Below are 244,711 nucleotides of genomic sequence, written 5' to 3' on the forward strand. Positions count from 1 at the left end.
GCTATATAAATTGTTGATGTTATTTCCCTTTTCATTTTTACTATCAATTATAAATAATATATAATCACATTACATTATTATATACTAGAAATAAAATTTTAAATAAATTTAATTGATCACGTTATTTACAAATAAATTTATCAAAATATTAAAATAATATTATTTATTAAATATAATATATATACTGGTTGATTTTTTATTATAAATAATTACCAATATAAATACTCCCCTAATAAATAACACTATATTACATATTAGATATAATAAGAGTGAATACGTTTAATGCAGAAGACCAGTGAGTTTGAAATTGATTTTATAAATTAAAATTACAAAACTATCCCTATATATATATATATACACACGGAGAGCTTAGCCCCCTTTTCCGCCTACTTTTTGATCTTAAGAATGCTGAATGAGTGATTGCCCTTCCCTGACTCTTACTGCCCAAACTGAGCGGACAGCTACTATATTTTATGTGCAATAAATACTATTTAGTACAATAAAAGAAATTCAGCTTCTAAATATTATTCTTAAAATAATCAAATAAAAATCATAAGTTGGTTTTCCCACAATGCTATTTTATTTAAGTCTAGTGCATCTTTTATATTTTATATTTTATTTTCATAAATATTAATAATTTTATTTTTGTTCATACGATAATTTTTATTTAATAATTTTATTAAATATAAAATAGAGAATTTTTTTTATATTTAAAAGATTATATTTAAAAAAAATAAAGAGTCCTGAAATACTATTTTATAAAATAACTTGTTAAAATAAAAAAATTTAATATATATAAAAGGTGTATCCGATGAAAAATTAAAGACCATAGCTATAAGTCAGCCAATACTTTTACGAGATTTATAGAACATAGTCCAATCTTATTATTATTATAGTTATAATAATAATAATAATTATTATTATTATTAGGTGGGTTATTTGAAAGTCTAGTTGTGCTTGAACTCGAGGTGCTGTGGCTGCCTGTATTGGTATTTGGATGGTCAAATCATCTTTGAAGCTCCTATTAGTTTCATTGTATTGGATTGAATCAATTTGGGCTAATCTAACCTTAGAAACTGGCCTATGACCTTTTGCGTTTTGTTGGTATTAAGCCCTTTTCATGCAATTATTAGTTACTTATAAATAAATAAATAAAAAGAAGATAAAAAAGCACAAATTTATTGGCTCACTTTAGAAAAAGAAAAAAAAAAAACATATTAGTATAAATTCCTCTTTCTCCATATAAAGAGTCATTCTAATACACTGTAGGTATCCAATATTATATAAATTTATAAATTATTTTTTAATTTTTTAAAAATATTTGACATAATGAGGGGTGAGAAATGGGAGTTTTATTTAATTTTGGACAAATGTTCAAAACCATGATAAAAGAAAAAAATAGAGGTTTGACCAACTTGAGCTCAATCATATTTTGGTTGCTAATTTTATAGTAATGACTAAATACAAATAAATATTATTTATTATCGAGATCCATAAATACATTCAATAAAAATATAATTGTATTAAAGAATAATGAGCTAATTGAACATCATCTTACAGTGACTGGTGATGGGAGTTTGTAGCAAATATATATACAATTAAAGAAGATAAGATTAAGACTTTTTATTATTAATACTTTACTTCAAAGAAATAAAAAGATATTTAATTTTGGTGGTAGGGTCATTCATAACCTCATGGATCGCACACCTGTGACTGAAAGTTCCAGCTACTATATCAATTTTAATAAATAATAAGGGCCAAAAATATCTTCCATCTGTTCATCTTTTTGTCCCATTGATCATGACATCATTTTTACTATTCTTATTTAATCCATATCCATGTATATGAATTGTTGTCCTAAACTAATTAATTTTAGCTGCACTCATTTTAAATACTCTGACATTGCATATTCAAAATATTTCTACTACTCCATCCATTCAAGAAGACAGAAAGAAAGTGAAATTATAAAAAAAATAAAAAATTATTCATAATAATTATTGATAGAGTAATAAATTATGATTATATAGAAAATTGAATAGTAAATTAATATTTAGAAAGAAATAAATAAATAAATTAATTGAAAATCTTAGTATAATTTCTTGTAACATTTTGGCATTAGATCTCTTAAAGTTCTCTTGAGTTCAGAAAACAAACAAAACAATAAACCTTGTCAACATCAATGTAGAAGAAAATTAATGTGAAAGGGTTTTGCTGATGAATCATCACAGATTGATGGTTACAGTTTTTGTCTTCAAGCTTTTATTTCTTCACTTTTGGGTACCAATTCAAGAAGGAGCAGAAGAACCAAGTGAAAAGGACAACACTGTAAGATTAGATACATATACATATACATATTAGCAAGGACAAAAGCTCATATCAACTCCTAAAATCATTTTCTTGATAAGATATGATAACATTATTAAACATGTCTGTCTCAATACAAATCATAACAAAAAGAGTATTAGACTTGGAAAATTAGCTTACACGCCTTGCCATAATATTTATATTTTTTTACCAATAAAATTTCTAACTGATCTAGTGTTCGAACAAAATTATATGTTCCATTAAATTCACTTTCAAAGATATCATATACTATTTTTCTTTACCGAAATAGGCTCATGGATAATTATTTACAGAAAAAATTCAAACAAAATTCGAACATGAGACCTTCTTAATTTCCACTAGGGCACCACATTCTATAATGGTATGCTGCAAATCAACTTTCTTGCTCTAGTAACCTCACACTACGCATTTCAAAAAATGGGTGAATCAGCTACCTACTTAAGAACATGATTCACTCTTAGAAGACCCAAAAAAAAAAAGAAAATTAAAAAAAATGGTTGGCTTTAATTTGACAACCAAGTGCTTTGAATCAAATCTTTTAAAGAAGAATGTGAAACCATACACTCCCAATCCCTCATTTTCCACCCTGTAAAGCATGGTTTGCTTAGAATTCAGTTCCCAACATTAGAGGGAGGAGAAGACAAATAATAGTATATTCCTTCATCAGGAAACTAAGAGAAAAAAAAAAAAGGAGGGGGAATAGATTAAATCTTAAAAGAATTACAAGAAAAAAGCATAAATCACAGACATTTATGAGAATAAGAAAGAGCATAATCACCTTCTTTGTCAATACCAAGAGAGTCAACATTGTGGGGCAAGAATAAACACTTGGAATAAAATGATAGCAAAAGCTTCAAATCAGCAAGATTCTCAGCTTTTAACCACAGGAGTAAAATGAACTACTAGGACACTGTCACTATGTACCTCTGATTCCCCTGGTGTACATTTAATCAACCATGCAAGCTACATTCAGAGATGCTGCCTCTGCAATTCCTTGCCAGTCAACTACTTAGATTTGTAGATCTACTTCTTTTAATATTTATTAATTAATCAGTGATTAAAAGTCAGTTTCACATTGGTATGGAAAATGTGTTTGCTTTTAAATTTTTTTTAAGAAAGTATGATTTATTTTGTATAGTGAAAAGCAAGTGGCAAAAAGCAATTTGGTGTTTCCTTTGGAGGTTCAACATTCATGAATTTGTGTCCAAAAAGTCCAAATGTAGGAAGAAAATGAGGAGGACTATGAGTGCAAAGTACTAGTCGCAGGCAGAAAAGAAGTGAGGCTAACAAAACTAGACTTGGGCATATGCAGTGAGATGCCTAAATCTGTAGAGGGCTTTGTGGCTGATATAATATGTGCAAGGTCAGTGAGAGTGACTTGTTGAAGAGCCTCAAGTCTCAACAGGTAGAGCAATTCTTGGCATTGCTATCTCTAATCATTTACTGATGCAAATTTTCAAATGGAATCTTGAAACTGACTATATTCTCCTCCCTGGCAAGAACCATTCCTGTTCCCATGGTTTCCAATTTCCAAGAAAATAATGCATATACAAACAATGGCACAAATCAATTAGTGGTCTCTAAGCCTCCATTACCATTTAGAGGCTGAGAAGCTCAACTATACAATCAAAGGCAAATATTAGGATTATGGCTATCCTACTTGACCATATCATGAGTCCCAACATTTATACACAAAAATACAAACTTGCAAGACTAAGGAATTATGTGGGTGCACTCAATTATTAGATCAAAATAAAATTAGTGGGAGCATTGCTAAGTAAGTAGATTAAGATTTCATACTAATTAAACAAAACCTAAGCTAACAAGAAACACATATTACTTGCAGGTTAAACAAAACTACTTAGTAATTCATTTGATCTTAACCATTGTATACAAAAAGGGAACAAAAAAAAAAAAAACAAAAAAAAAGAAAAAGAAAAAAGAAAGACTAACAATTCACATAACATCAAAGCACATAATTAACTTAAACTAGAAGCATATCTATAAATATGGATTATGGATGATATTAATATTTATAGTTTAATTTACCATAATTAAACTGAAGATTGTGAAACCTTAACCACTTTGCCCTCCTGATTCAGAGCCCCACCACCAGCACCACCACCAGCATGTCTCATTTCACCGCTAACTGCCACCCCACCACCAACACCTTGATATGGAGAAGGTTGTTGTGGTTGCTGCACCATACCACCTCCCTGCGCCGTATAGTAGACCTGTCTCCCAACTCCACTATCATACGCTACTTGTGCATAACCTCCATCTGTCATCCCAACTCCTCCTGGCCCTCCTTGCCTCATGACTCCCATGGGCCCCTGCTGTTGCGGTGGCGGAACCATATTATACATCGGCTGTTCCCGGTAAACTTCAGGTCCTCCTCCTCCTCCCATTCTTTGCATGTAATATGGTTGACCTGTTTGACCAGTCACCTGTCGCATTACCGGAGCATGATAAACAGTACCGGGCGGATGACCCTGTAACACATAAAGTTGTTGCTCTGGCGGCATCGGGGTTGTCGCTACAGCCATCGCAGCCTGCGGGAATCCTCCGCTCTGTATTTGTTTCTCCGGCCAAAATCCCGCAGGAGCAGTAACCGGTAAACTCGACGGCGGTGGAATTTTATCAGGCAATTTTTGGCCGAAATATTCTCCTCCAACGCCGCCGCCGCTGTAACCACCCATTAAATTATCGTCGCTGTTTTTTCTATACATGGTTTGCTGCTCTTGTTCCCTAATCTGCATCCTCTGTAACTGAGTATGTATGGCCACTGGATCCGAACCGATAACCCGATCATCATGACCCACTCCCACATGCACTTCTGCTAAATCCGGCACCTTGATCGGCGCTGCTGGAGGAGGCGGAGGAGGAATACCCTTTTCTAACCCAAATAAGAAATCAACATTATTTTGCAGTGGTTTGGTGTTGGTACTTTCAGGAACATGAGTGGGACCCGAATTCAAAGCCTCAACGAAACGGTCACGCTCTGATTTGGAACCCTCAGAACCAAAACTCGCGGCTGGAGATGGGTTCACCGGAAACAAGAACAGGCGCATGCGAACAGGTTTATTAGAAGCACGAAAGAGACGATCATATTCATGCATCATGTGCTCAAGATCATCATCATTGGTAACAGAGATCAAAGCATCGAGATCTTCGCCAGGCAGCTGGTATTTAAAAGAGATATCAGTATCACCAGAAAGAGAGGCGAGCTTGCTCATCATGACAGAGAATTTAATATTACGATCAACGGCGAGAATTTTAGTGTCGCCACCAATGTAAGCGAGTTGATTGTCATGTGGGCGTGGATGGATTTTTCCACCGTAGCTACACATGAATTTGGCCTTGTAACTTTGAGGTTGCTGGGACTGATCCTCCCACGGAGTGGGATTCTCAAACTCGATCTCTCGGGATCGCGGCGAAGAGTCACCGGATTCTGGGTACGAGTTATAAGAGTAGTTCTCCATGATAATCAAAATTGAAGCAAAGACAAGTGAGTTAAAAAGTGGGGTCTTTTGAGTATTGATGGATACGGGTGGAGGTTTACAAGTCCATAAGATAGGAAACAGAGAGATATTTTCTTTTTTGTTTTGCTTTATAAGATTATGAAGAGGGGTTGCATGGAATTTTGGTGTAATGAGGGGTAATATAAGTAGGAGGAGGAGGAGGTGGTGGTGGTGGAAGAAGAAGAAGAAGAAGAGTGAAAGAGTGTTGTTATAAGGGAGAGAAGGGTGTGTGGTGGTGGTGGTGGGGTCTAAGGAGCAATATAGTAGTGGGATGAGAACGGCGACTGGAGAAATGGGATAACAGAGAGTGGATGTGTTGACTCTGAGGGTTAAGAGAGAGAGAGAATATAATAAGAAGAAGAACTAATATTAGACTGCCAACTGGAACTCAAACTAATACGAACAGTAAGCTTGCTTTGGTTAGGCTTAGCTGTAAGTTTTTTTATTTTTTATTTTTAATTTTGGGTCAAGCTTAGCTGTAAGTTGATTGCTGGTTTAACAATTATATTAATGGTAATTAATCATATAATCATAGTATATTATTATTTGGTTTAATAAATCATAGTCACCCCAAAAAAGTAAATTTATTGACAGAATCTTTCCGAATTTGTGCAATTTGGGCCGGACTTGCATAGAATTATAATCAAATTGGAGTAAGGCCTAGTCTGATCTGTTTTTTTCTTTTAATTTTTTTTTAAGTGCTAGATATATTTTCATATATAATAAATATTCTTTTTATAAATAATGTTTTTTTTTTATTTATAAAAATATACCTTAATGTATAATAACAATGTATTTATATATAATATAACTAAAAATATTTCTTTTTTCAAGTTCATGCACTAAGACATTTTAGAATAAGTCCACTAATTTGATTCAAATTTATCCCAATAAGGAATTTGAATAAATTTAGTTGCGAGTTACTAAACAAATAGTGTAATATCTGTAATTTTTAAATTTAAATTTTATTACTTTTCAGAAACAATTTGCTGAATTAATATTATCCGTGAGTAATTGTATTTATAGAGGGGTTTATAGACATTTTCTTTTTCATCTTTTCATCTTTTTGAAAAATTTTATTCAAGCCCCCATCCCCTTTCCTTCTCCTTCCCCGACGTCACCTCCTTCCTCCTCTTCCCTACCTCCATTTTCATGGCATGCACCTCCATTTTCCCCAACAGCTCTTTTCCGCCATTTCTCTCGCCAGAAGCTGGTAGTGATGCCTCACTAGAGCAGCGCCATGTTTGCCTCGATCTAGCGTTTTTGGGCAAGAGCTAGGCTGTGAGTTTGGTGTTTTTGGTTTCAGCTTGTCTAAGTCGAGCTTTGTGTAGGTACTTCCAGATTCAAATTTCAACGCCGTTAGCTGTATTGGCTTTCGGATCCCGTGTTTTCCGAACATGCAGATTTTAGATTTTTGGGCTTGGTAAGATTTATTTGGACCTTAAAAATTATTTAAGAATTTTAAAAAATATTATCACCATTAATTGTTAATTATAAATAATTTAATTTAATTTTTTAATTAATTTTAACTTAATTATAATTATTATGAATTTAATTATGCGATTAATTATTTTTCAATTTAGAGATAATTGTGGCTATGAATAATTAATTTTGACGCTAACAAATTAACTGTGAATGGTTGTACAATAATAATTATGGTGGACTATTAATTAAAAATTGTGATATAAATTGTGTTGAAAAATCGGGAAAAATAATGCAGTTCGGTGGCCCGATTCCTATTAAATAATTATTGAATATTAATAGTGTCTCTGTCAGGTTATGGACCTATTTTATGGGAGGTAAACATTCATATTTTAGGGGAGGGTGTCGAATTCGGTAGAATTTCCAAGTCGGGATCGGTCGAGATTTCTATTGGCAGTCTAAATTTAGGAGTTTAGGCCGAGGATAAGTTATCAAATATTTTATTAATTTAGTTATCTTTATTATTTTCTTGAATAGGTAATCCGTCAGTTCAACCAGCTCCACCCGATGCATAGGAGCATGTAACGGAAACTCGGTAGAACTGTGAGTTAAAACCATATAATCTGCTGCACGTGTCATATCCGAAATTAAATGTTGATTTTATTTGATTAATAAATATTATTACTATTATTAACGGTATTCATATTATTACATTTTATTTTTGTTCTTTCTTATTATTATTATTACTTATTTGTCATTATTATTATTATTATTATAAATATTGCATTATTAATTTGTGTTCGATCAGAGATAAATGATAAAAAAATATCTGGTGATATGTCCTGGTTGAGCACAACTCTCTAGGCTTGTAGAGTTCTTATTTTGCCAGAGGAAAGGTCTCTAGTTAAGTGACCGGACTGGATTTAAGGACTCTAGTCGAGCTTTACTCTCTAGGCGTCATTCTTATTGAAATAAGGAGTGGAAATGCAGCTAGAATTAGGGGTTTAGAGTTCTGCTAAGATACTCATTCCGTATGTGTTAAAATTAACATGTTTCTAAATTATGATATGACACGTATTTGTCATTATGTGAAATTTTATATTATTTATATAATTATTTTATATAAATGTTCGTTTTAATTTCAGACTATATAATTTTAACTCACTCCCGAGACTGACAGTTTCAATTAATTATTTTTCAGGTGACAATTAGGTATTCCATAGTTCATCTTCTTAAGCAGCCCGACTCTTTTTATTTTTTGGGCTTGACATAATTATTTTTCTCATATTATTAACTATTTAAAATCTCTAGATACTCCGCAGTATTTACATTCAAATTTAAAATTTTTATTCTACAAGAGAAAGAATCTAATGATGTATTAATTTTATTAGTGCTAATGAATCGGTATTGTATTCTATTGTATTGTGGATGAGTAGTAATAGATATAATGTTTGATACGTTAATTGAAATCATATTTTAATTGAGTTAGTGATCAGTCGAATTTGCTATGAGTTTCGGTCACAAATCGTGACAAATAGTTATAGGAAAATTTTTTATATCATGTGATAAAATTAATCATAAGTTCAAACTTTTATCTGAACCAAATTTTCTTTTAATTTAGATATATATTTATATTAATTCATAATTAAAAGTAATTTTTTCATTCGTCCACAACTCACATTAATAAATTAAAATCAATTTTTTGTTTATATGCTAACTGAAAACTAAACATGGTTAAAAGATATATGCTCTTATCATTTGAGTTGAATTTCTAATTTCATTTCTATTTTTTAGCTTTTAAGAAAAATAAAAAAATTTACTTTTATAAACAATTGTAAAATTTCTAAAACATGTATACTTTATAAAAAATATTCTATTTTTAATTTAGGTAATATTTTAAGTATAAAGAATAAATTTTAAATAAATAAAGTGAAATTTTTTTATTTTCATTTAAAAATAAGTGGTTTTTAATATAAAGAAAATATAGTAAATTTATTTTTAATGTTTTAAAAAATTTAGTTATGATAAAATATAAAAAAAACTATTTTTTATTTTTACTTTTAAAAAATAGTACGAATAAACGTAAAATTTTATGTAATTTTTTATAAGTAAACAAGCCCTAAATTTATTTTTAAAAATTTTTAAAATTTAGTTATAATTTTAAAAATATAAAAACTGTTTTCTATTTTTATTTAAAAAAATAATATAGATAAATATAAAGTTTTATTTTATTTTTTTAAAGAAATTAATATAATTTTCTGTAAGTAAAAGAGTCCTAAATGTTCCATCCATTACTCTTTCTATTATCATTTTTCACATAAAATTATCAGTGATTGACTCCCCGTTTAAATAGGACCAAGCAGAAGGCAAACGTAGCATAGCATGAGATCTTACCACACTCTCTCGAGGTTCCACATCAAGCGGTCCAAATTACTCCTTTTTAATTCGATAATAATTAACGAGTCTTGTTTGGTAATAACCTAATTAACATGGGAACCAGGAAAAGCAGCGAGTGAGGAGGAGAAGACTAACAATGTTCTGTTGAACAAGGGCAACGGACGGAAACGTGATTTACGCGTTATACGTCATACACGCGTACATGCGCGTGGGGGGAATAAATTGATAAAAAGGGCACGCCTGCCTGCCTCATGGTATGATTTAGATTGTTGATACTCCGAATAAAAGTGCAACAAACCTTGTCTTGGTAATCAACCAATCCACCACTTCTTTTAATTATTATTTTTTTATTTCAAAATAGTAATACTAAAATGATGGAGAATATGCAATAGTAATTTTATTTTATTTTATTTTTTAAATGTACTTAGGAATTTGGTTTCTCATATGTTAAATGTAATTAGCATTTTTTTTGGTTATTTTGTTACTTCTAATAAATATCAATAACCACAAATATATTATATTATGAAAATATTTTAAATTGTATATTTATTTTTAAATTATAAATAAGAGGTGTGAGAATCGAACTTGAAATCTAAGCTTATATCGATAAATTTGTAGAAATTTTTTATATTTTATTTTTTAACACCACTGAATTATTTCGATTATTATGAAATATCATTATTTAATTTTCTTATTTTAGAGATGATTCAATATATTTCACCGGTTTTTACAATAATAGCTTGTTTCACGATCGGATTAACTGTATTTTATATATTTGAGTTTATTTACTTACTTTTAAAGGACATTTAAATGTTCATTTAAAAAATTACAGTGATAAAAAAATAATTTATTTTATTTAATATCTTTATGGGGTAAAAAATGCTTAATGAAACTTAGGATTTATTACCTTTGTTAATAACGAATAATAACAAAAGGGCTCGCAAGTGGAAAATATAAGGTGATATGATATGAGGTAGGGTGGTAAATACATTTTTTTTGTTAATTTACATATGACAATAGATAATTATGGTTAAACGAGCAGTTAATGGGTCAATGATCCTTATCTATTTATTTAATAACAAGAAAATCTAGTACAAAGGAAGGGATAGATTATCTGATTAATAATTAATGATAAGTTTCTCTAATGGGTTACATGATTAGTGCATAGTAACTGAAAATTTCAGCAAAGTAAGAGACAATTTCCACAACTTTGCCATCCCAAATTAATTAATAAGGTCATCATCAAGCAAACAATAAGCTGGAAATTTTTTATTATTATTATTATTATTATTATTTTATTATGTATTATATATTGTTTCACTTTTGAACTTTAGAAGTGAGTTTATAAATTCTAAAAAAATAAAGTCCATAAAAAATAGTCTGATTAGTATTTTTTACTTATAAAATTCGACGTTATTTACTATTCAGCAACACCGGTAAGAATTATTATTTCATAATAAGTATAAAAAAGCAATTAAAAGAATATATAAGAAATGACTGTTTTAAAATTTATTATTATATTGAATTGTTATATATTAATTAAAAAAAATGTTTGAGTTATAAAGGTGGTGGGGAAGTGTAAAATATGAATTAGAAAAACAGGAACAGTTGTGTCATTAACTGGAATTAGTGAATAGTTTTCTTGCAACTTAACATATGTACCCCTTAAAAAGTCATTACTCAAATAATTAAACAAATGTTTGACCACTTAGAACTTAGAAATTAAGAATCTTGTAGACCTTCTATTTATGGCTGTTCTGCCTTTCTTTAAGTTTTCGTTTCCTCTGTTTATTACTTATTTTTAATAAATGATTTTCTTTGAACCATTAAAATGTAATTATAGAATTTTTAAAGATCAATAGGCTAGAGAGATACAGTGTTTTATTTATTACCCAAATTATAAAAAATAATAACTATTTTTATGCATACGAAACAACACATCAATCAATTTAACAGCACGTAGATGAGATAGTAAGAGTCTCTTCTAGTTAAATTAATGTATTGAGTTCGAACTTTAGATATGCAACCTCATTAAAACTCTCAAATGAGCATTTTACCATCCTTAATGGTCTATCCAGCACGGACTAGATTAATTCTAGATATATTTGTATATATTAAAAAAACAACATATAAAACATGGATTTAGAATTTTTTACTTAATAAATTACTTGAAAAAAATTATCTTAAAAAGTATTAATTTACCTATTTTCCTTTAAAAGTAATTTTTAAAATTTAAAAGTATTAAAAGATTTTAAAATATTTTGACTAACCAAAAGTCCAGAGGAGGCAATAATGGTTTCTTTAATAAAAAATAAGAATTTATTACTTAATAAAATACTTTTTTAATAAATTATTTGAAAAAAGTGATCTTAAAAAGTATTAATTTACATAGTTTTCTTTAAAAATAATTTTCAAAATTTAAAAGCATTAAAAGAATTTAAAAATATTTTGACTAACCAAAATTCCGAAGGAGACAATAGTGGTTTCTTTATCTGACATATTAATGGTATAATATGCAAAAACTTGTATGATGTTTATATAAATAAACAAAAATAAAATAAAATTAAGAGTTGATTATTGAGTTCGTTTAATCTCACATGAGCTTTTCTATTATTCAAAATGAAAATTAGGTTGGTTTGCAAGAAAAAGCTCAAAACATTTTGTACCTGAGGATTTCAAACAACAATTAACGTGGTCTAGTCCCACCACCACCTGCCCCCAAGAAAAAGCAAAGTGCCATGAAGACTCGGTGATTCAAGGAATATATATATATATATACATCACTTATTATTCATCAACCTCCATTCCACCATCCACAACATCAAATATTAGTTTATTCTTATTTAAATAAATATAAAAATTTAAATTTAAAATTTCTTAGATAGTCATATCTACCGATCATCATTTTAATAAGTTATATTATCAAATCAATTAGTACGAGTCTTTTATCGAGTGAATTTTTTTTATTCTATTGTTTTTTTACGATAAATTTTTACACATTACTAACTCGTTTATTGTTAAAAACACTATTTTTTTTTTTTGTATGACCTACATGTGTTAAGTTTGGCACCAACGTTCATCTTGAACTAGGGTCCAACTCCCCATTGAAATTCAAAATTGGTATTATTAATTTGATTTAGTTGGTGGGTTTGGAGCTGTGGACATAAATGCCAAAATTATATGGTATGGGTCACTTCTTACCTGACATCAATCCGTATTGGACTCATCTTGCATAATTCATTACTTCCCTCTTTAAATATATCAATTCATTATCCTACAATTTAACTTTCTCATGCGCCCCTATCTATTCATAAATTTTACCCTTCAAAATTGCTCATATTTTTAGGGTTTTGAAGGCATAATTGTAAAAGGAATTGGAAGAAAAGATTAGGATACCCAATTTGTCCAATTTTTTTTTTTTTGTTGGAAGTTGGGAGTTATTGTAACCGCCAAGTTGGGCATGGTTAAGTTAGTTATGCACCTGATGTTATTCTCGCCGTTAATATCTGAAAGAAAAGATGCTTACTTCAGTCAATGCTTAGAAGATGCTTCTTGATTTTACCCTTTTTAATTTTCCAATCATTACTTCCTCATTAATCTCTCTCTCTTTTCAATTAAACTATTTTTAATTACTGGCTGCCTTTTCAAGTTTGTTGATTTATGTACATTTTTTATAATCAAATTTAGTTATTATGATGTCATTATTAAGGGACTAAATACATGAAAATTTCATTCCCATTTTCCAATTTTTGAATGATAAAGGATGTATTTGTTGAAGGATTCAATGCATTTCTTTAACATTTTGCAAATCTGAAATTCTATTTCTCTTTTTTCTTTTCATTTAAGGTTTAACCGATGAAAAAATTTAGATTTTTTTTTTAAATTCTTACGAGTGAGAATATCGGCAATATTAAAAATTTAAAATATTTTATTTTTATATATGGAAATCTAATAAATTATATAATGTATAATATGAAATAATCATTAATTTATTTTTACCGTACAGATGGTAAACTCTAAATAATATTTATTAAAAATAAAAAAAATTTAAACTTAAACTTTTTCTAATTTTCACAAGTGAGCAGTGACTTCCTGTTTAGCACTTTTTAAATGGTTTGCATGAAGGGAAGATTGTGGTTATATTATCAATTACAATTATAATCAATTATGTGCGATTCCTAAAAGAATTCACCCACTAAGAAATCCATCTATTCTTTTGGGATAATCTTTTCCTTAGCTGAATAAAAGAAATAGCATTTTTCATAAATGTCATAAAAATCTAAAATAATTAAAATTTTTTTTGTAAAGTTTACTGATAATAAAAAAAACTAAAAATAAAAAATTATTTACAAATATATCTTAAAAAAATAATTTACATAAAATATCTAGACTTATTTTTTTTTTCAAAGGAAAAAGTATATGTTGGGTTTACTTTGAAGAAAAAGTATATATATTCAATATATTTTTAATAAATAATATATGTGAAACATCTTGAGTTTTGTAAAATATTATTACATTTTATTTAATTTTTTGATATTAGTGATGAATAAATAAATAAATAATCTAAAAGCTATTTTGCTGATTTAAGGATTTAGAAATGTGTTAAGAATATTATTATCTGAAAAATAAGACAAATTGCTATAAGATGAAAAAAAAAATTATATTAGGCAATATATTGAAATAGAAAAGAAATATATCTCGTATACCTTTCACATATATTAAATAAAATATATGTTGATTTTTAATTATATTTAGATTTAAATAGTAAGGATATGAAATACTAATTTTTTTCAATATTAAAATTTAAATGAATAGTTTTCATTAATATTTACAGTATTGATAAGTATTTTTAAAAATTTAAAAATAATAATAAAAAGACAACATAAGGTATATATTAATCAGAAATAACATATATTATAAATTAGGTATCTCAATCTTTTTCAAATGAAGTATAATGCAAACTCAAAAAATATTGAATAGCCAAAGATATACGTTTATAAAATAATAAAAAATCTAAGTATCTAAATTTTTTTAAAATGAAATAGGATGCAACTTGAAGATATTCAATAACAAAAGATATGTTTACTAAGATATGATATATGTTAAATATCTATAACGTTTCTAAAAATAATTTTCTCTTTAGCTAAAATTACTTTTAATCTTTATATAAAATTCTCTTTCTTTCTTTCCGATCTTTTTCTTTTCTATCATCATTTTTTTTTTCCTTCCTCCAACCACCTTAGTTTCCCAACTCTGGCCATAAGGTTTTTCCACCATCGCCAACTTCCTTCCACCTTTTGATTCGCTGGAAAACGTCCTAGATTTGACGAATCGATGATATAAGATTTCAAGTCTTATTCATTTCTTGTTGCTATCGTTCGTTCAGCCACCTGCCAACTTTCTTTGTCAAATTCGACGCTAGAAATAAACTCTCCTACTTTAAATACTTTTGAGTGAGCCATAATAACACTTGATGTCACCATTTGATCGAAAACTCAATAAAGAAAATGATGAAAGATAAAGAACAATATTTTTGAAAAAGAAAACCCGATATATTTTTATATTTATTTATAAGAGTGCAATATTTTCTTAGGTAATATATTATGCATGACAGATAAATTTATCTTTTATATTAAGAAAGTATGTTTGTATTTTATTATTTTGGTGTTAAATCAATTTATATAGTTTACTTTTATATAATTTTATATAATCCATTATGACATAATAAGTCCGTGTCTAACTAGCCAAGCAGCCCTGCATCTTTTTTCTGCCTCTCGTATTTTTATTTGTATAATAATTTTAATTTTAATTTATACATATTAAATATATTTTTAAAGTAACTATATTTTAAATTTAACTAAAATTAGAACATATATATTCTGCAGTAATTTACTTATTGTAATCACAAAATATTTAGTTGATAGTAAATTAATTTAATGATCTTTATTTTTTGAAAAACTATATTTATAATATAATAAAACCATTGAATGGTCTTAAAAATTAAATAGAAAAAGGGAACTCAAAGTACTACTTTGATATATATTAAAAAAAAAAAAGCCTTTATACCGCAAATACAAAAGCACAAGTTGTTTGAAACTATATCATTTTTATCATTTTTTTTCTCTTTTTTTATTTTAATGATCAAAGAATTTTACAAGTTGAGTGTCCGATTGACAATAATAAAAATATAAATTTTTAATAAAATAAGTATTTTTAAATAATGTAGCATCTGATTAGATATTTTTTATGATTATAACAAATTGCTAAAATATACTACTTTTTAAATTTTAACTAAATTTAAGAAATAATTTTTTTAAAATAAAATTTTAATATATTTATTAATTCTATAATATATTGCTTATAAAATTATAATTTAATGATGGTTCAAGATAAAAAGCACATGCAAAATTATAAAAAAAATATCTAAAAAATTGCTAAAAAAATAAAATATGTGGCAATTATTTAACTCCATCCATTAAGTGAAAAAAACACTAATTTATAGGATAAACTTTTTAAATTTTACCTATTTTTATATTAAGGAAGTATGTCTATATTTAATTATTTTTGTGTCAAATTAATTTATATAATTCATTTTTATATAATTGTGCATGATCTATTATAAAATAACAACTCTAAAAATTATATAATATCTAATAATGCATTATGATGATATTAAAATTTTATTTTAGAAAAGATTGTCTTTTTAAATGTAACTAAAATTAGAAAATATATGCCGTAGTAGTTTACTTATTGCAATCGCAAAATATTTAGCTAAATAATAAATTAATATAATTATATTTATTTTTTAAAAACTATATTTATAATATAATAAAACTATTGAATGAACCCAAAAATTAAATAAAAAAAAGAAAGAAAACTCAAAGTACTCCTTTTTCTAGTCAATGTTTCTTTTGCTTGTGAAGATAATAAAGCATTAATTTAGAATTATTCAACGAAATTTAATATGGTGTTGAAATTGAAGCATTTTGAGTCGTATAATTATTATTTGCCACTTGAAAGTCAAAGAAAGCAATTGAAACAAATGATGTTATATCATTGATACCTCTTTCAATTTCCCAACTTAACTCGATAATTCATTTTTAATTCTTTATAATTTTATAATTTTATTTTTTTAATACAATTTTAGTTTTTCTAATATATATATATATATATATATATATATATATATATATATATATATATATATATATCTATAATTAATATGGAACGTGACTTGGATAAATACGAGTAACAAAATACTATTTCAAGAGTTTTATTGCAACTGTATATCTAAAATTAGAACTTAAAGTTTTAATTAAGTTAAAAGAGACTCTTATGCTATTTATGTACGTATACAGTTTTAGTTTAACTGCAATAAATTTTTCTATTTTAGCGCAACTATAGTGTACCAATAAAACTATAAATTTATGATAAATATAAATAATAAGAGGAGAAATTTCACAAACAATTAACTTATTGGTGAGTTAAATCTTGAATTATATTAATTATATATTCTTGAAAATCGGAGAGTATATTAATAATTTAAAAATATTTAAAAAATAGAATTATAAAATCTAAGCTAAATGGCAAGTAATAAATTCTTTTACTAAGAGCTCAGATTTCTATATCCAACCTTTAAAAAACAACACTTGAGAATAATACATTAATACTGACAGCCCTGAAATATGTTGACATTGTTTATTTTTGAAACATATTTTTAATTTTTACAATTTTTGTTTTTAGAACTTCTTTTTCTAAATTTGGGTTGCAAAAAAGCAAATAGAGAAAAAGAAGAAGTGAAAATGACTTAAAATATTGAGGCGAGCAAGCGTAAAGCTGATAATAAACATGTAAATTTATGTTAATGGGTTATAAATGATAAAGAAATTGCAACTAACTAAAAAAAACTGAATTATCTAATCTAGTTGTTTTTGTAACGGTTAAACGAATTTTAGAGTACACTTAGCATTTTCAGAAACTGGAACCAGCAAGTGAAAAGATTTGAGTTACTGGTTCAACTGGTCGGATTGATTTTTTTTAATTTTTCTTTAGATAGATGGATCTAATCCGAATGAACCAGTGTAACCCACCCAGAAGGAATTAACCACCGATTCATTGTTGAACCAGTGCCCGCACAGGTTTTTGAGTCTACCAATTGCATTTCACCCATTTCTATCAAGGATTTCGACAGAATTTATTTATCTAGTATATGCGTGCGCCATTTAGAAAGAAATAAAATGAAGAGAGGGTGAAGTTGACGCCAAAACCAACCTGCCGCAGAAATGGAAGGTGCTGCCAACTGCCAACTACAAATGGCAGTAGCAATTTAAGAGCTGCTCAGTCGTCAAAACCAACAAATATATCTTAACTACATTACCATATTCTACTTTTCTCTCTTTCTTAGACTTTGACGCCTTCTTTCTCTTACAACAACAAAATAGAAAAATCCAATCTTTTTTTCTCATTTTCCAAGAGACACATAAGCATACTCTGTCTCTCTCTTCCAACAGGTATGTTGTCCAAACTTATCTGAAATTTATCTTTTTTATCATTTTCATCGTTACTTGATCTTATTCACTACTCTCAGTTTAGCGGAGAGACTGAATCGTTGTTTTTTTTTTTGTTCTTTTACTCATAACACACAAGTGAAGGTGTTTGATGATTTTTGCTTGCTATGCTTGCTTGTTTCTTGTGTTTGCTTTATGTCTTAATTATGACTTATCTTTTTGTGGGTTTGTGTTTTTGTCGTTGGAAGGATGGGAAAGAAACGTATAATGGTTCCAGCTGAGGATGTGGACTTGTCTACTGTCCAGTATAAGCCTGAAGTTATTGAAGGTTTGGTTGGTTTTAATTATACCCACATCTCCTTTTATCTATACATGCATTTAAATTTGTATTTATGTGTATATGATATTGTGATGAATTGGGTTATATGCATATTTGTATGCGGAGAGAAGAGAAGAGATTGAGTTGATGTTTATTTTGTTTGAATTTATAGCTCCGCATCTGACTGGATTGGGATTTAAGTTGTTTGTAAAACTACTTGAGGCTCCAGTGATTGGTTCTCTCATCATATCTCATTTAAAGAAGGAGAACAAGATGAATGAGGTCGGATGTGATTTAGAATTTCTTTTTTCCTTTTAAGAAATTTGAATTCTTGCCTGTTATTGTTTATTTGGTTCACTGTTTGTTTGTTATGACAAATATGATTTTGACTGAGCTGGCTTTCAATTAATTGTTAATATCAGATGCTGCGAAACACTGATATACCAGAAGCACCCATGTTTAAACCTGAATATCCTCCTCAAGGTTTGTTCTTACGCTTTTCTCTCATGATTTTTCCTGTAGATTACAGCGCAGACAAACACATGTTTATATGGTTGCATGCTATGTTAGTTTTGGAACATTAAAGTATGTATGGAAGCACTAAATAGAAGGGTCAGTTCATGAATTTGAAATCATCATAAGATCCATGTTCAACCCAGCTTTAGTTGAAATTATGTAGAAAGCATAGTCTTCTTGCTTGCAACTCACATGCACCCTTTTATGTGCACAAATGCATATGTTCCTGGCTTTGCAATTTTGGTCAAAGATAGTGTTCATTTTAAGTCTTGGGGGATGAATACAATTGCTTTCTCAAGAGAATTGGATAGTCAGATTAGAAAAATTAGATGTTGTGCTGTGAAATTTGGACAGCTGAACAAAACTTGTGTTTTATTAAATCATGATTCTGGACATGAAGCTGACATAGTGAGTATATTGCACGTTCAGAACCAGAGCCTGGTGGTGTTGTTTTGGATGAGGATGGAAAACCAGAAGATAGGGTTGAAGTAGCCTTGAAGTGTCTACCACATTATGATCCTGCTAGCTTCTGGAATGGGGACTCAGCTCCATCATTCAGGTACTGGAAGATACGTGATTATGCACATGCTTATCGATCTAAGATTGTGACACCATCTACGGTAAGTCTCTATTGATATCTAGAGGCTTAGTTTCTTTCTTTCTTTTCTTTATCTCTAATAAATTACAGCATCTTAGCATTGATGCTGTAGGTTGCAGAGCACATAATCTCAGTTTTAGAGGAGTTCAAAGGAAAGAAGCCTCCAACACCATTATTGATTTCTTTTGATGAGGAGGAAGTTAGGAAGCAGGCTGCTGCTTCTACACGGAGGTTTGAGGAAGGTACCACTGAATCACATTTTTATTGTATTCTTTTAGGTCTTTTAACTAACTAAAGTGACTTTAACTTTTCGAGTCTATATGAAGTTTAGTCTGTTATAAGATTAAACTGCAATCAGCCGATTATCACCATATTCTGAGATTTGCACACTGTGGTTATGCAGGAAATCCAATGTCCATTTTAGATGGCATTTTCATGGCAATCAAGGATGATATAGATTGCTATCCCCATCCATCTAAAGGTGGACAATCTTCATTTTAATTTCAGCCTTCTTAACTTTCCTTAGAGACAGTAGTAGCAGAAAAAAACTACCAGCTTAAAACTTATATATTTTAACTTCAGGTGCTACAACATGGATGCATGAGGTCCGTTCTGTCAAAAAGGATGCAGTTTCTGTTTCTAGATTGCGTAGCTGTGGTGTGATATTTGTGGGGAAGGCAAATATGCATGAATTAGGCATGGGAACAACTGGAAATAATCCAAATTATGGGTCAGTTCATTACAAAGACCAATTATGTTAGGAATTTTGACTATTGAAACATAAATGATAATGTTAACAGGACTTAACAATTTGTGTTTATAAATTTGTTTCCTTTTGACCTTCACTGCAATGCCATTTTTATTTTATTTTATTTCCTTTTCAGCTTTAGTAATTAACAATTATATTGAAGTGCAGAACCACAAGAAACCCTCATGCAACGGATAGGTACACAGGTGGATCTTCCTCAGGCCCAGCAGCTATTGTAGCTTCTGGGCTCTGCTCTGCTGCCTTAGGAACAGATGGTGGAGGTGCGTGTATGTGTTACATTGGATCTGGTTGAGAGTTGGCGTGTATGAAACACTAATTTGTTTGTGTAACATAATGGTGAAAAAGGCAGGTTCTGTCCGCATCCCTTCTTCCCTTTGTGGTGTAGTGGGCTTGAAAACAACGTATGGACGGACAGATATGGAAGGGTAAGATTTTTAATCTCTACCTTTGCTGCTGAAATATATTATGTTAAGATATGTGAAGCAGAAAAGGAACAATCTTGTATGACAAGATATGTAAAGTCATAGTTTTCGTTCTTATGTTGGTTGTCTTTTTTGTTATTATTGTGACAGTTCATTATGCCATTATGGAACTGTGGAAATTATTGGACCAATTGCATCTTCAGTGGAGGATGCCATGTTAGTGTAAGTATCTCAATATTGTGATTGCAGCTAAGAAATCTCTATAAGAAGTCAGCCCAATATGCTTGCGTTATATTAGAACCACCTGCATGCCTTTCAAACAGGCATCACTTGCAAGTCACTTTATGTGCTTCTATTGGCGAAAGAAAAGGAGGAAAACCAAAAGAGACAGTTGCATTTTGGTGTGATTAGTCATTTTTGTTTTCTAGATGACAGTGAACAGTTGAGCTTCAGTAATTACTTGATGGAAAATGTTGGTCACCTTTTGCATTATGTTGATTCTTCAGGTATTCTGTGATTTTGGGCTCATCTCCTGCAGATAAAATCTGCCTGAGACCAGTAAGTTCATAAACTTTGGCAGCTATACAGAACAAACACAATTTTTTTCCAAAAAGATTTATCTCTCCCTAGTAATATTCCCAAATCTCTAGTCAATTGTCCATAATCAATTAGCCTTAAGTTTTTTTTTAAAATTTTTTTTTCGGTTAAAGTGAAGTACAAATGTGCAATTTCTGGTAACAAACCTTATTTTTCCAGTCACGGTTATCATGTTTGCTGCATTGGCTTACTACACATACAAGGAGGTTAAGTTATAAGTTGTGAACATTTGTTTGGCTTTGTTTTCTTTTTTGGTATATTAACATCCTTACAGAATTTTTCATTTTTTTTTTTTTTTTTGTGGTAGTCTCCTCCTTGTTTGCCTAATTTGTCATCATATGAAAGTGTGGGTGGTTTGGGATCATTGCGGCTTGGGAAGTATACAGAGGTGATCACACTTTCTCTTTACTGAATCTTGATCAAATTCACTTAGCAAATGAATTATATTTCTTGAATGATAAATACCTTGCAGTGGTTTAATGATGTGCACTCAACTGATGTCTCTGATAAGTGTGAGGATGCTCTTAACCTTCTGTCAAAAACACATGGGTGTGAAGTAAGTACTTCATTACCATAATGTGCTTCAGTATTCCAAATTCAATTTAAATCATTTTGCTGAGACTGAACTATCATTGGATGTGGTTCAAGATAGTGGAGATTGTTGTACCTGAACTTGAAGAGATGCGCACTGCTCATCTTGTTTGCATTGGATCTGAAATGCAGTCCTCATTAAGCCCTGATATCGAGGATGGGTATGCTTTGTGCCTTTTCAGAGAGTATATCAATAGTTCAACAATATTGTCTGTTGCATCCGACTTTTTAAGCTGATAGTTATCACTGCTCAGATTTTAGATGAAATTAATGACATAGAATATTCTTTCTTGTCCTTTTTGTAGGAAAGGTGTGAGGTTGACATATGATACCCGTACCAGTCTTGCACTATTTCAATCATTCAGTGCTTCAGATTATGTTGCTGCACAGTGTCTTAGGTGAGAATAGATAACAATAATGTTAAGTTATATAATGAGGTTCATATGGTTGAGGTTTTCATGCTTATAGCTTAAGCTTCTGAAGGCACTATATTTATCAGCAGTATTATGTAACTAGCCAGTGGAATCTGATTAGTTCATGGACTACACTTGTTTACTTGATTAGTTGAAGAGATGCTTTGTTTTCTCTCTTCCAATCTTTATGATGCAGAATATTCAAGATTGTATGTCTATATATTTTCTGCTAATTTCATTTCTGGATTGGAATGTATTTTAACATGAGGGATCCACATGTGTTGCAAGATCTATGGTTGTATGACAGATTCTGAGTTCTACTTTTGGAGTCCTATAGTTGATTTCTTTCTTTCAATTTGATTCATTTTGTTTCAGGAGAAGATTAATGTACCATCACATGGAGATTTTTAAAAAGGTTGATGTCATAGTCACCCCTACGACTGGGTAAGTAATGTTTACTGTTTTTGCATCAATTCTGGTCCTGTCCATTTAATAATTAGATATAACATTGATGTAATTGAACTGGATTGAGGTTCTCCTGGTTATTAAGAGTTTAAGCATATCTTTAAAAATATAGGTTCTGCTTTATTGACATCAGCAATGAAATCTAGTGGCCATGGCTGATTTATTGCTTCAGCCATAAGAAGGAACCTGCTTATAGATTTAAATGCTTTATCAAATGCCATTTTGGTTTGGAAAGTTATCATATAAAATTCAGTGTTACTGGAAGATACTCCTCCCTCATTGATGATTTTTGCTATTGCTTATATATGGGTACTTCTCCTAGAAATTTGAACTAATAGCATACTTCACTCTTTCTCCTTCGTTGCATGAATGACAGCATGACAGCACCCAAAATACCTCCTAGTGCTCTCAAGTATGGTGAGACTGATATGCAGGTTACAGGTTTGTGCTCATCTTTCATAAGATAGTATGCTAGACTATGTTGTAATCAGCTGGAAAAAAATAAAAAGCATGTATCTCATAAAAAGTTTCAGATTTCAGTTTAGATCGTTGCAAATATTTGTAGCAGATACAGTTGGAATTTACATGAACCATATGCGACTTTTATGCCATTAATTTTGATGTCATATAATGGAATTAAGTAATGGAGTAATTCATGATAAATAATCTTCTGTCAGAGAAATCCGATTAATAATTTGGAGTCCCATTTAAATGTTGCTATCCAGGTATTTGTAGTATCATGACAAACTTGCCTGGATATGATGCTCCAGGCAGATAGATTTGAACTTGAATAGACTTGCATTGCCTAATGTTACCATAGTACATGATGTTAGCTTTAATGGTAGCCCTTAGTCATCATTCTTTAAAATGCAGATACTTTTCATGCTAGGATTAACATATTTGAGGCTTGGTTCCTTTGAAGCCTCAATTATGAAAACCATTCTGTGGAATAGATTCTGGGTAAATGATGTTGGTTTCAAGCTCCACTTGACATGGTTTTCTCTGGGAGTTCTTTTTCAGTTTTCAGAAACACATGATCCTATTACCTCAAAGTAGAAAATGAAAGAATGGTGTAATTTACACTCGAAGTACATGTCATTATTAAAAACATTGTTGCTTATTTCTGGTATTGCAGTATAGCATTTTTTCTTGCATTTCTAATTGGCATTGATGCATGTCTTTCTTGGTTTCAGGTTATCTTATGCGGTTTGTCATTGCAGCAAATCTTCTTGGTTTTCCTGCCATTACTGTCCCTGTGAGTCACATTTACCTATCTTATAGCATGAACTGCTCCACTTAACCTCTATTTGTTAACTTGGAAAATAAGCTGTAGAAGAAACTTCAACTGTATTTTCCTTGTTTGGCGGAATTTTCTTTCTATTATTTCAGAGTCATACATCAAAGATGAATTGAGAATACGATTCTCTTTGTATTCAGACTCCCTTCTTCCTCCTATCTTTGGGCGTTAAGTTTCAAACTCCATCATTTTAGGAAAAATAAGAGAAAATTTCCCCATGTATTATGACCATTAGGTATTCAGTAATCTTGTCGAGAAGGTGTAGTTTAATCATGGTTAAATTTTGGATATTCAGGTTGGGTACGATAAACAAGGCCTTCCAATAGGTTTGCAGATAATTGGTCGTCCATGGGCAGAAGCTACAATATTGCGTTTAGCTTCTGCAATAGAGGTACGATTTGCTGTCACCTGGAAGAAACTTGCCATTTTACATGCTACTGGTTGTGTCATCTGTATACAATGATCTTTGTGTTTTCAGGAACAAGCAGAGCCTAAGAAGCAGCCCGAGTCATTTTATGATGTTCTGCAGTCAAAATGAAGCGACACATCCGCTTCATCTGAATTCCCACAGGGGAATCTGGCATAGCACATTGCTTGAAAGACTGATATCAATGCTTTATTAAGTGACGTTCATTACTTTCTGCTCGTATGGTCAATAACTTGAAAAACATTACCCTTTACTGCTTGGAATTCTAGGCAACAATGAAATCATAGATTGATTGAAGTTACATGAGGCATCATGCCAGAACATTCATGATAAGTTTTTAAGAAAATGCTGTTTGTATGTTTAACACCTTACTGCTTCTCAAAATGAAATGTTCATTTGCCGGCAAATTCCAGCAGTAAAAATTTGGACTTTTCCATCAAGAGGTTTCAGTTTCAAATGGTAATGGAATAGGATGTGATATGATGGTATGACACTAAATGCAGCTATCCTGTTGTGCGGCCATTTCAACTATATAAAGAAACAAAAATAGAAAAAGCAAAGCAAAAAAATAAAAAAATAAAAAAAATAAAATAAAATCAGTAAACCTTTAAAAAGTTTAAATTTCAAGGTACCAGGTCAAGCAGGAATCGTCTCGGTTTGTTGTCTATTTCTATAATAATTAGCACAAACCCTGTCTGGGGGTGCTTCCAAGTACTTCGGCAACAACAGATATTGCAGAGAACAAAAACCATAATTTTTTAAGAATGCTAATATTGAATTATGAATGCTGAACTTCAATCTGTTTTGCTGCTTAGACAACTGAGTTTGTTGTCGGTCCATCCTCCTCCAGAGCATCGCTTGGGAGATCCAGGCCACGGGGAATCTTTCCAGGATAGTTAGTTGTTGAGGGATCTGTCCCGATCATACTGGAGGAAGAATGCAAGTTTGTGAAAATCCTAATTCCTAAGCAAGAGAACATGTTTATTTCTCTATTTTATGAAGGATTACAAACTCACCTTCTGTCAACAATGACCATGGATCTAAGTTCACAATTCGTAAAGCTGCAAGTCCATGTAATAAGTTATTGTTTCGCTTTAAAATGGATACAATAAAAACATAATTGAATTTCACATTGAGTGCAGTAAAATCTGCAAATACATGACAGAGTCTACCCTAATGCAATGGATATTACAATAGAACAGAAGGAAGAATTGAGAAAACATAAAAGGACGGAATTACGAATCTAGCCACAATACGAGCAATTCACCTTAGTAAGCCATGGTACACATGCATAAAGAATAAGAATAAGAGCTCAAAGCCCACAGGTATTGCTGATATAAGTGGTACAGACCAATAGGGCAAGTAAGGTTTTCAGCTTTGATTTTTTAAGGCCAAAAGAACAAAAAGAGTTCAAGCATCCCTTTCCAGCTCAAATTTTAAAAGGAGAATTACCAACAACTTTTGTTGAAAAAGATTGAAAAGAAGAAAATATATCAGTCAATATATCCTGAGAAAATTATGGCAGATTATTACAGAAATTTAGAGGCATGCATATCTATTAAGCTAACAGTTGATGCTTAATGAATGCCAGTTGACCTTAAACTGAAGTAACAGGCTTATGGATACTTACCGATTGCATATCTCTTTCTTCACCAATGGGTGACAGTCATTACCAAATGCACTTAAAGTGTGAAACAAGAATCCGCTATGGGTAACTATTGCTATCTCTTTCTCTTTTCTTGTCCACAACCTGCAAATAAAAATGTTAAGGTCTGAGGTGTAACATGCATTGTACATTCACATCAAGTTAAACATGTAAACTCAGCCATGAGTTTGGTAGAGCAGAAAATTGATAGAATTCAGTGTTTCTACAGTTGATTCTGAAGAAGACACTGTTTTTAGATATGTGAGACGCTGAAAAAAGAGAAAAAAAAAAGAGTACAAATTTAGAGCTCTTCCAAGACTGAGAAGCATTTACCAGTTCATGAACTTCAATCCCCGGTCAGTAAGTTCTTTGGTGGTCTCCCTCACATCAGCTTTCCACAATACGTCCTCATCAGTTTCTATCTGAAAAGAATCTCGGAAGGTTACTGAGTAGGATAATGAGACAATGACTAAAATGTTTCCTGATATAGAACAGCTACCAAAAGATCACAGGCGCATTATAGGAGTTTGTAATTGTTACTTGTTCCAAGTATCCAAGTCCTTACCAACGAAAAATCAATTGCAGGGAAAAGAAATTGATATTCGCTGATGTTTCGCCTCTTGTCACAAGGATGCACACCCTGCAGACCAAAATATAATATATGAGAACAATGTGTAAAGCTACATGTTTTGAACTTCAAAGGCAAGAAAATATTGTTACCAACATATTATTCCATTTTCCTCTCATAATAGGTGAGACTTGAGAGAGAAAACCATCATGAACAAAGTTTTACAGCATTTCGAGTTTTCCTTATATAATAAATACAAGTATAAAAGGAGTTAGGGGCATTATTCTATATTTTACATGAGAGATATTATTTCTTCTATGCAGAGGTAAACTCCTAATTTTCTAGGCATAATCCAAAGATTTATCCCAGACCAGAACTTGATAATGAAGTAATTAACAGTTTGCTAAAACCCTTTGATTAGAAGACTCTATTGCATCAAAAAGAGCAAAAATTATAGAAGTATACAAAATGTTCTCGACAAAGTTCCACAGCAATGAAAGGTGGCGAATTGAAACTTGAGATAGCTGCTCGAGCACTGTCTCCAGCATTTGCCACCATTAGTGGCAATGTATCCACCTTGTTCGTGTAGCCCTCACCACCAAACACTCCAACAGCTGTTTGCAATGTCCTAAGTGTCACAAACATGAAAGAAACAATTTAATGATTTAAATCCAATATAAGACCTTTTTATTAAAAGTAATATCAAAAGTTGTTAATAGCCTATTTTGATAATAATTCTTTTCTCTTCAAAATCAGTTCCACCAATATTACCTCCACCAAAAGATGAACTTAAAATGTAAACTTGAAATTTTTCTTGAAAAAGTTGTCAAAATAACTCAAAATTCAAACCAATATAATATGTAAAACAAGGAGCTACATTTGATATGCACAGATCTAGATTTCTAATGAAATTGAGACGACAATCGGAAGCATAATAAGCAAAGACAAGAAATTGGCTGTAAAACTTGCTTATAAGGGCTTCTCATAAGCTAAAATAAGAAGTCCATGACTCTCAATAAGCATTAGGAGTTCAACAATGTTACAAACATGAACTTGAGAGCAAGTTCACAAAATGAATGTCATATCTCATTGACAAAAGTTCCATCTATTTAATGTAGTAATTAAATATCCTCGCCATCTACATAAGCCTTCAACAGAAACAAAAATGTTCCATTTCCTTTTTTCCATATCTTGTAAGAAAATTTATAGACTTGAACTGATTAAATTGTTGAACTAATGTCGATTATAAAACATATTAACTGCAGCAGTAAGAAATATGAATTATTATATTGTTAAACAATTGCCAAGTGAAAATATATAAAGGATTGCTATCACTAGGAGCATAGGAATATTGGGTTTCAGCTTCAATACCTCAGCAAAGGAGACGTAACAACCAAGTCAATCCTCTTAGACAGTCCACACGTTTGGACATGCTTTCGCAAATTATCAACCTACCAAAAAGCAAAAAAGGATCTTTGTCAGATTTCCTCCAACAAACATGGATAAAAAAGATGACTTGAATGAGCTTTTTGTTCTTAAATGATTGAAATAGTAATGGAATTTTGTCTTACCTGCTGCCAGCCCAGTTGAGTAAGTTGTGCATCATAATATTTGGGAGACAAGTAAGCTTTGTAGTTCTTATCTCCCTCTACATTGTGCATCCCTTGTGCATGCCTCACCTGGATGCATGGTTTCATAAGACCAGAAAACCTTGATTTGCGAGCAAAAGCCAAGAAAGAAGGCAATCTTGAACATCCTTCAGACCAAATATGTAGCAGCTTCATATCCACAATGGAAAAAGGATATAATTTGAAAAACAAACTCAATACCAACCAGGTGAATAGTTTTGCACCGGTGCAACGGAAACAGACTTGGACCTGGAGCACCATCCATATCTGCAACTGGATATAACAAAAACTAGCTTTCACATAGAGCCAAGGGATGCAATATCATTAAAGGAATCAGCTTCAAAAAGAAAAAAGAAAAGGAAAAATACAAGAAAGTTCAGAAATTGCTAGTTTGTACAAGGAAAATTATAAAAGAAAGGCCATACACCACAGCCTTTTGTAACAAAGAGAGGAAATTAAATGATATAAGCTCCTCTGAATTCATGTCTCAAACAGCAGTTCAAATTTCCACTTGAATCAATTTCCAGCGGCCTGATGACACTCATTATAATCATAGATCTTTCATTTTGTCTATCATGAGACAAATCAAACAGCATCAAAACTAATAAAACATTCTAAAACAGAACTAACAAATCAAAGTCCACACATTTCCCAGTAAAATTAAAGACAAAAGCAGACAGGATCAGACACCAAGAAGTAAAAAGGGAAAAGAAAAAAACAACAAAACAAACAAACCCAGATACCAAACAAGGAAATTAAGGAAAACCCAGACAACAGATTAAACAAAAGACACAATCATTCATGAGTAAAGAAAATCTTGCATACATATCCAAAACTATAATAGGTAACCTGATATGGGTTTTAAGGAAATTGGTCATAAAGTTACCTGGAAAAGAAGAGGAGGAGGAGCAGACAAGAGGGAAGAGAGCTGTAGAAGAAGAAGAAGAAGAAGAAGAAATGGAGTGATGATGGTGTGTTAGAGAAATGGTGTGATGATTGATTGGGCTGATAAAGGTGCAAATAAAAATAGTCATTTTTTTTGGTATCTTGTAATTTTGAGGCAAGTAATTTCCTTTGTCTTTATTGTCTTCTTTCTTTCTTTGTTTCCTATATAAATGGGAATTGATGTCTCTGTAATTGTAGGATTCTTTATCAGAATTTATATTTCATGATGAAACATGATTTATATGAGTTAACTTCAATTAGAAATTTTATTAATTTCAATTCATATTTCGGTAAAATTCTTAATAAACTATGGTCAAAATAAAATTTATATATCAAAACTAAATACACATTAACATTGACAAAACTTTATGTTTTAATTTTTTAATTATGTATATAACTGACATGTTCCTTTTCTAAAAAAATTAAAATAATTTATTAATTAATAAAATAAATAAAGTATAAATAAAATATTATTTCTAGAATTAAAATTATTATTTAATTAAAACTTAATATATTAATAAATTAGTATAAAAATTATAAAATTATATATCAATTTAAATTTTATGTGTTAAAAATAAATATACATATTACAAAATTTATATTATATAAAAAAGTAATGTGCAAATTTCATGTATAAATATATAGTTACCTTCTTTGTAGCATTGAGTTATAAGAGAGAAAAAGATAATTACAAATATATATAAATATAAATTGTTATTAACCTTGCAAGCTTTTGTAAATTTTCAGTTTAAATAAAAAATAAAATAAAAGATTATGGGTTCAAATTTTTGCAATTATACTCATTTTGAGGATTTTTCCATTTACAACTCCTTCATATTCACCTAAATATGAATTAGCCTATAGGATTTTCCCTTTACCAAAGAGGAAATAGAATTTCCCTAGCTAAAGGGAAAACAGCTAATATCAGTTTACAAATTCTATAATTTATGGAACGATGAAAACTACAGCATGATCCCCAGAGATATCCCTCATCAAAAGTAAAACCTGTTAGCTATAGAATGACCAACAGCATATTTACAAGCTACCCTTTAACAAAAAATATTTCCCTAGTTTTATATCATTAATTTTTATGTTTCTTTTTCATTGAAAATCAATATCTGGATTTAAGTTTTATCCTGCTAATGAAGAGATAATTTGTTGTAAATTCTGAAAAATGCAAGAGGTGAAAGTCTTTCTTATAATGTCATTATTAAGTGTATTAAAATACAAACAAGTAGGAGAAAAATATTGTTTATTTCTTCACTGAACTTAAAGAAGAAAATAGATTCAGGATCAAGATTTGATAAGAGTTTTAATAAGTAGTATCTGGGAAGAAACTCAGAACAATGAGAATATTTGTCAAGCAAAAATAATGGAAACAAGAACCCTTATTGAGAGTTAAAAAAAAAAGTTTCAAATTTTTATGCCAAGAAATACATCTATATGGCATGTGAGTGAGTTTAACTTGATAATGATGGTTGTCTTCTTGAAAGAGAAATATAGTTTAGTCTCATATAAATGCAATACCTGATGTGATGGATCTGAGTTACAGCTCCATTACAATTCCTGCAAAAACTATTATATCACTAAATTTTTGTAGCAAGTTTCTTTCTGGTTTCTTGGAAATGGAAATATGCATGCATGACATGAGAGAAATCAAAATCAAGGTGTAGCTTGAGTCAATACTACAGGTACTGCTATATATATTGTTGTTAAGTGAGACTTCATTTGTCATTAATCTCATCAAACAAATATGATACACTATAACTGTCTGCATAAATCCTGACCTGTGAACGTCTGATATCATATATTATCCTCAGGATTTGGATCCTCCTATAAAAAACTAACACCAGATTTTAGCATGAGGGTTAACCAGGGGGTGGCTACTATCTCAAGCAACTGGGCATCAATTGATCTGAGATATATTAATGTTAAGATAATTATGTCCAGTCTTGTAGAATTATTTAATTATTATTCCAACTGATCTTTTATATCAAGAAAAGCTAAAATTAAGTCCACATATGTTGGTATCATGTGAAAATAAACAGCTGTTCTTTTTTTCTTTATTATATATAAATATTCTTTGATGACAGCTAAGGGCAGAACATACTTTTCCACCATTTTTTAATAAAAGAAAGAACATTATAATATGTCAAATTGTTTGAATTTGTACCTAATTTCATATTCTTCTTCTTATATCTTATTCCATAAAAGCTGAGACTTGACTCTCCTACTTTAATCAGTTTCTTATATAGCTAGAAGGTAGCATTTTCTGCAGAGAAGTTAAAATGAAACTTCTCAATTTCAATGATATGACCAAAATAAAAAGGTTAGAAAGATTGATAGATTGAAAACTACATAAAATTATAATATACTTTGCAGATACCAACTTCATTTGACTTCCAGAATTATTTAATTCCATAAGAAGACATACAAAACCTTGAGTCACAGGACAAGACAAGGTCATTTGCATGCATGATGACATATTTTTCAACTTGGTACCAAAATTACTTATCAGAAGGAAACATGAGAAAATATTTTCCTGACAGTGAAATCAATCACCAACTTCACAAAGCAAGTTCAAACTGAATTTCTCAGAATGGAGGTATGACATGAGGAAGATAAAATATGATTTGATCAGGTTGACATGAGTCAAAAAATGACAATAGTATTCTTAGGTGAAATGTCATTGTTTGTTGATTTGATCAACACACAAGAGTTTCCATAAGATAATAACTAATAATTAGTCATATACAATTTTATTTTTGACTTCTTTATACTTTCTTTATATATAAATTGGCTAAATAAAAAAAAATTGATTCTAAATGCAATTTCAGGCAGTTAACAGAGTGTATTATGGATTTTCTTTTCCCTTTGCCTTTTTTTTCTTTTTTTTTTTCTGTTTTTCTCAGTCCAAACTCCAAAGATGTTGGAAATATATGAAGAAAAATACGGAAATCAAAGATTTGAAGTAGATTTCAAATTTAAAGATCAAATCCATTTGTCATTTTTCTTTTCTTAACATTCTTGAAGAGATTACTTGACTTTCCAACCTAGATCTGTATCATGTGATAACATTTTTTTTTTCCATAATCCAAAACGACAGGTACATGCTGGACATGTTTCTTCATATCTGAAAAATGACAAATGGAGCACCCACAGACTTGTCTTGGTGGTAGGTGCATATCTCAACTTGAGCAAGTTCCCGAGTTTGAGTCCCTTCCAATCATGTAAAAGAAAAGAAAAATGACAAATGGTCTTTAGATTTTCAACTTCTGTATCTTTATATTTTTTTACTTGCCTATCCTTATCAGCATACTAAAATATGTTCACCTCTTTGACTTTCTGCATAGTTTTATTTTATTATTTGCTGTCTTATCTTCCCTGATGAGTGGAATTCAAGCTTTGACTATCATAAAATTCTTGATAATCAAGAAAGTAAGACTTCATTTACATCAATCCATAGTTAAGGTTTGAAATAATTAATAATGGGAAGAGTTTCACTTCTTGTTTTGGTTCCTGCAATTCTTTGTATGCTTACTAGAGATTTTGGTTGTAATGGAGATGAACATAACAGGAGCTGTTCACAATCTGATCTTGAAGCTCTTAATGACTTCAAAAATGGGCTTAAAGATTCTGGTAACCGGCTTTCATCATGGAAAGGAAGCAACTGTTGTCAGTGGCAGGGAATCAGCTGCAACAATAGAACTGGAGCTGTTAATTCCATTGATCTGCACAACCCATATCTAGTAAGTTCCGTATATTCTTTAAGTGGGGAGCTTAGACAGTCACTGCTAAAACTCAAGTCTTTACAATACTTAGACTTGAGTCTGAACACATTTGATCAAGTCCCTATTCCTGAATTCTTAGGGTCTTTACAGAGTTTGCAATATCTGAATCTATCCAAAGCTGGGTTCAGTGGTGTAATTCCTCCAGCTTTAGGAAACCTCTCTAGTTTGCAGATTCTTGATGTTTCTTCTCAATTTTCAGGTCTTTCTGTCAATAGTTTTGATTGGGTTAGTGATCTAGTTTCAATTAGATATCTTGCTATGAGCGGCGTTGACCTTTCCATGGCAGGTTCCACCTGGATTGAGGTATTGAACATGCTTCCTCATTTGACTAACTTGCAGCTTTCAAACTGTTACCTATCTGGTTCAATTTCATCTCTTAGCCCTGTCAATTTTACTTCACTTGCTGTTCTAGACCTTAGTTTCAACAACTTTAAGTCGATGTTTCCTGGTTGGTTAGTAAATGTTAGCAGCCTAGCCTATGTTGATCTAAGTAATGGCGGTTTGTATGGTAGGATACCACTTGGTCTTAGTCAGCTTCCAAATCTACAGTTTTTAAGTCTTGCTATGAACAATAATCTTTCTGCTAGTTGTCCTCAGTTGTTCGGAGGAGGTTGGAAAAAAATAGAGGTTCTTGATTTTGCTTTGAATAGATTGCATGGCAAACTCCCTGCTTCAGTAGGAAACATTTCGTCCCTTACCATCTTTGATTTATTTGTCAATAGTGTTGAGGGTGGGATTCCTGCTTCCATTGCTAAACTCTGCAATCTACAAAGATTTGATCTCTCTGGCAATAACTTGACAGGAAGTTTGCCAAAGGTTCTTGATGGTGCAAATTGTCCATCAAACAGTCCCCTGCCTAATTTGTTGTACTTGAAACTGACCAGCAACCGTTTAACAGGAAATCTTCCAGACTGGTTGGGTCAGCTTGAAAATCTTCTAGAACTATCTTTAGGCAGTAACTTGTTCCAAGGTCCAATTCCTGCTTCTTTAGGCAACTTACAGAAGTTAACAAGTATGGAACTTGCAAGGAATCAACTTAATGGGACTGTACCTGGTAGTTTCGGACAGCTTTCTGAATTATCTACCTTGGATGTTTCTCTTAATCACCTGAGAGGATATATTTATGAAACGCATTTCTCAAGGCTGAGTAAACTGAGATTCTTGGTGTTGGCTTCCAATTCATTCATTTTCAATGTCACTCCCAACTGGATACCTCCATTTCAGGCTCAAAATGTTGATATAGGTTCATGCCATTTGGGTCCTCCTTTTCCAGCTTGGCTCAGAACTCAAAAGAAACTAAGATTTCTAGATATCTCAAATGCTACCATCTCTGATACTATACCGAAGTGGTTTTGGGAAATTGCTTCCGACCTATCGTTGTTAAATGTTTCATTTAATCAGTTACAGGGCCAACTCCAAAATCCACTAAATGTAGCTCCAGATGCAGATGTTGATTTCAGCTCCAACCTCTTGGAAGGACCTATTCCGCTTCCTACTGTGGAAATTGAATTGCTAGACCTCTCGAACAATCAGTTTTCAGGTCTCATTCATGAAAACCTGAGTGAATCAATGCCAAACTTGATCTTTCTATCTCTTTCAGGTAATCAATTGGCAGGAAATATCCCAGCCACAATAGGGGATATGCTGCTTCTTCAAGTTATTGATCTCTCAAACAATAACTTACTTGGAAGCATTCCTGATAGCATAGGGAATTGTTCTTTCTTGAAAGTTCTAGACCTTAGCTTCAACAATCTGTCAGGGACAATCCCAGCATCATTAGGCCAGTTGAATCAGCTTCAGTCACTTCACCTGAGCAACAATAAGCTTATAGAAAACATTCCACCGTCCTTTCACAAAATCTCAAACTTGGAAACCTTGGATCTTGCAAACAATGCACTATCAGGTGACATCCCACGATGGATTGGAAGTGGAGGTGGATTTTCGAAGCTCAGAATTCTCAGCTTAAGGTCAAATGCAATTTCTGGTGAAATTCCCTCCACTCTGTCAAATATAATCTCATTGCAAGTCCTTGACCTCGCACTAAACAATTTGACCGGCAGAATTCCAGTCACATTTGGAGATTTTAAAGCCATGTCTCATGAGCAATACATAAACCAATATCTAATCTATGGGAAGTATAGAGGCCTATACTATCAAGAGAGCTTGGTGGTGAATATAAAAGGCGGACCTCAAAAATACAGCAGAATTCTATCCTTGGTTACTAGCATAGACCTTTCAAGCAATAACTTACAAGGAGAGTTTCCTGTTGAAATAACAAAACTGATCGGTTTAGTAGCTTTGAACTTGTCACATAATCAAATTGTCGGTCAGATTCCTGAAAGCGTTTCGAATATGCGGCAATTGTTATCGCTTGATCTTTCAAGCAATAGGCTATCAGGAGCAATTCCTTCTAGCATGTCTTCATTATCATTTTTGTCTGCCTTGAATCTGTCGAGAAATAACTTCTCAGGCATGATTCCTTATACAGGCCAAATGACAACTTTTGCAGCTTCCTCTTTTATTGGAAATCCAAGTCTTTGTGGAGCTCCATTACAACTCAAATGCCAAGATGATGATTTAGATCAAGGAGGCACTAGTTCAGATGATGACAAGGATGGGTTCATTGATGAGTGGTTTTACTTGAGCGTTGGGCTTGGATTTGCAGCTGGTATTCTTGTTCCTATGTTTATATTAGCAATCAAGAAATCTTGGAGTGATGCCTACTTTGGTTTTGTAGACGAACTTGTTCACAGGTCACTGTGGGCAAGAAACTGAACAGCTACGTATATAAGTCTGAGCCATTGTTAAACATAAATTGATCTTTTTCTTGGATTCTGTGTTGTATGTTCATGTTATAAAGTTATATCCAAGTTAGCTAGAGCTATAGTACCTTTCATTGCTCTGCCTCATCTTTTCATAACATTTCTCAAAAGCTTTTTGGAATTTGGCATGGCAAAGGTTCCTCCATAGTCGGAAGTTGCAATTTAATTTCAAACATGAAGTAACTACTACTAGCTTTGTTTTAATCTGAGAGTAGATATATACACATATCACAAGCCATCATTTCCATAAATCAGTCCTTGATCAGAATTATGTTTTCTTGAAACACTGCATGTGAACCGACGAATGTGATAATAGTTTAGCACAAAAAAATGGTTTGCATGCTGCTGTTTAACTATAGTTAAAAGGAATTCTTCCATTCAATTCGTTTTCAAAGAGGTCGAGAACTTGCAAAGGAACTTGTACGTTTGAAAGTGCTGAAGGAAGCTCTACAAAAAAGAATATGACACAAGGCTAATCATGAGATGTGAAAGAACTTCTCCAAGCGGAGGTGGAATGATTCCTGTCAACTTTTTGTAATTCTTACGTCTATAGTTTTCAAACTGGACAAAGGAATTTCACCTATCAAATTATTGTCCTGAATGTCCAATACATACAGGGACTTCCCAGTGACAATAATTCGTTAGAAAGATTAAAAACAACTCCCCAATTGAGGCTGATACTGCTAAATGGTTTCTGGAAAGAGACTGGAAAACCTGAGATTAGTTTTGTTGTGAATTTCACTTGTCAATTTAACATCTAGACTAAATTTTTGGAATTTCCCTTGTCAAATATTTGCTTAATGCGTTTGCCTGAGAATCAAGTTCGTAAACTTAACGCTACCTTATTATACATGACTTGGTAATCAAGTTCTGTTTACCTTTAACGCTACCTTATCTTAGACCATAAAACCCTGTTAATTAATTAGTCTCTTCCCCTAACAAAACCCTTTTCCGAATCCAAAACTCTTTTCTTTCCTTGATCTTGAAACTTTTTCTTGTTTTCCACTGCTTAGATATCTCCCATCTTCTTCAAACCTTATTCTTCATTTCACGTAACTAATATCTTATCTACCTATCTATCTTCAAAAGCTTTTTTTTTTTTTCTTTGTTTTTCAGAATTGCTCCTGTCATCTTCACACACTTGTGTTTTTTTATTTTCTTGATCCGGTCGATTGCTATTATAGTCGTATGCCTGCTTTAGTGGATCATTACAGAGTGTTAGGCTTAGTATGAATTGAAGGCCCTAACCTCACAGAAGAAGATATCTCCAAAGCTTTTAAGAAGATGGCATTGTTATTACATCCTGACAAGAACCCTAATAATTCTAATGTTCATTCCGATTTCCAGAAACTCCTTGCTTCCTATCAAAATTTTAGAAAAATTCCACTGTCCTCGAAAGACTTGTCAAATTTAGAATCTCTAGTCCTTGGCTACAATAGATTTACTGGTAAACTTCCAAAATGGATTGAAGATGATTTTCTGCTTCTTAAAATTCTTAGCTTTAGGTCAAATTCATTTTCAGGAGAAATTCCTTCTTCACTAGTGAATCTGAATTCTTTGCAAGTCCTGGACCTAGCAGAGAATAAGTTGAGTGGAAGGATTCCCACCAGCTTGGATAAACGCATAGCCATGACTCAATGTATCGTGATGTATCTTATGGGTTTTTCCAGGGTCTCTATTATGAAGAGAATGTAGTTGTGAATGCAAAAGGATTGTCTTTAACTTACAACAGGGCTCTTTCCTTCTTGAATCTTTGACAAGAAACTATATCTGTCTGGAGAACTTCCAACAAAATTGGTAGGGTTGGTGGTTTGGAACTTGTCAAAGATTCAAAGTTAGTGGAGAAATTCCTCAGAATATTTCAAACTTGCATCAATTGGCATCCTTTGATATCTCAAGCAATAATCTTTCAGGTCCAACTCCTCCAAGCATGTTCCCGATGTCATTTTTGGAATACTTGTCATACAATTAATTTATCAGGTAGAATATTCTTCTGGGTTATTTGGCAACTTTTGAGGCATCTGCTTTTGTTGGCAATCCTGGACTTTCTTTAGGTGGTCCTCTTGCGGTGAAATGTTCTGGTTATGATGATCCACCTATTCGATTCAACGGAGTAGTATCACTGGATCACTGTTGACAAGTGGTTTGACCTTGCTATTGGGTTAGGATTTGCGTCCGCCATACTGGTTTCTTGTCTAATATTTAGACAATCAAAGAACTTAGAGCTTTGTGTACTTTGCTTTTGTGGATAAATCTGCTGTATTTTGGTTGCAAAGGTTTACATACTTACAGTAAACATACTGGTTGTCAAGGCTTCAAGTTTCCTTCATTTAGACACAGTTGCCATCGCAACAATAATCTGAGATCATAAGCAGTTACGGGTTATGCTTCAGAATTGCCAATTTAATCTGACAAAGCATGCCCTCCAAGAAGTAAATCCAAAACCCCTATCGAAAAGATCTATTGTGGAACAGTAGTAGATGCATCTACCATCTTTCTGAGCCATACTTGGAACTGCAAGCTTAAGCTGAGAAAGCATGCACCTTCAAGAAGTAAATCCAAAATCCCTATCCATGATAAAGCTTCAATATCCCAGAGCTTACCTAGATTCCACTCATGCTTCAGATCACCCACTTCTCTTCATCTAATTCAGGCACTGTGACATCTTCCCTCATCAAACCAGCATAATCATCACTGACATGTGCTCCAGCTTGTGCAAACAGTTCCAACACTGCAGGCAGCATGCCATAGTACCTCTTCAAATTGTTTACTAGTGGTTCACCACTCTGCTGATCTCGAACATGCCACACATACACTGGAGGAACCAAGTCATTGACAGTTGCCTGCTGCCATGCATGCTGGCCGTCCCTCATCTGGTGCTTATAAGCTTGGCAGTTCCTTACCTTGTGACCCTTAGGCCCCACTTGGACCTCTGGGCAATATCCACAAGTATGGACAGCATACTTCCGCATAAGCTCTGTGGCTCCAGTCTGCAATTTCTTCCATGCCTCCATGCCTCGAATAGCAATACCTGCTCAGATCCCAGTAAAGATAAGTTGTGTAAAGATACTCAAATACCATGAAAGAATTTTCATATCCAATTTGAAGAATTTGATTGCAGAAAAAAGAAAGATGAAAGAGGACCTTGTAAACCATCAGAATGGAAGTCCATAGGTTCGTCATGTTTGCTTGATTTGTTTCTCCTCTCCCAAAATCCATTAGTGTTTATGCCTTTTCCAGGTGCATCTTCTTTAGGGAACCTACGCTCAAAGTCCATGATCCTGCCAGCAACACTGTAAGCAGGGAAGGCTCTTCTCCTTGTTGGATATTCTGGTATGTTAACGCCCCCTTGGATACATAGTTCCATAATTGCTGGGATTCGATCCACTTGAAGCCTCTCATTGTGAGAAACAGCTCTTCCTAGTCTATCATATAGATGAAAAGACTCAACAAGAGGCAAAACATTTTCCATGCCCCCTATATTCCACATGTGCTCTTTATTTGCCTGGCTACCAATCACATTGCATGTTCTGATCTTATGAGGTGGATGACCAACATGAACTTCTCCACACACACTGCATATACAAGTCAATATCATACACCAGAATTTAATACATTCTATCAAACTTTATCAATTTTTTTCCTAAAAAATGTGTGTGTGTAGTATGCACCATATATATTAAGCGTTTTACCTGCATGAATAAACAGCAATGCTTTCAACAACCTTCGAAACACAAGACAAAAGTTCCATTCTAGCAGAATAAACTTCATGGGCAACTGGGATTAATTCCTTAACTAACAATCCATTCTCAGGTGGCCGCAAAATCCTTTCACGCACCAACTGCCTATCTTTCCTCTCCTCTCTAGCTTTCCGCTTAAGTTCATTCACACTAGTCACCCATGGTTTCCTCTCAGATTTCTTAAGCTTCCTTGGAAGCTCTACATACGTTGACCCAGTTGAATACAAAGCAGATACATGCTTTAAACGATAAAAACCCTCTTTTCCGACCCCTCTATACAACATTGTTGCTCACTAAAACTCTTCCACGCACTCCAGTAAACAATAAATTTTTAAATCCAATCTTTGCAATTTGGTAAATATGGAAGCTAATTGTTCAAATACCATCTAAACGATAAATATATACCAACCTTAAAGTAGAATAATAAGAGGGACAGACAGAAAATTCTTTCAGTTTGACATTTCAACAAACATCTTGAACGGAAAATAACAAAGGGAGAGGGGCTGTAAGGAGGATAAACAAATGGAGCATTTATGAAACACACTATCGCATGTGATTATCGTATGAAGTACGTTATGAAGAGCAATAGTGGCATTGCTACTCGATGGGTCATTTCATCGAACGTACAGAGTGCACCTCGTAAAACCCGACTAAGAGTATCAAGGGCTGTACATTTTTTCCCATATAAAATAAATGAGAAAGAAAGAAAGAAATGCCATTCAATAATGCACCATGTTAATACTATGATAGATGAAGTGAAGAAAGGAAATGGTAAACCTAAATAAATATAGAGAAAAGTGATTCAATCAGTATCTATGCGAGGTCTACTTTGCTTCCTGCAAGGAGGCTTCCTTTAAGCCATGCGGTTTCGTCTTACAGAATTAAGCACTCTTTCGACTGTTTTCTAATGCTATTAACAACATTAACATTTTAAGCCCTCCTTTCGTGAAAATTTAAATTTTTGAGAGTTTTAAAATCATAATTCTTAAAAATTTAAAAATATTATTATTATCAAATAGATGGGTTTTAATTTCATATCTGAAATTCTATTATTTTTTTATATTAGAAATTACATACAAGTTTTATAACAAATTAAAATGATTTACATATTTTAATATTACGAAACATGCTAATATAATTTTTCAGCTTTATTATTAAATTTTATTTTTAAAAAATAATAAATATTTATATTAAAATCAAAATTGAAGTAAAAATTAAAAATTTAATATAAAAAAAAAGATAAATAGATTTTTTTAAAATGAAAATGTCTTATTATTGAAAAATATTAATCAACTAAAAAGTTATTTTGACTATATAACTTTAAATCTTATCTTTTGAATTTAGAGTAATATTTAAAAAGTATAAGGCTAAGAATTTTTTAGAAATTATTTTTTTTTATATATCTAGACTTATTTTTTCAAATTAAAATTCTTCAAAGTTTATATTTCAACTTTTAACCATCTAAAAAATAGAAGAATTTTATAAATTCTTACAATTCTTAATTTTATTATTATTTCTCATTAAAAGAACAGACCTTAACAGAAAGGAGAGAAGTTTAGTAGCTTAATCAACAAAAAATGATAAAACTTCACACACATTAATGGAGTATGATGCACATATATGCGCTTAATAAATGCTAAAAAAAGGACTTGGTTATAACAAAATTGAGAGCTTAAGGATCTAGTTAGACAAAAATAAAATTAAAGAGTCCAATTACAAAAATAAGCAAAGTTTGAGTGCCCGATTATGCTTTTTGCCAAAGAAAAAAAGAATCATAAACACCAATAACACCTAAAGAAAGAGAGTTGCAAAGACACACAAAATAGTATTTGCAAATTCCAAAGTAAAAAAGAAATTTTGAAATTATAAATTGATTACTAAATGTCCTCCTTACAAACCACTTTTTTGGGTTTTTGAGTAGTACTTTGGCATATCTTATTTATAAATTACCATTTGCAGTATCAAAATGTCTGAATCCTAAAGAGTAATTAGGGGCTTTTTAGAGATTATAATTTAGCAGAAATTTAATTACTAAAATTTTTCTTTTTATTTAATATTTAATTTTATCAGTAAAATGATAATAATTAGAAATAAAATAAATTAATATTTTATCATATTATATAAATAAAATTAATAAGATAAAATAATAATATAATAAGATAAGATATAATATATAATATATATTTTCTAAAATTATATATACTAATATTACTGTAGAGAAAAATATATTTTTAAAATGAAATTTAAAAAAATTATAAATTATTATAATAGAGAATTTATTTCTATTTAAAATTAGTTCAAATTGGAGTTAAAATCTTTTATGACTATATATAAAATACCACTATGTCGAAAAGCTGTATTATTAGTTTATATATCATTTTTTTATAACAAAATTTCTTCATTATATTTGTTTAAGAAAAGAAAACCATAAAAATTCAAGCAAGATGATTTAATCTTCAATTAATTCAAGAGTAAGGCAAATTCTCATTGAGGATGTTCATCAAATATAAGTGTTAGCAAATAAATTACTTCAATAAGATTCAAAGACTCAATTGTTTTGTCCCAAAATTCATAAACACAAGAATGTTGGAGACAATTAAGTGGTGAAATTGGCAATATGAACACTATTAACCAAATCAAAATGGCCAACTTGAATAGTAGAAAAATGAATTAAACAAAGCTAAAACACATCATGCCTATGTAAAGATGTACTCTTGTTACAAAGTAAATGAAGTTAGCTAGAGTTAACTAGCTTGTTGATTAGTTGGGGTTTTTACTAACACATCTTTTCTTTCTTTAATTTACATATTACAGGAACAAATGCCTAAATTCTTTATTGCTTGAAAACAATGGGAAATAATAATCATAAATCCTATCTTCAGGAATTTTGAACAGAATATATGGACACTGCCTGTACTGTACATCCCTTAAGCCATCAGGAAAATGGCTAACATAAAAGTTAGAGATGCAATCAATCCATGATTGGATTCAGTACCCAATCTTACTGAACTTGAGCTTGGAGTATTCCTCGCAGCTCCACCACCACCTCCTCCAGCAGTACTTCCACCACTTCCTACGACAACACCCGTACCCGTTGTCGTAGTGGTACCGGTAGTAGGGGTATTTCTACTGCCACTACCACCACCAGTTTTACCACCTTTACCACCCCCTCCACCTCCGCCTCTACCTCCGCCTCCCCCTCCAGTTTTACCACCCCCTCCACCTCCGCCTCCGCCACCTCTGCCTCCGCCTCCTCCACCGCCACCACCCCTTTGAGCTTCTGCTGATGTTACCAAGAAAGCTACGACAACAACCACAAGAACCGTAATTGCAATGTTTCTTGCTGAGAATTTCTTGGCCTTCATCTTCATTTTTGTTCACGTACAAAATCAAGAAACTAGTAATATCAATCCAAGCAAGCGTATATCTTCTTTATACTGTGTTTCTTTCTATCGGTTTGAGACAAGAACAATACAATGCAGAACCCGATCGTTACACTGCTATATATAGAAGATCAAATAAAGAGACTCGATCAAAGTCAAGAAAATGTTTTGAAGATTAGCCGCGTAAATCATTTCGGCACAATCACTTAAACAATGGACCATTGACTTTACTGATTTCGTCGATATATTGAAGAACAAACATGTTTTTCCTACCTTCCCACTTAGGTAGGAACACGTGGCTGCTTCATCCTGTGTGCTACGTAAATTTCAGATGATGGAAGTTGTCAACGTGGTTGGGCATATCAGCAATCATTATAACTTGATCCAAGCAAAAGTGACGGCAAAGTTGTGAGAAGAAGGAAACTGTAACAGAATATAACATAGAATTAGAGAACCTCTATAAAAATAGACATACATCCTGTGAAGTATTTATTAAGGATATAATTTCTTAAAATAGTAACTAAACTGTGTATTTAATTTTATTTTGGTTATATAATTTTAATTTAATTTATTTTAATCATTTAATTTTAATTCAGATTGTCCTTACCAATAAAAAAATTGATATGTTATATTTTTTTTTTAATTGGCTGTTTTTGTTAGGTGTCAATTTTTTATTTGCAAAGTAAAAAAATTGATATAAGATTAAAATTGAATAACTAAAATGAAATTAAATATAAAATTAATCGAATATTTATATATTTTTTTAAATTTTTGTCGCTGACTATTAAAATATTTTATGAAAAGATATATACAATAAAAAAGATCAGTTGGGGAACATGAGCTGTATATGCAACACTCCAACTCATCCATTTATTGTTGAAAACAAGAAGAAACAGTAATCAATAAGCTTCAGGAAATTTGAACAGAATATATGAACATAGCTGCACATACATCCTTCAGACAATCAAGAAAATGACTAACATTAAAGTTGTACATTCAATCCATCCGCGATTGGAACCAGCACCCCATCTTATTGAACCCCAAGTTGGAGTACCTCGCGCAACCCCACCTCCACCAGTTCCTGGGACAACACCGCCACCGCCTACACCTCTACCGGTTGTCGGAGTGGTGCCGGTAGTAGGGGTACTGCCACCTCCACTTCACCACCACCTCTTTGAGCTTCTACTGATGTTACCATGAAAGTTATTAATACAACCACAATAACTATCATCGCAATATTGTTTCTTGCTGAGAATTTTCTCGCCTTCATGTTCAAGTTTTCAGGTATAAAATCAAGAAACAGTTATTAATAATCCAAGATAACCTGTATCTTTTTTTTGTTTTTCTTTTCCTTTTTCTCTATAGGTTCGAGACAAGAACAAGATAAAACCTGATGATCCTGTAAAGAGACGGAATAAAGAGACTCAATCGCGGCCAAGAAAGACGTGCAAGCGCGTGATATTGGCTTAAAGGGCCATTTTGCTCCCTGAACTTGCCAACGAATGATCAATTTACTCATATTTTGAACAATTGGCCAATTTAGTCATGAGCTAATTGACCTATTTTTCTAGCTGAGAGACAGGCGTGTAGATTTGACATATTAAAAAACAAATAAAAGTAAGAATAATTTTAAATAAGAAATAAATAAAATGTAACGGTAATGAAATTTGGCTATAAAAATGGGTAGATCGGCCCAAAAGTGGCAAACTCGTATTTGAATTAGCTAATTATTAAAAATATGGGTAAATTGAATATTGATACCAAATTCAAGAGGCAAATTGCCCCTTTAAATTGGGTATTCAAGTGGCAAACTCGTATTTAGAATTTTCAAAGAAGAATTATAAATAATATATCTCTTAAAGCTTGACCTATTATACATTTTCGTGTTTGTATTTCAAAAATTTATATATTTTTGTATTTGCACATTTAGGTCAATAATAGATGCATATCAAATTATTTGAGTAAAGTTTCAGGATCGAGTTCTATTTTTCCTCATTTTATAACTAAACAAAGACTATTTTCTTTCTTCACCTAAAATTACATTGATTTATATATTAGTATAAAATTATAAAAAGTGATAATATAAGTATTAACTCAATACAACTATCTTACGAAATAATTGCTGACTTTTTATTTTATATTAAATTGGTTCATAATATTTACATTGTAAAACACTTTTAATTTCTGATAGAAAAAATACATCAATTCTTTGACCAACCTTATATGCTTTAACCTAATAAGATGATTAATGAAATAATTATTTATGGGGCAAATTACAAAGCAGGGATGAAATTCATGACAGGTTTACAAGTTATACCATTAGTATGCTTTTCTTTTTACAGGAATTGCATGCTCCACTATCAGTAGCAAGTAATGAGTCTAAAGAAAGGGTCTTAAGCTATAAATTTCCATGTTGTACCTTCCCTTTGATCCATTACTTCTTCCTTTTCACTTTCAAAGGAATAAAATACCTTACTTCCTTTCCTTAATTAACCTCCTTTCTACTTGTTTTTTTTTTCTGAACTGATTCTTCCTTCTGATCAAAGTAAGCTTGATGCATTCTATAGATTTTTCTATATATTTCACACCCATCATCAGCAACCCTGATTATTTCCAATCACAAGCTATTGTTACTTACTTTCATTTCAAAATTGGTCACTGAAATGGCTGAAGAAGTTTTATATGGTGTTGCAGAAGAACTGATCATAAAGGTGGGATCATATGCTTTTCATGAAATTCAATTGATGCTTGGTGTCAAAAATGATCTAAAGAAGTTTCAAGATTCTCTATCAATTGTCAAAGGTGTGCTTCTGGATGCTGATGAGGAGAAGCGAGAGAAAAGAAAAAAAACCTGAATTTACTGAAAAAGGAACACCTTCAGTTCTTGAAGCTAGGTTGGAGCATAATAGCTGAAAATTGGCGAAGTCGTGACTTTCCTAGAGCATGTTGAGTACGAGCTGATGAAAATTGGGGGTTTAGTAGGACAAGTACAGTTGAAGAAAGTGAAGTGTTGTTAGAAAACCTGCAACCTCATCCAAACTTACAGGATTTGCATGTGGAAGATTACCCAGGTGCGAGATTTGCAAACTGGCTGCCTTACATTGCAAATCTAGTAGAAATTAGATTAAATTCCTGTCGAAATCTGAAGCAACTACCACCCTTGAACCGACTCCTTTCTCTAAAAACCGTAGTCCTCTATTGGTAGAAGCTCTAGAATGTGTATCAGATGAGGTTGCATTGCCTCTACGATATTCTCCCCATCGCTACAAGAGATTAATGTCTCTAGTTGCCCTAATTTGAAGGGTTGGTGGAGGATGAATCTGGTAGAGTTGTGCCCATTTCCTAGTCTTTCACGATTGTGTATCAGATATTGGTCAAAAGTTGACATCCCTACCTATTGACGGAAATGGAATGCGTCAACTGACCTCTTTAAAGGAGTTGGAAATTAGTCACTACCCCAAATTATCTGAAAGATTTGGAAAGGAAAAGGGTGCGGATTGGGCCAACATTTCTCACATCCCAAACATCACCATCGATGGATCATAATGATCTTCCACTCCTGCACTACCTAAGTATCTCACAGGTTTGTCAATCTGGGTCTTCACTTTGTATTACGTGTTCTTATTTGCTATACGAGTTTATGAAATTTTTTAAAAATATTTTCCATGTCACATTGTCTAGCTAGATATGAACTGGTGCCATGAAATGGAAAGGTCGGCCCGAGAGTATGGCATTTCAATTTTTGATATACTCTCAAGCCCAATTCATAAAGAAATTTGTAATAAAAAAAAAAAAAACTGTTAGCTAAATAATTTATGATATATGATTTAGTGTATCATAGATGGATGACGTTTTTATATCCTCAAATAATAGCTCTCATTGGCCAAGTTCTTTCTTTATCAAAATAAATTAACCGATAGAAGAGGCAAGAACTAAGATTCAATTTGTCCTTTAAATTTTGTGGCAAGGGTCAATTTGATCATTTTTAATTTTTACGGTCAATTTGACCTCTAAACTTTTTGAGTAGGTTTAATATAGTCATTGTTTAAGAGAGTGAAATGCACACGCTATAAAGTCCAATTTGACCACTCAACTTTTAATATAGGTTTAGTTTGGCTACTCAACTTTTTGTATGGCTCAATTTGACCCTAAAAAATAATTTGAATTGTAGTTAATTTAAATATATAATTACATTTATATATTAGTTTTTTTATATATCTTAAATGTTGAATTAGTTGGTGGAAGTCATGTGAAAGCTGATAAGGTGGTGACAATGGTGGTGTTAGATTGTAAAATTTCATATATACTTTTATTTTGTATCGATAATATTGGTAACTTTTTACTGATTTATGGAAAGATAATGATAACGGTAATAAGTTGATTTTGATATTTTATTAATTTATGGTAATTTTAAAAAATTATATTTATTTTTTAAATTTTTATCTTAGAAAAAGAATAAAATTTAATTTGGTCTTTGATTTTGATATTTATTTTTTGCAGTCAGACTCAATTTGATTATGTTTCATGCTTTTGTGTTATAGCAAGTACGACAAACTCGCTTAAAAAAAGGTTAAATTGAAACTACTCGAAAAGTTCAGAAGTTAAATTGGCTTTAAAAATTAAAAAAGGTCAAATTGAACTTAACTACAAAATATGAGAGTCAAATTTAACCTTATTCCAAAAAGAAAAGCTCAAAAAAATGGACGAATAAATCGTGTATAAATGGAAGTAGAGTAAGACAACGACATAATCAAGAAAATTGAGAGAAAGCAAGATGGAGAAAATCGTAAAGAGATTTCAACAAATGATTGTTTCCATTTACACCTATTTATTTGCTTGTTTAATTACAAACACATTTTATTCAATTTTACACGTCTAAATATATAAACTTTTGGAAAAATTCCAGGGGTTAAGAAGATATTTAGAAAATACAAAATATGCAAAAAAACATTATAAGGGTTAAAAATAAGTTTTACATAAATTGTAGAATAATTAAAAGTTTACAAGGGACAAAAATATAAATTTATAAAACTATGAGGATAAATTAATATTTCTTTTATAATAATACCAATTGCGTCATTATTTTTATGATTTTTTAAGTGTGTGTGAGTTACGTACATATTAATTATATGTTATGAATTTAGCAAATAACGATATTTGATAGATAAATTGTGAACATAGAGTGCTAATTGATTATTTCATATAAATACAAATGTTTAATGTTTAATGATGTATTTTGCCAATATAATATTTGAAAAAATTGATGATTTATTGAATGTCAGCAAGAGTTAATAGAGGGGACGGTGACCTTTACTCCACTCTCTGAATTGAAGATTTTGAGTCTCAAAAACATTCAAGATCTGAAATCTCTGCCTGAGAAGTGGCTGCAAAGCCTCACATCACTTCAACAACTAGACATCTTGAATTGTCCTAATTTGCTACACCTACCACCAATGAGCCGGCTCCCGTTCCTAGAGACCCTTTCTCTCTCAAAATTAAAAGAGAAATGCATAAGGACAATTGTGTTTCAGTTATAGTTTTCCAGGTCAATGAGCTATATGCTTGTGATGCTGAATCTGCATTGCTCAATTGTAGAAGCATTGGATCATGGGCTTAAGCATTTGAGGTAGATGAAAATGTCGTCTTTCATGTTTGCTTCCTTTATTGTAGTTTTGGTACATTGCATTCTGATGTAGGGAGAAATGTCCTGTTTTTCTAATGTTAACAGCATTGTCAAACAAATCGAGGTAAGTAAGAAATGTCATGTTTCCAAAAGAAGCAGGAAGTTCTCCATGTAACTTATTCAGAGCAAAATCAAGAACTTCTATCCTTTCCCAGTTTCGTCTAGGGAGCAACTTGCAGTGAGATTGTCATTATTCTGAAGCTTCAGTGACTGCAAATTTTGCATGTCACCGAGACCAAGAGGAATCCTTCCATACAACGTGCTGATGCTGAGATCAACGGAGAGAAGACTGCTGATATTTACTAGCCAACTAGGTAACATGGAATTGAACCTGTTAGCACTGGGGTCTAAGACAGTAAGAGAAGTGAAGTTGACAGAAGTGAGCATGGAGGTGAAGCTTGACAAACCACAATCAGACAAATGTAGTTCATTTAAATGTGGAAGCTTATTGAATGCCTCAGCCCATCCTAATCCTATCATTGTAAGGTTTGATCCGGTCATTGCAATATATTTTAATGAGATGAGGTCAGTCACCCATTCAAGGTTGTAAGCAGTTAGAGGCAGAAAGTTGGAAGAAACATCAAGAAACTGCAACCTAGAGAGGTTTCCAAGATTTGGAGAGATAACACCTCTAAACCCAGAATTTGATAAGTTCAGATATTGTAAATTCTCCAAAGTTGACAGGAAATCAGGTATTGTGCCATTGAATGTGTTGAAACTCAAGTCCAGATATCTCAAGGACTTAAGTTTTGTCAGTAAAGGTCTAATCTCTCCACTCAAGTTCCAAAATCCATAACTGCCAGAAGAAACATAACCTGATGGATATGGGTTATGGAGATCAACCACAGTAGCAGCTCCGGTAATATTGTCACAAACAACTCATTTACGGAGATGTTTTGCATACTGTGCCATGTTCCCAAAAGATTATGAATTTGATAGACGAAAGTTGATTCATTTATGGATGGCACAAGGTTACATTGCACCTTCAAGTAGCAATGAATGTCTAGAGGAAATCGGTGAGTAATACTTCGACGAATTAGTGTATAGGTGCTTCTTCCAATTCTCAAAATATGAGATGCTAAATGAACATTTTGATGGATATTTTGGGGAGAATTATTATAAAATGCATGACCTTATTCATGATTTAGCAAAAAGCATAGCAAAGGATAGTTGCATAGTGGTAGGAGAGAGAGAGTTGAAGAAAGTTTCTGAAAATGTCCATCATGTATACTATCCTCCTAATTTTTCTCCTAAAGAATTTCAGGGACTGGTTCAAGCTATAAAGGTATGAGGACAATGTATGGGTTCATTGATAAGAAGTGTTTAGATACCAACGCATACAGGACAATGTATGGGTTCATTGATAAGAAGTGTTTAGATACCAACGCATACGTGCTTTTTATTGGCCTGCAATAGGAGGGGAATTCAGAAGTAGTAGTATAGGAAAGTTGAAGCACTTGAGATACCTTGACTTCTCATATAATGCGTACTTGAGAACGTTGCCCTGTCAAAATTAACAAATGAATTGCCGAGCATAAAAAAAAAAAAAAAACGTTTTCATTCATAGTTTGATGCAGTAATAAATACCACATCTAATTACATACAAGCTGTCTCCTAATTACTCGGTCCACTATGCTTAACTACGGCTGCAAATGGCCTAACAGCTTTGACAAACTTAGCCTAAATGACAGCAAATTAAAAGATAGGAAATACAGGACTGACTCGATCAACATGTCATATACATGACTTAGGAAATTATAAATAAATATAAACCTAACAAATTCTCCCCTAAACTCAACATATTTAAGTTGAGTTTAAACACCAGCAACTCCCACAGCTTTCTCATTCTTCATGACTCCAAGCTGAGTTCTGAGCTGTTCAAAAACTTCAAGCCCCAACGCCTTGGTCATAATATCAGCTATTTGCACCTTGGTACCATAGTAGGCCAACTCCACAACTCCATCTTTGATCAAATCCCTGACAAAATGGAACTGAACGTCGATGTGCTTACTCCGTCCATGCAGTATAGGGTTTTTGGACAATTTAATGGTGGAATTATTGTCACAGAACACAGTAGTTGTCCCTGCAACACTCTCACCCCATCCCACCTGCTCAAGGACTCGCTTTAGCCATATATACTGTGTAGCACATGAAGCAGCGGCAACAAACTTGGCTTCGGTTGTTGACAAAGTTACAACCGGCTGTTTCTTGGACGCCCATGAAATTGCTCCTCCCGCCAAGAAAAACACATAACCCTCGGTGCTCTTCCTATCATCTTTGTCCCCGGCAAAGTCACTATCAATATATCCAATTAGGCGCCCCTGCCCCTTTCTGTGATACTGTATGCCTCCGCGGTCCCCTTTATGTACCTTAGCACAAGTTTTGCAGACATCATGTGTAGCCTTGTAGGTTTTGCCATATACTTGCTCAAGAGACACACCACAAACATGATGTCCGGTCTGGTCGCCGTGAGAAATAACAGGCTGCCTATCAACCGTTTGTATTGAGTTTCATCCACAGGCACTCCATTTCCCTCAATACTCAGCTTTGTCCCTGGCACAATAGGATTTCTCATCGGGTTACTGTCTAGCATTCCAAATTTATTAAGGAGCTCATTCGTGTACTTCCTCTGACATATGAAAACTCCTTGATCACCTTGACTGACTCCTACACCCAAAAAATACTTCATTTGGCCTAAGTCAGACATTTCAAACTTGGATTGCATAGATGCCTTAAATTCCCTCACAAACCTTTCACTGCTATTTGTAAACATGATGTCATCCGCGTACAGACTCACAAAAAGTACATCTGATTCGTGGGCATAAATAAACAGAGTGTGTTCATATGAACGTCTGGTGAAGCCTTCACTCAAGAAGTAATTTTCTATCTTACTAAACCAGGCTCTCGGCGCTTGTTTCAAGCCATAAAGCGCCTTCTTGAGCTTATATACTTTATGCTCTTCTCCTTGAACCACGAAGCCTGGGGGTTGTACAACAAAGACTTCCTCTGAGAGCTCTCCATGGAGGAAAGCACTTTTCACATCAAGCTGATGAATTTTCCATCCATGGTGCCTAGTAAGAGCCAATAAAGATCTGATCGTATCCTACTTGGCTACCGGGGCGAAGACTTCATTATAGTCTATGCCATATTTTTTAGCATAACCCTTCACTACTAGTCTAGCCTTATACTTGTCTACTTTCCAATGTTCATTGAGTTTAGTTTTATAAACCCACTTCACTCTAATTGGGCTGACTTGAGATGGCAAGCACACAAACTCCCATGTGTCATTTCTGTTGATTGCTTCCATCTCAACCTCCATGGCTTTCCTCCACTTCTCCTCTTGTCTGGCCTTCTCATAACTACTTGGATCGGCTCTATCTACAGATAATGCAAGCTGTTCACAGAAGTTGCCTATCACATATTCATCATGCCATGCCGGTCTATTTCTGATCCTTGGCCCCAGCTCAGCTTGTGGAGTATTTTCAGCCTCAGCTTCCTCTTCCTCTTTTGTTTTTGCTTGTGTACTCTCAGACGAAATAAATTCATTGCCATCATCAACTGCAATTACAGTATTCTGGTCTTCTGTTGCAATTACTGTACTTTTAGATTCTGCTTCATCCTCCGATTCCCAAACTTCCTCTTCATTGCCATTCCATCTGAGTTATGTAGACTCACCCACACTTTCATTGCAGTCTTACCACCCCTTAGATTCATCGAATACAGCATCCCTACTCACCACAATCTTTTTTGTTTGAAGATTATATAATATGTATGCCTTGGATTCTGGTGACACTCCCAAGAAAATGCACTTAGTACTTTTGTCATCCAACTTCTTGCATTGTTGGTCAGCTACATGAGCATAACATAGGCTTCCAAAAACTTTGAGATGATCCACAGATGGCGGTGAACCACTCCAAAGTTCTTGAGGGGTTTTATCTGCATTGATCGAGGTTGGACATCTATTCAAGATGTGAGTAGCCTAAGCCACTACTTCTGGCCACATTTTGCTTGGTACTTACTCTCCTTCAACATACACCTAACCATATTTATAATAGTTTGATTTCTTCGTTCAGCTACTCCGTTCTACTGTGGAGTGAAAGCTGCCGTCAACTGCCTTTTGATGCCGACTTTGTCACAAAACTCCTTGAATTCGGTAGACAAGAACTCGCCTCCCCTATCCGTCCTTAAACAAGCTATCTCCTTTCCTGATTCCTTTTCAATGAACACCTTGAATTTTTGAAATACCCCAAAAGCCTCGGATTTTGCCATAAGAAAGTAATTCCATAACTTCCTGTTGTAGTCATCTGTCAACGTAAACAGGTATCTCTTGCCCCCCATTAGAATCTAGTGTTATAGGTCCGCACAAATCTGCATGGATCAACTGCAATTTCTCTATTGTTCGCCACGAGCTTTTTTGTGCAAATGGTCTCCTATGTTGCTTTCCAAGAAGATAGATAGAGCACACATCAGAGTTACTGCTTCCCTTCAACTGTGGCAGCCCTTGAACCATGGATTTCTGGTGGAGCTTGATTAAACCTTGGTAGTTCAAATGCCCAAAGCGTTTGTGCCAGAGCTCGAGGTTCTCCTTTTCAGCCTTTGAGACCATCAAACACTGCCCTTGCTCAGTCACCTTACTGCCTAATGACAAAGCTTGAAGAACAAACATCCTGTTTGCTTTCACAGATGTTTCAAACAGCAAGCCTTTTCTTTCATGGAACACTTTGCAAGTTCCCTGCTTGATCAAAAAAATTAGAGATTTTTCTTGCATTTGTCCCATGCTCAATAGGTTATTCTGTAATCTAGGGACATAATAGACATCCTGTATCATAGCAACAGTACCATCAATCTTCACCTTTATGCTTCCTTTACCAAGAACCTCTAATTTCATGCCATTTCCTAACTTGACATTTCAAGCAAAGGCATTGTCAAGCTGTGTAAACCAGTGTTTACTGCCTATCATATGGTTGCTACAACCCGAGTCCAAGAACCACAAGCCCTCATACTACTCATCTGAGTTCTCCAAAGCCATTAACAACAGATCTTCACTGAATTCACTTGTATAATGCGCCTGTTGAGTCCACTCAGGGCATTCGTTCTTGTAATGGCCTAATTTATGGCAATGGAAACACTCAATTGTTTCCCTGCTTCTTGAACTACTGCATCCTCTACCTCTTCCCTAATAATTACCACGGCCTCTGCTTCTTCCTCTACTATACCCAACTCCAACCCTTAGAGCTTGATCATCTGCAACTGTTTTACTGACCAACTTCTGTTCGTGCACCAGTAAAGAGCTTTGTAGCTCATCAACAGTCAATTCATCCAGATTCTTAGACTCTTCTATCGAACACACCACATAATTAAACTTGTTCGTTAGAGTCCTAAGTATTTTCTCAACAATTTTTACCTCTTCAACCAGTTATCCACAATTTCTCATGGAATTATAAACGATCATGACTCTGCCAAAGTAGTTGTTAATCGTCTCTCCTTCCTTCATCTCCAACACCTCAAACTCTCTCCTTAAAGCCTGAAGTTGAGCTCTCTTAATCCTGGCGCTGCCTTGGAATTTAGTTTTCATGATTCCCAAAGTTCCTTGGCAGTTCCCTTCTTTGTAATTGTCTTAATGATAGTTTTATTTATGCTACTAAATAGATAATTCTTAGCCTTAAAATCCTTTAACCTTATTTCCTCCAAAGCTTTAGTTTGTTCTGCAGTTGGTGTTGATCCTACAGCTGGTTCTGTGAAGCCCTCATCTACTACTTTCCAATACTCCTTGGAACGCAGCAAGTTCTCTATCAAGAGACTCCAACGGTCATAGTCTCCATCATAGGTCGGAATGCAAGCCTTCGCAAAACTTACATCACCCATTCTCAATTCTTCTGGAACACACTCACTTTTTGTAATCGTCTCTCGGTTCTCTCTGTGTTTACCCTACCCAGAGATCCTCCCTTGATTACTCTCTTTGTATTTCCCGTCCCAATCACCAGATTGCTGTAAGTGTTTGTAACCAGGCTCTGATACCATTTGTCAAAATTAACAAATGAATTGTCGAGCACAAAAAAAAGAACGTTTTCATTCATAGTTTGATGCAGTAATATATACCACATCTAATTACACACAAACTGCCTCCTAATTACTCGATCCACTATGCTTAACTACAGCTGCAAATGGGCTAACAGCTTTGACAAACTTAGCCTAAATGACAGCAAATTAAAAGACAGGAAATATAGGACTAACTCGATCAACATGTCATATACATGACTTAGGGAATTATAAATAAATATAAACCTAACATCCCCAACTCGATAACCAATTTATATAACTTGCAAACTTTGATACTCACAGGCTGCAACGAACTTCGAGAATTGCCGAGGGATATGCAGAATTTGGTTAGCCTTAGGTGACTCATGGTTAATGGTTGCCAGAGCCTACGTTTCATGCCGATTGGATTGGGGAAATTAAGTTGCTTGCATAAGTTATCAAATTTCATAGTCCCTTGGAAAAAAGATCTTCAAGTGCCACATTGAATGAACTGGAACACTTAAACCAACTTGAAGGCACCATTGTCATTATGGGGCTAGAAAATGGAGAAAATGTGGAGTTAGAGTCTAAAAAGGTGAATATAACGGGAAAGAAACACCTTCAAGGTTTGAAGCTAGATTTCAGAGATTGGGTACCAGTTGGAAAAAGCCAGTTATTGTTAGAAAACCTGAGACCACATCCGAACTTACAGCAGCTGCAGGTGTATTGCTAGGAAGGTGAGAGGTTTTAAAATTGGCTGCGTCACATTACAAATCTAGCACAAGTCAAATTAGTATCTTGTAGAAACTTGAAACACCTGCCACCAATGAGCCGACTCCCTTTTCTGAAGACCCTTTCTCTCTATGAATTAAATGATCTGGAGTATATATCAGATGAGAAGGTGGAGGAGTCTTCCTTTTCTGCATCGCCTTCTACAACATTCTTCTCATCGCTAAAAGAAATCGAACTCGTACGGTGCCCAAGTTTGAAGGGCTGGTGGAGGACGAGCAGCAGTCATCATTGTCAGAGGCCTCAATTTCCTTGTCTTCACAATTGTCTATCAAATACTGTGAAAACCTAATTTGGATGCCACTGTTTCCATCGCTGGATCAAAAGCTGTACTTGAAGAAAGTCAGCAAGAGATTAATAGAGGGGACGGTGACCTTTACTCCACTCTCTGAATTGAAGATTTTGAGTCTCAAAAACATTCAGGATCTGAAATCTCTGCCTGAGAAGTGGCTGCAAAGCCTCACATCACTCAACAATTAGACATCTTGGATTGTCCTAATTTGCTACACCTACCACCAATGAGCCGACTCCCTTTCCTAGAGACCCTTTCTCTCTTAAAATTAAAAGAGAAATGCAAAAGGACAATTGTGTTTCAATTATAGTTTTGCAGGTCAATGAGCTATATGCTTGTGATGCTGAATCTGCATTGCTCAATTGTGGAAGCATTGGATCATGGGCTTAAGCATTTGAGGTAGATGAAAATGTCGTCTTTCGTGTTTGCTTCCTTTATTGTATTTTGGTACATTGCATTCTGATGTAGGGAGAAATGTCCTGTTTTCTAATGTTAACATTGACTATCAGGTTCGTAAACTATCAACTAAGGCATCAATTTAAAGCCTGGAGGAAAAAAAGGAATGTTGACAATACAGGTCGGTTGTGCATTTTGTGTAAAACCTCCAGTTGTATTTCCCGAATTCTAGGAAAGTAATAGTTCTTGTGGTTTTCCTTGTACTTTAGATGAGTACATTCAGTAAGTGTGCAACTTTGACATGAGGTTTCACGAGGTCCTGAAATCATGTTATATAAATCCTGAAGTCCCCGATTGTCTTGTTTATTTTAACTTTTTAGTTACATTGGTCGTTGGTGTAGCAGGAATTATCATGTTTTTCTAATAGTAACATCGATTGCCAGGGATATAAATTTTCAAAGTAGCAATTAAAAGTCACATCCGGAACTTGGAGAATAGATGAGTGTGCAAAGGACTAACTGCAGTTGCATTTCCTGAATATGAGAATAGATATCTTGTTCTATGCACTTGTGGAACCATATATCAACTTTTTTACTTTCAGAATTTTCTAGAAAAATGCGATGTTGATAAATGGATGCAAGCTTCTTGTATTGGAAACAATATAATCTGTTTTGACTCCGTGGATGTTTATATTTTGTAGCTTGTTGTTTGAATTGAATGAATTTGTTCATTCTCTAATTTGTCTTCTTTTGGTTTTCTAGACATTTAAAGCTTTTAAATCTCAAAAAATTAAATTGGTATCACTAGAAATCAATTAATTTGGATGTCATTAAAACAAGTAAAATAATTTGAAAAAGAAATTAAAATGTTATTATATTTGCTCATAAGAAATTAAAATGTTATTAATACCAGCTTTGTCAGAGGAATATCAAAGTTAAATCATTTTACTGATAATAATTAAGACTCTTTGATTTTACTGATATTTACTTGCTGTGAAAGCAGTATTCCATCACATGTTTATTCATAATTTATTGATAAAAATTCAATCTCAAAATTCAGGTAACTTTTTACATCAAGAGCTCAAAAACTTCTGCATAATAAACAAAAATGAAAAAAGACCTTATTTGCCCATAATTTTCGAACTTGACAATTTGTTAACAATTGTATCCACAAAAGCAAAATATATGTCTCCCCAAGTTCTTTTAATTGCAAAAATTAAATAAGGAAGCAATAAACCTGTTGCAAATCCCAATCCAATGCTGAAGTAAAACCACTTATCAACAAAGCTATTATTCTTGCCAGACTCAGCAGTAGTCCGTCTGCCACCCCAATTACCCGTTGTTCCTTTGCCATTTGGACCATCATTTGAACACTTTACAGAAAGAGGACCACCGCATAAACCTGGATTCCCAGCGAAAGAGGATACATTAAAAGTTGCCATTTGATTCGCATAAGGAATGATCCCTGACAAGTTGTTGTTGGAAAAGTTCAGATGTGCTAAAAATGTCATTGAAGACATGCTTGGAGGAATTGAACCTGACAGGCTATTGTCTGAAAGATCAAGGGATAACAATTGACGCAATTCCGAAATGCTCTTTGGAATTTGACCCCTAATATGGTTTCTTGACAAGTTCAAAACAAACAACCCAATCAATTTTGTTATTTCTTCAGGAATTTCTCCATATAAATTGTTCCCCGAAAGGTCTATGCTTGTCAGAAGTGAAAGAGTCTTGGTGTATACAAGAGGTTGGCCATATACACTAGCTACTAAGTTTTCTTCATAGTACTGGGTCATATATGATCCATAGAACAAATAGATGTTTATATTTTGTGGTTCTGCCATGGCTTTGAAATTACCAAAGCTAGCAGGAATTGTGCTATTCAGATTATTTTCTGCCAAGTCCAGAACTTGTAGAGCACTCAAATTTGAAAGTGCTTCAGGAATATCTCCAAGAAAATTATTTGATCTCAGGCTAAGTATCCTGAGATGTGGAAAAAAATCTCCAATCCAAGATGGTATTTTTCCTGTAAATCTGTTGTTTCCGAGGTCTATGGTTTCCAAAGCTGACAAATTTTGAAGAGTTGAAAGGATTTCACCTGAGAATCTATTGTTGCTGAGGTGAAGTGTTTGGAGCATAGTTAGCTGACCCAAAGATCTTGGAACTTCACCAGATAAATTGTTGCTTTGTAGGTCTAGAGCAGAAAGCAAAGAACAATTCCCTATGCTTAAAGGAACACTTCCTGTCAGTTTATTTCTTGAAAGATCTAGAACTTGAAGTGAGTTCATCTCTCCAATAGAATCGGGGACCTCAACACTTACTTGGTTGTTAGAAAGAGCAAGGAAGACCAAATTTGGCATGATTATACCAATATTGCTGGGAATAGGACCAGAAAAATCGTTATTGGAAAGATCTAATAGGTGGACACCAGAACTTGGAAGAGGAATGTGTCCATGAAAATGGTTGGAACTCAAATCAAGAAGTGAAGAAGGAGCAATATTCAGTGGATTTGGCAATTGGCCTTCTAGGTTATTGAAAGACATATTCAACACAGACAGATTACCTGACATGTCCCAAAACCAGTCCGGTATGAAACCTGAAATGCTGGCATTTGGAAGATGTAGATAGTTGAGCTCCTTTTGAAGTCTAAGCCACGCAGGAAAGGAAGGACCAAGGTGGCATGAACCCAGTTCAAGATACCACAATTGAAATGGAGGGATCCAGTTGGAGCTGACGTTAAAGACAAATGAATTTGCAGATAAAAGCAAGAGCTGCAATTTACTTAGCCTTGAGAAATGAACTTCTGAAATAACACCTGTCAATTCATTGATAGAAACATCAAGAGCAGTCAACTCAGAGAGTTGTCCCAAACTATCAGGGAGGGTACCATTCAGTTTATTTGCTTCAAGTCTGAGTTCAGATAGATTCTGTAAGTTGCCAAAAGAAGCAGGAATGGGACCTTGAAGCGAGTTCCACTGCAAATTAAGTTCAACAAGATTTTTGAGCTGCCCCAACCAACCTGGCAGGTGACCCTCCAAATGATTGTCACTTGCAATTAAGTATTGCAAATTGGAAAAGGAACTTTTAGAAGGGCAATTTTCTGTTCCTTCCAAATCTTCAGGCAAACTTCCTGTCAGGTTATTACCTGAAAGGTCAAGATATTGTAAGTTACAAAGTTTGCCGATGGAGCTTGGAATTTCCCCCTCAACAGCATTGACAAACAAATCGAAGTAAGTAAGAAATGTCATGTTTCCAAGAGAAGCAGGAAGTTCTCCATGTAACTTATTCAGAGCAAAATCAAGAACTTCTATCCTTTCCCAGTTTCCTCTAAGAAGTTGGGAGCAATTTGCAGTGAGATTGTCATTATTCTGAAGCTTCAGTGATTGCAAATTTTGCATGTCACCGAAACCAAGAGGAATCCTTCCATACAACGTGCTGATGCTGAGATCAACGGACACAAGACTGCTGATATTTACTAGCCAACTAGGTAACATGGAATTGAACCTGTTAGCACTGAGGTCTAAGACAGTAAGAGAAGTGAAGTTGACAGAAGTGAGCATGGAGATGAAGCTTGACAAACCACAATCAGACAAATGTAGTTCATTTAAATGTGGAAGCTTATTGAATGCTTCAGCCCATCCTAATCCTACCATTGTAAGGTTTGTTCCGGTCATTGCAATATATTTTAATGAGATGAGGCCAGTCACCCATTCAAGGTTGTGAGCAGTTAGAGGCAGAAAGTTGGAAGAAACATCAAGAAACTGTAACCTAGAGAGGTTTCCAAGATTTGGAGAGATAACACCTCTAAACCCAGAATTTGATAAGTTCAGATATTGTAAATTCTCCAAAGTTGACAGGAAGTCAGGTATTATGCCATTGAATGTGTTGAAACTCAAGTCCAGATATCTCAAGGACTTAAGTTTTGTCAGTGAAGGTCTAATCTCTCCACTCAAGTTCCAAAATCCATACCTGCCAGAAGAAACATAACCTGATGGATATGGGTTATGGAGATCAACCACAGTAACAGCTCCGGTAGTATTGTCACAAACAATTCCCCACCATTGACAGCAATTGCTACCTTGCCATGAGGAGATCCGGTTTGCAGAATCTTTGAGACCGTTCTTGAAGTCAATAAGTGCTTCTCTGTCAGATTCTTTGCAGTCCACCATTTGAGCATTTCCATTAAGAACAGATTTTCCTGTTAACAAATAGATAACAGCGAATACAACGCAAGTTTTTGAAAGTGCCTCCATAAAAACTAAAAAAATAAACAAGGATTTTCAATTGTTACACAAACCCCAAACTATATTACTTCAATATATACAATCCATTCAAATGAAAATGCAAATAACTTGTAACCATTTCCTGATTAAACTGAAATTAAAAATTGCGAAAATACTGTTAGACTGATAGCTGCATAAACTATAGGATATTATTCGTTTATTAGAAATTTTAGCTGTTTAAGTTGATATAATGCCACATTGTTTTCATTAAGTGCTACGATGGTCAGTTTACATTAATAAATTGTTGCAGCAAGTTCTTAATGGTTTCTTGGAAATGGAGGTATACAAGCATGTCAGGAAAGAAATCATAATCTAAATCGAGCTAGCTTGAGTCAACAGGTAAATGCTACTGGTTTTAGGTGAAACTTCCTTGTCATTGATTTGATACAATATGTAATATATATATATATATATATGAATATTGACTTATGAACATTTGATTTTGAACATAGTTGATGATAAATTTCCATCTATAATATAGTAATATCTTTTTCAATAACCCAGTAGCAAATCTAGAAGAAAAACTGAAAAATAACCAAGAAATTTCAACAAATTCTCGCAAAAGATGAAGATAAGAACGATAAAAATATATATATAAAAGGTAAAATCCTGTTAATTTGGTTATGTTAGTATGTTAATGCATGTATTCATAACAGGATTTTACCTTTTATATTTTTTATATTCTTATCTTTATCTATTGCAAGACTTTATATTAGTTATACTCTCGTATAAATAAATAAATATATATTATATGAAAGCGATATAATAAATTATTAAATTACTTATAAAATTAGAAATGTTTTAGATTATTAAGTAAATTAAATTAGGATAAATTATTTTAGTGTCATTAATTTTTTACACTTTATAATAAATATTTATTAAATTTTTTATTTATGATTAAATAATTATTAACCTTTAATTTTAGTAAAATTGATAAATTTTACTGACATATTTATTAAAGGATATATTACGTGAACGGTTACCAAATTCTACAGTTCAAAATTTCAATTTATAATTAAATAGTTAAAAAAATTTTAACAGCACTAATTAATTTTTTTGAGACTTAAATATCAAATTTTTGTTATTTTCTTAAAATCATTCATATATATATATTTTTTTTCTCACTTTTTTTTCCCTTGAAGAGTAAAACTGGTTCTTATTTCTATTTCAACCAGTAAAAAGAATGATACACAAACTGGTAATTACAGGTGCTGGTGAATTTTAATTTGAAAGCAATTGCGATAGTTGGATTAGGAATGAGAAAGGAAGAACTCTCAACTCTCTTCTGCTGTTCCGTAAACTAGGTAACATGATTTTTCATTTTCCTTTTACTGCTCGTTGTTGTAGGTAAGAGTTATCTTGTTTTTCTAATAATAACATTGATTGCCAGGGTTATAAATTTCCGAAGTAGCAATTAAAGGTCATCTCCGGAGCCTGGAGGTGTTACTTTTTGAGTGAAAACTGCAGTTGCATTTCCTGAATTGTTACGAAGTTCATATATCTTGTAAATGTCCGACTTCAAGTCTTGCACTTTTCATCCTGTGCATGAGACAAATTAAATTGGCTTTCAGCTGATAGCAGTCAAATTTGTCTTTCGGAATAATGATATTTTGGCAGTCAGACTGTATATTCTTGTTTTATGCACTTTATCACAGTCTGTACGTTTTTCCTTCTCGCATGAAGATTCAAAAGTTTAAGAAATCTCTAAGAAAGCAAGTAAGGATTCTAGAATATTCTAAAATCATCTGTAAGCATGTAAAATGTGTAGATAAGTATGAAATTGTATAGAACATTTTATATACTCAATTTTAGTCATTATATCAAATCGGTCGTCACCGTCCATTAAGAAGGTGGAAGCTTATATATAACTTAGAAACTTCATTTTGTAATCATCAAGCATAATCAAATAAAAGAGTAAGCAAGATCTCTTTACAAAAGTTTTTCAAGTTGTTTTTAGCTCTCTATTGTTCTTCTAGCCATTTTAGTCAGCATTTTAATTCGAAGAGTAAGGCTGACTAGTTTATTTATCTGCGTAAAAAAGTAGCTAGTCGCGATTTATTGGTAAAAAGACCAAATTCGGTAGAAAGACCAAGCTCTTGACAACTTGTAGTTTCATTTTCAAAAATTTCGGAAAACTTATATAACTTAGAAACTTCATTTTGTAATCATCAAGCATAATCAAATAAAAGAGCAAGCAAGATCTCTTTACAAAAGCTTTTCAAGTTGTTTTTAGCTCTCTATTGTTCTTCTAGCCATTTTAGTCAGCATTTTAATTCGAAGAGTAAGGCTGACTAGTTTATTTATCTGCGTAAAAAAGTAGCTAGTGCCGCACGATTTATTGGTAAAAAGACCAAATTCGGTAGAAAGACCAAGCTCTTGACAACTTGTAGTTTCATTTTTCAAAAATTTCTGGAAAACTTATATAACTTAGAAACTTCATTTTGTAATCATCAAGCATAATCAAATAAAAGAGCAAGCAAGATCTCTTTACAAAAGCTTTTCAAGTTGTTTTTAGCTCTCTATTGTTCTTCTAGCCATTTTAGTCAGCATTTTAATTCGAAAAGTAAGGCTGACTAGCTTATTTGTCTGCGTAAAAAAGTAGCTAGTGCCGCACAATTTATTGGTAAAAAGACCAAATTCGGTAGAAAGACCAAGCTCTTGACAACTTGTAGTTTCATTTTTCAAAAATTTCTGGAAAACTTGATGCTAAGGAATGAATGGAAGCTTTTTGCACTGGAAATTCTATAGTTCCTGCCAGTGAGCTTGCAGATGTGCATGTAATCCATACTGTGAATATTTTATTGTTTTAGTGGCAGAGGACAAAGGTTTGTATTTAGTTGAATTTGTTCATTCTCCGGTTTGTTTTCTTTTGGTTTCTTTTCACATCATTTTAATTGGAATCACTAAAACAATTGATTTGGATGTTACTATTGTTAGATTTTAATAAAACTTCAATCTAATTCTTATATGCGCGAAACACATTAAAATTTAATATAAGTCTAAGTTTCGAAAATGGAAAATACAAATAAAGAAAATAAAAAATTAAAAGGAAGGTCAAATCAAACTTTTTTTTGTAATTTATAAATGTAATTAAATATAAAATTTAGTCTTTAGTCTAATGAAATAAAAAAATTATTATAATTATAAATGAATCTATTAGAAATAAAATAGAAATAATAAAATAATAAAATTTATCCCATTTAATATTTAATATATATATATATATATATATATTATATTTATCATATTTACTCATTTGATGCAATATTCAATTAGATACTAATTTTATAAATAGTAGTTTCATGGAAGGACAGCAAAAATAAGTCATTTTATTGATAATAAAAGAAATTCACATTCATGAATAATGCTAATGGATAGAGAGGTATTAGAATCTTTTTTCACATAAAAATATCAATAATATCATTTAATTAAACTTATTTGGTTATATTGTTTTAGTATAACCATAAAGTTTATTTAGTTATATTATTTCATTTGGTTATATATATTATTATTTCACTATATAGAGATGTTTATTTTAAGAGAAATGCGAGCAACACTTTTCCTTCAATATTCTTAGACTTTTATATTAGTTTATTTATCTTACATTTTTAATTTAGTAACTTGCCATCTATTTAATAAATTTAAATAAAAATAAAATATATATAATGAAATATTTTAAAACTGACTGTTAGTAAATAAAATTTATTTTATTCTTATCTATTAAAAAATTTAATTTAGTTTATTAGATAGATAATAAATTACTGAATAAAAAAAAGTAAGATAAAATAAATTAATAAAAGATCAATTATCTAAAAGAGTATTGAAGTTGAGTATTGCTAGCATTTTGTTTTAATTATAAAGTTTATATGTTTTTATTAATTTTACTTTTTACTGCTAGATAAAACAGAGCTTAACAGTGTCAAAATTCATTTGAATCTCTCTCTTTAAAAGGAAAAAAAGAAGAAGAAGGAAAACAGACAAACCAAACACGGTCTTAACTGGAAGCATCCCTCTCTCACACACAGGGCAATTTCAGACGGTGTATCAGAGCAATGCCATCAAAGCTTCCAGCTTCATTCCCTTGCCTGATCCTCCTATCAGTCTTTCTTCTCTACCTCTACTCGTCTTCTCTTCCTAATCATTTTTTTACATCCATTACCAAAACTTCCATTTCTACACCAGCCACTTCTTCTTCTACTACTACTACACCATCTTGCAATCTATTTAAAGGTAACTGGGTCTTTGACCCAAAACCCGCAATACCCATTTACAATGAGTCTTGCCCATTTCATAGAAATGCATGGAATTGCCTTAGAAACAAACGAGACAACATGGGTATCATCAATTCTTGGAAATGGGTACCTAATGATTGCAACTTGACACGGATTGATCCAGAGAGGTTTCTGCGTTTTATGAGAAATAGGAATATTGGGTTTGTTGGTGATTCCTTAAATGAGAATTTCTTGGTTTCTTTTTTGTGTATTCTTAGAGCTGCTGATTCTGGTGCTAAAAAATGGAAAAAGAAAGGAGCTTGGAGAGGTGCTTATTTCCCTAAATATAATGTAACTGTGGCTTATCACCGGGCTGTTTTGCTTGCAAAATATGAGTGAGTTCTTATTTACTTCTGTTTCATTTATAGAATTAGGTTTGGTTTGATTTAATTTGATTTGTTTAAAATTAGTGTCTTGGCAATTGTTATGGTAAGTTTTTTCTGTTATGTTGAATCTATTGATTGCTTGAACTGATATGTTGTGCATTTCTGCCAGTAATGCCCATATTCTTGGAGAAATTGAACAGATATGTTGCCATATAAATCTTCAGAGATATAGAAATAATGTAGATTAATTGTTTGCAGTTGGTTTTCAATATAAGGCTTATTGAATAGTTATCATGTAAGTCTTTTTGAGGAGTGCTAACTTAGAATGGAATGTAATTAAAACTGTTGCCAGTAAGATCTCTTCTTTTTTGGAAAGACATATACCATTGCCCCAGCAAGGTCAATAGACATGCACAACAAATTAAGGATGCTATATTGAGTAGCTGTGAGAAACCATTGGTCATAAAAAATTGGGAAGATTAATCGTATTAAGTTGATTTGGTATCGAAATGCGTTGTTCTCTCTAAATGAAACCTCTTTATATTTTTAGAACAGTGGAGCTGCTATTATTGTTTTGCATGTCCTCTGTTCATCTGTGGATTGCAACAGCCTTCCTCCAGTCCTGGATAAAGATGGCATGTCGATGCATAACAGCTTCCTGGTAGGCCTGCTATTTAAGCAAGGTAGTCTAAGTGCCTGTCAAACCACAAAGACCTATCAGTAAATCGAAAGCGCTTGAAGCATATAATGTCTCCAGATCACTCTGTTGCAGCAACTCTGCTGCATATCAGTTGAGACTCGCTCCTGCAAACCTAATTGCCATTCAAGCTGTCATTAGTACTGAACTATATAAACTAGTATGTGTGGATTTCACATTCACAGTAAGTGTTGTCTAGATTCTTTGTGTGGAGTAGCTATACAGCTTGAAGTTTCTTATGTCAAGACCAGAAATTATCTGGCAGAAACCTTTTAGAAAATGTTTAAGAAAAGGTGTAGATTACGGATTGCAATAGGGCTACATTTTGACATGGAGAAAAAGTTCAATCAACATATTCAATTGAGATCACTGGATGTTATTGAGGACCTTAAAGTTTCAATTTTGGTCACATTATCTGTCACTAAATGAGTGGATGCTTAGGGTTTTCCAAGAGACTTGAGTTTTGCTCACCTATAACGGAAAGACATTAATGCTGAAAATCACTATTGCAATCTCATCAGCATACTTTATTCTTTTGCATGTGTCTGATGTTACTGATGGCAATACACTACAGTTTCTGATGTTTGTTTAGTTCACGTGCACTTCATTTTTTATTTTTTTTTAATACGGTTTGTTTTAATATTATAGTTTACTTTACAAGTTGAATTTTACTTTATTATTTACTTACTTGAACTTTTGCATTTACAACCTTACTTACTTATAACTAATCCAAAAAGGTGGCAGCCAAAACAGTCTGCACTTGCCAATGATGGAAAGAGAAAATGTCGAGTAGATGTTGACATACCTGCAGATGATTGGGCCACAATTAGTGACTTCTATGATGTTCTCATATTTAATACAGGCCATTGGTAAGTTTCTTTCTGTTCTGCAAATTTTGTGAGATCTGTAGTAGAGCTTGAACAAGAATATCTATTCCTACAGTTACAAGCAGAAAAGGATACACCTACGGTTCTCTCAAATAGTTTTCAGTTAACTGTACGCCTACCGGTGTCTGACGGAGGGAAATTAAGGCTGAATGAAAAAGCATTTGTAAATAAAATCTAGAGTTCTTAACTAGGATTGCTAAGAATGTACTTAATTAGTTCCATTTTGTACTCTTTGTATCTGGCAGTTTAGCACTTAACTGTGAGTTCCGCTTTTGTGCTTGTTTTTGTGTCAGCATTTCAAGTGTCTAATGTATCTTTAACTTGTATTAATTTGACTTGAGTAGGTGGGGTTATGACAAATTCCCTAAAGAGACTCCTCTTGTTTTCTATCATGCCGGACAACCGATACGTCCTCCTCTTGGGTTGTTTGATGGCCTTAAGGTTGTTCTTGAGAATATGGTCTTGTACATACAAAAAGAGATTCCTATCAAGACAGTCAAGTTTTGGCGAATGCAATCACCAAGGCATTTTTATGGTGGTGAGTGGAATCAAAATGGAAGCTGCTTGTTTAATGAGCCCCTGAAGGAAAGTGAGGTATAAATAGGTTATGATGGAAATTTACTCTTTATACTCCCTTAGCGATCCTTGCTTGTAGTGACAACCATTTTTGCATTGCATTCCATGTTACAGCTAAGCCTTGGACCTCTTAGGTTATATGTTGACAGTTTGCCATATCCTGAAATGTTACATCAAAGTTTCAAACTTTGTTAGCGGATATGACGTGAAGTAAAGTTTGACCTTTGACATCATGCCGATAATGGTGTGCAGTACTTCGTCATGAAATTTATATTTTATTTGCTCATCTAAGAGATTATATACTGACACCTGGACAGCTGGACTTGTGGTTTGATCCAAGCAACAATGGAGTAAACAGAGAAGCCAGACAAATTAATCAGGCAATTGAAGAGGCATTGCAAGGCACAGATATTCACCTGCTGGACCTAACTCATTTGAGTGAATTTAGAGTAGATGCTCACCCAGCAATTTGGTTGGGAAAGAAGGATGCTGTGGAAAAATGGGGCCAGGATTGCATGCATTGGTGCCTACCTGGTGTTCCTGACACTTGGGTTGATATTCTGTCGGAGCTTATCCTAACTAGTACAGAAACAAGGTGATGAACAGAGAATATACTGCTACCAAGTTGTATCAAGATTTCATTTTGCAAACATCTGTACATCACACAGTAAAAGGCTAGGCAGTTCATGGACCATGTTTTTATGATCTGATTATCAGAATACAAGCTGGTGCTACAGACAGTCCTCTTGGAGATACTGATTCAAGTACATTCAGTTCATTTCACATAAACACTGTGAAGGGAAATAAGTTATTCCCTGTGATAAAGAGAAACAAAATTGAGACGAAAAGTAGGACATTCTTTTGGGCGGTAAGTGATCTAGAGGCAACTGATTCATTGCATTTTCTTCCACTTGATCCTATAGGTTAGCAAGTTTGAAATGTCTTGTGTCTATAAACAATTCTTTCTTCGATTTTACTTGTATTGAGCATCTTGTTTCCCCACACAGGAATTTTCCTTCAATGCGTACCAATTCCCAGTATTCTGTTAAGTCATCTTGCATCAAGTTCCTTCTTTAAAATGCAACTCTGTATAATGAAATGACCAGCTGAAATTTAATAAATTTCATTTGTCTCACTGCCGTCATGTTCATGGGTTGCTCAATCAAGCAGGACAGGTTTATTGTCATGTTAAAGCAAATGTAAATTTGTAAAGAATCATGTTTCATGGACTTTTCAAGAATCCATATTTCTTTTTCTTTGTGGATATGTTCTGTGATCACAGGAAGTTGGACGTGGATGCATATCCATCTCATGGGTGAGTTATTAGAAAGAAACCGTAATTTTGACCAGCCGATTTTTGTCTTTCTGTTAGGTACCATCCCACGTGCTAACATATCATTTTTTGTTAATAACATATATTGTTAGGGCAAAATTGGTCGAAATGCCTCTCTCTCTCTCCACTGTTCAGTTATCTTCTCAAAACGTTCTTTATTGTTAGTGTGACCAATTCCACCAGTTGACGAACCCTAATACTTGAATTTCTTCAAAAATCTCTACTGACCCATTAACCTGAAACCTAAAATGGCCTTAAAAATCCAACTTTTATCCCCAAACACAATCCCTCAAGCAAGAATGTTCCGATATTTTCCCTTCCCAACTGCAACTCATTTCAGCAACAGACTGAAAACTCATATCCAATGCAATAACAACAACAAAGTTAGTGATGCTGACCTTGCATCAGATTTAGCTACAGAAGTGGCAAAGATAAATACCCAATTAGTGCAAAAAGAAGAAGCCATGAGAAAAAGCAAGGAATTACTATTCACTGAGCTCTGCCACTATTTGGATATGGAAAAGGAGGAAGTGAAGAGGAAATGGAGCAATTTGGATCAAGAGGAGAAATGGGTTTTGATAAAAGGGTTTGTTGATGAGTGGGGTATCAATTTCCACCCTTTGTCTGCTAGGTCCGTTAGAGCAATGATTGAAGAGTATATAAATGAAAAGAAGTCATCTTCCAGTTCTTCTGCTTCTGAGTTGTTTCCTGGTTTGAAGAGACTGATGGGATTTTCTGAAAATAAGTGAACTTTTGTTTAAAATATAATGTTTAGGTCCTTACTGTACTTGTTGCAATTTATTTGGAACAATAATTAGTTTGTGATCTTTATCACTTCTCAGCTAACTCAAGTTTCTTTTCCCTTTGGCTTTTGTTTTGCGTCATTCAAATTGAACTGTAAGTATCTAATATGTCATTAAGAAAAACTGAAGTTGTTTCTCTGGCCTTTCATGAGTTCAATAGAGAGATCAGACTTGTGGCTTCTTTAACTTTTTGCGTTATAAATGGTTAACTGGTTCATCGCAATTGCTTCCATTCTATGTATAAACATGTCTATCTTTCTGTTATTTATGCAAAAATCAAGAGACGTTCAAAAAGAACGTCTATATACAGAAATCCATAAGAGAAACGAAAACCATATAATCACCATAAGCAGCCACCAATTCCCCTAAACAAATCCTATAAACACTCAGAAAAATAACTGCCTGCATTGTGCGATGGATGCCTCAGCTGGACAGTATGGGCATTTGAATGTCCGTGAGCTGCCTTTTGACATCTTGGCCATTGATTGCTTGCAGAGGACATGAAGACAGGGCATAAGCATTGGTGGATTTTCGTCGCTGCCTTGCTCCCTACTCACAGGACAAACGAAAATGGAATGAAACTGAAATTCTCTTCCCAATTCCACTGGCACCGGAAGCTGCTTCAGTGCTTGCCACTCCTGCTTCTTTATAGCCATCACTTCAGCCAGTTTTAGAAGAGTTGGCAATCCATCAATCCCAGCTGATATTGCTAAGCTTAATGGGCTCCCACAGGACTGCCCTAAGAGATTGCAGAAATCACGAGTCAGCTCCTCGGACAACTTCTCCCAGTGGGTTGGAGACAACAACTCAGAATGAGGATAGTTTTCAAGCTTGCCCGTCCAACAAACAGAAACTATCACCCTTAGAAACTCTTTCGTATGAACTGAAGCAAAAGGAGAAAGATATGTTTTTGCATAATTAAGGGCATCAGCTCTACTTCCTCCCTTCAAAATTTCCAGAAACTGCAGGCGATGAATTTTCAGCTCCAGATTTGAATTACTCTTCATGAGCTTTTCACGGTTGGTAGAAATCCATTTAAGCGCAGGAGCAAGGTTTTTAGCTCTAATAGCGTCCAGTATTTGATGCAATTCCAAGAATTGAGATCTTAAAGCTGTTGCTTCTGGTTCTCCAGCCTCATTTATTAGGCAATCTCCAAGATCAAAGAGGCCTTGCCGGTAAAAATGGCTTGCTATTATCTGATTCACTAAATGATAGTCAAAGTCAACATTTACGTATGTCCTGGATATGTCGGGATGGAAAGATTTCTCAAGGATTTTTGGGTACTTGCTAAGGTCACTGTTCAGTTCCTTTTGTGACCCTTCTAGTTGGTTCACTGGACAGATTGTGTTCAGCTTATGCTTTAACTCTGTGAGAATGGACTTCTGATCAACAGGAGACATGGGGTCTCCACTTGACTGGATTTTTGATAGTGCTTCTTCAATCTCATATCTGACCAAATCAATTACTTCTTGGGATTTAGATAATGACAGTTTTTGCTTCTTGACAACACGATCAAATGCATCTTTCACGGTACTGAGCTCCATTCCTGAAAAAGAGAAGAAGGCAACCAAATAAACGTAAGAGGAGCATAAGCAATTCTCAAATCTACACATGCCGATGAATAGTAAATGGGATCATGGTTAAGCTATTAAGGACCATGTTGACATGAGAAATATGAGAAGACAAATGCAGATGATAACAGAAAATAGACCTGAAAGGCACAGTATGTAAACACTTTTTCAGTATAAAAATAATAAAGAAAAATGAGTGGCACTTGCATGATATTTTCATTGCATTTCAAAGAACTTAATGCTCCAAGTCAATAATGCAAGAAATCACATCTTTAAGGTTAAGGAAATAAATCTCTAAGGCAAGTGAAACAACCAGGGTGAACTTTAAGCTTCTAACAAGATTTTCAAGCTCCAGATCAGACATCTAAATATGGACAAACAAATATTCCAATAAAATTACCTAATAAGAGCAATATGGAGTTATTTGAGTCTAGAGCTAGTAGAAAGTTCTCGCGGTCAATAAGAGCATTACTGTATAAATGCTTGAGTTTTGACCAAACAGTCTGCGATCTCACTCATTAATCTTCCAAAGAACATTTCTCAAGCATTATGGCTAATGCTTCAACCTAGCTATGCCATCAATAAAGTCCCATCACCTCCATTCTCAACAATATAAACAATGGCATAAGTGTATGAATACGGGGGTCGCCCTATTTTAAAGTGGTGTAAAGTACTTCAACTCTTGATTTTACTCGAGTCCCTCCATCTGATAAAGGCGCTTGGACATGGGCATGGCATTTCGAAGTAAAGGGAAAATCTATAAAATTTTGGAAAATAGGCGAGTCCAAATCCTAACATCATCTTTTTATATAAATAACCTAAATGGTCATAACATGCTTATAAACTTAGAATCTAATTTCAGTAACTAAAGTTGAGAATATACCTTTGCCGGGCCAAAAAACGCATTTACTGCAACAAGCTTCTTTCTGCAATGAAGCTGCGACTACGTCACTAAACGATAAATTTGCATGACAAGCTTAATCAACTAGTAAGAAAATACAAAATTACTTAGTTTAACTGCATACCAAATCCATCCATACATAGACAAGTAAATAAAAGAAGCCCCTATAATAACACTTCAAATCCTCATATATATATACAATCACAGAAAAAAGAAACATGAATCTTTTATCAAACTGGCAGACGGGCACCTATTATACATAACCAATTTTCAGCAAGAACATGAATCTTTTATCAATTAAACACATTTAATCATGCCATACAAAAGAAAAAAAAGACTCCATTGGATAGCTCCAAAAACACACTGAAGCATAGAACATACTCCATCATACTCAATTCGACTAAACAGTACAACATTCTTCTATACCAAATCGAGCAACAAATATCGAAATGCAAAAAGAAAAAACAGATCATATTGCTTTAATTTCCTGAATTTTCTCAGCTATCAAACAAAGAGAAAAGACAACAAATGTCGAACAATTCCATCACAGGACACACGCACACTTGATCACGCGTACAAACTTCTTCCAATTGAAGAAAGAATTGAACTTTTACATACCATATTAATAAAGATAATAAATATACGCAAAAAAAGTTGAGATAAATCATAATTCTTTGGCTCTACTTCTGATCATGAAATTGAAAAAAATATATATATATATATATATATATATATAATTATAATTAAGAGTAAAACTTCGAGACCGAAAAAATAAAGAAGGAAAAGTACCTAAAACTTAATTTCAGAATTGAAGAGAATAATAATAGAAAAAAAGAATTAGAATGAAAGAAGAGTTGTAGAGATTGAAAGAATTACCAGAGAAGTGAGAAGCGATACTGAAGAGAGAGAAAGAAGAGGAGAGAGAAAGTCATTAAGCGTACGAATCGAGAAATCTTGGTTGGACTCAACCACACGTGTGACTTTATTTTATTTTATTTTTCTCTTTGATTTTATTGCCCTTACTTTCTTTCTTTATTATCCTTTTTGCCCCACTGCTGGATTTTATTTTTTCTTTATATTACAATAAATGAATAAATGGCAGCAATTAGAATTTTAATTTTATCTTGTCAAAAATAATTTAAAATAATAGCAATAATTCCAACTTTTAAATTAAAAATCTACTTATAATTAAGATCATATTAACACGCTTAGTATTAATAATAGCTACTATTTTAATTTAGTGATAAAATAAAGAGTGATATTAGAATTTAAGGTCCACTGATAATAAAATATCTTTTTGAAGTCTTTCAGAAACAATTGTTTTATCTAAAATGTGAGAAAAGAATTCGTAATGATATGTTATCTTTTACTCGTCAAACAAAAAGCATTGAGGATAGGAAAATGTATCAAATCCACATCAAGAGGGAAAAAAAAAATAAGTAGATGCAGAAGATTATAAGAACATGGGACACTGGTTTATTTCTTGGAAAAATAGAAGATATACTCCAAAGATGTATATATCATTCCCACCAGTCAGATATACATAAACCAAATGATCAATGAATAAGGGAATCATTATTATTCAGATTAAAGTTGAATCCAATTGGTATACATGTAAGATTCAGAATCAAGCTGAATCGAGCCGCCGTATCAGTTTTCAACTCATTTCTTCTATGATGACTGTATAATAAATACTTGAGAACAATGAATGTACGAGGCTTCTGTTTCTGAAAAATGGAAAACAGAATGATCTCCGAGGATATCAGAATGTATTGCAGCAAAGCAATAACATGGCGAGGATGGTATCATATACTGGCATAATTGCAGCAAAAAGGGTCTAGAAACTAGTCTCAAGAGCTTACTTCTGCTTTCGTTCTACCTTTGTTCGTACTGTTTCCAGAATTATCTCTGTCTCAAGGTCAAACATTCTGTTAACGGCATGCATAATCTCAAGTATTTCTTCTGGTTTACGACAGTCATTTGTGTCAAGTCTGAGGTGCTGCATTGGACCGTGAAGGTACTTCTTCAACATACCCATGCTAAGATCATAGATAGCCTTCTTCTGTTTCTCCGAAATGTCACCCATCTTTGACAGACACTTGTCTAGTTCAGAAGCTCTAATCCTTTCAAAATAAGCCCGCAACTTCTTGATGGTCGGAACTGTCTCAAGAGAATCCTTCCAAGCTTCAAATTTATGCAATTCCTCGGAAATAACTGTCTGTGCTTCCATTGCTTTCTTGAGTCTATCCTCCTTATTGGCAGCCACCACTTCCTTGAGATCATCCACATTGTAGACTTCTGCTTCCTCAAGATCTGAGACACGTGGTTCTACATTCCTAGGTACAGAAATATCAATAAATAGCCGCCTTTCTAATTTTCGGTCCAAAGGAAGGAGTCTCTGTACATGATCTTTCGTGAATAAAGGAGCCTCTGATGCAGTGCAGGTGAAAATAACATCGGCTTCACCAGCACATGCCATCATTTCTGACAGGGGTTTATAGATGATTTCAGTATCCTTAAGCTCTTCTTGCAGAGCAGCAACTCTCTCCTCAGTTCTATTCACAGCCACCATTTTGGTGCACCCTTTTGCAGCCAGGTGTTTGATCACAAGCTTCCCCATCTTGCCAGCTCCAATTACCAAAACCCTAGCATCATAATATGAAGACTCTGGAAGCTTCATTAGGCCAAGTTCTACAGCAGCTGAACTGACAGAAACAGACCCTGAAGAAATATTGGTCTCGGTTCTTACCCGCTTCCCAGCAATGATTGCATGTTCAAACAGCCCGTTAATTTTCCTGCCAAAGCCAGATACTCCTTGTCCAAGTTTTTTTACTTGTTTTACCTGGGCAAGGATTTGACCCTCTCCTAGAACAACAGAGTCAAGGCCAGAAGCTACTTCAAATAGGTGTCTTGTCGCATCTTCGTTATACAACATAAAACGGTGCTGGCAAAGCTCAGAAACAGGAATTCCACTAATCTGAGAAAGAAAAATTATCATCAGTATCAATCTATTTTTGCTCATGTTGATGTTGGTATTTTCTGGTTGTTGTTATAAAGAGATTAAAACACACTTGCGCCTACTATTCAGAGTCAAACAAAGGCAAAGAGAGAGGAAAAGAAATGGAAAAAGCAAGTACCTTAGACATCCACTCAGTCACTTCTTTAACGCCTCGATGTTGAGACAAAGCCACAACATATATTTCCATTCTGTTGCATGTACTCAGAACAGCAGCTTCTTCTATATGGTTTAAATCACAGAGCTCACTAATGGCTTGAGGCCACTGGGCTTCTGGAATGGCAAGTTTCTCGCGTACTTCAACTGGTGCAGTATGCACATTTAGGCCAATGACAACAATGCTGCTCTTTTCCTTTGTATATCCTGATAAAAGCCAAATACTTGAACAATTAATCCACATTATATAATTCTCAAACAATAATGGACAGCGGGAAAAATTAAAATTGGACAGAAGCCTCTCCTTGTTTTGTTCAATTATGTAAAAGTATCAAAATATGCAGCGCCATTTGAAGTTGCAAGTATAACCTAATCCTACTTCAAATGAAAACTGCATCTGGAACAAGAAATAAAGAAATCGACATTTAAGACTACAAATGTCTACGGCAAATAAAAGCTAAATGCTGAGAGTTAAGAGTGCACCCATCTTCAACAACTAGCAAGCCTTATTTGCTCTCTAATCACATTCCCCCACCTCTAAAAGCGACATGCTATTACTAAAATAAACACTCTTAAATTGGAGCTGACCACTAAAATTCTGTCAAGGATCATAGCAAACTCATAAAAGCAAAGTGATGACCCTTTACAAAATATATTTCTGAATGGAAAAAGATACCTTCAACTAACAGAAATATGAATCTTTTGACTCCATAAATTAAAACATCTTCACTATATAATAATTACAAAAAGAAAGAAAAAAAAAACAGTATTTCAACTCAATACAGTTCATTTCTATTCTCATAACTCATTATCACCATCATGATTCCTAGTCCAAGGTCCAATTCACATTCAAAAAGCCAGATTAAGTTCTTGAATTCCATTTCCCAAGAAGCTTGGTAAATTTCATCATTTTTTTTTTTTCAAAATTGAACAAGACCAAATGAAATGAATAAAAGCTTGAACAAGAACAATTATATTAGTCAACCCTCATAAAAATCATAGATTTTGACTTTTCTATTTTACATTTATAACAACACAAATTAAACTAATAACACAAATAAAGCAAAAACATAAACAAATAAATGAAAAGAAGAACAGTACTCACTATCAATTCCAGATGCCTTAAGTTGTTGAAGAGCTAAAAGGTTAGAGTTTTTGGACTCAATCTTATCAATTGGATTTAAATTCTGAGAACCACCTTCAGACCTCAATGACATTCCTCTGTAATTCTTCTTTTTCTCCTTCTTCAATATTTGCGGTCCATAACATAAACTAAATGAATAAGAAGACGCCGATGAGAACTCTGATTGCATTTGCCTAGACGGCGCTACCGAGACAGCGAGGTTTCCGGCTGTCGCCACCGTCATTGCAGCAAAGAATCGAAGAAAAATGAAGCAGCAAGCAAGAGAATCTAAATCCCTAAAATTTATTGAGGACCTGATTGATTAGTTTTTGCAACTTTTGGGGGGTATTGTTGGCCGGTTGGGTTAGGTTTAGTTGGATTTGGTGGCAAAGGATTGGCCTGTTATAAAATAATGTTATGTAATGGAATTTTCGTCCGCGTTTCTTCCACACGCCATCTCAGACCAGCCCGGTCAATTTTAGAACAAAATAAGCAAATAATTTTTTATCTAATTATTTTTCTTTCATTTAAGAAAAATAATTTAATTATATTTATATAATATATAATTGAGATAAAATATTATGTATATATATATATATATATAAATATGATATGACATGTATTTTTTATGTTTATTTAGATTGATATTATTATATGATAATATATTAATTTTACTTTATTAATTAAATAATAATTTTCAATCTTAAAAAGTAATTTTAGATTACATTTTAATATCAATTCATACCAATATAGTGAATATAATAACTATCAATTAGTAAAATCTATTCATTTCTAAAATATATTATTAAATGTATATTTTTATTTCCAGTGAAGTCAAATTATATATGTCTAAGAATTTTATAAATAAAAAAATAATAATTAATTAAAATAATAATAATGGTGAAAAATAATTTTAGTAGAGATAAAAATCATTATTAGTGATATTTAACCAAATATAATTTCATTTTTAGCTTTCCCCAGGCTTCTTTTCCTCTATTTGCCTCCAGATAGAAGACACCTTTGGGATTAGTGATTAAATTAGTTTATTTCTTAAAATTAATGCTTATGCACTTTAACTAATTCATTTTCCCTAATCCCTCTGACTAATTCAGTTTTTATATTGAGTGCAGGATGCACATTGACATTACCTCTCCCGGGTTTGACTTGCCAGGCATTCATTATGAGCATAGAATTTGAATATTGAAGATTAAGAGTGGAAAACCAATTCACCTACCCACTTAAACAATCTGCCAGTGGTTAATCACAGACTAAATTAAATGTGTTTTAATTAATTCTTTAACTAGAAATAAATATAAATTTTTTAATTTTTTTATTCAACTCGAATAAAATACGAACAAATTTGAATAATTTATTTCTGGATGATTAATTGTCTGCTTAAATAGAGGAAAAAAAGATAATGACTTTCTAATAGTTTAATTAGCAACCAAACAATGGATGTCCAAAAGGAGGGGCACATATGTACTGGTGGACTGACGAGAGGGAGATAACAGCAGTCCAAATTCAGTTTGGATTATGTATTTTTATTTTATTTTTAATTTCCTATATTCCTATTTGTTAATTGATTACGATTAGTGTTTTTCCTAATAAGATTAGAAACTCAATTATATTATAGAATAGGCTCTTTTATATTCTTTTCCTTTTCTCCCTAGGATTATATATATATATATATATATATATATATATATATATATATATATATATTCATATTCATTCTACTCAGTTCAGGACTTGGATTTTGTACAGCAGCTATAAATATAAACCCACCAGTGACTCCCATTATTTTGCATTGCTGTTCTTGAGGCAAATTTAAAAGCTTTGCCTGGGTCTAAAGTCACAGGTTCGGATTTTGAGTCAGAAAAAAGCACCCAAGTAAGATTTATTTATTTATTTATTTTTCAATTTAGCTGCCTTATGGATGCTGTTGATGGGTCTGTCTCGGGGGATTTTGTGCATTAGAATAACAAGAACACAATGGTTTCTGGGAAATTTACAGAGATAATGTGGGTGTGGGGTATAAAAGATTTGCATAATCTTTGGGGTTCCGATATGGGCCGCAATATATATATATATATATGAAGAAAGCTCTGATTTTGCTTGTGAAATTTATTATTCTGTACCAGGAAAATGGTCATCCTAATATGTTACGTGTCGAATCACTGAGAAAAATGGTAAATGTTTGTGTATGAATTTAAATCTGAGTCTGGGAGTATTGGTACATGTGATTGAATTTTGAATGGGTGCCACCAAAAATATACGTATTGTCTTCATATATTGAATCAGTTTGTGCTGTATGTGAACCTGACCACTTAAAGGGAGTGTTTAATTTCTTAGTCTGAACTCTGAACCTCGTAACCAATGTCATCTCTCCATATCCTTAGGTTCTAAATTTGTATGACCGCAGAGATGAAAAACCTTCACTAATTTTCTTTTTTTAAAAAAAAAAAAAACCAGTCCAAATTCAGTCATGTATATTGTAACTGATTAGGATTTATGTGTCTCCTAATAAATTTGGGAATTCAATTAACTTGTAAAATATGCTATTTTATTTTCTTCCTATAAAATTTTTTGATTTAAATTTCTAATTAAAGTTATAACTATCCACTAATATCAACTTATAATTATTTCGACGTTTCTATTTATTTAATTTTATAATTAATGAGTTGTCATAAGTATTTATTAACGATTAAAGATTACTTTTCAGCTTGATTGCAGAATACCAATCCATTTATTCCTAAAGCTAACAACATGATGAACAACCATGAATTAGAAAAGATGGATTCTTCTACACATGATACAAATTCAAGCCTTTCTGAATTTTGTGCAGATGATGTGCTTTATCGGTATAACTGCGAATATGCAATTGCTCTTTGGGAAAAAATTCAACAACAAATTGCTCAGACCCCAACATCAAAAGTATCTTCAATCTCACAAGAAATATATAAACTTCTTGATGCTATTACCAAGATTAAAGAAATCGATTCTTCTCCTTTAAGGACTTTAGTTGATGAATATTTTAAAATGGTTAAAGCATTATGTTTTGCCCAATCTTCTGCTAATAGCCACTTGACACGAGAGAGAAAAACTGAAGAGTTGGAGAATCTTATCCAACAACTTAAAGATTTACATCCTCTCAAGAATGAAGCCTTAAAGAAATGTAATTCTATTCAGGTTGAATTAGCACAAATTGAACAAGAATTGGTAACGCTTGAAGATAAAAAGAACATACTTGAATGTTCGTTACAGATTCACGAGGAAGTACTATTACATCTTGAAGCTAACTGCTCAGAAGTTGAAGAGATATTGTTGGTTGTCAGAAATACTCCAATTTTTTATGAATTTGCTCTTTCTGACGTGCAGCGGATAACTTTTTTAACAAAATGTGTCCGCAACAGACTTGTAGACACCACGTGGCAACCCACCAAGTCACAGCTATAGACTCTATTGGCTATTTCTTAGTTCCTTAGTGCTTGTTGAGTGTTACTAGCTAGTCCTTTTCTATTTTATATTTGTTTTTGTTTTGTCTTCAAAATTCGAGTTGGTTCTTGCTTAACATTTTTAGAACAAATTTGCAATCGAGAACGATAATCTTGCTTACTTTATACATGTTTCAGCTTTTAATTCGGTTCTATTTGTTTAAGAATAAAAGAACTCATGTGGAAATGGGTTAGAGATTTATATTCTAGGTTGCATGCCAATTTCATTTTATGTTCTTTTTTGAAACTGAATGGATATTTTACTGAGGAAGATCCAAAGATAAAGCTTGACAAAAAAAGTGGGATGGATCATCACCCCAATATTTCAACGCCTGCACTAGAGTTAAAGCATCTGATTCAATACTCAGTTTGGGCCTCCTTGAAACGAGGGGCTCCAGCAATGCCAGCATCCATAGGCCCTTCCAGAAGGCCACTGCACACCATCTTCATCAAACCAACCTCACCTCTAATATTCCAGCCATGTGTCACGTGAGTTTTGTCGTGTTGAAACCAACACGGCCGTGTCGTGCAGCCTTCCCTGCCTAGTTGCAAGGCGGGCCGTGACACATGACCCCACTTGTCGTCCTCTGAGAAAACTGCTCCATTAACATTATTACACTTTAGCAGAGGGTAACTGGGCACTGTTGAGAACAGAGAGCTATGAATGTTTGGTAGAATTTAAGAAATAAGAAAAAAGATAAATAAATAAATAGAAGAGATATGGGAGAGGAAAAATATATATTTAAATGAAATATATGATTTTATCATAATAAAAGAAAATATTTCATAAAATTTGATAGGATTTGGTCATAAAATTTGATTTAGTTTAAACATATAAAATATGAATTAACAAATAGTTTCTATAAGAATTTATTTAATTCATTTATATCAAACTACAGTCTCATAATTCATCTACATCAAATAGAATGTAAATTAATTGGAAAAACAGGTTTTGAATCTTAGATGATTTTGAATAGTACTTAAAAAATTAGCTATCAAAACAATTGTCGCATCTAATTTATGAAAGTAACTAAAACATTCATGTTGAAGTTTAACACTTTAAATAGAACATAAAATAATAAAATATTACGCGAACTAACTTCTTAAATTATCATGCATATATAATAAACTTTGAAAATGAAAATATTATAAACTGTCAAATCAAATAAAATTAAGGTTCAAATTGGTCCATGATAAGTTTGGATCATTCCTTTTGACCTTTTGAAGCCATTTTAGCTCAAAATTTAATAAATATAAGATTATTTCAATCTTCATTTCAACCTTTTTTTTTTGGAGAATGACCTACACATGCTTTATTTATTAATAAAAATATTTAATAGATAAAATAAAAATTAAAAAATAAATTAAAACAATTAAACCCATCCAAATTTCATTCGTATTCTAGAATCAATCATCGGCTTTTTTATAGTTTCTTTCTTTTTATCAGATTTCAGACAAATTTTATCCATCCAAATAAAAAAAATCAAATCCTATCTAAATAAAAAGAAAATCAAACTCTATACAAACCAAATCTCACCTACAGGAACAAAAAGAAATCAAATTTGTACATAAATGTCAAACCCAATCGACGGTATTCAAATGATGGCGGCGACTGTGAACGATGATAACTGAGACGATAATAATTGAGGTAATAACAATAAACAGCGACAGTTGAGACATTAATGGTTGAGTCATCGACAATGATGACGATGCTTGAGGTAACGACGATGATAATGGATGATGATGATTATCATGACTGCGACAGTCAACGATGAGGACAAAGAATCAATCATTATTATTAGTGCTAGTTGTTAACAATGACGTTGCTAGAGAATAATTTATTTTTATGAATTTAATTATATTTATATTTAAAAAAATCAGATAAATTAAATTTTAAATATTTTTTATTTTTAATTTTAATATTTTAAATTATAAAAAAGGATCTAAATAACCTATTCATGCATTTAGTCTCCTTAGTGGTGTTCACATGCAAGAAAAGATGGACTTAAAATGACAAGTATCAGGCTAAAATGACCCAAAAAGGTCTGGCCTCAAAATTTAGGGGCCTATTGGAATCTTATTCCAAGATGAAAATATTATGAGCTATCAAATCCAATGAAATAATTGGCTTCAGCAACTTTGCATACCAGAAGAAACTAATCCTAAAAAAATTCTCTTCTTTTTTTCTTTTTCCAATATTTAAATAATAATATTTTAAATAAAAGGAAAGGAAATTTAAAAAGTAGGTAGTAGAAAAAACCTCACTCACTTTGAACCGGTCAAAACTTCAAACAGAAAGAAAGCTAAACTAAAAAAAGAAACAATATCCAAAACCTTATCTCTTTCTTATTTTTCCCTGATGACAGGCTTCGCCAATAACATCCTCAAAACCTCACCTTTTTCATCAACAAAAACCATTCTCGCCGCTGCAAAACCCACTTTCTCCAGGCTTCTTTCGCCGCTTCCAGACTCCTTTAACAAGACCCGTTTCAGAGTTTCACCACCCAAACTCATAACTAACTCCGTTTCTGTTTCTGTTTTTGCTGGGTCTGTTTCCTGGAAAAGCCGTACCTGTCGTGCTCGGTTCATAGCCATGGCTGCTCCTGGTTCCCTGCAGAAGCCAGAGGAAGATTGGCGTGCGATTTTGTCTCCAGAACAGTTTCGGATTTTGAGGCAGAAAGGCACCGAGTAAGATTTTATTTTTGTATGATTTTTGTTGCTCTTCTTTTTCTATTTTCACAAAAAATTTGTTCTTAGTTTAAGGACTCGAACTATTATTGGTATTTAAATTAATTCAGTTTTGTTCAGTTGAATTTTTGTTGTTCGCGGAATATGTTGAATTTATTTTTCAATTTAATTTCTTTATGGATATTGTTGATGGGTCTGTCCCGGGGATTCTGAGTATTAGAATAACAAGAATACAATGGGATATTAATTTTGTAAGAAATTTACAGGGATAATGTGGGTATGAGGTACAAAGGATTTGCATAATCTTTGGGATTCCTATATGGAACGCAATATATATGAGGAAAGCTTGGAAGTTTCTTGTGAAAATTTTTATTTTACACCAGGAAAATGGTCATCTTGATATGTTATGCGTGTTGAATAGCTTAAATTACTGAGAAAAATCAGTTTCTGCAGTCGAGATGTCTTATGATAAATGTTTGTGTATGTCCATTATTATAGGGGTATGGGGTTCGAGACAAAGAAAGATCAAGGCAGCATATCAGTTTTTCCTTTATACTTTACTTGGATCTGTTTTTATGCTATTAGCTATTCTCTTGATTCTTCTCCAAACAGGAACCACCGATTTACAAATATCATTAACCCCGGACCTGTTCTAAAAAAGTCGAGGCATTTCGAATTGTTTGTTGACACGGACAAAGTCAAGGAAAACCTCTGAAATTATTCCAATATTCAAGAACTTAAATTTCAATATGGGAGTATTGCTACATATGTTTGAATCTGGAATAGGTGTGACAGATATGCCACCAAAATGAAAAACCTTCATATGATGAGAAGGGGAAAAAAGGGTTGGATCATCTCTACTGCATATTTGGAATCTTAAGCAGGAGGTTCGTGTTTGACAACTAAAGGCTAGATTGACAGAAGTAGCCTGTTAATTGGGACTGGTTACAAAAAATTTCCTTGTGTCATTTGCCTCCATTTGGACAATGGGAACACAATATAGCTCCATTCAGAAAAGAATACAATATATCTGCTGATTTCACAATTAACTATACTATGGTTACCTACTTTCTATTCAAATGTTTTTTCAAAAGCTGGAGATCTCGTGATCTTTTGTTAAAGGTTGAATAGAATTCTGCATCAGCGACTAGATCTAGTTATCTCTGCTGTGTTTCAGTTGACAAATGTTCACCTGCTGCTATGGTTGAAATCATAGTGACCTATCACCTATGAATTGTACCATCTTGATGTTGCTAACAGCCTAACATGGGTACATAATATGCGGTCATTGCCGTGACTGCCAGGTTGAAGAGGGAGAAGAATGAGAAGGTGATAAAGGAATAAGATAAAGAAGATAAGAGTTTGTTGTCATCAGGAATTAAAAAGCCCAATTTTATTAGTTTGTCAATATATTACCTATTACTGGTTGATATAGGTATAGATAGCAAAGAGAACTTTAATAGCAGGATGATGTCCAATTAATTGCTATCTTTCGATTCACCTATGATCCTTGTATGTTTTTTTCGAAGCTTAACAGGTATTCAGAATCAGAATTTATAGCCTGATGGGTTTAACAATTGGTAAAGTTTTCAAGTGTTTCTGCATTGATTTCTAAAAGGTTGTGGACTAGAGATATAGTTTCATATTGCTTCATTCTGCTCATCTGAAATTTATGTTACTGGGATACAATTGCAGCTTGCTGAGCTACCTTTCATTCAGATCTATTGCATTGACACTGAAAACTTTTTAAATCTGTTGATGCTATACAGGTATCCAGGCACAGGGGAATATGATAAGTTTTATGAAGAGGGTGTCTACAACTGTGCAGGATGTGGGACTCCTCTCTATAGATCCACAACCAAATTTAATTCTGGTTGTGGTTGGCCAGCTTTTTACGAGGGTCTCCCTGGAGCCATAAATCGCACTGTAAGCTTCTTCCCTTGTTCTTCTTGTCCCCATTCTGCTGCAATTGGTCTTTGAGAACTTGTAGCAACTTATTTCCAAAGATATATTGACAAGATTGTTATATATTGTGTTATCAGCCAGACCCAGATGGCAGGAGGATTGAAATTACATGCGCAGCTTGTGGTGGACATCTAGGGCATGTTTTTAAAGGTGAAGGATTTCCGACTCCCACGAACGAGCGCCACTGTGTCAATAGTATATCACTCAAGTTTTTCCCTGCAAATTCTTAGCAACCGTAGTTTATCATAGTGTTAACATTTGTTCAAAATGATATAAACATGGTAAAAATGTCATGTTTACTGGAATAATTTGTTACCAGCAAAAGCAGATACTATATTTATTGATCATAGTGGCATCTTTAGTATGTGCAAATTGCTTTACTTGGACATAAGATCAGAGTTTTGGAATAAAGAATCGCTGCTGTGCTGCAAGGTGCTTCTTAGGTTCTATTTTGTATGTTCTGAAAAATAATTAATAAGAAAAGAGAATCTCTTTCTTCTCTTTGCATTTCTTGGCAGTCCCAAATTCGGATTGGGATGGTGTCTTTGAATTGACACCAGAAACAGAAACAGAAACAGAAAAGATTGACAGACATTTGGCAAGCTATTGATTTGTTAGTCAATTCAACAGTATATCTTCATTGGAAATACATGTATACTTAAAGTTGAGTTAATTCCACAGTAGATCTTTATATATGATGAGTATTGATTTCTGCCGCAAATAGAGGTGCCGGCCTCTTGTTTATGATTTCATATTCCAAAGGAGTATTGGCATATATTAGTGGATTGGCGTGTAAGTGGCTTGAAGAAAGTAAAAAGAAAGAACATATATATGACTCTGGCTAGCACAAAATAGTCCAATATTTTTCTACTTGGTTGTGGCATATAATTTGGAACTAGCCAAGGGTGGTTTGAACTGGAAACCGGCTCGAAATCAGTTTGATCAAATTCTGAATCATTCCTAATCAATAGTTTCAATTCATAAATTTGCATAAAACTATCGGAGAAGCTCGGTTAAGGTTTACTATCCTATTGAATCTAAAACAAGCCCGAACTTGAATATAAAATACAGTTTAGTGCGATATAGATAGACAATTTGAAACGGTTCAATTTTTAAATATAAAAATATATATGAAATTCTATATTCCTTATAAAGTTAACAATTTCATATGTTTACTAGCAGTTTAATAAAATCTAAGGAGGCAATAATAATTGATAATCCCATTCAATTAGTTGCCTTAAGAGGTTTTTTTTTCAAGCTAATAGCTAGATTAAAATATTCTTAAATAAAAATTTGGTCAGCAAAATGAATATTACTATGTCAAAAACATCTAATAAAAATCCAAAAAAGATTTATTTCATTCTGATATATTTTTAGATTAAATACATTCTAAATATAGTTTTTAATTTTAAATTAGAATTGAAATTTTTATCATTAAATTTATGAGAAAGTTGAACGATACATGCATAAGTTTTGTAAAATTATGAGGCATATGGAAAAAAAAGAAACTATAAAATTGGATAAATAATTAATAAGTTAGTGAAATTAATAGAATTATTCATTCAATTTTAAAAAAATAAAAAGAAAAAACAATTATACTATATATTAAGTTTCCTTGCGCCATGAAAATAATAATATTAAAAAGAAGTTTCCTTATGGATAATCCCAGTCAGCATCACCAATCTCCCACGTGGACGTTACATTTGCTATTCAGAGAGAAAAAGAAAATCAAGAACCAGTTGGAAGCATTTAAGAGCTCCAAAGTTCTTGGCTTCTTGCAGAGACGTTCCCATTTCCTCTTCCACAAAGCAGTTTCTTATACACAAATTACAAAGGAAGAAAGAAAACCCTTCATGAGTTTGTGGCTGCTTGTGGTCCTTTCCTTTTTGTCTCTCCACAAATATATAAGCCACTTAAAAAAAAAAAATAGTAATATAAAAATCTAGTCTTTGGATTGGAAGCTTTTGGGGGGTTTAATCAAGAAAATAACAAATGCTTTTGAGCTTTGAGCTTGACAAAGCTCATCTGTTCAGTTCTTGATCTCATGATTACAACTATTACTACTAGTATGTTGGATTCTATCACTTTTTCTCATATTCCCAAGGTGATTTTTTCCTTTATTCTTCTGTCTGCTTTTGTAATTTGGGTATCTTGAAAATGAACTATTATGTGTAGTCGTCTTTGTTTCAGAGGGATAAGTTTTCATGTGCATATATTAATGGGTACTTGATCTCTATGCTAGTTTTGATTTGGTTTAATATTTATTCTGCATTTTTTTGGAGTAACTTCCCTCAAAACTTGTTATTTCTGATTTTGGCTAGAAATTGGATTTGAAAATTCAAGCTTCCAAGATCTGTATTGAAAGATTTGCATGATAATAACTGCTTAAAATTATATTTTTAGTTTCTTGATTATTTTTTTTGTCTTAGAATTTATTTCTGTTCGGTCTGAAGTTTGCTTCACACTTTCAAATTATACTCAAAGTTGGGCAAAATCGTTTCAATCTCCTCAAAATGAATATACACAGCACTTTTTTTTGTTTATAGACACATTACAACAAATTGCTAAATACTTAACTGGTTGAGAACCAATCACATACACCTTGAATTGCTGCTTCTGTGTTGTGGGATTAAATTTTTTTGATAGTTCTTGTAATTGAAGGCACTTTTCTATTATAGTTTTAGTAGAACAATGTACTTTTTTATATTTCATATTCTTTGACGAAACACGGTTATTTGATGCTATCTATTTCATTTCTTTGCTACTCTGCAGGGACATGATATCACCAAACAAAGAAGTCCTATTAGGGCTTTCTCAAGTGATATATCACATCTTTATGTACATTGTTTTAAAACTTCATATGCCCCAAAGCAGCAAATGCATGTGCCTTCACGTGCTTTGAGTTGCGGGATAATTCATTGCTCTTTTCTTTCGGGCAAAATCTTTGAAGGCAGACCTTTGTTATCTTCCTCAGTGCTTGGCGGGGAAGGATTCAGCCTATCCAAACACAGATTGCGCCATTTGAAAAGATCCCGAATACATGCATCTGTAGATGTTGCTAGTGCTGTTGATGCTATCAATGATTTAGGAATGGATACTTTGACATTCTTAGCTGTCACTGTTGTGGTTGTTCCTGTGTTCAAGATACTTAGAGCTAGCCCTGTAAGAATAATTTTCATAGTTTCAAATGTTAATTCATCTATTATTATTTTTTTCCCACTTGATATTGCTTGCAGAAAGCATGAATGTAAACACTCATTCTGTTATATATCAGATGATAATATAACATGCTTATTGTTTCAGATACTCGGTTTCTTCTTTGCTGGCGTCGTGCTAAATCAATTTGGTCTCATTAGAAATCTCACAGATGTCAAGGTTCTGTCTGAATGGGGGATCCTCTTCTTGGTGAGTATGGTCACTTAAAATTATTAATATCCCGTTTCTGCAGCCTTTTTTTTTTTTCTGTTGCAGTTGTGATCCCTATCTCCACATTGTTCATTTAGCAATGGGGAACAATTAACACTGGACCAGATCAAAATCAGTAATACTTAACAGAATGATATTAATTTGTGATTTCCTGGTTGACCATACTTCCTCAGACATGCCTTTTTGGTTTTTTTATTATATTACAAAAATCTTTCTATCCCTGTTGGTCTAGATGAGACCTCAATTTAAGAATATCAAGCAAAGGCCTTTTGGCCAGTCCAAAAGAGAGAAAAAAGAAAAAAGAAAGAATAGGCAATTGAAACTCTTTTACAAAAAAGGAAAAACAAAAAAGAAAGCAACAGGCTGTTTCTTTATATATTTTCCTTGGATAAGTATATTATGAATTGTGATATTGACATTTGGTTCTATTCATCATATGCATCAAAGATGATTCTTACATTTTAAGTTGGTACACATTCCTTTCAGCTGTTTGAGATGGGCTTGGAGCTCTCGCTTGCACGTCTTAAAGCTCTTGCAAAATTTGCCTTCGGAATGGGATTAACTCAGGTATAGTATTCAAATAGTGTGGTCAGATTGGCTTTGGAAAATGGCCTGGTACATGCCTTTACCTAGTTATCTAGTGTGTTTATGAAACTAATCTGGGCAGCTAGGAATGGGATAACAGTGTATAACATTGTTGCTTCAGTATTATATGCAATTGCTATAATATAACTTTCGCAAACTCTTTTGTGAGCTTAACAATATGCAAAATTTAGTTTCTGTAGTCCTTGAAATTCCTTCAATTTTGCTTTTTTTGTTCAGTTTTTCTTCCCTTCTTTTGAAGGTTATATTATCCACTCTAGCTTTCACGGCATTTGAACTTCCCCCTAATGGTGCTATTGGAACAAGAATTTTGGAGTTCCTTTTCCATTCCAGGTCTGATTTGGTGAGTACTATGCTATGTAGACATCCCTAGTCCTCTTTGCATATGATCACTAAGAATTTTGTAACTATAACCATTCTGTATTTAAATTTTTGGACTCAGATTGAATATTACATTTAAGCCCAATGCCAAAACTTCTTTTTATCTCAGGCATTGATGTGCTTATAAAGCAGTCTTGCTGCTCAAAGATTTGTGATTAAAGTTATTTTGCATGCATTCTGTAACTAGCGTTGTCTCTGTTTTAAGATATCTTCTCTAATTAAATTCCAGGTGAACATCAGAAGCATTGATGAGGCTGTCGTTATTGGTGCTGCTCTTTCTCTGTCTTCATCGGCCTTTGTTCTTCAGGTACCCTCATTGTTATTTTATACCTGATGTTTTAAGTCACATAACAAGTTTGTTTCCAAATCTGATATCGACTCTTTGCGTCAGATTGTTTGTTAATAGTTATTTTTGTGCATATAATATGCTTCTGTCTTGAGATCTACTCAAATTGGATGAAGCATCTTAGAGCTTATCAATCATAATATGTAGCTTCTTGCAGAGAAGGGTGAGCTCCCAACAAGATTTGGCTCTGCAACTCTGGGAATTCTTCTTCTGCAGGTATCTTTCTACCTCATGCTTATCCTCACCTTTTGTTATTACATGGTTGATTTTGCTGCATGTTTTTAGTACTTCCTTTTGTGGATTTCGTTTGGTCTTCATGTAAAGGGGAGAGCAAATTTGGATGTCAATAACCCTTTTGGAACCTCACTATTTGGTGTTTTCAGGATATAGCAGTTGTTCCTCTCTTAGTCATCCTTCCTGTGCTTGAGAGCCAGGTATGCCAAAACTCACTTATTTAACTTTTTGCAAGAAGTATAAGTTTACTACTTTTCCCCTTTTTTGAGAAAAATCCGTTCCTATATGTTTTATGCTTTTCGTTTTCTTTTGAAGAATCTCATTGAGGAAAGTATCTGGCCAATGCTTGCTAAAGAAAGTTTAAAGGCTTTAGGTGGACTTGGATTACTTTCTCTTGGAGGAAAATACATTCTGAGGCGAGTTTTTGAGGTATTACTAATTTGTTTTTAGTTAAATACTTTTGAAAGAGGTTCTGGTCCATAGATTAGAGAATGTTTTTCCAGTTTGCAGACACTAAATTTAGTTATTCAGGTTGTTGCAGAAACAAGGAGCTCGGAGGCCTTCATTGCTCTGTGTCTGCTAACTGTAACTGGGACTTCGCTTAGTACACAGATGTTGGGCTTTAGTGACACAGTTAGAGCCTCTCTTACCAGTGATAAAGAATGATTATTGTTGATAGTTCTTTCAATTTCACAATTTGATTTCATTATGCAGCTTGGAGCATTTTTAGCTGGGGCATTATTGGCAGAAACAAATTTCCGGACACAAATAGAAGCCGACATAAGGCCATTTAGAGGCTTACTTCTTGGGTTATTTTTTGTGACAACAGGCACCTCCATTGACATGCAGGTACGTTCACATCTTTTACTAAGTGGTTCTGCTGCGTAGGGAAAAAGGGTTGAGAAGTGATCATTACTTTGACTCAAGTTTCCAGAGTTCTGTATAATGTGGAACATTTGATACTTCAAATATAATTGACCAATCATCATGATTACCAAATTATGGCCTACAAGTCCTTTTCTTTTTCCTATGCAGCTTCTTTTCCGAGAGTGGCCAAATGTACTGTCACTCTTGGCAGGTTTAATCGTCATCAAGACCTTGATTATAAGTGCAATAGGTCCCCGAGTTGGACTCACCATACGAGAAAGTGTAAGAATAGGTTTTCTACTATCACAAGGAGGCGAGTTTGCATTTGTAGTTTTTTCTCTAGCTAACAGGTTGGTTTTAAGTTTTGACAGTGTTGTACTCACAATATAATTAACATTCTGCATTGGTTCTGGTTACGAGGACATCTTTACCTTTTTGGAAGCAGGCTTGGTGTGCTGCCCCTTGAGCTTAATAAGTTGCTAATTATTGTCGTCGTATTGTCAATGGCATTGACCCCATTGCTTAATGAAGTTGGAAGAAGAGCTGCTGATTTCATTGATGACAAATTTGATAAAGAAGATGTATGTTCCTCCTCTAAATTTTCTGTTCTCAAGTTTTAGCATCCTGGTCATCTAATATGGTAGGACTAAGTCCTCAGAAAATTACTTCGATACATCTGAAATGGCATAACCTGTACCAATTACATTTTTAGATGCTTAACTGTTTCATAATTGTAGATCTTGTAAAACATTCGAATGTTGTGTAGAGAAGTTAGTATTGCGTGATGTATTTAGTATTGCATGGGGTATGACATTGGAACTACTTAGACCAGTCTATTTGCTCTTTTCCCCACTCTTTTACTTTCATTATGGGAATATGTTTTCATGTGATACTTCTTAATATGCCTCAAATCGGGGATATTCCAGAAAGCAGCTGAGTTGGTGAACTTTGATGGTAGTGAACCTGTTATAATCCTTGGATTTGGACAAATGGGCCAGGTACATCATATTTGATGAAGAGAACAACCACTTTGGTTGTGCTATAGCTTAATGACCCGTATGTTTTCATTTTTCTGCTTACAGGTCTTGGCCAATTTCTTATCCGCTCCATTAGCTTCTGGAATAGATGCAGACTTGGCTGGATGGCCTTATGTGGCTTTTGATCTGAACCCTTCCGTGGTGAAGGTCAGATCTTTTACTTTTAACTTTCAAAATCGAATTAAGTTGTACAAAGTTGTTCAAATACATTTTCATTATTACAAATTTTGATATTCAAGAACAAGTTCTTGGACAAATTTTTCTTTTTACATAATCAAGGGAAATCAAATATAATAAATTTGACACTATTGCCAACTGATTTTTATAACGTGTACAAACATATTACACCAATTTCTTTCAGTTACTAAAACAACATTTATGTGGAGGACTTTTTTCGATTTTCAATAAGATTTAATGAAGTTTACTGCAACAATGAAATTTTTCTTTTACTACCTTGTGCTATAATGTTAGTTAGGTCTTTGCTGTTTGGCAAATGTGCTTTCAAGCATTCATAAAATTTTGCAATGTTTAAACTAGATATATATTCCATTCACAGGCATCTCGGAGACTTGGTTTTCCAGTCTTGTATGGAGATGGATCACGTCCAGCAGTATTACAAACTGCTGGCATCTCTTCTCCGAAGGCTTTCATGATCATGCATACTGGAAAAAAGAGGACAATAGAAGCTGTTCAAAGGCTTCGGCTTGCTTTCCCTGGAGTAATTTTCTCTCTCTTTCTCAGTAGTGAGTCTGTGGCAAATGAGATATCGTATATGTATACAAAAATGCTGCTGGACTAGTACGAATCCTTCCTTTTCCTACGGTTAGACATTGCCAAGTCAAACAGAAGAAACATATGAAGCTCCCCATCCGTGATTAAGGAAGCTGTGTTTTGTTTTCTCTTTTATCCTGTTGTTCTCTTGATTGTGATGATATTTATGGTTAATTCTCCATGACAGATTCCAATTTATGCTAGAGCTCAAGATCTCGTACATCTTTTAGATCTGAAGAAAGCAGGCGCAACAGATGCTATTCTAGAAAATGCGGAGGTATTATAAATTCTTTCCTTTGTCTCGGTTTGATTGTATCATCTGTTGGATATCCAAGAAAAAGTTGCGCATCCGTAAGTATTCTATACATGCAGACAAGTTTGCAGCTTGGCTCTAGGCTTTTGAAAGGACTTGGTGTCATGTCTGATGATGTGGACTTTGTGAGTCAGCTTGTCCGAGACTCCATGGAGTTGCAAGCTCAAGATACTCTTAGCAAAACCGATGACCGAGGACTTAACGTTATGAAACCATTGCAGGTAAAATACATACAAGTCATAGGAAACTTACAAAACAAATTTAGTTTGTGATCATCAGGTTTAAGGAGTTTAAAATCTTTAATGTTCACAACCATAGAATCCCTGAAATAAGTATTGGTTTTTCACATGTAAGGTAAGAGTTGTTGACTCGGTTGCGACCCAAGTACCTCCGCCACCATCATCACCTCAAGACAAATTATCAAGAAGAGAACAGATGGACGATAGAACTCATATCTTGAGGTCTCGAGAGGAAACTAGTCATATGGATGACAGTGGGTTGCAACAATCAGACGATCATGACAAGGGTGTTATATATTGTGAACTAAATACAGAGAACGGTTTTCTAGGTAAAGCTGATGATGCTGCACCAGAGAATCAGAGTCTTGCATGACAACTGCTGAAGATGTATAGACTTCAATTTCCATCTCATCTAATGTTTTTAAAACATGATCAATTTTGTTGCTGGAACTAACATTTGGGAAAAGAACAAACTGAAACTTTGAGAAACGTCAGCTGGATTAGTAGTTTTAGTAGAACTACAATGCTCTTTACAAGGTTCCAATTCTTTAAAAAACCACACCGTGTATATTGTTTATGTTGATAAATTGATTAGGAATGAAAATATCTCTTTTCCTGCTTTCACTTTTCTTGAAATTTTTTATTGGAGCCATATATCAGATGAAAGTGATGCCCAAGTAAGCAGAGCAGAGGAGCTGCTTTCTATTGTGAGAATGAAGTTGTGATTGATGCTCTAGTCATTCTCCATATTTCTTGTTAGTTCATACCCATTTACCAGTTTGTACACACAAGTAATTGATGCTCTAGTCATTCTCCATATTTCTTACTTGTTCTTATTTTCCAAGTTTATTCCAGTCAGGTTCCTGATTCCTTTAGGTTGAAGTGTTTTTACATTTGGAGACCTAATGTCATTCATTTCTTTGACTAGCTAAACCTAAATAATGGAAACCTGAAATCAGTTTTCTTTACAAGAACTCGAGCCTTACGTACTCACCATTAATCAAAACAGAGAAAACAACATCTTTTTCTTCAATATCAACATATCATGGGAGCAATCAGGAAAAAGAAAAGTCTATTTAGAATGGATCCTCTGTTTATCATCTTGAAGATACTCTATTTATTATAATTTTGTTGAATGAAGAGATGGAAAATGAAATTGATCGACTATGTAAAATGGCTTAAATGTTAACCAATCCTCAAACTTGTTGGCAATTGGCAATTGACTTAAAAATTAACTTTGTAACCTTAGCTTATTAAAACAGTTAGAATAACTTCTAATTGAATTTAAAAATGAAAGTTCAAACTGAATTTATTATCAATATTGTATTTGGTTGAGATGACTTTCAATAAATTTTATGAAATCCATTTGCAAATATAAAGTTTATGTGTTTGGTTGATAGGAAAGTTTATTTAATATTTTATATAATTATATTTTTGTATATAATTATATTTATAAAATTAGTTATAACTAAACTAAATTTTAATATAATAAATAGATGATCGAAATAAATTTCACATTAGTAATTAATATATATTATAAAATTGAAATACCCCTTTCAATTTTACCATTCTATTCTATTTTCTATCATTTCTCTCCATAAACTTTTACATATTGTAATTTTTTTCAACAAAATATTCATTTAATGAAATTGAATGTTATTATTTAACACATTGAACATAAAAAATATTTTACAAATAAAAATAATTTTTTAATAGATCTCAACCAAGCATGATATAATATTTACTAATTTATATAACTATAATAATAATTTAGTTTTGGAGAAAGGGTCAGATATCCTCCAAAACTTGTATGAAATGTCAAATAAGTCATATTTTAACTTTTCTACCAAATAGGCCTGCAACTTCTTTTTTGGGGCCAATTAAAATTCTTACTAAAATAAAATGATAACTAAATATAATTACAAAATTAGTAATTACATAATGCTACTAATTTATCATATGTATATATATAGATCTATTTTTTTTATTTTTTATGACTATTAAAATTATTAAAATAAAATAGCAATATTAAGTATTTAATAAATTAAAATATAATTAAATCCATTTATTCTCTTATAATATAATCTATTTATAATTAAATGAAGATACTTTTAACTTAATTATTTAAATCATAAAATTATTAATAATTATGCATTAGTATAAGTAAATAAATTAATATTACTAAATATTTATTAAAATAAAAAAATTAAATATAATAAAAATAATTAGATAATAACACTATTTTACTATGTATCTATTATCAGTTTTCTAATTATCTTTATAATTATTAAATTTTAAAGTTATATAAGTAGAATGATAATATTAAGTGTTATTAAAATAAAATAATAATTAAATAAAATTATATTTTATAATCTGATATTTTTTATTAGAATAAGATATTTTAAATTAAAAATTTATATTTAGAAAATTAATTTTTCAGTTAATTTAATTTATAACTTATAATATAAATAAAGAAAGTCAAATTTTTTTATAAAATTTATGTGACAAAATTCTATAAAGTCATATAATATTTTTTATGAGAAAATAACACGTGTCACATCCACGAAAATATTAACTATAGTATTTAATTTATCCTATTTCAATTTTAACAGGCAGAGCCATATAATCAATGATGAATCCAGCAGTCAGACTGAACCTGTAAAGAAGAAAAGAATTTGTTAAACTGCATCTTGCTCCATTTTTCAAATGGGTTTTGGGATGATGATGATAAACCCATATCATTGGAAAAAAAACTGAAATTTGTATCTTATAAGATAAAATAAAAGAAAATCATCCGTAAGAATGGAACAAAGTTAGTCAAAGAAAGGAAAAAGAAACAGAAAAGACTTTAAGTTAAGAAAGAGAAAAAAGAATGCAAGAGAGAAACCCATACTGAAGTTGAAGATGAAGATTCAATAGAAAGCTAAAAACTTGAAGTGTAAAGTTTGAGTACAGAAAAGGAAAACAAAAGAAGTAATGCAGGAAAGGGAGGGATATTAAAGAGAGAAACTAAAGAGAATTAAGTTTGTTTTGTTCATATGGGCTTCTATATACCAGTAAGTGTAATGTTGCAGTAGGGAGGTTCTGCTTGCAGGGAATTGTATGAAAGATGGTTGGACAAAAGGTGGTGAAAAAGAGAAGGGACAAAAATCAATTTAGCCCTTGAACTTATGCTGTGAGATAAAGAAGTCCGAAATGATGTTTCTTGACAAATAAAACCAAAACACGTATTTTCAAGTCAATTACAAAGTAAAATTAAAAGTTTGCAAGAGCCTGCGTTGTTTGATACAGCAAGAAGAAATATCCGAATATCTCCTGCACAGCAAGTTATCAATTGAGTGAAGCAGGTAAGCGAGTCATTTCCATTTAAATTCGACCATTTAATAACTTGTAATATCTGTCCAATATCATTGAACTTAAAACACTGATTCTGTAACTATAAAAAAATCAAGAATCCAAATCCAATGGCATCTCCACACCCAAATTTGGAGCTTAGAGCATTGGGTGACACTGGGTTGAAGCTGAGCTGTGTGGGTTTTGGAGCATCTCCTCTGGGTAGAGTCTTTGGTCCTGTCTCTGAAGATGATGCCATTGCCTCCGTCCGTGAAGCATTCCGTCTCGGCATCAATTTTTTTGACACCTCCCCGTATGTCCTTTGAATTCCTAGATTAGTTGTTTCGTTGTTGAGTGAAAGTATAATTTTGGAATAAAAAAATTTTAAGAGATTGTGATTCTTGAAGTTTTTAAGCTAATTGGATTTAGGTAGAATGTCTTTTTTTTTTATTATTCTTTTTACTAGTCAGAAATTGGAAATTTTGGATCTTTGTATTGCTGGAGAGTAAATGGATTTATGCGAAGTTGACTTTTTGAATGTGTTGTTTTATTTGAGTGCAAACTATGGCTAGAGTAGATAGTAAACCTAATTTGAATGATTGCATGAAAAGAGACTAAAGTGTTGAACTTTAAGTTAATTGGGTTTTGGTAGAATGTGTTTTTACTTGCAAGGACATGAGCGAATGAAAGAGAAATTTGAGTTTTTAGATCTATGTATTGCCTTGGATGTATATGGATTTTTGAATAAGTGACATTGTAATGTCTTTTGCACTATTTGATTGCAAGTTTTTGACCTGATAGAATGCCTATTTGAGCTCTTGAAAGAGAAGAGACTATAGTTTAGAAGTTCAGTTTTATATACTTAGATAAGCAATAAACTTCTTTCCTATACCTGTAATGCAAATTTAAGCTTGGTTGGGATATGTTTTTCATTTTCGATACCAAACACAGATTCCAAAGTTCTCCAGTTTTTAATTTTCTATTGCACTTTCTAGTAGTCATACTGACAGAAAAATCATGTGAGTGTTTCTGCTAAATTCACTTGTATTTCTGAGAAATTAACTAATATTGTTTTCCCTATAATCCATTATCTGTTGTCTCTTACCCGACTTCAACAGGTTATTTATAGATTAAGTTGTTAGTAATTGACCTTATTGGCACTCTGATTTTATTTCCTTATACTAACTTCTTATTCCAACTTTAAAGGTATTATGGAGGAACATTGTCAGAGAAGATGCTTGGTAAGGGACTCAAAGCCCTAGGAGTTCCCAGAGATCAATATATAGTGTCAACAAAATGTGGGCGTTATGTTGAGGGCTTTGATTTTAGTGCTGAGAGAGTAACTAAGAGCATTGATGAGAGTTTGGCAAGGTTGCAGTTGGACTATGTTGATATACTGCAATGCCACGATATTGAGTTTGGTTCTCTTGACCAGGTCATTAAGTAAATTCTGTTTCTTTTTATAATTGTTATTATCCAGATGTGTTTGGTTAGTTGATACTGGAAACATAATATGTTTTAAATATTCTCATGATTCTCCAATATTGCTTTCAATTGACAGATTGTGAATGAGACCATTCCTGCCCTTCAGAAACTAAAGGAGGCTGGGAAGATTCGTTTCATTGGTATAACTGGACTCCCATTAGGAGTTTTTACTTATGTGCTTGACCGAGTGCCGCCTGGAGCTGTTGATGTGATTCTATCATACTGCCACTACAGCATTAATGATTCAACGTTGGAGGATTTACTGCCTTACTTAAAGAGCAAAGGTGTAGGTATAATTAGTGCTTCACCACTTGCAATGGGGCTCCTTACAGAGACTGGCCCTCCTGAATGGCATCCAGCTTCTCCTGAACTAAAGGTGTACCTTATTCTTTTGAAATGATCTGTGATGTTTTCTTTCCATATCATTTTCTTAATTTGCATACTGCATAAACAAAGCAAATATAGTAAGCAAGATGTCTGGTTATCATTATTATCTCACCAAGAAATGAGCTTATGTCTATGTGCAAAGATGTTTTCAGCTGCTATGGTCAATCTTACAGCTCCCTTGATACAATAGGGAACTCATGATCTTGAAGATTGAATTCTGACATCATGTACAATTATCTTCTAAACAAAACTTTATAGTGATTATGAAAGTCTTTCACAATCTAGTACTAGGCAGCTAGAACTTGAATAGTATCCTTTTAAAGGATAAACAACTTTCACTTATTGATTTCCAATATCTGATATGATCTTCTATATGGTTCTTAACACATTTTGGGCCCAGGCAGACTATGTCAAATATTGAAAGACCATGGTTAGTTATGGGCCCTCTGCAGAGACTGCCATTTCATATATGATATATCTAATATTGAAGATACTGCCAAATACATTTGGTGTTTGTCACTCAAAAGATATAATTTCTTGCCTCAATTAAATTAATCACGATCATGTGTCTTTTGTCCCCAGTCTGCATGCCAAGCTGCTGCTGCACATTGTAAAGAGAAGGGCAAGAACATTTCTAAGTTGGCAATGCAATACAGTTTGTGGAACAAGGATATTGCTTCAGTGCTGGTTGGCATGAATTCTGTTAGCCAGGTCAGTATTCATACTTCACCTTTGCCACATTTTCTTTAATATACAAGCATTATTCAGTTTCATTTTTGGTGCATTTTTTTTCAACTACTTTTATTACAGTGGTCAGCCTTCTCTCCTTGGAAGCTAAAACTGCATAGTGAAATACTTTACTTCTCTAAGATTTTTAATTTCATTATGCAAAGATTCACTCGTCTGTTATCATGCTTCACATAATGAATATGATGTATTCATCTAAGTAATAGCAAATTTTAAAAATATATATATATAGATCCTGTTAAAACTAAAACAAGATGTGATTACTATGCAAGACTCATCAGAAAGACATCTTCGTCAAACCTGTCACTACTGGATTGAAGTATTGGTTGTGTATCTTACTATTTCTCTATGATTACTTCTAAAATCAAATTCATTATTATTGCTTGATTATAAGCTTTTGTCACAATGTTCACTTAGATAAGCTTCAACAACTATAAAACATCTGCTTATAATGGTATGGACTTGCCTATTGTTGCTAATTTATGATATGCTATAGGTTTGTTCATGTAAATACCATAAAAATGGCAGTGTGTTGCATGAGATTATGTTGTATTGCTTTTAACATCATCTATTTGTTACAATTTTTAAGCTTGAATCTTAGACTGTCTTTTCAAAAAGTCAAAAGAATTGAGAGAAGAGCAGATGCCTAATTCAATTAGTACTCATATTTACATGAACTATTGGCTTCTGATTTCTGCCACACATATTGGACGATGAAGGTTGAGTCTATAGCATGGGCAGTCCAGTTGAGGGCAATGACTAAACAAACCCACTATGTTTAGTTGATGAGGATTCTGTTTTGATCATATTCAATACTCTACTTATTCAAGAGATGCTGAAATTACTTTTACTTGGAGAGCTTGTATTTGCAGTCCTCCATAAATTCTAGATCAGTCACGCTAGCTTAAGCTGGTTTAATTTTTCTTTTAGTTAATCTAGTAATTACTAATAATAAATTGATAATACATATTTAGGATGTTCACTGGCTCCGATGTGAGAACTTTGATATGCAACAAAGTTGATAGATTACCACGTGATAACTTCCACGTACTGAATACTTAGTTATGAGCCAAAAAGATAAATAAATAAACAAAACAACATTAGTGGAGTGTTAAATGGCATAAATTATGCAAAACCAGTCCATTCCGAATTACTATAACACCCTTGGTATTTTGGCCTGTTAATGATACAAAGCTTTCTGATGACCAGGTTCAGGAGAATGTTGCTGCTGCAACTGAACTTGCTACATTTGGGAAGGATCAAGAAACACTACCTGAGATTGAAGCAATTCTGAGCCCTGTGAAGAATCAGACTTGGCCCAGTGGAATTCAACAGAGTTGATATCCTTGCTTTCCGTGGTGCCCTTTCCCAATTGTATTACTCAAGGTATGAATTGTCAATAGTAGGCTGGTTAGTTTGATGGGAGTTGCCATTCTGTTACAATTGTACCCACCAAGAGAAACAGCTGTTGATGGAAAAACAGGGTTCATCATTCTACGGATGGATCTGAGCTCAATAAATTGTATGATTTATGTAGTCTTTTGCATATCGCATCACCTCATGCCGCGACCAAGTTATTGACTGAAAACTTGGATTATTATTTCCATTTCAAGTTGTATTAAAACTGTAAATTTTCATGAACCAGCTTGTGCATAACATCATTTTTTTGCCTGCCTTTGTTAGGTGAAATGCTTGCTTTAGACTTGAAACTAGACAGTCTCTCTCGTCTATATATGTTCGGTAGCTGACTGTAGAAATTGGTAGGGTTGTCGCAGAACGAAGCAGATGCTAAACCTGATGGTAGGATGCTTCGTTTTGGTAAACATGGCTGGGCCTAAAGATTCTGGTTAGCCATTAACGCTTAAAGCAAACCTAAGGTTTCATGCTTAAACATAGAAAGATTACATGCTTTCTCTAATTGTTTGACATGGAATGCTAATTTGATTGGATCTTCTATGTAAATCCATGGCATACAAGGCTTTGCTTTTTGCCTTCTTTTTGTTTACAATTTTTGGTACCAATTGCTATTTGATTATGCCCATGTGTGGTGATAAATCCATGAAAACCATTACCATTGTCTAATTTGTAGGCGTTCATTTTCATTTTCTAACCTCTGTTCCATTTACTTCAGCAAATCTTTATCTTCTAGGTGCAGGTGGGTGCCATATTGTTTGCAAATCTTGATCTTCTTTAAAGGAATTAATGTCAAGCCAGGTTTGCTGTAAAAGGGTTTACAAGGAAACTCAGTGACTAGGAGGCTCCAGCTATTTATGGAGGAAAGCAATACTGGAGAAGAGATTGCAGATGAGGGAAGGATAGGATTGTTCATATACAATATGATGCACGAGACTGTTTTGTTAGAACTCGGAGGCACACTGGTTTCCTTTATTACTAAGGCACATGTGATTTGGTTTTTTTTTTTTTTTTGGAGAGCAAACAAAATCTAATGGAGGGATAAAAAAAGTGTGAAAAAGGGAATCAAAATACAGTGGTGACTGTAAAACTTTAAGGGTAATTGTAATTTGCTCTTTTCTTAATTGCTCCATGTCAGTGGAAATTAATCCCAAAATTGATTCAAAGAAAAATTAAAAAAAGAAAGTTATTATGATTTGCACCCTTTGGTACTAACCTAGAGCTCTGAGTATGCAATTGATTTTCACAAATTATAATAGGGTAAAGTACAACGAAAATGTTCTGATAATTTCTTTTTCTTTCTAAACAAATCTGCCTATATGATTTATTACATTACCAAAACATACTATTTAACTTTGCTATCAAAATAAACAATGTATATAAATTTGTTAAAAGAATCACATACTTCAAATTAAAAAAAAATAAAATAAAATAAAATTAAACCACAATGTATCTACAACCACATTTCTCCTTTATTTATTTGGGCAAATAGAAAGAGTTACGATTAAACTAATTTTGTTATTAAATCTCATTCTTTAATGTACGTAGGAATTTATCAAAATCATATTCATGAAGGTTAAGCTGTTTTAATTTCTCGCTGAAAATTAGAACTCAAATCGCAATCAATAAGTCACTTTTATATTACATTAAATACAATATGGGGTTATTAATCTAAACACAAAATCCTATAAATACTAGTATAATTTTTTGAAATAACTACGGCAATGCGACGAAAAACGACTAGTTTTTCTTTATCTATTTCTATCTTGCAGTACTAAATGTACATAATATTATCATTAATTATATCATCTATATGACCAAGTTTGTATATCAATATGAATGGGACCTGTATGATTACAACATGAATCTTGGCATTTGCAAGGATGGTTTCACATCACAGAGCAGCATCTCATTGCATCAGTTCTAGCTGGCAACCTGTTGTAATGGCGGCCAAGCAATTTCATCATCATCTGTGTAGCCCTGAATAATGAAATCCGAACAATTCTTTCGGCATCCATGGTTATAGGGATTCCGAAATCGTCCGTCTGGACCACGGAGATATCCATAACGAGCAGCATTTGCAAGTTCATTGGTGGTGATATTCCGAGCTATCTGTATAAAAAATATTTATTAAAATGGAAAATCCATTGAGCAGTCAAATTTAAGCATTAACAAGTTTTATAAAACCCAACTCCTTTCCTGAGGGGAAGAAAAAGAAGCAATTAATTTTTATCATTCGCCTAGGCTGCCACCGTATATAGTAAGAAATGGTGCTCTATGAAAGAACACAACCTACATCATGCAACACCCACAATATGTCGACAAGTTGGGTCAACATATCTTGCTGGCATTTGGCTAAAACTGAAGAAAATTAAACACAGGAAACACTTAAATCAAATTCAGATCTAGTATATGACATGGTATTTGTAGTCCATTACCTGTGATGCTTGAGCTATGGTTAACGTTGTGGCTGCCATAAAAATAATCACATCGAAAAATAAAAATGCAACAGCACCAGGATGTTGAACTACCAAATAATGAACCCATCTTTGTTCTATATGCAATGTATGTACAGCTGTCCAAATCCCTGTCAAGACAAACAAAATTGAAAGATTTTTTTTTCTTTCTCTAAACATTCTCCAAAATAAGCTAGCACATATATACAGCATGGAAGGGATAATTAAAGATTGATTAAGCAAGCAACTTACTTTGAATTGTAACAGCAGCTGAAAGGAATGATGTCAAAGTCCCTGAGCATAAAAATATGAAGAAGTCCCGTCTGTTCCTCTAAAAGATGCACATGAAAAAAAAAAATCAAAAGAACAAGGTTTAGAATCAGATAAAGGACAGATAAAAACAAAAACAAAGACAAAGACAAATTCAGTAAATGGGCTTTAAAAATTGCATAGAAATATGCACAGCCACAGGAAAAAACTGGCATAGATCAGCATTTCAACTTTGCATTTTGCAAACTAGCAAAAACCACACTCGTTGTTTGCTAACAGCAGCCCTTGCATTTTCATAGGGCAATAGGACAGCCTTCCATGCAATCATTCAAAGAACAACACCATTAAAGAAAGAAACCAACAGTTCCAAAAGGAAGCCTCTTATCAATCAATCCTATATATTGGGAATACCAAACTTCAAATAGAGACCCAATTTCTCACCTTCCCCACACAATTAGATATCCATGGGCAATGGTGGTCAAACTGCTCCACACAGCGCTTACATGCAGGGCAGTGCTTGGAGCGAACGGGTCTAATTATCTGAACAAAATTTAATCTGACGCCAATTTAGTCTATACAGCATCTTAAGAATTGTATAAATCTTCAGAGAAATGAAATACGGAAGTACTATCTTTATTATCCTCATTATACAATAGAAGTCCACCTTGCAGGTAGGGCAAAGTTGAGACCAATTCCCCATCCACACGGAGGAGTTATTCAGATCGACATTCAATAGGGGATCCTGCACATTGTCAAATGTTTGTTAGAAAATGGAGAAGCAAAAGAAAAAAAGTTCAAATAAGCATAACCATGAATGCTATCTATGATCAGCACCAACGCACTCAAAAAGTTCTGAGAGCAAATTGCTCTTTGTTGTATTGAGTTTAGCAATAAAATTTCTTTTGCTTATTTGACCCGAAAACAAAAAGATTTATAACCATAATCCTTATAATGTTGCTGTATCACAAAGAGATGCAGCTATAGCACCGTAATAGGTACCCAAAGATCAGGACTGGAAGATGGATCAGAAAGCAAAGTGCTATCAATGATCAGCACCAACCCACTCAAAAGTTGCTCCTAAACACCCTTACATTTGAACACCACAAAAACAAATTGACAAGTATATAAACAAGTAAAGGAAACTCTAATGCTACATTTGGCTTGGGGCAAAAAGGAGGAGGAAAGAAAAATAATGAAGGACCAACCTCTAAACCTGTTTGATTTGTGGAAGAAGCAACAAAGGAAGGGAAAGGGAGAAACCATTTCCTTTCAGGTCCAAAATTATACTCACTTTCTTATTACTTCCATTTGCACATTTTTTTCATAGAATATATAACCATATAAAACTATACAATTTCGCATTTGTTCTTTGGGTTCACAAACTATATCATTTTCACTTATTCCTCCTGTACCCTTGCCTTGTCCTGGAAGAATTATAAAAGACCAGAGAAAAGTATTTCATCCTTCTCTCTCTTTCCTTCCTATCTTTTTCCTCCCCATTTTCCCCTTCCTATCCAGATAGTGTAAATATCCACAAGGCATCATCTTTCGGGAATCAGTCTATCCTTAAAGTTCAAAAGAAAAAAAGGAACAGAAGGCCAGAAAAAGGGCAAACAGAATAGTTTAAGTAAGGAGACAAAGAAATTGAGGTTTTTCAAATTTCCACCATGCTATGGAAGAAGTACTTTATCAAAAACAACTTATGTAAAGCATGTTCAGTTAGAATCAGACATTCTGTAATAAGAATAGCAAGGAAATAACTAAAACATGGAAGGTCAATACCTCTGTATCTGCATCTTTACCCAAATCTTCAAGTCTTTTAATAAAACCTGGATCTCTGCTGCAGATGATTGTGAAAGAGTATGAAGAAAGTAACTTCTATGATAAATTTTTTTTATAAACTTAAATGTAGTGGCGCGCTTAAGAAAGAGATTTAGATCTAGAAAACAGCAAATCCAAAGAAGCAGGGCACACAAATGAAAGAGATATACATCCAGCAGAACAAAAATCTAAGGAAGGCAACAACTACATGCTGACTGTATTGGAAAAAATAAGAAGCACAAAACCAAAACAGAAACAAGCAGTTAAATCAACAAATAAGATCTTACCCATAAAAACCTACACATGAAGCAGATACGCAACCAAAAACTAAGTCAACAATAATAGCAGGACAAGAAATTACCTACTACATCGGTAGAACATGATCAATGCAAGAACAGAAAGAGAAAGAGCAGCCCACCCCCATAGTCCAACAACAGCAGTTACCTTTGGAAGATTTGCAGCTACAATGACAGTGAATTAAAAGTGAGAGAAGAACAACTTGCAATCCACAACAAAGTGAAACTTGAAATGGAAAATCTTACCAGCCATGATTGAGTTGAAAAAGAGGACCATGAGAATGATTATAATAGATAACAATATAGGAGCATAACCAATATGCCCCATCTTCCCATTGCAAATTTTGTCACTCCAGTGTTTTCTTTGTGCCCGCTGCGCAGTAGACTGAGCAACAACCGAAAAAACAATGTGAATATCTAGCCCAATATTTTGTAAACATAGATATTCTCAATGCATGATGTAATTTTTATCCTCAACTGAATTGAAAGATAAATTAAACAAAAAATAGGTCTAATTGCTATCATAAACTGAACATGACCATCTGGAATGGCAATCGTACTAATAATTGTCCACAACACCATTGCCCCAATGCAAGCAAACAAGTTTCCACTAAAAATATTTTTATTTATTAGCAGATAATTCTTCCATTTCAGCGAGGCTTTTTCATAAGCTACATATAGCCTACATCTGAGTGTTTATCATAGACATGAAAAATTGGGAGGAAGGAGGGGGATGGCAGTTGGCTGAGGGGGAGACTGTATCTTTTCAGTCAATGGATATGGCAATGTACCATAGAAATGATACTTCATAAATGTCCAATTTTTCCTGTCAATTTCAGAGAAAACAAATTCAATGGCAGAGGTGCAAGAAGTTCAAGCCACAAATTTAGCTGTCAGACAGTACATTAGTTCTGCAACAGCAACAACAAAACTCAAATGTACAAGAAACTACTAAAAGTCAGTGCTCAAATGAATTGTATACTTCAAAAACAATAGGTGAAGACCACAGACATCTAACTGACTGAACTATTCCAAGCAGAAACTCTCACAAGATTTAAGCATGGAAAACTGTCAGAACCAAACCATGCATAGAACTGTAAGGCATTCACATTGAAAAGGAAACAGTTCAATGTTTAGTTGATGAAAAATGATATTCTTAATAAGAAGTTACGTACAAGGAAAAAGGTAACTTGCCGATGACCTTTATCAGATGCAAGCTGAAAAGGAGTAAATCCAGCTTTATCCTTCACTGTCAGTTCCTGCTTTGTGCCAGCATGTACAAGCACAGTGCATGCCTCTACATTTCCTTTTAATGCAGCCCAGTGCAAAGGGGTGCAACCTGATAGAATTATTTTTCAACATCAGCATGGCTACTTAGATGTGTAAGGAAGTAATTATTCTCTTCTTTTCCACAACAAATAAATTAGAATGAAAAAACTTATGTAACCCTCAAGAATGTAATGTATTAAGCAAATACCTTAATGGTTTCATACTGTTGCTGTTCTTAAATAACTGACTAGTGTCCTTGTTCCAATTCTATTAAACAAAATCTTCACATACTAAAGGTTAAAGTGGAAACTATTCTCCACAACATCCAAGGCAACCAGGATAATGATAGTGGACTCAATTAAATCCCTACAGAAAAATTGGGCTGGAAGGGAAATATTGCATTTTAATTCAAATATAATTATCCCATCGAAAGCAACTTTATTCCTAATTGATTTGTTGTGTAGTTTAGAAATACATAAGGATACCAAATGGAAGTTGACCTTTTTTATTGTCTTTAATCAATGCATAAGGGAAACACCTTTACCAACAACCAAAAGTTCTTTGAGAAGATACCAGAAAAGATAAACTCCCTAGGAGTAATTTTAAGATGCTGAAATGTTTCTTTATCAAAGAATCAACTTTTCACTTTTAGATTTCCAATTAATTGCAGTATCTGATCCTCGCTTTATCTATCCCCAATAAAAGAATATATGAGGCATTGTTTTTTCACACACATGCTAAAAACAGATCATTACACAGACATGCATACTACAACAATCCCCTCTCTCACTTTTTTTCTCTTTCTTCAAGCCAGCATATGTTTAGATAGCTATTGAACTACACAAACTGCTGAGTTGTCATTATTTTCCTTTCTTTTTCCTAAAAGAAGAAATTACTTTGTTTCTCCATCAGTGAGACATTAGCTCAGAACCTAGAATAATATGAAAAAATTAGGAGACGGGAGTGATAATGTGTCTAAAATGGTCACATAAATCCAGTCATCTGGATTTTAAAGGAGACAGGTCAACAATTGGAGATAAAATGATTAAAAGGGGAATTTTAAACTTTCCCTGTATACCTTCTTTATCTTGTCTTCCTTGACTTGCATCTCGAAATAGAAGTAATCTAATTGTGTCGGGGTAGCCCTTATATGCAGCCCTGGTAGATTGCATCACAAGAGTAAGCCTCTTTCACCTCAAGTGTTGACATATTTTCAGAAGAAATAAATCTAGAGGTCATGAATGTTTTTGAGTAATGGAAATTTATTTAGAGCATCTTATAACAGCATTCGCAATTAAGATTTTCACCAACGTATCAAGCAGCAATTCAAAACATTTGAACAATATACTGATTCTCAAATAGGAGTGTCATTACTTGCCTTCTAGATTGAAAAAATTCTTTAAGCATATGCTTGCAGACATGAAGCTAACAAGTCTTGGGACAAACTGAATTGAAATAGGCAGCAGAAAAGAAAATTTGAAAAGCATGACTAGCAAGAATAATTATTTTGATAAGAAAGCACAACTATAAGCAAAAAGGGAATTGTAAAAAGCTTCGTTTATATGATACAACCACAGAGAGTCATCATGATATGCCTATGATATTATAGTAAGATTTCACCTTATATATTCCAATTATGTATATACTACCTATGCCTATTATAGTAAGATTTCACCTTATATATTCCAATTATGTATATACTACCTATGCCCCAGTATTTATTCTAATCTTAATTAAATTTATGTGAGGTGTTGAGAAACCTACTTGAACTGTACTTAAAAATTATAGAAAACAACTATTAAATAACAAGTCTCCTACTGCATTAAGATAATTCAATGCTCTACTTGTACAATAAACTTTCACATGTTTGTGGCGTTACATTAGTTTCAGCTCAACCAAGTCATAATTCCAAACTAATTGAAGCGGACTACACAAATCTTTTTACTTCATGTCACCATTTAGATTGTCATATTGCAGGTGAGATATCTGAAAATAACTTCTTTCTTTACATTTAAGGTCACGTCATTTTTAGCCCCTATAGGATGATGAAGATTGTGAGACAACTGAAAGTGGATGGGAGTGACAGGTAGCTAAAGATTGGCTCCAAAGTCGAAGTGCCATTGCACCAAACAGAAGGTTATTTTAAAAATCCCAACAAGCCATGTCAAAGACAAAATGCACCAACAAGTGTCTATAACCTCGTTCAGCCATAGTGTTTTGACGTACCAATGAAGAGGGCTCCTCCCTTCATTATCTGGTACATCAAAATCAGCATGATACTTTGCAATGATGTGATTTAAGAAAGCAGTTTGTCCATACTGAGCTGCAACATGAACTGCCTGCAGAGAAAATTTGAGATGCATTCACATGGTATAGGAGCACTAGACATCTTAAAAAGTAAAAAACCAAAAGAACATCACTTAAAAAAAAAATAAAAGAGATTACCCGATATCCATTTATATCAGCTGCCTCAACTCGAGCTCCATTCTGCAATAACACGTCAGCTGCAGCAGTTGAACCCCTAACTGCAGCCCAATGTAAAGCTGTTTGCAACATATTATCAGCTGCATTCACATCACCTCCATGCTTCAACACCACAACACAGACATTGGACACTTAGTCCCGATCAACTCCAATACAAAATCCAAAAAACCAAAACCTTGTTTGGGATAAATCATGTGCAGTACTTCTTTTGAATTAAATTATTCCAAAATCACCTCATTTTTTTTGCATAAATCCATTTCTTTCAGAATACCTTTTTCTTTTCTGAAGTTGAAAGAATTTAATTATAGCAACTACGTGCTTCCCAAACACAATAATTGACTAAATAGAACTCAATTCAATTAATTTTTTGCATATTTAGCACTCTAACCATTTCATATATAAAAGGTTAACAACTTTAACAAAAATTCAAAAAGAAAGAAGATTAAATCTTTCCAATGCGTAAATGTGCACAATACCTCAATTATATACTGTGCAATATCAGCAAAATTGTTGAGAGCAGCCCATTGAAGAGCATAGTAACCATTAACATCAGGTCTAGAGAGAGAAGCACCGTCTTGTTCAACAAACTTGCGCAATTTCTCGAAATCTCCGTAAGCAGAAGCAGAGAAAACATCGAGCACAGGCGGTAGCTCCTGCTGCTGCTGATGCGACGGCGTTCTGGATTCTGGTGATGATACTACTACCTCGATCTCTGAAGATGCCATATGTAATTTGAACAATGCATGCAGAAATAGAATTTAATTAGTTTCTGTAAATTTTGTCTTCAGTGGAAAATTCTTTTCTGGAGGTTTAGGGTTTATGGAATCTAATTAATTGGCAGCCAGTTCAGAAATTGGAGCTGATGTTCTTCTGTTTTCGGGGGTAAATTGAGAAATGATTGGCTTAAATCATATTATTATCAAATGCAACTGATTTTAGTTAGTTCGTTCTTTAATTAAGTCAGTCAGATTTTTAAATAAAATATTAGGAAATGATCTTTGCTTATTGTAAAAAAAATAAATTATCATATTTACCTTTGATCCTAATTGCTGTTCGTTTTCAGAATGGCCCACATTCAGTCTATGATTGTTATTGTTTTTATATTTTTTTAATCTATTTTAGTTTTATTAAATTTAATTTACCTATCATTCAAATACCTCAAACTACCTTGAATTTTCTATTACTTTCTTCATTTTAAGTTTTTATAGACATATTTTATTTTTATGTGTTATATCTTTATTGAATTACTCTTTTATTAACATAAAATACAAATCTATTTGTTCAATGAATTAGACATAGAATAAGAACACAAGTTAACACAAGTTAAGTATTTAATTTTTTTTAAAGGAAATTAATCATAATTAAAATAAAAAATTAACAAAAAAATAATGATATATTATCAAAAACCAAGATTAATCTAAAAAATTCAAATGAAGTATCCACTAAAAATCACAACAGATATATCAAAATTGTCGTGTCATTACAAACAGAATCAATATTAAACTGTAACCGGTGGTTTTCTCTCTATCTTCTCTCTTAGTTTTTATCTATTCTTGGAGCCTTTTGTTCTTCAAGGGTGATTCCAATAGTTCCGAATATCTAAAAACCCATCTCTAAAGATTTTCTTTGTTTATTATTATTTAATTTGATTTTCTATTAGTTTTTAATGTTTTATGATTCTTAATGTTTCTTTTCTTTTTTCTTAATCGGAAGCTCTTCCACATGTTTCGTTTTGTTTTTTGATAGCTGTTTTGTTGTAGTTGCAACTGGTTAGTGCAAAAAACGTCCATTGTTTCTCCTCCTGTAGTGAGGCTATATAGTGGAAGGGTCTGGGTTTGCTCAAGAGAGTTTAACCGAAGCTTCAAAAGGGGGCATCTAAGTTTGTCAAGCTTTAGATCAGTTTGGAGATGCCCCGCCCTATCACCAGTTTGGCCTCAGTTTGTTAGCGGCGATGTGGTTTAGCCACGGATAGAAAAACTTCAAGAGTCCAGTTGCTTGTCTAGCGCATAACCTTTCATCTCGTTTTTGGAGCGTTTTGTTTGAATTCCTCCAGTCATGTCTAGCTGTTAATCTACTTCCGGTTCCTGTGTATCATAGAGCGTCGCAGTCACGCTCCATTTAAGGTTACTCCAACAAATCAAAATATTTTTATACTAACCGACTTGATTAAAATTCGTTTAAATTTAATAACTATTAAATATATTTTATAAATATTTAATTGGATAGAAACAAATACTTTATTCATTAAATATCAATTTATATAGATGAGTATCTAAATATTTTAAAATGTATTAATGAAAATTAATAAAAAATTAAATACAAACTAATTAATCTAAATATTCAACATTAATATTTAATATATTAATACAACTAAGCATAAATTCAATAAAAATAATATTTTAAATAATAAAAACAAATAAAATCTAACATAATTAATTTCAGATAATAAGTATTCACAAATTTAAATCTAAATTTAATCCGATATAAATTATAAAATTAGACCAGCAAATCTTGAACCCATCTCATATTCATTTATTATTATCTTCGTTCAATTAAAAATTCGATCTAAAAAAAACATGCCCCAGATGCCACATGGGCAGCTGAAGTCAACAAAAGCAAGAGCATGGGGCAGCTGAAGTATCAAACACAGCACTTTACCAAAGATTCCGGTCAGATTCATCTAACGATTAATAAAATCCTAGTGCAACGACTCCGAGAATCAATAATAATAATAATAATAATAATTTCCAAGAAAAAATTTATAATATTATGTAATGGAACCGAATGAATTTCGGGATTTCTATTAAATTTTGTAAAATTACTAATTATTATTCAAAATTAATAAAATAGGCTATTCAATACTAATAATAATAATAATAATATATATAAGTATAAATTATAATAAAAATATATACATTAATTTTATAAAAATCAACTCATACCAATATCATCCTCACTTTTTATTTAAAGCAAAATTTATTATATAATTTTTTATTTAAAAAATTTATTTTTATAATAATTTTTATTTAAAATAAAATTTGATAAAAAATTAGTTTATGCAATATAAATATAATTTTTTAATATTTATTACAAGTGAGAATTTAAATTTAAAATTTTATTTATTAAACGTAAACTATCTTATTAATTATCATTTAAATTAACTCTTAAATGTATTTTTATGAATAAAGTAAATTTTTATTTATATGATTTATTTTTATAAATTTTATATCATAAAATATAATTATGCTTTATCATTTGTTATAAAATTAATATAATACATCATAAAATTCTAACCCGAAATCTATTCAATTATAAAAAAAGAGGAACCCAGACCAGAAGAAATGTCAGTTCTTGACGGCAAAAATTAGTGAGTTCAATTCAAATAATGAGTAAATAAAGAATATATATATATATATTATATAATATAATACTGTAAAAAATAATGTAAAACGACGCAGCCTATCAAGACCAAACCACTTCTTTTTCTGTGTGGCTATAAAATTTAAAGAAAAAGACCAGACACAGAGCAAAAGCCATCACTGATAATCACCTTCCTCCCCTCCACACCAGGTAGCAAATGGCAGCCGCAAGAGTGATGGCAACAGCAGCAGCAGCCACTACGACGACGTCTTGCCTGTTACTTAAAAAACCATTCAGTTTGAGCCAAAATACTCGCTTCAATAGTATATGCTTTAATGGCAAACGACAAGTGTCTCTCTTTTCCTCTTCTTCTGTTAAAAGATCATCACTTTGGACATGCACTGCTATTTACAATCCTGATGTTCAGATCAGAGAGGAAGGTCAGCCTGAGACCCTTGATTACCGTGTCTTCTTTCTTGACAACTCTGGCAAAAAGGTCTCTTCTTTTTTATTTCTCTCTATTATCTTTTTTTATTTTTTATTTTGCTTTTCTCTTTCTTTTTGATGTTTCGCTGAAATATTAGGATGTGAGTGAGTTTGAAGTGGTTTAATCTTGGATTATGTGAAAGCTGTCTATTGTAGTGTCATTTTGCTGTTCGCAATTTCATATTTTGTTTGTTTCCCGAGAAAAAAATGCAAAATAGAATTTTCTGGCTTGGTTGAGGTGAATTTTCAATGTTTATCCACAATAACATGTGCGGCTTGTAAAAAATATTTGTTTGAAGAAGTAAGGGATGTTATGTAGTAGTTTGTTTTTGAGATATAATTGGGTCGACAGTAGTTCTCATTATTTGTGATTTTGATTTCTTTAACTATTTAAAGCATAACTTTCAAGTGTTTTATGGTGATGAGTTCTTTTCTTTCTGGGTTAAAATTATTTGTTCAGTAGCATTTTAGAGAAATAATATAACAATTGTTTCGGATATAATATGACAATTGTTTTCATTGTTTCTATTGGTTTTATTTTATCTACCTGCGGATGACATGTAGTTGTTGCCTAACATGCAGGTTTCTCCTTGGCATGACATACCATTGCACTTGGGTGATGGTGTATTCAACTTTATTGTTGAAATTCCTAGAGAATCAAGTGCAAAGATGGAGGTTGCTACTGATGAGCAGTTCACTCCCATCAAGCAGGACACCAAAAAGGGGAAACTTAGATACTATCCGTAAGATTTGCCTATTTCTTACCTGTCTGATTTGCTGGTTTAGAATTTTTTTGGTCAAGTATAATTTATTTTTTAAATCTTTTATAATCTGCTTTTGTCAAACTGGTATTTGGAAAAAACATCATTTTACCTAGCAATTGTCAAATTTCAGAAAAGTTAGAACTAATTCTTTTTTCTCAAAAGTTCTTTTGTCAAACACAACCCTAGACACATGGTTAATCAGTTTGAAAGAGATGCCTATGTTGCTTTGAGAACTTGCATTCCTGAAAGGAACTATAGAGTTTTGCTGTTGGTTGGAGTGTAGAATTGGTAAAATTATTTGCACTGGTTTGTATTGGAGAAAGTCCATGGCCATTTTGCGCATTAAAGGCGCAAGGAATATCTCTTTGGCTATGTTTCTGTGAGCGATTGGTGGTTGATCATGTGTTGCCATTTGCTATTGGATGAAGTAAATGATTATTTTCATCTACTCCGGAATCTGGTTGTAATAATCATTCTCTTGTATTTACATCATATAATATTTATCACATTCATCACTACTTTTGGATGGTGGTGTGAGGATGTGATAGACTGGAAGGCCCTTGGGCATTAAATAAATCACTTCATCTAGAAGAAGTCCCCTTACCCAACAATACTAAGAGCTTGAAAGATTTACACATAGACCATGATGTTAATTCTTACAATATACCCATTCTTCTTTAAGTTGTATGTTCAGTATGGTTGGTTACCCTATTTCCTCTTGAAAATGGAATTTCTAGTCTATGTATAAAACGATGAGTCTCATAATCTTTCATGTGGTTGCCTATAGTTCACAAGCTTGAGGGACTTGCTTTTATACCAATAATATTGATATGCATATTCTTTTCACCTCATTACTATGATTTTTGATATGCATATCCTGATCATGGCAGCTTATAATCTGATTGTTGTTTTTTATAGTTTCCTTCCCTGTCATGGCTTCACTTGCACCTTTAGCATAAGCGTGCTGTAATTAAAAACTCAGTTTTCTTCTACCTGTTTCATTATCCATGTACTTCATCATGTAATCCTCTGTCATTCCTTTGTTTCAGCTATAACATAAACTGGAACTATGGGTTGCTTCCACAAACATGGGAAGACCCGTCTCTTGCAAACCATGAAGTTGAAGGGGCATTTGGAGATAATGATCCAGGTATATCACCATAGTTTGTTCAACATCTGCATTTTCCAGCACAGAAACTCTTCAATGTGGTAATTTTGTGTTCTCATTTCTAGTTGATGTTGTTGAAATTGGTGAAAGACGGGGAAAGATAGGGGAAGTTCTAAAGGTCAAGCCGCTGGGTGCTTTAGCCATGATTGATGAGGGTGAACTTGACTGGAAAATTGTAGCAATCTCACTGGATGATCCACGAGCTGCTCTTGTAAATGATGTTGATGATGTGGAGAAGCATTTCCCAGTAAGCCTTTTCTCTTGGATTTGTCATCTTCATCTAGCTAATATGCTTTTGTTATTTGCTACCAAAATGACCGGAAAAATAGATAGCTGTACGATGTGAAATGATTATGTCCCTTGTTAGTAGATTCAGCTACTGCATCCATTTAGTATCAGTTCATGTTGCTTCCAAGAAGCCATGATTTGAAAGATATATTTGCTATCAAATGGTTTCTATGACAATGAGGATCTATGTGTGAACCTTCTCTTTATGAGCTTAACTTGTACAAATCTTAAAATAGATGTAAGCGTAAATGTAGTCGATCATGACAAAAAGAGGACAGACTTGCGAGGAGAGCTAGTTTATTTAGTTGCAAATGTTGAATTTAATGAAGGTAGTTGATTAACAGCCACTTTTGGTGTCATTTGTGTGCGGAATTCAGTTAGGCCTAGGTCATTAGGTGCTAAAGATTATTTTAAATTAGAAGGGGTATATGAGACTGAATTAACCAACAAATGTTATGGTCCTGTATGGATGGACCAAGGATACTAATTTAATTTGAATTCATGTACTGATGCATCATGAACACATACCATAGAAATATGAGAACAAATTTGCTGATCTTTTCTTCAGGGTACTTTAACTGCAATCAGGGATTGGTTTAGAGACTACAAGATCCCTGACGGAAAGCCTGCTAACAAGTTTGGTCTTGGCAACAAGGCAGCAAACAAGGTAACACTCTTATGGTTCATTTTCTGCTATTAAATGTTCCAAAGAGTTTATATTAGATCATATTTATATGTGTTACGAATTGAGGAATGAAACTGAAGTTCATTTTCTTTAAGAATAAGCACACATTGCTCTCTTATCAAAAGGTAGTAGCCTTTCGCTTCAACTACAAGATATTATAGGACACTACTGCAGCCTCATAGTGCATGGCTTTCTATGTATAATGATGCAGTGTCCCTAACCCGATAATAATAGCAAGTTTTAGCAGGGAATAATCACACAGTGGATCTAAGCAAAATCCTTTCTTGTCTACGGAATCAGATATTTATCGCTAGCTACGGCAAAATATAAGGATTATTCATCTCCTTTCATTTACAATTTCTATGCACAGGATTATGCTCTGAAGGTCATCACTGAGACTAATGAATCTTGGGCTAAACTAGTCAAGAGATCAATTCCAGCTGGAGAGCTCTCTCTTGTATAAGTGCGACGAATAAAGTCGGGCCGACCTCGAAGAGGTATTACTTGGCTTGCTGCTTGCCAGAGTTTTACCTTCTGGCAAAGCAATCCCGGTATTCTTTCATGTGGATATCGAAACATTTTTTTTCTCACTTGTTATTGAGTTCGAATAATCCATTGTTAGTATGCAGTTTATCTATACTCCTTTGAGGAGGATTCTCCTGCATTTCCAGTACTTCGACTTGCTGTGTATTTCCTTTTACTTATTTCGAGAAGATTTTAACTTATGAGGAACAATAATCAATCATAATTATGCCCAATAGAGAAGAAAGTTCTAACAGAAGAACTCTTCCATGTTATAAGGGATACATGTTTAGGACTCAAGACCATCAAGTTGAGCCTCATATATACACGCATATATAGAAACCCATGTTAAAGGATATATGCCAAATTAAAGGTTAAAAGATGCGTAAGCTGGCCAAAAATGGTTCAATTAATTTTCTCTTGGGTAAATCCCATGTATAGGTCCATAAATTTATTATCAATATTTTTATATTGTAAATATTAATTGAGGCATTTTTAAAATCTAACGTGCATGCATATTTTCTATAGATGGGTATTATAGTTTTTTTATATAATTTTATAAAAAGTTCTTGAAATTTATCTTTTCTAATTCATGATTAGAAATCTTGATCTTTGTATTAATATAAATGAAAAATATTAAATCTATATAAGCCTTTTTATTCTTATAAATAATAAAACGTTGTAATTTTCTAAAATATAGTTGAAGTAACACTAAATTAAACTTCGATTTAATTTCAGAATTTAAAATTTAAATCTCAATTCAAACTTATTAATTGAGACTCATTTTAAGTTCAAATTCAATTTGATGGAGTTCTTGAAATATAGTATAAATCATCTCAAATGATTTATTTATAAAAAAAACCTTTCGATAATTTTAGTAACAAACTTAAATAATTTTTAACTTCTCCGTCCAAAATCAATTATTGCACCATTATTAATTTGGTCGAGGGACTAAAAGGGTGTTGATGTTTACAAAAATAATAATCTAGGGACTTAATAGAACACAATCAAACTTTAAGGACTCGATAACAAAAAAGAATTAAGAGTTCAGGACCTGTAAATGGGTTTTGCCTTTTCGTTTTCGTAAACAAAGATATGTAAGAAAAAAATTTCTCAATCTGCTAATTTCAATCAATTTCCAATCCTACGTAAAACCCTACCGATATGAAGAAAATAGCTGGAAAGGCATTGAAGGCCAAAGGAGGGATAAAGGTCCCCAATTTGAAGGCATCAGTAGAAGAAGAAATCAAGCCCGTGTCAGCAGCAGCTTTAGCGGCAGCTAGAGAAGCGGTGATAGGTCAATCCCACAATCACCTCCACCTCCGCAGCAGCCGCCTCCACCACCCGCCTTGTGCTCCTTGGTCCGCCATAGTAAATACCCAACTAAAGTCCAAGGAGGTCCCATCTACTTCTTCTCACATTTGCAAATTCCTTGGTATCGTTGAGCCTCCTGGCTCTGATACCTCAAAACTCATAGCTAATTTTATCAAACTTCACAATCGCCAGGTACCCGCTTAATTTTTTTTGTTAACCTTTTTTTTTTCTTTTCTCATCAGTAATTCTAATTAATCATGCCAGTGATATAGTTGTAATGATGAGGTTGTTAGTTAGCTTAGTTAATGTCTTCCAAATGTTTGATCAATGAACTCAAAGAAGTCGTGTGATCATGCTAATAATATATTCGTGATGACTAGTTTTTTTAGTTATTTAATTAAGTTGATCTCTTCTAAGTGTTTGATTAATGAACTAAGAGAAATTGTGGAATTCATTTTTTGGTGAAACTTTTGTGAATAATTATCAAGGCACTAACTTTCTAGTTATTTTCAATAGGTAATGGTAATGGATGTGAAAGAATTGTGTTTCCTTTTTTTTTTTTTGTTGAATTCTTGATGCAAACTCTCTTTTCCTTTTTGGTTGCCTTCTATTATGTCTTGCAGAACCCTGCGAAGAGGAAAGACCGTTATTTTCTGGACAATTTGATAACTTTATTGAGCAAGGAACAGAAAATTGGGATTGGAGAGATTGCCAAGTTGCTTTCCAATTAATTGAGACTTCACCTCAACCTGACTCTGCATTCCATTATTTTTCTTGGACAAATTCTCATGGGATTGGAGCATTAAAACATTTGAATATGTTTAATGGTGTTGATGGTCGTATGATTCTTTGTTCTGTAATAATGGTTCAGTATGCTGTCATCTTTTTGGTCTCTTCTGCTCTGGATACAAAGGTGTGGCCCTCAGTGTCACTGCCTAGGTCTCCTTGTGTGCCAAATGTACTTGTGTTAAATTTAGGCATAATCATAGTATGCATTTGGCATGAAATTGGTCATTTTATATTTAGTAGCCCTTGCCAATGCTTTTCCAGGATGAGCCATTGAGTTTGAGTTTTAAATCATTGATCATCTCACCTAGAAATTGCAGGCTGAACAATTGGAATTTTTGGGTTAATCAATCCAATTGGTATGTCCTATCCTTTCATTCTTATCAGGTATGATGGGGCTGTAATTCAGGCAATCCAGCGAATTGCCTTTCTCCCCGAAATGGGAACCAGGGGATTGGTAAGAGGAGAAAAAGAGAAATTAGTAAAACATTTGCTGGCACATGTATCAATCAAATGATATTTACATAATCAGGACTTTTACTTACAATCACAAAGAACATTTACAGAAAGAAGGAAAGAAAATCTTAAAAGAAAGATTCCTAGCACCAGCAGCTATGTTTAAGGGCCTCCTGAAACTTCTCTTCCAAAGCAGAATCTTCGGCAGGCAAAGAAGGATCAACCATAGATGATGATGATTCTTTCTTCTTCTGATATCTTCCTTCGAAGATGGTGTTGTCTTGTTGGACCCATTTCGCTGCAGAGAACTTGAACCCAAAAGAAGAAGTTGGAGAGGCGGTCGTTGAAGGAGAAAGAGACGGGGGAGAAGCAGCCTTGATATGGCTGGAAAGGATTAGCATGGCTGCTGTAGGAGCCATTGATGATGGGAAAGCCCAGGCGAAAAATGGATAGGAAAGTGACTGAATTTATAGTATTATCAATGGATGGATAATAGTAAGGTACGGATAGAAACAGGCAAAGAAAAAACTGTGGGTTCAATTAGTTGGTTTTGTTGGTGGTACGGAGATTAATAATCAGATGAGGTCAGGGCCACGGGAGATAGCATGTATACATATGTTTGGGAACATTCACTTGACTGATAGCATCAAGCATTAGAGAACATTTACGGGAATCTTTTTCGACAGCTCTACAGTAAAAAAATATTTTATTTAACACGTTCTGAATTATTAAATAAATAATTTTTTTTTATTTTTTTAATTATATTATATTTGATAATTAGGTGAGCGACATATTTAAATATTTAAAAATAATTTAAATAATAAATTGTTTATTTCAATCTATGGATATAATGCAGTGTGCAAATACAAGGAATACAATGAAAAAAGAAATCAATGGCACATGTGAGCTTAATTGTTCTTGAGTTTTAGCAGTCTCTGTTCAATGAAAGTGGATGGGACTGGTTCACATGAGGTAGATGTCTGACACCTGTGACTCAAACACTTTTTACTATTTTATTTTATTTTGGAAATACACTCCTTAAATATGAGGAAATACTGTAATATAATGGGTATTTATTCTTTTCTTAAAAAATATGCAAGTGCATATTTAGAAGATTTAATTTAATGATGGGTCTATATTTTAATTTGAGTTGAGATTCTTTTATAATTTGTGATAAAAATTGATAGGTCTCATTATTAATTAAATTTGAGAGTTAATGTTTTTAATAATTTAATTTAATTATTTTAGATTATTTTTAAAATAATCTTTCAAGGCGATTTTTGTAATTTTATTGTGATGGAATGAAAATCAATTGTGCATATTAAAAGTTTGTAAGTCGCCAAAAAACTTAACATACTTACATGATATAGTTTTTCTGCTAATGTAAATTTTTTTTTTGTGGTAAGTGCAATTAACTTATCATGCCATTTTAAAAATATTTATTTTTAAGAAATTTTAATTGTTATGCACTTTTTTCTATTTTTCTTTTGTTGTCGTTGGCCTTTTTTTTTACTATTGATGGTAGCTGATTTTAATTTTTCGCTAGTATTTTATTTTTTATTTTTTTTTATGATAGTTATTTACAATAACTAATTAAATTATATATTTTTTATTTTATTTGTATGAGTTGATCAGAACTTATAAATTTTAATATAGATGACAAATCAAATATGTATAAAAAAAGGTCTCATGACTATTAAAGTTTCAACACTTAAAGATAAATCAAGGCCTCCCCGCAATAAATATAGATTTATTTGATTGAGAATTCATCCAAGATCTTATGTTAGATTTACTTTCTTTAATTATTTATTAATTTTATTGATGAAATATTATGAGTATTTTTTTACGAAATTTTTTTTGTCTTCCTCCATTGAGATTAGGATGAGTTTGAGTCTAATATTCAAAAGATCAGACTCGTTTAAAGATCTGTTAAATGACAATACAAACGATACGTGGCTCAGTATAGTTACTGAATGGAATATATTTTTTGCTAATACACACATAATCAAGATGGTGTATATATTTTGTTTCCGTCAACACGATCAATAAAGTTTAGAGAAAAAGTTTATCTTTATTTTATTTTTATAATAAGATTATTATATTGTTTACAAGTTGTATTTATTAGTTGTTATTATTAAAAAAATATTTATTTTAAATTTAAAAAAAATGTAAATAAAATTATTAAAAAAATATATAAAATTCCCAATTTAATATAATTTAATTAGTAATTAGGCAAAAAAGACATATACAACTACTCATAATTAAATTTTTTATTATTTTTTCTTGTGTAATTCATTATCATTTAAAGATTAACTTATCAATTAAAACGAGTCAATCCAACTGATAACTAAATATCTTTATTTATTTATTTTTATGATTCAATGCTTAAAAATATATTAGATATTTTTATGTGTTACTATCAATTAATTAATTTTTATTATATATTATATATTTAAATAAATATTAATTTTATATAAATAAAATTATTATAAATAAATCTAATTAGTACAAAGCAAATAACTAAATTAGTTTAAATATTTAAAAATAAAAATTTATATTTATTACTTAAATTTAATTAAATTTAAATAAATTAAATTTTAATATTTTAGCTCGAACTTAAATTTAAACCTAACAAAATCTAACTTGAATTTCACTTTATCTATTTAGAATTGATTTTCTAAAATTTGACTCGTATATTTTACACTCTATTTATTAAAATAACCCAACTTTCTTTTAGGAAAACCGTTTTTTGTATTTTCTCAAGAAAAAGCTGTAGAAAAAAAAAAGCCTAATTATCTAAAAATCACTAAATTTTATATTTTTTAATAATTTTTATTTTCTTTTTAAAATATTATCCGATCAGGAGAAGTCGCGGTTTTTGCTGACTGTATATATTTTTTATTTTAAAAAAATGAGTCAGTAACAAATACTGACTCATCTAATAAACCTAAACGAACAGTAAAAGAAAACTCTGGATTCGGCATTGGATAAGACGCAGACACAACAAGATTTCGCAACGCTCTTAGTGTAGGATTTTGCGACGAACTCAAACAATAAATGTCAGCACCAGTAAGATTGGAAGGATGAGTTAATCCAAAAAAAGAACCATGACCTAGAGATCTCTTGGAAGCTTTAGACTTCCTTACAGCAACATGTAACTTCCCATCGCTACCAATTTTAGCATCAGTTTCTAAGAGATCTCTTCCATCTAATGAGACAACATCAGAATCCATTTTAAATAACACAATGGAAGCAGCAGTTTCAGGAAATTGCTCCATAATCAACATTTTAGCACCTCTGTACTGAAAAAAAGAACAACAAAAGCGTGTGCCAAATAATACACTGCAATACCACAACCTGAACCATAAGGCTATCAACATACTTATCATACATAACGATTAACAAAGGTATGCCCATGATAAAAGTATTAGGCAGTGGGTCATCATTTGCCTGGGTCCCTTCTTCCCTCCCAACCCCTCCTCCCTCATCACCTTCTTACTACTATGCACCGCTGGCCAAGTCCCAAAAGTCTCTTCTTGTTGATCTGAGTCCATTGATTTGGAGTGTTTATAAGGTGTTGCTTGTATCCTCTTTGAGGGATTCATGTACATGGGTCTGAGAGGAGCGGTGGTGGTTTGGATTGGAAAGCTATTGAGAGGAATTTTACAGATGAGACTGTTTTTTTTTGAAACCATGGATTGTTTTAGGGATCAGTTATTGGTTTTTAGATGAGTCAACAGCTAGCTTTGTTCGGTGGTTTAGGTTTATTGTATGAATCAGCATCTATTGCTGACTTAATTTTCTCAAATAATGAAAAAGAATAAGTATTTTGTGGTTGAATAGTATTTTTTTAAAAAATAAAAAATAAAAAAGTAAAATTTGCTGTGAAAAAATAGATATTACTAATTAAAATTGTTAAAAGATGTAAAGTTGTGTTTTTTAAGTAACGAGGCCAAAAAGAAAACTCACTTGAGACTTCCCCTCCCTTGCTCCTCTAAAACTCAAAAGCTTTCCCTCTCACTCTCTTCTACTAAAATGAGGAAGAAACGAAGGGTTCCAGTAGTGCTATGGAGGCTATTTGGGGACAGAGCACTGACTCTATCAGCCACAATCACATCTTTCATTCCACAATCACACCCCACCTCATTTCTCCTCCAACAACCCCGTGATCCTTCTGATTACATTAAGCTTCTTAATCATTCCTATGTCGTTTTAGACTCCAATGCGCCTCCTTTTGCCGCCGCTAAATTCCCTCCGAGTAATCATTGGCCGCAACATGAGGTCCATTTTAGTATAACACGATATTGTTTTATGTGTGTTTGTATTGTTCTGTAAAACGTCACCTTTGTTTTCTTAATGGCTGTGTTTGTTTTCAGATTGTGGTAAGGACTATTGAAATGATGGTGAGAGAGCAATCAACGGTCTTTAATAATGTATTATGTAGTGCTTATGACAAGGCAAGTTCTTTTATTATGATTTTCTCTTTTCTTTTACTATTTCTCGATAGCTGTATTTATGTGCTTTGGGAAGTCTAAAAATGCAAGAATTCAATTGAATTATTGCACGTGTATTTGGGAAGTCTATTGCTTCGAGAGTTTAATTCTGTTTGATTTAAAAGAAAAGAGGCATTTTCAAAGAAATGAAATTATATTAAAAAGTGACTTGATTTTGCAAGAATTCTATTCACTTCAGTTTAACTATTGCACATGATTTTATTACTCGGAACAAGGGAAATTTAGATTGAATTGAATGCAGGAAAATATTCCTGTAGCCAATTTCCATTACTTTTGAACTGTCAATGTCTTAGTTTGATTATTCAACATATACATGCATAACTATCTACATACATGTGTGTGTACCTTCGGTGTATTTTTGGGGATGAGATTACATGTACAAGGTTTATATGTAAGCTAATGATCATAATGTTAATTATTTTGTGCGTTTGAAGTGGAGTTGGTTTTTTTATTTGTTTGTTTCAATTACTGAAGGTTGTCCTGTGCCTTTGTGACAGTGTAATCATTCAAGCCCCATTGTGGAGCTTCTGACTTCATCAGCATGGAGTCTTCTGCTAGAAAGGGTATGATATGGATTGAACTGCATCAAGTGATAGTGTTCCTGGGTATTGCTTACTGCTTAGAAAGTTAATATGAGGTGGTGGAAAATTTTTGCACAATGCAGATTGGAGATGATACCATGGTTTACCTTCTAAAGCATACTTCGATATTTTTGCCACTTCCTCCCAAGAAACACTGCCAGGTGGCTGGTCCACCTGTTAATAGTTTGGCCCTTAAGTTGATGAAGAATAAAGCAGAGCCACGGCATCAAGATCCTTTGGTCAACCATTTTGGTAACTAAGAGTTGAAATCATATGTTTCATTGCTTTTCAGGATGCAGTTATTGCATATTGATTCTCAAGAAAAAAATAATACACAAATGTAGGTGCAATTGCCTGTCCTTTTCTTTTTGTCAGAAAATAAAGCAGTTGATAAATGCTTCCTTTTGCTCTTGGACTTGTATGTGGAATAAACTTTGTCACTAGACCATCTACTTATGATCCAAAATTTGTTCTTGTTAACAATCACTACTCTGATATGATAATCATAGCTTTAAAATTTGTTGAGCTAAGAAAGGGGATGATATATGTTAGCTGATTGCCTGATACGGAAGTTGATATACCATTTTCTAGCATTACAAATAAGAGAATAGCATGCCAGATATATTGCATCCTTTCCTTTAAAGCTAACTTTGTACTTCTGATATCATATATGCTTGATGTATTACATGTACGCAATAGAAAGTCTTGAGGGTTTTGGCAGAACATGAAGCAGTCTCTACTAACAATCTCCGGTAAAGTTCCTTTTCTACGGAAACTTAGAACTGAGATAGTAAAGTTGCAACCTATTTGGAGATTATGTAAAGATGAATTTTCATGGAAAAGAATTGGTGAAATAAGAAAAGGATAGAAACTAATATAAGGCATTGGAAATTTTATGTCTTCAAGGATCAAATCTTTCAAGTAATGAAGTGTGTTTGACTTTTACCTTTTTCTCTTCATAAGAAGTCTTGATCTCCACCTACCCCTCCAAATAAAAAAGCTTAAAAGTAGAAACAAAAATAAATGGGGATTGAGCTGGAGATGTTTTGTCATGTCCTGGTTTGTTATTGCAGTTCTGTATTTCTTTTACTTTCTTATTGTTGTGATTTTGCTATATTTATTTTCATTTACAGTATATTGCTTCTATGAGATTGATGGGTCATTGGAACATGATCATCCAAGTCAAATTTGTTTTTATCAGGACACAAGAAGAAGAGGGATAGGGTTGATGATGCTAACTCATTGTCAGATGTGCAGCAATTCAATCCTCTCTGTGTTATGGGTTGTGTAGGCTGTGTTAGTTGCAGTGGCAGTTTTATAAAGCCTTCTGGCAGTCATCTTTGTAATAACAAGGGCCAGATCGATGTCCTTCAAGCAGCTGCACCAATGTATGAAGTGCATTTAAATGAGGAACTAGTGAATATGAGAAAGCGTTCAAGACCTTTTAAGTGGGAGCGCTGCAAAAAGCGTAAGCATTCAGATATTAGTGAAAGCAGTAGTACACCTATCAGCAGGCATCCTGTTAATAGATGTTGTCAGATGAGTATTCTTGAAGCAGCTTCACCAACAACTGGAGCTTGTACTGTGAATTATGAAGGGTTCCCAATTGAAAAATTACCCGGCTTAAATCAGGTTATGGCAAAGGCAAAGCACAAAAAGCATTCAAGATTGTTTAGGTGGCAGCGCAATAAAAAGCGCAGGCATTCAGATGTTGAAGAAGCCAGTGCTACTACCTCTTACTTGATGAACTGTATTGATGAAGATACTGCACCGGAAAGACTTCAGTCTGACCTTAATAACATTAAAATTCATTCCCCCGACAAGGTAATTTCTATATGGAATTGTGGAATGGTATCTGTGGTTTCATATTATAATGTCGTTAGGCTATAAGTTTTCCCGTTATTGGAGATGGTTTCCTCCTATTCAGTGTTTTTCATACTGCAGATGCCCCAACAATGCCCTTGTTGTCTTGTATTGCAAGATGCCCTTTTAGTTACTAAAGGTGCACAGATTAATAGGCAACCTATATTTTATAGTTCGGAACGCTCTTCATCAGTTCTCCCACGAAAACGTATCCTTTATTATATATTGAGATATGTACTATGTGCAAATTGTGTTCTCCCATCATGGTCTTCTACTTAGCATCATGCTATCATTGCCTACTTTACTGATTCTTTCTTAAATCTGCAGAAACTTATTTTATGTAATTCTTTGTCCTTCAAAACTCCAATAAATTAATAAGGTTATGCTCTTCCACTTTTAAGCATCTTACTTTTCTAGAAACACAGTACTATTCTTCAAATTTGTGCTGTTCTAAGGTTCCAGTCTGTTTTCTTGATTATAGAAAGAAACAAAATTTTGACAACCTTGATTATATTCAGATCTATTAAATTCCTTGAAGCCAAATTTTTCTGGTTCAAAGACTCTTTTCGGTAGTATTTTTGGCTTATCCAATGTAAATGCAAGGGCTCCATCAGTGCTATGCTCCCACAGCAGTAGCTTCTGTCTTCTTGGTTCGGCATGCCTGTAAGCTGAGGTTTTACATGCAACATTTAGGGTTTTAATAAACTTAACTTTTCTAACATAAAAAGAATACTCAAATTGTTCTCTCTTTCATTACTTTATATTGCTGATCTTAGTTTGGTAGTTCTCTCGTGAAGTTATATTTGCTTGGCATAGGTCACAATAACCAACTAATAGCATGTGTTTATATTTTGTTTGCTTTGATTCCTTAGGTATCATTCACTTATTAAATTCCTAAAGACTCTTATACGCCGAAATCGTTGCTGCAAGCATTTGCACTTGTTGGATAAGCATTGCGCTGTTCCGTCATTGACTCAGGCGATGAATCAAAATATGAGCTCATTGTTTGAGGTTAGTTTTCAGCACAGGACTTGTGTGAAGTATAAGACGCATGTGATTTTAATTTAATATACTTTTATGGCTTGTAAGAAGAAAAGAAGAATTTTATTAGCAATCTTTTCTCAGGAGAATGATTCAGAGAGCGTGGTAACTAAGAAATCCCGTACGGTTAGTATTGAGCATTGCAATAGAACTCTAACATCTGAGAATCCCCAGACTGGGGCAATTAGGTCATACTGCTCGAAAAGTCAAGTGGTTTCATTCATATGGGCTGTTTGTAGAAGTTTAGTTCCTCCAGATTTGTTAGGTGCTCCCTCCAACTGGAGAATCTTAAGGAGAAATATTTCCAAGTTCATTCAGCTACGAAGATTTGAAAAGTTTTCATTAGTCCAGTGTATATATAAGTTGAAGATATCAGGGTTCCCATTTCTTTCTGATAAGCACTCTTTGTGTTGCTTGAATGCTAGGATGTTAAATAATGTGCCAGAGGGACAATGTAAATCGAATGAGGCTGCAAGTAATTTGAAACATATGCTTTTAGAGAAATGGATATTCTGGTTTTTCTCATTTTTGGTTGTGCCACTCCTTCAAGCTAACTTCTATGTCACTGAAAGTGAGCATGGCAAACAAGATGTCTTTTACTATCGGAAGCCAATTTGGGAGAAGTTGAAAAATACAACCATTGCTGGCTTGAAAGACCAGAACTACCAGCATTTAGATCCCAGTGAGGTTAAAAGTATTATAGGCAATAGATTATTTGGATTCTCAAAGCTCAGACTTCGCCCAAAAGAGAATGGAGCAAGGATGCTTGTAAATCTCAAAGCACCATCAAGAATGCTCGTTCAAGAATCCTCTTCCACAGGAATACCTGGAAAAGCACAGTTTGGTTCTAAATCAGTTAAATATAAGCATTTCAAGCCTGTGAATTATGTTCTTCGTGATACGTATGCTGTTCTAAAAGGTATACTGGTAAAAGAACCAGAGAAGTTAGGGTCATCAGTTTTTGACTATAATGATATCTATAGAAAGTTAGGCCTGTTTATTATTGACCTGAAGAATGGATTGAGTACCATTCCCAATGTATACATTGTTGTTTCTGATGTATCAAAGGCATTTGATTCTGTTAATCAGGATCAGCTGCTTAGTGTAATGAAAGACATTTTACATGAGAATGAATATCTTCTACAACAGTCTTCTCAAGTTGTCTGCACCAAGAAATCTTTGTGGGTTCATGAGAATCTTACATTAATGGATTCAGAAATTGGTGCTGGTTTTACAAAAAAGAGTTCTTCTGGGCGCTTTGGGTCATTGCATAGTGTGCTCATTAATCAGGTACTTGATCTGATCTTTTATTGATTTTTGCCAGTCCTCATTAATCGGGATTGACATACTGTGAATATGCCTTTGTTACACCACTGGTTTTACAAAAAGGCATTCTTCTGCTCGCTTTGGGTCATTGCAAGCCATCTATTCTCCGCAGTATACCTTTGTTACACCACTGTGAATTTTCATTTTCAAAATTAAGTGCAATACATAATCACTGCTATACTTTGTGGTTTATTCTTCCAAAATATACACAGAACATCCAATAATGGAGAAAATCTTGCCTCTTACAGTTTAATAGAAGTTCATGGTTTTCCAAGTTATCTTGTGTAATGTTTTGATTAATGTGATTCTTTCAAAATAGTTTCTCTAGTTGATCAGTAATTATACCATCCATATCAAACAAAGTTTTCTTTTACTTTTAGTGACCTTTAAATTGGGTTCATACATGTTAAGAATGATGAAAAGCCGATGGCTCATTCTGATATATATATATGGTTGGTACAGTTTTATAGGTTTAATATTCTATTCTACTATATTGATTATTATCGGAGGATATCTTATCCTCCACATTGTCAAGTTATTATAGTCAAGCATAGACTTTCTCTTGTCAGCAATTGACTCATTTTAATTATTTATGTTTTGTACTGTTGTAGGGGTTAGGTAGGTATATGAAGAAGAAAGAGATTCTTTTCAACCTATATGAGCATGTGAAGTGTAATGTGCTGCAGTTAGATAAAACATTTTACTTGCAAGGCATAGGTATACCTCAAGGAAGTGTTTTGTCTTCTCTGCTGTGCTCAGTATACTATGGTCACCTTGAAAGAAATGTGCTCTTTCCATTTATTGAAATAACTCGTGGACCAACTGTTGAAGATTTATCTAGAAGATGCAACAGTTGGGATTCTTCTGCTGCAGGAAATAGCAGTGAGGATAGACTTGGTTCATCTCCTTATATCCTTCTCAGATTGATTGATGACTTGTGCTTCATATCAACCTCAAAGAAGCAAGCTGAGAGCTTTTACACCAGGTTACTGAGAGGTTTCCGGGATTACAACTGCTATATGAATGAAGAAAAATTTTGTCTTAGTTTTCATTCTGGACATGAACTAGCACTTCCATCAAATAGGGTTTATATTGGTGAAGATGGTATCTCATTTCTTAGATGGAGTGGATTGCTTTTAAATTCTTGCACTTTAGAAGTTCAGGCTGACTACACAAGGTTAGTTCCTAATGATTTCTTATGGACAGAATAAGCATCCATAGTTTGGCTTCTCTTTGGTTGTATTTCTGGTTGTTAGTTTCACTGGGAGTCGTAGCTGATTTATCTGTGTCCATATAGCAGTTGTTACCTGATCTTGTAGCTATGTGTCTCAAATATTTATCATTCAATCAGTTTTATCGCTTTGTTTAACCTTTATGCTCAATATGGTTATCACATAATTTATTTAATCTACCACACAGATATCTGAACAACCATTTGAGGTCGACTCTGAACGTGTCCTGGCAAGGTAAACCTGGTCGCCATCTGAAGGCAAAGTTGTCTGCCTTCATGAGACCAAAGTGCCATCCCATATTCTTCGATTCAAATATTAACACAGGGCCTGTTGTTAGATTAAATATCTATCAAGCATTTTTGTTATGCGCAATGAAGTTCCATTGTTATGTTTCTGAGATGTACATCTGCAAACTACGCCCAGGATTCCATTTAAAGATCATCAAAAGGTCCTTCAGGTATGTAGTACTTTAATATTGTTACTTGAGATAAGCATATGCATATCATGATATATGTCATGCTAATTAGATTATACCAGTGATCATGCTACGAGTTATTAAATGGCCATCACCAAATAGCTTCTGCACAATATATTTTCTTTTAAAATATCTTACACTGCCCATGAACGAGTTCGGCTTTTGCTCCTTTCAAGTTCTATCCGTGTGCATTGATCTTTGTTCACTGATTCTAGGTATATGTACGCACTTATAAAGAAAATGATGTATTCTGCACGCACTGGCTCCCATTTCCATCCAATTCTTCAACTGGAGGCGAGAGAAGTTGAATGGCTTGGGTTAAATGCTTTTGTCAAAGTGTTGAAGAGAAAACAATCTCGGCACAAAGAGTTGCTGCATTTGTTAAAGTTGAAGTTGTTAGCCCATGAAATAAATGGGAATGTGTCTTCTCAACTTGAGTATGCAGTTGATAGCTCACATTCCTCTGTAATGTGGAAGATCAAATATTAGATGCTAGTGTGTAACATATATGTATAGACATGGTGATTGACTTGATCCTTCTACTTTTGACATCACATTTTGCTCTCCAGAGTTTCACCTGAAAAAGAAAAGAAAAGCCACCTTGAGTTGGCCTACCTCTATTTCTTCTTCGCCCTTTTTTGTTTGGGTTGCAGTGGGAGTGTATTAATGGTAGTATTACTAGCTAAACAGAAAGTTATTAATGTTTAGAGAAAGTGTTTCCCTCTTAATTTTTTTGTGATATGTCAAATAAAACCATTTCTTTTTAGTATTTTTTTTAAACAAAGATGAAGTTTTATTCATCACAGAAATTAATTCAGTACAGCAAAAGAAATTTCAGTTACAACCCAAAAGACTAAAGCAAACTTGATACATGTATCTAAGCCTTAAAGAAAACAACAGTAAAAATTGACAAATTTTGCCAGCAGGGAATAGAATTTGCTTTTAGCAACTGAAAAATGTGCGAGACAGATTGAATCTGGAAGCAGAACTATTATTACTGATTTATTTCTTTCTGGGTCACTGAAAGAACTATCAAGGCAGATGAGAAGACAATGGATTAATATCTTGAATTAGATACCTTAAGTCTATAATTTTGAACTAAAAGCCTTTAGATGTCTCATGAGAGACTATTTACAGAAGAGAAGAAATCACCTAACCTAACGATTAGAACGAGGACAAGTACAAAAGAACGTATAGGAATGAAACCAGAAAAAAATAACAGGATCTTTAAAATACTTCTTGTGAGTATTCATGGTTCAGCAGACGTTGCTGTTGTTTCTGCTGTCTTGCCTTCAAGTAAAGGTGTGGTGTTTGACCTGTCAGTCACAGCAACTTGATGCTCGCTTTCTTCATTAAATTTATCTACACTCTTCAGAAATATTCCTGCGGAGCGCAAATGAATTACATTATATCAGTCTCTGCAGGTGGTATGGCAGTCTCTATTTGATCCTAAATGATATATATATACCGACTAACCAGAGTTATTAATCATTGAAATCTCTATTTATTTTTCCAATTTACGGTTAGCCTTGAGTATCCCATAAATCCCCAACCCCCAGTTCTAGTGGTTCAAACTTGAGACCTCCCAAGTTAAAAAGCTCAAGTCTAAACATAGGCTGTCACCACAACCATTTCTTTTTTCTAATACAAAATAAACAAAAAGGATAAACCATTCCTAAGCCATATTTGTAGTGACCAGCTTCTCTCTTCATGTATTGGATATAGATGAGCAAATCGTATACTAAGCCTGGTCTAGACTTCAAAAAGTTGACCTATTACATCTTTCTAGGACACTACGAAGAAATAACTATAAGAAATTACCTATAAACCAAATGAAAGCTGCTGGAAACAAAATGGCTGTCAGAATAAGAGCAGTCAGCCTCCAATTGTTGATTTTGTCCTGCAGGATATCTCTAATGTTGAGCGACTAAAGTTGTTATTACACATACGATATGCAAGCAAATTATACAAAGTGCTTTGAAGTCAATTTCTATATCCAAAATGCTAAGAGTGATACAAGTGTTATACTCATTGGCCACCTTTATGGTCATTCTCTGCACTCAAATTCAATTGCACTTCAAGTGTACTTATAAGAAAGAAAAAGGGTTGTGCTTCTGTCTTCCATCTTTTGTACAAATCCTATGAATGTATCTTAATCTTTCTCTGAAAGCCAACCATTTTACTAGTGGCCAAGTGATCTAGTCAAGGAAAACTAAACTAAGGGATTGTTTTGATTTAATTGTCATGATGAAATTCAGGTTTTTCGTCTACATTTCTACTTGGGAAGTTTAGGGGGTTTTCGCCTACATTTCTACTTGGGAAGTTTAGCGTTTACTGTTTAGTACTATATAAGAATTTTATAGTCATTGGAAATCTTTCAACTTTTTTCTTTTGCCTCCTATCTTGTTTAGTATTGTTTTTGAGTTTTTCCTAGTTTAGGATTCCTAAGCTTAGTAGAAGTAGGATTAGCTATCAGTTGTTACCTAGTTATTTATGAGGTTGCTATTTGGATGACTTAAGAGTTAAATCAAAATTTAAAAGTTTGTGCTTTTTGTTGTGCCTTGTATAACTTTGGTTCTATAATACAAAGGCATGGCCATTAAAGCAATGAAGGCAAACCTGGAGGACCCCAACGAGGGGTGAGGAAGGTACATCTCCAAAGATGTGAATAGAGACAATGGACATAGCCATAGACAGTGGTCTCATGCTTGGTTTAACACAATGGAGACATATGTAATTTACAGGACCCTGCACAAACACACAGATTTCTTGAAGTGAGAACGTAAAAGCTGGCATTAGAGAATTAAATGGAGGAAGCAATTAACAATAAAGTCATTTCTGCAAAAGAAATGAAAGTACCTGAGTTGCAAAGACAAGTAGTTCACCAATTGCAAAAAGAGCAAGGAACACGTACATGCTCTTAAAACAGAAGGCGGAGAAGCAAAATATTGCACCAAGAAATGTAGCTACTGAAAGAAGCTGTAAAAATCAAAAGTGAGATGGCTAATTACGAAATACTAACTTTGTCTAATATTTATGTAAAAAGTGCTCAACGACCTTAATAAAAGGGGTAGCAGTTAAGACAAACTCCATCAGATGAACAAATATACAGCAATAAACCAAGTTAATACGCTTGTTATATTTCATATGTCAGCAGTGAAAGAGTATGTTTCTGAGATCTTGAGCTACTAGCTGAAACTACAATAAACTAGCCTTGGATTGACTCAGATGATAGTTCAATTCATCAATTACTCACATCCAAGCTAAACATTTGATGAGCTATAGCCCAAAACCATTTTGATGTAAATTGGAGAACTCAAAAAGTAGAATTTAGTAGTCATTAATGGACCCACAAGAAGAAAGTGAATGTGAAGTGTACTAATTAAATCAGCCAAGAACTAGTGATAAGGTCATCCAAACAAAATGTATTAGTTTTAGAATTAAAAGAGGCCAAATGACTAGTATTAAGCAAAATGCCAATAGATCCTTTAAATACAGGAACAATGTACCTTAAAAGCATTAGGAATTGTAGAAGTCATGTAATCCAGAATGTAACCCCCTGCCATTGTGCCCAATATTCCACAAACAATTGTAATCCCTCCAAATATCATATCTGCATTGGTCTGCCAGAAGAACATGACTTTAAATAAGGCAGCTACTTCACCAAGCCTTTCTTAATTTATTTTTGTACCATTTAATTTATGTATCAACAAGTGCCATTGTTGCATCACATACTTACCAAAGGTGAAACTTACCATGTTGTAGATATTATAACCAGCCTTGGGTCCCCAATATGAGTATGCACCAATGACGAAATTGTATGCTATATAACCTATGAAAAAGAAGGCCGGACTCAGTACAGCAAACTAGTACATAGACAACTAGCAAAAGCAACATGTTTCCGGTGATGCTAACATCCCATGCCCTGTAAAACACTCAAAAGCAACAAATCCAGAAAGGGACTCTGTGGATCAACTGTCAAGGATAGGAAACAGTTCAGGGCAGAATGAAATCTTTTTGCGAACCTTTAGATAATTACTCTTTTAGAGCAAAACTAAGGAAATGCTACTGAAAAAGCCACAAGGGTAAGAAAAAGATACCTAGAACATTTACTACGTAAACCTTTTCCACCAAAAGAGCTTTCATGTCTTTTATAAATCTCGAGAACTGATTCAAACTAAAGGTTGCATACCTTGACCTGCAATACATTTTTGAAAAATCCAATAAGAGTTTGTCAATAGTGATATCAGATTAACAAGCAAGGCAAAACTAAACATGGTAGGCACTGTACAAAAAATGGCATATACAGCCAATGGCTGGTAATATTTCATGTTAATATAAATATTCAGCAAAATAGAAGAGCTAATTAATAATGGATATTATGAGATGAGGATAAGTAAACTCACATGCAAGATGGCTTTGGGCTTTTATCATTTAACTCTTCCTTAACAGACAAGTTTTCACCTTTACCAGCTGAAGTTTCTGTATCTGCATTAGCATTTAAACCAGATTATATCTAAGAACAGAGATATAGGCTTTTCATTCATTAGAAAAGAAAAAAAAAAGGATCCCCAACAAAAACTTTTGAATGAGGAATAATTGATGCCTCATGTAATTACATACATTTTTCAACATAAAAGACAGGCATATGACTGAGGTATCTGATAATTTTGGCATTATGCCGTTAAAATCAATTATATTCAGGGAGATCATAATTAATCAGCAACATGCTCCACCCTAGCCCCGGGCAAACACTCTAATGCTGATGTCACCACCCTAGCCCCAGGCAAACACTCTAATGCTGATGTCACCACCCTAGCCCCGGGAAAACACTGCAATACCAACCTCAACGCATTGAGGTGGGAGAGCCTAAGTCTATATAATGTCTCATTGAAATTTCATACTTTTAATGCGGATCCAAGTCTCATACCTTGCCAACTAGGATCGTAACAATGATAAACCTCAAAAGGAAATGTATATAAGTAACTAGATAATTTCTTTTAAGATAAGCATATATATACATGTTCAACAACTTGGATAGTTGTGGTAGAACACATAAATTGATATGTTATGCATCTATTTAGTAATGAATTTTTGACATGAAATATGCATGACTTGTACTGAATGATCTGATGCCATATTGTCATAAGTATCATATAGCACCTTGGACTTCTGAGACAGCTGTCTCTACAGACGTCAGTGCTTTCTTTGATTCAGCAGGAGCAAAACCTATATCACAAATTGTTTAGGGATAGATGGAAAAGAAACCTTCAGGTCAGATGAATAAAAGATGTAATCAGTTTGCACCTTTCAACTGTAAAGGCTTCATAAGAAAACCTAAAACAACAAAAGGAAGCATCAAAATCGCCTCTCCCCAAAATGCCCAACGCCAATTAGCATGATCTCCAACCTATTAATAATAGGAAGATAAGTGGAGTCACATATAAATTCAAGGATCATATGAAAATATGATGGAAATAGTGATCGCTCGATAGATCTTGCAGTTGTAACTGATTACAAGGTAAATCGATAAGATAATATTTTATCATAGGAACCTCAATGCTCAACAAGCTTAATGAATAAAGTATTGGACTTACCAATCCACCATAGACATAGCCGAAGGCATATCCACTAGGTATACACATGTAGAATATAGCAAGCCACGCTGTTTTCTGATACAAAATTAGGTATGAGACAGGATTATAGGACAAGAAAGTCAGTTGCAAAGAGAATGTACCAAATCCAATTCAACATCTCTGGCAACAATGAATCAAATGTACAAAGAGGATAGATCTAAAAGCTACTTCGATTTTAAGAAGGACTTATATTCATAATTTCATATGGTTTCACTTTTGAAATAAACATGAGTGTTTCACCTTCCATAGATGTTCTTGAAATCATATAGCACTCATGAGCATGTTCAAAGTTCATCAAGCAGGTAAATGCTAAGTTGGTGGTTACACACCTTACTTAGCTCAAGTGGAAAAGTTCTGCAACAAGAAAAAGCTACCAATTTGTCCTCAGAGATCAAACTTCAGAATTAGAGACATTTATGGTCTGCATACACATTCGAAAGTGTTGCAAAGCGTATGACACTGGATGGCATTAAGGCAATATTCTATAAGATACTTTGACTTTCATTGACATTAAGGTGAAGCTTCATGTGCACACTAAGAAAGTATATCATACTTACTTTGGACAATGTTAATGAATATACAAGTTCTTGTTTACAGTGTTCAGCTATATGATGCAACATGACTAACCTCTAGATTAAAATAATGAAGTATTTGCAACCCCAATGGAGCAAGGCATCTTATAAAAACTCTAATGTAAGCTTAATAATATTATGATATTTCTTAAATCACAAGTCCTCTAACATTTGGTGCAAAGTTCATGATCCCAAGGCACATGAAGCATATCAACTTGTACTGAGTAATATCATTGGTCATAGACTCATAGTTAAACAATCTTTGTTATGCTACCTAAGATCCATATAAATCTGAAGCAGATAATAATTGAACCACCCCACAAAATGGACAAGTATCTCTAGACTATGGAGCCACGACCATTGACACACAGCATAGTCATTCATAAACCAAATTAATTTACATGTCAAACACCAGAAAAGCTGCATGGTTCTCCAGCCACCTTCTATGATAAAAACAGCCCACAATTTTACATAACTATTATTTCTTTCAATTATACAGAACAAACACCAGCAAATATACTAATTAAAACCATTCACAGAAAAAGAAAGAAAATATAACCTGAGCAACAGGGGCATTGTCATCAATAAATGGGGCTGCAAGACTTATAAATGAAGCCTCACCAACACCAACAAACCTAAAGAAGACAATAAAAGAGTTAGCTACTTTACTTTTGTCGTGAGTAGATGAATACAGAAAAGAAGAATTAACTACTTACATGCGGCATATTGTAATGGACCAGAAATTAATGGAAAAACCACAACCAACGACTGCAAGTGTCCAAACTGATAATCCAACTCCAATAAGCCGAAATGGATTAAAGCTGCAAAATTTCCATTATGTATGAGGATTCACTCAAATCTCTAACCATAAATTAGATTCTAGCTTTTGTCAAATTACAAGAAACTGAGGTAAAAATCACCAATTTCCCTTTTCTTTTCTCTTCAATTCTTGTGGCCAACACAGTAAACAACATTGCATGGAAGCAAAAGAACAAAATTATGCCATATCAAGGCACAAGGAAAGGTAAACATCTTGAACTGTATCAGTTTGATAGAGAAGTTTGAATGCACAAATATAAAATAAGCACTACTGTTTATGCTGAACTGAACTTCACATTTTGTGCATTATGTGTAAGTGGTCCTTAGGAGCAAGTACTATAAGACGAATAATTTCTCAGCAAGAGCACAGCTATCATAAATGTGCAATAAACTCACCATTACAGATGCACACACGTATAAAACATATAAACAGTTTCTAAATGATCTTGTATCATTGAAATCCATCATATTGCATAGCATACTGTGAAGTGTGAAGATGAGCATACTGATCTTGAAGATGCAACAAGCAAAAAGCTTAAAATTGCCAACTTATAATGATTGAACCTCCACTGCCATTGATGCTTATAAGCATGATAAAGAATACCATTCATAAAGTTCACCTTACGAAGATAAGGTTGGGATAAATTTTTTATCAGAACAACTGTTTGAAGCAGTTATAATTAAATCCCATAATATACACTCTTAATTTAACCATAATGTTTTCTAACCATACTTATAGCCAACTTTTCTGCTACATTCATTTCTTGCAAATATTAATTTTGAAGTTGAAAGTTAACTTTAAACCAAGCCTCTGACCCTCTTAAAGTATTAAACTGTATCAGCAAGCAAGAAGCAGTCATTACCTCTTTGCTAGTGATGCGAATATTGGAGAAGCCACTAGAAGTCCAACCATGAAAGCAGACGATAAAACTCCATCTTCAAAATTGTTTAGATTAAAGTCCCCCCTGTACGCAACAAGGAAACCAAACTTAAAAAAAAACTGCTTTTGAGTTTCTGCAAAATATGTAAGCGACAGTTCTCAAGTGGGCGGATAGAAGGTGGTACAAGAGTAATATTGAGAGCAAATTCCAATCAGTTAAGAATAAATTAGAACTTATAAGGGGAACGAAACAAAAAGAACATACAGTTTGAATCTTTACCAATTAAAACAGATTAATTGTATTCTGCAAGTAGCAAAAATCAGATACTTTACACTGGCATTGGATGGACACTGGTTCAGAAGCTAGGTTTCTCAGTCTTTACTTTTCAGCTTCCTTTTAAGGAAACAGAAACTTCCTCACAAGAGGCATATTGGAAGATTGAATAATTAAGCTGAGTAGTGCTATTACATTTAAAGTAGAAATATGAGAAATTAGCATCCCGCCATAACAGCCACTCAATCTGAGATTAAAGGAAGAAAGGAGTTAAAATGCCAACCAAACAGTTTAAGGCCTTGTGATAGCCAACAAGGACTCACATCTTGGCGACCTAAAGTAGCTCAGGTTGGTCTTTCAGATCAAGTGGTTAAGTCCATTAGGAGGGCTACCCGCAAAGGGTGAAGGGAGAGTATTAGACATCCAAAGAAAAGAAAGGAGCAAGTCTTACTGTATTCCGGTACCAGATGTGCATGTACCACTTGTGCAGGTTCTACGATTTCCATTAACACCATTGCTTGCAATTGCTCCTCTATCCACATAATTTATCAAGTTGATGATACAAAAAATAACGAGCAGCCTGCAAAAATAAGGTTAAAGAGCTTATCATACACCATTATAGCAGCAAACTTCACACAAGAAGCACAAAATCTACAAATCCGTGCTGCAGAATCATACAATGCTAAGTCAAAATTTCTAAACTATCAGACAATATCACTCAATCCAATAACAAAACCACCCGGCTTCTTATCATGAATAGATAATTTGCCCACTGCGTTTGATAAAAAGATTACAAATAAATAAATAAAATAAATATAGGCCATCACTAGTTTCATTAGGGTTTTACCTTCTAAATTAAAGGTAAATGAACAAACATATGGAAATGAAACTGTATACTTGCCACTATATTCTCTCATTAGTTCATTAAAAAGTTTTAGAACTTCAATTAGATAACTTGTTCTCTTCATGTCTTCACTCTCATCCAATTGAGAATCTAAAAAATAGTAAAAACAGAAGCCTCATTCAGTCTTAAAAATTTTGAACCCAGACGTACATTTCCCACCAAGCAAATCAACACCCAGAATTATACAAAAAGTTATCAAATACACAAAAATCCAACCTTTTAGCAAAACTCTTGAGAAGCCACAGCAACCCAGAACCAGAAACAAAAAATTGCTAATCAAGAAGCAAAAGCCAAAAAAAAAAAAACCCACCTTTTAGGAGTGAACCATGAAGGTGCAGGAGCGGAAGAAGGAGTTGGGACTTTAGCCATCTGAGCATCCCTTGATGGGTTTGGCTCCTCAGAAGAAGATAATGGCTTGACTTGTTTGGTTTCTTCTTCTTCTGCCATTATGAAAGCGATACTTATAGAAAATAACTAAAAATAAAAACAAAACAGCTACTGTGACTTGGCTTTTGAATGGTAGTTAAAGAAAGGGAAAGAGAAAAAAGAAGAATTTTTAACTGCTCTCTCTTTCCTTTTTTCTTGTACTTTTGCTGGTGAAAGTGAATTTCATAAGTTCTACTTTTATTATTTGGCTTTGAAGCCATGAATGATTGAAAAGATTAAAATTTTTAGAAATTAGTTATTGCGATTGGCTTCGTTGCAAATTCGTATCTTTGTTTAGATTCTGATTGTTATTATTAGTATTCTTGTTCCTCGATCTTTTAGAACTTTCCGTTGGATCAGATGTGTTTGCATGCATTATATCACTTGCATGTTTAAGGTGGACACGCGGCTGCGATATTGACACGTCTGTCTGCAGGTAGATGGAAAAGTTACACAATGAAATTAAATCGAGCAACAGTAAAACTAAAACAAGTAAAAAAATTTCACATTATATTAGTTACTCTAAATATTTTAAAAAATATTTTTTTATTTTTATTTTATAATTTTATATTAAAACTATTTTCGTCAGAATTGCTATTCAGTACTCATTAATTAGGTTTAGTTTTATACTATTTACCTCATAATTTTTTTATTAATATACAAATTCACCTTTATATTTTATCTTTTACTAAGATTTTCTTGTATATCGAAAATCAAGCAATTAAGGTACTAAATTAATAAAAAAAATATAATTTGATCCTTGAATTTCTTATCAAAATTACAGTTTTACTGTAATAAAATAAATAATAAGAATAATATCTATTTTATTTTAATAATTTAAAATCAAATATATAAATTTTAAATATTTTAATTAATATAAATACTTTTAAGATATTTAAATTTTACTAAAATTTAATTATATGCTAAAAATTAAAATAATTAAAAAATATTAGTTAATTATTCTCGTACAAACACTAATAAAAATTAGACAAAAGGGCTTTATTATAATAAATAAATTATAAAGAAAGATTTATATATACTAAAGATCATGAGGTAAATAGTATAAAATCAAACATAATTATCGATTTTTTAACAAAAATTCTGATGAAAAACAAAGTAAAATAATGAAAATATATATTTCTTAAATGTTACAAGATAATTAGTATCACATAAAAAAATATAGGACGTAAATAGTAATTATCTAAAAATTAGTTAGAGCATTTTTCTACCTATTTATATAATTATTTTAATTTAAAAAAGTAATTTAGAAGCTCTAATAAGATATTTGATATTTTGAAATAATATGTTGTATTAATTATCAGTGCATTTTACAATAGTAATAATTATTATTATTTTAACTAAATAATAGATCAAGAAATTAAATACAAATTTAAATAAAATTTTTTATATTTGTGAGTTATATTATAAAAGATATTAATAATAATAACCTAAACTAATTTTAGTGGCTTTGGTAGTCAATTTTGAAATATAGTTATAGGAATATGATAAACATAAAATTTATGTTAAAAATACTTATAGTTTTATAAAGTCAATAAAAATTTGACCAATATTCTTTTTTTGAAAATAAATTTATTTTATATTTAAAATACTAATTATTAGTTAATAACATGATATATAATATATTTACGATTTTTAAGATTAAGATTATTATTAAATTAGAAACATACAATATCATCATTTTTTTTTTGTTTATTTCTCACCTGATATGCATCAATCAATTGAAAAAGAAACTGATATACATTATTAAAACATCAATTATGTATCTAATAATTAAAAAGAAGTTTTCTTATATTTGAGAAGGCCATTTTTCAAACTGAAGCAAATTACATATCCAATCAGGATTAAAATTATAACAACGAAGATGGAATTGAATTTCCAATTCCTAAATGGATTAAGAATAAGAATCTTGGAATCTTATAAAAAGGGCATCATTCAATTGACAATGCAAACATAAATCAAACCAATCTTGAACCCTCATCCTCTTCTTGTCTTTTATGTTCCTCCTCCAACAATGAAGAAAAAGAAGATGAGGATGATGGTGAAAAATAAAATGGCGAGTGCAATATAAATAACAACGGAGCAATTAATAAGGGAAGCTAGGGATCAGTTGGAGTCTTTAATTTTATCTCTAATGAAGCTCAAATTGGTGGATTCAAATGAGGTAGATGATCATTTACTCTCAAATAGGAAGTACTTTTAAAGATTCTGTACGAGTTAATGGACAAAGTAACCTTAACATATGGATATAGTATGCAAAGTGAGAAACTAAACAAGGGTTTATTGATAGATCTCGCTATGTTTGGGAAAGAGTTGTTGACCTTCATTACAGAAACCCTACTCTTTGGGTAAAGTATGCTGAGTTTGAATCCACTCATAAAAATTTTAATCATGCTCATAATGTATGAGACCGTGGCATTACTCTGTTGCCCTGTGTTGATCAATTATGGTTCAAATACATCTTCTTTAAAGAGAAGTTGGGGAATATTGATGTCGCTAGGCAGATTTAGGAAAAAAGATGAATTGTAAGCCTCCTTATGAAGCTTGGATTTATTTATTAATTTTGAATATAAATATGGTGAAACTGAACGCGCTAGAGCATTCATGAACATTTTATTTACTGTCATAGTGTTACTAGCGTGTGGCTTAAGTATGCTAAATTTGAATTTAAAAATGAGAAAATTTATAGGGCCAGGAATGTATATCTTAGGGCTATTAAGAATCGGGTTAAAAATGATAACAATGATGATGATGGTTTGGAGCAACTTCTTATTGCTTTTACTGAGTTTAAGGTGCTTTGTAAGGAGATAAACCGAGCCTGCTACTTGTATAAGTATGCTTTATACCATCTACCTTAAGGGAAGAAAAATATTGAACACTTGCATAATATGTTCTAGGATTTTGAGAATCAAATGAGAATAAATGCATTCGACTATGACTTTTGGTTTGATAACATTCAATTAGAAGAGAGTATTGGGAATCAAGATAGGATTCGCGAGATTTATGAGCGTGCAATTGCTAATGTGCCTCTAGCTTAGGACAAGAATTACTGGAAAAGGTACATATATTTCTGGATTAACTATGCTCTCTCTTTATAGAGCTCATTGCAGGAGACATCAGATGCACTCGTGATGTCTATAAGGAATGCTTCAAACTGATACCTCACTACAAGTTCTTTTTAAAATTGTGGATTTTAGCTGCCCAATTCGAGTTGAGGCAATTAAATCTTCAACTCCGCTTGAGTGATTTTAGGGGATGCCATTGGCAGAGCTTACAAGAACAAAATTTATAAGAAATACATTGAACTAGACTCCAATTTTGCAATGTTGGTCGTTGCTGTAAGCTATATGAGAAATACTTGGACTAGTCACCAGATAACTACTATGCTTGGAGAAAATATGTTGAGTTGGAGACATCCTTTGTGAAACTGAAAGAGCTCGTGGGATTTTTGAAATTGCAGTCTCGCAACCAGCCTAGGATATGCCAGAGGAGTTGTGGAAAACTTATATTGATTTTGAAATCACACAGGGCGAGTATGACAGAGGACGATAACTTTATCGGAGGCTGTTGGAAAGGACAAATCATTTGAAGGTTTGGGTTAGCTATGCCAAATTTGAGGCATTTGTCGTAGGAAATGATGGGGCAGACTCATTGGATAAACAAAAGTTGTGTATTTAGAAGGCAAGAAGGGTAGTTTAGAAAGCTGTCAACTACTACGGAGTGTGTGCATCCGAACGGAAGGAGGAAAAAGCAATACTTTTGGAAGAGTGGTTGAACATGGAGAGTTATTTTGGTGAGCTTGGTGATGTTAGCTTAGTCCAAGCCATGTTGCCTAGGATCAAAAGGCAAAGGCAAGTTGCTTTTGAAGACAGTCTAGCCGAGAATGAGGAATATGTGGATTACATTTTTCCAATTGAAAGTCGAGCTTAGATCCTGAATCTGAAGACCTCGGAAGCTGCCTACAAATGGAAAAAGTTGAAGATATCTTCTAATTCTTGTTAGTTTAGTTGAATTCTGCCTTGAGGATGATGAAGAAATATGTTTATTCTTTTTAGCTGCACATTGTAAAACCATTTGAAATATACACTCTCTCTTTTTCTAGCAGAGATGCACAAATTGGAAAAGAAAATTATGAAAATTTGTACCTCTTTAACCATATTTAAAACTTTTAGATCTGCTTGATTCCAATTTCTTATAGTATATGCATTTACAAATGTCCTATTATGTCTTGTAATCATGCTGTCGAATCCATTTATTTCGTTGTCTGTGATTACCTCTAGTAAATGTTGTTAAATGTCAAATGATTCTTGTAGCAATGTCATTCTGTCAAATATTTTCTGATGTTGCAATTGATCTTTAATTCTTCATATTCCATTAATAAAAATGAGAGTGAGCCCTAAAATGTCAACAAAATTAAGCTTATACGGTCCTTAATCTCCAAATAATTGTTGGAACTAGATACTTCATTTCTTTTCCATTTAACTTTAGTTGAGCTACAATAATCTTGGATAAAGATTGCAAGTTACAATTAAATGGTCAAAATTGGTGAGAAACAAAAATATGACTTTGCTAGTCTAATAAAACAAAGTTTTTGCTTACTTGCTTCACACAATTGATAACTTGTTGTGCTCAAGATATCTTGATCTTTCTCTAATGTTCATCAAGTTCTTATTGAATGTTACTGAATGCCTGCCATTTTTGCAATTTTCTTAACTTTGTGGTTGCTTTAAGCTGAAACCCCTCCTATCAAATTTTGAGAAAACCCAATTATCAGCAAACAATTTGATCGTCTCCTTCCAGTTCAACATCAACAACAACAATTCTCTACCAACAAGCCACAAAGAGAGGAGCAATAGTTTTTTTCCAACAAGCAACAAAGAGAGCAACTTTATACTATGCATGGCAATTAAGAGAAGCAGAAAGGGAAAGGTATTTTAAAGAGAATGGAAGGGAGAATAAATTTTTTATTCTATTGTATTTGGTTACACAAAAGTAATCATTAAAGGAAAAGGATCCGAATTAACTAATTTTGAATTTTTTTTATTACAAGAATAGAGATAAAAAAATAATTAATTAGATTTTAATTTCTTTCCATTAGTTGAAACTTTTTATGCTCCAAATGAGGGTAAAATCAATTTCAACTTTTACAAGGATTGCGTTACGTTTGGGTATGGTATGGATATTATACTACCCTATCCATACCCTATTCGAAATAAAGTTAGATTCACAATATTAAAAATTTTATAGTTAAATTTATTAATTTTGATTATCTAATATATTGTATTTAGAGAATTAGATAAATTTATTTAATTATTTAATTTTTATTATTTTTTATATAGCCTATTTGAATAATATATTATTTTAATTAAATAAAATTAAAAATTATATACTTAATATTTTAGCTTATTCGAGCTTTCTTATATATACATTAAAATCCTGATAAATAAATGATCAATAATTTAATAACCTCAAGTAAGTAATAAAAATTTTCGATTTCGACTCGAATCAATATACTAAATGAATAATCTCAATGTATAAGATAATAAATTTATTTGGCCTATAACTATTTATGTATATAAATAATAACTTTTATATTTGATGTAATGTACACTAACTTTTTGACTATATTTTTTTTATATAACTCATATATAAATCTAGATAAAAAAAATATAAGCAAATAATTGAAACATAAATCTTTTTAAATTAGTAAATATTTATTTATTGATAAATTAATTAAATATTCATTGATAAATAAATAACCTCTATAATAAATAATATTTTTTAGTTATAATAATATCATGCTGCATAAATATTATTGTATTTTGATAACTATTTGGATAATAGTTACCCATCGGTTACCCGAAATCCTATAAATATAGAGATGAATTTAATATTTATTAGCCAAATGGGTATAAGTAAAGTATGAATAAATACACGTTGTTTTAGATATAAACAAGGGCCCATTCCCTACCTGTAGCCATCCTTTTCGGTCTCCCAGTACCAAATATGCCTCCTCCTTTAGCAAAGACAAAATTCGTTTCTGAATTCGATCGCATCTATAAATTAGTTGGTGATGGCGGTTCTGCACAAATTGGTGGCTGATGAAGGATATCATTGTATTAGACTTTAGTATGTCAGTTCAGTAGTACTCATGTGTGTAGAGCAAATTTACAATAATGAGATATACATAATCTTCATCTAGTGCTTGATGCTGCAAGCTTAATTTAATGTCAATCACTCAATAATTACATTAAATCATTGGAGGAACAGAAGTTATGTATTCAGAAGAGATCCACAAAATGAAAAATACTAGAAAGCTATGGAAATTTTGCACTTCTTGAACAATCTGTTTGTGTTCAGGATTTGCTTAGTTTCAGTCTCAGTTTCAGTTTCAGTTTCTTACAGCAGAATGCATCTGCAAATGCCCTGTCATATCATGCAAGAAAACACAGACTTTAATTTAATGGTGATGGTCCCAAATAAAAGTACTTCCTTAACAAATGGGCCAACTGTCTTATTGTTGTATGCCTCAATAGAATTTGGGTGCCTAACACCATATTACTGCCAGGCAATTAGAGTAAGACAGCTTAAAGAAGTAGACTTGTGTTTTTTTTCCAAGGTATAGTATAAGACAAAAAGATTGTAATGTAATGACAAGGCAAAAGATTTAGGAAAAATTTACAAATCCCTGAGATTCAGGGCATCAAGCACTCTAGTCCCTATTGTTTTATAATTGGTATTTTTAGTTCTTTAGCAACTTAATTAATACTTTAATGAGAAAGGTTACAAGTTACAACTAAAGGGTTAAAATTGGTGAGAAATTTGAAGAGAAAAACTCCTTGCAAGTATAGACCTAATATTAATTATTAAGATAATTCATAATACTGTATTTATTTGTAAATTGACCTTCAAACTTTTATTAGTTAAATAACCTTAAATTTCAATTTCATAAATATAAGTGCTAATAAAAAAAAAAAAAAAGAGTGACTGAAGAAAAAATAATTAAAAAAAAGGTTCTAATGGTCCTTTTATGTGTACACATAGTGCCATTACACCATATACTAAGATAAAGCTGCTGACATCTTTCTTGCTTCTAAGCTCAATTGTCAACAATTAAATAATTTTTTATTAATTTTATAATAATTTTAAAAAAAAAAAACTTATTTCTAGCTAATTTCTTGATTGTGATCACTTGGTTGTTATAGCTAGCATTTGTTAGCCCTATGGAATTGGCCAGCACTGACACTCTGTTGAAATTTGAAAAATATAATCAAATATAAAATAATCAAACATTGCAAAGCAACTCTGACCTTGGTGCCTCTAATTAAATAAAAATCTTCAAGAATAAAGTAGTGCTTGTAACACAAATCAATGCAATAATACATGATTAGTGATGATTATGCCACAAATTAAGAAGAAAAAGAAGCCAGAATGGAATGGTTATGGTCCCAAAAACAAAAGATATATTCCTTTAATAAAAGTGCCAACTGTTGCATTCTTTCAGGCAAAGTGTGTTTTTAATTGCTTAAATTTTTTAATTTTATTTTATTTCATTTAATTGTTATACTCAATAGAATAAATAAAATTTTCATAAAATATATATAAAAAAGCTTTAATAAAATATAAAAATATAAAAATTCAATAAAATAAATTAAAAAGTTCAGATTCTCTTAAAAGAATTTGAATGCTTGACAATATAATAAATGTCAGAATATTTACAGACTTTTTCAATTTTTTGGGACAATTTAACCCAGAATCTTATTTTTCGATTTAGTTTAATCCATTTTTGAAAAGTAAATTTCACTGAGAGTGATATAATAAAAAATAAGAAATGTTATTTTTTAAAATTAAATTTGATTTTAATTTAAAACCACTATATATTAAAATATAATTAAATAATATTTTTATTAAATATTTATGTTGTGTTTAAATTATAAAATAGGTTTTCAAAATTTTTTTTAAAATTTTTTTAAGAGAGAATGACTCTCACACTCTTAATTAAAGGAAAAATTGAGTTAAAAAATATATAATTCTAAAGTGATTTGAATAAAAAATATTAAAAGAGGAAAATTGATTTTTTTTCAAAAAGTTTGAGAGGCAAATTGAATCTCATTCTATTTAACTATTGTTACTTATAACAACTTAAAAAAAATAGGTAATCAAAAGTGATATATGATTGATATTTTTAATAGAAAGATTAGGTTGTATTTTTTGCTATTATGTATTAATATTAATGAGAATTTATTATTATTTTATTATAGAATTTATGGTGATTAGATTTTCAATGAATTAAAATTTAAAAAGAAAAGGTTAAAAAAGGTAGACTAATTTTAAGGTATATAATAAAGACTAAGAATGACAAGGCAAGAGAATTTGACTTTAACAACTTCCCAAAAGAAAGGAGGTTTCGGTATGAGAGGGTATGAGCTCCTCCACATAATCACTTTATTTCTGTAATATTAATAATATTAGGATATGGTGAATTTAACTTTAAATTAGTTTTTTTTTTTTTGTTAAAAGGAGTTTTCCCATTTATTTTAATTTTTACTTTTTAAGCATTGGAAAGAAAAGATTGTTTTAATTTAGTGGAATTTGAATTTTGTAATATATATTTATCTCTAAATTAAAATATTAGATGGGTCATATATAGACTTAAATGAAAATTAAATTAAATTAAAATTGAGTTATTATAGTATATAGGTACATTTACTTTTTAAATTATCAAAAATCATATAATAAATTCTTGAATATTGGACTTTAGTAATGCTTCTTGTCTACTTAATCACCCATTTTAAGTTTCATTTGTGATTGTGTTGGACAAATATATTTTCTAAAATTCTATTCTTGAGTTTTAATTCTTTTTAAAAGGATAATTTGTTGCCTCTTTTGAAAGTTATATTTAATAAAAATAATTCTTAAAAAAATTAAAGAAAAAATCTCAAATTGGCTTTTAATGATCTATTTATAGTTCTCTCAATACTTTGAATATGTCTCTTCTTAAAAAGAATAATAAAAAAAAAAATTTAATACGTCTTCTATACACGTCATGGGTCATAATTTAATCATGAGCCGGCCTTTTATGGGTCGGCTTGCCGGGTTGCACCGACCCAAAAGGACAAAAATTCCATGTGTGTATTTTAGTCAAGTTTAGCAACTATCAACATGGTGTAACTCATCCATTGGCCAAAAATACCCAAAAGTCAAAAGAAACCCACAAATGAATTTAATCTCTTAATTACACATAACAATAATCAATGAAATCACGCCTTTACACGTCCAAATTCACATGGGCTTAAACCGTATTATTCAATCGTTAATTGGCTAATTAAGTCTTCTTAAGAACTAATTGGCATTTATAGAATGCAGCAAGATATTAATTTAAAGGGTTTGCAAGTTCTGATTAAGACATGAAAAGGGCCACTAATTCTTTCTTTCTTGTCTTTCTTTTCTATTTGGGTCACTATTTTCTCATTAGCTAAACATTGAAAGGAGAATTTCAACTCTAAGTTGGTAATGTTTCCCCTAAAAGTCTACAAAACAACCAAAAAAATATAAATAAATAAAACTTGTTTTATAGGGTATTAATTTTGTCAGCAAAGACAACCCATTAATAATTTTTGTTTAAATTTGCTTTTGTAGCTATAGTATATGTTAATTAATCATTAATGATCAAGAAATACTATGGCCTTTTCACATCATTAATTAGTACCCGTGAGAAAGAGAAGGTCTGTGTGGACTCTTATTAATTGTTAGTATGAAAAGGCTTTATAAAGATTGGGAGATAAGTGGAAGAAGGGCTCTCCTGCTTTGGTGGAGATTTGATCTTTTTGTTTATTATTGAAAGGTGAGACTTTCTTTTATTTTTTGCACCTTCTGTATATTAATAATAATTGCTACATTTTTGGAGTATTCTTTGCTTTGTGTTCTATGCCTATAAAATTTACTTTCTCTTGATTTAATTTTGCTTTTATATGCTTATGGACTTCTTACTTCCTCAGTTATAAAAGAAAAAAGTGTTAGTAAAGTTAGTGTCCATTTTGAGTGTGATTGATGCTGGTTTAATTACATCACTAATTACTTCTTGGTGACCTTTCCACCAGGATTTCTCTCACAAGTTCTTTCCATCAGGAAGAAGCTTTCTTCTATTTTTCTTTTTCTTGATTCGATGGAGATTTCTTCCTTCGGTCCATTAAGAGAATTGGTAAGTTTGATCGTCGTTTTAGAGCAGGTTTAGGATTTATTTAATTTAATAGATCGATTTTTTTTAATATAATAAGATGTTGCTTAAGTTGGGTGATTGTTTTTTTTTTTTTAATGTTAATAGCAAATTATCTTTCATTGATATAGGAAATGGAGGAACCAAGCTTCATTGACCAATGGGACATGAATTCCATTGATGATCTGAGCTTACTGCCACTAATGGCTGCGTTTGGAGAGAACATGCAACATTCTTTATCTCACCAAAACTTCAACCTCAAAGCTTCCATGGAAACTTCACCTCTTTCAGGCATTAATCTTAGACCCACAAAGCAACAACTGAAACCAAATGAGAATTATCTACATTCTTCCTTTTCTCCTAACATTCTTTCCTTTGCCAATTCTGCCAACACAAATCATCCAATGGGACTAGTAGTGAAGCCTAAAGAGGAGGCAGCTGTATATTCTAAAAGCATTCACACCCTTCCTTCTGAACACATGCTGATTTCTCAAGGTAATTCCCTTGAGAACCATAATTATGTATTCAACGCTTGCCAAGGAGCTAAGAGGATTAGCACCAACAATAATAATGGTAGAATTTCTCAAAGCCAAGATCATATTATAGCAGAAAGGAAACGGCGAGAGAAGCTCAGTCAACGGTTCATTGCTTTATCTGCTATTGTTCCTGGCCTTAAGAAGGTATATTAACTTCATTCTTGGATTTCTTTATTCTTTTTTTCATTATTATTAATTCATTTCGACTGAAGTTCGAAGTGGAGACCTCACAGCCCTGAAGACGATTCTAATACTTTCTTAATTTTTTTGAGTTGAACCCAATTATATTTCTTTTGCATGTTTTTCTTTACAATCACCCTAAGGATTTAAAAATTTGTTGTAATATGAACTTGCTGTTTTGTTTTAGATGGATAAGGCTTCTGTTCTTGGAGATGCTATAAAGTACTTGAAACAATTGCAAGAAAGAGTTAAGACACTAGAGGAGCAAACAAAGAAAAAAACTATGGAATCAGTGGTTATTGTGAAGAAATCTCGACTAGTCTTTGGTGAAGAAGACACTTCTTCCTCAGATGAAAGCTTCTCTAAAGGCCCTTTCGATGAGCCATTACCAGAAATCGAAGCAAGAATCTGCGACAAACATGTCCTTATAAGAATCCATTGTGAGAAAAGGAAAGGAGTACTGGAGAAAACAATTGCTGAAATTGAGAAGCTTCACCTTTCAGTCACTAACAGCAGTGTTCTTACATTTGGAAGTTCTGCTCTTGATGTTACTATTATTGCTCAGGTAATTAGTTAATTTCTTTATGCTGCAAGAAACCAGTAATAATCAAGATGTAGAAGTCAAGAACAACTTCTGAAAACATTAATCTTTGCAGATGGATAATGAATTCAGCATGTCAGTCAAGGATCTTGTCAAGGATCTACATTCAGCTTTCAAATTGTTCATGTGAAGCAGAACCAGTCACTAGGAACAGTACTTCTTATATATATATTTATATATGCAAAAGGGTTAGTATATCTATAAAAAAAAAGGCCTTGAATGCTCCACCATGGATCATTACTAGTAAGCTTGTTTGCTGTGGGATTAATTTTGCAGGGTGGTTTTTTTTTTCTTTTTCTAATCAGTTAATTTTTGCATGGTTAACTAATTAATTAGTGACCATGTTCACTATATAACCTCCTGTTTTAAAAGGGTGATTTCACAGCTTGTTTGGGCTTTTTTTCTAGTGGGAGGTTGATGATTCAACTGAACATGTTATTTCCCTTTCCTATACCTAAGGTTGTTGAACAGGGAAAATTGGTTTTTTCTTTTGGTGTGAGAAACAAACAGGCCTTTATTGCAGTATGTTGCTTGGTGAGTGTTTTAGAGGCATACATATGTTGTTGAGCCCTCTTTTGTTTTGTACTTCTTGTCTTTTTCTTTTTCTCTTTTTAATGTAATGATCTTCAGCAGTTTGGTTCACATTAATGGAATAACTATATGACTTGCTAAAATCTTCCAATATGTGTGTTCCAATAAAGAAATATTATCTAGAATCAGATGTATATATTAAATAAGTTTCACATATTACTATTAAGCGTTGAAAAAGTATTTACTATTTGAGATTACTTTTCTCAAACCTTTTCTTTAAGAAAAAACATCAATTCATATATATTTCACATAAGTAATTTTTAAAATTTACAAGATAAAATAAGATAAAAATTGTGGTTAAATTAATGGGGAAGTATATTAATTATGTATGGAGTGATCATATATAGAAAGGAAATTCACAATTCTTCTTTTTTCTATGTTTTTATTATTTTCCTTCATTTTCATCAAAACATGGTTAGGGCTTGAGAATTGATAATGGCTTATGAAACCAACAAATAACCAAGTGCCCAACATTGCATATAATCCTCATCACATAATGTCTTTAATATGGTATCTATATGCATTGATATATGATGCTTCAAAGACCCTTTTTTTTATTAAAAAGAAAAAAGAAAAAGAAGGGTTAAAAAGGAAAAGAAAAAAGGATTTGATATATAATATGTTTGATCACAAGATTAACAAAAGGACAAAACTCCAAAAAGATTTGTGGTACCATTATTGCCAAGTGGATGACTATTTTGGTGCTTGATCATGACACTAGAGGAATTGATAGTCAATATGATTATTAATCTATAATGTATGATTAGGTGTATTAATTAATTCTTAAATACATTGTTGTCTGTCTAGGTCTCATCTGACTTGAATGTAATTTGCCATTTGATTTAAACTTTAATTATTAACATATATAATTAATTAAGAATTATTAATATAATTCATTACACTCTAATATCCATAGACCTTAGTCCCCACTAAAGATTATCATCTTTCAATGACTATAATATATCTCTCTAACAGAAAATCATGGAGATATTATTCCCAAGAACTTTTGTTTAGGAAAAATTGAAATTAACTTTATATTAAATTGGAGAAATATATATTATAGAAGTAGTGTGATAAATTAATCACCTTAAAATGACTGCAAAGACTAATATAGCCTTATATTTTGCTGTCAAGGACAGGAGATTTTAAAAATGTTATTTTTTGATGCTTTAATTTGTAATATTGTTTTTTAAGAATATATTGAATTTATTTTTTCCTAAGCCGATTTTGATTAATTAAAAGAAATATCGAATGATGGATTATTTAGACTTTTTTTGTTTTTATTTTCGATATTATAATTTGCAAATTCTCTTAAATTAAATGGTTCATTGGGTCCCTACATTTTAACTTATTATTGCTTTTTTAGGAAAATTGTCAATTAATCTTTTTAAAAGGAATTGATTAATACAAAAAGTACTAAATTATTATTATTATTTAAACTATAAGAGATTTTTATTTTTAAGTTTTTATTTTAACAAAATTAAACATGTATTTTGGGAATTTCTTTTACAATATGTGGTCCATTAGATTGTTAGATAATAACCAATTTATAAAAGTACGTAACTGAGACATTTGCATTAAATCATTTAGTACGTAACTGAGGCATGAAACATAAATTTTTTAAAATAAAGATACTAAATTGTCAATCTATAACAACCTTTTTGTCCTTAATCATAAATGTAAGTGAGCTAAAATGTTGACAATTACTTCTAGTTGAACTTATTTTAAAATATTTGAATATGTGATTAATTATATTTAATTTAAAAATAATTTATTTATTATATTAAATAAATATATAAAGAAATTATATAAATCTGAACTCAAAATCGAACTTATTATATAATTGAACTCGAATTCAACTAATTAGCTCTATCTAAATTTTATAAATGAAATCAAACTCAAGATTTCGAATTTATTTCTTTACTCTACTTATAGACAAACCAAATTATAGTTTAAGCTGTAAGCTTACTTATTTAGTTACAAATGAGCAAACTCGTTTGCCTAATGAATATAATTTTATTAATTCATAATTAATTTGATCATATTATCAATTTAAATCTCAAATTTAGTTCATTTATCTTCCCTTGTCATTTGTTTCAAATTTCCCTAACTCCAAAATCTTCCCTTGTCAGTACTAATAGTATCCATTCTTATATTGACAAGACAATTAACCAAACTAATGGGACTTTAATTAGCATCACTGCAAATTTTTCCCCATGATTTGCTCATCAAACAATGTTCCTTTAAATGACACTAATGCCTCGCATGACATGTAAGCATGACCAGTATATATTAGTGACTAATTTTAATAATTGATTCATGGGTACATATATTATGGCAAATTAAACGATGTCCCATCAACAAATTGAACACAAGTCAAAAAAAATTGCTTAAAAATAATTACCATAATAAGGGTACTAATTCTCAATTGAGAGCTAATAGTTGCATGGAATTAGAAGCTAATATGGTAATAATTATATCATTAGATATTTGACCTAATGAGAAAATGCTATTAAATTTGGATAGAAATCTTAAATTCGAATCTTCGCTCCTCAATAATAATGATAATAATAATAATATATAATACTATTTACTTCCTTATCAAATATTCAATATGTCTATAAAACCCGATAACTGAAATTTATGAAATTTGCTAGTCATGACTTTAATTATTGTTGTTGGTGATAAGATTTTATGTGTAGTATATGTTATATTGCTGACTTTTGTATTTTACTTCTTAACTAGACAAGTGCCCGCCTTCTAAGCGGATTAAAATATTATTGAAATAATATTTAAAAAATTTAATAATTTATTTATATAGATATTAATGAAATATAATAAAATATTAGGATATTAGATAACCGTATGTTATAAATTATTACTTATTAAGTTTCATTAAAATTAATGTTGTATAGATTATTAGAAATTTCAGTATTTGATAATCCTTACTTTAGTACTATTTTTCTTTAAATTAAATATCCAAAAGAAATCAAGAAAAATTTAGAAACTTAAAGTTGCATTATTAAAAGTAAATGAGATAATAATACGAATAAACTGATGAATATTTTAATTAAATTATTAAGAAAAAAATAATATTTTAAAAAAATACACAGATATCTTCAAAGAATAGAAAAAGTGCTAGTGTAAGAAGAAAAAAAACTATAATAAAATATGTGATAAATATTTTTTTAAAATATATCAAAATGCATAAAAATGACTTTAAAGAATAAAAAAATATATTTAGAAAAGAGAAAACATCTCTTAAAATACTCTTTTTATATAGAGAAGCTATTGATTTGAATTTAACTAAACTAGCATAGGAAAAGTAAAAAATAAAAATAAAGATAAATTTATCTGTTCATAAAAAATTCTATGACAAATATAAAAATAATGAAGAAATTGAGTTAAAAGAGATAACAACAGCTTGTGAATAAAATAAAATAAAATAAAATAAATAGCAAAATGAAAAAAGTTAATAAATGAAATATGAGAATTATAGATTTTTTATTTTTCTTTAGAAATAGGAGAATAAGAGTTAAAAAAAATAAAATCTATAAAATATATATAAAAATACTTAGTTTTTCCACGAGTTTCTATGTGGCAAAATTTTATGAAATCATATCATATTGTTTTTCAATGAGAAAACGACAATATGGCATATTCATAAAAATATTAACTTATAAAAATTCATAAAATAATTAATTTGATCTTAAATAATGCTAATAATGAATATGGTATTTTTAATTTATTTAAATATAAAATTATTATATTCTTAAAATGATTATAATAAATATAATAAGTAGTAAAGGTACTCCATATTAATAATAAATCTTATTATCTTTCTAATAAAATATATATTTATATTCATATATATGTATATATATATAAATTAATATAGTAAAAGAATAGAAATTTATATTTGGATTATTTCTGCTAGAAGAAATTTGTGATATATTCAATAATTTATTAGTCCAATATAATAAATAAAAAAATTAATCTATATTTATGTGATATCAAGAAATAATAATAATAATAATAAATACCAGAAGTTCTAATAATTTTATTTATTAAAAATAAGTATTATATAAATATATGAGAACTTATTAGTGCAATAAAATAAATAAAGAGTTAAAAGTGATAAGTATATATATTTCTCATGTTTATTTACCTTAGCAGATAAAAATAAAAAATATCATAAGAACGTATTATGAATTGAATTATATAATATACAAAATATAATTTTTACATATAAAACAAATGGAACAATCATGCAATAATATGAGCAAATTGTTAGTAGTTATGTATGAAAAAAAAATAATAAAAGAAAAAAATTAAAAAATTTAGATGCAAGATTAATGAAAGAAAAAGATAAAAAATTTAAGTGAAATAAAGTCTTCTAAACACCTCATTTTAAGAGAAGAAAGAGAAAATTTTTAAAAAAAATTATAAAAATAATTCATGTAAGTCAAGAGAAATACCTTAAGAAATAAAAAAATTATATAAAAAAGAAAAAATATGTTCACAACCTTACTTTCATATATATATATATATATATGCTGCAGTTTTATAATTATATTATTTTTTCCTCTATTATGCGGATATAAAAAACATAAATAATTTATTATAATTTACTTTGACATGATCACATTTTATTTTATTTTTTTCTGAACTGCAGCTTAAGTAATCTTTGATTGATCGAATTTCTAGGGTTTATATTTGTTGGCTATGAATTAGTTTTGGGCATCATCCTGAATTAATGCGTCAGACGCTCTTAAGCCACAACTGTAAATAAATATAAACGGTAAATAAATATAAATATAAATATTGATCTTACAAATTTAATAATTTGCACTATTTTCTTCCTTTTTTTTTTTTTTTTTTTGGAAGGGAACTAACTGTGACACGTTAAGTACAATGATGGATATTAGTAGCCATAAAACTCCACAGGCCTGTTTGGTTGATGAGAAAAAGTAAGACCTAAGGATTGGATGGTACCAATCTTGGCACCGACTAACCCTTTTTTAGGGGTTGACAATGCATTCTAGAAACCTTGTCCCTTTCCTCTATGTAGGGTATGATGTGGCTTAAACCCAGAAAATAAATGTCATCAAATTAAGCAAAGTCTAGGAAGAAGAATATTGATTTCAGTACATTCTTGGTATATACTCATGTAACAAATCAATATGTCAAGACTGATTGATTTTTGGAAAAATCATATATTTACCGGTAAGTATTAGAGCCAACTAGAAGTAGACTTTGTTACACAGGAGGGTCAAAATGTATTCTATTTTGCGAGGCAATATGCTTTTGAATTCCCTAGTACACTAATATCGGTTCAAGGTTTAGGTTTGCAATCAAATTAAGCCACTCGAGCACAGCTCAGTGATCTTAGCTTGGCTCGATAAAGATTCATTTAAGCTATTTAAATATATAATTGAATGATTTTTAAACTTAATATTAAAATTTATTTAATAAATGAACCGAATTTAAATCAATTTAAATTTATTTGAATATATAATGGAATGGTTTTAAAATTTCGTACTCGTACCAGAATTGGTGTCGTGGTGTAGTTGGTTATCACGTCAGTCTAACACACTGAAGGTCTCCGGTTCGAGTCCGGGCGACGCCATTTTTTAACTACTTTTTTGATTCTTACTATCGATCGAGCAAAACGACGATGGACCACTTCAATTAAAAAAATGGGAAATATAAAAATAAAACGACGACGGAGCAACTTGGATTTTCTTAGGAAAACAGAAATAACTGCCGCATCTAAATCGTTAAAACTCCGTAAATTTCTATTCCACCCACGTCATCACAACGAAACTAAACCAATAATATTTATATACCACATCACTTTCTCTCTTTTCATTGGTTGGTTGATTCCACGTCATCAAACCTCCTAGATCCTTCACCATCCACAACTCTTATCTTATTTATAACACCCTCCATTATAAGTAAAAAAACTTCAATTAAATCAACACCATCATCTTCTTCTTCTTCTTGAATTTAATCTCCTCCTCCTCGTTGACTTCATTACAATGGCTTCTAATCTTTACTTCACCTTGATTTTCATCTTATTTACCACCTTACCCTCCTCCTCCTCCTCCTCCTCTCTCCTCTCCTCTCCAAGTATCAATCCTCCTAGGGCTATTTCCGTAAGTACGTCTTCCTTATATATCCAGTTTTGTCTTTATTACTAATTTCTCTCTTTTTATTAAATTACTGAATAGGGTCATTCAAGTTGTTAATGTTAATCGATAAAGCTCGCATCTTTAAAATTTCGTAAAGAAATTTAGTCTTGATTGTTTGAAATAATTGGGAAGTTTACAATTTGTAAGATTTTAAATAATAATTTTATCTTATGCTCAACACAACAGTAATTATTCTAGAAGAAATTTATCGTTTTTCTTTATCAATTCGGGATGTGTATATTCCTTTCTATTAACTTGGTTTTCCTATATCTTATAATTTTTGAAAATATAGTTTTATATTCTCTTTCTATAGAAAAATAAAAATTAGTTGGCATGTTTATGATTCTTATGAATAAGAGAAATTTTTTATCCTTTATTGCGTTAGTAATTGGGATTTTTATAATATTTATGTAGGATTTGAAGGAAGCAATTGTGAAGGGACTCGGGTTTCAAGCAGATGATTTTAAGATAACAGGGTTTGATATCAGAGATGCATTGGTAGGACATGCGGTGGCATATGAATTTGATCTAGAGGTAGATAACCAGGTGCTTCCTTTTAAGTTATTAGAGGATGTAAATAGATGGGAGTATGTGGATTTGCCTATTTTTAGAGTTGAAGAAGAAGAAGGATCGGTTAGGGTCGGTGATGAAAATATGTTAGTTGAGAAGAAGGGGAAATCAGATAATGGATTGCCTGTTTTAGCTCCATTTCAGCTTGCTGGACCTATGGAGATCTGGGTTCAAGATGCCAAGAATATGCGCATTTCATTGCCGGTATGTATTATTATATTTTGTTTTAAATTGTTATTTCATTTGATTATATTATTTGAATTTCTGGTTAAGTATGATTAAGAAAATGGTTATGGATTAGTACATCTGAAGTTAGTTGATTTCATTGGTTAATTAAATATTTGTCCGTATTGGAAAAACAATGTGTTGGTTGGATAAAAGCAAAATGGTATTTGGATATGTGGAAAAGATTTTGATTTGAACTTATGCATGACCTGAAATCAGAATTTGTATTGTAACTCAAGGAGCATTTTGTAGTGCAATGGTAAAAGTGTCGGTTCACTATCTAATTATTGCAATTTTGTGGCCTTAGATAATAGATTAGCCACTTGATGTTGAAGAGGTGAAGGGATGAGGTTTATACTTTACTGGTGTTGAATTTCCATTTTGAAGGTCTAGGATCATAACATGGTAGTGCCCTTTATTCATTTTGAAGTTATCATTTGGCTTAGTTTGTAGGAGCATACCTTTAGACTGGCTGATGTTTTTGGGCAATTTCTGCTAGGATCTTAGTTTCCTATTTACTAAAATTGCTGCACAGCAACCAAATTTACTTCTGTTTCCATAATATTTTTTTATGAATGCTCTGTCATTCACTTCGGAAAGAACTTTAGTGCACATGTTTATCTTAGAAGAATTTATGCATTTTTTTATGTTTCTAATGAATTGCATCTGTTCCGCAGCATGATGTAGATGCTGGTGTCTTGAAGAAAGTTATATTGGCAGATGGTGCTGCAGTTACAGTCAAGGGTGCCAGATCTGTTAGCCTACGCCACCCAATTGATCTTCCATTGCCCTTTAATAGAACTCAAAATGGTTTTGCCTCTGGTCTTCTGGCCCTTGCTGAGCAGCTCCGCCGTGCTTCTCGCACTGAAGGAGCTCCACTCCTATCTCTCCGCATTGTTGGCCCCACTTCCCTCACTTCTCCGTCATCGTCGTCCTCGTCCAATAACAGGCTCAAGCTAAGACGCCTTGCTCCAGGTCTTGTGGAGTTATCCTCACCTGCAAAATCCCAGGCCGTTGATGCTCTTACTCCTATTGAGTTGCAAGAAGCCGCAACTGTATTAACTCCCAAACATTTCACTACAATGTGGCCTCTCACTTCTCTAAATGGCTCAAATGCAAATTTGCTTGGTTTCGAAAAATTGCTAGCTTCTGTGTTGGGTCCTAAGGCAAACGACAAAGGTTTCTTCAAGTTGTTGAAGGCAGATGTGTCAACTCAGACATTTGTGAAGATAGGATTTGAGGTTGAGAAGAAGTTGAAGGAAGGAGATAGCTTTGATTTTCAGGGCTATCCTGCATGGAGGACAAAGCCCGAGTCGGTCAGGATGCATTTCGAGGTATTGGGTAAAGTTGATGGTGAGAAGGTAATACCAGAGAAGGTGATGCAGGTTAACCCTGTGATTATTGAAGATACCGTGGAAGCTAATGTTCTTATGGGTAATGTGACAATGTCCAAGATCCCTATTTTTCACCCTCCCTCAAACCCCTTCACCTTGTAAATCGTTACAGGAGTTTAATTTTGTCCAAGTTTCTGGAGAGTGTAAATCTTCCTTCTTCTTTAAAAAAAAAACACTTTTTTCCCTAGCTTAAGTATGAGAAGTTAAAAAGAAGATATAAATTGTACAAAAGTTGTGTATATAAAATATAAAGAAATTCTAATATATGAGACGATATAGTGATATATGCTAGCGTTCTGAGAATCCATATGCAGGGTGCTTGGTTCCTGATTGACTAATAGATCTGAGTTTCCCATCTTACATCAAGCATTGTTGACATTAATGGTGTTTATTCCTTCTCTCACCCTTTTCTCGCTTTGTCAAGATTGAAAAAGCATGAATTCTGATGTCTATATCAGCTGAACTTTATTGGAAATATTCATTTCGAAAAAGTCAAGACACAAGAAGATTGCCCTTTTCAAAACAAAATCATACAAGGTTCCCTATATATGATAAACTAATATAATTTACATGACAAAGCTCTTCTATTTCTTGATGAAAGAAATTCCCTTCTGAATGCTTGCTTCCAACTCTTTCTTCGCCTTCTCCAACCCAATTCTGTTATTTGATGGTAAATAAATAGAATAATTATTTTCTAACGCTTCTGTGCCAACATCAAGAACCATAGTTTTTTGTTAATGTTTATATTCATACCTTTCATACTCATTTAAGGGACCAAGTTGATAGACTTCCTCAGCTCCATTACGGCCAAGCCGTACCTTGGTTGCGAAGAACGGGAGCTCTGTCACCTGTTACAAAACCAAATGCTCGATTATGAAAAAGTTCAAATAGGATCAATGGGAATATGATCACAGAAAGGAACTCAAAAATGTACCTGAGAGGCTACAAATGAACATTCAACAATTCCAGCATCTCCTCTTAAACCTCGAAGGCACGCGTCGGCAAATTTCACTGCTGCATATGCCTGTACTTATTATATGAGGATTTTATTTTTTCAACATAAAAGTGAATTAGAACCTTTCAAATCAAGCTTTTAACTAAAGTTTAAATTGGACGAATGAAATTTGCTAACCATTGAAAGTGTTGCAGAGCCAGCCCCAGCTTTTGCCTGCAGACACAATAAGAATCTCAACTCTATTATTACAAAAGTAATTAAATATACTGGAATGCAATAAAAGTGGCAAAAACTATAAGCAGTTCATGCAACTTGTACGTTAGGAATTGCAAACCTAGGAGTTATACATTAGGTCAGCTTACAAGAAAGAGCTGAAAAATTGTAAGAGTACTTTTTGTATGACTTGTAGCTTATCTTCTTTTGACAGAAAGTTACATTACTGGTTGTTGAAAACATTCAGGGTTTGATGAATGAACACATATAAGCCATATATCACAAAAAATGATGGATAGATGGTAGTATTTGAAATTTTCAACATTGGCCATAACCAAGAGCTTCATAATGCTGTTCAAGCAGACAATCAACAAAGGGATATGTATCATAGGAAACAACAATATGCTCACATCCAATGTCCAGCCTTACCTGAACAACCTCTGTGCCACCATCTTGAATTCTTTTGGTCAGGTATTCAGTTTCTTCTGAGGTGAAGCTGCACGGAGGCTTAACCTGAAAAGAGTGCATTGAGAATTCATTCTTCTGCAAGCAATTCCCAGCATATGTGCCAAATAATGGAGCTAGTAACGTTATCAATTTCATGTTGGCATTTTGCAAATAATCTATAAAACCTGTGATAGAAGTGGTAAAATTGTAACTCCTGCATGACCTCCAACAACAGGAACATCAACTTCCCTAGGATCAAGTCCCAGCACTTCTGCCTGTGGTCATGAAATAGAATTTAGAAAGCTCATAAATAAGACAACAGAAGGCAGAAAACCAGAAAGCCCCAATAGCCCCATTATCTTAAATTACATTTAAGTAGGTTATCTAGATGCACATTAACAGCTAGTCCCATGTCTCAATACATACCACAAAAGTGTTTGCTCTGACAACATCAAGCATTGTGACTCCAAGAAGTCGTTTAGGGTCATAAGTCCCAGCTTTCTTGAAAACCTCAGCTGCAATTGGAACTGTGGAATTAACTGGATTACTGATCAAATTGACAATTGCTCTGGGACAACACTTTGCAATGCCTTCACAGAGAGTTCTGACAATCCCAGCATTAATGTTAAACAGATCATCCCTAGTCATGCCAGGTTTCCTTGGCACACCAGCAGGTATGACTACTAGGTCCATGCCTGTGAGAGCATTCTCAAGCTGTGGCTGGCCTAGGAAACCACGGACCTGAAAACCCAAATGAAAAGTCATTGCCAGATTCTGCATAGCCTAACCCATCAAGAGGAACAATTGACTCCATAAATTACAAAAAATAATTCTCATAATAGAAGAAAGATCCAATCACAAATATGAAATCTAACTAATGGGTATTGATAATTACCACAGCACCAGTGTCCATGTGGCTAATATCAGCAGTGACACCAGGAGCATTGACAACATCATAGAGGTGAAGAACTGAGACCAATGGATTCATCTTCATAAGCATTGCAAGAGGTTGTCCAATGCCTCCAGCAGCACCCAAGATGGCCACCTTGAACCCAGGAGATCCACCTTTTGCTCTGCAATCAGCTCTTTTCAGAGCTGAACTTCCCTCCATCTATTCAAAGGCCACAGTCCATACAACATTCAGAATACAATCCAAGAATAAACTTAAAATCCAATTGAATTGTGTTTAGTCAATTCTCATGTTCAGAAAGTCATAATTGCTAGAATTCAATTATTTCAAGAAAAAGAAAGAGAAGAAATTTTGAAAGAAATGAAACTATACAACATCATATGGTTTTGCAAGAACTGAAATGACCTGAATTTTTGTGCCTAATTTCTCCCAGACAATGAAAGAAACTAAAACGAGCGGAAAGAAATCAACAAGCATGAGTAATAAAAGATATAACCAGACTCTAATAGAGCTAAATAAAGAAAATGAGCAATTCAGACTATTGATACATTATTTGAAGCATCAAACCAAAACCCAAACTAAACCATCTAAAGAATCACTGAAGATACTGAAAAAGATGATTGAAGAATTATCAAGTTTCAAGATGACACAAAGATAGCTTAGTCTTAGAAACTTGACAGTGATGCATGCCAAAAAGAGAGAAAACCTGGAAATTTGGAGGGTGAAGATGAGCAGAAATCCTTGCAATTCTTTGGGCAGCCTCTGCACTTGAATCCATTGCTATGTGTTATGACACAGAAGTGGAAGTGTGTCTGTATTGGGATGGCAATCTATTACAACCAAGAAATAAGGAAATGAATTTAAAGCCAGAAGAAAATAAAAAATGAAAGTGATAAATGTGAAAAATAAAATATGGGGAGTGGGAAGCAAGAAGTTGACAGACATATTTGTTCAATTCTTTATAAAAGTTTTAGAGCTCTTTTTTCCTTTTTTTGTGGAAACAAATTCTTGAACCCTTATCTAACCATTGATAATTCAATGGTTGTGGCTCTTATATTTTCTTGAAATAAGGTTCTGTTCTTTTCTGCTCTCACCTTTCCTTCTCACACATAATTTATTTTTTGGTCTCTTTCTTGAATCCATCCATATTCTAAGATGTCTGTTGTTGGTTTGGCAGTTAGAGAGAGTGATGTTGCTATTTCACAAAATGATGAAAGCATTTGATGTTTTAAATACAGATTTTGTTTTGAGAGGCCTGCCATATGATCTATCCAGCCCATCTTGCAATATTATTGGATTAGAGCACAGAAAGTTCTTATTGGCCCAACAGAGCAGTGATGGATCTAGTATAATGTTGATTTTTAAGTGTAATGGATAATTACCATAAACTTAGTTTACCATTAAAAAAGAAATTGGGATAAGAATATAAATGATTATTCAGTTTTATATTTAGTTTTTTTATTATAAAATTTGATTTATTTCGTTTCAATCATTCAATTTAGTTATTTTTATAAATGAGAAATTGATATCACAAAAAGAAGATAGAATGTTGTTTTTTATAATAAAAAAATATTATATAGTTTTGTTTTTTTATATTTTTACAATTCTATAGACTAATATCTTTAAATTTTTATGATTTAATATTTTTAATAATATAACTAACTACATTGAATTCATATTAAATAAATAAAATAATTTTTTAAAGCAAAATTATAGAAGTATCTTGATAGTTTATTTAATAGTAAATCACCTATAAAGTAATTTTATTATTGAAATTAAATATTATACTAATATTAAATCATAAAATTTTAAAAATATTAATTTGTAAGATAATAAAAATATAAGAAAACTGAATCACATGGTACTTCTTTATTACAAAAAAAATCATAGTTCTCCAAATGTAAAAACGACTAACCACAAGATATTTTATATATATATATATATATTTTTTTTGTAAAAATGATAAATTCAAAAAATTGTAATTAAGAGAGGAAAATATAATATATTCTTCTCTTATTGATAAAATAATTAAATTATTAAATTAAATAATTGAAATGAAATAAATTAAAATTTTATGACAAAAATAAAATTAAATGTAACATTTGATTACTGTTAGTATAATTATTCGTGTAAAAATTATATGCCATTAGGTGAATCAAAAGCTTAAAATTCTTGGATTAATAGCCATAGTGAGCTATCCAAAAACTACAATGAGTTTATGAATGAAGAAAAAGATAGTTGAAGTTTTTGTGTTGGGTATATATCGTGTTTGGTTAGATATGTATAGGAAATGTTATCAAATAGACAATATTTTCTTCATTAAAAGAAAAAAGAAATTCAAAAAGGAAAAAAACTTATCTTTTTAATTGAATGATCAATTGAACCCACAAAATAAAGATGCATATCATATATACTTATCTCTTACTAATTATAATTACTTACTACTTATCTTTGTCTCATATGTAAATTTTCAATTGTTTACATAAGTTAACAAATGATAGTCGTTTCTGTGAAAAGAAAAAAAAATTTAAAATTTTATAATATAAATATTTTAATCTTATAAATCGTTTTGAGTAATAAGATAGTTGCGTATATTTGTATATTAAAATTCCTTAATAAGATCTGATTGCACGTTCTCTATTCTTTTGAATTAATTTTTTTTAAAAATATATGATTATCTTTAACGCGAAGAGAAACTGGATATATATTATACTTTATTATGAGTTTTGCATATATATAGAACATATATGTAAATGACTATAATAGAACCAATTTTTAAATCCTACACCTATCTAACAATCTAAAAAAAATTGAAGCTAAAAAGATTTAAATACATGATCATTAGACCATAGGTGCCTCATCCTGAACCACTAGACTGAGGTCTCATTGCCATTTGAGTTTGGGGCATTGGACCTTATTGAATTTAAAAATTATACTTTTTTTTTTCTCATATATTAAATATAAATCCTTTTAATTTTCACCTTTTACTATATGGTCCTCCTATTATAGGCAGGCAGGTTTAGTTTGACTGTGAGATGATATGGGTACTTTTAGTAAAAGGTGCACTGAATCTCTCACAATCTTAGTCATACCAGTCTCTTTCTGATCTCACCTTTTCTTGTTATTATCATTTTTCTTTTCTTTGCTTTCTTTTGATGTTTAGTTGAATAGAATAATCAATTACTTTTTCCAATCACACAAGAGGAAAAAAATGTGTTAGTTTCATTTATGAACTCAAAACTTCATCTAACATTATCTCTTACTTAAAAAATAGGCTTCAACAGAGATGGGTACATACTTAAAAAATATTATTATGATTTGCAAAAAGAAATTTCAATTCAAAGGCATGGAGATGGAGAATCTATAGTTGGTGACTGCTTCTTTGATGGACATGCACATGGATTTGTTATCATCTTTGATTTAATTAAAAAATTGGATTTTTTATTTCTAGGTTTTTTAATTAAAATAATTTAATTAATTGATTTTAAGGGGATTCTATATCTTTTGTAATCTAATTACCATTTTTCTTTTGTATTTTTCCTCTTAATATTTTTCATGCCAAAACTAAAGTACTCATGATTATTCTTGCCAACCAAATTTGTCAATATTCTTGTTGCTATTAGCATAATCTACAATACAACTTTTGCTTTTATATATTTAAAAATGTGGGAAGAAAAATGAAAGGCCCATAGCTGGACACAACAAAAAAGAAAATATTATGATTCCTTAAAAGTCATTGACTAGCAAACAAAAGTTAATTAGCACTAATAATATTATATGCAATTAATACAATAAAAAGGGAAAAAAATTAAAAAAAGATCATCAGAAAAGCTTTTTCTGTATTCCACTTCAAATTGATATATTCTTTTCATATCAATTATTCTTATACATTTAATAGGGTGTCCTGTCTTGCACACAACTTTGACTAAGTATTCTATTAGGTCCCTGAGGAGTAATTGATGATGAAAAATTAGGTAAATCAGATGTTGGAATTTAATTAAAATTTTAAATTCGAATTTTAAATTTATATTTATATTAAAATTTTTAAAATAATATTTTTTAATTTATAAAAATTCTAATCAATATATTTTATATTAGTTAGATTAATTCATGATATAAGTAAATTTAAAAATTATAAGTAAACTAAAAAGAATATGGGTTCTATTCTTATTTTATTTTATTTTTCTTGTAAATTTTATTGCATTAATATCTTCTTGCTGTCTATATATATTATGGATTTTTTAAATAATTTCATAAACAAATATTTTATTTTTTTAACTATAATTACTTAATAAGGGGTTAACAAGGTTAATTGTCACCAACCACACATAATATATATAAAATTGTTAATTATTATTATTACAATTATAAACCATTTTGTTCTTCTTATAACTATTATTATTATCACAACTAAGACATGCAAGAGTTAAGATTCTTTTTAGTACTATCAATTCTAAAGATTTACATAAATTATGATCATTAGAATATGAAAATGATAAAAGATTGCTCTAAAACTATAATCTTAGTAGTGCCTATTTCTTTTTCCCTTTTTCTTTATGTGGTCAGCATAATACTTTGGACTAGACAATTCATAGAACATAGAATTTTGGCTACTTAGTGATTAGGATATCCAATGTACATACATCAATCAATAACATTTAAAACAATATATCATAGAGTTATTACAAACAGAAATACAGTTTAGGAATGAAAATTTTCTCCATTTTTAAATGGTAATGCCCACGAATTAGTATTAAATTATTCTTAGAAAAATAACAAAATTTGGTAACAAATTAATTATTTGATGTCCAAAAATTTCATTACTGAATTGGAATATATTAAAAAAAAATAAAAAATTAAGGACTGAATTTTTAAACAAAGATAATGATGAAAATGATGTTATTTATCGATGATTTCTGAAAAAACGAAAATTATTTTAATAAATAGCAACAATGAATGTTGTATTGCTAACAAACCTTATCACGAATTTGCCGATGGATAGCAATCGACTAAAATAAATTATAACATATAATATTCTTTTTCTTAAATTTATCAAAATATCTATTTATTATGTTTAAATTACCTTCAGCGGAACATCTAGCAACAGAACAACCTTCACTAATTATTATTATTATTTTGTGTTACGTTCTTTCTTAGTTATTTTAGAAATTTATAAATAAATTTACATATATATATCTAAAATTTTAAAATAGATACGGCATCTTATTTACCGATTTTCAAGTAATCCGTTAGTTCATAAAAAATCATTTCAAAATTAAAATAGAATTATAAATTACTCCATCAATAAAAAAATCACATATTTTTCTTAAAAAATAAAAAATTTATTCCCATAAAAATCAAATTAAATCATTATAAATATAAATAAAATATAATAATTTCTATTTCCATTCTTATCCATTTCCATTTCTATTCACATCCTCATTCAGGACATACTTATAATTATGAAGTTGGAGTATCTTAATTTTCAGTCTGGTAACAGATTCACTATCCATATAATGGCTAAATTTAAAAGAAAGTAAAAGAAAGGAAGATATGACATTAGGGCATAGAAGAAAATGGCCATCAATTATAAAAAGAACCTTTGTAGCAAGTCATTGCTGTTGTGCAGCAATTTCCTGGTTGAGGTCCAATGCCAGCAACATACTCCTACTTACTCTTTGACTGACTGTTTGCCTCTTATGTAATGTGACAATAAATAATATATTGAGGAATAATAAAACAAACTTTGGGCTTTATTTTTTTAGTACATGGTCAAATATGCTTTCTCTTTTAATATCCAGACAAAAAATGACCCATATGATCACTCCAATAATTGTTTGAATCACCATTTTACTGACTTGCCAGACTTTGATTACAGAGAAATTTATATACTTTCAACAATTCCTTTCACAAATAAACCTTCTTTTTGGGTTTTCTTTACTATGTAATGATAAGGAAAATGTGCATTTAGGTTCTTATATTAATTGGAAAAGTACCCATAATAATCACTTTTTCACTTAAAGGATTATAATTTTTTTATCATTTATCTATGATGTAATATTAATATAATATTAATTTTAATTATTATTAAAATGATTTAATATCAAACTAACTATCCAAATATTTTTAATTAAGATTAAAAAAGTTTGAAAATTAGTTTTCTTAATCATGGGTTCATTAGCTTGATCACTTAATAAATAATATTGCTGTTGGAAATTTACATTATATTAATATAAAATTAATACCTTTAATAATATTAACTGAAAGGGTATTAAGATTAAGAAAAACCTTAAAACTTTAAAATAAAAATAGAAAAATCACAGGCCCTTAAATATAAAAAGAAATCATGCAACAATTCTCTCCTTCAGTTCAATTAATAAATGTTCATTTTCAGTTGAATTAAATTGTGAGTAATAATAATAATAATAATAATAAAAGCTTAATACAGAAACTCGTGATTGGAGTCGGTGGTGGCCTATTATGACAATAAAAATTTAAAAAAAAAAAAAGGAAAAGAAAAAGAGAAAAAATAAAAAAAGAAGGAAGAAAAAAGATGGCATACTGGGTCCTTGTACTTGTTAGTGTCTGGCCAAACATATGCATACGTGGCGCCCAATAATCAGAAGTCAATGTAGGCGGCCATAAATCTTCCACCTTTCTGCTCCATTTTCTTCACAACCTGACATCTCTTTGTCTATGACTTTCAGAATTTGTCCCTCTCATGCATTAATCCCACTGTACAGAAGATACCCAGAAATGTGGTTCTAACTTTCATTAATTTTAAACCTGTTTTTATGTATGTTTACCCACAAGGCAAAAATGATGTATATATTAATTGTATATTTAGAAATTTATCCTTATTTTGATAATGCATTTACGTGTTCTATTCTCCTTTCTTAATCAACGTTATTAGAACTAGAAATTTCAAGCCAGCCTCGTGCTTAATATGTTAATAGCCTGCCAAACCTTACATTTCTGCACTCCTCTTACTAGCAATAAAAAAGAAAAGAAAAAAAGGAAACACTAAACCTCCCCTAACCCCTCAATGGCCGGCATGTCAGACCCACAATTTTTCCGGCAATGTTATTCTTCGATGCTTTCCTTTCTTGTTTTCCTCATGTTAGTTTCTCCATCCAAATCAGATGATCTTCAAATGCTTCTAAACTTTAAGTCCTCTCTCAAGGATTCGGAGACAAATGTGTTCTCTTCATGGACGGAACAAAGCTCTGTGTGTAAATTTACTGGGATCGTTTGCACTGCTGATGGATTTGTCAAGGAAATCAGTCTTCCTGAGAAGAAGCTTCAGGGTGTTGTTCCTTTTGGTTCCATCTGCGCGTTGCAATATCTGGAGAAGATTTCTTTGGGATCGAATTTTCTGCGTGGTGTTATTACTGATGACTTGAGAAATTGCAGAAACTTGCAGGTCTTGGATTTGGGAAACAATTTTTTCTCTGGACAGGTTCCTGACTTGTCTAGTTTGCATAAGTTGAGGATCTTGAATTTAAATGGCAGTGGATTTTCAGGTTCTTTTCCCTGGAAATCACTCGAGAATCTTACCAATCTTGAGTTTCTTAGCCTTGGTGACAATCGATTTGATGCGACGAGTTCCTTTCCTGCTGAGGTAATCAAGTTTAACAAGTTATATTGGCTTTATCTTACTAACTGTAGTATCAAAGGTAAGATTCCTGAAGGTATTTCAAATCTAACTCTGCTTGAAAATCTTGAACTCTCTGATAATGAGTTGTTTGGAGAAATCCCAGAAGGAATTGGAAAGCTTAGCAAGCTCTGGCAACTTGAAATTTATAATAATGCCTTGTCAGGAAAACTTCCGGCCGGGTTGGGAAATCTCACAAACCTAGTGAACTTTGATGCTTCAACAAATAAGCTTGAAGGTGAGATTGGGGTGTTAATATCCTTGAAAAAACTTGCTTCTTTGCAACTATTTGAAAATCAATTCTCTGGTGAAATTCCTGCGGAGTTCGGCGAATTCAAGTACCTTTCGGAGTTCTCCCTTTACAGAAACAAGTTCACCGGTTCACTTCCTGAGAAGCTAGGCTCTTGGTCGGATTTCGGATACATCGATGTTTCGGAGAATTTCTTGACAGGTCCTATACCTCCAGACATGTGCAAAAATGGCAAAATGACTGATCTTCTTATTCTGCAGAACAAGTTCACAGGTCAAGTTCCTGAAAGCTACGCGAACTGTAAGTCTTTGAATCGTTTACGAGTAAACAACAATTCACTTTCAGGTACTGTCCCTGCTGGAATATGGGGTTTGCCAAACCTTACTATTATTGATCTCACCATGAACCAATTTGAAGGTCCTTTGACAGCTGATATTGGTTACGCAAAGTCTCTAGGATCACTAGCTTTAGACAACAATCAATTTTCTGGTGAATTACCTGCTGCAATCTCTTCTGCTTCTTCTTTAGTTTCGATCCAGTTGAGTTCAAATCAATTTACTGGAAGAATCCCAGAAAATATTGGTGAACTGAAGAAACTAAACCGTCTTCATTTGGATGGAAATCTATTTTTTGGTACTATACCAGACTCACTGGGCTCATGTGTCTCTCTTGATGATATCAACCTTTCTGGCAATTCAATTTCCGGGGAAATCCCAGAAACTCTTGGATCTCTGCCTACTTTGAACTCCCTCAACTTATCATCCAACAAACTTTCTGGTCAAATACCAGTTTCTTTGTCATCTCTAAGACTCAGCAATCTTGACCTATCAAACAACCAGTTGGTTGGTCCCATACCTAATTCTTTATCCCTAGGGGTCTTTCGCGAAGGATTTAATGGGAATCCTGGACTATGCAGCAACACTCTGAGGAACATCCGACCTTGTTCATCCACTGCTAGGAACTCCAGTCACCTTCGAGTACTTTTATCCTGTTTTGCGGCTGGGTTGCTAGTTTTGGTCATATCTGCTGGTTATTTATTGTATCTGAAGTCGAAACCAAACAATCTTAATCATCCACTGAAGCGAAGTTCCTGGGACATGAAATCATTTAGAGTACTAAGTTTTAGTGAAAGGGACATCATCGATTCGATCAAGTCTGAAAATTTGATCGGCAAAGGAGGATCAGGAAATGTGTACAAAGTTCTGCTTAGAAATGGAAATGAACTGGCTGTGAAACATATTTGGACATCACATTCGAGTGATCGAAAAAGTTGCCAGAGCAGCTCAGCTATGCTGACTAAAAGGAATTTTCGGTCGTTAGAGTATGATGCAGAGGTGGCTGCATTGAGTACAGTGAGACATGTGAATGTGGTGAAGCTGTTCTGTAGTATCACAAGTGAGGATAGCAATCTGCTGGTTTATGAATACCTACCTAATGGAAGCTTATGGGATCAGCTGCATTCTTGTAACAAAATACAGATTGGGTGGGAACTGAGGTATGCAATTGCACTTGGAGCTGCAAGAGGATTGGAGTACTTGCATCATGGGTTTGATAGACCTGTAATTCATCGAGACGTGAAGTCGAGCAATATTCTGTTGGATGAGGACTGGAAGCCTAGAATTGCTGATTTTGGACTTGCTAAGATTGTGCAGGGTGGTGGTGGTGGTGGTGGTGGTGGTGGAGGGGAATGGAGTAATATGATTGCAGGCACTTATGGATACATGGCTCCTGGTAAGATTTCCCTTCTTACTGTCATTAGTTCTTTGCTTGTTTACAGAATCAGGAGACTAATTTGGATATTGCTGTTTGAAGATTAATTCATTGATTTTCTTTCTGTTGCTAATTAGTTGCATAATTTGACTGTTTTGTGCACTTTGGTATGCAGAATATGCATACACATGTAAGGTGAATGAGAAGAGTGATGTGTACAGCTTTGGAGTAGTTCTAATGGAGTTGGTGACAGGAAAAAGGCCAACTGAACCAGAATTTGGAGAAAACAAGGATATTGTGTATTGGGTTCACAGCAAAATCAGCAGAAAAGAAAATTCACTTGATATCGTGGATTCTAACATTTCAGAGAGGCTGAAAGAGGATGCCATTAAAGTTCTGCAAATCGCAGTTCACTGCACAGCAAAGATCCCAGCATTAAGACCAACAATGAGACTCGTTGTTCAAATGCTGGAAGAAGCTGAATCCCATCAACTTTCAGACATTATTGTTGTCAAGAAAGAAGGCGGAAGTAGTCCTGATGAGAAATTGAAGACTAGCACCATGTCTGATCTTGGCACTTGAAGCTTACTTGCTGCAATAAGCCTGTAAGTTTTGAGCATGTCAGGGGTTTGATAGTTTAGTACTCAGCTTGTGAAATTTGCATTAGGTTTTTGGGATTAGATTTAGGAGAGCTAGAACAAGATATAGTATTTAGCTCTCAGCATATAGAATACATTAGTTTTTGCCTTGCAAATGTAATATATTTTCTCATGGAAATCAAAATGTGTAGCAAATGCATATGTAAGTATTTATCTATTGAATTTTTCACTAAGTTTCAGCTTAATTACTCAATTTTGAAATTGTCATTTGAAAAACACTCAACTTACCAGTTAATAAAATCATCAATACCATGTTTAAGTAGAATTTTAATTAAAGTTGATGTGGCATTCAAGCAATATTTTGCAAATATTATTGTACAATGGAAAATAGGTTGATTTTTATGTGAAGATTTTGAGATATGTTGTAATTAAAATTATTCAAAGGTACATCAACATTATTAAATGATTTTACAATAAATTGTAATTAAACTAGTATAGTAAAATTATTATTTAAAAAAAATATTATCATAATAAGGGAAAACCCAATTTTGAAATCATAAAGATTTCTTTTTATTATAAATCAACAACATAGAAAATTCTACTAATCAAAGAAGATTTTAATAGTTAACTAGTTATTTCCCTATGTGTTCCATGTCTACGGTTATTATTTTAATTTTAATATTTTTTAATTTTGTCATATTTTAAAAAAAAATATTAAAAAATTAAGATATTTTTAAGTGTCTCCTTAATATTTCAAAATAAATTAATGCAATAAGTGTAAGAATTATGCTTAAAATATTAATTAATCTATTTAAAAATTATATATAATTGATGCTAACATACATTTAATGCTATTTTAAAAAGTAAGAAATCATTATATAATTAGAATATCAAATTTTAAAAATATAATTAAAACACTATTTTCTGAAATTAAAAAAAAAACTTACTAGTTAATAAATTAATTATATAATAAATATAAAATTATTTATCAATATAATACCTATATGTCAAAATAAACACATATTATGTGTGTCAACTTTTATATATGTATATAGATTGGTAAGTTTCCTTTATAATTAATCATTTTAAATATTAATAATAAAATATTCAGATTTTCAATTTAAGAGTAGATAATCATATGAATTTAATATTGCATCAGCATTCAAACAAAGAATAGAACAAGAAAAAGAGAACATAGACACAGACCAAGCATGAAAACAAGCCAATAGAACATTTGGGCTTTGGAATTGAGAATCAATAATCTACTTCAGCTGTCAATATTCAGTTTTTATTCAGTACCCATTAGTCCAAAGATGCCCAGTCCACCAACAATGTGCTTATTCAGTTTAACTAGAACAATTTCACCACCATCTCACTCCCCTTCGCTGCCTCTTCTTTTCTCTTCCCCTTCCATATCTTCCCATCTTACTATTTCTTCCACCAGTACGTTTTTGCTCTCTCTCTTGCTCTTTATACAAATCTTTGAGTTCTTGTTACAATGTTATAGAAAATTCACCTGTACCCTTCTCTACTTCTTGTGCAGGAAGGAAGAGTTCAGTGTTAAGTGTGAGAAATCTTTGTTACAAGAGTGAATTAAAGACGAGTGAAGTGATGGAACAAAGTAAAGAGAAAGTTGAGCTCAATCGCAATCTTTATCCACCTATAGAGCCATATGATACTGGGTTTTTGAAGGTTTCGGATCTTCATACTCTTTATTATGAACAGTCTGGAAATCCTAGTGGCCATGTGAGTGATCATATTTAAAGTTCTCTCTTTCTTGAATTTCTCTTTTTTGAAAATTTTGCATTTTGGTTTCCTTTTACTTTTTTTTTTGTTGGTTTTTCCTAGAGGGCGTGTTACTGATCATAGACCAAAGTTGCCTCTTTGTTATTCTTAATCAAATTTTGCATGTTTGGTGCTTAGGAGTGGGTTTTGTTCAATTGCTTAGACTTTGGTTTGGTGTAGTGAAATTGTTAGACAGCAGCTTTTCAAACTAAAGTTAACTGAAAGTGGAAGAGCGAGGCACTAGCTTTTATGATAAAGGCCTCTATTTCCTTCGTTCTAATTCTTGTTTCTAAGCTGAATTCTGTTTTTCCTGATGTCGCTCTGTGATGATGGTCATTGAGAAGGTTTGCTCTTTTGCATGTTTTTGCTGTTGGTATTTGAAAGCAATAGAATGAATGAATCCATTTGTATTCTTTTAGAAGCTGTAGGGGAACTGGCCCTGTCAAATTGAATGAAGAAGTCTTCTTTCAATTAGAAAGTGTCTACTAATAATACGTTACCATCTCACTGGTGGTGATACAGAAGACTTGGACAATAGTTGCCATGCCATGCGTTGTCAGGCTGAGTTAAGTGTGGAATCTGCACTGATCAGTGGAATTCTGTACTGACCAGAAAGTCCTAATATTTTTCAACGAGTTTAAAAGTCTAGGTACCTGTTAAGTTACAACTGAGCCTATGACTACATGCCTAGTTGTTATCACATGTAGAAGGTGATGTCAAATGAAAATTAGTTTAATATATGATAATCTAACTTATTTGGAAATAATTGGATCATGCAATTTCTTCCTTGCAAACAACTCTTTTATATCTCCATGCATTTTCTTGCTACCTCTATAATTGTTTTTTAATGATTGAAAGATAATTTACTATGACTTGTACTAGGTTATCATGTTATTAACTCATATTGCAGCCAGTTGTCTTTCTTCATGGAGGCCCAGGAGGAGGAACTGCACCAAGTAATCGTAGATTCTTTGATCCAGAATTTTACCGAATCATTCTATTTGATCAGGTCGGTGTTTCTGCTAATCACCATCATGCTAAATTATGTGTTTCATTATATCTCTAAATCATGCCCTTTTCAGAGAGGTGCAGGAAAGAGTACGCCTCATGCTTGCTTAGTGGACAACACCACTTGGGACCTCATCTCTGACATTGAAAAGCTAAGAGAATACTTGCAAATTCCAGAATGGCAGGTCAAGATTTTCCTTTTTCTAAGAACGGAATTTATGTTAAATTAAGTGGTGGGTTTTATTGTGAGTGTTACTCTTATTCTACTCTGCAGGTATTTGGTGGTTCGTGGGGAAGTACTCTGGCCCTTGCATATAGCCAAGCTCACCCTAACAAGGTGCATAATTACTTTTGTTTAACATTATTTATTTGCTGAAATTCCCAGATAATGAAAAACCAGGTCATTGAGATATAATAATGAATCTCTTCTTATGTCCTACTTATTTCTGTTTTGCTGGCGTTTCTATGTTGTTCGCAAGGTTACTGGATTGGTCCTCAGAGGGATCTTTCTTTTAAGAAAGAAAGAGATTGATTGGTTTTACGAGGGTGCTGCTGCTGCTATATACCCAGATGGTATGCTAAATGTATTTCTTTTGATGCTACAGTTGATATTGTATTATTTCAAGATAAAAGATTGAAAAGCAAATTGTGGGTTGTGTGTGGAAACTTACAGAACTTAGGTGTCTATGTAGCGTAGCATGTCTTGGGCTTAGACTCATTATTAGTAATTCTGTATATAAAGTTATTCATTAATTTCTTTGAAGGCCTTCTGCAGAGATGATGAGACATTCTCCCTTGTTATCTATTCTATAGAACTTTGAACTGAATTTTGGGTTATAGTTTTCCTTTCTGAGGTAATTTTTTATAACATGCGAAGTGAACTTTGATATTTAAGAAATGTAAATTACTTTATGGTCCTTGATTCTAAAATCATCAACAATATGCCTGTTTTAGTGAACTTGCAAAGGCTTGTTAGCTTCCTTGAAAAAGTGAAATACTTTAACAACCAAAATCTCAATCACTTGGAGTGAGGAAATGTTTCATTGGATTGTTCCTGAATGAATAAGAAGAAGTATTCTTATGTGGCTTGTGTATATATTTCCAATATGCAGCTTGGGAGCCATTTAGAGATCTTATCCCAGAAAATGAAAGGGGATGTTTCCTTGATGCTTACAGCAAGAGGTTGAACTCTGATGATATGGAAACACAAGTAAGATTTTCGATGAGTGGTAAACTGCTCTTAATAGATGATTTCAGTATAATCATTGGTGCATTAGTGTAAATTTGATTAAAATGAGCAGCATACATGTCTCTTAATTTCATGCAATCAGGTCCTTACTGTAGAAATAATAAACATTTACCTTCATAATTTCTTAGTTTGCAGCTGCAAGAGCATGGACCAAATGGGAAATGATGACTGCCCATCTTCTGCCAAATGAAGAGAACATCAAGAGAGGGGATGATGATAATTTTTCGTTGGTAAGCAGTAAGCTACTTTAGGGTCAACTGTTAAGGTTCTAACTTTCTTGTTGGAAAGAAAAACTTTAATGCATCAATCTGTACGAGATTTTGAATGACTAAGGCAAACTGCTTGGCAAGCATATAATTTCCAATAATACTGCAGTGTTTTCTTTATAAGCGTTCTATGCATTGGGTAATTTACCTATAAGGTGACCATGATAAAATAAATAAAAATGGTGCTTCCAATCCACTGCTGGAAAAAATTTGACGGCCCTTGTTTTGTTATCAAAGCTAACTAGCTAAGATTTTAATCTTGAGTACTGGAAAAAGGATACTTCAGGAGTTTATGCAATGCCAATTGTTCCATTTCAAAATCGCATTCTGCACAAGAAATTTAAAGTTATAGGAAAGTGTTCTCTGTTGGGTGCTCAAATGTGAATGACATGGGTGAATATCTAAATCAGCTTACTGATTTGTTAGTACACAGTTTGCTACATTTATTAGGTATCTTTCAGCTTTTTTTTTTTTTTTTTAACTTTCCATGTACAAATTAACACCAAATAGATTAAGCTAATTACTTTTCTACAGCTTACTGGATATATAGGATGATTGGAATATTGACATTTTTGCTCATATTTGTCTTGTCCATTGCAGGCTTTTGCAAGAATTGAAAACCACTACTTTGTTAACAAGGGCTTTTTTCCTTCAGATTCTTTCCTATTGGACAATGTTGATAAAATAAGGCATATACATGCTACAATTGTACAGGTTTGTGTTTTTGTTGCCTTTATTCACTATATAATATGTACTCTCTTCGTAGTGGGAAAAGAGAGTGCTTTCATAAGGCAAATCAATTTAGTGATTGATCACTCGTGTTAGATAGTGTTTCAAGATGATTAGCATGTCCTCTTTTTGTTTGAACTTGTCACTTTGTCTGTTTAAGTGACAGCATATTTGTTTCAGTGGCCTATTTCTGTGCAAACTTTGGAAATAACCTGCTGGGTATTTCTGTCCGATAAGCTTTAATAATTATGAACATCCATTACTATGATCAATTCTTATAATCTGGCCATATTATCAAAATCTTATTTATGTCTGTTTTCTTTTGGTAGTTACATTATAGTACTGCTAAAGCTGTTGATATTGAAGTTAGCAGAATTTCTTATGCTGCATGAACAGGTAGGAATTGAAGTCTGACCTCACCCAAGTGAATTATTTTGCAGGGAAGATACGATGTTTGTTGTCCTATGATGTCTGCTTGGGATCTTCACAAGGCATGGCCCGAGGCAGATTTAAAGGTAGGAAATTGCTGGAAAGTTGTAGTTTATCCAAATAAAATGATAGGAGAAGGCAGGTTTTAATCCCATATGCTAGTTGCATATTTTGCAATATTTGTTGCTGTTCTTCGGGGATCATGGCATATTACTTACTGAGACGATTTCGGACAGGTGGTTGCAGATGCAGGACATTCTGCTAATGAACCAGGCATAGCTGCAGAACTTGTAGCTGCAAATGAGAAGCTTAAAAACATCATCAAGAACGGATCCTGAACAGGAGTAGGTGAAACCGAGCTGTGAGAATCGGATCCTGCTACAGATTCTTGGGGCATAACATAACATAAGAGAAGAAGCATAAATTTGAAGTAGGGTTGAACATGATATACTGGAAAATAATGGGGATCTGTATTTGATTATCTGAGCCATTGCTGCTGCATGGGCAGTCCTCCTCTATCAGAAGGGTGGTGAATATTGTGGTTTGTATTGGATTGCAGGTTTCACAGAATTTTTACTAAGCCACCTTCTGTGCTTTCTCAAACTATGTCAATTTCCAACCCTATTGCCCTTGCAATGCTCAAAAACCATAAAGGCAAATTCTTTTTTTAAAAAAAGCTAAGATTGAAAATAAAGAAAGTAGACATGCTTGACAGATGAACTTGTAATAAATTTCCAATGCAAATAACTCAAATTTATATAAATTGAGACTTTTTTTTTTTTTGATTTATACTTACTTTTTCATAAAAAAAAATTATTTTGACATGTGAATTTACTTTTAGCATATAGGTATTATGCTGATGTATTATTTTTATTTTTATTGTTTAATTAATTTATTAATTATAGATTATTTTTAATTAAGTAATTTTTTTTATTCTAGAAAATAGTATTTTGATTATATTATTTAACAGTATATTAATATAAATTAATTTTTTAATTAAATAATAATATCTAATTGTATTGGAAATTTGCTTATATAAATTTGAGTTATTTGCATTGGAAATTTATTTTTTCTCGAAATAATAATATTTTATTTGCATTGAAAAGTTACTTATATATTTTTGAGTTATTATATAATTGTTTATGGTACTTTAATATTTTAAATGGTTAGATTTAATTGAAATTACACAAATATTTATTTGCAATTTCTTAAATATTTATTGAAATTAGGTAAAGGGGTGGCTAAAAAGCCAAATGTACCAAATTGCTAGAAAACCGCATAATATTGAACCTAAAGACGACTGATTGAATTGGTCACTTTTTTGTTTGGTTTTAATTTTATATTTAGATTGCTTAATTGACAAAGATATCCTTTTTATTTTTTTGATTTGATTCTTTTCTTTTTAGTTTTTATTTGTTTTTCATATTTTTAGTTAATGTAGAATTTTTTTAATTTTATTATCTTTTCTTAATTTTATTTTTTTAAAAAATAAAAATTAATGAATTAACCGAATAATTTTTTAATTAACTAAATCGATGGTCAATATTTAATATAAATTTTTTTAAAACCGAAACCGACTAATAATTATGCATAATTTAACTCACATTTCATTTCCAAGGCAAAATCAAAGATGCTTTTGAATTTATTCTCCACTGCCACGTATTTTTTTTGGAAAATAACAAAAATATTTATATATATTTTTATAAAAATAAAAAAATATGGTTATATTTTTCATTTTTTATTCTTATTATGTAAAAATACCAAAAATGCTGCTTGTAACTTTTTTTTAAATACGGTTTTGGTTATTTTTTTATTTTTTTAATAAAATAATTAAAAAACAATAAAAAAAATTTAAATATAACTAAAATATAACTATACTGCATTTTTTTAAAAAATTAAAAAGATAATATTTTTAAAAAAATTAAAAAGATATATTTTTTTAAAAAAATTACACTGTAAAATAATATTTTTTATTGATTTTAAAATATTTCTGGATTATTTTTTTAAATGCATTATGAAATTGATTAAAAAAAAAAGAAAAAAAGGAAGCTTAGTAGTATTTAGGTGTAGCCCAAGTTCATCCACCCCAATTAACAACAATAACCAACTTAAAATCCCTACCCTCACACACTCTCTCCCAGCCCGAATTCACGCCAAGAAAGAATGGCCACCACAACGTCCACCGTCCGCTCCGCCGTCCGTACAACATGCCGATTCTTCTCCAGCCGTCACAGCAACCACAATTTCTTAGAGCCGAATAGCTTCATAGGAAGCTGGGAAGCCCCAAAGAACCCAAAAGAAGCAGAGGCAAAACTAGCTAAGCTTCGAAGGGATTACGCAAAGCAAGTGAAAGAAGTGCGCAAAGAGTATATAAAAGAAATGGAATTGATGCGTATCGAGAAGCAGAGAAAGGATGATGCTAAAAGAGAAGCACTTAGAATTGCTAACGAAGAGAAAAAGAAATTAAAAGCTGAAGCTGCTAAAGTTAGAGCTCAAGAGCGAATGATTGCTCAAGAAGAGTTTCGTCAAATGCTTGTATGTATCTATGAGTTTGTTCTTTTTTTCTTAAAAATCTTATTACTTTATGTTTGTGTTTATGTTTGTTAGTGTTTTCTTTTCTTTTTAATTTTTGTTAAGTTAAGGACTTTAAGCTATTAGATTTGATTTGTTATTATTATTATTATTATTATTATTATTATTATTATTTCTTGACCTTGTTGATCTCGCATATGCACCCTTATAGATTGATGTGTTAGTTGCTAAGAAAATGATGTAACTTATTAGAAAAAGAACAAATTCTGACAAATTGGAAATTCGGATTGTGAGTATTAGAAATCTACTATCTTTTGTTTATTGCCAATAACTATTTTGTTTTTAGTTATTGAGAAAGGGAATGAAAGAAAAGAACTTGCCAATTTGTTTTCTGGGTTTCTATCAGTTTGCTAAATTGTAGTTTAAATTATTTTAGCTCTTTTCTTGTAGTTAACCATATTAATTAGAATGATGATTTCAGAGTTTGCAAGTATTAGGCTATCAAAACTCTGGTTGTGCAAGCCACCTCTCAAATATTAATTTGCGTTTTTTTTTATTTAATTGCAAAAATAGACAAAGAAGGAAAATAGTTCCTGATAATTCTGAGTACTGAATTATGTGTTTACTAGTTTTCCTTGATGGATGCAAGATATGGGAAAAGGATAGAACAGAATGAGGTTGAATTATTTCTGTTTTCTTTAGTATGCTTACATAGAATATTCTACGGTGAAGAGAATATTAGATATAAACTATGAGAATACGTTCTTCTATTCACTGGTTGCCTGACTACACTCTTTGCACTCATTTATTTATGTTATGTTGCTTATAGATTGTTGGCAAACCCAGTTCAATTTTCTTTTCTTTAAAATTCCATCCTCTCTTTTTGTCTCTCTGTGGTTGTTGAGAAAATGTTAAAAGGTAAATGAAAATAAGCAGGTACGCTGGTTGCAAAGAAAAGTTAATTTTTTTGGAGAAAATAGAAATTTTTTAAATATGAAATAAACAAATTCTTCCTAGTAGTTATCTCGGAGGATATGCTGAAAATTCATTTCCTTTTCAGTTTTCCTTTTTTATACTGCTATTGATTAGAATTTAACAGATTTTAAGCTTTGAATAGTGCCCTCCTATTGATCTTTAATCATTGCTAGCTGATAGAAAATTCAGACTCAGAAATCTTCATCACTGCTTGGTTAGTTATATTTCTTCCTAACCGCATGATTTGAGCTTGAGTAAGAATAGTGTAGATAATCACGTTTTCTTCCTTAAATTGGGTATTTCTCCATTTCTTTTAATGTTGATGGCAGCAAATGTAGTACTTGTGGCTGTAAATATATGAGCACTAAAGGTAATACCATCTCAAGCTAGCACTCGGACTCTCCAATTAATTTTAGTGTTTATATGCGAGAGGTGTTTATCAGTTTATGGATGGAAGGAATGCATGTTATTATCCTGTTGTATAAGTATTCTCAAACTACAGAACTGCAAATGAGCCAGTTTCCAGCTAAAGACTGGGAGGTGAACTTGTTTAAAATGTTTAGAATTGGGTTCTAGAATCCATGTCTATTTTATTTAAGTTCTGTATAATGTAAAAGGAAATAGGATTTTGCAGACTGTCCATATCATACCATCATACAGGAGTCTCTGTCAAAAGGGCTCACTTTTCCATTCTTCTTTCTATATTGACAAGATGTATTTATTCATAGTTTTAATTAATGTGCTTTGACTATGCCATCACAGTTGAAAGAAAGAAGTGAGAAACTTGAGAATTGGAGGATGAAAGAAAGAACAAGGGAAGAGAAGAAGAAAGAGAAAAATGAGCTGTTGCGCCAACAAAGTTCCGTGTGGGTTGATGAAAAAGAATTGGAGTCTAAGGTCCTAGAAGCCATAGTTGATGCCAGATCACTTTGAATTTTAGATTTTGAATATCTTCTTGACAAAATGAAATCTCAAGCTTAAACATAGCTAGGACTTGGTCCATCCTGAAGAATATTTTGGAGTGCTCCAGCAACTCTGCACCAGTTTCATGCTTGCTTTTGTCCCCTGATATAACAATGTTTGTTTCTTTTCTTTTCTTCATGAAAAAGAATTGGAGTCTAAGGTCCTAGTAGCCATAGTTGGTAACACATCACTTTGAGTTTTAGATTTTGAACGTCTTGTTGACAAAACTTGTTCCATTTTGAAGAGGATTTTGGAGTGCTCCAGCAACTCTGCTGTCTTTACTAGCTCATGCTTTCCTTTGTCCTCTGATATACCAATGTTTTATTTATTTTCTTTTCTTGAGTTTCACCTAAGTGAGTAGTGAAGTTAAAAGTAGTTTTTGTAACAAGAATTTGTAACAATTTCTTGATATATTTAGGTCAAATAAGAAAAAGAGAAGTGCCATTTGCTCTGAGTCTCTCTTCTAGTACTGGAAGATCCACTATGGACTTTTGATCGATAGTATTCCTGATTACTTATTTATGGGACTAAATACATATTTCTCCGTCCCTCTAAAAAAGATAATAACTTTCAATTGTATTTAAATTTTACTTTTTGGTAATATTTAAATATTTTTATACAATATATGTGGACGTATTAAATAAAGACACGTGTTAAAAAAATATTACAATATGATAAAAAAGTAAATTCAAATATTTATTAAGTTAAAATAAAAATTAAAAGATTAAATTGATTAAATGATTAAAATTCAGAAGTATATATATTTTTAATCTATTTATGATGTGCTTTTCTAAATATTAGTCTAAATGTCTTTGCCCATCTGATCAAAATTGCACAGCTTTAATAAAAGCCACTTATTTCACAACTCTTTCTCCTCTCGCCTAATAAATGGGAGAATATCAGAGCATGAAATTCTCACTGTTAGTGGAAATTTCAAGAATAATTTATACTTTTATGCCTTTGTACAAAAATGTCTATTAAATTTTTTAATTATACTTCCTTCATGTCATATTAACTGTAATTTACTTGAATTAAGAAAGCATTTAATATACTTAATTATAGGAAAAAAAATAATTAAATTAGATTAAATTATCTTTCTATAGATACGATAAAATTTATTATATATCTATTCCGACACAAGAATAAAATAGAAAAAAAATTAATATTGCATTGAGTATATATGTGACAGATTTGATATCTCAATTCACCATAAATTTAAATTGTTGAATAAAACTTCAAAAATAGTGTATTCTGTGCTAACATGAGAGTGTACGCTATGACAGATTTATTTACATAAAATGCTAATTTCCTTTTATAATATGCTAATCCATTTAATATTAGTATGTAAATTAAATGCTTAATTGTCCAATACAATATTACACTTATTTTTTAATTTAGTATGTAGTTTCTAATTTTTTAAAATTTTAATAATTTATTTTGATATTGGTTTCAATTTTCGTATCCGGTAAAATTATCATCTAAAATTTGATGGCGTGGCTATAAAATATTAACCGTAAAATCGAAAAAAGAGTTGACTTGATATTAGAATTGTTACTTCATTCTATAATAAAATAATGAAAATATTTAAATAAGTAAACAGACAATTTGATGATAAATTCTTTTTTTCAATATCGTATTCATTTTTATCGAGATTTAAAAGAAGATCTAACAATCTAACTTCTTATTTATCTCTAATTTTTTTTCTATTTTCTGGAACATTTAAAAGGCACCTCCAGCATTAAGTTTCTAGAATTTTAAACAAAAATGATAAGAAAATTTCACTAAAGCGTTTAAGAATAAGTCAGTAATTCTAATATTAATCCGACCTTTTTTTTTTTATGGCTGGAATTATAGTCATACCATCATAATTTTAACTAATAATTTCATTAAAAATTTAAATTAGAATTAACATTAAAGTACGTGAATAAAATTTATAAAAAAAAATTACATACTAAAATGGAAAACAATTACATATGTGTGTGGCAGATAAAAGCTAAATTAGAATGAATGGATAGTGTTAGTCTTATAATAATTATTATATTTTTAGTGCAATCAAAATATAATTATAGAGGTTTTCCTTGAAAACGCAACTGTATACTCAAGATTTGAACTTGAAACCTTAGTTAAGATAGAAGAGCATTACCATATCATTTATACACTCTTGAATTTATAATAATAATTATTACATAGTGGGTGAAGATAATTTTTTGTGGCTCTCACAAAAGCAGCCTCAATTTTATGTAAGATTTTGGATTGCGATCCTTCCCTGTTCATATTCAATATGACCTATCATATTATGTTATTTTTACTTTAAATTCAATTAAAAAGTTGAAATTTTATAAAATTATATTTCTAGTGGAGGATATCTTATTTATTGAATAGTAAAATTTTAATTAATAAATTTGAATTACAATGATTAAAGATTATATCGAAATGATCTATGTAAAATCTTATGTTGCTTTTCAATTTTAATTACTATATTTTTAAGAAAATTATACTGCATAATGTGTTCATGGTATCATGGTGGAGCTTCTTGTTCCCCCCCTTTTTTTTTTGAAGAAGAAATCCTTCTTCTTCTTCTTGTTTGCTTGCTGGATTAAGTTGGAGTTTTATCAGTATGATTTAAAGATCAATTTGCGTCCTTAACTTGAAGTCAATGGCTAATTTACTCGGATTTTAAATTTTTAGCCGATTTCACCCACCAACTTGGCAAAAGTAGCCATTTTAGTCTAAATTCTCACTAACTTAAGAGATTGGATTCCATGCATCATGCAAAGTAAGTGAATGAAGGACCTAATGAATAAGTAAAGTTCATTTTAGTCATTAAACTTTATATTATGTATTAAACTTAGTAAAATAATCTGTATAATAAAATATCTAACAAAAAATAATTAAATTATTGATTTTAATAAAAAAATTAAATTAAATAAAAAAATTAAACTCATGCAAATTTAAATTTTTACTAAAATTAAAAAATTAGTTTTTAAAAATAATTAATCTTAATTTCTAATATTTTTAGCATAATTTAGTCAAATGGATAGGAAAATTAGTAATTAGTTACTATTATGTAATTTAAATTTCTTAGTAAATTCATTTTAATTGAGTTTGATACTTAATATAAAGTTTTGAGGACTAAATTGAATTTTACTTATTGATTAGATCATTTAATTGAATTTTACTTGCTTTGCATGATGTGTGGAATCCAATCTCTTAATTTTGTGAGAATTTAGACTGAATTGGCCGTTTTTGCCAAGTTGGCAGATAAATTTGATAAAAAATTTAAAATCTGAGTAAATTGGCCGTTGATTCCAAGTTAAGGAGGCAAATTGAGGTTTGAACCTTTATTAGTATAATATTTGATAAGACTAGACATTATAGTTTCATTTGATATAGTTTATCATAATCTTTGTATTAGTGATATACACTGAGCACATAAATTAATTTATATGCAGTCTGTCTATTTCTTTGAAAAATATAAACAAAGAATTTGTATCTTTTCTTTTGTAGTAAATAAGAATATTTTCTTTTGGAGAATAACATATGTTTCTATTATTCGATTGTAACAACAAAAATCAGAATAAGATTATTATATAATATTAATGAGATTATTATATAATATTATGTGTTCTAAACAAAGGTTTTCTCTTTTTCTTTTCTTCTTTCCCCTCTTTTATTATGCAGTAAGAATATGTTCAACTTATTCTCAAAAAGAAAAAGAAGAATATTTACAACTTAATATTTTATTATTCTTTTTAAGAATATCGACATTTGACTATATATTCTTTCTGGGGGATCTCAAAGCTCCACTTTCCTAAACTGACATGGATTCTCAGAAGTGCTCCTCCGGTGACCCTACTCTGATTAACAGGAAAACAGTAATTTTCTTGGATTTCTCACTTTATATGAACAAGCTTAGTTGATGCTGCTGGGACTTGACAGAATTAATTGAACAGAAATCGGATTCCACAAAAATTTTGCGTGAATGCTTTTTGCATGTGTTATTCCATATCATATCATGCAATAACAGAGAACTTTGCCATCTTAATCGTATGATAATGCATATGAATATGATTGATCAACTTCTGAACCATCTTAATCAGGTTGTTCTGTTCCTTTCAAAAACCAGATCGCTTGGTTTGGATATTGGATATGGGTCTGTGTTCCATTAACGCAAATAAATACTTTTCTTAGTGGCTGCTTTTCCTGAATAATCTTCGCTGTCTCTTCATTCGTTGCAAATTCTGTTGGAAAAATTTGGATGTTATTCTTGAAGTGGTCGGTTTTCATTAGGGTTGTAAAAGAGCCTAATGTCTTCGAGAACTAATCGGGGTTCGACTCGATAAAAGTTTGTTTGAATTTGTTAATAGAAGCTCGTTACAGTTAACAAACCAAACTCGAATTTATTAATATTCGGTTCATTTAGCTCGCAACCTGACTCGTTTATAGATTCATGAAACTAATCGTGAACTATATCGTTAATGAACTTAAATAAAGGATGCATAATATATATTTTCTATATTATAATTATTTTATTTTATATGTACGTATACATTTATTTATTTGTGTATCAATTTATATAAGCTAATAGATAATAATCTTTTCATTTTTATCATAACTTTTAATTAACTTATATTAAATAGTAATGTTTGTTTTAATTAATTTAATAATTATAATAATTGTATTGTTTAATAAATCAACAAAGAATTCATGTTGAGTTGGACAAATAAGTTCAATAATCAGTCGAACTCCAAATAAATTCAAGTTCGAGTCCGAATTTAAATTTGATTTGAGTTCATACAAAATATAATGAGCTAGACTCATATTTATTAAAATTCAACTTAGTTCGATTCGGTTCGATTACAATACTAGTCTTTTATTTTGTGTTCCTAATTTTTCTAAATGATCAATAAAATTTCAGAGTTGATGAAGTTTCAGACCATGATATAGAGATAACAAAGAAACTTCTCATACGCAAGTGTAACAGTGCTTAGATCTTCGTTAAAGTTTTTATTCAGGTATATATTGCACCAAAATAAAAACAACACAACATTAAATGATACAAAAAAAAAAAAAATTATTAAAAAAAATATGGATATCACATTATCCTTATAGCAAGTTCCAAGTAGATTACAATAGTCATCTTCGCTAGACGAGGATGCAATAATACTGTTACTACTATTGATAACATGAATAAGTCATGGACACCGATTGAAAAAACAAATCAATTTGCAATCTAAAGATAATTAATTCTTTAATTTATGTAAAAAGTGTTTTAACATGTAAATCAAATGAAAAATAAGCATATTAGTATAACAAAGAAATCATATATATAAATTGAAAAGAATTAAAGAGTCCTTTTGCAAATGGGAAGTCCAAATAAATAAGATAAAAATAGAAGTGCATAAAATAAAAAAGATTTCATAATATTTAGCCTAATTCAATTTAATTAGGGTTTCATTTACGTTGCCATTTTTATTTTATTTTGGAGATAAATAGGCAGCGGGTTGGTATTAGACCAGGTGGATTTGACGTGGCTTCAAAATAATACACTCCGTTCAACTTGGACAAGGTTCGCATGACATGTTGGAACTTAGAACCAACTCACCAGGAATCAAATCGATGAAAAGTGACTAGATGACTTGATTTGTCAAAATTGAATTGTGATGTTAAAATTACAAAAAGCGCAAAAAGTTGTATAATAATAAAAGATTTTTTTAAATTTTTCTAAAATTATAAGAAAAAAAAATATATTTATAAAGTTTTCGATACTACTCTTTTATTCAATTGAAATGTCAACAATTTTTTTTATCATTTGAAAGACGTTAAATGGTAAAAATATTTATTCTTAAAATGTAGAAGTCTTAAGTTTAAATTCCCGACTGAGTGAGTTATTGTCTTGAATATTATTAAGTGACGGTGAGTGTTATATGATGATTCTTTCCCATGATGTGTCCACAACTTAGTAAGCCTCCCATGGCTTAAAAGAAGAAGATTCAATTGGAGGATGAAAGGAGATCAAATTAACCTTCTGCCATGGAATCAGTAATTAGTGGAGGGATTGTTAATTACATATGTAAGACTACAATAATAAGCAATATAGTTAAACTAATAATTTCTATTTTTTAATTGAATTGCAACTATGATAATTTAATACCAATCAAGTCACTAGTTCTCTTTATATATGACACTAACCTCAAGTTCTCAACCTATTTGTAATAGTCACTACTAATTAATAAATCTCAATCGTGCAATCATATTTTGATTTTTTGTTTTTAATATTTTGAAAGTTTTGGATTAATAAATCCCACTTATATTAGTTGAAATCCACATTAATGTTTATAAACTGAAGGCACAAATTAGAATATGGTCAACTCATTATTTTAGAATATGTTTGCATTGTGAATTACTGATTAACGTTTTATAACTTCAGTGCTATAGAAGAATCATTTCCTGCCAAAAAAATAAAATAATAATCTGCAAGGTTTTAATATTTCAAACATATTTTTGCCCGTATTCAATGTATTTATAATTAATTTAAATAAGATCAAAATCTTAACCCTCTTTCGTCTTTTTTATTTTTTTTTATTTTTTATTAAAATTTAATTTTTTGGTCAAATTCAACTTGAATCCAAACTCGAATTCGTCAAATATATAATTGTAAATTTTTTGAATTATTTAATATATATATATATATATATATATTTAAATCTAATGGTAAAGATGATAACAATTAAAATAAATCTTGGAGTAAGTATCAATTAATAACGTACATAAATAAACACTAAGAAATAATAATACCATTCACAAATTACAATACAACGGATTCCATAATTTGTAATATTTTCATCCTTAATGCGTGTAGTTATTAAAATTCAAGGATTTATAGAAATATTTTTAATTAATTATTATATATTCACTGCCATTAAACTAAACAATTTGCATTAATAATCATTATACATGTATATTTTCTAGCAAATATTTATTTCATTGTATTTTATTTAACTTGTTAAACAATAAACATTTACAATAAGGACAACTTTTTTAAAATAAAGACGAAACTGAAAAATATTTAAGCTACAAATGAGTTTATTTTCAGGATTAAGCTAATTCTCGAGCTTAAAAATGAGCTCCATAAACTAATTCTCAAGCTTTTAAAAGAGCTAATTTACTATCCCACTCAAGAGCTTGTGAACGAGCTAGCTCGCATGCTCAAACGAGTGAAGTACCACTAAGCTCAAGCTCAACACGTTTATTAATTGAGCTCGTAAATTGAACTCAAACTGGACTCATTTAACTTAATAAATAAATTCAAATGAATTATTATCTAGTTAGCTTCTAGTAGCTCAACTCATTAGCAATCTTACTTTTGGTCCATCGCGAATATTTTTTTTAGACCAAAAGTGATCCATTTTTATTATTGTTTAATATTCAGCACTTTTAATAAATAAGAGTCAACGTATTTTTTAGAACTGTATAGTTTCTCTGCTATGAGACTGTGAGTTTTTTTTCGAAAGTAGTAATATGAGTGTTAAATTCTCCATTTATATATAAAAATAATGAAGAGAATAAAGAAATTAAATTTAATATTTAAATAAATTATACTTATCAAAAGACTTTTATAAAGTCTTAACTCAGTATCATCGAATAGAGCATACGTTGTACGTGTATACATGATAAGCTCCCAGCTCCATGCGTAATTCAATTATAATCCAACTAATAAAAATGAGAATTGCTAAAAGTGAAATTAGAAACTTTTATTATAGAAACACTAATTTTATGTAAAAGATATTTCTGTTAAGTTCTATAGTTACAACATACATAGATAAATATCAGTTAGAATGAAACTTGGCTAGTATTTCATTACCAAAAATTTGGAAGGTTTTGAGTTCGATGAATATTAGTAAGAGCTCTTTATAATCAGAATTAACAGAAAATGCTCTGTTGCATAGTCCACCATCTTCTCTTAAAAAAAAAAAAAAAACAATTAGATTTATAGTTATGATGGTGATCATAATGTTATCTAAATTCTTCCTAAGTACCAAAAAGGCATGGAGGGGTGCACTTAGAAGATTATGCCCCAGTGAATATATTAGTTTTGTCATGCACGTATAAGAGAAAGCAATGGTGGGTTTATTTTCGAGCTAGCTTCTAGTAGCTCAATTCATTAGCCGTCTTACTTTTGGCCCACTATTGGTAATTTTTTAGATCGAAAGTGATCCATTTTTATTTTTTATTTTATATTCAGCACTTTTAATAAATAAGATTCAGTGTTTTTTTAAGAGTTATATGGTTACTTTGCTATGATACTGTGAGTTTCTTTTATACAGAAATAGTAATATGAGTGTTGAATTATTTCTTTACATATAAAAATGGTGAAAAAAATAAAAAAAATAAATTTAATATTCAAATAAACTAGACTTATAAACAAATTTTTATAAAGTTTTAACTTAGTACCATCGAATAGAGCATACGTTGCACATGTATACATGATAAGTTTCTAGCTCCGTGCATAATTTAATTATAATCTAACTAATAAAACGAGAATTGCTAAAAGTTAAATTAGAAAATTTTATTATAGAAACCCTAATTTCATGTAAAAGATATTGCTGTTAAGTTCTAATAGTTGCAACATAGATAAATAACTATAAGTTAGAATGAAATTTGGCTAGTATTTCATTACCAAAAATTTGGAAGGGTTTTAACTTTGATTAATATTATTAAGAGCTCTTTATAATCAGAATTAACAGAAAATGATGACTATTGCATAGTCCACCACCATCTTCTGTTAAAAATAAAACAATTAGATTTATCGTTATGATAGTGATCGTAATGTTATCTAAATTCTTCCTATGTACCAAAAAGGCATGGAGGGGTGCATTTGGAAGATTATGCCCCAGTGAATATATTAGTTTTCTCATGCACGTATAAGAGAAAGCAATGGTGGGTTTTGGTAATCACCAACGAGTGATATGATCCATGGATTAAAAATCAGAATGGTGCGCCAAAGTGGGAATGCCAAAATTCATGTTTGTGGCCGGCACTTTGCAAATGCTTTGCTATTAGTTACTGCAACACTTACAAGTGCCAGTCTCTATCATTCCTTATCCTTCCTGTTGCATGTCTACTCCAGAAAAATTAAATAATAATAATAATATTAATCCAATAACATTATATAATAACCTCAATTTGTCTCTTAATTATTTATAAAGCCTTAGAATTCGGAATGTGATTAATAATATTTAACTTCATTTCGTTAATTATAAGCATGTGATAAAGAAGTATGAATTGTGATTGAAAAAATCATCTTCAATTCTAGATTTAAAAAAAAAAAAAATTATTTGGACATTGAATTCCTAAAGTATATATGTTTATATTTCAGTCTTAAACTATTATATTTTCTTAACATGACAGATCCTTTTATCCAATGTGGAGCACAAAATATAATTGTGATACTGAGTCATAGTTCGGTTTTGTTTTTTTAACTAAACCATTTTGATAGGTTTATTAATAATTCCAACTATATTCAATAATAATAAAATCTAATTAAACCATATTCATTTAACTTCGGTTTGGATAGTGAGTTTAGTCCGTCTATATCATTTATTAAATTTGATATAATATTAATTTTATTTAAAAAAATTAAGATTATATATATATACGTATGTATATAAATAAATTTATATCTCATAAAAATCAAACTATTTATAATTATGTGTGAAAAATATAAAATTCTTGATTTATTAAACTAAGATTTCTCATATTTTATTAAGAAAATATCATAATAAACTAAAAACTCTAAAAAATATATAAATCTAAAATAAAATTAACGTGTCATGGAAGTAGTATTTATTTATACTAAAATAAAAATAATGAAGAATTAATTATATATATATATATATATATATATATATATATATATATATATATATATATATATATATATATATATATATATATATAAGAAAGGAACCATTCTCGCGAACCAAACAACTGTAACACGTTTTGCATTCAAATAGTGAAACCTTTATTGACAAAATTGTCAATAATTTTGATTTCAAACATGCATTTTGATCATTGCTATTATTAATTCTCAAACTAAGAAGTAATGATATTTCTAATAAGTATTTAAATTAATATCTTTTTTCTTTTAAATTCGACCCAATAATATCATTGTGCATTTTTTTTTTTATCAAATTTATAATTTTTAAAAGTATTATAACTCGTAAACTTGTGAATAGTGCCCGCATACTTGTGTCATATCATATTTATGTTATCTTTCATATTCGAGTTCAGTTTTCTTTCATTCATGCGAAGTCTATGGATCATGAGCTATACAACATAAAGCAGCTATTCATTTGCATTCATCTAGTGTAAAGATGAGAATTTGAACTCAAAACCTCAACCTTCTAAGAGCAAATGCTATTACCAATTGAGTTAGGTTTAAATTGTGGAATTCATATTTCTTAATTCTTCAACTCCTTTTATTTCTTTTCCTCTATATAGTCATTAATAATTGCCCGTAAAGGTTGATTTTCCATTTTAGCACTTGAGAAGGACAGCAACTTATAGGAGTTGAATTCTTGGCATCTCAGACTACCAAATAGGTAGTCCACTATTGAGTTACTTGCCAAATTAGGGCCACTAAAGTTTATTCAATATTACCAAATAGATGCATATCACAATTTAAACACTCATAATTAATATGTATATATATGCTCATAATAAATACGTATATATGTGGCTTTGTTCAGCAAAATTATAAATTGGAATTTCCCTTGCTTCGTTTAAAAAATTAAAAAAAAAAAACAAAAAGTTGATTTGATAGCTTTAATTAAAAAACGCAGTAAACGCCATTGAGTGGGGTTCACTGTAGATTCTCCAAGCTCCTTTATAAACACTATAAACTTATTCAAGACAGGTCAAGCAATCATCTTCTCAGTAAGCAAGAAAGATGAAGTGCTTAGCTTATTTTGGTAAGAAGTTGGAGCATCTTTGTTGTAACCTGTATAAATCCTTCAAATCTCTAATTAAATCATCACTTTTTGTTTTCTTCTATCAAATAAATCCATTTTGGATTCAACTTGCTTATTTTCTACTTATCTCTCTTCTTGGCTATTTGGCTTTGAAGATCTCAACTCCAAGAACTACTTCCTCATCTTCATCCAAGATTAAGGACATAGACATCTTCTTCACTTCTGTCTCTGCTACTACAGTGTCTAGCATGTCAACAGTTGAAATGGAGGCTTTCTCCAACACCCAACTCATTATAATGACAACCTTGATGTTAGTAGGTGGAGAAGTCTTCACTTCCATGCTTGGACTTCGATTAGAAAGGTCTAAATTCCGTACTCCAAAGCCAAAACCAAGTAACTCTTTAGAGTTGGTTCTTGTTTCTGATTCTGGGTTGGCTAATCCGAAACAAGAAACCCATGATTTAGAAAGTGATACCAACTTCTCGTCTAATGATACTAGTTTAAAGGATGCCTCCATGAAGAGTCTAGCCTATGTTGTTTTGGTTTATCTGTTAGTAATTCATATAGGTGGTTCTAGTTTAGTGGCTATGTACACAGGCTTAATCCCTAATGCAAGAGAAACACTAACCAAGAAAGGTATTAGCGTACAAACATTTTCTGTTTTTACTGTGGTAAGTACCTTTGCAAATTGCGGTTTTGTCCCTACTAATGAAAACATGATAGTTTTCAAGAAAAACTCAGGTCTCCTTCTACTTTTAATCCCTCTAACACTTTTAGGGAACACATTGTTTGCACCTAGCTTAAGATTCCTGATCTGGGTTCTGGAGAAAATAACAAAACGAGTTGAGTACAGATACATATTGAGGAATACTGGAGAGATGGGTTATAGTCACTTGATGTCTAGTGTTCAATCTTGGTTTCTGTTTTTGACAGTCTTGGGGTTCATAGTTTTACAGTTGATAGTGTTTTGTTGTATGGAGTGGAATAATTCTCAAGGGATGGATGGTTTGAGTTGGGTTGAGAAGTTGGTCGCTGTCCTTTTTCAAGTGGTGAGCACAAGGCATTCTGGTGAATCTGTTTTTGATCTTTCTGCCATCTCTCCAGCAATTTTGGTCATTTTCATAGTTATGATGTGAGTTTTCTCTCTCTCCCTCTGTTGATTATCCTTAAATAATCATTACATGTTTGAATGATAGATGAAAAGATAATAATACGTACAATGATACGTGCATCAGTATTGTAGTAATGATTAATTAAATAGTCATTTTATGGTTCGAGAAAGTTGAAGAAACATCATAAATAATATTTTGAATAACTTAATAAAATTTAAAATATTAATATAAACATATCATTTTTTTTTATTAGTTATTTTGTATATATTAAATTTTTTTCATTATTAATATATGTTAGTCCAATAGTATGCTAACAAGATCTTAAAACATTTTTTTTTTATCAAAAGTTAATGAATTTAAATTTTTAAAATAACATTTATTCGGAATAATTTATAATGCCCCGATATAAAAAAATATGAACATTTTAGATAAAAATTTTAAAAAATGAATTTTTAACAAAGTTTAATAATTTATTCTCAGTCTTAGAATCATGATACCACGAAAATGTTGAATGAAATAAACTATACATACCTTATTCATTACTTTAACACCTCCCATTTCAAAGAAAAATGCTTGCTGGGTAAACCTTGAATGACTATCAAGATTATGGGAGAGATGAATTAGCTTGTCGAGAAGAAGGGTGCGAATGGAGCTAGGGCTGTATACAAATTGTTCAAATTGAATCGAATTTGCGAGTAATTTCTTTCGTTTTTTTTTTTAATCAAAGTGATGTATTTATTTTTCTCCACTATATTTATAAATTAAATATTTGTTAAATTTTTTAAATAAGTGTATAATCATTAAATATTTTTAAATAATATATGATGCTTTTGTTATGATGACAATAATAACATAGAATTTGTATGCCCAATGAAAAGATCATCAAACCATATAATTATGGTCGGTAGTGCCACTTATTTTTGGATAATTTTTCATCACAAGGGACAACTTTCTCATTAATTCGTTGGCGTGGGGACTCAAAACTTAGTTCTACATTTGCATGTCCGCCAAGTATTTTGTGAAGCTGATTCAATCTGTCATGATTGATTTTATTTTATTTTATTTTTTTAGTATACTTAATTCAGATTTTTTTTCTATTAAAGTCTGAATTTAAATTTAATGTCCTCTTCTAGTAATAGACAACAATGATAGCAAAACCTTCTCATATTAAACTTTTGCCTAGGTTGATATATGTTATTAATGGAATTCAATAATAAAAAATATATTAATTATTTAATATTAAAATATAAAATATTATATATACATATATCATTATCCTATGTGTATACTAGATTTAGTAAAAAAAAATAATTTTAAAATATATTTTTACTAAATGAAAAAATAAATAAATTTTTAATTTGGTGAATTTATTTTACAATAATTTTTTTTTTATATAATAAATTTTATTTTATTAATAAGTACCATCAGACGGTGCGTGCAATATAAAATAAAAATTTTAAAAAATATATTTATTTATTAATGTACATAATAATATGAATATATGATTAGACTAAATCTATGAGTGCGTGTCTCAATCTCTTCTCCTAAACATTGATAGAGACTAGGAGATGCTAAAAGAAGAAAAAAAAGAAAGGTAATCTACATCAATTATTTTTATTTTCTCTTTAAAATATTCCATTCTCCAAGAATTATAGATTTCAACAATCTTGGGGGCACATATGCTCTCCTCATCGTTAGCTTTCAATGTACAACTAGCCAGTCTCCTCCTGTATGCCCGGATATTAATGTCATCAATCATGCACATAACATTTTTTGAATAATTAATTGCTATATATAGGAGACGGCTCAGTACCACTTAAATTGTATGCTAAAAAAATATCTAATTCTTAACCTAAAGGATAAGTTATAAGTTTGAATATTAATTTTAATTAGGGTTAGACATCTATAATTGTAATTAACTTTTAGAATCACAATGTTTTGATTTACAGGTACCTCCCGCCATATACCTCATTTTTGCCAGTAAAGCAACAGGAGGAAGAATTAGTTCCAAGAAATGGCAGAGAAAGGAAAAATGAGAAGAAGACGCTGTTTCAGGATTTATTATTCTCACAACTATCTTATCTTGTCATCTTTATTGTTCTCATTTGCGTAGTGGAGAGGGAAAAGCTGAAGACTGATCCTCTTAACTTCAATGTCTTGAACATAACCTTAGAAGTGATAAGGTACATTCTTTTCCTTTTTCTCCCCATTATTTTCCCATAATTTTCTTAATTTACATTATTTTAGATAAGTCATATCCACTAGCATTAGCTACATTTTTAAAATTATATTTGTTATATTATTATTATTAATTATTGCTCAATTTTTACTCGATAAACGTCCAGAATTTTATTTAAGATGTTCCTCAATTGGTAAAATAAATTATAATTTTTTGCAACTTTAACACCTTAATTAATTTGATCTTTTAAATTTTACCAATTCAAATTAACATGCTTCGATTATAAATAATTTTATTCAGCATAACATCTTATTTTGTTTCGTATTAGAAATTTATTACAAATAACAACTTTCCAACTTGTAAATATAATAGTAGATATTATTATAAAATTATATATTTTGAAGTTCATTATGCAAATATTAATGAAATGAATGAAATTTTTGGATGTGTAGTGCACATGGAAATGTTGGGTATTCGACAGGGTACGGTTGTGCAAGAGCAAGACAAGTAAATCCAAATATCACTTCTTGCAAAGATGCATGGTTTGGATTGGTGGGGAAGTGGAGCAACTTTGGAAAGTTCATCATTATTATTGTTATGTTCTTTGGAAGGCTCAAGAAGTTCAGTATCAATGCTGGTAAAGCCTGGAAGCTATCTTGATTGCATATTTTCTTCAAGATATCTCTAATATATATACACAGTTGCAGAATCAAACTTAGATAGCTATACTTTTCTATCCCATATAAGAGAGATTATTGGACTGGGTATTGTATCTTGTATTGTATTCTTCTTCTTCTTCTTTTGGTTTCCATATTGCATGTGCATTGCCCAAAATGAGATTTAGTATGTAAATACATCCATATATATAGTATGTTTGGTGGTAATGATAGTATATATTCAGTCTCTGCTATGGCTGTTGCTACTGTACCAATAGGGTTTTAATAGAAATGGAGAATTAACCCCTGCTTTATTTATTTTATTAATAGTGGTGGTCCAGCTTTCTGCTCTTGATTGACTTCAAAAATGAATAATATAATGAGAAGATAAATGTGTCTGTGTAAACATATGCTTGGTAGTGAAATGAATTAAATTCCTTCATTAAAAAATGATAGTGGGCATGAACTATATGTACATATATATATATATATAACTTACCTTTGAAGATTGATGAGTCAACGATGTTAAAGAATTTTCTTATTATTATTAATAAGACCACTTTAAATTAAAATGAATTTAATTAACTTTTTCTATATGTTAGAACTATTTCAAGTGTATATAAAAGCATAGTAAAAATGAAAATTAATAAGATAATAGATGATTGAATGACAAGCAGTAATTAAATTAACTTTCCTCAGATCTCCACTAGTACGTGCTATAACTATTTATATATTTATAGCATCACAGTAGCCTTTATTGGAAGGCCAATTCTATATTTTGCGGAAATAAATAGGAAAGATATATTTTAAAATTAGATAATATGTATATTTAATTATTTAAAATTAATAAATATGTGTGAATTATTTATCGTATTAGTATATAAATAAAAATATATACTTAAGTAAAAATAAAAAATTTTGATTATAAAAACGATCGTATTAGTATATAAATAAAAATATATACTTAAGTAAAAATAAATAATTTTGATTATAAAAACGATTAACATATACATATTTGTTGCATAGCTTTCAACCTAAATCAATCCAGATATGAGATTTCTATTTTATTTTATTTGAGATTGAATTAGTTTTTTTATATTATTAAATTTTTATATTCTTATTTTGTTTCGTTAAATCTTATGAACATGAACCATATGAATTTCATTAAGTTCTTATATGTTGTATGATTAGTGTGTTTTATTATTGTCAATTTAGATAATAACTCAAAAGCTAATAAAAATTTCATTAAGTTCTTATATGTTGTATGATTAGTGTGTTTTCTTTTTCTTGCACTCAAAAGCTACACTTTACGACCTTGAAAATAACTCAATATTATATAGCTAAAGTTTCTTAGTATTTTGAAATATTTTTAGTTTTAGTTTGATGCTAACAGAAACGTCTTATGGTTTGATGTTGGTTGTCATGAGTGCAGTTGCATGCTCGGTAAAATTTTATTAGCAGTTATTGTTAGCATATTAAATGACTTTTAAAGGTATTAATTATATAAAATTAATTTAAAATAAGTAATTGTTAATAAATTTTAATAAGAAAAACAGTGTGATAAAAAAAATTTAAAATAAAATTAATTAAGATTAAACCAGCTATCAGTTACTGTTTCTAAACGTTTTAATATAACTGTTTAATAAGAAATATTTTAATATAACTGTCAACTGTATTAAATTTTTAATTAAATATCTCTGTATTTTACTTAGAGTGCTGTCTTTTCCGTGGATACAAAGAGCCACTGTCATGTTCTAAGAAACAATGCAATTCAGACGTAAACTCCACTTGCACACATTGTTGTCTTGTCGATCCTAAGGTCAAAACCCATGTTCAGTACACATGGAACACAAATATTAAAACGTGAGGAAAACATGTAATTTCCTTTTTGTAGATTTTTTTTATCCGAGTATTCTGGAATTTTTCCAGCATCTCAATGTTATGTTTTTTCTTTCCATTTCAGAATTAATTAATAAAAACAATTTTATCATAAGAAAATATGTAAGCTCCTTTTATTTAATTAGAAATATATAGTACCATAAATTAATCAATATTCAAGTACCAAATCATCAAAAGAAAAAAAGAAACTAATGTTAAGGATAGTAATAGACAATAATTCAAGTTTTTGGAACTTAAAAGAAAAATAAGTTTTTGTAATCACACTTTGCATGGCAACAAAAAGAAGAGGGGAGGGGAAAATAATTTAAAGGGAAGGGAATGTAGTTAAAGAAAAGAGAGATGATAATTATTATTCTATTATATTTGGTAATCATTAAAAAAAAAGAGAGGGAAAATATGTAAAATTTGTTTGGATGAACGAGTGCGGAAGGAAATAATAATTATTAAAAAATTTAAAAACCCTTCAGTTGATATATAAGTTTCAAAAAAATATGTAATTACATAATAAAATATATAAAAATCTTAAATAATTTTATAATGAAATGCATACAATTTTTTTTTTTAGTTTGATAAAACTATGAGATAATTAATTATAAAACATGAAAGGTGATCATATTATACAAATAATAACTACTAAATATATAATTTTTACGTAAAAAAAAATCTTATATGAATTAGCAGTTTCTTTTATCGTGACAAAATAAAGAGAATGAATAAATATGAAAACTTAATAAAAGACAACTTAAAATTTATATAAAAGTGTTATTTTTGGATTATTATTAAAAACAAAAAAGATGGATATATTTTAATTCTTTCCTATGAGTTAGAAGTTTTTTACACTTCAAATTGGAATGTAATCAATTTCATCTTTCCGAAGGAGAATCTTTCCTTGTTAAAATATTAAATATCCAAACAAAGTGATAACTCATTTTCCATCCATTCTTATTGTCGTTGAATTACTCCCATCCATGGATAGTGTTAGAGAAAGATGTTATGAGCAAATATTATATATTGTATTTTAATCCTTTTAATTAAACTTCTATTTTATATTAATTGGAATGGAGGGTGATTGTTAAATATATTAATATATTAATATTTATTTCGAATTAGTTATAGAAAAATAGGATAAGTTCAATAATTGGCTTAGAGTTTAGCATTTTAGCCAAACACTTGGTGAATAAATTCTGAAAATAAGATTTAAGAGCAAAAGCATCTCTGTGTGCGTGTGTGTATATGTAATTAGGTAATAGAATGTGGGAAATTTGATCTTCTTGTGTTGTCTAATGAATCGCCAAAGTGGTGGTGGGGAAGCTTTTTGGGTTAATTTACATGTCACATTTTCTTAGAGTCTTCCCATAGATTATGATTCTTGCAAAGTGGAGTAGAATGTAGAACAAGTTAATTATTCCAACTATTGGAATAAGCAATCAACCATAACTCCCCCTAAAAGGATTTTGAAAGGTGAGAATATAGAGGCAAACATTATGAAAGGAAAAAAAAAAAAAAAAAGAAAAAGAAAAAGGCATATCCTTATCAAGCATAGATCCACTTCAATTATTTATCTCCTTAAAACTGTTATTCCCATCTCCAAGCAATTAAAATACTAAACAAATCTATCATTAGTTTCCAATCTTGAATTGGTACCATACTTCCATGTTCCCATACAGAGGTAAATGTTCAAAAATAAGGAAAATACAATTTTTATATTTTTTTATTTTATATCGTATCGATATAAAATAATTGACTAATAGTATTTATTTATAGACCCTTCTAAAACTCTATTAATTTATTCAATTCACAAAAAAAGTATATATGTTTTTCTTCTCATCTCTTTTTTTTTTTTTTTTTTACGGTAATGCACTTTCACAGACTAACAATACGGAAATACACGCATTATGAAAACTCATTATGGTAATGCACTTTTAATCTCGGCCGTAGAATTGGAGAGTAGCCAGCCCAGACGCTAAGCTCAATAATGTGAGCCCAAACCCAAAACAGTAACTAAGCTCTGATCAAATGGCAATGGAAGCCTTCATTCAGGAATCTTGTAACCTGGTCACATCATTCATGTTCTGAAAGAATTCTTTTTTTTTTTTTTTTTTTTTTTAACAAACTGAAAGAATTCTTTAATTCTGCTGACCTTACGAAAATGCCAAATAAATGTTTCAGTGTTTTTCAAGACTCATGTAACTGGTTACATCATCATCTAGTGAAGTAAACGCCATGGGGAGGCGTATTATTGTTCTGCTATTATATAGTTAACAGAAAAAGTAAAAAAGAAAAAAGCTAAAAAATTAAACAAACTAATGGTATTCGGTTCAATATCTTCTCTTTCCAGAGGTAATTTATCATCTAATTCTCTTTGATACCTAATTTTATCAAATTTAGATTCTAATTTCTTTAATTTCAGTTTCAGCAGCTAATGATGGTACTCTCGAGCATCTATTAACGGTGACCGATATAGAATCTGCTACTGATAATGATGATAATCAATACAAGTTTAGAATACGGAATTTGACTAGAGAAACTGATGGCGGAGCGAAAATACTTAACGGAGTTAACTTGGATGTACCAAAAGGTGTTATCGTTGGGATTGTGGGACCTAGTGGTAGCGGAAAATCTACGTTTTTAAGGTCGTTGAATCGCCTGTGGGAGCCACCGCCTGGTACGGTGTTTCTTGATGGCTGTGATATCCGCGACCTTGATGTTCTCAGTCTTCGCCGTAAGGTTGGCATGCTTTTCCAGATTCCGGTTCTTTTTGAAGGTTAGTCTTGGAGTTTTGGAATTTACATTTCAATTTTTGTTTCTTTTCTTTTTCTTTAATTTTGATTATATCGAGTACTTTTGACTATGAATATCTTCTTGGAAAGTCAATAATTTAGTCGAATTGAATTGTAATTAGTCAATTCTCTTGTTTGGAAAGTTCATAGTTGAATAACAGGCATGTTGGAAAAAAATGTCAAGGATTCAATTCATTCAAACTCTTAAGCGTGACTGTATAATAAGAGAAATGAATGAACTTTGAGGAAGACGACGAAGAAGAAAGAAAATGCAGAAGAGAGAATTATGACTTTATTTAGTACAATGAAGGATGCTTAAGCTTTGTAGAATTTAACAACGTTTAATTGAAGAATCTTGAATATTAAAATTAGTGGTTTCTCAATGTAATAATATACTCATGTTGAATATGCAATATATCCTTCTTTTTTCTTTTTTTTTCTGATTTGTGTTGGTACTGAACGATTTGGTTTGTCATATTTAGAATGCAGTTTAAGTTCACTAGAATATGCTACTAACTTAAGCAGAAGTAATGGCAGAATCATCTTAATGACTGGATACTTCTCGCCTTGTGCCTATAGAAATGCATGCTTTGTAGTCAATTTACCCGTTGAACTGCATTTTCTTCAGGCACCATTGCAGATAACATACGATATGGCCCACAACTGAGGGGGAAGAAACTTTCTGACAATGAAGTTCACAAATTGCTGATCCTTGCTGACCTTGATTCTTCCTTTCACAAGAAAAATTATGGTGAATTATCTGTAGGTCAAGCTCAAAGGGTTGCTCTTGCTAGGACTCTGGCTAACGAACCAGAGGTAGAGCTCCTTGATGATTTTACAGTTTGAATTATTTTGCGATATGTTAATACCTTCTATGCTTTTCTTTCCTTATATGCTAGAATATGAACTTTCTGGTGTATTTATGAGTTGCTTATAATAAATTTCTATATTTGAAAGGTTTTGCTGCTAGATGAGCCAACAAGTGCATTGGATCCAATATCAACACAAAACATAGAAGAAGTTATTGTGAAACTGAAGAAGAATCAGGGAATGACAATTGTGATGGTCTCTCACAGTATCAAACAGATTCAGAGAGTTGCTGATGTGGTTTGCCTTCTCGTAAATGGAGAAGTTGTTGAAGTTTTGAAACCCAATGAACTCTCAGAAGCCAAGCATCCCATGGCACAAAGGTTTCTTCAACTCAGCTCTTGAGACCTTTTGCTGTTCTTGTATAATCTCATGACGTTTGGAATTCAAGTCATTATGCCAATAAGTTATTTCTATCATTCCAGACTTGTTTCTGGAATTCTCAGATCGGTCATCTACAAACTCTGAAAATATGTTGCTTTTCTTTTGTTTCATTTTAATATATGTTAGAAATATTAAGAAATTTCCACATGCATTTGAACTTCCGCATGAATGAATTTTCTTTTTTAGCCTTATAATGTTGGAGTCCATGTTTGCTATGTGCATATGCATACCACAAAGCTAATTTTGCCGACTTTACAGGTTATGGTAATAGCAAGTTCTTTCATTTTACCTGAGAAACCTTCAGAGAAATGGAAAACCTACAAGGAGAACCGAACACTTCATAATTCTCTGCAATGTTTAAAAAAGAAAGAAAAAACAATGGAACACTTGCAGAAACCAAATTATGTACTGGTGTTACAAAATTTGAAAAAGAAAAAGATTGTTCTGAAAACAATAAATGTTCTATATCCATAAGAATATGCAAGTAATTATATTTGAAATCATCTTAGGAACTTTGCAGGATCTGATGTAGCAGATGAAGCTGCAGAAGATGTGGTCAAGTGCGAGGAGTTTGTATTATAACTAGAGGACAGTAACGCATCCACTGGAGGTGGAGCAAAGTATGTCGGAATGGGCATCTCTGGTGGGAGAATAGGCAATTGAGCTTCGAAATGTAGAACATGAATCGCTTGCCTTATAGAAGGTCTGAGATTTTCATCCGGGTGAGCGCACCATAGCCCGATGATCATCAATCGTTCCATTTGCTGCTTATCAAAATCTCCACATAGTCTAGGATCTCCTGCTTTAAGTAGCTTTCCTTTTCCATAAAGGTCCCAAACCCACTTCACCATGTACACTTCAGTTTCATCTGCCTTAGGGTTTATGGGTTTTCTTCCACAAGCTATTTCCAATGCAACAATGCCGAAACGGTAGACGTCTGATTCCCTGCTAGCCTTGCCTGTTGTGACACATTCAGGTGCCATGTAGCCCATAGTCCCCGCCAAAACTGTTGTTTGTGAACCTTTTCCATGCTCTACTAACCTTGCTAAACCAAAATCTCCAAGTTTAGCATTGAAATTTGAGTCTAGCATAATGTTACTGGCTTTAATATCTCTATGCACCACACATTGTTCGCATTCTTCATGCAAATATAGCAATCCTGAGGCTAACCCTTGAGCAATTTTATACCTCAGCTCCCAGGTCAACAAGCTTTTTTCTTTGAAGAGATGAGAATCTAAGCTTACATTAGGCAGGAACTCGTAAACAAGTAGCAATTCCTTTCTTTCATGACACCAACCAATGAGTTGGACCAGGTTTTGGTGCCTCAATCTGCTAATGATCTTCACTTCTGCTGCATACTCCTTAACCCCCTGCTGAGAACCCCTAGATACTTTTTTTACAGCAACGTATGAGTTCAAGTTCTTCAAAAATCCTTTATAAACCTCCCCAAATCCCCCCACACCAAGCTTCTCTTCGTCTTTAAAATTACTTGTAGCTCGAGCCAATTCATGATACAAAAATCTCTTTGGTCCTGTTCCCTTTTCAAAATCATCATCCATACAGTCATCCAGGACATGAGCTTCTTCTTCATCATCTGCATTTTTCTTCTCCCAAGACACAAAAACAAGCCAAAGTAAGCACACAACAACAACAAAAACACCGGGAACACCCAATCCAACTGCGAGTTTTTTCCTGTTTCTCTTTCGACCTGCCCATCAATTTCTAAGGTTGAACTGAAATCCGAAGAGTGTATGCTGTGAAAAGCAGTATTACCTCCTGTTGATGCTGTAAAGCCAAAAGTAACCTTTTCTGGAAGGTAATCTGCCAGATTAACTATTTGACTAAGGTGTTGCAGCTCTACAGTACCATTTCTAAATCCAGTGAAGACAACACTAAGATTTAATGTACTAGAATTATAACTAATCCAAGCATCATTTTTTGCTCCTCCCTTAATATCACACTACCAAGTAATATTGTTCACATATTTCATAGAATTGATGTCAATATCAACATGTTCACCTGGGGGATCAATATAATTTGAAAAGATGTCAAATTCCACTGCTACAAAATGATTTGCTGTGGTGTTTTGTTCCTGGTCATCACTTGTTAGACCTAAAGAAATGCCGTTTGTCATATTAGGAGGAGCTCTTGAACCTTCAGGTGCAAGAAAGAAGGTCAATCCATCTCCATAGATCGATCTATTCTCTGAATTGATGACAAAAGAGAAATGAGTTTGAAAATCTGTTAGTTTTCCTGAACTTCTTTCATAAAGCTGCATAGGTTCAGGATATGTGGCTCGGCCGAATCTTGAAGTCAAAGCATTTGCCGTAAGCTGAATAGCTCGGTCTGCTGGGAATGCTCCTTCATAAATTATGTTCCTGTCGCCGGCAATGAAACTGGTAAAGTTGAAAGATAATCCACTAGCTAGTGGAATTATTAGAGATATTAAAATGAGTATGATAGAAAATTGACATGGAAGAAGAAGAAGAAGCTTTGCTAAAGGGGTATGTGAAGCTGCAGAGCTGCTGAGAGGCATGGTTGGAAGATACAGTTTGGGCAAAAACCTTCCAATTTTATACAAAGTGAAGGCCTCTTTTCCATCCCTCTTTACCAAATCAATTGAATTTTCTGAAAACTAAGTCAATATTCAACAAAATGCATTATATCGAACATTATTAAATCATATTTATCTTATAGACATACCAAGTCAAGTTAATCCATGTCCAAGGAGTTACATTATAAATCTATATTTTATTTATCTTCTCCTTCTTTTCCTTCATTTTCTGCTGTGAATAGGGCATGAATGTCAGCACATAGAAAAATGATTTATGTTAGGTTTTCTATTTTAAGGTTGGTTCCACATCAAAAGCATGAGACTTTTCCAAGATGGTTTAAATTTGGATTGGCTATAACTGTAAGAATAACGATACGAGTAAATACTCTCTCTTCTGTAAATAAAAAGAAAAAAAGAAAATACAATTTATAAAGAATGCTATGAACAATTAGCTAGAGAAGAGCTGGACTAAGGAGTTGCAACAAAGAATTTACTAGAGAAAGTTTGAGGAAGAAGAGATATATAATACATTCAATGAATCAATTGAACCACAAGAGCAACAGCAAACTTAAGCCACTCTCTTTGTGCAGCTCTTTGGTGTATGCATAGCATGAAAGGTTGGTTCCTTAGGAATGGTTGTCAACCTTTTTCCCTGTAATGAGGGCTTGGAAGCGGGAGAAATAGAAGCTTTCGTTGCCAAGGAAACACCGGGTTCACTTGGTTTTGCAGCTCCTTTAGCTCTTAAAATTGTTGAGGAATTTTCCACTATTGCGCCAAGTTGACCAGTTGTCATAATTGAATTTATTCTACTTGATGCTGACCTGCAAGAGCAATCTTGCTAAATTTACTAAGAAGATTGTGAATTCTTCATCCATCAAGGCATTTAGAAACAGGAGAAACTCACTCTTGAGGCCTTGCTAGTTGTTTCGTGGATGGTGATTTGGTCCTTTTTGAGCTGTTTCCCAATCTTAAAGCAGATTTTTCTTGGTTACATTCATGCTGTGAAGTCACAAGTTTCTGCTGAGAAGAAATTGTATGTCTCTGTGGTGTCGAAGTTGTTTTTCGTCCCACTCTTTCTTTTGAAATCTTCAAGCTGACAGTTCTCTTTTGCTACACAGGGTATTATTATTATTTGGAAGCTTTAGGCAATCTCTTTGTAAAACTAAAACCTAAGAGACATTTACAGATAGACTTACAGGCTGATCCTTTGTTTCCATATTTTCATTTGCTGCATTGTGATTCTCATCTTGCTCGAGGAACTTGTCATGTTTCTGTAATAAGAACCAGATCATAGGTTTAGGCTCTAGAATTTTATTGAAATCAGTAATGACAGCCAAAAGAGCTCTATTTCAGAAGAAAACTCACTTGGAGTGCATTCTGATGTCTTTTCTGCAAGTTCCGTCCTGCTATCCTTGAGACTGATGTCATTTCACTAAAAGGTTCAGGACAGTGTTTCTTCTCCCCATTTGCTTCCTTGAGAATTCCCCTTTCCTGAACAACTCAAAACATTCTCAAATTCCATAAAAGAAAAGAAGTGTTTACAGAAATTAAGTAGCATCTAAGAATGCATACATACATCAGTTCTAAGCCGAAAAGGCTTTGGATTTGTAGGCTTAGGTTTTTTATGCTGCAGTAATTGACCACTAGTGGCAGCAGTCATAGAGCTTTCTTTAGATTGCTTAATCTTTGCTTTAGCGGTCTGTATATCGAATTTAGTTGCAGGAGAAAAGTTAGAAACTTCAACGAACGAAAACTATATGATAGCAACTTCCTCAAGAATCAAGTCAAAAACCTGAATGAATTGAAACTGTATAGTATGTAACTTCCTAAAGAAGGCAGCTACCTTTTGATTGCCCATTGGAGTTTCATTCTTTCCCAGAAGTTTATGATCTATATAGCTAGTTTTACTGTCCAATTCTCTGTACAAAGAAAGTCCAATTGTTAGAGATGGAAGCAATCATTAACATGAATGAAGAGTAACATCAATCCAAAAAGAAAAGAAAATGAAACCAGTTTTCTACCTGTTATCATTAGAGGCTGAAGCATTTTCTTTATCATCGCTCTCCAGGACTACATAATCATTTTCCTTGTCATCAGAGGTTAAAGTATCCATTTTATCATCTCTCTCTGTGATTTCCTTGGGAGCTTGGGATTTTGGAACATTATCATCATCATTACCTGAGCTCCTCTTTTCAGAATCTGACCGGGAGGCTTCTATAGTTGCTAAAGGCCCCTCACTACCAGTTGCATCTGAAGAAGCTTCAACTTTATTCTCATCCAGTGATAGTATTGAAGCTTCTATAGTTGCTAAAGGCCCCTCAATCTCCATGACAATGAAATCATTTTCATCCCTTTCAGGAGGCGCAGGATCATGATTCTGCTGTGAGTTCTTTTCCTTATTGTTCTTTATATGCGTAGAAGATTTGGCACCCTTGACCTTGTGATTTTGAGAAAGTAGCCCATCAAAAACTCTGCTTTTAACCTCCCGTCCTCGTAATTGTTTCCGAGAAGTATCTGAAGGCAATGGTTTATTAGGTCCCAGCCTTTGCTTCTTTGCGCCTGTGATCTCAAGCTTCTTCATCCCATCACACAATGTCTTTACAGGTGTTTTCAATTCTATTGAGCTCTTTGTTTTTACTGACTTCTTAGGTGAATGAAATACCAAAGCTTTCGCTACTAATCTATTCTTTGACATTGCAGTGGCGGTTGTTTTCGGGTTCCTAACACTCCGAAATGCATCGAGATTTGACAGTTGCTTTTTGGTCCTTGGAGTAGTTAAAGCCTTGGCTATAACAGATGGCTGCTTTGCCTTTGCGTTTAGCATTGCATTCTGCTTAGATATAGGCTTGACCTTAACTTTGGGATCAACAATCCTTTTAGATATAGATGAAATCAAGGCAAGTCTTGTCACTCTAGGCTTCGAGGGTTTTGCAGGAACTGTCCGTGGACATTTTGTTTCGGAACTACTGCACAGAAAAAAGCTAACAGTGTTAGCAAGAATCCAGTTAAGAGTAATAAAAGAAAAAAAAGAGGACATGAATAATAGTACTAATTATAACTTTATCCACGCACCATGCATCTTTTCTATACAATGCTTTACGAAGACGAATGTTGGGACTTCTTGCTGCCATGACCTGCAGGATTCAATGGCTTAATAATATCCAGGTAGAACTTTTATTCTGCTCTACCAATCAGTGCCACGACAGGAAAGAAAGAAGAAATATAAAAACACTAACCCGAAGGACGAAATTTTTGTAGATTGTTTCAGAGTCCATGTCTTCTTCATGCTTTTGGTCACATCCTGAGTACACAAAATGAACGGATGCACGGAATTCAAAAGTTAGATTTTCAATGAATTGAGTACATATTACTCAACTGAAAAGAAATTAAAAAAAAAACCAGAAATATTAGGGACAAGCTGAAAATAAGAACATGAAAACATGAAAATACTGCACATACACCACTCCCACAGATTGTAGGTCTCACATGCAGGTAAAGTCCAAAACATGCAAGATTGGTGCATGATATAGCTCCAATCAAGCCCAACCTATGATCTAGGCAAGAACTTCAGAAAGAAACTATAAGCTCTAAAATAAATGGAAACAGTAAAGAACCCCCAACCTATGATCCCTTTTTAGCAACTAAGATTGAACAAAACGTTAGAAGATAAAACAATTAAACTGAACCTGAAGTCGCCCACAAACTAAAGAGATCAGTCCTGTAACACTAGTAGAAATTGTCAGAAAAGCTAACACTCATTTCTCTCCAGCTAACCAAACTAATCACTCAAAATATTTTCTCTACTTTAAATCAAGCCCAATTTTGCATTTCCAGTAGGAATCCAAGAACACATAAACCAAACCCTTAAAAACACATTCCCTACAACCCAATTCAACACGAAACAGTGATATAATTACATAAAAAAAATGTTTATTTTCATATAACAAATAATTAAAAGAACAAAGTTAAGAATTTCTGAACAAAAAAAGAGAGAAGAAACTGACCAACTCTGGAGCAGAACCAGTAACGATCATCCCCATGATGGTAAGGGTCTGGTGCTTTGAGGTCTACAAACTTGGGAGCCTCAATCTTTTCATAGAAGTCATCTCCAATCTCTTCTTCTTCGCTGTACATTTGCAAAGTCTCAGTTTCGTCCATTGCAGTAAGGAAGAGAGAAAAAGAGGTATAGAGAGAGAAGGAGCGTGTTTGTGTGAGCAAGTTTTTGATAATTGGTGAGATACCCAAGAAAAAGAAAGATGAGACTTTTAAAATCTGTAATCACTGTAAGTAGCCGTTAGAGGAGGAAAAGAAAAAGTTTCTGTTCATCTTCGGACAAGATGGTCATATTAACGGATCTAAGGGCATCTTCGTAATCTTTAATCATGTGAACCGGACTGGGCTTTTTGGAACTCGGGCCAGAGCCCGATCTTGCTGGATAAGTTGAAATCAAAGATAATTGTTATAGTTTCGTAGAAGGATTATTCGTTTTATTTGATATGTTGGATAAATAATTTAAATAAATTTTTCAAATTAAATTCTCATCAAATATCAAATATGATTTTGTTATTTATTTCACAACTATTAATCTTAGATTTATTTTTTCTCTTTTATTTAAATAGATTCGAGAATATATAGAAGTAGAACATTCATATTTTATATTTATCATGTCTTCTCTTTGTTAAATTTTAAATTTTAAATTTTAAATTTTAAATTTTAGATACATTTAAAATAAGTAAGATTTATTAAATAAAAATAAAAGTTTAGAGATTTAATGTAATAAAATTGAAATGTAAGGACTTAATAAATAAGACTTAAAAAATATCAAGGGATTGAAAATGGATTTGCCCATTAAATTAATTATCATCTCTAAGGAATTGCTAATTAAGAACCTAATTTGTCTCAACTTCTTGATTAACTGAAGAATGAATACAAGCAAAACTCTTCCTTGAACGTTCTTTTAGACAATTGTTCTCCTATTGGTTTATTTTATCTAATTTTTTCTATTTAGTAACTTGCTATTTATTTAAAAATTAAACTAATTTTATTTTTATATTATCTTTTCAATAGATAAAAGTAAAATAGATTTATTTACTAATGACATTTTTAAAAATATTTTATCATTTGAATAATAATAATTTTTATAATTATTTATATAAATTAAGAAAGAATATAAAATTAGTTTAGCATGTTAGTGAGTTGAAAAAATAGGATAAAATGAGCCAATATAGAGCAATTGTTTGAGAGAGTAGTATTAAGGAGAGTGTAGTGAGTGACTAACACAAAGAAACAATGTCAATATTGTAGAAAGTCCAATGAGTTTCATATGCATGAGGTTTTTTTTCTAGTAATCTCTACTTTCTCATACCCACTTCACCATTTATCATATACAAGTTAATGGGTGCGCAAGTGATAAATCATACTTTGTTCTTCATTTTCCTGATTTACATAATAAAATTTTGCTTGCTGATCATGGAATATGTTAATTTAAACATTGGTTATGTCAACTTAACAGTAAATGATCCGATATCAGCCAGCCAAGAAGAAAGAAAATCTGACAAAGAAAATACTCTTCAAGATTAACTCTTTCTCATATTTACTGTTTCAAGTCAATAGTCTTTTGCCTGCTCCTTGTTTTCAACATCTTGACAGCATTTTCATCCTTATTTGAAATTATTCTAATATGAATCTGTCCTCATCCCATCTTGACAGCATTTTCTTTCCTTGTTTGATCAATTTTTTAGCAATGCCAGTCAAACCTATTTCCATGCAATTTTCTCTGATTAACTTGTACTGTAAGATGGAAACCCACCTCAAGCATCAAAGTAGAAAAAATTTCCCATCTTTTCTTCAACTTTTTAGTTTTGGAAATGGAATATCAGTATCTCATGGGAGGAGGAATCATGACTTTGCTGTTTGTATTGTCGTACAGATTAAAGAGGGAAACAAGAGCTTCAGTGGAGAATGCCAGAGATGAAGTACTTCAGAACTCTGAAAATGGAATAAGCCAATCAGAGAAAGCTATGAATACAGATATAAAATTATTGTTGGAGCAGGTGTTGCTGGTTCTGCCCTTGCTGACGCTCTTGGCAAGGTGAATCTCTTCCTCTATTTTCTTTCTTTAGATGTCAATCACATATGTGTCCTCCAGAATAGATGAAAATAAGTTGATCTTTAACCTTTTCTCTATTCTAAAATTGCCGGATAGACGAAGAGTGCATGTGACTGAAAGAGACTTGAGTTTGCAAGACAGAATCGTTGGAGATCTCCTGCAACCTGGAGGGTACCTGAAACTAATTGATTAGGCCCTGAAGGTACATAATCAAGAGATGGGAATGCTGCCATTTCTGATATTCTCAAATTAGTATAAGTATGCAAATGGTCTAATTCTTGACATGTGTGTGTAAATGGCTGTAGATTGTGCAGAAGATAGCGATGCTCAACAGGTATTTGGATTTGCTCTGTACAAGAATGGGAGTGATATCCCTTGAAAAGCTTTGATTCAGATATATCTGGAAGAAGGTTTCACAGTAGACTTTTCATTCAAAGAATGAGGGAGAAAGCTGCTTCTCTTCTGCCCATGTGATCTTCCTTTCACATTTCATTTATGAAAACTTAAGAGCAGAAAATGACTCCAATCTTTCTTCTTCTTCTTTTTTTCTTTGCAGCATAAGATTGGAAGAAGGAACAGTAACATCCCTACTTGAAGTAAAGAGGGATATCAAAGGTGTGCAGTACAAAACCAAAAATGGTGAAGAACTTACTGCATGTGCTCCACTCACAATAGTATCCCATGGCTGCTTTTCGAATTTGCGACTCCATGTGACCCCAAGGTAAAGATTACATTTCAACCTGTCTATGAATTAAAATGGATTTCATATTGACTTCATTAATATGAAATCCACCTTCTATCTCATAAATTAGAACATTACATGCAGCACTTCTAAATTTAAATCTTTCATTGGGCTTGAGGTAAACTTTGCGAATTATGATTTTTGCAGGTTGACATTCCCTCTAGTTTTGCTGCTTTAATCTTGGGGAACTGTGAGCTACCATTCCCAAATCATGGACATGTCATTCTGGCAGACCCTTCATCGATCTTGTTCTATCGAATTAGTAGCTCTGAGATTTGTTGTTTGGTTGACGTACCAGCAGGCCAAAAACTACCATCCATTTCAAATGGGGAAATGGCTAACTATTTGAAATCTGTGGTGGCTCACCAGGCATTCAAAGTTGGTTTGGCATACTAGTTTATGTGTGCAGAATCATCTCCTGTGATTCTTTAGACTTATCAGGTGCCTGCATGTTTCAGATTCCCCTAGAGCTATCAAAGGCTTTCATTTCTGCCATTAACAAAGAAAAGACGAGAACAATGCCAAATAGAAGTATGCCTGCTTCTCCACATCCAATTTCATTTCTTGTAACAACAGATTTAGCAAAAAAGTCAGCAGCAGAATTGATTTACGGTCCTGACGCAATGGCCCTATTGCATTACTCTCTGGTCTTAACCCTCGCCCATTCAGCTTGGTTATCCAGTTCTTTGCTGTGGCTATATGTGGTGTCGGCCGCCTGATATTTCCATTGCCTTCAATTAACATCTCTTTCTCAATGCACATCCATTAGTTTCCGCTTGAGTTAATTGATATATGGCTATACCTTATGATAATTATACAATTTTTCCTTCCTTTACGTTGCATCTGGAATCATTTTTCCATACTAAAAGCTGAAGGAGTTCAGCAAATGTTCTTTCCCAAAACCCTGTCAGCACATTGTAGATCTCAAACTGTTTGAAAGCAAGAAATTATGCAAATGAAACTTGGAAGCATAGCATTTTTTAACTGATAAAATCACAACTTGATATTAGCTTACTAACATATTTTCTTGAGTTGAAGCACAAATTTCCAAGATGTGTTTTATGGTTTACAAAATTACATTGTTCGTACATTCTATTCGAGAGAGGAAAACAAATCCAACTTTGATCTAAGCATTTTAATCTGTAATTGCTAATGCATAGTTCAGTGATTAGCATTTTCATTGATCCAAACAGGATCGCAGGCGAATTCTCTTGTTAATTCTTTTAGTAGTATTACACTATCATTATGATCAAATTTCAGAAATCGTACTAAGTTCTTTGTTAAATCAAATACACCATATCTATATCATTCCAAGTTAATTAAAAGATTTGTAAAGGAAAAAAAGAAACATTCATCTTTGTGATTAGGCTTCAAATCCCTTGAACTGCTTTAGAAACAATAGTTTTCCAAGTGAACAAGCAAGAAAAACTGCTTTGCATGTGTTTCATCATTTTCTGCGTCCAATATTTTCCCTTGGCAAAGCTCCATTCCCCACAAATAGAATTCGACAAATCAGTTGAGACCCACTTCATATGTGATTCGGCCACCTATGCCTTGGAATCCCCATATCTCACCCTCAAATCTCACCTTTCACAATCTAGAGCTCTCGAGTATCAACATAAATAACGCACTTCAATTCCCTTTTATCCTAATAGCCAAAAGACCAAAGGGCAGACGAGATTAACTCAAGATAGTGTGAAGAAAACCTTGATTCGACAGGAGGATACGAGACTTTTGGTGAGAGCACAATATTGCTATAATGCTAACCATGAAACATTCCCCATGTAATATTTGTTTAGGCTGTGGTTGAGTTCATGATTAGAAAATCATGAAAAGATTCATGATCAGGCAGGCCGTTGCTAGAGTCCACATAAGAATCCTTTTAATTTAGGATTCTCATATATTCCTCCTTCTTTTCAGCTCCTTTTGGATCTGCACCTTTGCTTCAGGACTGAGAAAGGTGCATCAAGCCTCAACAGCATATCACTATAGAATAAATATTTAAAAGAAGTTAGAAAATTGAAACAGGTTTCACACATTGCCAACAAAAGCAATAGACCAAGTGGATCATATGAAGAAAAAAAGAAGCAAGCAAAACCTTTACTAATAGGCATTATGGTCAGTTTCTTGCCTGAAAGAAGGCATGTAAGGAGTGAGAGTCAAACTGAATTGCCATGAACAACGACCCAATTCTGCTTTGGATTGCCACAATTGACAACCCTGAATATGTTGATATTTGCATTTTCTTCCTTTCTTTTATTTTTTTCTTCTTTCATTTGTATGTTTGTTTCCTTAACACTTAGATATCCTAAAAGATGTGGCATTTATATACAAGTGAAAAGAGAGACGGTAATAAATAACAAAATCTCTTTATAAGATTATAAATATCTAAATGAATCTAAAATCATTATGGTAAAGATAATTGCAGATTTCATCATAATGATGCTAGATTATTGTAGATTTTGTTATAATGATTTTAGATTCATTTAAATATTCTTAATCTTATAACGAGATTTATTTATTTATTATATTTTATTGTAATAATACAATGTAGGCATAGTGCATATTTAGACACTTAAATTTTATTCATTTAGTCATTTTAACACCTTAACTTTCGATTTAATTTGATAGGCATCTCAATTTGTATTTTTGTGATATTTAAACACTTTTAGACATATGATGTCACGACCCCACCCGTGGGCCCGTGACCGGCACTAGGGAATGGGTAGGCTTAAGGCCACCGAAACCCATAGTAAGCTTGACACTCACTGATTTAAACAAATCTCAACTCAAATTTATATTATTAAAACCATAAATTATCTTAATAGTTACACTTTACAAAATTACTTCGGTCTACCAGAAAATACTAGGCGAGACCCGAAGCTCAGAAAATTTACAACTGATACATATACTAATTACTACTGCGGAGAATCTAAGATTTACCATTTTACATACCAAATCAAATACTTCACCCGATAATGAAGGAGTTCTTGAATAAGAGTCGCGAGAGAACTAAGAACACGAATCCGAAAAACAATAAATGGAGACCTCGGTCTAGAGTGAGTTAAAATCATACATCTAAAACAGTTTCAAATATCTCAATGTCACATTCATTTAATTTTAAAATAATTAATAAATCACGCGAACCATACGTGTCATGTTAAAACATATGTGTCATGCCATGCTTAAACAAAATTTATTCCACATGCAACGGGATGAGTACTTCAAGAGAACTCTAATCCCAACTCTAAAATCTCGATTATTTCAACACTTATGTCTCAACTAACCTCAACTCTATCATCTCAAACCTCTCATTCCAATAGGATCATGAGAGCAAAGCTCGACTAGGGACCTTACCTCCAGTCCGGTCACTTAACTCTCGGCCTTAGCCTTTTGGCTCTCTTATCCAATAAGATCGGGCGCCCCCGAGAGCAAAGCTCGACCAGGACCTTACCTCCACCGGTCACTTAAGTATCCAAATAAGAAATCTAATAGCCATTCGACTCTCTTAACCCAATAAGATCGGGCGCCCCGAGAGCAAAGCTCACCAGTGGACCTTACCTCCACCGGTCACTTAAATATCCAAATAAGCCGGCTACCGAGAGCAATGCTCGACCAGGGACCTTTACTCCGGCAACCACACTCTACTAAGCCCAGAGAGCGATGCTCGACCAGGGCAGGTCCTAATCTTTCTTTCTCAAAATTTTTACCTCTTTACCTTTTTCTTATCTCTCTCATATTATATTGGACACTCATCCAACTCCTATGTTCTACTGCCGTCCCATCCTGAGTCATCATGCAATATTAAAATTGGTAATAAAGGAAAAACATATTTAAATAGTAACTAAAAGCATCATGCAAATGATAATAATAATAATTGAATGAAAAATTGAAATTGCAAATAAATATTCTCAGTAGCAAATCAAATTTTATGCATGACACGTGCGTAAACGATATATGACTTTAACTCACAGAATTAGGCGACCTCCTAGCTCAGCTTAGGTGTCTCGGTAGGAGCGAGCCGAACAGACAGATCATCTAATCACGGAAAACAATTTATCAAAACGATGAAACAATTACAATAGATCCTAGGTCTAGATTCCTAGGACTGACTGTCTAAGAATCTCGACTCGGGAGAATTCTACCGAAAATCCGGCAGAACCTCCCCTACAACACGAACATTACCCCCCGTAAAGACGGGTCCAGGACCTGCCAGAAAAACACTCCAAATACTTACAATTAAAACAACGGGAGTCGGGTCCCCAAACTTCACTATTTCCCGACTCCGCCATACAGCACAAAACACAAGGCAGGCAACTGACAGACAATTATTTTTTGACCCACAAATACCATCAAATACACAATATAAACCAAAAGACACAATTAAACTAAGAATTTCTAAAAAATGACGGGCTAAAGAAAATTACCAAGACGCTCGGTCGCTCGGTCGACTCGCCTCCAGCCGCCGGAGTTCGATCGACGATCCGAACACACCATCGGACTCACAACGATGCGCTGATGACGATCCCCGCTTTCGATTTTCCGATCTGACACCCGACCATCCGGAGAAATTTGCGGACGATCTCGACCGTCGATTCACAAACGAAGCCCGATCGCCACGAAACCGGTGCCATCGCGAAGCTTGAGCTGAGGAGAGTCGGGATACATCCTCCGATCGTCCCTCCTCCGCCGGATCTCGCCGGAAAAGCTGAAAAACGCCGGCTGCCACCATTTTCTCTCTCCACCGGATCTTCCGTTTCCGGCCACCACTGGCGTCGCCGCTGCTACCAAAAGAAAGCTCTCGCCGAGAGGAGCCGATCGCCACCCAACTCGGCCGCCAACAACGCCGGAAACGGCCGGAAACACGCCTGGAAGCCGCTGCCACACGCGCGATTCCCGCCGCCGCCGGAGCTGCTGCTGCCGTCGCCGCTGCGCTCGCCAGCGCACGCCGCTCCGTCGGCCAACGCTCCACGCCTTCGACGGTCGCCGCCGACGCCTGCAACTTCCCCTTCTCTCTCTTCCCGACGCCGCACTCTCTCTCTCTCTCCTCCTTTCTTCTTCCCCGACTTCTTTTTCTTTCAATATCGACATTAGGCCCCCGAACTTTTCCTTATTACAATTTGGTCCCTCAACTTCCTTAATTACTTACAATTTCATCCTGCAGAATTTAAATTTGACCCCCAAACTTCTTTTTAGCCTATCAATTAAGCCCTTAACTATTTAATTTGGGCCAAATTAGAATTACTGAAAATACACAATTACAAAAATACTCCTGACCGACATATTTATTTACGAAAATACCAAACTCACAAATTTCCATTAAAACCCCATAAAAATAAAATTATACTTTCAATCCTTATTCCAAAATAAATTTCCAATTTAGTCCTAACACACAATTAAATTAAATAATCAATTTTTTCCAAAATTCTTTTATAAACACATCCTTTACAATTCTACCATAATTTTTCAATATATAATTTTACTTATATAAATATGCATTTGGAAAAATTTAAATAACCAAAATATAATCATTTTAAATTAAACCCAATAATAATGAGGCTAAAATTAACTTAAATAAAAACTCATTATTAAATATATAAAAATTCCGGGTGTTACATATGACTTCATTCAATATGTTCATGTGTATAATGCGCAAGTGTTTTAATATTTTCATTAAACAGAGTTCAAGTGTCTGTTAGATTAAAATAAAAACTAATAGTGTTTAAGATTATAAAAATAAAAATGTATCAAGAATCAACAGTATACCATTGTAGAATAAATATTTAAGAAAAGTTAGAAAATTGGAACAAGTTTTACATATTACCAACGAAAAATATATGCCAAGTGGGTCATATGAAAAAAAAAAAAAAGAAAAAGAAAAAAAAAGCAAGCAAAATCTTTACCAGTAAGTTTCTTGCATGAAAGAAGGCATGGAAGGAGTGAGACTGAATTGTCATGAAGAACGATGTAATCCTGCTATTAATTGCTCCAATGTTGACTATCCTGAATATATTGGTTGCATTTTCTTTCTTCCCTTTTTTCTTTTTCATTTCTGTGTTTGTTTCCTTAATATTTACATATTGAAAGATGTGGCATTTATATATAAGTGAAAAGGGAAATGAAAATAAATAAAAAAATCTCATTACAAAATTGTAAATATCTAAATGAAAAAGATTGTTTTAGATTTCATATCATAATGATTTTAAATTCATTTAGATATTTATGATCTTATAATTAGATTTTTCTAATTATTATAATTTATTGTGGTAATACAGTGTATTATTCTATTTGAATACCATGGGTGCTTCTATCACAAGGAGCTGTAGTTTTACATAGTGAATTACATGCAACATTTGGGTGTTTGCTATAATTAATTTCAGAATTTGAGGCTAATTAAATCAAAATAGACCGAATTTATAAAAAAATATTAAATTAGTAATTATAATTATAATAAGATTGTGAATATTAAAATGAATTTCAGATTTATTATATGAGCTATGTGTTAAGCGTAAAATATATCTATAATCCTTTATTTCACTAAATAATTCAGTTTGCTTAAAAAATGTTCGAAATATTGTTAAACTACGTTTCATATATCTATCATCATATTCATAGACATATATACATTCAATGAAATTCCAGGAATATATACCATCAAGTTAGAAATGTAAAACTTCAAATAATAATAATATGTTATTCCATCTAAAGAATCTTTGAGAAAAATCACAAAGTGGTAAAATATTTTAAAAACTATTTAAAAATTAATTTCTCACAATTTAAATAAATCCGTCCATGTAAATGAAATATTAATTTTAACTTTGATTTTATAACAAAATTTTAAAAATTAGTATAGATTCTCATACCTGAAGTATTGACCTTTATGATTTAATATCACGTTGTCCTCGATTTGTAGTAAAAAGTTATCTTTTTTTACCCGAGTTGAAGGTTAAAATTAAAAAAAGTTTATCTTTTTCTCTATACAAGTAGAAAATTAGAATATAAATCGATAAATTTTATAATTGAAAAGATTAATTTTCTTAAAAAAAATTACAAACCACAACATATCTTGCATATAAATAAGTTATTTAATGAGTTTTGAACAAATTGGCTCATGCACCAACTCTTTTCATATTTACTCAAAAAAAAAATGTCTTATTTAGTTTTTTATATCGGTAAGTTTACCTTAAACATAACAAATTAGAATTATATATATATCATTTTTCGCTGAAATGAAATTTATAATAATTTTATAAAATTTATATATAAATTTAAAATTTATGTATTTAGTTGAAATAAAAGTTCATTATATTTATACAGTGGGTAATAACTAAAATAAATTTTAGCAAAGCAAATAAGATTTCAAATGAGTTCCATATTAGTAAGCCAAACCAATATATTTTTATAAAACTAACATACTTCTTCCAATATTATTTAGAAAAATAAATTTTACAAGTAAAAATAAGATTAAAAGGACTCAATAAAACAAACAAAAGTCTCATGAAATATGTATAAAAGGTCTTTAATAAAACTAAAAATAAAAGTGCAAGGGCTTAATAAAATAAATTAAAGTCTTAAGGTCACAAAAAAATTCAGGGACTTAATAATGAATTTTTCCTATTATTTAACGCAGCATATATACAAATTTATTTACAAAAAGAAATAAAATCTAAAAGATCTCCTCTTCTCCCTTATTGTTCTTTACCAAAATCTTTTCTTTTGTGCCACCATCGATAATTTTTTAGATCAGTCGGTAGTTCCTTTTTTTAGTTATATCATTTTATTTTGGTCAATAAATACAAATTTTGCAGAGTTATTTATTTATTTATTTATTATTATCAGGATTTTTTAATTTTTCTTTTTTATAGAATTTTTTATTCCTATTCTGGAGAATTTTAATTACCTTTGCATATTTTAATCTTCCTTTAGGGATACATTCATGGAATTTCGTGGAGTTGCAATGTTGATAGTAAGAATTTTTGTATTAATATTCTCGTAATTAAACTCATCTAAAGATTACAATGTCAATTTATGGTTTAAAATAACCACTGAATGAAACGCGCAAATCACCGAGTTACAAATTAAAAGAGTCTTTCAATGCGATTGAAGATTATGAATATAAATTAATCTCCATCATTCTAATTTAATTAAAAGATTTGTAATGAAAGAAAGAGCTTTCATCTTTGTGATTAGGCTTAAAATCCCTTGAACTGCTTTCATAAATAATAATCTTGCAAGTCAACAAGTGGGAAAGCTGCCATGCATGGATTTCATCATTACCAGCGTCCAACATTTTCCCCTTAGGAAAGCTCTGCTCCCTTCACCACAAATAGAATTCGACCAATCAGGGGAATACTTCTTGCAAGTTTCTTGAGACACCCTTCACATGTAATTTAGCCCACCTATGCCATTGATTTCCCGTATCTCACCCTCAAGTCTCATCTTACACAATCTAGAGCTAATGGGTATCAACACATATAACCCACTTCAATGTCCTTTCATCCTTATCCAATCTTTAGCCAAGAGACCAAAGGCTGGATGAGATGAATTAGATTAGCTCGAGATAGTGGATGAAACACCTTGATTCGACAAGAGGATATGAGAATTTTAGTCAGGGCACAATATTGTTATAATCCTAAGCATAAAATATTTCTCTCGTAATATTTGTTTAGGTCGTGATTTGAGTTCATGATTAGAAAATCTTAAATGATTCTTGACTAGGCAGGCCATTTTACAAGAGTCCATATGAGTATTCTTTTAATCTAGGATTCTCAAATGGATCATTTCCCCACCCTTTTAGTCACTATTAAATCTACTCTTTGACCTAGGTTTAAATAAGATGCATCAAGTTCCAATAGTAACTCGTTGTAGAATAAATATTTAAAACAGTTAAAAATAGAAAATAAGTGCCAAGTGGATCATACGGAAAATAAAGTAAAGCAAACAACATCTTTACTAATAGGTACTATCGTGAGTGTTTTGCCTGCAAGAGGGTACGAAAGGAAAGAGAGTTAAGCTGAATTGCCATGAATAACGATCTAATCCTGCTATAAATTACCATAATGTTAACAACCCTGAATATATTGATATTTCATTTTCTTCCTTTCTTTTTATTTTTCTTCCATTTTTATGTTTGTTTCCTTATTACTTATGTATTCTTAGCATTTACATATAAGTGAAAAGGGAAATGGTAATAAATAAGAAAATATTACATGATTGTAAATATCTAAATGAATCTAAAATCATTATGGTAAAAATTATTTCAGATTTCAGCATAATGATTCTATATTATTACAGATTCTATTTTAATGATTTTAGATTCATGTAGATATTTTCAGTCTTATAATGAGATTTCTTATTTATTATAATTTATTAATACAATGTATTCTGTTTCAATATCATGGGCACTTGTATCGCAGGGAGTTCTTGTTCTGTACAGTGGATTGCATGCACCGTTTGGTTGTTTCTTAAAATTAATTTTAAAATTTGAGGCTAATTAAATCAAAATAGAGAGATTTCCAAGTGATAAACTAACCGACAGATTTTCCAGTGTTGAAACAGAAACTTTCAAAGTACGGTTTACAGTTCACAAAAAATAAATAGATACTCAGGAGCCGAAAGGAAAAGAAAATCAAGTGTATTCAATGTTGGTTCAATGATTAAAATTTTCGTTGTCCCAAACAAGAATGTAATTCTTTTAGGTAGTATTACACTATCATTCTGATCAAATTTCATAAATCGTTCTAAGCTCTTTGTTAAATCAAATACACAATATCTTCATCATTCCAAGTTAAATATAATATTTGTAAAGCAAAAAAAAAAAAAAGAAATTTCATCTTTGTAATTATGCTTTAAATTCCTTGTAACTGCTTTCATAATCTTGCTGGTTATTTGAATTGCTTAATCTTGCAAGTTAACAAGCGGCAGCGTCCAAGATCTTCCCCTTGGGAAAGCTCCCTTCACCACAAATACAATTCGACAAATCAGTGGAATACTTGTTGCAATGAAAACTTGCAAGTTTCTTAAGACACCCTTCACCTGTGATTTAGCCCACCTATGCCATTGAATCCCCGTACCTTAACCTCAAATCTCATCTTTCACAATCTAGAGCTAATAGGTATCAACAGTTATATAATCCATTTTAATCCCCTTTCATCCTTATTCAATCTTTAGCCAAAAGACCAAAGGCCGGAGTAGATGAATTAGATTAGCTCGAGATAGTGGAAGAAACTCTTTTAGTCGACAGGAGAATATGAGACTTTTGGTCAGGGCACAATATTGCTATCATTCTAATCATGATACATTTCCCACGTAATATTTATTTTATTCGTGGTTTGAGTTCATGATTAGAAAACTCTAAAAGATTCCTGACTAGGTGAGCTGTTAAAAAAGTCCACATGAGTATTCTTTTAGTCTAGAATTCTCATATGGACCACTTCCTCCACTCTTTCAGCTACTATTGGATCTACATCTTGACCCAGGTCTAAACAAAATGCATCAAGCTCCAATAGTATGTCACTGTAGAATAAACATTTAAAAAAAATTAGAAAACTGGAACAAGTTTTACATGTGGCAAGTGGATCATATAAAAAAAAATAATAAAGCAAACAACATTATTACTAATAGGTATTTTGGTGACTTTCTTGCCTGAAAGAAGGCATGGAAGGAGTGAGAGTGAAGCTGAATTGCCATGAACAATGACCCAATTCATCTTTGGATTGCTACAATATTGACAACCCCTGAATATGTTGATATTGCATTTTCTTTCTTTCTTTCTTTCCCCATTTTTATGTTTGTTTCCTTAATGCTTATGTATTCTTGAATGGCATTTATATATAAGTGAAAAGGGAAATGATAATAAATACGAAAATCTCATCAAAGGATTGTAAATATCTAAATGAATCTAAAATCATTATGGTAAAGATTATTTCAGATTTCATCGTAATGGCTCTAGATTATTATGAATCTCAAATCATTATAACAGAATCTAGATGAAATCTCAAATAATCTTTACTATAATGATTTTAGATTCATTTAGATATTTACAATCCTTTGATGAGATTTTCATATTTATTATAGTACAATGTATTTGTTTCAATACCATGGGCACTTTTACCACAAGGAGTTCTTGTTTTGTACAGTGGTTGCATGCTCGGTGTTTCTTAAAATTAATTTCAAAATTTGAGGCTAATTATCAAAATAGATAGAATTTCTAAATAAATTTTAAATTAAAAACGGTGAATTTAAAATGAATTCCGGTCTTAATAAATGAGCTATGTGTTAAGCATAAAACTTATCTTTAATCCTTCACTTTAAAAAACTAATTCATTTTGATTAAACAATATGCTAAATGTTGTTAAACTAAAGTGTCCTATGTTTGTATTCAAAACCTTGAGTCAAGGAGTTGGGTAAACACTAATAACGCGGTCCGAAGTGGATTAAATATAATAATATCATCAGTATAGACATATATTTTCAAAGAAATTCCATGAATATACCATTATTTCAGGTGGTAAAAAGTTAGAATTGTAAAACTTGAAAAGCAATAATAATCTCATGATAATATAGCTTTAAGAAAATCACTAAATAAAATAACTAGTAAAATAACTTTACAAAAAATACCTTAGAAAAGGGCAAAAGATAATATATTCATATACTTGATGATCAATTCTTCACAGTGTAGATCAAATTCGTTGATACATGTCCGGCGATGAATTCTACTTTCAATTCTATATAAATTTTTTAAAAAATAATATAAATTTCTGAACGGGTTGTCGAAGCCCTTCAAAATAAATTACTGATTTTCCTAAACTAACTTGTAGAAATAGTGAAACCAGGTCGAATCCCAAGGGAACCAATGTGGATAGCTTCTCAAAGTAAAATAAAAGGGGGGTTTTTGAATGTTTGAATCAAAATTATAAATAAGCAGAAAATAATGAAGGCTGAATAGTAAATAAAATCAATCTTAACAAATTTCCAATTCAAGAGTGCTAATTCCATCCAATTGTAATCATGATCATAGGCTAAAATATTAATTCTTTTATTCAAGTACTTAGTCTACTTATTCGAAAAAGCCGCAACAAGTGTAATTCTCCTAATATAATTGATTCGAACCCAACATCCAAATCAAAACTTACCATTAGTCAACTGGGCACGATAGCGTTCCATATCAACTTAATGATAGCATTAAGAATAATGAGAATGACTAAACCAACATTAATTTAATTGAGATAACTGCAATTGAAATAACCTTGTTCCTTTATTTCCCTAGAGCCTATCATGCAAGCTATATAATTCGAATAAGCCGTAATCACACACACATGAGCCAGCTCCTTGCTACTTGTGTCAATCGTTCATGACAATTACGGATCACAAACTCAAAGTTTAGCAATAGAAAAATCAATATCAAAGTTGAGTCGTCAGTTCAATCAATATCAATAATTCATAAATAATAAGAACAAGAAATAAAGAATACTTGAATTAAAGAAGAATTCTGTTAAGCTCAAAGCCTCACAAAATCACAATTGGAATTTATTCACTCTTGAATTAGAAACTAAAAACTTAGCCACTCATGGTGGAGTAAGAATTCACAAGAATTGTAGAGAGTAGAAGAAGAATATCAATTTGAATCTGAATCTGAATCTGAATGCCTCGGCTCAAAGTATCTAGCCGTCCTTATATAGGAAGTAAAACCCTAACCCTAATAGAATCATTATCAAAAAGAAATAAGCTTCCTATTTAATCTTATCCCTACAAGAAAGGATAAGATTAAAAGTGATCTAAATAAATTAAAACACTAAATACATGGAAGAAAGTTCTATTAATCCAACACTTCCAAAAATAGAGGAGATTAACTAGGGATAGGTCCACCACAATGAAAACTCTGAAAATTTCGAAGCTCTCCTTAGCATCTTTTAGCAGCTCGTAGGGTGCAAGGCGTGGTCACGCCTTGGCCGGCGATAGTCTTCGCATGATTTTGCGGAGCTTATGGGCTGTAAGGCGTGGTCACGCCTTGTCGACAGTGATCTTCTGTGCAAATTTATGCACTTCCTCCAAAAGACTTGGTTTCTGATAAATGATGACTTAAAACATGTCTTTAGGCTAGATTTTGCTCCATCCTTGATATTGCATCACCTAAGTCAGAATAAACATAATTTCCATAATTAAGTACATTATTCAACCAAATTGCAAGGAAATTCAACACGATAAATATAACTATTTGTGACTTATCAATTTCCTTACCTCGGTATTGATCTTCATGATTAAATATTATGTCGTCCTCAATTTGTAGCAGAAAAAGATCTATCAGGAATTTTTTTTTTTTTTTCTATATGCAAGTTAAAACTGGCAAATAAATCGATAAATTCTAGAATTTGAAAATACTAAGGATTTTTTTATAAATTAGGAAGGACGAAACCTCTCGCATATAAATAAGTAAATAAGTCTTACTTAACACTTGAAAGGATCGGCTCACACGCCAGCTCTTCTCATATTTACTCAAAAGGAAAAAAAATCTCATATAATAATTGATGTCGGTAAATTTATCTTAAATATAGTAAAATTAAAATTGGAGCACTTTTTACATTATATTTTGTTGAAATAAATTTTATAAATTTAATTATAAATTTAAACTTTATTTATTTAGTTGAAATGAAAGTTCATTCCGAATTCTACTTAATAAGCTTGTAAAATTAGTAATAATTAAACTAAATTATAACAAGATAGATAAAATTTTACATAAATTCCATATAAAAAAGTATATCAATATATTTTTACTAGACTAAAATACTCCGTTCAATATTATTTAACGCAACATACATATAAATTTAATTATAGAAAGAAATAAAATCTATTTATATATAAAATGAATTTCATAATAGTTTCAACCAAACATAATGCTGACATTTCTAAAAGTCTTAAATTAGCATAAATATTCAAATATTTCCGGCTAACTACATCACATCTATTATTTTCTGCTTAAATCAATTGATATAAAGATGTAATGCACTTACCGTATGATATTATATATTATTTTTCCTTTAGGTTGCATATGGGTCATTTTTTCCATACTAAAGGCTGAAGGATTTAAATAAACGTTCTTCTCCAATGTAGCTTTTCCCCCGGAAAAGATGCCTGATATTTACAACGCTCTGGTAGTTAAGGGTCGGGATACTATTGGTCAAGAAATTAATGTGACTTGTGAAGTGCAACAATTATTAGGAAATAATCGAGTTCGGCAGGCTGCAACTCGCCTGCATGAAGCCGGAATAGCTAGTAATTGTCGGTCAGCCATACGACGGTAAATTATTTTCCGGGCCTTGTACACATCGCCCGTCACACTATGGGAGCTGGCCATGCCCGAAGTCGTTACCTTAACCGCAAGTATTTACTAAAATCCCCTTTTAGAGGAGAAGGATGGATTATTAGTACCTTTCCAATTAGTCCATAAAGATCAGACACCCATATTCTAGGACCATACAACCCAGTTTTTGGATATTAAATGAACCTCTCTATAAGGTAATTTTGATGTGGCCGATTTCCCATCTTTTGCAATCAGTTTTGCTACGACTGCAGCTCTATCTAATTGTCCATCCTTTTGTATCCGCCTGTTCAGTTAATTCTAGCATTCACTAACATCACTGAAAACATTATTAAAATACTTTTACGAGAAGGTTTTATTGAAAATGTTAGAAAACACCAGGAAGACAACAAATTTTTTTTGGTTTTAACCCTACAATATAGAAGGAAGAGGAAGGGACCCATAGAACCAAACAAATTCCAATTGTTTGAACTTTCTCTTTTTTTTTTGGAATTACGACGAAACCTAGAAATCAATCACTAATCCAAATTGAGTACCTCTACAGGATAGACCTCAACAGAAAACTGAAGAGTAACGGCAGCAAGTGATTGAGTTCAATAGCTCCTCATAGAAAATTATTGACTCTCTGTCAGCAAGAAATTGCATAGAAGCACATGCAAATGAAACTTGGAAGCATAACATTTTGTAAGTGATTTACTGACAATTAAAATATTAGCTTACTGACAGATTTTCTAGAGTTGAAACAGAAATTTTCTAGATGTGCTTTGTAGTTTGCAAGATTACTTTGATATTCAGAAGCCAAAAAGGAAAATTTGTATCCACATTATGATCAACTTCTTGATCTTGATTCAGAAAACCGAGACATCTCGTAGATTGCTCCTAATCTTGCTTCTCTTGCTGGCACTTTCACCGCAGCGAAGCTTATAGTAACTGCTGGTGGTCTTCCAGAGTTGGCCAGCAGACCTGCTTGTGACATTTGGCTCCTTGGTTCGAAGAAAATCGATGTTGCAGGTTCTTTCCATTGCAAATTTTCAGTTTCCTGTAGGCTATATCGACCAAACAGAGAAATGCAAGACTATACCGCCTTTTCTAAGAAAGCGTGCAAGCAGACTCCTGGCTGCAAAATCAAGCCTAGCAGCAAGTGTTGATTCTGTTAAGGGAGATTAATCAGGAAACACTGGAAGAGCACTTAAAGAATCCTTTTATAAGAAAATTGAAAGAAGCGGAAGCTATTCTAAAACTCGAGCATGATGATACTCAACTACATTTTGATTCACAAATCCAAGCTTTTTCTGGAATGATATGTAATTAATTTTTCATTAGTTCTATGTTAGATAGCGAGTACGTCAAAAACTGAAGAGCTAATAATTCATCTAAGATCTGTTTTGTTTCTAAATTTTGATACATATCCTAAATTTCTGCCAATTATAGTTACTTGTTAGCTTATGTTTTCTGCTTGACCTCATTCTAGTTCACAATTAAACGTATCATAGAACCGCATCAAACAAGAATATGAAGCCTAAAACTCAAACTGGCAAAAGGATTATATCCCTTATTGAGCTAGAATACATGTTTAAATATGCAAATCATCTTTAGAAAAAAAATCATAACCACTTGAGTGCTGTTAATGGCCACTGATTGGTATTCAACAGAAGGGCATGTACTGATATAGCAATAGCTAATAACAGTTGTGCTCAAAAGAGGCATGCCTGTTATCTCACTTGTAAATTGGATCATATACTTGCTTTTAACCTGTTGTTCATAGAAGGCACAGAGAATTTCCCTGCAGTTTATAGGCAACAGGAAAAAGTTCACGCTGACAGAAAGTTAGAAAAAGAAAAAAAAAAAAAAGGTTTCCCAGCTCAATGCTATTGAAATGTGTATTAGCAAATGATAGGATTTCAGAACAGGAGACAGAGAAAAGCGTGGTGTTAGAGAAAAGGATAGGACCAAAGATAAAACAAAGCTTTTAGAAGTGAGGATTGGCATGTTTATAGGGAAGAGAATCAAATTGCTGTTTGGCTAGCGGATAAGCCCTATACTATACAAGAGGCCTTCATGAGTTGCAAGCTGTTCCTCCTGAGATTTCTCATAGGTTAGAGAGCGATATGTGGAGAGTGGCCTGGCCCTAGGTTGGTGAGAGCTTAGTGTCTGGGGCTGTTTTCCTTTTTCTTTTTCCTACAAAGTCTCAATCTGGTGACCGATCTTTGGATCAGAAAATTTTCACTTCCTCAAATTTCTTCCAGCCACAGTTCTCTAATTCTATACGTGCAGCTAAAATGGCAGTAATAGTCCTATCTGCAATTCTGCAGGTAATTTTTGATAGATTAGCTTCTCCAATCCTACAAAAGCTTGGTAACTTGTGGGGTCTTAGTGACAACTTTCACAAACTGCAACAAGCCTTGTTAATGGCACAGGCTGACTTGAAGAAGCTGAAGATCAACAGGTGACCAATAAAGCTGTTAGAACTTGGTTATTGAAACTCAAGAATGCAGCTTATAATGCTGAAGACGTGCTTGACAAGTTCACAGCTCTTTCAAGAAAACTTAATGTGCAAGAACCACACCAAATTCTTGGAACTTTTCAAGCAACACAGGTCAAGCTGGATGCTGATGAGGTCAGGAAGATGCTTCAGGAACTAGAAGCGCTAGCTATGGAATGTTCCGTGTTCCATCTAAGACAAGATGACATAGTCACGGTGCAATCTGATAAAAGGGAGACAGGCCTTTCATTCTGGAATCAGAAATTTTGGCACGACAAATTCTTATTCTTATCGAAGCACTTTGGGAGGAAGGAAGATAAGGAAAAGATAGTCAAACTGTTACTATCGAAAGAAGTAAATGTGTCGTTCATTCCAATCATTGGAATAGGTGGACTAGGCAAGACAACACTTGCTCAGCTAGCATATAATGATTAAGAAGTAACAGGACATTTGATGTTAAGATTTGGGTTTTTGTATCGGATGATTTTGATGTGAAAATGATAATGATGGCAATTATTGAGTCTGTAACTATGCATAAATGTCTCAATTTCTTGATACATGAATTGCAGTCCAAGCTCTGGACATTGTTGCACAAGAGGAGGTTCCTAATTGTGTTAGATGAAGTTTGGAATGAAGATCAGGATGAGGGGGACAAATTAGAACCTTTATTCAGGGGTGGCATGGGTGGAAGTAAAGTCATAATCACTATACGCAGTAAGAAAGTTGCATTTTTTATGAGCTCTCCATCTTGTCCATATTATTTGGAGGGCTTGGCTGAAGAAGATTGTTGGAAGTTATTCGAGCATCGAGCGTTTCAACAGGGAGAAGAGCATTATCAGAATCTCTTACCAATAGGAAAGGAGATTATCAAGAAATGTGGAGGCCTGCCGTTGGCTGCGAAAACTTTGGGAAGTTTGATGCGTTTCAAGAGAGGGGAAAAGGAGTGGCTATTTGTGCAGAACAATGAGCTTTGGAATCTGGGTGTGTGTGGCACTGGAGTTTTACCAGCTCTAAGGCTGAGTTATCTTCATTTACCATCTCACCTCAAACATTGCTTCACCTTTTGCTCGACTTTTCCAAAAAGATATGAAATCCAGAAGGAAAAAGTAATCCGAATGTGGATGGCAGCAGGCTTAATACAATCAGATGGTGCAAGCAAACCGCCAGAGGTTAGAGGTGATGAGTAATTTCAGGATTTATTGTGGATGTCTTTCTTTCAGGATACAGGAGAAGCCGGCAAGAATGACATAAGAAGATACAGAATGCATGATATTGTTCATGATCTAGCACAATCACAGGAAAAGAGTCTGTCATACTAGAGCAAGGCCTCCCTTCTGGTAATCTTGCACAAACTCGTCATTCATCTGTCATATGTGATTTTTGGTCTCCTAAGATTCCCATATCACTGTACGAAGCCAAGCACTGGCTTACCCTCATATTGTTTCCACGAGGTGAATGTAATGAAACTGCTCGTATCTTAGTTACATGTTTTCCATACTTATGTGTCCTAGATTTGAATGTTTATGTACTTGATGAGTTGTGTTGTAGCACAAGCAATTTATTGTGCCTAAGATCTTGATCTCTCTTACACATCGATCAGGGTCTTAGGCTATGGTACTACTGAGAAACTACCATTTTTGCAAACATTGAATCTATGTGGTTGCTATAATCTTCAGGAATTGCCTTTTATTGCAAACATGATAAGCCTAAGGCATCTCAATATAACTGGATGTGAAGCACTAACTTCCATGTCGCATTTCTTTAATGGTACATACAAACGTTGCGGACGTTTCTCAAGCAGGAGAGCGAATCATGAAGAGTTCATATACTCCAACTTTATACCTAAACCATCTAACCAGCTCCAAACATTGTCAACAGTTATGGTTGGTGGTTTCCTGGACCTTACGTTTCTGGGGCAGCTAAGAACTTCAGGGTGAGCTCAATATCAGACATTTAGAATATGTGAGCGACTCAGAAGATGCATTGAGTGCTAGATTAGCTGAGAAAAACAATCTTGATTCCCTCTAGTTTTGCTGCTTTAATCTTGGGGAACTGTGAGCTACCATACCCAAATCATGGACATGTCATTCTGGCAGAGCCTTCATGGATCTTGTTCTATCGAATTAGTAGCTCCGAGATTTGTTGTTTGGTTGACGTACCAGCAGGCCAAAAACTACCATCCATTTCAAATGGTGAAATGGTTAACTATTTGAAATCTGTGGTGGCTCCCCAGGCATTCAAAGTTGGTTTGGCATACTAGTTTATGTGTGCAGAATCATCTCCTGTGATTCTTTAGACTTATCAGGTGTCTGCATGTTTCAGATTCCCCTAGAGCTATCAGAGGCTTTCATTTCTGCTATTAACAAAGGAAAGACAAGAACAATACGAAAAATAGAAGTATGTCTGCTGCTCCGCATCCCATTTCAATTCTTATAACAACAGATTTAGCAAAAAAGTCAGCAGCAGAATTGATATACGGTCCTGACGCAATGGCCCTATTGCATTACTCTCGGGTCTTAACCCTCGCCCATTCAGCTTGGTTATCCACTTCTTCGCTGTGGCTATATATGGTGTCGGCCGCCTGATATTTCCATTGCCTTCAATTAACGTCTCTTTCTCAATGCACATCCATTAGTTTCCGCTTGAGTTAATTGATATATGGCTATACCTTATGATAATTATACAAGTTTTCCTTCCTTAGGTTGCATCTGGAATCATTTTTCCACACTAAAAGCGGAAGGAGTTAGTAAATGTTCGTCCCCAAAACCCTGTCAGCACATTGTAGATCTCAAACTGTTTGAAAGCAAGAAATTTTGCAAATGAAACTTGGAAGCATAGCATTTTTTAACTGATAAAATCACAACTTGATATTAGCTTACTAACATATTTTCTTGAGCTGAAACACAAATTTCCAAGATGTGTTTTACAGTTTACAAAATTACATTGTTCGTACATTCTATTCAAGAGAGGAAAACAAATCCAATTTGATCTAACCATTTTAATCTGTAATTGCTAATGCATGGTTCAATGATTAGCATTTTCATTGACCCAAACAGGATCACAGGCGAATTCTCTTGTTAATTTTTTTTTTGTAGTATTACACTATCATTATGATCAAATTTCAGAAATCGTACTAAGTTCTTTGTTAAATCAAATACACCATATCTATATCATTCCAAGTTAATTAAAAGATTTGTAAAGGAAAAAAAGAAACATTCATCTTTGTGATTAGGCTTCAAATCCCTTGAACTGCTTTAGAAACAATAGTCTTCCAAGTGAACAAGCAAGAAAAACTGCTTTGCATGTGTTTCATCATCTTCTACGTCCAATATTTTCCCCTTGGCAAAGCCCCCTTCCCCACAAATAGAATTCGACAAATCAGTTGAGACCCACTTCATATGTGATTCGGCCACCTATGCCTTGGAATCCCCATATCTCACCCTCAAATCTCACCTTCCACAATCTAGAGCTCTCGGGTATCAACACATATAACCCACTTCAATTCCCTTATATTCTAATAGCCAAAAGACCAAAGGGCAGACGAGATGAATTAGATTAACTCAAGATAGTGAGAAGAACACCTTGATTCGACAGGAGGATACGAGACTTTTGGTGAGAGCACAATATTGCTATAATGCTAACCATGAAACATTCTCCATGTAATATTTGTTTAGGCCGTGGTTGAGTTCATGGTTAGAAAATCATGAAAAAGTTCAGGCAGGCCGTTGCTAGAGTCCATATAAGAATCCTTTTAATTTAGGATTCTCATATATTCCTTCCTCCTTTTAGCTCCTGTTGGATCTGCACCTTTGTTTCAGGACTGAGAAAGGTGCATCAAGCCTCAACAGTATATCACTATAGAATAAATATTTAAAAGAAGTTAGAAAATTGAAACAGGTTTCACACATTGCCAACAAAAGAAATAGGCCAAGTGGATCATATGAAAAAAAAAAAACAAGCAAAATCTTTACTAATAGACATTGTGGTTAGCTTCTTGCCTGAAAGAAGGCATGTAAGGAGTGAGAGTCAAGCTGAATTGCCATGAACAACGACCCGATTCTAATTTGGATTGCCACAATTGACAACCCTGAATATGTTAATATTGTATTTTCTTCCCTTCTTTTATTTTTTTCTTTCATTTGTGTGTTTGTTTCCTTAACACTTAGATATCCTAAAAGATGTGGCATTTATATACAAGTGAAAAGAGAGAGAAGGTAATAAATAACAAAATCTTATTACAAGAATATAAATATCTAAATGAATCTAAAATCATTATGGTAAAAACTATTACAGATTCCATCATAATAATTCTAGATTATTGTAGATTTTGTTATAATGATTTTAGATTCATTTAGATATTTTTAATCTTATAATGAGATTTTTTTATTTATTATATTTTATTGGGGTAATACAATGTAGCACAGTGCATATTTAAACACTTGAATTTTATTCATTTAATCATTTTAACATATTAACTTTCAGGTTTAACCTGACAAACACTTAAATTTTATTTTTATAATCCTAAACACTTTTAGTTTTTATTTTAATCTAACAGACACCCGAACTATGTCTAATGATAATATTAAAACACCTGCGCATTATACACATGAACATATTGAATGAAATCATCTGTCAAAAAGTGTTTAAATATCACAAAAAATACATATTGAGATGCGTATTAAGTTAAAGCGAAAATTAAGGTATTAAAGTGATGAAATTATTAGAGTTCACTTGTTCAAATATGTATTTGCCTTACAACGTCAATATCACACGAAGTCTTTGTTTTGTAAAATGGATTACATGTAACATCTGGGTGTTTCTTAAATTAATTTCAAAGTTGAAGGCTAATTAAATTGAAATAGACAGAATTTGTAAAAGAACTTTAAATTAGTAGTGATAAACTAATAAGGTTGTGAATTTAAAAGAAGTTCAGTTTTACCATATTTGTTGTGTTAAACATGAATATAGCTATCATTTATTTCAGATAAATAAGGCCAAATGTGTATTTATGCTTATGAACTTTAATAATTTAGTCAATGTCATATATTCTAACTAACACCTAAATTTATTTTTTTTTTGTCATATTTTCGTACTTTTTGACAATGTGTCTTCGTTCAATACATTCATATATATATATATATATATTGTATGAAAGGTGTTTAGATATTGCCAAAAAAAGAAAGTTCAAGTGCATGTTAGGTTAAATTAAAAGTTAAAAGTTTTTAGATATCAAAAAAAATAAAATTTAGGTGTCTATTTAGTTAAATCGAAAATTAAAGTATTAAATTGACTAATTGACATAATTTCAGAGGTATAAATATATAAAACAATGTGCTAAATATTGTTTAATCAAAATGTCCTATGTTTCATATTCAAAACCTTTAAGGAGTTGGGTAAACACTAATAATGTCATCTGAAGTGGATTAAACATGATAGTATCCTCATTATTTTGATAGACATATATATTCAAAAAAATCCCATGAACCATCATTTCAAGAGGTAAAAAGTTTAGAAATGTAAAACCTAAAAAACTAATAATAATCTCATGATAATATTACTTCATGTTTTAAGAAAATCACAAAATAGAACAAACTGGTAAAATAACTTTAGAAACTATACCTTAGAAAATGGCAAAAGATAATATATTAATATACTTACAATTTAGATAAAATTTATTTATATATGCAATGTTATCAGAACCGACCAACTCATGGAGGAAGTAATTTGAGATTCAATCGGTCTAACCATTGAATCAATAGTTGAACCACTAGTTTTTAAATATTAATAATAATTAATGAATAATTAACGACGATAATAGAAATAATAACAAAAATAATTCCATAAGAAATTATATTCACGATGTAGATGTATACTAAACTTCAAAAATTTAAGGTTCTTTTGTCTTATATAATTTCAAATTAATAAATAATTAATAACTTAGTTTTTTATTTTTTTGTGAAAAGATGAAGATATTCTTTATTTATTAATTTAAAATATTCTTTTAAGAAATTTAAAAACTTTTTATTTTGAATGTTTTGACCAACTCGGTTCATTACTATCTATGCGGATCTTACAGTTTACAACAAGTCTTATGGGTTTTAACTAGTTTCAACGATTTTTTTGCTCATTTGGGTTTTTAATTGAACCGACCCTTTTGTTCTTCACAGGTCACAGTTTAATTAGTTCAACTGGTGGGTCAGTTCAATTCTGATAGCATATGATATATGTGAGCCACTGAATTTTAACTTTGATTATATACAAAATCTTAAAGATTTAGTTTAAATTTCCTTACTCCAATATTGATCTTCGTAATTTAATATTATATCATTTCGATTTGTAAGAAAAATATTTACTTTTCTTTATGCAAGTTGTAAGTTGAAGCCGAAAGAATTTTACCTTTTTCTCTATGCAAGTTGGAAATTCAAAAAAAAATAGATAAAAGTTTAGAATTGAAAAGACTAAGAATCCCTTGTAAATTAGGAAGGAGGACATTTCTCACATATAATTAAGTCAATAAATTTCACTTAACACTTGAAAGGATCCACTAACATGTCAAATCTTCTCATATTTACTCAAAAGAAAGAAAATATCTTCAATAATCATTAATTGTCATTGAATCTACCTTATATACAAAAAAAAAAAAAAAAAAAAACTAAGACTATTTTTCATATTATATTTTATTGAAATGAATTTTTAAAAATTTTCTAGAATTCAATTAAAAATTCAAAATTTATATATTTAGTTGAAGTAAAAATTAATTTAGAATTCTACTTAATTAAATTTATAAAATTAGCAATAATTAAATTAAATTCTAATAAAATAAATAAATTTCACATGTCTAAGCAAGCTAATATATTTTTATAAGACTAAAATGCTCCTTTCAATATTATTTAATGCAACGTACATATGAAATTTATTTACAAATAAAATAAATTTTATAAGAATTTCAACTAAATATAATATCAGTAATACTTTAAGATTTTAATTAATTAACTATTTCATTCTGGTGTGCAAGATCCTCAGACGAGGCAAGTACAGAGCATACACTTGTTAAATCTTAAAATGAAAATGGAAAATAAGAGATAATAACAAATTCTTTCTTATTGATGGATGAAAAAATATACAAACTTTAAAATAAAAGCTTTAAAATGAAAGCTTTAAACAAAAGAAATATAACTTACAAGAGTAGTTGAATACAAGAGGAATGTGGTTTCTCATTATCACTCTCACACTCTCTTTTCTCACTATATTTATAATGGTATGACTTGAAGAATACAAGAGTTTCTTGTTATTTTTTAGTCTGTCTTCTTCTTTGGTGGCTCCTCTATTTATAAAGGTCTTCAGCTTTGAGGCTCCATAATTGTTACTTTGGATGCTCTTCATAATGGAGTGAGGGGCTCCACATCTTTTGGATGCTTTTGATAATGGAGTGAGGGGCTCCATGTATTTTGCAGGAGTTGTCTGTCACGTTTCAACAGTGAGGAATCTTTTACTTTAAAAAAATAATGGTGCAGAGTCTTTAGTCTTCTTTCTTTTCTTTTTAAAAGGACCTTCTTTTTTTTATTGGGCATTTGGCCTATTACATAATTATTTTGGGCTGCTATTTCTGGTTTTCAACCCAAGGGCTTTACAATGATATTATTTGATAGGCTTAAATATCCCAAAACAGTTATTTTCATTCGAGTCACCATCTAGATCAATTGTTGTGAGCTGGTGCTAGAAGAGGAAGTTGAAGCTTTAGATTTTCCTTTTGAAGAGGCGGTTTCTGACAACTGTTTAATCAATTATAAGAAGTCTTCTTCTGTCTGAGCCGCCGCTAGCTTTGGAATAATGAAAGACTTATGTGCCCGGAAAGTAGTATGTTCTTTCGGAGGTGGCAAAAAGCTATACTTTGAAAGAAAACTTTGTACCATCTTTAAAGATAATTTTTCTTGGTGGTTAAATTTATCGCACCATTTATCTTTGAATCTTCGGGCAAGGATGGTTTCTCCATCTGCTGCTTGGTTAAAATGGAAGTACCATACACATACCCAGGGGAGAAAGAAGTTTGAACAAAATAAAAGTAAGGGGGGAAAACGTCTTTATATTTTGTTTGGTTTATAATGAGCTTTGAATAGATTAAACAAAGGTAGAACTTCTGGAATTATAGTCTCTGGAATATTGCCATAAAAATTCCACCATTGTTTGAACCAATATGAGATTTTTGAAGTTTGGATTGTGCTTGTGTCGAAGTAGAAAAGCCAAGAATGGCTTTGTCCTTCGTTTTGTAAAAGAAAGGTATTAAACCAAGCTTGTTGGTAATCCCAATAGTTAAAAGAAGTATTTAGGCTTGATGCGTAGGTGCTTTGGAGAGAAGTTGGAAAAGATCTTGATGAATGTAAATCCATTCCCTAATCTGAAGGGTGGAGGATTCTTTGGATTGTGCATATGGAATATGCAGGGTCTTTGTGGTCTTTATGCTTTTTAAAGTATTTGAATTTTGCAGAACCAGTTACCTCGAGGATAGACTGGTAGTAAGATTGGGGCTTTGATATATTCCAGGGTTTAAAGTACCATCCTGGAGGGAAAATTTTTGAAACTAGTTTTGAGGGGCTTTTTGTACAGAATCCTTACTTAATAGTTAAAATGCTTTTAAAATCTTGCTTTTCTATATACTCATTGGTTTTGAAAAGTTTTGTTTGGGATAAAACTATTTCTTGTGAGTTAGGCTTTGAAATACTTTGAGAGCTCTGAGATAGGTTTTGAGGGAAAATTGCTATCTCAGGTTTTGAAAAAGGGATAGAAAGTATACCTTTACCTTTGTTGGAAGAGGAGGATGTCTTTGGAGAGGATGTCTTTGGAAAGACTTCGGGGTAAAGTTCTACTACTTGCTTCGAATATTCTTTGACCAGCTTTAAAAATTTGGGAGTTTGCTGTGCAAGCCACTCCTGAATATGGAATTGCTTTTGGGCTCGGTCTTCTTTCATTTCTTCCTGGATGATTTCAGTCCAGGTTCTAATAGGCTTTGAAGAAGAGGGTAAAGTCTCCTTTTTCGGGCTTTGAACGGCTTTTATTGGCTTTTCCTCTTTGTCTTTTGCTCTCGATTTTCTTGGCATTATCACTCCTGTTTTTGAAGGAACTCTCTGGTTAGAAAGTATGGAATTGAATTCGAATCTCCTCTTATGTATTCTATTTCAAAATCAAAAACGGAAAGAATGGCTTGCCATCTAGCAAAAATCTGTTTGGAAGCTATATTTTGAACATCTTTTTATAATACTTCTTTCGCGGATTTACAATCAATCCTTAAAAGAAATTTTTGATTTAAAAGATCACTTTGGAATTTTGAAATGCATAAAACTATCGAAAGAATTTCTTTTTTGATAGTTAAATAATTATTTTGTGTATCATTCCAGTGTGCATAAGTAAACTGAACAATGCATTCTTTGTTGTTTTAAACTTGTTTAAGAATTCCACCATATCCTAAATTTGATGCATCAGTTTCAACAATTTTGAATGCAGATGGATCAGCTAGGTGTAAACATGAAATTTCAGAAACTTGTCTTTTAATGCTTTGGACAATCTTTGTATGCTCATCCGTCCATACAGGGGGATTTTTCTTTAATCTATTATGGAGGGGCTTTGCTAAACAGTTCAAATTTGGATAAAAATCGATGACATAATTTAAACTGCCAAGGAACCTTTGCAATTGAGTTTTTTCTAAGATTATGTCTGGAAATTTTGAAGTAAAAGCTAGAGACCTTTCAATTAGGGTGATAGTTCCCCGGGAGATGTAGTGTCCAAGAAATCTAATTTTCGTTTGGAAAAACGATATCTTAGACTTTGAAACTACTAGACCATTTTTCCTAACAACATAGAAAAATGTCTCTAAATATTTGAAATGTTGCTTTAGAGAATTTGAAACTATTAACACATCATCGATATAGACAATGCAAAACTTTGAATAAGAATTAAAAATATCATTCATAATTTTTTGAAATTCCGAATGAGCATTTTTTAATCCGAAAGGCATTACATTCCATTCATACTGGCCAAATGGAACTGTAAATGCAGTTTTGTACCGGTCTTTAGGATGAATCTGGATTTGCCAAAATCCTGATTTCATATCAAACTTTGAAAAAATAAAAGCAGAATGAAGCTTTTAAAGAAGATCTTTTTTGTTTAGAATGGGATATCTAATCCATTTTAGAACTTTATTCAAAGGTTTATAGACCAACCTAGGTGTTCCTCTTTTTATCTCACTATTTTTGTTGATATAGAAGGCTGCACACGATCAGAGGGATCTGGATTTGTTAATCAAACCCTTTTGCTCTAAATCTTTTATCTCTACTCTACAATGGCTTTCTAAGGTTTCATTCATTTGGATGGATCTGGCTTTGATAGGGATTTATTTGTCACAAAAATCTTTTTTATATGGTAAATCCACCATATGCTATTTTCTTTTCCAAAAAGCATTAGGAAGATGAGAACAAACTTCTTTTTCAATCTTATTTTGCAAATCAGAAATTTTCCTTTGGATAAACTCATTTTGCAATTGGCTTTGAATTCTTTTTAAACTCATATCTTATTTTATTTGAAAAAGCTGGGTTTTTTTTCCTTTAATCAAAGCATTTATCTCAAAATTATAAATTGAGTGAGCTTTTATAAGATTGAGATTTCTCTTCTTGGGTTTTTCCATAAAAGGAAAAACAATCTTTGAATCTTTAACTTTAAAAATGATACCAGCAGTAGTTACTTTAAAAGGAGTAATTAGATTGATAAAATGAGTTCCCAAAATAACAGTTTGCTGTAAATCCTTTGTAAGAATAAAAACATTTTTCTAAAGTAATATTGTTGTTTAGAATTACAGCTTCAGTTTTCCCCGCAATTCTGATCTTTGAACTATTGGCTGAAGTGAGCCTTTCTTTTGTTTCTTGATGATATCTTTTAAGAACCAGCTCAAATTGATATATATAAACAACTTAAAATATTGAATATAATTAATATGAACAAGGAAATTAAGCATTTTCTGTCATTTCATCAGTCTTATTTATATAATATGATAAAATATTTACGTATCTTATTTCTACTTTCTATCATTTCACTAACAAAATTAAGTATTAAGTCTAAAGAAAGATTTTAGCCAACCTCTATTAAATTATAACTTTTTCGTAGTCATTAATTTTATTGAGTCCCATATAGAGAGATTTTAATATATATTACTTCTACAAACATATTAAATGGCACATTCAATGAGGAATAATTTACAAAAATACTCATGAAATAAAAATAAGCTGCAACAAACATAATATACTGCTAGTATAACAAATACTCTTAAATAAAAGAATTGCTAAACAATTACATTAGTATCTGAAAAATTCACCTTCTACAACAATTAGAATTGAAAACATAATTACTTGCTTATAGTTGTTGAAAAATTATTATTTTCTTATTAATTGACTCTCAGGTCAAAATTTAGGATTCCCCTATAAATCACTTCCTCCATCTATTTAACTCCTGTTGGATTTCCACGTCAAATCTGAAAGAAAAAAATGCATCAAGAATCAACAGTATGCCACCGTAGAATAAATATTTAAGAAAAGTTAGAAAATTGGAACAAGTTTTACATATTACCAACGAAAAATACATGCCAAATGGATCATATGGAAAAAAAAAAAAAAAAAGCAAGCAAAATCTTTACCAGTAAGTTTCTTGCATGAAAGAAGGCATGGAAGGAGTGAGACTAAATTGTCATGAAGAACGATGTAATCCTGCTATAATTTGCTGCAATGTTGACAACCCTGAATATATTGGTATTGCATTTTCTTTCTTCCCTTTTTTCTTTTTTATTTTTATGTCTGTTTCCTTAATATTTACATATTGAAAGATGTGACATTTACATATAAGTGAAAAGGGAAATAGAAATAAATAAGAAAATCTCATTACAAGATTGTAAATATCCAAATGAATCTAAAATTAGTTTAGATTTCATATCATAATGATTTTAAATTTGTTTAGATATTCTATGTGAATACCATGGGTGCTTCTATCACAAAGTTTTACATAGTGGATTACATGCAACATTTGGGTGTTTGCTATAATTAATTTCAAAATTTGAGGCTAATTAAATCAAAATAGACCGAATTTATAAAAAGATTTTAAATTAGTAACTATAATTATAATAAGATTGTGAATATTAAAATGAATTTCAGGTTTATTATATGAGCTATGTGTTAAGCATAAAATATATCTATAATCCTTTGTTTCAATAAATAATTCCGTTTGCTTAAAACATGTTCGAAGAATTGTTAAACCAACAGTATTCTATCTACGTTTCATATTCAGAACCTTTGGTTCAAGGGGTTGGGTAAACAATAATGATATAGTCTGAAGTGGATTAAACATCATAATATCTTCATTATATTCATAGACGTATATAAATTCAACGAAATCCCAGAAATATATACCATCAAGTTAGAAATGTAAAACTTAAATGTTATTCCATCTAAAGAATTTTTGAAAAAAATCACAAAGTGGTAAAATACTTTAGAAACTATACTTTAGAATAGGACAAAAGATAATATATTATTACACGTAAAAGATTAACTTTTCACAATTTAGATAAATCTATCCGTGTAAGTTTAATATTTTATAACGATATTTTAAAAATTAGTATAGATTCTCATACCTGAAGTATTTGACCTTCATGATTTAATATCATGTCGTCCTCTATTTGTAGTAAAAAATTATCTTTCTTTACGTGAGTTGAAGGTTGAAATTGAAAAGAATTGGTCTTTTTATCTGTGCAAGTAGAAAATTAGAAAATAAATCGATAAATTTTATAATTGAAAAGACTAATTTTTTTTAAAAAAAGAATTACAAACCACGACGCATTTTGCATATAAATAAGTTATATTTAATGGATTTTGAACAAATTCGCTTATGCACCAACTTTTCTCATATTTACTCAAAAGAAAAAGAATGTCTTATTAATTTTTTATATCGGTAAGTTTACCTTAAACATAACAAATTAGAATTAGGGTTGCCATATATATAATTTTTCGATGAAATGAAATTTATAAAAAATTTATAAAATTTATATATTTACTTGAAATAAAAGTTCATTATATTTATACAATGGGTAATAACTAAAATAAATTTAGCAAAGCAAATAAGATTTCAAATGAGTTCCAAATCAGTAAGCCAGACCAATAGATTTTTATAAAACTAACATACTTCTTTCAATATTAATAAATTTTACAAGCAAAAATAAAATTAAAAGGACTCAATAAAACAAACAAAAGTCTCATAAAATATATAAAAAGTCTTTAATAAAACTAAAATAAAAGTGCAAGAGCTCAATAAAATAAATTAAAGTTTTAAGGTCACAGAAAAGTTTAGGGACTTAATAATGGATTTGTCTATTATTCAACGCAACATACATACAAACTCATTTACAAAGAGTAATACAATCTAAAACGTCTCATCTTCTCTCATTGTTTTTTATCAAAATCTTTTCTTGTGTGCCACCATTGATAATTTTTTAGATCAACGGTAATTTCTTCTTTTTAGTTATATCATTCTATTTTGATCAATAAATGCAGATCTTGCAAATTTATTTATTTATTTATTATTATTAGGATTTTTAAATTTCTCTTTTCTATAGAAACTTTTATTCCCATTCTGGAGATTTTGATTATACCCTTTATGAATTTCAATCTTTCTTTACGGATACATTCATAAAATTTCGTAGAGTTGCAATGTTGATAGTAAGAACTTTTGTATTAATATTCTCGCAATTAAACTCATTTAAAGACTAAAAAGTCTATTTGTAGTTTAAAATAACCACTGAGTGAAGTATGCAAATCACCGAGTTACAAATTAAAAGAGATTTGTCAATGCGATTGAAACTTATGAATATAAATTTTTACTATACAAGTGGGATTTTTTTTATAGCATTTATTGATTGTAATGATCTTTATTTTTATTATTATTAGGATTTTTTTATTGCTCTTTTTATAGAATTTTTTATTCCTATTATGGAGATTTTGATTATACATTTTATGAGATTTTAATCTTCTTTTATGGATACATTCATGGAATTTCATGGAGTTGCAAAATTGATAGTAAGAATTTTTGTATTAATATTCTCACAATCAAACTCATTTCTAAAAAGTCGATTTGTGATTTAAAATAACCACTAAGTGAAGCGTGCAAATCATCGAGTTGCAAATTAAAAGAGCTTTGTCAATGCGATTGAAGGTTATAAATGTAATTTCTTACAATACAAGTGGGTTTTTTTAGCATTTATTGATTGTAATGACCTTTATTTTTATTATTGAGCAAATTGCACTTTATATTTTTCAATGAATGAAATATTCATGATTTCTATAAAAAGAAAAAAAAAAGGAATACAATCTATTTACAAATAAAATGAATTCCATAATAATTTCAACTAGACATAATATGAGAAATGTTTGTAAAACTCAAGAACGTTTAGGCAGTATTACACTATTATTATATTATCAAATCTCACAAATTGTTCTAAGTTCTTTGTTAAATCAAATACACACTAATTTCCATCATTCTAAGTTAATTAAAAGATTCGTAATGAAAGAAAGTACTTTCATCCTTGTGATTAGGCTTAAAATCCCTTGAATTGCTTTCATAAATAATAATCTTGCAAGTCAACAAGAGGGAAAGCTGCCATGCATGGATTTCATCATTACTAGCATCCAAAATATTCCCTTTAGGAAAGCTCCGCTCCCTTCACCATAAATAGAATTTTGACCAATCAGGGGAATACTTCTTGCAATGAAAACTTGCAAGTTTCGTGAGACACCCTTCACATGTGATTTAGCCCACCTATGCCACTGAATCCCCGTATCTCACCCTCAAATCTCATCTTTTACAATCCAGAGCTAATGGGTATCAACATATATAACCTACTTCAATTCCCTTTCATCCTTATCCAATCTTTAGCCAAAAGACCAAAGGCTGGATGAGATTAGTTAGATTAGCTCAAGATAGTGGATGAAACACCTTGATTCGACAAGAGCATATGAGAATTTTGGTCATTGCACAATATTACTATAATGCTAACTATGAAGTATTTCCCATGTAATATTTGTTTATGTCATGGTTTTAGTTCATGATTAGAAACTCTAACAGATTTCCAATTAGGTGGGTCGTTATAAGAGTGAATATGAATATCTTTTTAGTCCAGGATTCTCATATAAATAATTTCCTCCACCCTTTCAGTTATTACTGAATCTACATCTTAACCTAGGTTTAAACAAGATGCATTAAACTCCAATAGTACGTCGCTATAGAATAAATATTTTAGAAAACTTAAACTAAATAAATATGTACAAATAAAATAAAATAAATAAATAAATAAAATCATAAAATAATAAGAAAGAAAAAAAATGGCTAAATTAACAAATAGCAAATTTCACTCTAGTTTTCAAACAGCTCCCCGGCAACGGCGCTAAAAACTTAGTGAGCTCTTTATGCAACCTACACCTAAGGCAGTGAAC

General features: G+C 32.0%; 30 protein-coding genes, 1 long non-coding RNA gene, 1 other non-coding gene and 1 pseudogene across 49 annotated transcripts; 20 read left to right on the forward strand and 13 right to left on the reverse strand.

Moving 5' to 3' along the window:
• Positions 1-4,183: 4,183 nt before the first annotated feature.
• Positions 4,184-6,227, reverse strand: LOC8279189. The gene has a single exon (XM_002518274.4). The coding sequence runs from the start codon at positions 5,823-5,825 to the stop codon at positions 4,398-4,400; it is 1,428 nt and encodes a 475-aa protein (XP_002518320.2). The 5' UTR covers positions 5,826-6,227; the 3' UTR covers positions 4,184-4,397.
• Positions 6,228-17,617: 11,390 nt separating this feature from the next.
• On the forward strand, positions 17,618-24,975 carry LOC8279188 (fatty acid amide hydrolase). 2 transcript variants are annotated; one of them, XM_048375681.1, is made up of 21 exons: positions 17,622-18,193; positions 18,439-18,518; positions 18,682-18,791; positions 18,932-18,992; positions 19,455-19,645; positions 19,736-19,865; positions 20,027-20,104; positions 20,206-20,353; positions 20,540-20,652; positions 20,742-20,817; positions 20,965-21,036; positions 21,321-21,372; positions 21,719-21,799; positions 21,884-21,967; positions 22,060-22,163; positions 22,308-22,400; positions 22,791-22,859; positions 23,257-23,321; positions 24,074-24,135; positions 24,473-24,568; positions 24,656-24,975. In XM_048375681.1, the coding sequence occupies exons 2-21, from the start codon at positions 18,440-18,442 to the stop codon at positions 24,713-24,715; spliced, it is 1,824 nt and encodes a 607-aa protein (XP_048231638.1). In that variant the 5' UTR covers positions 17,622-18,193; position 18,439; the 3' UTR covers positions 24,716-24,975. The 2 variants fall into 2 exon arrangements, with proteins under 2 accessions (XP_048231639.1, XP_048231638.1); XM_048375682.1 differs by lacking the exon at positions 21,321-21,372 and having other exon boundaries at positions 17,618-18,193; positions 20,738-20,817.
• A 215-nt stretch (positions 24,976-25,190) lies between these two features.
• On the reverse strand, positions 25,191-29,522 carry LOC8279187 (phosphoglycerate mutase-like protein 1). Of its 2 annotated transcripts, none has more exons than XM_002518272.4 (10): positions 29,332-29,522; positions 28,651-28,718; positions 28,389-28,496; positions 28,189-28,268; positions 27,283-27,445; positions 26,815-26,889; positions 26,583-26,671; positions 26,235-26,354; positions 25,621-25,665; positions 25,191-25,530 (listed from the first exon to the last, which is right to left on the reverse strand). In XM_002518272.4, the coding sequence occupies exons 1-10, from the start codon at positions 29,477-29,479 to the stop codon at positions 25,416-25,418; spliced, it is 1,011 nt and encodes a 336-aa protein (XP_002518318.2). In that variant the 5' UTR covers positions 29,480-29,522; the 3' UTR covers positions 25,191-25,415. The 2 variants fall into 2 exon arrangements, with proteins under 2 accessions (XP_002518318.2, XP_015574172.1); XM_015718686.3 differs by having other exon boundaries at positions 28,389-28,573; positions 29,332-29,387.
• Positions 29,523-32,843: 3,321 nt separating this feature from the next.
• LOC8279186 (receptor-like protein EIX2) lies at positions 32,844-37,698 on the forward strand. Its single transcript, XM_048375330.1, has 3 exons — positions 32,844-35,951; positions 36,042-36,139; positions 37,351-37,698. Exons 1-3 carry the CDS (start codon positions 32,879-32,881, stop codon positions 37,696-37,698), a joined length of 3,519 nt encoding a protein of 1,172 aa, XP_048231287.1. The 5' UTR covers positions 32,844-32,878.
• LOC8279184 (APO protein 3, mitochondrial) lies at positions 37,646-40,653 on the reverse strand. Its single transcript, XM_002518269.4, has 3 exons — positions 39,696-40,653; positions 39,148-39,578; positions 37,646-39,034 (listed from the first exon to the last, which is right to left on the reverse strand). Exons 1-3 carry the CDS (start codon positions 40,025-40,027, stop codon positions 38,625-38,627), a joined length of 1,173 nt encoding a protein of 390 aa, XP_002518315.2. The 5' UTR covers positions 40,028-40,653; the 3' UTR covers positions 37,646-38,624.
• Positions 40,654-42,670: 2,017 nt separating this feature from the next.
• On the reverse strand, positions 42,671-43,114 carry LOC8279183 (glycine-rich cell wall structural protein 2). Its single transcript, XM_002518268.1, has one exon. The coding sequence runs from the start codon at positions 43,112-43,114 to the stop codon at positions 42,671-42,673; it is 444 nt and encodes a 147-aa protein (XP_002518314.1).
• A 984-nt stretch (positions 43,115-44,098) lies between these two features.
• On the forward strand, positions 44,099-44,743 carry LOC112534741 (protein tonB2). Its single transcript, XM_025157194.2, has 2 exons — positions 44,099-44,269; positions 44,492-44,743. The coding sequence occupies exons 1-2, from the start codon at positions 44,099-44,101 to the stop codon at positions 44,594-44,596; spliced, it is 276 nt and encodes a 91-aa protein (XP_025012962.1). The 3' UTR covers positions 44,597-44,743.
• A 12,681-nt stretch (positions 44,744-57,424) lies between these two features.
• LOC112534738 (receptor-like protein EIX2) lies at positions 57,425-60,556 on the reverse strand. Its single transcript, XM_025157187.2, has one exon. The coding sequence runs from the start codon at positions 60,554-60,556 to the stop codon at positions 57,425-57,427; it is 3,132 nt and encodes a 1,043-aa protein (XP_025012955.2).
• Positions 60,557-64,543: 3,987 nt separating this feature from the next.
• Positions 64,544-68,392, forward strand: LOC8279179 (protein trichome birefringence-like 12). 2 transcript variants are annotated; one of them, XM_048375662.1, is made up of 4 exons: positions 64,544-65,192; positions 66,618-66,749; positions 67,112-67,361; positions 67,458-68,392. In XM_048375662.1, the coding sequence occupies exons 1-4, from the start codon at positions 64,639-64,641 to the stop codon at positions 67,536-67,538; spliced, it is 1,017 nt and encodes a 338-aa protein (XP_048231619.1). In that variant the 5' UTR covers positions 64,544-64,638; the 3' UTR covers positions 67,539-68,392. The 2 variants fall into 2 exon arrangements, with proteins under 2 accessions (XP_048231619.1, XP_015574188.2); XM_015718702.2 differs by having other exon boundaries at positions 64,545-65,192; positions 67,661-68,392.
• A 224-nt stretch (positions 68,393-68,616) lies between these two features.
• On the forward strand, positions 68,617-69,548 carry LOC8279178. The gene has a single exon (XM_002518263.4). The coding sequence runs from the start codon at positions 68,925-68,927 to the stop codon at positions 69,423-69,425; it is 501 nt and encodes a 166-aa protein (XP_002518309.3). The 5' UTR covers positions 68,617-68,924; the 3' UTR covers positions 69,426-69,548.
• Positions 69,549-69,716: 168 nt separating this feature from the next.
• On the reverse strand, positions 69,717-72,943 carry LOC8279177 (protein RMD5 homolog). Of its 5 annotated transcripts, none has more exons than XM_015718696.2 (3): positions 72,828-72,943; positions 71,934-71,976; positions 69,717-71,025 (listed from the first exon to the last, which is right to left on the reverse strand). In XM_015718696.2, the coding sequence occupies exon 3, from the start codon at positions 71,021-71,023 to the stop codon at positions 69,866-69,868; it is 1,158 nt and encodes a 385-aa protein (XP_015574182.1). In that variant the 5' UTR covers positions 71,024-71,025; positions 71,934-71,976; positions 72,828-72,943; the 3' UTR covers positions 69,717-69,865. The 5 variants fall into 5 exon arrangements, with proteins under 5 accessions (XP_015574182.1, XP_002518308.1, XP_015574183.1 ...); XM_002518262.3 differs by having other exon boundaries at positions 71,934-72,035; positions 72,828-72,932; XM_015718697.2 differs by having other exon boundaries at positions 71,934-71,987; positions 72,828-72,928.
• A 561-nt stretch (positions 72,944-73,504) lies between these two features.
• Positions 73,505-76,639, reverse strand: LOC8279176 (glutamyl-tRNA reductase 2, chloroplastic). The gene is made up of 3 exons (XM_002518261.4): positions 76,229-76,639; positions 75,089-75,330; positions 73,505-74,928 (listed from the first exon to the last, which is right to left on the reverse strand). Exons 1-3 carry the CDS (start codon positions 76,488-76,490, stop codon positions 73,810-73,812), a joined length of 1,623 nt encoding a protein of 540 aa, XP_002518307.2. The 5' UTR covers positions 76,491-76,639; the 3' UTR covers positions 73,505-73,809.
• Positions 76,640-82,011: 5,372 nt separating this feature from the next.
• LOC8279175 (peptide methionine sulfoxide reductase B5) lies at positions 82,012-84,824 on the forward strand. Of its 2 annotated transcripts, none has more exons than XM_048375961.1 (3): positions 82,012-82,428; positions 84,198-84,354; positions 84,475-84,824. In XM_048375961.1, exons 1-3 carry the CDS (start codon positions 82,100-82,102, stop codon positions 84,526-84,528), a joined length of 540 nt encoding a protein of 179 aa, XP_048231918.1. In that variant the 5' UTR covers positions 82,012-82,099; the 3' UTR covers positions 84,529-84,824. The 2 variants fall into 2 exon arrangements, with proteins under 2 accessions (XP_048231918.1, XP_002518306.2); XM_002518260.4 differs by having other exon boundaries at positions 82,018-82,428; positions 84,471-84,824.
• Positions 84,825-85,858: 1,034 nt separating this feature from the next.
• On the forward strand, positions 85,859-93,234 carry LOC8279174 (K(+) efflux antiporter 3, chloroplastic). 3 transcript variants are annotated; one of them, XM_002518259.4, is made up of 19 exons: positions 85,861-86,497; positions 87,166-87,555; positions 87,697-87,798; positions 88,306-88,386; positions 88,664-88,765; positions 89,033-89,110; positions 89,297-89,365; positions 89,533-89,583; positions 89,699-89,812; positions 89,915-90,016; positions 90,098-90,232; positions 90,419-90,600; positions 90,696-90,831; positions 91,177-91,248; positions 91,333-91,434; positions 91,844-92,005; positions 92,246-92,335; positions 92,431-92,592; positions 92,726-93,234. In XM_002518259.4, the coding sequence occupies exons 1-19, from the start codon at positions 86,438-86,440 to the stop codon at positions 92,981-92,983; spliced, it is 2,448 nt and encodes an 815-aa protein (XP_002518305.3). In that variant the 5' UTR covers positions 85,861-86,437; the 3' UTR covers positions 92,984-93,234. The 3 variants fall into 3 exon arrangements, with proteins under 3 accessions (XP_048231882.1, XP_002518305.3, XP_025012959.2); XM_025157191.2 differs by having other exon boundaries at positions 85,864-86,459; XM_048375925.1 differs by lacking the exon at positions 91,177-91,248 and having other exon boundaries at positions 85,859-86,497.
• Positions 93,235-95,797: 2,563 nt separating this feature from the next.
• Positions 95,798-101,099, forward strand: LOC8279173 (L-galactose dehydrogenase). 4 transcript variants are annotated; one of them, XM_048375712.1, is made up of 7 exons: positions 95,798-95,957; positions 96,063-96,256; positions 97,150-97,378; positions 97,505-97,804; positions 98,398-98,526; positions 99,772-99,948; positions 100,694-101,099. In XM_048375712.1, exons 2-6 carry the CDS (start codon positions 96,075-96,077, stop codon positions 99,901-99,903), a joined length of 972 nt encoding a protein of 323 aa, XP_048231669.1. In that variant the 5' UTR covers positions 95,798-95,957; positions 96,063-96,074; the 3' UTR covers positions 99,904-99,948; positions 100,694-101,099. The 4 variants fall into 4 exon arrangements, with proteins under 4 accessions (XP_048231669.1, XP_002518304.2, XP_015574152.2 ...); XM_002518258.4 differs by having other exon boundaries at positions 100,712-101,099; XM_015718666.3 differs by having other exon boundaries at positions 100,718-101,099.
• A 487-nt stretch (positions 101,100-101,586) lies between these two features.
• LOC8279172 (probable protein S-acyltransferase 23) lies at positions 101,587-109,507 on the reverse strand. Of its 2 annotated transcripts, none has more exons than XM_015718706.3 (13): positions 109,048-109,507; positions 108,533-108,673; positions 108,314-108,426; positions 107,166-107,245; positions 105,994-106,157; positions 105,065-105,203; positions 104,884-104,983; positions 104,484-104,538; positions 103,366-103,443; positions 103,143-103,241; positions 102,684-102,762; positions 102,414-102,562; positions 101,587-102,087 (listed from the first exon to the last, which is right to left on the reverse strand). In XM_015718706.3, exons 1-13 carry the CDS (start codon positions 109,294-109,296, stop codon positions 101,899-101,901), a joined length of 1,635 nt encoding a protein of 544 aa, XP_015574192.2. In that variant the 5' UTR covers positions 109,297-109,507; the 3' UTR covers positions 101,587-101,898. The 2 variants fall into 2 exon arrangements, with proteins under 2 accessions (XP_015574192.2, XP_002518303.2); XM_002518257.4 differs by having other exon boundaries at positions 104,484-104,541.
• A 2,419-nt stretch (positions 109,508-111,926) lies between these two features.
• Positions 111,927-116,047, forward strand: LOC8279171 (soluble inorganic pyrophosphatase 6, chloroplastic). Its single transcript, XM_002518256.3, has 6 exons — positions 111,927-112,427; positions 113,000-113,160; positions 114,231-114,331; positions 114,415-114,596; positions 115,206-115,304; positions 115,693-116,047. The coding sequence occupies exons 1-6, from the start codon at positions 112,149-112,151 to the stop codon at positions 115,783-115,785; spliced, it is 915 nt and encodes a 304-aa protein (XP_002518302.1). The 5' UTR covers positions 111,927-112,148; the 3' UTR covers positions 115,786-116,047.
• Positions 116,048-116,906: 859 nt separating this feature from the next.
• On the forward strand, positions 116,907-118,179 carry LOC8279170. Its single transcript, XM_002518255.4, has 2 exons — positions 116,907-117,350; positions 117,782-118,179. The coding sequence occupies exons 1-2, from the start codon at positions 117,009-117,011 to the stop codon at positions 117,887-117,889; spliced, it is 450 nt and encodes a 149-aa protein (XP_002518301.1). The 5' UTR covers positions 116,907-117,008; the 3' UTR covers positions 117,890-118,179.
• A 2,989-nt stretch (positions 118,180-121,168) lies between these two features.
• Positions 121,169-130,160, forward strand: LOC8279167 (telomerase reverse transcriptase). Of its 2 annotated transcripts, XM_015718682.3 has the most exons (12): positions 121,169-122,681; positions 122,777-122,857; positions 123,412-123,477; positions 123,579-123,747; positions 124,697-125,319; positions 125,440-125,566; positions 125,877-126,021; positions 126,231-126,369; positions 126,484-127,689; positions 128,337-128,902; positions 129,145-129,414; positions 129,648-130,160. In XM_015718682.3, the coding sequence occupies exons 1-12, from the start codon at positions 122,436-122,438 to the stop codon at positions 129,919-129,921; spliced, it is 3,912 nt and encodes a 1,303-aa protein (XP_015574168.2). In that variant the 5' UTR covers positions 121,169-122,435; the 3' UTR covers positions 129,922-130,160. The 2 variants fall into 2 exon arrangements, with proteins under 2 accessions (XP_015574168.2, XP_048231442.1); XM_048375485.1 differs by lacking the exons at positions 121,169-122,681; positions 122,777-122,857; positions 123,412-123,477 and having other exon boundaries at positions 123,616-123,747; positions 124,753-125,319.
• A 242-nt stretch (positions 130,161-130,402) lies between these two features.
• Positions 130,403-139,148, reverse strand: LOC8279166 (probable sphingolipid transporter spinster homolog 2). Its single transcript, XM_002518251.4, has 16 exons — positions 138,828-139,148; positions 138,065-138,193; positions 137,323-137,424; positions 136,357-136,461; positions 136,200-136,275; positions 135,030-135,104; positions 134,740-134,842; positions 134,596-134,661; positions 133,839-133,920; positions 133,533-133,630; positions 133,188-133,264; positions 132,942-133,055; positions 132,292-132,411; positions 132,052-132,180; positions 131,254-131,332; positions 130,403-130,815 (listed from the first exon to the last, which is right to left on the reverse strand). Exons 1-16 carry the CDS (start codon positions 138,962-138,964, stop codon positions 130,682-130,684), a joined length of 1,626 nt encoding a protein of 541 aa, XP_002518297.2. The 5' UTR covers positions 138,965-139,148; the 3' UTR covers positions 130,403-130,681.
• A 9,459-nt stretch (positions 139,149-148,607) lies between these two features.
• LOC8279164 (transcription factor bHLH18) lies at positions 148,608-151,178 on the forward strand. Its single transcript, XM_048375761.1, has 5 exons — positions 148,608-148,805; positions 149,062-149,162; positions 149,309-149,857; positions 150,081-150,458; positions 150,550-151,178. The coding sequence occupies exons 2-5, from the start codon at positions 149,127-149,129 to the stop codon at positions 150,622-150,624; spliced, it is 1,038 nt and encodes a 345-aa protein (XP_048231718.1). The 5' UTR covers positions 148,608-148,805; positions 149,062-149,126; the 3' UTR covers positions 150,625-151,178.
• A 5,462-nt stretch (positions 151,179-156,640) lies between these two features.
• TRNAV-AAC lies at positions 156,641-156,714 on the forward strand. The gene has a single exon. It is a non-coding gene; the product is annotated as a tRNA-Val (tRNA).
• A 333-nt stretch (positions 156,715-157,047) lies between these two features.
• On the forward strand, positions 157,048-159,732 carry LOC8273860. Its single transcript, XM_002521990.3, has 3 exons — positions 157,048-157,243; positions 157,694-158,053; positions 158,752-159,732. The coding sequence occupies exons 1-3, from the start codon at positions 157,127-157,129 to the stop codon at positions 159,568-159,570; spliced, it is 1,296 nt and encodes a 431-aa protein (XP_002522036.2). The 5' UTR covers positions 157,048-157,126; the 3' UTR covers positions 159,571-159,732.
• A 168-nt stretch (positions 159,733-159,900) lies between these two features.
• Positions 159,901-162,895, reverse strand: LOC8258689 (malate dehydrogenase, glyoxysomal). Its single transcript, XM_025157882.2, has 9 exons — positions 162,700-162,895; positions 161,979-162,194; positions 161,510-161,824; positions 161,269-161,358; positions 161,066-161,149; positions 160,601-160,636; positions 160,403-160,492; positions 160,222-160,316; positions 159,901-160,125 (listed from the first exon to the last, which is right to left on the reverse strand). Exons 1-9 carry the CDS (start codon positions 162,769-162,771, stop codon positions 160,053-160,055), a joined length of 1,071 nt encoding a protein of 356 aa, XP_025013650.1. The 5' UTR covers positions 162,772-162,895; the 3' UTR covers positions 159,901-160,052.
• Positions 162,896-168,236: 5,341 nt separating this feature from the next.
• Positions 168,237-172,451, forward strand: LOC8258688 (receptor-like protein kinase 7). Its single transcript, XM_002521992.4, has 2 exons — positions 168,237-171,628; positions 171,783-172,451. The coding sequence occupies exons 1-2, from the start codon at positions 169,039-169,041 to the stop codon at positions 172,187-172,189; spliced, it is 2,997 nt and encodes a 998-aa protein (XP_002522038.2). The 5' UTR covers positions 168,237-169,038; the 3' UTR covers positions 172,190-172,451.
• A 995-nt stretch (positions 172,452-173,446) lies between these two features.
• LOC8258690 (proline iminopeptidase) lies at positions 173,447-178,275 on the forward strand. Its single transcript, XM_002521993.4, has 11 exons — positions 173,447-173,649; positions 173,750-173,952; positions 174,902-175,000; positions 175,074-175,184; positions 175,274-175,336; positions 175,479-175,572; positions 176,112-176,209; positions 176,377-176,478; positions 177,115-177,228; positions 177,684-177,758; positions 177,909-178,275. The coding sequence occupies exons 1-11, from the start codon at positions 173,520-173,522 to the stop codon at positions 178,008-178,010; spliced, it is 1,191 nt and encodes a 396-aa protein (XP_002522039.3). The 5' UTR covers positions 173,447-173,519; the 3' UTR covers positions 178,011-178,275.
• Positions 178,276-179,730: 1,455 nt separating this feature from the next.
• LOC8258691 (golgin subfamily A member 6-like protein 6) lies at positions 179,731-182,596 on the forward strand. The gene is made up of 2 exons (XM_025157874.2): positions 179,731-180,207; positions 181,942-182,596. Exons 1-2 carry the CDS (start codon positions 179,836-179,838, stop codon positions 182,110-182,112), a joined length of 543 nt encoding a protein of 180 aa, XP_025013642.2. The 5' UTR covers positions 179,731-179,835; the 3' UTR covers positions 182,113-182,596.
• A 10,467-nt stretch (positions 182,597-193,063) lies between these two features.
• Positions 193,064-197,389, forward strand: LOC8268853 (sodium transporter HKT1). The gene is made up of 3 exons (XM_015721097.3): positions 193,064-194,247; positions 196,177-196,410; positions 196,859-197,389. The coding sequence occupies exons 1-3, from the start codon at positions 193,094-193,096 to the stop codon at positions 197,064-197,066; spliced, it is 1,596 nt and encodes a 531-aa protein (XP_015576583.1). The 5' UTR covers positions 193,064-193,093; the 3' UTR covers positions 197,067-197,389.
• A 3,711-nt stretch (positions 197,390-201,100) lies between these two features.
• Positions 201,101-203,183, forward strand: LOC8268854 (ABC transporter I family member 17). Of its 3 annotated transcripts, none has more exons than XM_048376119.1 (4): positions 201,101-201,301; positions 201,378-201,725; positions 202,370-202,557; positions 202,699-203,183. In XM_048376119.1, exons 1-4 carry the CDS (start codon positions 201,268-201,270, stop codon positions 202,951-202,953), a joined length of 825 nt encoding a protein of 274 aa, XP_048232076.1. In that variant the 5' UTR covers positions 201,101-201,267; the 3' UTR covers positions 202,954-203,183. The 3 variants fall into 3 exon arrangements, with proteins under 3 accessions (XP_048232076.1, XP_015576591.1, XP_002522043.1); XM_015721105.3 differs by having other exon boundaries at positions 201,102-201,301; positions 201,381-201,725; XM_002521997.4 differs by having other exon boundaries at positions 201,110-201,301; positions 201,372-201,725.
• A 201-nt stretch (positions 203,184-203,384) lies between these two features.
• Positions 203,385-205,277, reverse strand: LOC8268855 (annotated as a pseudogene).
• Positions 205,278-205,954: 677 nt separating this feature from the next.
• Positions 205,955-209,822, reverse strand: LOC8268856. Its single transcript, XM_002521999.4, has 10 exons — positions 209,551-209,822; positions 208,783-208,847; positions 208,619-208,680; positions 207,568-208,512; positions 207,390-207,465; positions 207,123-207,245; positions 206,912-207,037; positions 206,743-206,817; positions 206,451-206,656; positions 205,955-206,367 (listed from the first exon to the last, which is right to left on the reverse strand). Exons 1-10 carry the CDS (start codon positions 209,702-209,704, stop codon positions 206,115-206,117), a joined length of 2,085 nt encoding a protein of 694 aa, XP_002522045.2. The 5' UTR covers positions 209,705-209,822; the 3' UTR covers positions 205,955-206,114.
• Positions 209,823-229,702: 19,880 nt separating this feature from the next.
• On the forward strand, positions 229,703-231,456 carry LOC125370309 (putative disease resistance protein RGA1). Its single transcript, XM_048375331.1, has 5 exons — positions 229,703-230,365; positions 230,417-230,501; positions 230,590-230,647; positions 230,797-231,129; positions 231,225-231,456. The coding sequence occupies exons 1-5, from the start codon at positions 229,703-229,705 to the stop codon at positions 231,454-231,456; spliced, it is 1,371 nt and encodes a 456-aa protein (XP_048231288.1).
• Positions 231,457-240,511: 9,055 nt separating this feature from the next.
• Positions 240,512-241,067, reverse strand: LOC125370471. Its single transcript, XR_007216484.1, has 2 exons — positions 240,874-241,067; positions 240,512-240,711 (listed from the first exon to the last, which is right to left on the reverse strand). It is a non-coding gene; the product is annotated as an uncharacterized LOC125370471 (long non-coding RNA).
• Positions 241,068-244,711: the final 3,644 nt, after the last annotated feature.

The sequence above is a fragment of the Ricinus communis genome, chromosome 6 (genome assembly GCF_019578655.1).
Source record: "Ricinus communis isolate WT05 ecotype wild-type chromosome 6, ASM1957865v1, whole genome shotgun sequence".
Classification (NCBI taxonomy): Eukaryota; Viridiplantae; Streptophyta; class Magnoliopsida; order Malpighiales; family Euphorbiaceae; genus Ricinus; species Ricinus communis.

Bases quoted from the DNA above. Each gene is read 5' to 3' on its own strand.
- LOC8279170 (XM_002518255.4), top strand. From the start codon at position 117,009: ATGAAGAAAATAGCTGGAAAGGCATTGAAGGCCAAAGGAGGGATAAAG. The intron at 117,351-117,781 runs GTACCCGCTTAA...TATGTCTTGCAG, and splicing joins TCAAACTTCACAATCGCCAG to AACCCTGCGAAGAGGAAAGA.
- LOC8279166 (XM_002518251.4), bottom strand. From the start codon at position 138,964: ATGGCAGAAGAAGAAGAAACCAAACAAGTCAAGCCATTATCTTCTTCT. The intron at 136,276-136,356 runs GTAAGTAGTTAA...TGTCTTCTTTAG, and splicing joins TCCATTACAATATGCCGCAT to GTTTGTTGGTGTTGGTGAGG. The intron at 132,181-132,291 runs GTACTTTCATTT...GTGTTTGTGCAG, and splicing joins TACTTGTCTTTGCAACTCAG to GGTCCTGTAAATTACATATG.
- LOC112534741 (XM_025157194.2), top strand. From the start codon at position 44,099: ATGACTAACATTAAAGTTGTACATTCAATCCATCCGCGATTGGAACCA. The intron at 44,270-44,491 runs GTACTGCCACCT...TTTTCTCTATAG, and splicing joins GAGTGGTGCCGGTAGTAGGG to GTTCGAGACAAGAACAAGAT.
- LOC8279173 (XM_048375712.1), top strand. From the start codon at position 96,075: ATGGCATCTCCACACCCAAATTTGGAGCTTAGAGCATTGGGTGACACT. The intron at 96,257-97,149 runs GTATGTCCTTTG...CCAACTTTAAAG, and splicing joins AATTTTTTTGACACCTCCCC to GTATTATGGAGGAACATTGT. The intron at 97,379-97,504 runs GTCATTAAGTAA...TTCAATTGACAG, and splicing joins AGTTTGGTTCTCTTGACCAG to ATTGTGAATGAGACCATTCC.
- LOC8279187 (XM_002518272.4), bottom strand. From the start codon at position 29,479: ATGACTATTTTTATTTGCACCTTTATCAGCCCAATCAATCATCACACC. The intron at 28,719-29,331 runs GTAACTTTATGA...TGTTATATCCAG, and splicing joins CTCCTCCTCTTCTTTTCCAG to TTGCAGATATGGATGGTGCT. The intron at 28,497-28,650 runs GTTGGTATTGAG...CCATGCATCCAG, and splicing joins GGTGCAAAACTATTCACCTG to GTGAGGCATGCACAAGGGAT.
- LOC8279178 (XM_002518263.4), top strand. From the start codon at position 68,925: ATGGCCTTAAAAATCCAACTTTTATCCCCAAACACAATCCCTCAAGCA.
- LOC8258689 (XM_025157882.2), bottom strand. From the start codon at position 162,771: ATGGATTCAAGTGCAGAGGCTGCCCAAAGAATTGCAAGGATTTCTGCT. The intron at 161,825-161,978 runs GTAATTATCAAT...TTGGGTTTTCAG, and splicing joins ACATGGACACTGGTGCTGTG to GTCCGTGGTTTCCTAGGCCA. The intron at 160,317-160,402 runs GTACATTTTTGA...GTTTTGTAACAG, and splicing joins GTTCATTTGTAGCCTCTCAG to GTGACAGAGCTCCCGTTCTT.
- LOC8279172 (XM_002518257.4), bottom strand. From the start codon at position 109,296: ATGGCATCTTCAGAGATCGAGGTAGTAGTATCATCACCAGAATCCAGA. The intron at 108,674-109,047 runs GTATTGTGCACA...GTGGTGTTGAAG, and splicing joins TTGCACAGTATATAATTGAG to CATGGAGGTGATGTGAATGC. The intron at 106,158-107,165 runs GTATACAGGGAA...TAATTCTATCAG, and splicing joins AGGAAGACAAGATAAAGAAG to GTTGCACCCCTTTGCACTGG.
- LOC8279179 (XM_015718702.2), top strand. From the start codon at position 64,639: ATGCCATCAAAGCTTCCAGCTTCATTCCCTTGCCTGATCCTCCTATCA. The intron at 65,193-66,617 runs GTGAGTTCTTAT...TAATCCAAAAAG, and splicing joins GTTTTGCTTGCAAAATATGA to GTGGCAGCCAAAACAGTCTG. The intron at 67,362-67,660 runs GTATAAATAGGT...ACACCTGGACAG, and splicing joins AGCCCCTGAAGGAAAGTGAG to CTGGACTTGTGGTTTGATCC.
- LOC8279184 (XM_002518269.4), bottom strand. From the start codon at position 40,027: ATGTTGTATAGAGGGGTCGGAAAAGAGGGTTTTTATCGTTTAAAGCAT. The intron at 39,579-39,695 runs GTAAAACGCTTA...TTGTATATGCAG, and splicing joins ATTGCTGTTTATTCATGCAG to TGTGTGTGGAGAAGTTCATG. The intron at 39,035-39,147 runs GTCCTCTTTCAT...GGATCTGAGCAG, and splicing joins CCATTCTGATGGTTTACAAG to GTATTGCTATTCGAGGCATG.
- LOC8268853 (XM_015721097.3), top strand. From the start codon at position 193,094: ATGAAGTGCTTAGCTTATTTTGGTAAGAAGTTGGAGCATCTTTGTTGT. The intron at 194,248-196,176 runs GTGAGTTTTCTC...TTTGATTTACAG, and splicing joins GTCATTTTCATAGTTATGAT to GTACCTCCCGCCATATACCT. The intron at 196,411-196,858 runs GTACATTCTTTT...TTGGATGTGTAG, and splicing joins ATAACCTTAGAAGTGATAAG to TGCACATGGAAATGTTGGGT.
- LOC125370309 (XM_048375331.1), top strand. From the start codon at position 229,703: ATGGCAATTATTGAGTCTGTAACTATGCATAAATGTCTCAATTTCTTG. The intron at 230,366-230,416 runs GTTAGAGGTGAT...TCTTTCTTTCAG, and splicing joins GTGCAAGCAAACCGCCAGAG to GATACAGGAGAAGCCGGCAA. The intron at 230,502-230,589 runs GTCTGTCATACT...TGGTCTCCTAAG, and splicing joins AGCACAATCACAGGAAAAGA to ATTCCCATATCACTGTACGA.
- LOC8279171 (XM_002518256.3), top strand. From the start codon at position 112,149: ATGGCAGCCGCAAGAGTGATGGCAACAGCAGCAGCAGCCACTACGACG. The intron at 112,428-112,999 runs GTCTCTTCTTTT...CCTAACATGCAG, and splicing joins TTGACAACTCTGGCAAAAAG to GTTTCTCCTTGGCATGACAT. The intron at 114,332-114,414 runs GTATATCACCAT...TCTCATTTCTAG, and splicing joins ATTTGGAGATAATGATCCAG to TTGATGTTGTTGAAATTGGT.
- LOC8279188 (XM_048375681.1), top strand. From the start codon at position 18,440: ATGGGAAAGAAACGTATAATGGTTCCAGCTGAGGATGTGGACTTGTCT. The intron at 20,354-20,539 runs GTCAGTTCATTA...ATTGAAGTGCAG, and splicing joins GGAAATAATCCAAATTATGG to AACCACAAGAAACCCTCATG. The intron at 22,164-22,307 runs GTATGCTTTGTG...TCCTTTTTGTAG, and splicing joins AGCCCTGATATCGAGGATGG to GAAAGGTGTGAGGTTGACAT.
- LOC8279167 (XM_015718682.3), top strand. From the start codon at position 122,436: ATGAGGAAGAAACGAAGGGTTCCAGTAGTGCTATGGAGGCTATTTGGG. The intron at 122,858-123,411 runs GCAAGTTCTTTT...CCTTTGTGACAG, and splicing joins TATGTAGTGCTTATGACAAG to TGTAATCATTCAAGCCCCAT. The intron at 123,748-124,696 runs GTAACTAAGAGT...TGTTTTTATCAG, and splicing joins TCCTTTGGTCAACCATTTTG to GACACAAGAAGAAGAGGGAT.
- LOC8279189 (XM_002518274.4), bottom strand. From the start codon at position 5,825: ATGGAGAACTACTCTTATAACTCGTACCCAGAATCCGGTGACTCTTCG.
- LOC8258690 (XM_002521993.4), top strand. From the start codon at position 173,520: ATGCCCAGTCCACCAACAATGTGCTTATTCAGTTTAACTAGAACAATT. The intron at 175,001-175,073 runs GTCGGTGTTTCT...TGCCCTTTTCAG, and splicing joins GAATCATTCTATTTGATCAG to AGAGGTGCAGGAAAGAGTAC. The intron at 176,479-177,114 runs GTAAGCAGTAAG...TGTCCATTGCAG, and splicing joins ATGATGATAATTTTTCGTTG to GCTTTTGCAAGAATTGAAAA.
- LOC112534738 (XM_025157187.2), bottom strand. From the start codon at position 60,556: ATGGAGGCACTTTCAAAAACTTGCGTTGTATTCGCTGTTATCTATTTG.
- LOC8268856 (XM_002521999.4), bottom strand. From the start codon at position 209,704: ATGGACGAAACTGAGACTTTGCAAATGTACAGCGAAGAAGAAGAGATT. The intron at 208,848-209,550 runs GTCAGTTTCTTC...TTGTGTACTCAG, and splicing joins CTGGTTCTGCTCCAGAGTTG to GATGTGACCAAAAGCATGAA. The intron at 208,513-208,618 runs GTGCGTGGATAA...TTTTCTGTGCAG, and splicing joins TTGTATAGAAAAGATGCATG to TAGTTCCGAAACAAAATGTC.
- LOC8273860 (XM_002521990.3), top strand. From the start codon at position 157,127: ATGGCTTCTAATCTTTACTTCACCTTGATTTTCATCTTATTTACCACC. The intron at 157,244-157,693 runs GTAAGTACGTCT...ATATTTATGTAG, and splicing joins ATCCTCCTAGGGCTATTTCC to GATTTGAAGGAAGCAATTGT. The intron at 158,054-158,751 runs GTATGTATTATT...TCTGTTCCGCAG, and splicing joins ATATGCGCATTTCATTGCCG to CATGATGTAGATGCTGGTGT.
- LOC8279175 (XM_002518260.4), top strand. From the start codon at position 82,100: ATGACAGGCTTCGCCAATAACATCCTCAAAACCTCACCTTTTTCATCA. The intron at 82,429-84,197 runs GTAAGATTTTAT...GATGCTATACAG, and splicing joins TTGAGGCAGAAAGGCACCGA to GTATCCAGGCACAGGGGAAT. The intron at 84,355-84,470 runs GTAAGCTTCTTC...TTGTGTTATCAG, and splicing joins CTGGAGCCATAAATCGCACT to CCAGACCCAGATGGCAGGAG.
- LOC8279176 (XM_002518261.4), bottom strand. From the start codon at position 76,490: ATGACGGTGGCGACAGCCGGAAACCTCGCTGTCTCGGTAGCGCCGTCT. The intron at 75,331-76,228 runs GTGAGTACTGTT...GGCTTTTATCAG, and splicing joins TAAGGCATCTGGAATTGATA to GATATACAAAGGAAAAGAGC. The intron at 74,929-75,088 runs GTACTTGCTTTT...TTTCTTTCTCAG, and splicing joins TGACTGAGTGGATGTCTAAG to ATTAGTGGAATTCCTGTTTC.
- LOC8279183 (XM_002518268.1), bottom strand. From the start codon at position 43,114: ATGAAGATGAAGGCCAAGAAATTCTCAGCAAGAAACATTGCAATTACG.
- LOC8279177 (XM_015718696.2), bottom strand. From the start codon at position 71,023: ATGGAGCTCAGTACCGTGAAAGATGCATTTGATCGTGTTGTCAAGAAG.
- LOC8279164 (XM_048375761.1), top strand. From the start codon at position 149,127: ATGGAGATTTCTTCCTTCGGTCCATTAAGAGAATTG. The intron at 149,163-149,308 runs GTAAGTTTGATC...TCATTGATATAG, and splicing joins TCGGTCCATTAAGAGAATTG to GAAATGGAGGAACCAAGCTT. The intron at 150,459-150,549 runs GTAATTAGTTAA...TAATCTTTGCAG, and splicing joins ATGTTACTATTATTGCTCAG to ATGGATAATGAATTCAGCAT.
- LOC8279174 (XM_002518259.4), top strand. From the start codon at position 86,438: ATGATTACAACTATTACTACTAGTATGTTGGATTCTATCACTTTTTCT. The intron at 89,584-89,698 runs GTATGCCAAAAC...TTTCTTTTGAAG, and splicing joins TTCCTGTGCTTGAGAGCCAG to AATCTCATTGAGGAAAGTAT. The intron at 92,006-92,245 runs GTAATTTTCTCT...TCTCCATGACAG, and splicing joins TTCGGCTTGCTTTCCCTGGA to ATTCCAATTTATGCTAGAGC.
- LOC8258688 (XM_002521992.4), top strand. From the start codon at position 169,039: ATGGCCGGCATGTCAGACCCACAATTTTTCCGGCAATGTTATTCTTCG. The intron at 171,629-171,782 runs GTAAGATTTCCC...TTTGGTATGCAG, and splicing joins TTATGGATACATGGCTCCTG to AATATGCATACACATGTAAG.
- LOC8258691 (XM_025157874.2), top strand. From the start codon at position 179,836: ATGGCCACCACAACGTCCACCGTCCGCTCCGCCGTCCGTACAACATGC. The intron at 180,208-181,941 runs GTATGTATCTAT...ATGCCATCACAG, and splicing joins AAGAGTTTCGTCAAATGCTT to TTGAAAGAAAGAAGTGAGAA.
- LOC8279186 (XM_048375330.1), top strand. From the start codon at position 32,879: ATGGGAAGAGTTTCACTTCTTGTTTTGGTTCCTGCAATTCTTTGTATG. The intron at 35,952-36,041 runs ACTGAACAGCTA...CATGTTATAAAG, and splicing joins CAGGTCACTGTGGGCAAGAA to TTATATCCAAGTTAGCTAGA. The intron at 36,140-37,350 runs GTTCCTCCATAG...TCCGATTTCCAG, and splicing joins TGGAATTTGGCATGGCAAAG to AAACTCCTTGCTTCCTATCA.
- LOC8268854 (XM_002521997.4), top strand. From the start codon at position 201,268: ATGGTATTCGGTTCAATATCTTCTCTTTCCAGAG. The intron at 201,302-201,371 runs GTAATTTATCAT...CTTTAATTTCAG, and splicing joins AATATCTTCTCTTTCCAGAG to TTTCAGCAGCTAATGATGGT. The intron at 202,558-202,698 runs GTAGAGCTCCTT...TATATTTGAAAG, and splicing joins CTCTGGCTAACGAACCAGAG to GTTTTGCTGCTAGATGAGCC.